This window comes from Ursus arctos, unplaced genomic scaffold (assembly GCF_023065955.2).
Source record: "Ursus arctos isolate Adak ecotype North America unplaced genomic scaffold, UrsArc2.0 scaffold_3, whole genome shotgun sequence".
NCBI lineage: Eukaryota > Metazoa > Chordata > Mammalia > Carnivora > Ursidae > Ursus > Ursus arctos.
The window spans coordinates 68,538,395-68,807,798 of record NW_026622985.1 but is presented as its reverse complement, the minus strand read 5'-3'; the positions used below and the strand labels follow the sequence as shown (position 1 = coordinate 68,807,798).

At 39.2% G+C, this 269,404-nt stretch overlaps 1 protein-coding gene and 2 long non-coding RNA genes across 3 annotated transcripts; 1 reads left to right on the top strand and 2 right to left on the bottom strand.

The window, feature by feature from the left end:
* Positions 1–50,385: 50,385 nt before the first annotated feature.
* On the top strand, positions 50,386–131,356 carry LOC130542049 (uncharacterized). Its single transcript, XR_008956329.1, has 4 exons — positions 50,386–50,447; positions 61,433–61,490; positions 124,576–124,618; positions 129,519–131,356. It is a non-coding gene; the product is annotated as an uncharacterized LOC130542049 (long non-coding RNA).
* MDFIC (MyoD family inhibitor domain containing) lies at positions 102,444–188,325 on the bottom strand. The gene is given in 9 exon segments (XM_026509730.4): positions 102,444–105,128; positions 135,533–135,808; positions 169,809–169,931; positions 187,364–187,509; positions 187,511–187,550; positions 187,812–187,865; positions 187,868–187,903; positions 187,906–187,948; positions 187,951–188,325. Coding segments are annotated over 9 exon segments (1,176 nt in total). The 5' UTR covers positions 188,161–188,325; the 3' UTR covers positions 102,444–104,880.
* Positions 138,454–169,801, bottom strand: LOC130542050 (uncharacterized). Its single transcript, XR_008956330.1, has 2 exons — positions 165,806–169,801; positions 138,454–165,495 (listed from the first exon to the last, which is right to left on the bottom strand). It is a non-coding gene; the product is annotated as an uncharacterized LOC130542050 (long non-coding RNA).
* Positions 188,326–269,404: the final 81,079 nt, after the last annotated feature.

Genomic DNA, 269,404 nt, shown 5'->3' with positions numbered 1-269,404 from the left:
ACTGGGTCTAGAGGGGAACATGGGGGCAGGGTTACTGGTATTAACAAGTGGATGGAGAGTGTTAGGGCTGACTTCTACAAGCTTCCAGCTATCTAGGCTAGGGGAGGGGAAGAGAAATAGTGCCTGCTGGCACTTTTGTTACTGGAGAAATTTCCTGTAGATCTCTGGCCTCCAGTATATGTTCTAAGATAAGTCAATAAGTCTCCTTCACATATGCTCCAGTTGCTTTTCAAATTGCTACTTCTATCCTGTGTCTTTAGCTGAGTCATTTGGTGGCTGGTTTAAGGGCAGAGATTCCTATCAACTTCCAGCTCTCCTGGAGTTAAACCCCACTGGTTTTTAAATCCCCCAGAGTTAAGCCCCTCTGGTTTTCAAAGCCAGAAAATAGGGGGCTCATCTTCCCATTGTAGACCCCAGTGCTGGGGGAGCCTATCCTCTTACTTTTGGATCCTCTTACATCCCTTTGCTTGTGATGTCCCTCCTGCTTGTGTTTAGTCTCATCAGGGTTTGGTTCCTAACCATGTCTCTGTTTTCCTACCCTTTTCAGTGTGGCCTTCCTCTGTGATTAGATTTGGAAGGTCTGTTCTGCATCTGAAGGCTGTTTTCGGAGTTAGTTGTCTAGATGTAGGATGTTATCGTGATGTGTCCGTGGGATGAAGTGAGTTCGGATCCTCCTCCTCTGCCGTCTTCCCCAAAACTCTAGTGTTGTTAGTTTTAATTTGTCTGTCAAAACTAATTGTAGCCAAATGAGGTTTGCAGCAGGTTTGATGTTAGACAAACTGACTTGAATCCTGTTACTTTTAGTATCATATCAGCAGTCTCACCTATAAACCATAAATGTGCTTTCCTAACATTATCATTTTATTATATTCAGCTTCTATATGAAAGTATATTTCATTCTGGTAACAGGACAGAATTAAGACTATTTTTGTTTGATATCAAAAAGTGAAAGGTAGATCTGGTGCTCCTCCAGTAGGAGCTGACTTTTTGATACTTATCCCACCACTCAGAAGGGGGCTCAGTACACAAACAGACACCAGACAGCAAGGATAAAAAAAATGAGCAAGGCATGGCCCCTGCCCTGAAAACCTTACAGGCTAGCTGTGTGTAAACAAATAATTACAGCAGTGTGATTCTTACCGTGCAGAAACGGGCCATGGGAACCCTGAAGGGACAGCAGTATGCACAGCCCCATGGATGTAGTTAGCAGAGCCTTCACAGAGAATGCTGTACCTGAGATGGGCTCTAAAAGAGACAAAACTTGCCAGATGGAGAGAGATGAGAAGGACATAACAGGCAGAGGGAATCTCATGAACAGTAGCACAGAGCATAAAGGCAGGTTGTGTTCTTGGAAAATAGATGGTTCGTAAAACTTTTCCATGGATCTCCCTTTGCTGTATGTCTCAAAAGCTAATGGGATTTGGGCAGGTTTCACAGAAGTGAAGGGAAGCATGACAGGTGGGCATGGCCATTTGGGCCAACTCAATGCTTTTGTTGGTTTTACATCTGAATGTAGAGTAGGAATTGAGATATTATCTGCTTGTGCCTCTCCCTCCCAATTGTGGCAGTGAGATTCTTCTGATTAGGAAGAGCTGCATGTAGAAAAGTGCTTTTATCTTTGGAATCCCACAGATCTTGTGACCTCTTTGAGCTTTAAATCTCTGTGACCGATGATTTGGCCAATGGGAGCTTCTGGCAAGGGGTGGCAACCTTCCTGACATGACCAGAAGGTCCATCTTGTTGAAAAGCAGATATTACTTACTGCTAGGTTCCTGTTGAAACTGAACACCTGACCCAAGGAGGTCTTGTAAGTCTCTTGTCTGATATTACCATTTTAGGGTAGGTCAGCTTAGCTTCAATGACTAACAAGATGGGAAAGATTCAACAAGCCTTCCTTGTCAAATAGAAATGGTGTAGCCAAGAAGAGGGCCATCCGGCCACAGCATTTCAGCCTTGTATGAAACAGTGGCAGCTTTCCCTTTGGGAGAAACTTCTTCCCCACTCTGCCACCTGAGTCAAAGCTGCTGATTCAATGGAGCTTTTGCTTGACAGAAATCACCCTAAATGTCTGGGCCTGGTTCACTCATAGTTCAGCTGAACTGAATCTTGTTGTCCATTGAGCCGCTGTGGCTGTTCAACTCAGCAGTGGCTAGTGTGGGACCAAAATAGACTTGGTAATTCTGCTCGGGGGGACTAATGCAAAGCCGTTTTCATTTGCTACTCCCCTTGATGAATCTTGTTATATTTTTACTAACTCTTAGTCTGTTGCCAGTGTTTGGTCTGCCACTTGGAAAACTACAGATTATCAGATTAAAGACACTCCTTTTTGAGGTTGTAAACTGTGGAAATAAATTGTGACTTTTGATCAGACTGTCTGGGTCACTCATATAGATGCCTACAGTATCTACAGTTCTTTAATGAGACTGAATGGAATCAAGCACTGTTAGACCCTAAACCACCTAGATTGCCATGATTACAGTGGATCCTTCATCTTTTTTTTTTTTTTTAAGATTTTTTATTTACTTATTCGACAGAGATAGACAGCCAGTGAGAGGGGGAACACAAGCAGGGAGAGTGGGAGAGGAAGAAGCAGGCTCGTAGCAGAGGAGCCTGATGTGGGGCTCGATCCCATAACGCCGGGATCACGCCCTGAGCCGAAGGCAGACGCTTAACAACTGTGCCACCCAGGCGCCCCCGGTGGACCCTTCATCTTAATGGAAATGGAGACATCAGCAGTCGTAGACCAAGCACAAAATAAAATACTATGTTCAGACACAGATGCTTCTGCATGCCAGACTGTGGTTTCTGCCAAACTTGATCCATTTGTCACACAGGGGAAGAAGACACATTACAAGGGGCATTCCTTCCTTTCACTTCTAGCAGATTATCTCTGTAAGAACTTTGATCTCCCTCTCTGAGCTGTTGGTGGTGCCCTCACCATTGTTGACATCGTTGTGCTAGTCAGATCAGTTGATTCTGGCTCTACCATTATGGTCCTTGAAACGATCTGTGTTGCATTTTGGCTTCTCGAACAATTTACATTCTGATAATGCTTTACCTTTTATTGAAAAAGCCACTCAACTTTGGGTTTATATTGCCAATATTCAACAGACCTTCCATGCATACACAGGATCTGATTTTATTGAGCTCTGCAAAGGCTTCCTTAAGTGTCAAGTCAAAAATATTTTTGACTGTACCTCCCTTACCTCCTCCTGGTCCACAGTGTTAGCAAGTCAGTTTGGTCACTGAAGTCAGTTGTCTCAGAAAGGGATGGTTTCTTCTCACCTGCTTCATGAGCAATGAGCAGGTCAAAAAAGCTGGGGCATTTGTGGATCTATTTTGAAAATGTGGCATTCTGCCCCACCATTCCTGAACATGATACATCTTTCCCTTAACAGTAACCCCACGTATGCTAGTGTCTCTGACCTCTGGGAATCTGCCTGGTAAAGAGGGGATTCAAATGTAACTGTGGTGCAGTCACCTAGATTCTCTTATTAGATTATTGTGATTCTAGATGATAAGAAAATGAATGCTCATTTAAGCATGCTGCTCACCAAGTCCCCGGTAATACGGCCCACGTAGGCCAAAGCGGGTGGCATAATGTGTAAATTTTATAGAGATGCACTTGTCCCTCTTCTATTTGATGTTTCCAGATGACAAATTAGGACGTAAATAGGAGATAGTTGGGAAACAATATGGCACCGTAGCTGCAGGTGTGGGGCAGACTGATTTCATTGCTTTGGGGGAGAAGCGACAACCATGGCATTGGAACGAGGATGAGAAGAAGGAAAATGGGTGAGAATCTTAGTGGAGAGACAGCAGCCTTAAGATCTGTGGTTTGTCAGCCACCCTGGAGGCTTCTTTATGAACAAAAACACCCTGAGGTAGTTCTCCCAAACTGCTGCAAGTCTTATGTTTAACTGACTGCTGGGTCTGCCATTCCTCACAAGACGGCTACTACCATGATTTGATCACCATTCCCCTTAGCCTTACAGGGAAATGGATAGAGATAGCGTCTCTCTCTCCAGATCAAAAGACAGGCATACTTATTATCCAGTAAAATGAAGATTAGTATTTCCCTCCAGAGCAGAAGCTGCCATGCCTACTGCCCATTATAAAGTACTAATTACCCTAAGCTCAGGGGGTTTCTCCTGTAATTCAACCCACTGCACATGCAGGTATCACCCGACCCCTGTGAGTCACTATGTAGGAATTAGGGCTTTGGGAATCAAAGCAAAAAAATACTGCTATTTTAGCTACTACTATTGCTGTGAATAATAAAGTCCTGTGTCTCTGACCCAAGAATGTCGTGTGTTTTGACAAAACTCATGAAATTATTGCAGGTCAACTTGCTACCTTACAAATAGGGTAAAATCTCAGAATTTCAAGTCTCTTGACTGTGGCTAAATCCAGATGGACCGAAGCATTACTGTTCGGAAACAAAGTAGCAAGACATGAGCCTGGTAAAATAGATCAGGGCTTGATGGTGAAAGGCCTTATTTGCCAACCTATGGGATTTGGAGTTATTCTGTAAGTAAGAGGGAGTCATGGGTGATTATTAATAGGTAGAGTGGCAGTTAGAAGGAGAGATTGGGTAAAGGAAGATTTACTCAGAAACCCCGTTAGCAGGCATCTGACATCCAGGTAAGAGATGACACTGACATTTCCCCGGGTATTAGATACGGGAACGAAAAGAGCATAACATTTCAAGAGCCATTTAGAAGTAGGCTCATGTAACTTGGCTTCCAACTGAACGTGAGGGCTGAAGAAAGGAAGGGTTCCAGTATAACGGCTGAGTTTTTAGTTAGAGGTCTGTTTAGAGGTACAGACAAGTTTGATTAACATGCATGGCAGTCCAAGAAGACCAAAAGTTTATCTTCTCACAAAAATGGTTCTTGATAATAAGAATTATTCAAAATAGTTTCCTGGAATTTTAAAGGCATGGGCAATTTGGACCATGATTTAACTACATTAATGTCTAGCCCTGCATGGTTTCTTTCAGAGGCACATTCTTACTTATTGCAGGCCCTACCTAAAGGGAAGACTCTGGTCTTGTTATGTTCAGGGCAGTGGGAAAGGAATAGGTTGTAGAGTCTGTCAGACATTGGCTTAAATATAACACTCCTTACTAGTCCTAATTAGTTTGTTTCTCTGAGTCTATTCCTTCTTACAAAATAGGAATGCTTATTCTTAACTAACAAGGTTACCGGGTGAGTCAGACAAAGCACACACGTGAAGCTCCTAGCACATGGTCGTAAAGTTAGTTAATCTCTGCTCACCTTCCTTCCTCACCAAGTACACTTCTGCCTCTTCAGATCTAACTCGCTCACCTAAGCTTTTTTCCCGCAGCTTTCCCCAGTCTTGATAGTTTTCTTATTTACCACTCAGACTTGACGGTCACTCTGTCTTTATGGCTCTGTACCCACCACCTTTGGCTGTCTCCTCACGCTGGGCTTCCTTGGGCTGCCCTACTTAGTTTACTCTGGAACTCTTCTTCCTCATCACACTTCGGCTGTTTGCTTCTGAATCCAACCTCTCTCGTTTAGAACCAAATATAATCCCTGAGGGAGAAGAGTCAGTAATGCTAAGACTGAGAAATTTGAAGTTTTCTTTTTAGGACTTTTGTTTTCTATTTGATTGGGGAGCATTAGAATGGTGCTGGTGAAAAACCCTCTGGCAAATCTTCCCACAGAGGGAACGATGGTTGTAAGAAAGAACTAAGGATGAAGCTCCCTCTGCAGCTCGCATAAATCTCACAGTTTAGATCTCAGGTGGGAAGATCATGACAACAAAATGTTACTCTGTGGGAACCGGGTCCCCAGTCACCATGGTTTAAAGGGATGCAGTCTGGAGTCGTGATGACAATCGGGCTTTGCGTTCAGGCAGGCCAGGGTCCCGTTTCTAGCTCTGTCATGCACGAGCTCCGTGAACTTGGGCCAATTACTTAATCTCCTTCAGCCTCAGTTTCCTAATTTATAAAGAAAAAATGGTAGAGGTGCCCATGCCCTGGGTCATTGTGAGGATTAAAGAGAATAAACTATGTAAAGCATAATGGCTGGCAGGTGGAAGCGCTCAATACTTGGTAGGCATTCTCGGATGTCTGGGTGCAGACTGGATGCAAATCCAGACACGTGACTCAATGTTTATGTTATAAAAAAATCTCATATAAAACGATCCTAACTAGGAAGTGATTTATTTGTATGATGGTTGTTGTAAGCACAGCATGTCACAAAAGACGTGAAAGCACAACATTAGACGTGCTATGCAAATATGACATTATTAGTACTAAGTACAGAAGTAAACAGATAGCAGATGTGGTTATTAATCTCAGACCAAAAAAATTTACTATTCAAAGCACTTTCAGAAAACATAGTTATATAAAAAGAAAAAAAAATTGCTAGGAAAGTGAGAAGTTAGGTGTCTTTAAAAGCTTTCATTCTAATAGCACTACTTAGATGACAAATCATAAGATTTCATAGCTATTACACTCATAAAAACATTCTCATTCACAGCGTGATCGTTCATGATATATGTTATTTACCAGATACTTAGATTTTAATCTGATCTGAGAGTATTAATTTTTAAAATGAATGTTATAAGGACCCTAAAAAATAACTATCAAGTAGATAGAAACAACCCAAGTACCTGTAATAAAAGTCACATAAACTTCTGCAGTACAGATTGAGTTGGTATTTTATACACTCTACAGGCAGTAAATGCTGTATTTTATCACGTAAATTCATTTCTAGCTACTCCTTATAAATCAGAGGTCTGATACAATATATCATAACAGTCTGTCCTGTAAACACTTTTTGAATCATGCTTTGTTGACCTTACCATCATATTTGTTTATCAAACACATTCATAAAACTGACATTGTAAAATAAATGTTTATGAGCTCTTATTGCCAAAATTTAAATGTGATCAGAACTTTCTGGAAGTGTCAGGATATCCCCACATAATCTCTGTCCATATAAAGTCATGAAACCAGGGAATCAAACCATTCACAAGCAAATGTAATTTCCCTCAGCCTTCTTAACACCTGATTTCTTCCCAACTGATTTGAAAAATTCCAGAAAACATCAGCTTAACAATGTTTATGTGTTGCAGGGACAAAATAACCATGGAAACAGTAGGATGTAGAGCAAGTCATGATTACCAGGGTGTCGTTTCCCAGTGATATTATTGAAATATTTGTTCACCATATATGTAGAGTAGAGTCTGAGAATTTCATGAGGGAAAAGGACAGGGACTATCACTCTGTAAGGGTAGACCGAGATAGAGCTAAGTACTTCGTCTTAGTCCAGGTGAGTCGGTTTGGTCCCATACATGCACACTTCATTCAGCAAAACCAAAGCCCCGAGAGAACTACACCCACTGCCTGAGAAAGTACACCACGTTTTATTACACCCTCCAGTTCATAGCAAATATTTCTTTCTGCCTCATAGGCTGTTCTCCCTGAGAGAAAATATGGAAATACCAGTAAAACCATCTTGTAATGTTTCCAGAAATATTTTGGTGTCCTAATAATGTTTAAAAACTTAAGGATTAGTTCTCCAAGCCAGCTTCCTAACCCAGCCCTCCTTCATTCTGCTCTATTTTCAGTAATGAAAATGTGATGTCTACTATTCATTGAGATAATATGTTAGTGATTTCTTCATGGCAATTACATTATATGGAAGGTAGCAGTTTTTTACTTCAGTAGTTTTTAGCTTTTACCTCAGTAGTTTTTCTTTTATTCTTTTACTAAATTTAACAGTTTTTCCTTTTTTTCAATTTTTTGAGTTATGAGTTAACTTATTTCCTTTTACTCTTTATCAGTATTTAAAAATTAATATTATTTATTTATGTAATCCACCAGATTGGGTACATTTAGACTGTTCCAACTGTTAGCCTGTCTTAGCTCAGGCTGCCATACCAAATATTATAATAGGCTGGGTGGCATCAACAACAGAAATTTATTTCTCACAGATCTGAAGGCTGGAAGTGTGGTAACAGGGTGCCAGCATGGTTGATTCTGGTGAGAGCCCTCTTCTAGGATTGCAGTGGGCTATGTTCTCGCTGTGTCCCCAAATGATAGAGACAGAAAGAGGAAGCAAACTCTCTGGTGCCTTTTATTAAGGGCACTAATTGCATCATGAGAGCCCCGCCCTCATGACTTCATCCTAACCTAATCACCTTGCAAGAGCTCCATCTCCAAATACTATATTGGCAGTAAGGACACCAACATAGGAAGTTTGAGGGGACATAATTTAGTCCATAGCATCCTGTTATTTGAACATTAAGAGTGAGCTCACTTTTTTTTTTAAATGAAAGACAAGGGTGGAAGGGGCAGAGGGAGAGAGAGAATCTTAAGCAGGCTCCACACTCAGCACAGAGCCTACTGTGGGGCTCAGTCTCATAACCCTGATATTATGACCTGAGCTGATATCAAGAGTCCGATGTTGGGTTTTACACCACTGAGCCACCTCAGAGCCCTGAGATTTAACTGATTTTTAATGCTTTTATAAATAACCCAGAGAAATAAGTGGTGGAAAATTAACTAGAAATTAAAACAGGAAAAAAAATTGGGGAAGAAAAAAGGAATCATAAAGGGTTATAGAACTGCTGTCTGTCAAGGCACCGAAATCACCAGCCCTCGAATAACCAGATAGTGTGGATTTTAATTTTTCATAAGAACATTCTTTATATCACAGTTTAGAGCCAACCAAATTGCTTTTGATTACATTTTTCTTTTTTTTTTTTTTAAGATTTTATTTATTTATTTGACAGAGAGAGAGAGCCAGAGAGAGTGGGAACACAAGCAGGGGGAGTGGGAGAGGAAGAAACAGGCTCCCAGCGGAAGAGCCTGATGTGGGGCTCAATCCCAGGACCCTGAGATCATGCCCTGAGCCGAAGGCAGACGCTTAACGAATGAGCCACCCAGGCGCCCCTTCATTACATTTTTCTTGAATACACTGCTTTTCACAAAATTATTTGCAGTCAAATCACATGTTGTGTTTTTTTATTTGGGGTAATAATGTAACCTCTATAGACCGATACCAAGTGAAATGAGGATTTGAGATACATTTCCAGGAAATTGTGACTTTGATAGCCTAAATTGTTTCTCTGGCTCAAATTAGGTATATGAGGCATAGAATCAATTAAAATTTTAAAACGGCTCCACTGGGCCCGTGCTATATACTTACTAAACACTTGTTGATTTGTTATTTAGCATAGACAAGACATGGGATGAGAAAGAAATGACTCCGCTGCCAGCCATTGACAAAAGCTTTGATACATCCTGCAAGAAATATTGGCACTCTAGTTAGCAAAGGACAGCACGCAACAGCGCTAACATACACAGTCAAGAGACTGAAGAAGTTCTAGGTGTTCTTATCCTGGTCAGACTTATCAATAGGAGGCTGAGAATACTATTACTGCTATTTACATATTGGTACCACACTGGCATGGATTTGCATAATGTATTGAGGCTCTATGCTCTAGAGAGTTGCATTGTAACATATTGGTGCTTAATGAACTCTGAAAAAATTGATTTTCCACAGAGTAAATTAAGGAATGCATTATAGCTGTTAAAGCAATCTTAAGGGAAATCCGAAGCTTCCACTGCAGCACCATGCTTAGTAAGTAATAAATTACATGTTATACTTATTTGCCTTAATTCATGCTAATTTTGTCCAATTAATGTATCACAGTAATTCAGAAGCCTGTCACAGGAGAGCTAATTATTTATTGGATTTTTGTGTTCAGCTCCCTAGGAGTCTACTAGCAAACAAACTTGCGACTGTCTTTCTCTTAGGTCCACAGTGACATTCTTATGTCTTACTGTGGGGAAGTGAGATTTTTGCTTCTGCCTCAAGTTTCTAGAATGAATTATGGGATACCTGAGTCATATTCTTGCAATTTGATTGGTGACGTTGTTTGACAGCCTGCCACTCGGTTCACATAAGACCTACTCTCTTCCCTATCAAAATACTTCTACTTCGAGTCTGTATATTTCAGCTATCATGAAGAAAAAAGACTTTGTTAATAATTTGCCCACATTAGGAGATTTCTACTTATTACATGAGTGTCTATTTGTATACCCAAAGTGAATTGGAAAAGTTATGTAATCATCTGGACAACTCTCACCAGAAATCCCGATACGGTTGCCTCAATTCTCTTTGCATTTTAGAGCATTCTCATGGATTATCTGGACACTTGTTTTCTTCACTGCACTCTGCACGCTCGGTTCTACACCTTAGAAAGCCTCATGCCGTGTTCTAAAACTCTTGTTTGAAAAAGAAATCGAATCTAATGACGATCAATATCAGCTTTGCAGAAATAAATGTTTATTTTACTGTGGTATACTTTTAATTCACAGCCCCCAAAATGAATTATTTATGAGATTAATTTGTGCAATTCGTACCTATAAATAATGTGTCAGTTGCTAAATAATTTGCACCCGACGATCAGAGTCGAAGACGCAGTGCTTTCCCCGCTGCGGAGTGTTCCCTATCTTCTAGAATCCTGACAGACCCATGCGTTCAGACAGTTATTTGCAGAGGGTAAGAAGCATTCAATCTCCTATTTTGCTCCCTCCTGTGAGTATCAGGAGAGCACTTGTCTGTTGATGACCTTCTTCCAACCAAATAAGTAAGAGGTAATATCTCTTTAAATACGTAGTACAGCACGGTGGTTACCAGCAAGTTCTAGCCACAGCGATCCAGCTTGATGGCAGGTGAGATCCACCACCGTTTATGTCACAGACATTAAAAAAACAAAAAAAACCCAAGTTTACCTTTAGAATCCTCTTTAATTTGATGGGAGAAAACGACAATATCTTTTTCTTCAGTCAGTTTACACTAACCTGTTTGCCCTTAACCAACTGAGTATCTGAAAATCAGTAAACTTCTCTAAACCTCATATAATTTTACCCCTTAGTATATGGTTACTTCAAAATAATCTGCCACCTACAGTATAATGTTATTTTCCCCTCCTACCGACTGTTTTTATTACCTATTCAAAACTGGAAATAAATTTCTCTCTCTGCTCTTATTTCCATATGGCATTAAGGTTTCAATCACCTTTTCTTTTTTTCTCTTTTTTTTTTGTTAACTATAATTTAGAAAGTTAAAATTAATGGGTCACTTCCTTGCTTCTTGGGAGAGTGAATTTGCAACTGCAGTTTCAGCCTTTGTTAACTTTGACCAAATTAACAGAACAGAGTAGAATAAAATAGAATAGAATAAAAATACCAGGTTTATTACTGAATATATTCCTCCAAGGAAAATGCAGATGTGTTGGTTATTTCGTGTGTATTCCAAGTCCTTCTAAGGTCTAAACTCTCTCAACATACACCACCCGCCGTCTAGTATTGAGGACTTGCACTGTTTTAAATGTCTTTTTTTTTTAATGAAAGATTTAAACTTTTGCCCTCCTCTTTTTTTTTCTTTTTTAAGATTTTTATTTATTTATGAGAGAGAGACAGAGAAAGCAGGAGCAGAGGGAGAGGGAGAGAGAGAGGGAGAAGCAGACTCCCTGCCGAGCAGAGAGCCCAAGGCAGGGCTCAATCCCAAGATCCTGGGATCATGACCTGAGCTGAAGGCAGACGCTTAACTGACTGAGCCACCCAGGCGCCCCTGACTCTGTCCTTGTATACACTTGCTTTATATCAATTTTGACAGGACTAGGATACTAAAATCCTGAGTCTTTACCAAATGCTAATGGAGATCAGTAAAATTCAACCTCATAGACTCTGCGTTTTAGTTTCTTTCTGTGTTCCTAAAAATCTTGGGACCTGAGTAAGCTAGGCTACACCAGGTCTCGGGTCTATGTTTTGCTCATCCTTCAGGGAGCAAAGCGGGCACAGAGGAGCTTCTCGCTCCCCATCTCTAGAACTCGGCGGATAGCGTTCGTCTGTCCTGGGCTCCCAGGTTCCCTGTGCTCTCAGGGTTTTGACTAGGCCGTGCTCACACTTGACTTGGTGAGGAGAACATTGATCTGACACGCGTTTGAGGTGGGAATGCAGTAGGTGGGCGGGAGGCTCAGCGGACCGACCCTCCGGCTGCATTTGATCACAGGATTTCCCTGGGCCTAAACCGCTTCACCTGTAAAACGCGGTCAGAGCAATTCATCACTAAGTCTTTAGGTGGGGTGTTTGTTTTCCTCTGAGTTTAGTCTGAAAGCGCAGGTAGTGACACACCACAGTGGGCACAGCAGAGCTCCGTTTGTCCTGAGCAGTCAGGCCCAAGCCCAAGAAAGGATGACAAAAGTCCTGAAGGGCATTTCTCTCCCTCAACCTTCTTAAATATGGGGGGAGGGGAGGAGTCCCATCAGTTTTATTTGACAAATTTAACCAGACCTTGTTCTTCCTTCGATCAAACTGCCCAAGGTGCTCCGAGTTTATCAACTGTTCCATTTTTTGCAGCATTTGGGTTTTGGAGTTTCAAGACTTGTGGCCCTGAGTCCAAGGTTATGGTGACATATTTCCTTTGTCCACTTCCTGCTCAGTCAGCAGGTCTAAGAGCTCTGCACCTCTAGGAGTCTGGGCAACGTAAGCCACCTCCAAATTCAGCATCTAGAGTCATCCTAGGAGGAGTCCCAGACAGCGGCACTGCTGCTGAAAACCTCTCTCTCTCACACACGCGTTGTCATTCACACACACTCCACAAAGGAAAACTAATTAGCAGTCACAGAGAGAAGTCAAATTCAGCTAATTTTATTTCCAAGTGAAAAAATGAGAACATGCTATGGAAACTTTAATGTATCTACTTGGAGCAGGACTGGTTTTGTTCTTTCCTATAAACCTGAGCTTTTCATGCTATTATATGTTGTTAGTATTTTTCTGTCTCATTACCTCTGCTGTAAAAACAACATTTAAGGATATTTAAATCATTTTCCATCTCTCCCTATTACAAACAATACTTTAATTACCATTCCTAAAAGTTAGCTGCAATGAGAATTTCGGGCTCTGAAATGCCTTGGCCCCACTTCGATCAGTACAGTCTCGGAGTAGCCTACCCTCTGTAACATTCAAACGTGCCCCCGGGAGAATCGTAGGGTTAGAGGGCGGGATCTGTGAGCCAGGTAAGAAGGAGGCTAAGAAAGACTGCTGATGTTGACTTTAGGTTTAGATTCTTTAAATGGTCAAGGATGCAAAATACTTCCCTTTTTCAAGATTTTAACCTCCTTTTACTTAGAAATAAATTGCTTCTGTGTATGAGAATACGAAACATTTCTTTCTTCGGCATTCTTCATTTTTTTTAATAATAATTTTTTCATTATGTTATGTTAGTCACCATACAGTACATCCTTAGTTTTTGATGTAGTGTTCCATGATTCATTATTTGCGTATAACACCCAGTGCTCCATGCAACACGTGCCCTCCTTACCACCCATCACCGGCAAATCAACCATTTAAATATCAGATTCAGGATGAGGAAGATGCTTTTATATGAGGATCTATTTGGTGTCTGCTTTCCCCTTTCTTAGAAGAATCTTAGAGGCATTGCTGGGGGGCTGGAATAAATGAGAAGAGTCAGCAGTTGTTTTTCGTAGAGCCTTTTACTGCTAAGAAATAAATGACTAGCACAACGTATTTGCAATAGTATAAAATACAGATACCTTCAAGAGATAACCAGGCATTTGGTGGTCAGGATATTAATATCGGTCCGTTCTCCTTCTAGGATGGGGCAGCAAGATCCTTTGATGGCTCCTTTTTATAAATTACCAAAAACAAAACAAAAAAACCTTAAAACAAGCAAAAGTGAGAGACACTAGTTCAGTAACAATCCATTCATTTATGCTTTAATTAAAATATTATTGAGGAATATTAAGAATCACATGCTTTTCCGTGTGCTGCAGCTACCATGGTGAGTGAGTCAGCCAAGGTTCATGCCTTCTTGGACCTCACAGTCTAGTGCAGGGAGCTGAGCGAAGGGTAGGAAGTGAAGGAGGCATAGAGGGAAGTAAGAAATGTCAGCAGTGGTGGGTCCTATAATAAAAATTAAAATAAAAAGATACTATAGAGAAGATTCTAGATGGCTTCTTTATTTTTTAATTCCACTGTAGTTAACAGATAGTGCTATATTAATTTCAGGTGTACAATATAGTGATTCAAAAGTTGCATACATTACTCAGTGCTTATCACCTATTTCACCCATCCTCCTACCCATCTGCCCTCTGGTAACCAGCTGTTTGTTTTCTATAGTTAAGAGTCCGTTTTTTGGTTTGTCTCTTTCTTTTCCCTTTGTTCATTTGCTTTGTTCCTTAAATTCCACATAAGAGTAAAATCATATGGTATTTGTCTTTCTTTGACTGACTTATTTCACTTAGCATTATACTCTGTAGATCCATCCATGTCATTGAAGTGGCAAGATTTCATTCTTTTTTATGGTTGAATAATATTCCCCTGTATATAACACATCTTTATCCATTCATCAGCCAATGGACACTTGGGCTGCTTCCCTAGTTTGGCTATTATAAATAATGCTGCAATAAACATAGGGGTGCATGTATCCCTTCGAATTAGTGTTTTTTTTTCTTGGGGTAAATACCGGGTAGTGTGATTACTGGATCATAACGGAGTTATATTTTTAATTTTTTGAGGAACCTCCATACTGTCTTCCACAGTGGCTGCACAAGTTTGCATTCCTACCAACAGTGCAAGAGGGTTCCTTCTCTCCATATTGTTGTCAGCTTGTTTCTTTGGTTTTGATTTTAGCCATTCTGACAGGTATGAGGTGATAGCTCATTGTGGTTTTGATTTGCATTTCCTGATGAGGAATGATTTTGAGCATCTTTTCATGTGTCTGTTGGCCTAGATGGCTTCTTTAGATTGTGTAGTCAGGGAAAGTTCTTTCTAGAAGTGACATGTTGGGTGAGATTTGAATGGCAGGTAGGAATGTCCGTCATTCATGGGATAACTAGGTACTAGGAACATTCTAGATAAAGGAAAAACCTAAAGCAAAGTGTTCTAAGATGAAAACAAAGCAAACAAAAACAGAGAGAAGGAAAATCTATACAAAAGATCATAACTATCCAATGTCTCTTAAAAATCAGTAGCTCACATTTATTGACCAGTCCTCTTCGGTATAAGCACCATGATCCCTAAGAGCAAATCACAAGTGACACCCAATATCTACATCATTGTTGGCGTCCAACCTCAAGAGTTCCTCATTGGTCCTAACCTGTTGGTACTCAGTCTTCTCTACGAGGACCCAAACTCTGGGCTCTGTACCCCAGTTTCGCACCTGCTCTTGTCCCGCCTCTAGTCTTTCTGGTTCCCTAATGGGCAGCTTGAGTCTCCATTTCCCTGCTTAGTTGTGGCGCTGCCCATTACCCAGGGCTGATTTGGCAAACCCTTTGCTCAGGTGGAATTTTTACCTTCACCTTAGCCCCGCACACCTCAGCTCTCCCACTCACTGCAAAGCAGTCTACCCTCTCTTCCACCCCATCCCCACCTTCCTCCTGCACCAAGGAGATTCAAGGAAATGTATATTGGAATTTAAGGAGATTTGGGGGGCACCTGAGTGGGACAGTTCGTTAAGCATCTGACTCTTGGTTTCTGCTCAGGTCGTGATGTCAGAGTTGTGGGATCGAACCCTGGTTGAGCCCCACAATGGGCTCTGTGCTGGGTGTGGAATCTGCTTCAGATTCTCTCTCCTTCTCCCTCTTCCCCTCCCACTCACGTGCTCTCTCTCTTTCTCAAACAAATAAATAAATATTTAAAAAATAAATAAAAAATAAAATTTAAGGAGATTTTGAACTGATAATTGGACTGCCCCAAATACAGTTCTTCTTGAAACAATTTTCTCTGTAACAATGTCTCCATTCAGTGAATAGCCAGAAAGAAGGAAAGAATGCATAAACTGTCCCATACTTCACCAGCCATTTGGTTTTGTTTGCCCTGAATGTTTATTAGGCATAGTCTGATAATTATAACTGTCAAGATGAACCTGATAAACTGAGAAGACTTTCTTGCTTCCGCTCTTAAGAAGTTCCTATCTTACTGGAAGTCAAAATAGTAGTTTAAAAAAAAAAAAAAAATCCACTTCCAGTTCTAGGAGAGTATTAGTCTGTGCAGAACCAGAGTCTACTTACTGGGGTTCCAATGAACTGCTGAACCAGATGTCCCCACGCTTTAGGCCTGGTTTCTGTGCCATAGTCGAAGCTGAAGTGGCAGGCTCACATCAACTACACTGATGACAAAGGATAAATGACATTTTCACAATGAGTATAACCCACATCTGAGTCCATGAATTTAGCATGTAAGGGTTAGGCCTATATAAGCTTACAGCATGGTTATACGACCATGTGTTTTCATTTTATGAAGTTCATTGAGTGTACCAACATCAGGGCTACTTATAAAATCCAAATCTTTCTTTTTTAAATGCAATTGTCAACATGGCACAAATTGGCACTTTTCACACAAAAGTGCTGTTTATTTAAATTGCTTCCTCCTGGTGTAGAGAAATGAGTACTGGATTTGAAGTACTGGATTTGATTATGGCTTCCAATTTTTTTCTCCTGCACTGATCTTGCCCCTGATCTAGAGCCTTATATGTTAATCTGTTTACATTTGAGTATTCCTTTAGGCACCTTACACCTAGCGTGTCTAAAAGAGAAGCCAATATTTCTCATTATTGTACACATACACGTATTCATACAGACATCAGCTGTTAAGACTCGTTTCTTTATTGTGCTTACTGAACACATCTCAAGGTCTTTACACTTGCTGGGTTTACTGCCTCGAATGTTCTCCCCCCAGATAGCTACATGGCTTATTCTCTCATCCTTCCTTTTTTGATCTCTTCTAAGTGAGACCCTCCCTGGCCACCTATTTAAAAATGTAATCCACTACTAGCATTCCTTATCCCCTTTCCCTCCTTTCCCCCCCACCCCAATATTCCTAATACTACCTGACACAGTATACATTTTTCCTTATCATTTATTTTTGTCACATAACTCCTCTTTAGGAACGAAGTATTTTTGTCTATTTTATTCACTGCTACACTCCCAGGACTTAGGACAGGATATCTGGAATACAGTGTTCACTCACTGTTGAATGAATGAGTCAGTCATTTCCTTCATCTTCCAAGCTAGAATTCTCGATTCAGTCCTGACTGTTCTCCTTCAAAATTCATATATGACTGGTCGTCAAATCCTAATAGAAAATAACTGAAAAATGATTCTAAGAAATCACCATTATTCTTTCTTCCTGTGATCACTACTTAATCATTGTCTCCCTTCGACTACTGTAGTAATCTACTTCTCCTGTTCCTCGCTTTAGCTCTATCTTATACAGAGTTGCCAGACTTAACTTCCTAAATTTAGAGCTGATCTTGTCACTAGATGTTGTTGGTTCACCATTACCTATGGGGTAAATCCTCCTAGGTTGTCTGTCAAATTCCTATTCTTCCTTAAGACCCAGTGTCATCTCAGAAAAATTCCTCGCTTCTCCAGAGAGAGTTACATCACTTGGCTCCTAGTTCTTCAGTCATGTCTCTATTGTAGCACATTAATTCTTCCCTCAAAAGGTTCTTATTATTTTATTATTTATTGTTTTATTTTATTATTTACTATTTTATTAATTATTTTATTATGTGTTAGGTGCTTTAATCACTGCTAAAGAGGAAAAAGAGAAGCTTATGATTTAATGGAATAAATAGATGACATCAAAACCCAAAAATACCAACCTAATATTCAACTTAAAAGATAGCATGTTTTTCTCAAAATGTATTTTGTGAGATGCTAATAGAGATTTTGTAGAGATGACGTTGCTGGGATTGCTGATGTGCCAGCGTAAATAGTGCTGCGGATGCACTGAAATTTCATGGGGCGCTAATGCAAGTGGGGAAGCAATACCTGCCTTCTCCTTTATATTATAAACCCTTAAAATGGTGCCAGATGCATCATCCAGCTTCAGGTAATGGTATAGTCGGTTAGTTGAACGAATCCTTCCGCATATACCAACTTCAAATTGAGATAAAATATTTAAAAAAAATCTTCATTTGAAGACACTGGAAAATAACCAAAAATAAGGTAAAAGCTAGAGGGGTAGTCAATCCATGAGAAACCAGGTAAGATTTCACTTAACTGCCCCAGATGAGATTTATAAGTTCATGGCTTTTTGCCTAAGGGCACTCACCACTATACATTATTGGTGGCAGCAAAAAAGTTTCAGTGAGCCTCGGTCTTACCTGTTTGAGGTTGTAGAATATAGTTTGGGATGAATAGAGTAGCTGGAAAGTTGAAAGGGGAAATCCTGAAGAGGATAGAGCCCCAGAGAAAGTAATCCACAAAATTGTGGCTATATGCCTGACCCCTGAACTATATATTTGTAAAGAGACTCCAAAAGGCATGATGGAAAGCAACAGCTGGAGCTGGAAAAACTGAGCCATAGTTCAGCTATTACCTACGGAAGCACAGATAGAGTCCAGAGTTTGACTCCAGCCAAATTAGTTGCCAGCTAGGACAAAGTAAACAGACTTCAGAGAAATATAAGAGGATCAAGTATTTTTATAACATATTATATAAATGTCCAGCACACAATAAAAAACTGATAAACGTCTAAGAAATAAGAAGAAGTTATTTATATTCAGGAAAAAGAGAAGAGAGTAGAAACTGACCCAAAGATGACCCATATTTGGAATTAGCAGACAAGCAATTAGTATAAATATGTCCAGGACTTAAATAACATTATAGCTATTATAAATGCACTGATAGGAAATCCCAGCAGAAAAAAAGGAACTATAAAGAAAAACTCAAGTTGGAACTGAAAAAGTACAATAACTGAAATAAAAATATATACTGATTTGACTCAACAGCAGCTTGATGATGGCAGATGAGAGAGTCAGTAAACTTAAAGTTAGATCAATAGAAATTATTTATTCTGAAGAACATAGAGGAAAAAATTAAAGAAAAAAATAATAGAATATTAACGGTGGATAAAATGTTAATATACGTGTTATTGGAGTCCCAGACGTAGAAGAGAGATAGAACAGAAAAAACTGTTTAAAGAAATAATGACCAAAAATTTCCTGAATTTGATGAAAAACATCAATGTATAAATTCAAGAATCTCAGACTCATGAAGATTAAATACCAAGAAAATCATACTGAGTACATAGTCAAATTGCTGAAATCTAAAGATAAGAAAAATTTTTTGAAAACATTTAGAAAAAAATAAATACATTACATACATGAAGCCAATGTTATAGTTGATATGTCTTCTATCCAGAAAACAACAACAACAAAACAGAGGCCAGAAGGCAATTGAATTACATCTTTAAAGAAAATAAAGTGAAAATCTGTGAACCTAGAATCTTATTTCCAGTGAAAATATCCCTCAAAAAATGAGAGTAAAATGAAGAAATTTTGAGATAACTTTAAGAACATATTTAAGATAATGGAGAGAATCTGACATCAGCAGATCTGCACTATGAGAAATGTTAAAGTTCTTCAGGCAGAAGGGTGAAGACACCAGGTAGAAGTTCTAATCTTCAGGAAGTAAAGAAGAACTCCAAAAATGGTATATGTGGGAAATTATGAAAGATTTTATGTATTTTTTATTCTCTCAATTTAAACATCATATGACTATTTAAAGGAAACCTAACTTATGAGGTTTATCCGTATGTTGATATATAGGACACTAGCACAAAGGGCAGAAGGTAAGTGAAACTAGGCTTTCTAAGTTTCCTATAATTTATGAGAAGTAGAATATTAACTCTAAATAGACTGTGATAAGTTAATGATGCATAATATAATCCCTAGAGCAACCATTTAAAAATGCATAGAGATATAGCTAAAAGACAAAAGAGGAATTAAAATTGAATATGAAAAAAAAAGATTCTATTGACTCAAGAGAAGGTAGAAAAGGAGGAACAGAGGAACAAATATCAGGTAGACAAAGTAAGGGGTGCCAAATGGTAATGGCTTTGGTGCTTAACAGATTTTGCAGAGTTTTTTCTTAAAGGATATTTTTCCTGGAACTTGCAGAATAGTCCAAATTAGAAGAGGCTAAAGATAAGTCTGAGATAGAAAATAAGCTATATTCCTCCCTCTAACAAATAAGTCTTTGTTAGTGAATCAAATCTGAGAGTCTGACTGCTATACACTTCCTTTATGGCTCTCTAACTTTCAAGCAATGCCTGTGTCTCTCCCACAAATAGACTTTTGATGAATTATTGTCCATAAGACAATCATAGGTTTGTTTTAAAACCAAATATAGGTACAGTTTAAGCTCAAATTGAGACCACCGGCTTTACTAGCAAACTAGAAGTCATTCTTGATTACTTCCTTACTGCATACATTTAATAAACAGTAAATCACCAGTTCTTAAACATATTTTCCTCCAAGGAAGATCGTTCTTAAAGACAAGTCCTCCATCCTTAAAAGTACCCCATTAGTTCAGTCTTTTCCATCTTCTACCTGAACTACTTCAATATCTTCTCATCCATTCCTGTTCCCCAGAAGCACCAAGTTTAGCAAATTAGATCAGAATGTATGTTGGTGTAATTTATCTGAAAAACTGTTTAACAGTGACTTAAACATTTAAACCTGTATCTATTGTAAGACCCAGACATTTCACTCTAAAAATCAACACAAGAGAAATGAAAATATACACAAGAGAAGTGAAAACATGTTTTCACAAACACTGGTAAACAAATGTTTAGACCTAGCTGCTTTATTTACAATAGCCAACAACTTGAAAAACCCCAAATGTCCATCAACACATGAGTGGACAAACAAGATGTGTTATGGTCATACAATGGACTACTACGCGGCAGTTAAAAAGGGCATGACCTTTTGATGCACGTGACAGTGTGGATGAGTCTTGATAACATGCTCAGTGAAAGAAGCCGGACATAGAAGAGCACATATCGTATGTTTGAATTTTTATAAAATGCCAAAGCAGAACAGTGATTGGCTGCAGCCAGGGATGGTGGAAGAGCTGGACTTCAAATGGACAGGAGCCATCTTTCTGAAGTGAAGAAAATCTTTTGTGTTTTGATTGTGGTAGTGGTTTTATAGGTACATACAACTTTCAAAACACATTGATTTGAACGGTGTGTTCAGTTTAAGCAGGTGCCGTCTTTTGTACTTGAGTTATTCCTCAGTAACAGTCATGACAAAAATTTAGCACCCATGGGGTGGGAAGGGCAATTTGTGAAATAGATAAATTATTATAATTAACATTTCTGTGTTATGCATAAGGAAACTAAAAGGAAACTAATTTCAGAAGGTCGTGTGCTTGCTAATAAGTAGCAGAGTAGCAATTTTAAATCTCATACTTCACCTCAACATCTTGTGAGGTTCCCATCACCTTTGATCCTCCCAATGTAGATGATGGAAGTTGGAGGCGTAGGGTGGCTCAGTGTTTCAGTGTGTAGGCTCTGGAATCCTGTAGTCCTGCGTTTGAATCCTGACTTCACCATTTTATGAGCTCTGTAATATTGAGCAAATTCTCAGACAGCCCCAGTTTCATTATCTGTAAAATGCCGGTAATAATAATTGAACCTACCTCATGGGACATTTATGAACGTTACATAGATAGTGTAGTGTATACAAAAGACTTAGATTGATGCCGGCACGTAGTCCAGCAAACATTAGCTGGTGTGCTTCATTTTCTTCATTGGTAAAATGGATGTAATAATACTGTCTACCTATAGTGTATTGAATGGTGGCCCAGAAGGTATGTCCATGTCTTAATTCCTGGAACCTGTGAACGTCACTTTAATTTGGGAAAGGGTCTTTGTAAATGTAATTAAGCTAAAGATCTTGAGATAAGGAGATTTTCCTGGAATATTCAGGCGGGCCCTAAATCAGTGACAAGTATCCCTGTAAGAGACACACGGAGGACACACAGACCGGAGAGGAGGAGGCAGTGTAACCATGCAGACAGAGATTGGCGTGATGCAGCTGTGAGTTAAGGAGTGCCAACAAGCCACCACAAAAGGAAAGGGCCGAAGAATGGATTCTTCACATGAGGGCCCGGAGGTGGTGCATGTTTGCTGAATTTTGGGCTTCTAGCCTCCAGATTTGTGAGAGAATAAATTTCTGTTTTAAAATTTTTTTGGTAATTTGTTACAGCACTGCAAGGAAACTAATACACTACCTTATAGGATCATTGTGAGGGTAGAAGAAGTTAATGTATCTATCTAAGCACTTAGTGCCTACGCATAATATATTATATGAAGATCAGTTATGCCGTGTTTGCTGTTATTACCAGCCAAATTCTAACTCAGTTTTAAATCTGTAGTCACCTGGCTTCTGACTTGGAAGACATTGTGAAATGAAATAAAGAAAGTCCCCATGGTTAATTTCTTCAATCTAAACTTTAAGCTGATTTGTTTTGTTTCCATTTGTCTACAAAAATTCCTTTAGGAAATCTATTGCTTTGATGCTAATTTTAACTGTATTCATTGTTAAGTGCTCTAGGATTGCAGAACAAAGGGCACAGTAGCAGTGTGAGAATGCATTGTTCTCTGTTTTATTCCAAAGGGATGTGTTAATGACAGAGTTTTAAGCTAAACTCATAATTTCTAGCATTTTGTTGCTTTAAATTTTCAGTCGCCCTAGTCTTAAAAGAATTTATTTTTCTCCAAATTTGAATATAGTTCAACACAGTAATACTTTAGAAATATTCCATTTAAACCTTTACTCACATAGTACATGCGAGTGCTAAATTAAAAGCAGGAATGTTGTCCAATTAACATCCTATCTGCGCAACGACAGCCAGATAACATTAGGTTTGCATTTTCCAGGATGTATACAGACCATGACACTGCTCTACATTTTTCTGTAAATAATTTAGGTTATCCTTGTAAGAATCACCATTTTACCCTGTCAGTTCAGGACTGTGGCTTGCTACTATGGCTAACCATCCAATTAATTCATTAAAAAGAACAAACTGTTTCACAGACGAATCTGACAGTTCAGCCATGATGGTTGGACTGCAGGTATAGACACACCTAGAGAAAAGCATGAGATGAACATCTGTTCCATTCCCCAGTCATGAGGCACCAATATCGTTTCCACCCAATAGGCTCAGATCTGGGGAAGAAAGAGAAAGGAAGAGACAGAGCAAATAACTGGCCCTCCAGTTTCCCAAGAGTCTAGGATTACAATAAGAGAGAAAATCAATGAGGGGATTTCTTTATTTCCTTATTAGAAAGGGACCACACAGAGTGAGTGTCAGTAACAAAATACAACTGTGAAAACAAGATTTTGGCAGACAAGGGAGGTGTGAGGAGGAAGGTGAGAAGGGCATATTTGGAAGTATTCCACCTCATTCTTCCTGGGAATAATGAGCCAATAACATAAATCAAGAAAATGCTTAAAAACATTATCTTTGAAGACCATTTATTACACATATACGAGGTCAGCCTGGTGCTCTATGAAAGAACAAGTATATTTGTAATAATTGAAAGATCAAGAAATGAAATAACATTTTTTCCCTAAAAAAGAAAAAAAAAGTTACTATTTAGTAATATATTTCAAAACTCATATGAGTAAATAAAATTCCAGAAGGTGTTTTTTTTTCCATGCGTAATTTAAAACCAAGAATAGGAGAATATCATTCCTGAATACATTACTGAACTGTATTTAGAAAACAAAACTTGTTTTCTTTGAAAAAAATCAGGATTCTTCTAACAGTATAGATTTTTCCACATATTTTAATAATGCATGGTACTTTAGGTGCATGCCACAGTAGTTTGGAAATAATTTATTTCTTATCAGTATATTCCAGTGATTTGTTTCATAATCATATTTGATACAGAAATCAGTGAAAATAGTGGTGGTGAATACCTATGTAACATGGACAAGATACTGCTTGTAAGGTGTGTAGGGGAAGAAACTTTTTTACTGTACCCTTCTAGGTTCTTTTGGTTGGTCTATTAATTAAGCTGACAGAAAACAGATTAACAGGAGAAAAAACAAATGTCATATGTATGGGAGCCCCACAAAGACTTGAGAGGCTCACAGACAGTTAGGCAATCGAGGCTTATGTACCATCCTGGGCTAATGAGGAGTTGGTAGGGGTCTGAGGCTTCAGAGAAGGAAGACAATTCACAGGAAGATGGGAAAAGCAAATGTTTGGTTAAAAAACATCTGTCATGCTATGCAGACACACTAGGACACAGAAGATTTTGAGCAAACAGGCTAAGCTCACCCCAGCTTACCACACCTAGTGTATACTCTTTGTTGTCTCTGGTGCTAGCCCTCTTCCTGGACCAGGGCTTTTATCTAAATTCTTTTAGGCAGTCTTTAGCTCATATAAGAGGGTGGTGAAAACCTCTTCCTGAGTCTTTTGGGCCTTGATTGTCTTCAGCTCAAAATAATTTGCATGCTGAAGTGGCACATTCTAGGATGGCATATTCTGCTCCCTTTCAAGTGGTAAATGAAAAATTCTAAAATATCAGACTTCAGATGAAAGTCATGTCTATTAGAAAAGGTAAACATTAGCTTTGGAAGAACAAGTGGAATATTTCTTAACAGGTTTGGCAAGATGAGTGGAAAGTATTTCTCATGCACATCTTTTTTCCCGAACAAGGGATAATTTGTGAAAGGATAACTTAGTGTAGGAAAACAAATTGGGATAGATTGTAAGCAACAGTTTAATGAGTAAACCATCCACAGATTCCCAGAAACGGTTAGGCTCTGAGAGGGCTTGCCACTAAATATATGGTAGTGATTACCTTGAAAATCTCATTCAGCTCAAAAACATACAGTTCATTATCCCTAATATGATTTTTCTGAGTATTTTTGCATGTGTACAAAATTTGCCCAAAGCCTGGAGACTGTAATTTTCCTTATTTAAATACATGGATTATCACTGTATTTGGTTTTTACAAACACTGACAGGCAGACATAATTCAGAAAGATAGATTTTTATGGGAGAAATTTTTAATTATTGAGCAGAATGAATTGATAATAAAAACTTAAACATTTATCATATGCCTGGCATTAGGCTAGAGAGAAAATATTGAGAAATATGGCACGTTTTTGAGAGGTTTACCCATTTGTTGAAGAATTAAAAATAACACACAAGAAACAAGTAATAAATAAATTTGTGTCTCTTATAAGTGTCATAGTGATGTGGGAAACAAAGGCAAAAGAAAAATTAAATTTCCTTACTACTTACAGCCCACTGAGAAATCCTTGAAACAGGCAGAGTGACCTTCCTCTAGGAACTCAGCTGCTTCAATGTTAATACTTTGCTAAGGGTAAAAAGCAATCTTAGCCTGACCCCCAGGATCCTGTGAGTCTACTTTAACATATAAAAATTCCTTTGGAAACTTCCTTTACCTCTACCCCCCAAGATATATGTTGGCAATCATCCCCCAAGCATATGACCCACTGATGTACACCTTAAGGGTCTCATGACTAAAGTGTTATTAGGCAGTAATAAATGACCTTTTCCTAACAATAGCTAGCCCCTCAAGGTCCTGGAAACCTTGCTTCCAAAATTCCCTAGAGACTTATGCTATCCCTAACCCCTTCCCAACTTGAAAGTATATAATCAGCCACTCCTCACAACCCCTGTGCAGTTCTTTCTGCCCACTGGTCCTGTCCCTGTGCTTTAATAAAACCACCTTTTTGCAGCAAAGACATCTCAAGAATTCTTTCTTAGCCGTCAGCTCCGAACCCCAGCATCTTTCCTACATCCATAGGAGTTCAAAGAAGAAAAATAATGAAAGATGACATTTAGGGAAGGTTAAGATTATGCTGACATGAGAGGGGTATTGAAGTTAACTATAGTTATTTGTGATTTCCAAAGGAAGGAGAATATAACTTCTTTGAAGTGGAGAGAAAGCACGTTATTTGAAAAATACATATTCAATATGACAACAATTTTATATTTTTTAAAAAGATCAATGATACTTACTTTCACAATATTAATCCAGAGAAGAACAACTTTATAAATCCCTAGCTAGTAAGATAAAAACCATAATTTTTAATGGGGTAAAGGAATGAGGGGCATATCAGAATCTCTAAAAGCAACACAGTTGAGAAATAATGCAGAAGGTAGTGAAATGGATGAGGATGCCCTCCAGGTGGCAAAGAGGTAGGATGGAGAAGAAGTGGGGAAGCACCTTGAAATGTACGGAATAATACGAAGATATGGGAATGAAGACAGGTGCTGATGGATAGGGAAACCATTAAAAGATAAAGTGCCAATTCATAGTGGCTGCCGTTGATTTGATGGGCAACAATGAGCCATCTTTGACTCAAGCATGAGAGCATTAAGATTGGTGGAATTTAGGAAAGTTAGTCTATTTGATATTAATATATAGGATGGAAAAAGAAGATTGAGAGAGAAGAAAATGGAAGAAGATAAGTGAGTTAGAAATATATTGGAAAATTTAGCCATGATGAGCCAGGTTTGGGGATAAAATGAGGGTTGTAGACTTTTTTTCTGTCCCAACAAAGGAGGGGGAAAATGTATGACTTCAAGTCTGAAAAACTAGAAAGATTTATTTTCACCACGCCCAAACCCTCAACCTTCCTTCCCCAGAGCGCAGGTAGGCGTGCTCTTCTCATGCAATTGGAAGGGCAGTTAGTTGGCAAACATGGTTAACAGTTCACAGTGGAACCCCATTTCGAGGGTTCAGTGTATTTTGTACCATGGTGGAATTTCTCCCTCTGGGTTGGCATTCCCCTTGTTTTACATTGATAAAAAAAAAAGTGTTCGGTTACAGAAACAAAATTCAATATCTCCTTCCAGTGATATATGTGATGGTCAATCAGAAATTGTGAAATAAAGTGTTTGTGCCCACAGGTATATGGAACACAAGTAAGCGAATGTCTTTGCACTTTCCATTTGTGTGCTTCTTCCAGCATATGGCCTTCCCTGGCTGGTAGTTAAGTGAGAGTTATACTTCAAAATCTCAAGTCAAACGGTATTGAATTGTCCCTTCCCACTTGTAGGTTCCCACTTTAGCTCTCAGAGTCGTCCAAAAATCTGTGTTGCCTGGCATGGGGAGAAGTTAGCAATTGTAGAGCCAAAACGTCTACTGGAAGAGGGCATAAAGTGAAGCAGGGATATTTTATACCTGTCCAGCGCATAGACTGAGTAGCTGTACCCTATGGACTTAGCAGGAGAGAACTCGAGAGAAGTACTTAAAAATGTATGGTTTTGATCTTGTCTGTTTCTCACAGTCTCCCTAATCAAAGTCAGATCTGTCGTCCCAAGTTATTTTTACCATGGTGTGGTGAGCTATGATTTTAAGTGCCAGTAATACGATTGTCTCCACAGTACCATGACATTTATTTTCTTAAAAAAATTAAAAAACACACGTGGGCCACCCCAAGGACTCTGTACTGTCACTGTCACTTTCAGTGGTGTCAAAATACCACTGCCAGTTTTGACAAAGAAGACAAGTCTACAAATATAATCACCACTGCTACCCGAGATCACCAGAGAATATGGCCGTGTCCGGAAGGGCTGGAAGTAAATTATTTAGTACTTAGTGTGCCTTTTTGTTCAACACGCCACCACCCAGATAAAGTGGTTTAACTCTATAGAAAACAGCTAATGAGAAAACACACATAGGCACACACAGACACACACAAACACACAGTTCCAGCTGCCAATGATTTCAGTGGATTTACATACAGTTTCCGATGGAGTGTAATATTTTAAAGAAAGCAATAAAGAACAGGAGAAAAACTATGGATTAAGAAAACAGAGGAAAAGCAAAGAATAGGATGGGAGGTGGGGTGACACTATTTGCTGACGTCTTTGACAATTTTGTTTCCACACCCCTCAAATTAAGACAAACCAGAGAAAGGAAAAGTCAACCCCTCTGGTACAGTACTTTGTTTGAAATAACTCTGGCAATAAATTGCTAGGGTTAACAACCTGTAACAACTAACAGTTCACATGAAACTCAGAGGATTGGGAGAAGAGCAGAGATTGCTTACATTAAACATTTTTCCCAAGGACTTGAATAAAACAACATAAAGAATAATGGTCAAGACTCATTGAGAGCAGGAGAGGGGAACTATGATGCTTTGGGCAAAGAAGCCAGTACCAGTGTTTACAAGGCTACTAGAAAAAGGTAAATAAAGTCTGGTCATGTGGTCAGGGAATGACATAAACTTTCTCCAGGTCAGGTCTTGATCAGAGTGCTAAGGGCAAGCTTATAGGGTAATTCGTACACCCACGGTCAAAGGGGAGGAGGCAGAGAAAATGTCTGAGAACTAAGCAACAGCCGCTTCCTATGCAGCTCCAGCCTCTTCTGGGGCAAAGAGAGGATAAAGTCTTGGCCTTGGATGTGAGATTTAAGTTTTAGACTTAAAGGACCAATTCTTGAACACCAGCATTGGACTGTGCTAATAGCTAAAGATCGCAGAAAAGTTATGGAATCTGGCTACGATGCTGTTAAAGAAAAGAGAGAGGGAACTCAATATAGGATAGCTGACATTTATTTTAATAGACAATTTTTTTCATGTTTATTGAGACTCCTCTCTGAAGTAGTGCTGTGGACTGAATGTATCCCACTAAAACCCATATGTTGAAATCCTGTCCCCTCAAAGTGATGGGATTAGGAGATGAGGGCTTCAGGAGGTGAAAAGGTCATGAGGAAAGAGCCCTCATAATGAAATTAGTACTTTTATAAATAAAAGATATTCCAGAGAGTTCCCTACCCCCTCTCTCATGTGAAGACAGCAAGAACCTATGAACCAGGAAGCAGGCTTCCCCAGACATTCAGTCTGCCCACACCTGGATCTTAGACTTCCCAGCCTCTAGAGCGGTGAGCTATAAATTTATGTTGTTTATGAGTCATCCAGTCTCCCGTGTTTTTGTTACAGGAGCCTGTGTAGACTAAGATAAGCAGTGTATCTTTGCTAGGGAAGAGGTATTTTCTAATATTTTTCTTCTCAATTAGCAGTGTAATACCTTGCCTTTGGTATACGTAATACCCTGCCACTGGACCCCATTCCTGAAACCTGCTGTCCATGTCTACATCCATTACAGCGCCACCCTTACCAAGAATTTTTTTGGCAGCTTTATTGGGGTATAATTCACACACCATACAATTTACCCAAAGCCTATTATTCAGTGATTCTCAGTATAACACAGAGTTGTGCAACCATCAGCAAAAGCGAGTTTATGACATTTTTATCATCCCAAAGAGAAACGCCACGCTCTTTATTCATAATTGCCCATCCACATCACCACCCCCAGCCCTAAGCAACCACTAGTCTAGTTTCCGTCTCCATAGATTTCCTTATTATAACCATTTTGTATAAATGAAATCGTACAGAATGTGATCCTTTCTGACTTTTTCATTTACTGTAATGTTTAAAGGTTCATCCACATTGTAGCAAGAATCAGTTCTTCATTCCTTTTTATTGCCAAATGATATTGCACTGTAGGGATATGCCACGGTTTGTTTACCCATGAATCAGAACATCGACTTGGGTTGTTACCACTTTGTGCTTTTATGAATAATGTTGCTGTGAACATTTATGTGCGAGTTGTTGTACAGACATAGGTTATCATTTCTCTCAGGTACATACCTAGGAGTGGACTTGTTGGGTCATGTGCTAACTTTTGATCACCTTTTGAGGAACTGCCAGACTCTTTTCCAAAGTGCCTGCACCATTTAACTTTCCTTCTCTCAGAGTGTAAGAGTTCCAGTTTCTCCACATTCTTACCAACACTTATTACTTGTCTTTTTTATCATAGTCCTAGTTCTTGTGAGCGGTATCTGATGATTTTGATTTCTATTTCCCTGGTGGCTAATTATATGAGTATTTTTGTCATGTGCCTATTGTACATATGTATCTCCTTGTTGTAGAAATGTCTATTCAGAGCTTTTGCCCATATTTTAATTGAGCTGTTTGTCTTATTATTGGATTATAATCATTTTCTATATAGTCTAGATACAAGTTCCTTATCAGATATATGATTTGAAAAGTTTTTCTTTTCCCCATTCTATGGGTTGTCTTTTCATTTTTTGATGGCACCTTTTACACCATTAAAAGTTTTTGTTTTTGATCAATTTATCTATTTTTGTTGCTTGTGCTATTTTACTATCATATTTAAGGAAAAAATTGCTTAATCCAGGGTCATAAGGATGTGTGTTTTTGTTTTCTTCTAAGAGTTTAATAGTTTCAGTTCTTATATTTAGGTCTTTGATCCATTCGAGTTAATGCTTGTATATTGTGTGATGTATGGGTCCAACTGTATTCTTTTGGATGTAGGCGTTCAGTTGTCCCAGAACCATTTGTTGAAAAGACTACTCTTTCCCCCAGTAAATTATCTTGGCACCAACTAATTATTTATTTACTTATTTATTAAGGTTTTAGTTATTTATTTGAGAGAAAGAGGGAGATCATGAGCAGGGGAGAGGGGTAGAGAGAGCGGACAAGCAGACTTCCTGCTGAGCAGGGAGACTGACCTAGGACTCAGTCCCAGGACCCTGAGATCATGTACTGAGCTGAAGTCAGACACTCAACTGAATGAGCCACCCCCGTGCCCCTACTTTATTTTTAATTGAAGTATAGTTGACATGTAATATTATATTAGTTTCAGGTGTAGAACATAGTGACTTGCCAATTATACACATTACAAAATGCTCACCATGATAAGTAGGTTACCATCTGCACCATACAAAGTTATTACAATATTATTGACTATATTCCCTTTGCCATATTTTTCATCCTTGTAACATTTATTTTATGACTGGAAGTTTGTGCCTCACAATTCCCTTCATCTGTTTTGCCCATCCCCATCACCCATTCCTTTTTGGCAACCACTAGTTCATTCTCTATGAGTCTGCTTCTCTCGTTGTTATTTGGTTGGTTGGTTGGTTGGTTTCTTAGATTCCATATATAAGTGAAGTCATATAGTATTTATCTTTCTCTGAGTGACTTATTTCACTTAATATAGTATCCTCTAGGTCCATTCTTGCTGTCATGAATGGCAAGATATCATTCTTTTTTATGGCTGAGTAATAGTCCATTGTATATATAAACCATGCCTTCTTTATCCATTCATCTGATGATGGACACTTAGGTTCCTTCCATATCTTGGCTATATAAACAATGTTGCAATAAATGGGGCTGCTTATATCTTTTTGAATTATTGTTTTCATTTTGGGGGGTAAATACCCAGAAGTGGAATTACTGGGTCATGTGCTACTTCTACTTTTAGTTTTTGGGGGAACTTCCACACTGTTTTACAGAGTGGCTGCACGAATTTACGCTCCTACCAACAGTGCATGAAGGTTCCTTTTTCTCCACATCCTCATCAACACTTGTTATTTCTTGTCTTTTTTATACTAACCATTCTGACTGGTATGAAGTGATATCTCACTGTGGTTTTAGTTTGCATTTCCCCGATGATGAATGAAGTTGAACATCTTTTCATGTGTCTGTTGGCCATCTGTATATCTTCCTCAGAAAAATGCCTACTAAGGGAAGCCTGGGTGGCTCAGTCAGTTATGCGTCTGACTTTGGCTCAGGTCATGATCCCAGGGTTCTGGGATCCAGCCACATTGGGCTCCTTGCTCAGCAGGGAGCCCGTTTCTCCCTCTGCCTGTTTCTCCCTCTGCTTGTGCTCTCTCTCTGACAAATATATAAATAAAATGTTTAAAAAAAATGTCTATTCAGATCCTGTGCCCATTTTTCAATCAGAGTATCTGAGTTTTTTTGGAAGTTAAGTTGTATGAGCTCTTTGTATATTTTGGATAGCAGTCCTTATCTGATACATCATTTGCAAATATTTTCTCCCATTCAGTAGGTTGCCTTTTTGTTTTGTTAATAGTTTCCTTCACTGTGAAGAAACTTTTTAGTTTGATGTGTCCCAGTTGCTTATTTTTGCTTTTGTTTCCCTTGCTTGAAGAGACAGAGCCAAAAAAAATATTGCTTAAGTAGATATTCAAAGAGATGACTGCCAGCATTTTCTTTTAGGAGTTTATGGTTTCAGGGCTCACGTTAAGTTATGTAATCCGATTGAGTTTATCTTTGTGTAAGGTGTAAGAAAGTGGTCCAGTTTCATTCTTTTACATGTAGTAGTCCACTTTTCCCAACACCATTTTCCCCATTGAATATTCTTTCCTCCTTTGTTATAGATTAACTGATCATATAAGTGTGGGGTTATTTCTGGGCTGTCAGTTCCACCGTATTGATCTACATGTCTGTTTTTGTGCCAACACCACACTGTTTGATTACTTAGCTTTGTAGTATAGTTTGAAACCCAGGATTGTGATACTTCCAGTTTTATTCTTGTTTCTTAAGATGGCTTTGGCTATGCAGGGTCTTCTGTGGTTCTATACCAATTTCAGAATATTTTGTTCTAGTTTAAAGTCATTTCTGACACTTTTGCTGCCATGTTTTCTGGTCTAGCTAATCTTTTGTTTGATCCATGGTTGAATCAGAATTACCTTCCTGGGAATTTGAATCTTAAGCAAAGATTATATTAGTTTGCTAGGATTGTTCTAACAAAGTAGCATGGATGAGGGAGCTTAAACAGTAGACATCTATGGTCTCAGAGTTATGAATGCTAAAAGTCTAAGATCAAGGTGACAGCAGAGTTAGCTCCCTCTGAAGACTGTGGGGGAAAATCTGTTCCGTGGCTCACTCACAGCTTCTGGTGATTTACTGTCAGTCTTCGGTATTCCTTGGCTTCTGCTGCATCATCCTGATCTCTACTTTCATCTTCACATGACATTCTGTATGTATGTGAATGAAAGAGCGAGAGAGAGAGAGTTGCCAAATTTCCCATTTATATAAGAATACCACATATTGATTAGGGGTCCACCCTACTCCAGCATAACCTCATCTTAACTAATTACACCTGCAATGACTATTTCCAAATAAGGTCCCATCTGAGGTCTGGGGGTTAGGACTTCAATATATGAATTCTGGGGAAACACAATTCAACCTATGACAAAGACACTGAAGATCAAAGGAGGTTAGAGAACCCTAAATAGACAATCTCTGCTTTCCTACTGTTGAAAGCATCAGAGTTGATCAGATTACTATACTTTCCAAAGTTTGTTATTTTCATACACAGGGTTTCCCAGGAAAGAGACTCTGAGCCTAAGATCTGCATCTGGGAGGGTTACTGTGGAATTGCAAAGATTGCCCATGTATGGATATTTAAGGGACTCACAGACTCCACAGAGCCTACTCATATAAGGCTTTATTTAAAGGCAAAGATACTCATGAGAGACAGAGAGTACAGGCAAGCACTGCGGTAAAAAAGACATCCAGTTGCTAGCTCCCAAGTGCCCTTATATGCATAAGGACTGTGCTTTGCATCTGGATTGAACCAAGATTTGTGTGAGAAATCTTGCCTTTTGGAGAGCTCAAAGCAGAAGTTCCCAGTAAGTTTTTTATGCTCCTCTGGTCATACAATCAAACCAGGCTGTTTAACCAGGTAAGCCATTTGGCAAAGAAACTGACTTTGAGTATTGTCAGGGAAGTTTTCAAACTTGTAACAGCACATGGTAAATCCCACTCCCCTTATCTTGGCCAAGAGTCAAAGTCAGACATTCAAGTGTCACTCAAGGTAAAGCTGTATATCAACTGTATCCTCCACAGGATTGTCCTTGGGGTCAACACTACCTGTAAGGAGGTGAAATGAAGCTGATTAAGAAGAAAGAGGGTGTGGGCTGCAATGCTGTCGCAACAGTCTTCAGCCAATCATACACAGTTGTAGTGGCTCTGGACCTAGAGGTGTCCCAAACTGAGGCAAGGAGGCAAAGATATATTCTCCTACCAGGCTGTCATGAGATGAGAACTGAAGCTGTCTAAGGAGACTAGCCTTAAGCCAAGTCATGCTCCAGGGAAGGTGACTATCTTCTACCGAGTTCAGTTCCCAGAGAGGGAATCAGTTGAGAGCTGTCAGCTTCCAACACTCAGCAGCAAGGATTGAGGGCCAGAGCCCTGAAAGGCCAGGGGCCAGGAGATTACAGGTGAACAACTCTTCCTTCTGTTAACATACTACTTTAATATCCTTCCAACAAGTTAGTTTTTCACTGAATGTGTCAGAGTTCATTCATGTTTCTTACCATTAGTGAAATTTAACTGATACAATGCCTCTGTAAAATCAGTTCCCAACTTTTTTCAGTATCTTCATTTTGGTTCTCTTGACTGGAGTGACATGATTGTCATGAATCCTGCGTCCAATCTCTTGTAATTCATCCTACCACAAGCAAATCTAAATTTATCTCTATATTCCAAATGACATCTACCACACTCTTGTGAATAGGGACTGTCCTCGGTAAAATTTGTCACTCTTTTGAACAGAATGATGATCTTCTCAAGGCTACCTAGGTCATAAATGGAGATGAGAGAGAGAGTATAATATCTGATATAAACTTACTCATAAATAATGGGTTAGAATCAAGGAAATAACTATCTAAACCGTGTCTTACTCCACAAATATAATCTATAAGAGTTGCGAAGAACAAAAGCATTGGAGCATGTGCCAACTTGAAGAAAGTCGTCAGCATAAGGGATCCTATATGAGACAGCAGGTTTCCAGCAGGTTTCTAGAGTACCATAACAACAGAACTGGGATGGATGCATAGTGCTCTTCAGACATGTGACCAGTGAGAGGGCAGAGGCCTCAGCCCATGCGTTGGTGTTTAAATACAAAGTTCTAGTGCAAGAGTCAAAGACTGTTGAGTTTAAGGCAAAATGTCAGATTCTTAGGCTGAGTTCCTGGCAGACTTCTGGCATGAACATAAATGGTAATGATCAAATTTGAGAGTAAAGGTCAAGGCAAACACTCAGTGTTAATGGATTAAGCCAACATGGTGGAGTTGGGAAAAAAAATCAACCCTTGGAAGCAATGTAGTATCGAGTCATTGAAATTGAAGAAACCAGCTCTTGGAGGGATCAGCGAGGCACTTTTAACAGCACAGGGTAAATCCCATACAGTGCAAAATCCTAGCTAAAACTGTAGGGTTTGCCCAGAATACTCCTGGTTTTGCCTATTATCCGAGTCCCATTCCATTTATCATTTCTCCTAGACAAAATATCCAAGTTGGATGACATATTATGTGATCACCCTACTAGTCACATGATTTGGAGAATAGGGAGGACAATTACTAATGAGCTTATTTTTCCCTGACTCTGCCAGTATTAGCTTGGAAACTATGGTTGAAAGCAGAAAGAGAAACCAGCAGGGGTTCATAGATTATGGCTGAATGAGGCAAAAAGAAAGATCAAAGACCACCTACATAGACCGAGAAACAAAGGCACTCTGATACCCAAATATAGCTTTCTTTTAAAAAAAAAAAAAACAACACTAACTCTGATGCCTTTGTTTTTGTTTCCTCATTGAGAAGCAACCCTGTTGTATCCCACATGAATCAGTGATTTGGTTGGATTAATTTAATTGAAACAACTGCTATCATGATTCAAAATAAGTTGCTTGTCCAGTTAATTTAATGAAAATTATTGTGTGGCTGTGGTGCAAAGAAAACACACAATTACACATAAATTTCTACTGAAACAAAATTATATAAGTCCAATAAAATCATACATTTTACTAATTTACTTTAATTCAAGTGAATTCTATAGCTTAAATTTGGCATTCCCACTCCTGGGAAGCCAAATTCTTTAGAGATTGAACGTCTTAAATCCTTAGGCCAAGATAGAGCCTTTAATTGAAAAATAATTTTATTCTTTCTTTCTTGTTTTAAAGGGTAAAAAAATTAAAATCACTGTATTTTTTTTTCTCGTCTAGTCCTAAGAGAGGTTTCCCCATTCATGACATAATTGAAAGTTTTCAAACCTAAAACAGTTTTAAAACAGGAACAAATCAAGACTAAATAGGATCCCTCTGTATGCTTTTTGGAGAACAGGTTCCAGGAAGCTCTCAGAGGGCTCAAAGTAGGACAGTGTAGAAAGAAATGAGGCTAGAAATAAGGGCAAGCTACCAATGGGGAAAAAAGGCTTAGAAAATAATTGCCTAAGAAAACATTTACCAAAAGTTGAAAACCTTATAACCAGAGTGGCCACCCAATAATGTTAGAATTTATCTCCATTGATATATAAATAAATGACTAAAAAGACATGGATTTTTTTAAATATGTCTATATTTCATGAATTTCAAGGCAGTACAGTGCAGAGGTTAAGAGTGCAAGCTTGAAAATCAGTCTACCTGGACCCAACTCTTAGCTCCATCTCCTACAGGCTGTGTGACCCCCAGATACGCCATATAACCGCTCATTCTCAGTTTCATCATCAGTAAAATGGGACTGGCTATCACAGTATGTCACAGAGTTAGGAGAATGTGTCCAATTAACACAAGCTCTAAAAATACTTAAAATTATTTTCTCTGACCCCTTTTTTTCATTCTGTCAGCCAAAGTCAGAAAGAATTTTCATAATTCCTCATCGGGGAACTGGATATGTAAAGTTTCCCACTGACTGAGATGGTTTTGTTCATTCATGCTTCTCTCTGCAGTTGCCTCTGGAACTCTTTTCCACTCTCCCTAGTCCAAATACTTGTTGACTTTTCACATGTGGAGCTATTTATCCAGATAGTCTGGACAACAGATTGCCTTTAGAAGACTGGTGCTTCTGTTCCGTTTCTAATGTGGCTTTAGAATCCGAAGCATATTCTTCATCCCAAGGCAGAGTCACATACTGCATAGCTTGTAACAAATAAAATAATCGAAGCCACCTGTAGCGTGTCCTGAAGATAAAGTGATAGAAGAATGGGTGTATCACTGCCTTAATGCCCGAGTCTCAGAAGCAATTTTAGCGTTTTTGTACTTACGCCAAGTATAAAAATAGGGAAGCTTCCATCAGTATTATTTGGAATATTGAAATCCATTGACTAACAGGGCCACCTTGAGAGTGAGTTGGAGGTCTTATTGTAAGTAACTTTCCCCTTCACCTCTTTCTGTGCAGGTGCACGTAAAGATATCAATTCCAGTGTTTGTCCAGGAGGATACAATTACTTTACCAAAGGAAAGAATTTTCAGTAGCTTCCTTAACTGGTCTAAGCTTGTATCCTTATAGGAATAAAATGGGTATAATTTTGCCTACATTTCATAGTTGTAACAAGGATGAAATAAAATACTGCACATGTAGTGTATGCAGCACGGTGCCTGACATGGCAGCCACTCAGCAAGTGATGGAGACCAACTCAGACCATTAGCCCTATTAGTATTTTAGAGGGTATATAACATTATGTACAAATTCTTCATATTTCTAATCCTAGAAGTCAGAGTATTAGAAAAATAAGTAGTAGAGATTAGCTACTGGTTAAACATTGGTCTATTTTGTTCTGGGGATTTGAAATATTCCTTATTTCTTTACAGTTTTTTTACTTTTTTCTATTTTTTTAAGATTTTATTTATTTGAGAGAGCAAGCAAGAGAGCACAAGGGGGGGAGGGGCAAGGGAGAGGGAGAAGCAGGCTCCCCACTTGAGCAGGACCTGAACGAGGATCATGACCTGAGTGGAAGGCAGACACGTAACCAACTGAGCCACCCAGGTACCCCCAGTTTTTTTCCTTTTAATAACCTTTCAAGTTTCTATTCAAGTTCCACAAAATTCAAAGCTGAAAAATAAAAACACACCCTAATGAGGCTGTGATGTTATCTCAGAAAATGTGTCCTTTCATTTCTGTGAAATTTAATAAGGTGTTCCATTTGCTTCTTTTGATTTGAATAACAGTTTTCAAAGTAATTTGAAACATATAGTTACAAATATTATAAATATTCAAAAAGAAAATGTCAATAAGAGGAAAAAAGAGAAGAAAAATTATTTGTGGTAATTATCAGCTCCAGCTAGAACACAGGAATCACTACTAAATTTGTTCTGCCACCAGGAAAAAACAGAAACCAAAAGACAAAAAAAAAAAAAAAAAGAAACTGGACAAGAAGCACCTCTTAAGCATTGGGCAGTAGGCAGCACGATCACTGAAAGAAGAGAAATTCACCAAGTGAATCTCATTTCTGTTACAGTTCTCTGCCTACAGGTAATTTCCAAATTTCCCAGCATAGGGAGCTGGAGTTCAAGCAGAGCCTGCAGTCCTCCTGAGATGAGGAGGCTGAGATCTGAGTTTGAGGCAGCTAAAGTGACCGGAACAAATGTGATATATATTATAACATATTTATATTATGTTGCTATTGTAATATTTGTATTACGTGAATGAATATATGATATATGCCTTTTTATGAATATATATTAATATTATATATATTGATTTTCTTTGACATGCAATGGTTCATGATAGTCATATCTTAATTTTGAATTATGCTCTTTAGACGATACAGTGACTCTCTGTTCCATTTAACATATTATACTTTCAATGTAATATCAACACATGTTCTGTTTTTTATTACATTTGCCTGACATATTTTGACTAATATACTACTTTGGATTTTTGTGTATATGTTTTAGAATGTCTCAAAGACAATGTGTAGTTGAATTTAATTTTTAAAACTGAATCTTAAAATTGATTAGGTAGTCAAGTCCAATTTTATTTGTAACTTCTAAGTTAAAAATAAGGGATATACTTTGACTTAGGTTTGTTGTTTATATTTTTAATTTGTAAAGCTACTCATTTCTTATTATTTATCTCATTTTCTATGAGTTCTTTTTCTTTTTTCTTTTAATTTTCTCCAATGCTTTGGGAAATGTGTCCCAATTTTAATACTTCCAGAAGATATCGAAGTTCTCAAAAGCACTTTAAAACTTATTTATTTCATTGACATCATCAAAAATATGCTGTCTTCTTTAATTAGGAAAATTGTACTCTCTTCCAAATAACTCCCCACACATTTTTACTACTCGAGCTTTGATGACATTACTGGTTTTCTGATGATTATAGGCATTACATATTTTCAAATAATATAGATTTTCATTTAAGAGTTATTACTGTATTACATTTAGTTTTAAACCCAGATTTATATAATCGAATCATTTTAACGCTTAACTGCCATGAATACTCATTTACCATGATCAGCCTGCAGTAGTGTCGTTGCTCTGTCCCTTGGTGAAAAACATTTCTCCATTTCAAGCTAAGATCTCTAATCAGCAGAACTCAAAATTGGAGTAAAGGAAGCAAAAATTCTACAAGTGTGTTATTAGGTTTAATAATGAAAGGCTCTGCTTACACTTCCATCCCTGGATTCCTAGATTCACATACTATGGCTTTGAGAGAAACAATGATCTTGGTCTTGTTTCTAAGCACATACTGCATCCTGTAAGATCTATCTCCCCAAATATCAGGCTGTTATCACCTTGCTAGTGCCATAACTTGATTTGGGGGAATTATTCCATTATACTAACCAACCAGATACTTCTGGATTATGGGGCTCATAGTAATGCTAGTGAATTCCATATACATGAGTCATTGCCACATTTATTTTGCTATGAAATGAGTTCCTTGGCCAGAAGTAATGTTGCCTGAGCCATGGTAATGAATAAGGCATTCATAAATCCATGGACAATGGTACTTGTAGAAGCTTTGTGGGCAAGGGGGAAAAAAGCCATATCCAAAAGAAGTATGTATTCTAATGATGACAGATCTCTGCCCCAGCCAAGATGGCAGGAGCACAATGTAATCAACCCACAGTGAGTGTCTGGCTCACCTCTGTTGGGAGGATCAATATTAGTTTCTGAGAAGTCCAGCTCCAGGTCTAAATCTTATATATGATTGATTGATTGATTGATTGATTGATTTTTTAGTAGACTCCATGTCCAGCATGGAGCCCAGTGTGGGCCTCAACTCAGGACCCTAAGATCAAGACTGGAGCCGAAATCAAGAGTTGGACACTTAACCAACTAAGCCGCCCAGGCTCCCCAACTTATGTGTGATATTTTAGGCCCAACCATAGCTAATTGCAAAGGCTCTGTCTGGCAGATCACATGGGGAAAAGGTGACTTCCACACACCAGACTTGGTGCAGAGTCAGTGCATTATGGTTTTCTGGAAGGAGCTCCTGGCCCCTTAGGCCCTCAGGGGCGAGCCATGCCTATATGTATATTTGCATTCCTAGCCCAGGGGCCACCGTTAGGTCTTCATAGGGGGGACGGAGAGCATCTTAGCGAAGGCACATTTCTTCACCTTGATGCAGTACTTTCCTACTGTTAGCCATTCGATTCCCCTTCCTTTTCTTCCCGTTCCCTAGCTCGCCAGGTACATAAAATGGCAGGAACTTGGGGCACCTGGGCGGCTCAGTCGGTTAAGCGTCTGCCTTCGGCTCCAGTCATGATCCCAGGGTCCTGGGATGCAGCCTTGCGTCAGTCTCCCTGCTCGGTGGGGATTCTGCTTCTCCCTCTCACTCTCCCTCTGCTCATGCTCTCGCTCTCTCAAATAAAAAAATGAAATCTTTAAAAAAAATAATAAAAAAATAAATTGGCAGGAACTTTAGTTCAAAATTCCTTGCCAGTGAGACAATTCCCCCTGCCTATGCTGTGTGTCCTCTGACACTCTCCTGGGCAAGCTTAAAAGAAGATTGGTGACATATGCTTGTGCCACTGTTACTGGAGATCCTGCCCACTCTCCAGTGTTGGGATTCCGGTGCTGTGAACATAGTTAGCTCTGGAACCCAGGTGAAAGGCTATGACCCCTCCTGTGGTGACCTAAATCTAATTTTTGACTATAAGGTCTGGAGTTTTTTCTTCTATAGATTCAGGTCAAATAATATTTTTGAAGTGTCCATCTGTTTCATTCTGAGGGATACTGTAATCGATTAGCTGCTACCAAAGATCCCTGCAGGCTAAAATATTCTCATTACTACTTCATGCCTACTCCCCCTTCTTTCTAGTAGTTAAGTGCTGCCACCTGACCTCTACTATGAGAGCCCATCATCCCCCTTGAAATCACAAAGACTTTCAAGGATACTAAGCCCTGTCTCCCCTCATACTAATATCTTCCTCAATTCCTTAGTGAAGGGAGTACCCTCCGTGCCCTCTTAGGGGTTGTGGTAGAGATGGGAGTCAAGTCATACATGATAAATTTACTCCAACATTCCTTTATCCATAAGCATTTAGATTCTTCCCTTTACATTATGCCAGGGAATTTCATCTCAATCTCATTTAATGTAGGCCAGAACTGAATCCGTTTGTCATCTAAACAAGTAAATTATTAAAGCTATTTTCTGCTACATAAACTAATACATTAAATTCAAAATTGCCAGTAAATGCACCCATATCAATAAATTCAGTTCAATCCAGTGTTATATTACTTCCTCCATTCCCATATATATTCCCAGTGTTTCCACTGAGACATACATACATATAAGCAAAATCTTTCAATCCTTTTGAAGTATAAGCTATTTTCTCCCAGGTTAGGCTTTGCATTTATCCCCCCAGAGTATACCAAGATCTGATTCTAGTTATATATCTAGAAACAACAAAGAAAGATAGAATGGATCTTGAGAAAATTAGGATTTCCCTTGCAAAGCAGCTGCCCCACAGGAACTTATTACTAGGTCTTCAAGCAACAAAAGGCTAGTATCCTTAGGTACAGGAAGACAGATAGCTTCTACTGATAAGGGAAACCCAGAGAGCCCAGGGAGTTCAAGACTCTCGAATTCCTCTGAGACCATCAGATATCCCTATTCCGAATATCAGGGTTATATTCATTGCCAATCATTGCCCAAACTTATGCAGAAAAAGCTTAACAAGTCTGAATTCATCTTATATTGTCATTACGCAGCACGCCCAATTAGATCTTGAGTCTGATTTTCAATAAGGTTGATCCTGTAACTATAAGAAATAAAGCTTCTCTTAGGGCCACCACAGAAGTTTTCTGGTTGTCTGACCTTGGCTAGAACTGAAAATCGAAAGCTCTGGGATTGCCATTTCCTTCTGTAAATTCTCCAATATAGAGAAAGGAGCTCTTGAACTCCTTCATCTGACAGCCATCATTATTTCCATAACAATCAAGTTCAGAAGTCATTTGCTTCCCCCAAAATACTTTTTCAGCAAGCATTCTGTTACCGTCAGTAGTAGGCGATAATGCGATCAATTTCAGCAACACTGTAACCGTGTATCATGTCAGACTCCCAAGGAGCTTGGCGCCGAATTCAAGATCAAGGACTCAACCAGCCAATCCCATTCTAACGTTATACCAGCTATTGTATCAGCCCGAGTCCAGTCCGGATCCTACAAATAACACCAATTACTTTAACTGAGAGAATGAATACAGGAAACGTAGTTAAACAGGCAATGGAGGGCTGAAAAAACAAATGAGGACCCTGAGACAACGTGTTAGTGACGGCAGGAAACAGCAACCAACCCTAAGCTGGGAGGTTGAAAGAAAGATGTTGGAAACACCCGAACCTGCTGAGCTAGCGCCGTGACCTCTGCAGAGATGGCCTTCCTGAGTGCTGCTAAAGATGTTTGCTCAGAGGAGGAATCCCACCAAAGATGGCTTCCGATCGCTGTGGCAAGTCTGTGGCACTCTGTGGCTGGTGTGGTGTGAAAAGAAGCTGGCACCTGGAGCCAAATGCCCTTTCTGAGGTGCTGAGGGGAACAGTAAGCAAACAGGGAGAAGCAAGTCCCTTCTCTCTGCTCGCACCTCCCAGTCTCCCTCTAGCGCCCCTGTCGGTATTATCAGTTCGGAAAACACCTGGCAAAGAAGAAATAAAGTTTGCAGAATCCCAGCGCAGAATCACAAAGCCGATTATAGAAAACTGGGTTTGGAGCGGAGAGACAAGCTTAATCATTGGCACACAATGTCCTCACAGTTCTTAAGCTCTTAATTTTGATTCATCTCTTGATCAATTGGAATGAATCTTCATGTAATTTCCACATTATGCTTTTCGTGCATTTGAAATTCGAGAATATTATTGTCTTGCCTTTGCTAATAAATTACAGTTTTATTGTTTACAAAAATCTTGGGTTATGATTGTTTTTCTACTAATATTTCTACTAAAAATTCAGGAATTGAGTGCTGTAGGGAACAGGTTGAATGCTAAATTGTTCTATTTCCTTGTAGGTAATCTATTTTCCTGTGGAACTGTGATGTTTTATTCTTGATGATCAAAGCATGAACCAGAGCATGTAGAGGTATCTCTGCATCGGCTTGGCCTGGAATGCAGTCACCCTCTTTCCATCTGTGTTACAATTTCTCTTGGGCTTGGAGGTTTGTTCTCATATTTTATCATCAATTACTGTCTCATTCTCATTTGTTCTAGTGTTTTCTTCAGACAGAGCAACTGTATGTTGGCTTTCCAGTGTTTCTTTTAACATATTTATCATTTTATTTCTTATTATTTTGTGTGTGTTTCCTTTCTGTTTGATGACCGGAAGACCTGTTACTGTATCTTTGTATCACAGATCGCAGTATCACTTCTGCCCAGGACTGTGATTGTATGTTAATTTCCTTGCAGTCCTTTCTTCTTAAGTCTTGTCTTTCCCCCTCATCCTGTTGCCATTTATGATTACTCAGTTTTCTCTATGAATTTCAACTCCTGTTTCATCAATGCCGTGCTTCCTTGGGCTGTAGATGCCAAGCCTTTTACTGAAATTTTCATCTGGACCGCTTATTAGATAATCTCCAGAGATACATACTTTTTGCTTTCAAGTCTTATAAACACCATTCTCATTATTTTGTTCCTCAGCTCAATCCCCTGATTGTGGTAATTTTTTTTTTCTCTTAAGATATCTTCCAAAATAGGGCGTTATATTCAAATTCCATATCTCCAGTCTAATACAGTATGTGGATTGTTTTCTGTCTTCTTTTCTTCCTCTGTGACAAATATCCTTCTCTAAGCTACATCTCAAAGACAAATTTATTTGTTCAGCTTCCAGTCGATTTCTCAGTTTCCAAAAAGATTTCTACTAGTTGTCTTCTAAGATGAAATCTTTTAGTATGCCTCCTTCCTGGTATCTGTCACCAGAACATAAAGTGTATGTGATCACTTTAGATTCCAGCCAGCATGTTCTCCTCCCAGGTCTTCATGTTTCCCCTTCCATCTTTATTGTTTTACTTGTGGTGATTGTTCCCCTTTTAATCCAAGGTGCTACTGTCAGTGCTTCTCACCTTCCTGCCCCCTTCCACATCAGCCCAGGTGTTTTCAGGGATTTGTTCTCTCTCTCTCTCTCTCTCTCTCTCTCTCTCTTTCTCTCTCTCTCTCTCTCTCTCTCTCAGTAAGATGGATAGTTGGAGTAAATACCAGTTCTGATTGGCTCATGTATAAACAGAACAATTGCCCACCTTTCTAGTTAATGCATTCCCTGAATATTTAAACCTGAATGTAGACATACTTTTTATTCTTAAAAAAAAAAAAAAATGCTACATGAGATGAAGCCAGGAGTACCAAATTAGGAATGTCTGAATGTGTCTTTCCCAATCTAGCTTCATGTGTATTTCATTCCTGATTCTCCTGAAAGCAGAGCGCACGGATTATTTGAGGGGCACGAACCCAGGGCAGCAAAAGGGAATTCTAAGGAAACTGAGGTAAGGAAAGATGCAAGGCAGCGCAGAATCATGCAGCACCTCACTGACCATGGCTTCACAGCACCGATCCCTCAGTAGATGCCCTGCTGGGCATGTTGAGTGTCTCAGGAGAGCCGTACAGACAAACACCCTCAGAGCAGTCCCTGTGCAGGAGGGAGAAGGTGGGACTGATTTGCATGCTCTTTCCAGTCTCTTACTTCCGCTCGGGCAAAGTTTAGTCATGACGGAGGTAACTCCCACACTTCCGGGATGCATCATCTAGATCTTTTGGCAACTGTTCAGGATGGTAGATATAATGGCCTAAAGCGGGTATTCCCTTTAAGTCCAGGAACATCAGCGTTAATCAGAAAGTCTGGGCATGCAAGACTGGTCAACCTCGTTGGACCCAACTGGCCAAGAGGGACGGTCTGGCACCCCCAAAGCCAGTGACTTGTTGGTGACATGGAGTCAACGTGGTCCAGTCAGGAGAGCCAAGACACTTGGGGTGACAGATATGATTTATATGATTCAGTGTGCCTTAATCACAAACTTTTATAAATTGTGGTATTAGGGCACCCATCAGACCTTACTTTCACTATTTTTATTGCTTTTTGGCAACGGGCTCAGGTTTTTTTTAGAGTGCAATGGGAAGTCGGTATCAATAGCTGATGACCAGATGTGAGAGTAAATTTGAGATGTGTAGGAACGCTTCAAAGAAAAGTGAAGCTTTATATCTCTACCTACCTTAACACATACCTTATAATTATTAGTATGTCAGTTTGTAAAATGATTCTAGCTGATTTATTTTTAATAAAAGGTGAACTCCAATTTATTAGTTGACATTGTTTAATTCCTTGTTCAAAGTTAAAAAGGATTCGTTCTCTGCTTGAATGTCTAGTATTTGACATGTCACATTTTCTGCTTATATTTTCTTTTGAAGGAGTTGGCTGATTTTGATAAAATACAGAAAGCTAATAAGAGGTATCATTATAAACTATAAAATTACTTTGTGGTTCTGGCTGCTTTCTTGAAAAAATGAATGAGAAATTTTTATGTTAACATGTAATTGCACAAATCACGATTTAGAATTTAAAGAACTAGAAAATCAAACTAAAATATGTCCTCTGTTAAAAATATTTTAATATATAATGGTAATAACTTACTACCATTTGGAGGACTATCAGTAAAAAGCCCTAACTATATAATTTCCTCTCTTTAATGAGTGTAGGTCATCTTGGGCCAGAAAAGGTAGTGATACTGATCCACCAAAACAGGTAAATGGTGCTGAGTAATTTTTCTCGTACTGATAGGAAGTGAATTTTGCAAATTCACGTTGACACTGTGATCACACCTACAATCCTTTGAGACATGTATTTATCATCTAAAAAAAAGTCAGGTTTCTTTGTCCAGCGTTCCAGTCAAGCAGAATAAACCTAGATCACGCGCTCTGCTCCAGACACGGAAGTGGACCACTTCACCTCAGGATCGAAGACAGCACAGGTCCTTTAGCTGTTCAGAAAAGTTTATGTGTCGTGTAGAAAAATACGATATAAACTTTCCCCTAACCAATTTTAACCTTTTCTTTACGTAGTTGAGGGGGGGAAGAGAAAGAAAAGAATGGAAAGGATGGAAAAAAGAGTAGAGAGAACTCATGGCCAAGGGGAAGAGGTAACTGAATAGCGGAGGGAAAGGTAATTGAGAAAGCTACACTAAAGGTATCTGTCCGTGTTAGAAGTCAGTATCAAGGGGCGCCTGGGTGGCACAGCGGTTAAGCGTCTGCCTTCGGCTCAGGGCGTGATCCCGGCGTTATGGGATCGAGCCCCACGTCGGGCTCCTCTGCTATGAGCCTGCTTCTTCCTCTCCCACTCCCCCTGCTTGTGTTCCCTCTCTCACTGGCTGTCTCTATCTCTGTCGAATAAATAAATAAAATCTTAAAAAAAAGAAATCAGTATCAAAAACATAAAGCACCAGGACCAGAGCATCATTACCTCCCACAAACGTAGAGAAGCACTTCATAGCGTTGTTTAGAATTTAAAAATGCACACTACTCAAAAGGCATTTTCCCCCAAGTAGTCAGTAATCCGTATTTTAATGCTCATCAGATGAATGAACAGATACGTCCTAAGTTCCTGGACTACTGTATTTTTCATGATAAACAAAAGCAATTTTTACCGAAGATGTTTTTCTACCTAAGGGATAGAATATCCTGTTCGACTTTGTGAAAACTCACGCTATGTGGAGAAGTTCTTCTGTCCATTTCCTCTCAGGATCTGACTGTAAAATGTGACCTTTCCTGAAAGCCGGCATTATGTATAGGTATTTTGATATCTCAGTTGCATGAAAACATTCCTTCACAAATCGAAAGCAGTGACCTGTCTCTACTCTCCAATATATAAAGAGAGAGTAAGAATCTTTCAAGCTAAGGGGGAAAGGGGGGGAAAGGGTCACCAAATGCTGTTAGAGGAGCTCCGCTGAAGAGCAGTGCAGGAGTGAAGCCATAAACCATTCTCATTCTCTAATGAAGACTTTTTATAGATCAGATGAAAACAGTGAATAACTTCATTTCTTAAATTTGGGTTTTTGCTTTAAAAATGTGCTTTAGGGCACCTGGGTGGCTCAGTCGGTAGAGCGTGCAACTCTTGCTCTCAGGGCTGTGAGTCTGATTCCCATGTTGGGTATAGAGATTACATTAAAAAAAAAAATCTTGGGGCGCCTGGGTGGCTCAGTTGGTTGAGCTTCCGACTCTTGATTTTGGCTCAGGTCATGATCTCAGGGTTGTGGGATCGAGCTCTGCACTGGGTATGGAGCCCGCTTATGATTCTCCCTCTCCCTCTGGGCACCCCGTAACCCCGGCCCCCTCCCCCGCCCCCGGCTGCCCGCTGGTGGGAGTGCACATTCTCTTAAAAAAAAAAAAAAATTGTGCTTTAGCTGCACTTCATTTCACACACCTGAGCAGTCATAAATTTCTTCATGTAGCAATAGTTGCCTCCTAGCATCAGCTTTTAGGAAATCTACCAGGACAACTCACTTGAAAAATGTATATTCCGACAAAGAAACTTTTATAAAAATAAAAAAACAAAACAAAATAAAACAAAAAAACACCAAATGACTTGTTTCACTTGTTAAAAAAAAAACGAACAGGCATTTTCCAATTTTTAATATTTCTGGTAGTAGAAAGAGGTTTTCAGTTACGACAGATACACCTTCTCTCATACGGCCATTCTCCCAGGCAATGCATACACATTTTGTGTCCTTTCACAGTGCAGTTCACTTGGAGACAAAAGCAAGAAGAATTTGTTTCACTTGAGCTACTCCCTTTTAACATACGCTTTCCAGCTGACTAAAGTTATCTTTAAAATTGCAGCAGTCAAAAGGGCATCAGCCATAACCATCAAAATTGTTATGGATTTTTTTTTTTAGCACTATCATCCTCAATAAGGGGATGAGAAACTTGTTATAATTTGTTCGTTAATGCTCTAGCATTCATAATTTACCATGTACATATGCAGTCCTATAATTACCTACAAATTAACTATATTAAAAGATACCTGATTTTAAAATATCATGTTCAAAAACTACCTCCTATAAAATATGACCACTGGAGAAAAAAGAATACTTATGTTGCCATTCTAAATAAGAATATCTCATTGGCCTTGCTGTTAAAAGAACAATAGAAGACTAATTAGCTCAACTATGTATGAGTCCCAGTGAGGGAACCCCAAAGCCCACAGTAATTTTGACACAGATGTATGCCACATGATACCTTTATTATATGCTAATGATATTTGACCAGGAAACATAATCAAAACTTTTTAAAAAATCAATTAGAACTATTTCATTATAATAAAAAGAAAAGATCTACGTTCACTATACTTTCTTTCAACATTTTTTGCTAATTTAATTACGTTCTGTGCATCTCTGTCTAATAGATCAATCTACTGTATTTTCCATCTGAAGTAATTATTGTAACATCTCTAAATGACCATGTATAATATTTTGGAGGCTATAGAACCGTGCAGTCAGCTAACAAAAGATTCAGGTTTTTATTTGTCTTTTCCCCATGATTATTACTGCATCAAATAAAGGAATATCATGCCTTCCCTTCCCCAGATTTTCACCAGGAGGTACAAATTTATTTACTGTATTAGCCATTAGAGTTTTGCTGGTGGTTGTGCTGGTTGGTTTCGGCCAAAATCAGAAATATAGCTAGGAAATTTTAAAACATGTGTCTTGGTTCACAGGTCTTGAGAATTAACTAGCAATATCCTATGGGGAAAGGAGAAAGAGAATCTGAAGCATTCTCCGTGCTTTGCTCCAGCCCGACACGGGGCTCCCTCTCATGACCCTGAGATCATGACCTGAGCCAAAATTAAGAGTCAGACGCTCAACTAACTGAGCCACCCAGGAGCCCCAGATTCATATAAAAGTTTTAAAAAATACTGTTGCCTGGGTTCAACCTTGATTTTGTACTTGGTGTGGGTCATGGCCTGGGCGTCGGGGTGGTCAAGCCTCCCTGGGTAGTTGTAGCGCACGGCTGCGACATGTGGTGACAGGATGATGCCTGTGATGAAGGGAAATTTCAGAACATCCACCTTATAATTTTAACTTGTGAAAATAAAAAGGAGCGTTTTTAAAAAATAAAAAGCCAAGTTTAGGAAATAGAACAAATCCATTCAATTTCTGCTTGACACACTGGTGTGTACACACACACACACACACACACACACAAATACAAACTTGGACACTTTCCTTTGTTCTTTTCCTTACAGTCCAAAGAGGAAAAAAAAAAAAAAGACTCGACAAGAGCTAAATTTGATCTGCTTCTTAAACAGTAACAACAGAAATACGTATAAAGTTAAGAAGCGTGGGGAAGGGGTGAAGAAAGTGGAGAGAGAGGCTCCTGAGTCTCGAGCTAGGAAGGCAGGATTCCCCCAGTGACACGGGGGAGAAGATGGGCACACGCAGGCTGCCGGCTTAGGTGCTGTCCTACTCAACTCACTCGCTGGCCTGACCATTCTGTTTTAAACCAAGATTACTTAACTTCAGAATTACTGTTCAACCAAAGACCCTGACACCAATCTCGTCACAAATGACGAAGTATGTAAGGTCTGAACCTCGAACTCAGAAGCTCAGCCTGACGTTATTCTATTGTGACTTTGGGCTCTGGCTTCAGTAAACAGATTTCTGTCTTGTCCCCACACCTATAAATCCTTGCTTTGTAATACTTTTTAAAATTAATTAATTTTATTTTTATTGAGATATAATTGACATAAGTTTAAGGTGTTCACTGTGTTGATTTGTTGTTACATTTATACACTGCAGTATCATTACCACTATGATATCACTACTGTACAGAATCTCAAAAGCTTTGAAATAACTCTTACCTGATTTAGGCACTAGTCCCGTAAGCAGAGTTCTTCCTTGGTTTCTCTCACTTCTCGGGAACCAGAATACTGCTCTTTCTACTCTCCAGAAACTCTTTAATTTTTTCAGAAAAAGTATAGCTTTGGGGCCAAGATTACCAAGCAGCCGAGTTGATAGACATCTACAAAGTGTAATTTATGGATCTACAAATATCCCGCATGAAACACATCCCAAAATATCTGCTAACGTATCTCTGCTAGAGATGGGTTTACTTCTGTTCAACAAATTCTCTGAGTATGCTAGGGCTATTGTTTGGGAAGCTGCATTTTCCAAACTAATAATTGGAGGTACCTTGAGAATGTCTAGCCATAGGAGAGAATATTTGATGCCAAACTCACTAAATCCAAAATTAACTAAAACATTTTTTCTTAAAATATTCTTTTGGTCATAGAAGAGGTCACTGCTCCTATGCAAAAATTTTTACTGTATCTCAGAACAGAGAACTATGTAACTTCCAATGCCAGAACTGTTTAGAAAAAAATGAAAACAAACTATGGAAACTGTTCATGAAGAGATCAGTAGTTAAAACACAGTATTTAATCTTGCATCTCTCAATTAGTTGGCTGCATGAAAATTGGAATTTTTTTTTTTTTTCTCTACAGAACTTTCTTGTCTGTGAATTGAGAGGAATAAAGCATCCAGGATGGTGTCTGGAGTAGCAGGTACTAAAATGTAGTTCCTATAATAATAAAAATTAATATTGCTGCTAAGAATCGAGATTACCTTCCATGTTCTTCAAAGGTGCATAAACAATATTTGGCTCCTTTAGTTTACAGAGAACCTTAATTTGTGAAGTCAGAAGTTGTCTGCCAGTAGTTAAGTGTTGGTGGAAATGCAGATTACCTTGCAGCTAATCCACTCACAAGATATAGAACAGGAAACTACTTTCTGAAAAAGAAAGGAGAGCTAACAAGGTGATGTTGTCACGTATTTTAAGCTAATTTTCGAAATACGTATATTCCACAGCAGGGTTGTTTCATTTCCAATAGCTCTTCATAGGCAACTATCAATCGGGTTAAGAATTCAGTGCATAGTTATTGTGACGTGAGTTTTTGACAAGAGCAATCAGCTATTGTTGGCAAGTGAAAGTTGAAAAGATTGGATTGGTCAAACAAAAGCACTTTTAGGCTGCAAATGCAATTGAGAAAAGGCAACAGTCAAAACACTGCCAAGTGATTCATGACATCGGAATGTTATCTGGATTAGGTCAGAGGAAATGTTGAAGTGGTGTCACGGTTTACAGCCCAACTTCAAATTTAGATTTTGATAATCTAAGATTTAACAGAAAGTTCACAAGCATGGTCAGAATGGAGTCATAGCCATAAAATGTTGTTGAATATTTATCATTTAGAAAAGAGAATATAGCAAAGGTGAGTAATAGTTTTGCTTAAAATTCTCTATTGTCAAAAGTAAGTTATATATGCATATCATTCTCAAATAATTTTTTTGCTTTTGATGTTCTGAAGTTTTTTGTTGTGCTTTTATCGTTATGTGTTTATATTTGGCAATCCCGAGCTCTTACTGAAAGTAATTGGCTTGCGGTATAAGTAGGTGATTTATTTGGAGCAATAGGAAAGTTACTAATATAATAGAACCATAACATTGAAAGAACTTAGCAAACCCAGCATGTAATACCTATTAAGAGGAGAAAGCAGTTTACCAAGTAGCTAAGGTCCTCGGATTATGGAAGAGACTGCTCACTGGGTCCATGCTAAGAGGAAAGGGAACAGAAGGTATTAGAACATGATTCCTTCGTTTCATTCTATCAGGTTACTGTGATTAATGGATTGTTCATGACTTTGAGAAAAATTAGATTGGAAAACAAGAAAAGCTGCCTCTAAGAGTGTTTTCCATAAACTGCTCTGAAGCATTGGAACTGACTCACACCATTCATTTATTCATCCAATGGGTGTATATGAAACGCTTGCTAAGTAACACACTCATGGGTAGGAAGTCAGAGGGAGGTCAACTTAATGACTTACCTGCATTAGAAGCATTTTTAACAAAATTTTTACCGAGTTTCAAAGATGAGTAGGAGTATACCAAAAAACATGACACAGAGGAGATGGGTAGATATTCGAAAAGGAAATTAAGGCTGTGGAGATTGGAACCAGGATGTGAAAGGGATGGAGGCTGGGGAGAAAAGGGAGATGGGGGCTGAAGGGATGGAAGAGCAAGCAGTGGGTCTCAGATCCCTAATCCAAATCCCCAGAGACTCAGATGATTGAGTCAGGGTGCCTAGGTAGCAAGGCCATGGGGGTTTAATTGCTTTATTTTTTAAACAATGACCAAGTAATTCTTATATAGGTGGTTGTAAATCCCAGGCTGAGATTCCCTGGGCTGGGTGATGAGGAGAGTGTGAAGAATTTATTTTTTATTTATTCATTTTTTATTATGTCATGTTAGAGTGAAGAGTTTAAAGTGAGGATTAAAGTGGGAGAGAAAAGAAGGGTAAATATCCGTGACAAAGTTTCTGGCTAGGGTGACCCAGCGCCCTAGTGGGTGGGGCTATTAACCGAGACCAGGAATATATCCTGAGAAAACTTTTAATTCTAAAAGATTCAGTTTAAGTTGAAAGTTGTCTGCTTGATCCTGGAAGAAATCAGAGTTCTACAAAATATAAATTACGTTGTAATTTATAAGCCCTAAGAATGTGTAGGACAGCTGATTTACCTAGGCTCAGTAATTCATTGAAGAAAAGTTTATTGAACCAGGCAATACGAGGGGTGTCTATACTTACCTTCAACAAAAGATGGTCAAGGTAATCCTTGGCCTTTTTTGTCAATTGGAGTCAGCTCTGCTACTTTTGGCCTTTGGGTCTTCAAATGGTGACTAAGCCGTGCAGTCACAGGAGTGAGGACGTGCCTAACTCACCTGTTTCTAATAGGATGCTCCCTTACCCAGGGGGTCCTGCTTCACCGAGATTCCAGGATCAGATGCTGATGTAATAGAAGAATACAAGTTTGTTTATAGTAGGGCAGCGGAAGATTTAGCAGCTCAGGTATGGGAGCCATTTTTGATGTCGCAGGCCTTCTGGAAAAGACTGTCACACTCTCTTGCTCCTTCACTCGTGGCTGCTTGCCTCCATTCCCTTACACAGTCTCCTCTTTCAACCCGGCACACCCCACAATCCAGGACCCCACTCCTTACTCTTCCCTACAATCGAAGACAATACCACACCCCACCCTAACTGTAGTTTGCTAATGGAGGCACTGAAGCTTTATCTAGAAGCCTTAAGAGGTTCTCTTGAGATAAAGAATTGATTATTGCACCGGAGAGCAAGTACCCATTTAAGTTCGCTCTCTACCAGTTAAATTTCTCACTAGTTACCTAGAAACACACAGGGTCAACACACGGAGTTGTGAGGTTGTACAGGCTGTGCTCTGCGCAAACACCCAGCTGCAAGAGCAGGTAAAGCCAGCCTGCGCCGGACTCCTCCAGTGTGCACCCTGTTACAGGGTGATGGCCGCCAACAGGGGTTCCTCTTTTAATTCGTTCAAAGGCACTACTGTCTGGTCCAGAGGTGACCCTCAAGCCAACCTCACCAAGGTGAGCCTTAGTTTACTATAGAGGGCGTGACTCATTCCAGACTCTAACCTACGTTAAAACAATTACGATGACTATAAACTGCACTCATTTAGTCTTCTGGAATGTATGGCGCCAGTTGCTGTTAGACCCAAGAATCTGAGGGATGTGGAGCAGCACTTTAGTATTTCCTGCTGTAGATTAATAAAATACGGTTCTGTCCGCGAAGGAGTTTATCATCTAGCAGTTCAGGAAATTAAGACAGTGGAATAGAAGAGGCACAAAGTCTTTGGAAGTTTAGGGAGAGGGATTTCTTCTGACAGAGGAACCTGAAGTCTTCCACGAGACTGTAATAAGCAGCCCATTGAGAGGCAGACAGAATTGTAACAGCAAATGAGAGAACACTCTACGCAAACAAATGCAGCGCAAAGCAAGGTGGTAGGAAACACAAGCATATGATGAAACCATAGTGCTTTCAGGGAGAATGCAGATAGTTCAAGAAGGGTAAGAAAAAGCAATGCTATGGGGCACCTGCGTGGCACAGCGGTTAAGCATCTGCCTTCGGCTCAGGGCGTGATCCCGGCGTTATGGGATCGAGCCCCACATCAGGCTCCTCCACTAGGAGCCTGCTTCTCCCACTCCCCCTGCCTGTGTTCCCTCTCTCGCGGGCTGTCTCTATCTCTGTCAAATAAATAAATAAAATCTTTAAAAAAAAAAAAAAAAGAAAAAGCAATGCTAATTAATATGGAAAAGTATAATCAGGGGGGGAGGCCTGGGGGACTCCTAGCATCCAGTCTGCGTTTTAAACCTTGCAGCCCAGAACTGCCTGTATGACCGCCTTGGCCTCTCCTATCAGAAGAGCTCCAGATTTATCTGTTATCCAGACCAGTGCCACTAACTAAGAGGCAAAACACAACACAACACAAAAACGCTAGTGGACTCTGGCTTCATTTATCCCATGGGGAACCAGTGCCAGAAAGGCGGGGAGCAGCCAGGCTGCTGTGACTGGCTGATGGCCGGCCAGGACCAGCACCTCGCACTTCGCAGCTTCTCATCCCGGAGTGTCAGCATCCTCAGGGCCGCAAGACAGTGCGTCACAGAATCAGCTGAGCGCCGAGTGGAGGTGGCCCATTCTGGGCAGGTGGATTTAATTCTGAACATTTTAGAAAGCATTCTGGTGTCACGAGGCTGGAAAAGTAGACGGTTGCCAAATCTTGGAGGCCCTTAAACGTCAAGCCAACCAGGGGTTGGCTTCGATTTACTAGGTAGCGTGTAACTACTAAACTTTTGAAACTGTGGAATGCAATTATTGGACTTAGCGTGTTTTAATTGCCTTACTTTAAAGTCTCTATTGCTTATGTCTTTTCAGTAGGATAGGAGCTTTGTCTCTGCCTTTGTTGTTGCTGTTGTTGAACTGAAGCCAAATTGTCGGGCTAGTATGCTGAGTCTTGGGTTTTCTTCCCCCCCCCTTTTACTTTGCATTCTGTGTTTGTTTTCCCTAATTTATATGTCCTTTGAACTTCTTTTGCATTTGATCTGAGACTTTAGAATAGTTTGAAAGGAGCAGTACCTCTAAAGATCTCTCCGTGCTGAGAGTGAAAAAACGAAACAAAACGTGAGTGTCTGAGTGCCCAGGGAGCCCCTCCTGTTGAATGGGCTAAGATTCTAGCTCCGATATTAGGGAGGTTTACGGAGTCGAGAGTGCTTGAGAGCAGATGATCTGGACTCGCCTTGGGAGGTTTGATCGTGGTATACGGTGACTGTTCTTGCATTGTCCAGCACAGCGTGCACGCTTTGGAATTTAAATTTAGAGATCTTTTATTCTCTGCAGCTATGTCTGGGGACTCTTCCAAATCAACAGTCTGCTTTTTGATTTCAAAGGCTAGACAAAAATATTACAAAACAGTCCAGTTTTTCCTTTCGAAGTTGAGTAAGGTAAAAATGTACAATAGCTCCAAGAAGCCAAGCAAAATTCCAAGCCAGCCCTGTTACAGTGCAGTAGTCCTTCAGCCGACCGGATGATCTAGCTCGTTGTTCTCCGAGGAAACGAGGAGATGATCAAGAAACTCTAGTTGGAATTGAAACAGAATTTTCTCTATTAAAAAAAAAATTGTATAATATTTTAGTATAATTGCCATAATTCTATTGGCTAGGACTTTCAACAGGAATAAGTAACTTTTATTGTTAGGGTGGTGTTTACTCTGAAAATAGTGTTATTGTATGATTGAAATGAAATTTAAATGTCACTTCCCATATATGACCACTTTCTGAAATTTTTACTGCCTCGAGGTTGAAAATTTGTAGAAGTCCAAATAAGTGTAATCCAAGGGTAGTAATTACAGTGTGAAAATCCAAGAGTCCCTTTGCTCTCATGAACTGTTCCAAAAAAATAGAATTCAATGCCAGCCTCACGTGAGACATTCTGTTGTATTAGTCAGGGTAACTTTCAACCAATGGATGTATTTTAACTTTATTAAAAATTACTGAATTCTTGTTTCTCTTACTTTTCAAATGTCATACAGTTTGTGGGGCTTTCTTATTAATGCTGTTGTTTTTAAATGAGGCCCAGAGATTCTTGATCTCAGCAAATATCTTGGTGAATACACTTTGGCTTTGGGGCAAGTATAACTTAATATTCATAACTCTTGGAATGCAGAAGCAAAACGTGAAGAGAATCATCGTGATTCCCAAGCTTTAGGTATTGGGGCTAAGTAGCTGATGTGAACAACTTAGGGGATTGGCAACATTATTAAAGTATCATGTAAAAGCCAAAATCAAAAATCCAGGGAAAGGAAAACTCTACTACTAGTTGACATTTCAATAAAATATGGCTAAGAAGAAAATGCCGTGTATCAGGAGATCTCAATGGGCTAGCTTTGAGCAAAACAATAAAGCAGAGACAAAGAAATAAAGTAAAAATATACCCCAGTGATAACATTGAAATCTGAAAATCAATTAAGGCAATTTTGAATAACACAGATTTAGTAATTTGAGGCGTTCAGATGAGAACCAAGTGAGGTACATGAGGATATTAGTACTTCTGCTTACAAAGGTTTATTGCTTTCTACGCCCCAACGTTCACCAAAATCACTGAAGATGCCAAGGGACTCCAAAGTTCACTTTTTCTGCTGCATGAAGTTACTATTATGGAGTATGCCTCACGGTGCGCAGCACAAGCAACGCCTGTAAAGTATTCTTAGACTTTTAGGGATATGGGTAAAAAAAATTTTCTGGGAAAGCCCCAAATTAGCTCCTTATTTTTAAGTAGGTATACTTCATTGCAAATTAAGAAGTATAAAATGATACCACGTATGTATATTTCTGTCTCTATTTTTCATCTATTTTTGTATTTCTGGTAATAGCGCACCCTATGGTCATGTACCGTTTTACATAATAAGATCATATACCATTCGTAAATTCATATATTGAGAATGGGACAAATAAATAGACTGGTTATGCTGGAAAAGAGAACATTGAAATAGGTTTATGAGTATTGAGGGGAAAAGATAACATTAAGATTCCTAAGATTATTCCCTCATATTATACATCTCACCCCAATCTGGAGAAATTTGAACTAAGAGTGAATAGGCAGACTTACCCCAGTTTCCCTAAATTAGTGTCCTTAAAGTAGGGACATCAACAGGGCACAAAGCAAGATTTCAAAATAGAATCAAGCAAAATAAGGGAGAATTGAATTGCAGTTCCAAAGGATGCATTATAGTCTGGGAAAATTTTCTACAGCAATCTACACTAAGAAAAATCTTGATGACGTTTTAAACTTGGGAGGTAAAGAACTCTGTAGTCAAAAAAAAAAGCGCCTATGTGCGTGTGTGTGGAGCGCACATGTAGATATGTGTATAAATAATAAGAGGTGAAATGTCAGACTGCTCCCAGACTGCTGCTAAACCTAATCCAGTGCCAGAAGCTACCAGAAGACAAGGGAACAAAGGTTAGCAACATTCAAGGGGAAAGAGTGGAACTAAAGATGATTGCATACAAACTGATTGGGCAATAGGAAGACATTTTATAAATAAAAAATAGCAAAAACCAAAAAAAACTCAGAAAAGATGCAACTCATGAGCCATTCTGAAAAAAGGAAAGAAATTACCTGATGTTAAAAATCTAAGCAACTGTTTGGCGAGGATGTGGAGAAAGGGGAACTTTCTTACCCTGTTGGTGAGAATGCAGACTGTGCAGCCACTCTGGAAAAAAGTATGGAGGCTCCTCAAAAAGTTGAAAATAGAACTACCCTATGACCCAGCAATTATGCTACTAGGTATTTACCCAAAGGATACAAAATTACTAATTCAAAGGGATATGTGCACCCCTATGTTTATAGCAGCGTTATCTGTAATAGCCAAACTATGAAAACAGCTCAAGTGTCCATCGACTGAAGAATGGATAAAGAAGATGTGGTATACACACACACACACACACACACACACACACACACACACACACAGAGGAATATTACTCGGCCATAAAAAAGGATGATATCTTGCCATTTGCAATGACATGGATGGAGCTAGAAAGAATAATGCTAAGTGAAATAAGTCACTTAGAGAAAGTCAAATGGCATATGATTTTACTCATATGTGGAATTTAGGAAACAAAACAAATAAGCAAAGGGAAAAAAAAATAAGAGAGAGAGGCAAATCAAGAAACAGACTCTTAATTATAGAGAACAAACTGATAGTTACCAGAAAAGGGGGGGGTTAAATAGATGGGGATCAGGGAGTGCACTTGTTGTGATGAGCACCACGTGTCGTACAGAAGTGATGAATCACTGTATTCTATACCTGAAACTAATATTACATTGTATGTTAACTAATTGGAATTGAAATAAAAACTTAAAAAAATACAAATTTCCAGCTATAAAATCAACAAGTCTTAGGAAATAAAGCATAGGGAATATAGTCAATGATATTGTATTAACCTTGTAAGATAACAGATGGTAACTAGACTTCGTGTAATGACCATTTTGCAATGTATACAAATGTCAAATCACTATGTTGTATACCTGAAATCAATATAATATTGTATGTCAACGATTTTCAACACAGAAAAAAAAAAAGATCTAACCAACCGAAGATGCTTGATTGAAGACGCTGGGATAAAAGAAGAAAGGCATATGTCAGTGCCCAAAGATTGTAGAGCAATAATTACAAAGGGGTGAGATAAGAAATCATGAGTCAAAAATGTATACTCAACCCAGTTATCAACCAGCTAGAAAGGAAACAGAGATTCAGGTTTGTGGAGGAAAGGCAGCAGGTTATGAACCTTATGGAGAAAAACAAAAACAAGGCCAAGCAAGCAAAAGAAATAAAAAAAAAACCGCTCAACGAAATCCTGTCCCAAGAGATGAATTTTTTTAAAAACTTCAGAACTGAGAAACAGTGAAACTGACAGAAAAGAACTGATGGTGAGTTTTGAATCCACTTAAATATAAAACAAAGAGGTATGAATGTAGGAATCAGAGAAAATTCATATTATTAACTTGGACGGTGTTATCTGTAACAGTCTGGCTTACCCAATTTGGGAGGAATTGATGCTGTGGAAAATAGCTCTTTAGTTAACCTGAAAATTACTTTAATTTATGTTATAAGACTTTATACTTACCACTCCTCCAAAATGTTTTCCTATATAGACGTCAGCAAGGCTGTGTTACTGAGCTAGGTACCTCCTGGTTCTTTAGCATTTTGAATTAGGAGAGGAAACGGTGGGAGCATGTTTGAGTGCTTGCTTTTTTTCATCATTCGGCAGAACACACTCCACAGAGAAAGAAATTGAAACATAGGTTAAGATTTTATTTCATACTCAATTTTTTTTTTGGTCAGTGTCAGATCATGTGGGAAATTATATGACTGGTGATGCCAAATTTTTTATCTAGAGTTTAGGATTTCCATCAATTCTGCTTCAGTTTTAAAGTTCTGTTAAATGTCATTGACATTGATATTTTTATTTTAAAAAAATAGCATAGTATTATTATAAAATCATGTATCTACCCCTCCCTCTACATATAAACATGCACTACATTGAATAATATTCAGTTTTATTAATGGGTACTTCAGATGGTTAGATTTGGGTTGAGTGGGGAGTTTTTTAGTTTCTATCTGTAATAAATAATTTACAATTAAAATATGTCATTTTTATTAGGATCTTTTAGAGCAGTTTCAGGTTCACAGCAACATTGAGGGGAAGGTACAGATATTTTCCATGTATCTTCTGTCCACACACAGCTTCCATTATCATCCCTGAGCAGAGTGGGGCATTGGTTACAATTGATGAGCTTACTTGGACACATCATCGTCACCCAACGGCCACGGTGTACATTACAATTCACTTTTGGTGTTGTACATTCTGTGTGTTTGGACAAGCGTATAATGACACGTATCCATCAGTAGGATATTATGCAGAGTACTTTCACTGTCCTAAAAAGCCTCCATGTTCTGCCTATTGATTCCTTCCCCCTACCCAACCCCTGGCTGCCACCTATCTTTTTCACTGTCTGTTTAATTTTGCCTTTTCCAGAATGTCATGTAATTGGAGTCGGACAGTATGTAGCCTTTTCAGATTTCTTTCAGTTTCTTTCATTTAGTAAATACATTTAACTTTCATCAATGTCTCTTCAGAGCTTGAGAGTCTTCGTCTTTCACTTTTGAAAGATAATTTTGCAGGGTGCAGAGTTCTGTGTTGGTGGTCTTTTTCTCTCAGCACTTTAAATATTTCACGCCTCTGTTTTCTTGCTTGCATTGTTTCTGAGAAGCTCGATGTACCTCGTATCTTTGTTCCTCTACAGATCGGTGTTTCTTCCCCCTGGCTCCTTTCAGGAATTTTTCTGTATCTTCAGTTTTCTGCAGTTCGAAAATGGTATGCTTAGGTGTTGTTTGTTTGACTGTTGGGTTTTTTTTTTTGGGGGGGGGGGGTTTGTTTGTTTGTTTGCATTTCTCCTGCTAGGTGTTCTCTGAAATTCCTAGATATATGATTTGGGGTCTGACATTAATTGGGGAAATTCACCATCATTTTGTTTCAAATATTTCTTCTGTTCCTTTCTCTTTCTTCACCTTCTATTAGTCCTATTAAGCATATTTTACAACTTTTGTAATTAATCCATGGTTCTTGGCTATTCTGTTCTTTTTTTTTTTTTTTTTTAAGATTTTATTCTCTTTGCTTTTTGATTTTCCAGGATTCTACTGGTATGCCCTCAAGCCCAGAGATTCCTTCCTCAGCACCGCCATCCAATCTACTAATGAGCCCATTAAAGGCATTCTTCATTCGTTACAGTATTTTTTATCTCAAACATTTCTTTTTGGTTTCTTCTCAGGATTCCATATTTCTGCTTACAGCCCCTGTTGGTTCTTGCATGCAGTCTAATGTATCCCTTAGAGTCCTTGGCATATTAAATATCGTTGTTTTAAACTCCCACTATAATTCCAACATCTCTGCCATATCTGGTTCTGATGCTTGCTCTTTCTTTTCAAATCGTGTTTTTTGCCTTTTGGCATGACTTGTAATTTGCTTCTCGATAGCCAAACATGATCTGCCCCGTAAAAGGAACAGTTGTAAATAGGCCTTTAGGAATAGGGTGGTGACGTATGGGGGGAGGGGAAGCGTTCCTTAGTCCTGTGATTAGGTCTCAGACTTTCAGTGAGCCTAGGCTCTGGACTGAACTTCTGAAGTGTTCCTCAGTTTTTTTTTTTTCTTTTTCCTCTCCCTTTGGGTGGGACCTGATGGCTAGTATTGGCTGGAGTTGGGTATTTCTCTCCTGCTTGGTGGAAGGCTGAAGCTGGCTTGAATTAGGTATTTCCCTTCCCCCAGGTCAGACAGGCTCTGATAATACGCGGGCAGGTGAGGCCCTGGCTAATTAGTTTCCCCTGCGGGCAGGCCTTATAAAGAAGAACCGCCGTGTTCTGGGGTATTTCAAAATGGTTGCTTTCCTTCTCCCGCTTGCTGCAAGCAGGAGACAGTTTTTCTCCATATTTACTGTGGGAACTAGGCGAGCTTCTGGAGGTAAATCTCATGATATTGTGGGGGTTCCGCTCTATGACTGGGTCTCCCTAGAGTTTTTAACTCCTAGACTTGCCCACGCTGAGCCGTCAACAATTTCTCACTTACGTTTCAGGTTTTCCTACCCTGGCGCTCATTCCTACGGAGGTGTCTGCTCTCGAGTCTCTGCTCCGGTAAGTTGTGACTCCGCGAATTCACCTGTCGCTCTCCAGTCTTGGGGGCAGCCATTTGCCTTGTGTCCTCCCTTCTGTTGAGAATCTGAGAAGAGCTGTTGGTTCTTGTTGAGCTTTTAACTGGTGAGAATCAAGTGGCAACTTCTAAGCTTCCTACGTGCCGAAATGAAAATCTATGTTATTTTTTTAAAGTAATTTTGAAACAAAAAAAGTAAAAACTATTGAAGGTTAAAATACAAGTAGATAACATAATTGATACCATAGTGTAAAAGGCCATAATTTTTTAATCTATAAAAGAATTTTCCTTACAAATGGTTAAACTTGTATTTCTTCATAAAATATCTACATTGAGACATTTTTGGTTTCCTACATGTTGCAACTTATATCTACGATTTTAATATCATAATCAGGAATAATATTTGATATTTGAGTCAGAGGTATAATATTTAAAGGTGTTTGAGACATTAATTTCACTTGCCTGACAGCAAATTCTTATTCCATTAATTTTTTCAAGACTATTCTAATCTTACATTACTTCTTATTGACCTTATTGACTGTTTTCAGACTGCTAGTTGAAAAACTAACAGATGAAAGGTTTCTAACATAAAAACAGTATCTTCTTTTTTCTTTCTTCCTTTTTTAACCAAGACTTATCCAGAATGAGGATGTTCTTGGCAGTTAAAGCATACTTGGCAGTGTGCCTGAAATTCCCTGTTATTGTTTGGGCTATGTCAAGTTCTTAAGCCTTCCTCAAACCATTGCACGGTCTATCCCATACCAATTACCATGTAAAGAGCAGCTAGACACTGAATGTAAGTTGCCATCTGTGCGTGACACACGGACCACAGCAGACAAGATCATGAACTAGGGAGGCAAACTAGTTGCATCTGAATCCCGGCTCCATTACTCGTCAGCTGTGTGCCTTGAGCTAATTAGTTAACTTTTCTGTGCCTCGGTCTTATCTCTAGAATGAGGATAATAACAGTGCATACCGTATAAGGTTGTTGTGAGGATTGAGTTAAATGAGTCAAACATTTAGGTATGTCCTGGTACCTAGTAAGCATCATGTATTAGCTTTTATCTTTATCATGATAACAAATATCCAAGTATAACTTAATCTTCCTTTTAAAATCTAAGAGCATAAATGACAAATCAGATTATTAGAAATACCATGTGTTAATTTGAGAACTATTTGACGGAGTCGAAACGGATTTGGTAACTATAGAATACAATTTAGTAGGCTGACCATACAGTTTGGATTACCTGGGACAATCTCCGTTAATGCTTGTTGTCTTGGCGTACACTTTTTTTTTTTTAAGATATAACTGATGCATAGCGTTGTGTAAGTTAAAGGTGTAACCCGTGCTATTTGATACCTTTATTATTGCAATATGATCGTCATCATAGTGTTAGCTAACACCTCTATCACATAGTTATTTTTTTGTGGTAAGAAAAATTAAGATCCAGTTTCTTAGTACTTTGAGGTTGATAATACAGTATTGTTGACTATAATCACCATGCTGTGTGTTAAATCTTCTGAATTGACTTATCTACTAGTTGCAAGTTTATCCCCCTAAACAGCTCCCCAGTTCTCTCGCCTGCCACCCATTGGTCACCGCCGTTCTACTTGCTGTTTCTATGAGTTCCGCTTTTTTAGATCCGTCTAAAAGTGATACACAGTATTTGTCTTTCTCTGACTTATCTCACTTAGCATAATGCCCTCAGGGTCCATCCATGTTCTCACAAATGGCAGGATTTTCATCTTTCTTGTGGCTGAATAATATTCCCTTGTATATGTACTCACCGCCTCTTCTGTATCCATTCATCCATTGGTGGACACTTAATGTTTCAGCATCTTGCAATTGTGAATAATGCTGCAATGAACGTGGGAGTGCAGGTGTATTTTCAATACTCTGTTTTCATTTTCTTTAGATATATGCTCAGAGGGTGATGACTGGATAATACAGAAGTTCTATTTTTAACTTTTTGAGGAACCTCCATACTGTTCTCCAGAGTGGCTGCTCCAGTTTGCATTCCCCCCAGCAGTGTAGGCGGTTCCCTTTTCTCCTTATCCCTGCCAACACTTGTGAGCTCTCGTTTTCTTGATGATAGCCATTCTAACAGGTATGAGATGATGCTCTCATTGCCATTTTGATGTGCCTTTCCCTTGATGATTAGGGATGATGAGCATCTTTTCATGTACCTGGTGGCTATTTGGATGTCTTATTTGGAAAAATGTCTGTTCGGGTCTTATGTGCCTGGCATCCTTTTAATAGCCTCTCTCTCACTCTCACAAGTAAGCCAGTTTGGATGATAAATGTTAAGAATATTCTATAATTAAGAGGGTAAAACTGTGTCACTGGAAGGATATGGTTAAGGTTAGAACTCAAACCTCCTTAAAATTACTGTTACCTGATAAGTTGAAATAAAATGTTTTAGGCTTAAGCACCTGTTAGCAATTAGTAATTCATTGATTAGTTCATTTAACAAATGTTTGTGTAGTGCCGGTTTTGAGGATAAGTTTTGAACAAGACAGAAAAGCTCCCTGCCCATGGAGTTGACCTTTTGTAAAAAATATTGATAATAAGTAAACAAGTGCCTAGAATAATGACACATGGTAGGCATAAGCAAATGCTTTTTAATTGTTTTTGAAATAAACAAGATACAGTTGATCTTGACAAATGCTCTAAAGAAAATGAAATTAGAAGGAGAATATCTGGATGATAGACAAAGAGCCGGACCCTCTAGAAATGGCCTAAATGTTCAATCTGGATTGCCTGGATTTGGACAAGAAAGCTGGGACCAGCCCTACCCCCACCCCCAGCCCTTTTCCAATGGAGGGTCTGCTTCTGAACTCAGCTTAAGGAGAAATCAAGTGTCTTTCTCCACCTGGGCCCCAGGGTCTACATATGCTGTCAGTGGAAGTCCATGGATAATTTTAATTCCTGTAACAACTGACCCCTTCAAGCCAGAGTCTCCGGCATCCAGGCAGGATGAAGTCCTTCATGAGTAAGGTTGCTCTAATGCCTGACTGACTTACTAAAAGGGAGAGACCTGAGGGAGGAGGATTTCTCCATTGTAAAAGAACCGAAACTACATGCTCACCATTGGTCCTCGGCTTGGCGTGTCTCTCTGGGTACTACTGGACGAATCGGGTGTACCCTTGCCTTCTCTCTTGATGTTGACCTCGAAGCTTTTGTATTTTATTTTAAAAATAATGTGAAATCATTGAAAAGCTTACAGCCAGGGAATGACATGATCGCATTTAAGAAAATGGTTCTGTTGGCTGTGTGGATAATGGATTGGAGAGGAACAAGAATGAATGAGGAAGGTCAGTTCAGAAGTTATGGAGATGGTGTGGCTTGGACAAGGATGCTGGCGGCATGAACAGAGGAAATAGAGCAATTTGAGATACATTTTGCAAGACTTGTCGATGGATTACATGTCAGAAGTGGGGAAAATGGAAGAGTCAAAAAAGCTTTGTGTGTGGTGGTGGTGGTGGTGTTTTCTTTGAGTCACTGGATGGTGATTTGAGAGCCTTGTTGGCTTCCAGGGAGTTCTCAATGGTCTGGGATGGGAAAACCCAGAGAGGTCAATGTACCCTACTCTAGTTCGCCATTCAGCGGTAGTCATCATCCCATAAAAACATACATGACAAGTTCTCTTTGTAGTACTGGCATCAAGGAAACTGATTATATTAATGAGAATTTGAATATGGATGGTGGGAATATTCAAATGTAGTCCCATGGGTCAGGATTCCACAATGCCAACCTGGTCACTAGGATTCACCTTTTCAAGAGGGACTGAGAGAGGACTTCCCAAAAAGGGACTTGGGTGTGGATCATAGTATCTATTTCAATATTCCTTTAGTCCTTAGTTAATCAGAGCTTTTCTAGTTCAATTTCCACATTCACATCTTTCCTAAGTATAATTTAGCATGACAGTTACTTGGATTTAAGATCATAATGTTAAAAATATAGGGCTCCTAGTAAGCATAATAATCTTGCAACTTCCAAATATGATGCAATATTGACAAAACATGTAAGTACCTGAAAAGGGGGAATGGGGATTAATATGATGAATGAGACTCTGTTTTTCCCCCAACTATCTCTCTACATGGCACCAAATTTGGTATTACTAAATGTACCATTTCACCTATCATGCTTTAAGTTTCTTCAGGGAAAAGAAAAATAAAGCAGTTTTTTCTCTCGAGGAATAAAGGACCAATGTTACGTTGTTATAGCAACCAAAGTTGCAAAACATTAAAGAGAAGGTTGGTTCTTCAAAAGTTGCTGTAACTTGGTAATCATGCATGAACAATGCCATTTATTTGAAATGCACTCATTGTTACCTGATTATAATTGTCCCCAGAATGTTAAGAATTTTTAGAAGAATTATTTCCTCAGAGCCTCTTAAAAAAATTAACAAGCCAACTATTTATTACTTTATTAAGAAAATTCTTCCCAGCATTTCATTGGATCTAGTATATTTAAATCTATTTTTTAGTATTTTATGCATATCTAGAAACTTTTATATTGACAAAAGGTATGCATCACTTACAGCTAGGCAGGGGTCTGTAAATGATTTATCAGCCACACTTAGACCTATTAATTGGGTTTTGAGTGGAGGGTGATAGCAATATTTTAGATGATTTTTGTTCTTTATGGACTGCTTGGTCACAAATACGTGATTTTCGTGTATAACATATAATGATCTTGGAGTACATATAAAATTGTGGGTCAGTATTTGTCAATAAATTCGTTCTGTTTCTAAAAGTAGTATTCTCATCTTAAAATCCTTAGTTTTGGTGTGTCTTCAGTAAATGTGAAAGTTTTATTAACTACAAAATGGAGATAATAACACTATATTACTTAGAAGCTTAACAGAAATATTTGCATTTATACCTAATTTTAGTAGCGAACACAATGGAATGTCCCCAGATCTAATAGAGTAACTTTCAGCTGTGTGTTTGGCTGTTTTCTAAGCACAAATTTCAGGTCCACATCCCTGGAGGTTCTGATGCTATAGGCTTGGGGTGGTTCTCTGATACTATATTTGTTTCATAAGTGGTTTTGTGCGGCATCGTCACTGTGTGAGATCCTGTGGACTAATGTAGCAGACAGGAAGCACCTTTTTAAGTCTTGTGAACATTGCTGAGAATTCTGTACTGGGAACATGCAAGATCATTCTAAATATTGTACTGAAACTTGATTTCTAAAATCTACCAGTTCCTCAAAATAAGCCTGAAAAGGATTCTCCTGGACAATATTCTCCACTCAACGGTGTTTGTCACTAACTTACAGCTGGAAGAATGGTCTGGGTCCGAGGGATGAACAGGTGGTCCTGATGCCATCTGGGGCCTGCAGCCTTGCTGTTGTGGCTTGTTTAGTTGAACTAAACATTTTAAGATTTATTTCAGAGAGCACGGGGAAAGGCAGAGGAGAGAGGAAGAGAAGCAGACACCCTGCTGTTCATGGAGCCCCAGGCAGCTCATGACCTGAGTGGAAATCAAGAGTCTGATGCTTAGGGGCGCCTGGGTGGCACAGCGGTTAAGCGTCTGCCTTTGGCTCAGGGCGTGATCCCGGCATTCTGGGATCGAGCCCCACATCAGGCTCTTCCGCTATGAGCCTGCTTCTTCCTCTCCCACTCTCCCTGCTTGTGTTCCCTCTCTCGCTGGCTGTCTCTATCTCTGTCAAATAAATAAATAAAATCTTTAAAAAAAAAAAAAAAAGAATTACCACACTAATTTAAGCGCCCCTTTTCCGAGCTTCTAGGGCACCCTATTTATTTCTGGAAACTAATACAATCATTGAAAATATTTGTGTTTCTTCCACTAAGATCAAGGATGGAAGGTGGGTGTTGTACACATGGACTAGTTGTAGGCATGGAAAAGGCTGGTCACAGTAGTATGTAAGCCCAGTAAGGGCAGGGACCGGGCCATCCGGTCAGGTGTGCGTGCATAACGATTGGAGCTCCCGCTCTGCGTCCCAGCATGTCTGTAGGATTTTGATGAATATCACAGTGGAGATAAAGGCAAAGTCTTCGCCCTCAAGAGAATTTGCATGTTAGTACCCAGAGCGTAATAGGTATTTGTAATTACTAAACTCTCAAAATCAAAAGAATACTACTATTCCTGGGGGATTCTCATACTTAATTTTCTGTTTAGATTTTCCTCCTGTGAAGAGGATAAAGTGATCAATCTGCTTCAGGCTCAGGGTAGGAAACCATATTGGCTAATAATTTGCTAACCGAAGATTAAAGGTCAAAGCAAAAGATTTGTCAGCAGATGGGTGATGAAACTGTCCAACCAAAAGAGCGAGTGCCTTAGGAATGAGGAAAGGGGAGAGTGGAGAAGGGAAAAGGTGGATTAGTCCATAGCTGTGATTAGTCGGGGGGATAATAGACCAGGGAAGATTCATGTAGAGAAATAAAGTCCAAAAAAGTCCACCTTAACTAAATGAATGGCCTTGATATCCCTCAACAAGAACAGCAGCAACAAAAAAATGAGCATCAGAGGAAAGCTTAGCAGTTACAGGCAGGGTAGAAGGTGAGTCACAGAATGAGGAAAGTCTCTAAACTGCTCCAAGAAATACGTGTTGAGTTCTTAGTTGAGATCACTACGAAAAGCCAGTATCTTTATTCACTCAAAAAGAGAAATCTTATAGAGATGATTTTGTTTGTTTTTGGGTCTTGCAAAAAAAATGGGAAGAAAAAGAAATGAAGCAAAAAATGGGATAAACAAGTTTACACGGAGCAGTAAATGTCTAAATAGAGAACATTTTTATTTTTAGAGTTCTCCATCCATGTGCTAGACACTGAAACCCCTTCAGGGATAGATTCATGCTTTGGGGCTAATAGTCAACCACGTTAGTCACAGAGCTCTCCCTCTGTGGCCTGGGAGAGCCTAGGTGCACAAGGTTCAGAATACTTCTTTATTAGATGAAGAATTTTTTTTTTCTGTCAGTTCATTTTACAAAGAGATGCTCCAGGTATAGCTGTTATCTTTAAACGCTGGAAAGTAAGGAAGCAAGCCAAAAGTCCCAAACTTACATTTGAACGTACATTTTCGTTTTAAAGCATGCTCAGTAGAAAGAGTGGAGCAAAAAGAAGAAAACACGGAAAACTAAATGTTAATTCTGTGGTCCTTTCATTTACGTTTTGGTGCAGGTTTCTCTAGATTTTAATGACCTAAGTTTTAAAAAATACTTTCCCTTGCTATGCATCCTTCTCTCTGGAAAATTTATGTGCAACTCTGAATGTTTTGGGGGGATAATTTCAAAAGATGATGTGTTTTTCTGGGCTTAATCCATTGCTTGTAATTGCCCTTCAGAAAAGTTGTATGGCTGGCTATTTGCTCACACTTGGAATGAGAAGGCTTCTATGTACATACTCCCCAGCACTGAGGAGTGTCCTTTTTATATGGCAGCAAACACACACCTTCTCTGTATAAAACAGACTCCAAATCTGTGATTTTAGTCCCCACCTCCGTCTTACAGTGTATGTGGCTAATTTAATGTATATTTCGTTTAGAATGCTTTTTGTTTCAAGAGACGGAAAACTGAACTCAAATTGGCTTACGCACAAGTGGCAAAATTCACTGATTTGCATCGCTAAATATTCAGTTAGATCTCACTTGAGGCATTACCGAATACAGAGGCTCAAAATATTTTACAAAAAAAAAAAAATTTCCCCCTTATCCACTGCCTCTGTTTTGACTAGTCTCAAATAGACTCTTCCTTATGTCATAAAATGGTAGCCAGTATCTCCCAAGAACAGCTATTTCCAGTTTCAAATAAAGCCTAAAAGTAGAAGCACTTCTGTGTCAGGAAACAATCCGCGTCATTCTGCTGGGCCCAGCTTTGGCCATGCAGCCATATGGTAGCCAGTTACTACAGGCGATGCTGACTGGCCTGGGGCCAGGTTACCAACCTCTTCTCTAGGATCCAGTAGTCACTAGCTCATGACCTGACTGAGAGAAGGGAGCTCGTTAAGTGAAAATCAGGGCTAATGCCGAAAGGAGGTGTCGAGGTAAATTACAAATAATCACTATAACATTGTCCCGGTGTGTGCCTCTTATTCTTTGATAAAACTGGATTGATGGTTTGTCTGTGTGACTGGCTTTTCCGAGAGTCGGTGCTTGGATTAACTTGAAAAACTGTTTTCTAAACAGTGAATCCCTACCTGTACGCTAATAATCCTTTTCATCTGCTTTCTTCTGTTTTAATTGGTTGGTGTCTTTCTAACTTCTTGACTTGCGTACTGTGAGTTTGTTATTTAAGTTAAGGTAAAACTGCTCGGGCAAAAGCGTGAGCATCGAGTAGCTTTACGGAATAGATGGCATAGTACGGAAGTCAGAGCAACTTACTTCACCTCAGCTTCTCCTTGCTGAACAGTTTCCAGTCGTCACGGGACACAACGATACCCACGGAGAAAGATTCCATCATAGTCAAGTAAAAGGATATCTGTTTCCTGTGAAAGATGAGTAAAAAAGTGGCATCCTAAGGGAGTCGGTTGGGAACCGCTCTGAAGGTGAGGTTATGTACAGTCATGAATTGAGGGCCCTTTTGGCACAAAAGGAGGTAGGTTACAAAGGGAGGCTAAGGGGTATAATAAACACGTATAACATTTCTTCATGGCAGTAAGGACAGACCACAATGAGTCTAAGGGGAATTACTTACAGAAATGTACATTAAGCTATTTCTTGTCCATTTTATAAACTAGAGTTGCATGCCACTGTATCTGCCCTTGTGTTTGTGATGGCCTTTCTTTACATGTGCTAACAACTTCCTTGCTGCTCCTTAGAAAATAATGAATTGCTTAATATTAAGAGTAGCCACCCTTGGCTAAGATGAGACATAACGAAGGGAAGCAGTTCCTGATTCTGGTACTCAGGCATTTAACTAACAGTAATGATGCCCTTTGTGCCCAAGACAACATGTATTTGCATGGAAATAACCACACAAAGGTCTTACAGACGTATGCTTGCTAAATATCCCTGACTCATTTCTCACTATTTCTTTGAGCGTTTTCTTTGAATTGATGCTGTCCAACATCACCAGATCCTGCTGTATTTTTGTACCCCCCAGTCTGTAACACCACATTTCAATCTTCTGAATAAAATGTCTCAGAGCAGTGTTTGTTAGATTATAGCCAAGAAGCCAGCCACTCGGGGCCCAGATGGCATTGCCTGTGAGTAAATGAGGAAGATCCAAGATGAAAAACCTTCCACTTCTCCATGCAGTCTGACTCCAGTACAACCAGGGTTAATTTACAGAACAGCATGGTAGTTGACCCTGATGATGCCTCCACACATTAATCTTGTTTCTAAGTGGCAGCCTGTGTGAAAGACCTCGCCTCATCCACCTCGTGAAATACTCTACATAAACACGAAGTGAAATTCATAACTTATATTTAAATATGACTTTTTGTAGAGTGTGGTCGTTAGGAACAGAGCTGGTAGAGCCAAGTTTCCGAGGTTCAAGTCCGGCGTCTGCACTAAGTGGCTCTGTGACCTTAGGTAGTTGCTTCAGCTTCTCGATGCCTCAGTTTCCACATATGTAGAATTACATTTATAACAGAAACCTACTTCGTAAGCTTACTAAAAAGGTGGAATGAGTTGTTACATTGAAAGCTCTTGTAACAGTGACTGCCCTAGAGAAAGCGCTACTGTTTTGTGTTTATTTTTTAGTGGGGCTGCCCACACATCCTCTACCTTTGGTCTCGGTTATAATATATACTGCCTAGATGGTTAAAGCGAGGATGCCTGTGATCTTAAAAGGCTATTCCCAGGCCAAATCCACCAAGCGAACAGGTGTTAGGGCTTCGGTGAATTGGCTGCTCCTCGGTCTGTGGAGAAGAGTGGCAGCATGAGGGGATCCGTGATCTGGTGCCTGGTTCCCCCTTGGCTCAGCCCCTCTCACACTCCTCCAGCTGGAGGAGGTGACCCCTAAGAAACAACAGAAAGGAGGAAGGAGGCTGCAATAACCCGTGAGGGACCCATCTGATGGAGTAGGTAGACCTCAGTTCCTGCTCCACGTGGGAAGGCTACCCACGGTCCTTGGGCTCTCAGCACGAGTACTGGGAGGTGCTATGCTCTCCCGACTTCTCAGATGCCAGCTCCCAGAACTCGGCGGCCTCAGCCCCTCCGTGCCAGTTGCTGACCCTGCTCTCTGGGTTCAGGGTGGCAGAACTAATCAGCCTAAGCTTGCTGTTTTCCTGCCCATAATGTTTGACAATGCTGAGCCTGTGAAACCCCCATAAGGTTTGCTGCATAATCAGAGACATGAAAATCTTCAGGCGAAACCCTGAGAGCAGGAGCGCTGTTAGTCTTCCAAAAATGGAATGCACTGAAGAATGCACCTGCTCTCTCTGGATGTTATTTCTCTGACAGACCCATTGGTTATAAAGAGCCTTTTTAAAGTCCTGGTTCAGCTTAGCCTTCAGATTAGAGGCAGAGCAGAGGCCACAGGGTGAAGGTCTTAGCCTAGTGCCAAACAGGTGACCAGTCTTCCATAAATGCTAGTTGCAGTTTATTATTATGCTATTATTGTGACTGAAGAGATAGGGTAGCCATTTATAAGGGCAGAGAAATGAACCAGAGGAAAAAAATTAAGAGCATTGGAGAAATCAAGTCTTAACAATGGCATCAAAAAAAGTTAGTACTTAAAACGAAATTGGACCACTTTGGATAAAAAGTAAAAATGTTCACTGCCTAGGCATTTCCTTAGACTCTGAGAAGCATCTCCACTTTCAGCCTCAATCTGCTTGCTCCTTGACTTGTGGGATTCTTCCAGATGGCAAGCAAATCATGGTTCCAGACTCACTTGGCTCAGAATCTTGGCTCACGTTTCTTATTCCATTTGGACTTGTTAACAAGGATCCAGATTGTCTAATTCATGAATAGCTTATAAAGCACAAGACACCCTAACACTACGAATTGTCCCCAGTGTTGCCTCTCTCGGCCTTAAGTGGGGTCCTTAGAATTCCCACCGTAAGAGAGCAAAGATGCCCCCAGGAAAAGAAAGTGGCATCTCAGCAATGTCAGTGTGGACAAACAACAAAGGGTTAGTCCTATCTGGACAACTTAGAAGGTTGACAAATCCGTGTTTGCTCAGAAACTGTGCTCCAGGAACAATGGAGTCGGTTGTCCTCAAACCCCAGGAAAGGAGTATTTTTATTACAGCCCCATTGTACAGTAAAACTATTGTTTGGGGTCAGTCATCCTAAACCAATTTTTTATTACCTTCAAAGGGTCCGAAAGAGTAGATTTTTATCATTTTATCAAACCATGGGTGTTTAAAGTGGGGGAAACAGTGAAGCAGGATTTTACTGAATGCTGCCCAACACAAATTCCCGTCTGTACAATATTACATAGTAAATATGAGGCCTGGAGGGCCTACGGTTTCCTTTTATGGGCGTGCTCCACCTTGTTGATTCTTGACAAAACTGAGCTCAGGATTATTTAAAATCTGACAATTATGACTTCTGACTGTTCTTTATACTCTAGTGCCCATCCCCACCCCAAGTTTTTGTCTCATAATATCAATTATTTCTTTCATAGTTTTTATGGAAATCTGTAATTATTTTATTTATTTTTTAACTGTCTCGGGCTTTGTAAAGTTGATTAGAACAGAGACCTGGTTTTTCTTGTTCAGTGCTAAATTCTCAGCTTCCGATACAGAGTTAAGTACATAATAAGTGCCACGTTAATGCTAGTTAAATGTATTGACCTGGCCCTGTTCCTTCATGTTGCATTTACAGATGAGGAAATAAGATTTAGTGGAATTGCATTTGATGGGTTGGAGATCTTTTGTTCAAGGCAAAATCCGGAAGTGAGCCCTGGTCTGCTGACTCTTGGGAGGGATTTTCCCTTTTATAATAAGTTGCCTCTTTTTATAAGTTAAAAAAAAAAAAGTTCTCAGCCTCCAAGTGCATATTAGAAGCACCCAGGGAGCTTTGTAGAATCCTAATGCCCACATGACGCTCCTCATCGATTCCTTAGAATCAGTATGTTTGAAGATTTATGGAAGATTCCAACGAGCATTAAAGTTGAGAAACTCTGTGTGTGTGTGTGTGTGTGTGTGTGTGTGTGTGTGTGTGCGTGCAAGGGCAGGCCCAGAGTTTGAATTTCATTTAGGAGCCAGTGAAGGGTTATACAAGCATTGGCCAATGTATTTAATTTAGCCTGTGCTTATATAAACTGTAAAACTGGTCCGTTTGGAACTCTGGTTCAGTTTAAGAAAAGCTTTAGCTGTCTTGTCTCTTGAGGACTTTTGAATCCCAACTGTTTGTTGGCTGTATTGTTTATTTCTTCCCTGGGTGATTTTTCAAGTCCCCATGTTTTGGGGAGGTTTACTTGGCCACTATATAGGACAGTTCAGGGTAGAGGTGGAATGACAGCAAAATAACCAGTTACTATATAGTAATGCAGTTCTCTAAACAAGAGTGCGGAAGACCTGAACTCAGGTGGTAACCGTGGTAGTACAGCGGAGGGCATAGGAAATGTATGCGCGACACTGTGGAAATAGCTCTACAAGATTTGGCAACTGATTGAATGCGAATGCTACAGGAGGGAGGGGTGCGCTTCAGAGAGCCTTAACAATTGTGCCTAGCCTGATTCCAGAAGTAATTTGTTACCCACATGTGGTAAATTAATACTTTGAGTGACAGTGTACCAATTTGCAAATTACTTCTTTCAGGGCATTAATGACTGAAGAGCATAATCACCATGGCATTATTTTTATTAGCATTAGCATTAATAAATATTTCATGAGCAACCAAAAATTACAGTGCCTATACTTTGAAGAATAGGTATTCCTCCAAAATATGAAATACCTCAGGCTATCACCAGTGCCAAAAATTCTGTAAATATTTATAAATAACAATTCATTTGAGTAGAAGATTAATTGAGATGAGTTGCAATTATGCTTAATGTTAAGTAGTTTTGTTTATGTCATTATAAATTGGAGGGCTTGAGGAATTGAGCAGCATGAATTCCAGTAACAATTTAACTGCAACATTGGAAGAGTTTTCTAAACTCTACATCTCAGTTGCCTTATCTGTAAACTGAAGAAAATAATTTTTTATCCACCTGACAGCAACAGTCTGAACCAGATTTTTTTCTCCCTTAGTGTAGACCTTCAGGTTTTTTGTTTGTTTTTAAAAGCTACAGAAGTAAATAGAGTATGGAAAAAAATACTGGATAAGGAAACTAATGTCTCATGATCAAGTCTCTCTATTCCAAACAATGCAAGAATTAGACAAATAATCTCTTCTTTTGAGCTCTGAAGTTCAAAAATTCAGTATCACAGAATATGCTATCTTCAGGAGATGAGTATAGCAAGATAATGAGGGAAAGTTAGCATAAGGAATTTCTAGAAAGATGAGGAAGCACAGTGGTCTGTATCTAAGGAGAAAAGAGGAGTCCTGGAATTGCTTTTGAGGCTTTCTTTGTCCAACGAGTATATGAAAGTGCCAGAGGCAGAAGATGACAATGCGAGCTCTTTCTATAATGTTTTTTAATTTTTTTTCTGATAGAAGTGATTTTGTGGCCATTTTCAAATTTAGGGAGACAGGCTTTTTTTTTTTTTTTTTAATGGGAAAATTGAAGAGAATTTGCAAAAGAAGTCTTTGCTCTATACAAATGCCAGGGATGCAATCAAGAAGGCACTTGATTTTGTGGCATTTTTGCAGATTCCTTTTCACCATGCTTATGTAGGCATGTAAGTAACATAAATTAATGATTTAGTATGATTGAGCTGATGAAGTGCAGCAATAAAGACTGCCAGGTACAGGAATAATTCAGTCTTTTATTTTAAGCCACTCGAAAGCTATAACACCAGAGGGAAATAGTCGCACCATCAGCCAGCCCATAGAAAATGCTTTCACACCATCGGGAAAGGCTCTGCCAAATTTCTCAAGAAATTATGAAGTGAACGAGACAAAATAAGCCAAGCCATCAAACATCAACAAGACAGGTGTGAGTGGCTGGTAAGCACCATTTCCCTGACACATGTCATTTAGACAAGCAGGCCAGAGGATTGTATAAAATGCAAATGCAAAATGATGATCTCTAGCGTCGAGACCACTGCTTCAATAAGATTCCTTTGAGGGGGGAAACAAGTTAAAAATAGAATTCTTAAGAGTGTGGTACTGAGATCTGATAAAAATGATAAAGTTACTTAACGGGAAATGTAGAAAGTACTAAAGTTCATCAGTTTGGAGGAAAGAAATAGTTCAAATATTTATTGAAGACCTCTGTGCCAGACTTGGAGCTTAGCTGCTTCGGACGCCTTGGTGGAACTCACATTCTGGAGAAGGAGAAACAGACAATAATCATGGTAAATTAGAAAGTATGTGAGAAGGGGCTATGCACTGGATAAAAAGAAGAAGTGGCATAAGGGACTGAAGTTTGGGGTTTTTACTCATGGAGGATATAGACAGAAGAGTCAGGGTAGGAGTCATTGAAATGTAAGCAAAGACTTGAAAAATCTGTGAGAGCATTGGCCAGGGGGGAAGATGGGCTTCCTCCTCCAGGCAGAAGGAACAGATAGAGCCCAAGTCACGAGATGTGAGCATGCATGGCATGTTGAGAAACAGCAAGGAGTTCAGTTAGTGTGGCTCAAAAAGCAAAAATGAGTGGGGGAGATGTAGGTAACCAAAGGAGGTCAGAGAGCAAGTGAGGTGAGTAGACCATGCAATCAGGCTGGGCCTGGAGACCATCTTGGGAAGAATGTCAGATCTTACGCAGGGTTTTAGGTAGAGGGGTAACATCATTGGCACAGAGGAGGCAGAACTTCTGTGTTGAGACCAGACTGGGAAGGGGGCACGGTGACCTACTAGGAGGCTATGGCAGTATAGATAAAAGGGCAGTGTAACTTTCATGAAATGTGCTCTTAGCTGATGACCCATGAAGGGAAAGAGCTTTGTGGTATATTATCACTATCTGCTCCTCAGCTTGACTGGTAGCCAAGTGCACATAAAACAGGATGGGGTTCAGAAGGCAGGAAGAGAATTGCTTAAACCTGGAGATTTGGTTCCTTTTCTCTGTAAACATCTCCTTCAGAGAGTTCCTCCATTTTTTTAGTCAACTACTGACTTTCTCTTCTGAAACTAAAGCCATATTGCTGGTTCCTTCCTCTTGCCTGGGCCCTAACTCTTTGCCTCTAAATAACTGCTAGTTGTCACTTGGTCACGTGTCCATTTCCCCAGATCAGTGTTCCTAAAACTTAACTTGTCACCACCCATTTAATTTCCTTAATCATGAATCTAGGAGTCTGTCAGGCATTCTAGGTTAAAACCAGTCTTTCTGATTCATGGTTCCTTCTCATATATGTAGGCAGTCTTTGAAAGGCATTAATGATTCTTTCAAAATACCTTTTATATAAATTGTTGCTTTTTCTCCCCCTGCACCTGTCACCTGAAACAAAGTACATCTCATCCTTGTGTTGCTGTAAATTTCCCGAGTTCCCTACTAGATCCTACCTAAGACTCTCATAAACACAATTTTCACAATTTTCATTGACCTGCAGAACCTTTCAAAGGTCTACAATGTATGATCTAGCATCTAAAGAAAGATCATTAGATGTACAAATATTTTAGAAGAAACAAAAAAAGTCAACAGTTTGGACTGTATGATGATTACTAACAGGGTATATCAAAAAATGTAATGATTTGAAAGATAGACAAACCAGGAAAAGTGTTTACAAATGAGATTCCGTGTTACCATAATCCAATCGAAAAAGTTGTTTTCAGTGATGACATTGGTTGTCAGTAGGGTATTGGTGGGATACAGTGTTTCTATAAAGCAATCCAACAATACTTAGAGTTTTCAAAAAGTCCCATTAGCATTATAAGTAAAATTTTATACATTTTTCTTAAGGAAGGAGAATTTCAGGAAAAAGATGTTTATAAATATATTTTCAAAGAATTAGTTACAAAAACAAAGAAAGTCTTTCATATCCATCCTATCTTCTCTCTCTTTACTATTCCTGTTTTTAGAGGCCTCTGTCAGCACTTCAAACATGTTCTTCCCACTGGACTACAGTGTTCTGTTCTAACACATCCATGCTTGCCACTAGAAGGAGTTTTCCAAAACATCGTTCTCGGTGATACTATCTGCCGTGATGGGAAAGTTCTGTGGCTGGACGGTTCAGTGTAGTAGCAGCTTAGATACATAGACTATCGGGCAGGTAATGTGTGGCTAGTGCAACCGAATTTTTAATTGTATTTCATCTTAATTAAGTTAAATTCAAACAGCTGAATGTGGCTGGTGGCTACAGTATTGGACATCATAGTTCTAAAATATATGGACCTTTTGATAGCTCCCCAATGCCAAAGAGTCCTCAAATTTTAACACACCTGAATAGGCATGATGCTCTGAATCTACTTGTTAGGAAAGTAGACGCCAAGGTTTTATTTTGTTGTTGTTGTTTTGTTTTGTTTTTTATAGAAGAAAAGGGCCCGGGGCCTACTGGACTGTAGTCCTTTTTCCCCAAAGTCTGAAGGTGAAGGGCAAGACGAGTTGGTCATTTTCCTTTAGAGATGGACAGAACCAACAGAGGACAGTGATAGCCTTGGCCTAGACTCAGACAAATGGTTGATACAGGGCGACCCAACTTCCACCACCCCTGAATTCAAAGGTTTATTCACCTTTGAAGGGCTTTAAGTACTTTCCTGCTCCTAAGTTTAAGATTTTAAAACTCAAATCTAGGAATGATGTCCCTTCTCCACCACTAATTTCAAGGGCAGAAGTAAACATGGCACATGGTAAAAACATATTGTCAACTCCACTGCGTTAGAAAAATTGGTTTAAGCCACATGGACAGGACAAATCTCTTGTCGGTAGGTCCTGTGAATATGACTTCTCAATCTCAGGTGATGCTAAGGGAATTCTGGGCAAAAATTCAGAGCACAAAAGTACAAATTTCTTTGCATATTGTAGAAAAAAACCTTCATGATTTCGTCCTTTCACCTCTTCAGCTTCGCCTTATGTATTACCCCATGTTTCCCATCATTCTATACCCATTTTGCCAAGCCATGTGAGCTGCTTGATACATATTGAATGTTCTTATTCACTGAGAATTTCTTATGGGCTAGATAACTGTCACACATTTTTCATATAATTTTTTACACAATTTCATGAGGTAGACGTATCATCCCCATTTCACAGATGAAGAAATTAAAGCTTAGCTTAACTAATTTGCCCATTACCATATCACCAGTATTTAGTATGACAGCAGGAGCTGCGTGCCAGAGCAATGGTGAGACGCGCATAAAGCAGCATGGATGGATCCCAAAAACTTGATCTGACTAAAAAGAGAAAAAAATAATCCAATGTGCAATATCATTTACTAAAATTAAGAACTATATGCAAAAAAACTTGACACATTTAACAGAATATATGCACACACACCACATGCATATGTGTATATATATTTATGCATATATTAAGATGAATGAGTGGGGCAGATGGGAGTGGGGGACATGGATAAAAGACAATGAATGAGTGGATGGATGGATGAATGAACGAATGAATGAAACTGAAGAAGGGTCTTGTTTGAGCCAATTATAATATGACAGCAGGACCTGGAGATACAGAGGGAGAGACAGGGACAGGGACAGAATAAAACAATGTGTTCTATCAAAAGGTTTCCTTTATACAGCGAGTGCTAGCATTGGAATATGTTAATAAGAGCAATTGTGAATTGCCCTCTGAAGTTTTAAAAAACATCTATCACACTGTGTGCATTATTGAATGGAAAAAAATTTTGATATCTTAGCAACATACCCATTATTTCTCATAGATGCACATGTGTTTCACTATGGAACTGAGAGAGCAGTTAATGTCATTTTATGGTTTGTTTGCTGTTTATTTTCCAGGAATCTTAGTTGTCTACTACATGGTTATTTTTACACATTGTTTCTCTTAGAATAAAAATTTCTCAAGAGTTGTTAGCTACTTAATTTGCCTGGCATATTTCTTCATGTATTATATTTAACAGAATTATATTGATATCTATATCTGCCTCCTACTATGTGCCAGAAACTATGCTAAGTTCTTTAGTGAATATAAAATACTTCTGATGATTATGAAATATGAAGTAGATAGCCTCCCAGAGCTTGAATTTTTTTCTTACCATCAAAGCTTATCATATTTATTATTAAATTTAGTCCTAACGTCTAGAACAATCAGATTTATGCTAGCACATGCAGATTGTTTTAATTATATAATCCCAACCAATCATTCCAGGAAATAATATCAAAGAAAGATTAAACTGCGGCCCTGAATAGTAGAATGTGATACTAGAAAGATCTTATGTGCAAGAAATCTGATCCATATTAAATTATTCTTCAGTATGTTTGTCAACATTTTGCTCCCCTTTGTGTTCATCTGTGTACATATTTCTCACCAAAATGACTGGCATAAGGAAAATATTTAAAAAGTGACATGTAGTCCAAAAAAAACCCAACATTCTTTCTCTTTGTTGTTGTTGACTGACTAAATCTGGTTCTAATACTGAGTGGAATTTCCAAACATGACCTGGGGGCAAGAGAGAAAGCAAAAGTCAACATATTTCCCAAGGTATTAAACCTATCAGAAGGAAGTTCTAGTGTTTCCTTAAACACACACAATGCAAAATGAATCAAGATATGATGTCATACTTTATTGAAGTATTTATTTTCATTACAATTCACACAGTTCTTCAAGGTCAGAATGACACTGGTCCTACAAGAAAATAGGGGATTTGTGTTGCATAAATCCTTCTCTTCTGTTTAGAAAACAAACCATGAATTTTCATGAATTTGGGACATAGCTGTAAGAGCTATCAAAATTCAAAGATAAGGGACAGTGTTTCTTTTTTAAAGCCTTCATTGGAAAAAAGTTTAACTTTTGTGGTTATGCTGAAAAAAAAAAAAAAAATGCAAAGACCAGTACAGCCTATCCTTTTTTCTTTTAGAAGTTGTGGAGGTCTTTTTTTCAGCAGTGTGATTCCCTGACATCCCCCGACTCTGCCATTCTACTCAATTTCCTCTCACATCTTCTGTACAGCCCCCTCCCACATACACAGGACAGAAGTGGGACAAGTGGAGAAGAAAATGATGAGAGTAATGCCGAGGGAAGACAGCAGTGTGTTTAACATCACAAGATCAGAGGGAGCCCAGAAGCAGAACCTAGAAAAATCCTTTCACAGCATGCAATATAGAACAAAAATCCCCAGAAAACTCAAATACTACTATTATCATGTTTCAAAACAAGAAAGCTAAGAAAGGTGACAAAAGGACCCAAGAAAGGCTAGCACATACTTTTAGCCACCTGTGTGTCAGGTGGGAAGTTTTCATCAGAACGCTTTAATTCTTGCCTTTGATGTATGAGCCCAATCAAGACAATAATGTGTCCTTGAACCAAAATGAATCCCCTATGATAGGCTGTATCACTCTGGGTGATAAACAAAGCTTTTAAAGACATAAACTAGCTCCGTAGGTGGCCCTCACTCACTTCAAGACAGCTTTTGATTAAAATAAAAATGTATGGAGGAGCACAGTTGAATGGAGGCGTACAGAAAGTTTTATTCCATTTGGAAGAAATAAACATGAAAATGAGGCCTCTTCAATAACTCTACAAGGGTAGACGCATGGATGAAACCAGGCCGTCAGATAAAAAGGAGAAAGAACAACTTTGCCTCCATGGCCTCAAGACTTTTACTTTGCAGAGAATAACCATCGAGGGTTGAACTAGTACCTAAGTAATTCTTTTCCACAGCGTTGACTTGCAGCTCAACCACGAACAGGAACATCTGCTCAATGGGCTTAGCTAAGAAAGCTGACAAGCAACCTGCAGAAAGCTTGGGACTTCTGAGCTGCCGGCGATCCATTTGGCGGCCGCGTCGCGGATGGAGAGATGAATCCCATGCAAAGGAGTGAAAGAAACCAAAGAGCAGGCGAGAAATGGACCGACAATGGGAAATCAAAGGGAGAGATGAGGCGAGATTTTCCAGCATTCCGAGAAGTTCTAATGGACGGGAATCTCTCCTGGTTTATGTCTAGAGAGCTACAATAAAAACGGAATCTCTGCTGCCTAGTAAGAATGGAAATATGGAAGCGCTTGTTAGTGGGTCAGTCCTGGGAAAAAGCAATTATAGTAAATTTAATCACCTAACACTATTCTGTTGGCCATTGAGTGTAAGATAAAACTTGCTACAGACAGCTCTCACGAGGCGATTCTGTGGGCCCAATCACTGGAAGGACACATGCCTTTCGGTCTTTGAAGCCGGTCAGGGAAGTGGAGAATTGAGGGTACTGTTAGTAAACTCACCCTTGAATTTCTCAGAATGCCAGAGTACTTAGACATGTCAGTCAACAGTGCGGACTCGGTCCCGTCAGTTCTCTGAAAGCACAGTTTTCAGAACACCTACACGCCGTTGGGGAAAGAGAGAGGGCGAACTTGGGTAAGTTTGGTTGGATTCAGTTAGCTGCTGTTTTTGTAGGACAAATAAAAGAAATGAGAACTGTACACAAACCAACATTTCTGAAGCTAATACATAAAGCTACTCCAGAGTTCTGGCAGATCTGACGGCTTGGGAGCAAGGATGTTACAATCAGACTTCATCGCAGAAAAGATATAAAATAGGATATTTTACTTTTTTCATTTTTAACTTTTCCAATTTAAATTGTTAAAAATTATGGGAATGTTGCAATGCTAACATGTCAATAAGAAGATAAAATTTAAAAATGAGTTCAAAATGTTCTTTGTTATTAATCATCTTGTAGTGAAATAAAAGTGAATACAATGAAGACACAACCAACTAAACTTATTTTCTTCTTCAATTCAAAGTATTGGGCCACAACTTCAAATCATATGCAGACAGTAATAATTCTTGAGTTGTCTTCATAATAAGGGACTGGTGAGATAAGAAAACTTTAAATCAGTATTTATTACCCAAACGTATTTAAACCAATATCTTTCATTTTTCTTGTATCAAATCTATTTTTTTTTTCAAATTAAAACTGCTAATAATCAAAGACCTGTATAAATTCACCTGCTATTCGAATTCTGTTTTTGACAGTTCATATTTAATAGTTGAAAAATGCTGTGTGCTTGGAGGATCAAAAATTGTGAATGCCCATACGGAAACCATGTGCTAATACATATAACTAGTCATAACTGTTGTATTCAAATAATTTTAAAGATTCAGGATGAATGATTTTTGGTTTTGCATAATGCAGAATTTCAATATAAATGAGTCATTGGTTTTAAAATGATTTTAAAATATCTGGCTTTTAAATATTGTTAGGATTTTTCCCCCTGCCATAAAAAGTAGAGATTTTGGAAATACAGATTAGAATCCTTTTAGTTTATTTTTTTATAATCTCAATTAGGGACAACCACTGTTAAGTATTAGTATATTTCTGGAGGGAGGGGGAGGGAAGGAAGAAGGGAGTGAAAGAGAATATTATCATACTGAGGACTGGCTGACAAAAAAAAAAAAAAACAATATATTCTTAAATAAAAGATAGTGATACTTTGCTTGTAAATATTTGTTATAACAATTTGCCCAATTAGCCATTTGCCTAATGTGTTTTTGTGTCTCTGGGTAGTAGTCATTTACTTTTTTGCAAATTCACATTAGTTGCTCTTCCTCTTAATGACTTCTTCCCATTGCTTTTAAACTGAAAGTCACTACAGATTTATATAAAAGGTGTGACCTGAACTGAACCTTTTTTTTTTTTTTTTTTTTTTTTTTTTTTTTTTTTTTTTAGAAACCATTCTCAAACGTTTACTTTCAGGATCCTTTTACTCTCTAAAAAACTAGTGAGAATTCCAAAAAACTTTTATTTCTATTGGTTTTATCTGTTAATAGTTTCTATATACACAACGAAAACCAATACATTTTTAAAAAATCTGCACATTCATTCAAAAATAGCATTAATAAACTCTTCATATAGTAACACAAATGGCATGTTTTTGTGAAAAATAACAATAATTTCTAGGAAAAAAAATCAGGAAAAAATTTTTCATTAATTTACATTTTTGTTAATCTCCTTCATGTCTGGCAAAATAGAAAAGAGCCAGAGTCTAATGTCAACTTTTTATTCAATCTGTTGCAACATGGTGTTTTGGCTGAAATATAGGAAGAAAATTCAGGCTCACAGGGATATGTTGAAGAAAAAGGAGTATTATAATAACCTTTTCAAATAAGCATGGATATTCTTTTTTGATCACGCACACACACAGATCTGAAGCATGTCAGTAATCTTTTTGTACTGTTTTATTAAAATCCATTGACTTACCTAACACTTTGCATGTTGTTTTTTTTTTTTACCTATACATGATTTTTTAACGTGATTCCTTGGTCTTTGGAAAACTTGGATCCTTGAGTTATGCAGATTTTTCGAATGTTGACATTTTCCTTCTAAAATATTTTTAAAATCACACTGATTGCTATCTTGGCTGATTTCATAATTAAAAAAAAAAAAGATTTTGAGTATTGAGTACAGGTTTTCAAAAACTCTAATTTTCATTTGAAAGCATTAATGTTACTGGCAACAAATACCCCCAGCAGTGTTCCTTGAAGTAAGAGATCTACTTGGTCCATTCTGAAGATACTACCTGCCACATACCCAAGTCTGAGTAACTAGTTCGTCTGTTAGTAATTACTTCGTGTAAAAAAAAGGTGTACCAGGAAACGAAGTGGCTTGTTCAGCTTACAACTCAATCACACACGTTTTTCCTCAAGACTGTCCTTGCTGCTTGCAGAAGTGTTCGTCCAATTTTGTCAAACAGTTTATTTTAAAAGCCTTGTGCCTAAGGGTTGAGATTCAGTATTAATAATTATTACTGCTTCATGAAAGATATTTTCAAGTGAAAATGGCACCTTCTTTTAATTTACATGGGGGTTCATTCCAGAAAAGTGCACAGTAAGCAACATTGCTCTCTTTCCTTGTTTACAGCATCAGCCTCCCAGCTGTCTCCTTGTACCTACTCTATTCCCCAAATAATAATCAAATGACGCTTTTAAAACATTAAATCATTCTTTCAAAGCATAAAGTCTAGGAAGGAAAAACAATGCGTGGGGAAGTGTGATGAATACTACCATAACCAAGTGATGAATGTTAATATCATAAAGGTCATAAGGATATCCTAAGAACTTGATACGACCTGACTGGATAGGCACTTCACCTCTGTGGTATTCTTGACAAAATTGTCAAACTTCGTTGTAATTGTGAGCTCAACATCAGACAAACCCAGAGTGGGGGACATAGTACAGGATAACTTGTCCACTACTGCTCAAGACTATCAATGTCATGAGAGACAAGGGAAGATAGACAGTCATAGACCAGAGGAGACTGTGAAGCCATGATGACCTAAAGTAACTCAAAGCATGGACTGGGTCATGGGACAGATAAAAGACATTGATGGAGAAACTGATGAAATCCAAATAAGTCTGGAATGTGCTTAACAGTAAGGCATCAACGTTGGTTATTTACTTTTGACAAAGATGTCATGTAAGGTGTTAACAATGGGGGAAACTGAGTGACACACATATGGGAACTCTTACGGCTGTCCCTGCAGCTTCTCAGTAAATCTGAAACTACTCCAAAAAAAAAAAAAAAAGGAAAAACTTGAGGCAGCTCATTTTACTGTTTTGCTCAAAATTCTCCATTTGCTACTCATCTCACTCAAAGTTAAGCTTAAGTGCTTAACAATCCCTATATAATCTGGCCACCCATGAACTTTCTAATATTTTTTCCTAAGTAGTCTTTCCACACCTCACTTCGCCTCAGTCATTCAGGGCTCCGTGATGTTTCTCTAACACATAAAGCATTCATCTGCCCCAGGGCCTTTGCATTTGCTTCTTCTTCTGCCAGATAGCAGCATGATTTATTCCCAGCCTTGCTTTAGATCTCTGAACAAATTTCACCCTCTTAAAGAGGTTTTCTTCAATTGTTTTATATAAAATAATTATCTGTCCCACTCTGGCATTCCTTATTCCATTAACTCTGCTTTATTTTTCTCTATCTGATGTAATGTCACCAGCTGCTATGTTTACTTGTCCATTTTTGTATTTCTTCCCCCGGGAATGCAATCTTTTTGAAAGTACGGACTTCATTTTGTTCACTGCTATCCTTTAGCATTTAGAACAGAACCTATGTATAGCTAGCAATAAATATTTTTTGAATAATAAGTCAACAATAAAGTATTCATGGGTTCAATTCAAAACAAGTAATGTAAGTAATAACTTTTTTTTTTTTTTTGCTATAAAGCGGCCAACCATTATTTCTTGGGAAAACCAGTAACTTATTCTGACACTGTGCCTTTGATTAATTTTATGTGTTAAAATCTTTTGATGATATTAACTAGCAGCTTTTAAAAATGTCTCTTCTTAGCAAAACAAAATAGTCAAAAATCTTATGTTCTCAAAACTGTTTCTGGAAATTTACTGGTCAAAGACATCGAAAAGCTTGGTTTTAAACTTCCATATGCTACAAGATTCTAGAGAGATTCAGAAAAAAAATATGCTAGATATCAATATGGAAGTACATTTCAAGAGATATGGTCATTCATGTAAATATTACTGATGTGAAATAGAAACACAAGTTCTCTATCTTGTAATTCCAGTGATTCTTTCTAGAATCAGGTGGGGAAAAAAAAAACTTTTCAATAAATCTTCTCTAAGGTCATTATTTATATGTATCTGTAGAACAACAACAATAAAAAAAACAGGCTGGGAATAGATTCTAGGTCTTTTTCTAAGAAAGTCTTAGTTAAAGGATGTATTTTTTTTAATGTTTATCTTATTTCCCCCCATATGAATATGTAGGTCTGCTGTTTTTAAATTTGTATAGTCCTTATTTTACTTCACATTGGCACTAGGTAAGTGACAATCTTAAGTAAAAAGTACACAATATTAGAGAAAAAGTCCTTCAGGGTCTGATTGCATTGTCCTTCACTAATTGTGCCTAACAATTTATTCAAAGTTTGAAACCTTTTAAAAAAAAAATAGGTTTTACACCGTTTATAAATAACAACAGAAAATTAAAGGCTGTGTTACTGTATTTTGAGTTACCGTATTTCTTAAAAGACAAATTATTTTCTTTAGACATTTTTCAGACTTCTGAATGATATGAAGCTTTCCCTGGATTCGGAGCTTTATTTAAATGTTATTATTTTTTTTTTTTTATGTTTATATTGGGGATCCACGGATGTTACAATCTAGCTGAAGAAAAAGATTGTGGTTCAATTTTTAATATTTATAGAACTGATAAACTTCAAAAAGTAAGCATACTGGTTCCACATCCCTCCTGCCTCCATTGTCCCACCTCCTAAAGAGCTGGGTCTAGATTCTGGGTAATTGTGACTTGGTAGACCTGACAGTAGGATTTTTTATATATAGTAAGTAAATATTGCTTATAAAGTCATCAAATTATTAGGGCATGGAAGAAAGTTCTGAGGCTGGAAATAACAATAACTTGCTCTCCTAATAGAAGAACTCCATTGATTTAAACTCAGCTCAAAACTAATCCTAAACATTAGGTATCACAAGGTATCAACCTTGTGAAAGACTACAACAAACACATTTCCACAATTCTGTATAAATCAGCTTTTTTTCTTTTTAACTACAAGTTTGTACCTTTTGACCACCTTCACCTGTCTTGCCCCCCGCCCCCAGTCCCTTGCCACAGGCCACCACCAATCTATTCTCTGTATCTGTGAGTTTCAGGGTTTTTTGCGGGGGTGGGGGGTGAGATTTGGTGTTTTTTAATTCCACATATAAGTGAGATCATATGGTTATTTTTCTTTCTCTCTCTGGCTTATTTCACTTAGCATCCTCAAGGTCCATAGAATTTCCTTGTTTTTTGTGGCTAATTAATATTCCTGTGTGTGTGTGTCCCACATTTTCTTTATCCATTCTTCTATCAGTGAACACTTAGGTTGTTTCCATCTCTTAGCTATTATAAATAATGCTGCAATGAACATAGAGTTGTAGATATCCTTTTGAGTTAGTGTTTTCATTTCTTTCAGATATATACTCAGAAGTGGAATTGCTGGATCATATGATAGTTCTATTAATTTTTTGAAAAACCTCCATACTCCTTTCCATAATGGCTGTACCAATTTACATTTCCACCAACAGCACACAAAGGCTCCTTTTTCTCCACATTCTTGCTAACACTTGTTATTTTTTGTCTTTTTCATACTAGCCATTCTGACTAGTGTGCGGTGATATCTCATTGTAGTTTTAACTTGGGTTTCTTTGATGAATAGTGACATTGAGCATTTTTTCGTGGACCTGTTGGCCATCTGTAGGTTGTCTTTGGAAAAATGTCTGTTCAGATTCTCTGCCCATTTTTTAATCAGATTGTTTGGGTTTTTTGCTATTTGAGTTGTACAAATCAGCTTATGTGATATTTATGTCCAGTGAAGGTGGCATTTTAAGTTCATCCTTTGGAATCTTTCTTTGCTTGAAACACATAGCAATGTGGAAAACAAAATATATTTTTTAGCAAAAGAGGCGATATATGACTAAATTTGTGTGTGTGTGTGTGTACATATATTAGCCCAAAACAAGCTAAATGCCTCTGTGGAATAGCCTTCTACAACAGGTGTGCAAAGTGGTAAGAGAAGCCACAGCTGTGAGCTCACTGGGTTCCGGACCCCGACCCGGGCAAGGCGGCAGGAAGTTCATTTACTGTGATGTAATGACATTCGTCAGCCTCGGTGCTTAGAACAAAGGGCTGGGATATTTTTTCCAACTCCTTGCCCATGTCCCCCCTGTGCTTTGAAAGGAGGGTGAAAATAGTTGTTTTGGATCCCTAAGGATAGTGTGGTTTAAATGATGGAATATACCTTGAGAGCCAGGAGGGAGGAGACTCAGATTTGAAGCCAAGCCTGAACCCAACCCAGATAATTGGCTCAATGAATCAATTTGAAATGCCCTCAGTCCAGAGTCACTAGTCATCAACTTGAGACCTGATTCTGACAAGGTGGCCCGAGGAGGCCAGATGGAACAACTCAAAAATTCCTAGACAGTAGAAAGGGAAACCTGGAATTGAGAGAGGAAAGAAATTAAAAATGCATCCAAGAGGAAAGGACAGAATAAGCATTCAAAACATATGAGAAAAGCTACCTTACAGAAGACAACCAACAAAATCAAACTTCAGGAAATGAATTCATCAGATAAAATAATAAACGAGCAGCTTGTCAGTGACTTTGGAAGTTTGGTTCAGGCCGTAAATGGCCCTGGGAACGTAACGGAGGCGGCAGAACGTGTCCCACCTCGACCACGAATGGTCACTGGTAGGAGAAGGTTGAACGGCGTTCGTACCAGGAAGTTGCGCGCGCTCGTCTGCTGGGAGACAGTCCGCCGCGGCACTTCTTACCTTTCCACGCGTCTTGCAAGGATGTTTGTCTAATGAATAACCTGGGAAGATGGAGCTGTTATCTGGAGCACAGGCCATGTTTACTCTCCGGTATAATAAGCATAATATCTTCCTCTAGGGCCAAAGTAAAGCCGGTCTGCTGACTGCCAATCCGTGACGATTTGGGTTCTCTGAGCGTGGTCAGGCCACAGCGTATGCAGCATTGCCGGTCCTTCTTTATGTTGCCCTGTGGGGACTGGAGCTGAGGGAATTGGTATAAACGCTGAGACCCCTGGTACTGCTATTGCTGTTAGTATAAAACTTCTTTGTCACTAACCCGAGAGTCTCACGTCAGCTGCCAGCATCCACGAAGCTGTGGCAGGCTAGCTTTCAACTTGCAAATAGAGTAAAATCTCAGACCCTTCACAGCTGTTGAAATTGTGAGAAAGTTGAAATCTCTATGATATGAGATGGAAAGATCACCAAGGCACGCTAAGGAAAAAAAAAACAAGAGCGATAATGTATTCTGAATATACACGCATAACACGCACACATATTTGAGCCCAACATAGATAAGTATGTAAATATTTAAAAAATTCTGGAAGGATACATAGAAAATAATAAAAAATGATTACTTCTCTATTGGCAGAAAAGGATGCGAGGTACCCGAGTTAGAGGTGGGTGGGACAAGGAATAGGGTACTGAGGGGAGAAGTATTCAAGAGGTTGGCTCATGATCCATTCAGTCTCGCTGGGGGTGGGGAGCACCACTGGGAGAAAGGAAATACGGGAAAGTGAGCTGATCTCAGCTCCTTGCCAGTTGGACTTAGATAGATACTGACTAATACTATTTGGTAGGTGAAAGAGAACTTCTCCACAGAATTCTTGCAGTAGGGAGTCTCTGACTGAAGGATGACTGTAGTAAATAAACTCAGAATTGATGGATTTATAGATTTTAGAGAACGTTCCATAAATTCTAGAACTCCTTTGGGTATAAAATGTAGATGTTTCATAACTTCAGTGTTCCTGACTTGGTAGCCTTAGGGAGGGACAGTCTTGGATCTCTCTGTAACAACAGCTTCGTAGCTGGTTTCCCTTTCTCCCTTCTGTCTCCATCCTTTCTAGTGTCTTCCATTCTCTTTGCCCACATGACTTCTCTCATACACAAATCTGAAACTATCTTCTTGCTTTAAGTTACAGCACATAGAATAAAATTTGAATTATGTGGCCTGGCATAAAAACCCCTCTTGACCACAACTTGTATTTGCAGTCTCATCTGCCGCCCTGTCCCTCCTGTTGAAGTCATTTTTCAGCCCCATGGAGGAGGCTCTGGTGTTGGGACACACCGTGCTCCTCACAGCGTCAGCTGTTTGTGGATGCTGTGCCTTCTGCTTGACTGTCCTTCCTCCTCTTTGTCGTCTTGGGAAACTGGAAATCACCTTTCAAGAACTGGGGCAAAATAACACTTCAACAGAATTCTTGTTCCTGCCAAGCCTCAGTCTTGTGCAGTCCCATACCATGTTCGCATTTCTGTCTTCTGACCAGGCATTTTCATAGTTTGTTCCCATCTTTATTTCCCTCCATCTGCTGTGTGCTCTGGAAGCGTGGGAGCCAACTCTGATTTATCTTGTCTTCCCAGCGCCCAGAAAAAGTGGCCACTTAGGTGTGCCGAACTTAACTGAATAGTACTGAGAACATCAAGAGAGAATTAGGCGTTGAGGAAAAGCACAGGGAAGAGAGGACGTTGGGTTTAGGAGGGGATGTCTATCAACAGGCAGTCGGGGAGAGGAAGATGAAGAGCGATGAATGAAAATAGAGTTGGGATGTAAGAGGAAGGCCAGAGTCATTAGAAGAAAAAGGTGTGCAGATAGAGTGTAGAGAGAAGAACTCGGATGATGGAGACGGATGGTCAAGCTCGGGGATGTTACTCTGGTTTACAAAACAGCCGCACACGTCATTAGTGCTCAGTGTCCTAAGTACTGTGGGTTATGCCAACTGCTGTGCTCTCCGGATTCACTTAATGTTACAAACTATTCTTTAAGTTGTCTACATAAAGGCACCGTAATGTGCAATGGAATGTGAAGCGATTTAAATAATTTCTATTTTGAAAATATTTTACAAGCTGGAATTTGCCTTTTGAGAATGTCGATGCTCCAGGCTTCTAGCTCACAAAGAATGTGGGGCATCGGTTTCTGAGTGTTTCCTGTTTTACCTGATCTAACAGCCAGAGAGGGAGCCCCAGGAGCAGTGGTATCCGGCTGCCAAAGACTCTGAAACTCTCAAAAATTAAAAAAAAAAACTTGACATGCTTCATCATATAAGTAACTTCAAAGGAAATAGATTTGATTTATAGTGTTAATTCCCCTTGCTAAACTATGGCAGGCAAGTAGAAAAGATGAGAGAACTTTTTTGATATTAATATAGGAGAGATGCTGCAGATACCAGACCTGTTACGATGTCCGCAGTTTCTGAATTCCTGTGAGAAAGGATTTCCCGTAGTTCCAATAGAAGGAATTTTCCCTATGAATGCAGTGTTCTTTTTCACTGTCCTGTAGACATAGAGATATAATATTCTGTCGTGCCACAATTTGGTAGTCTTAGAAATCCTTTTTTTTTTTTTTTTTTTGATACGTTGCCAATAGTCTCTTCATAGTTTCTTAGTAGAGTGTAATTGTATAATCTGTTCCCTATCATGTCTTCTGCTTAGCTGGGCTATTTTGCCATGGGTTTCTCCTCTTAGACATTTCTCCTCTCTTCTCAGGTCTCTATTATAGTCAGATTTTACTAGAGAAGGTATCAGGAAACCTTCTAATCAGCTGTTGGGCACATTCCATGTAAGTTGTTGTGTCAAACAAGGACACACACACTAGAAATTCATTCTTTTCTGGGATCTTTTCATACTTAGATCTTATTTTTTTAATACTTGGCTTACCTGAATGTGATAGAAATTTGTATTTCTAGCTGAATGGAAAGCAGCCAGAAGACAGAAAAGGGAAAGTGGAAAATGATACAAACACACTTTCCGGACTCAGTAAATAGTATTGACACATTGCAACTATAAACTTAGAGATTGTATGATTTTTATTCTCCCTCGATGAAGTTCAATATAAGTTATTAATGTTTCTGTGTCAGATTATATACGTGTGTATGTGTGTGTGCGTGTGTGTATACACGCACACACACACACACACACACCAGTTTCTCCTGTTAGCTGGTAAGAGTTCCTAGACCATAAACCATCCCTGCGAATCGATTCCACACTCCCTCAAATATGACTTCTCATAAGCCAGGTCCTTTAAAAATATAACATTTGATCTATTTCTCAGACTACATGTCAAATCAGTATCCTGCAAACAGAACCCTTTAACTGTGTTCTTAGAGCCCGGTGCTGAGAGGAGAAAATGTAATATATCTGTGCTACATCTACATTCATGCCATGGTGCGATTTTGAAACCGCTTTTATCTGCCACATTTCTTAAATGAAGGCGGCAGCTAAATTTTATGGTAGTTTAACTGTGAACCTTGCACACAGTGTTGCCTATGTGGGTGCGGCCCTTTGGTATGATTAAGGCAGGGGTCTTTATTCTGCGTCTTAGACTTTAAAAGTTGCTGCGGACATAAGAGGCCTATCATGTGGCCATGTCTACACCGTAAAATCTTTCCAAAGTGCGCAGCAAATTCTTGGTAGAATTCATAAGCCTTTCAAGAAATAAGAGTAGAATTCTGCCTGGTATTTGGAAGGAGCAGAGGAGACTGTGGTCTACCTGGGCTCCCAAAGACACTGGATGCGAATTTTCCCACAATTCTTGAATGGTTTGGAACTAATCTGCCAGTTGTTGGCATCTGCTGCCGTCTGCCTGTCCTGTACGTCCCGCTCAAGGAAAGCACAGATTCCGCTCTTTAAATGGAGATGGCTAATATTAAATATTTTGAGGCCAATATGGTTTCTGTTAGAGTTCAGTTAAATCTTGCAGAGAAGTTTACCGTTAAGCAGAGAAGGGGCCACAGATAAACAACTTCCCATATGAGTACGTTTAAATGGCTTAGAAAGGGATTAGGTTTTAAATATCCTCATACGTTTTTATAAATGGAGCGTGCCGGAGCCCTTGCCGCGATGCTGATACACTCCTTGCGTCGCTCACGGCCAACAGTGCCTCTTCCGGAGCTGTTGGGATTCCGTGAGCGACATCCACTCTTGGCAGACCCTCCGCGGAGTAACCCGAGCTCACGCGTGCCTAGCACAGTCCCAGTCATGACAGGATTCTGAGGGGACTGGAAACCCTACCTCAATACATTTATTTCTGTTTTTCAACATACAAAGCAATACTTTGGCATTGTAATGCGATTCTTGACAGGGCTAAGGTAAATTCATCATGCTACACTGAAATGTTGCTGGCAGATGTCTACTCTGTAACAATCAAATTGTGTGTACTGTGATCTGTGACAACTGCAGTGTTACTGCTGGTTGTAAAACTCACAAGTGGAATACTTTATTCATGCAAACTTGGAATGTAATTATGCAGTGTATTATCCCACCATGTTTTTTCATTCAGAAAAACTTTTTGAAGACAATCTGCCAACTTCCAATAATGGGAATATTTTAGTGCATATAGAAATAGAACTTTCTCATCACAAAGATGTGCAGGCATTTCAAGGCTTTGGTAAGATACAAAATCATACACTTGTTGAAATTTAAGATTGCATACAAGTGAAGTGTTTACTCTTTTTAAATATGAACTTTGCTCCCCATGGAAATGGTCGGTTGTCCCAGGCAGATGCTCTTCTTGAAAGAAGAAATGATTACAGTGCTGACATGATGTACCAAAATAGTTTAAAAATAGATGTTTTGGGATAGCTTCTGCTTAATTATATGTGTCACACATACACTGCAGTCTAATTGATCATAGTTGAGGTCAAAGAACCTAAAGTTTGATTTCAAGGAAAATAATCGAAATGAACGACAGCTCTGACTCTGACACATGAGAAGCCCCAGCACGTGACTCCTTCTGTTCTGTGACACGAGCTCTGAAAACAAAACACCCAAGGAATTGAAACAGACAACATTTTAAGAATCTGGCAAATGTAAATTTTTATATTATGGTTTGGATTCCCATTGCCTTGTCCTCCATACTTTCATCAATTAATACCTGTTCTGATGAACAGATAAAAGCCCTTGGTTCGCTCTTTAGGATCTAGTTGCCAGATGCAAATCACACTACTGTCTGGGCAGCTGCCTTGCCCTTCCCTTCAAGTGCCAGCTGCTAGCAGGAGGGACCAAAGGAACCCAAGTGGCTTCTTTTTGCCCTGATAGCTCCCTTCTCCCTGATTATTCTTAGTAAGCACCTGTATTTTAAAGACCTTAACATTTAATTAGTATTTGCAATGTGAATTTAAATATTTACATTTTAACGTAATTATTTTTTAAGAAAACAGTCTAATTCTATGATCCTTTCACTATTTTTGTTTTTTTGTGAAGAATAAAATAGTTAAAGCAGGTTTGGGTCTTTTTTTTTTTTTTTTTTTTTTTTTAGAACTAAGGAAACATAATGTGTGAAGCACAGAACTTAGACAAATTAGGCAACCTCTCAGGGCCAGTAAACACCCTCCCAGACGAACACAAAACTTGGAACCTGCCCAATTGAAAATATGAATCAGGTTGTGCAAAAAGACAAAGGCTGGCAAGAATATAACTTTGAAGATTAATTCACTAATTTTGGAGCTGCTGGAGGCCCACCAAAGAGATATGGGTCATGCATTACCTAAGACTTATGATGGGAAGTAGACTTACTCATTAGGGCAATTAAAGAATGACTCATTTAACCAACAGTCAGTAATCAGTAACTGGGTAGTGATCGGTTTAGCTAAAAATGATCAAACCATTATGTGTATAGTTAAGTGGAAATTGTCCTCTCTTTCAGTTATTATGCTTTCAATCATCATCCAGTGTGTTGCGGAAATACGTGTCTGATTCTGCGCGTTGTTATTCATGCACACACACACATACATATTCATTAATTCATGTATTAATTTAACAAGTATATGTTACTTACATGCCAGGAACTCCAGAGATCCTTTGTCCATGCCTCCTTACTCCTGTTTTCCTCCTACTTCTTCCCCACAACCCCTGGCTACATGCATTAACATACATACGGTATTTTCTCACTGGTTCACCACCAGAACACCATGTGTACTACCATTCCCATCATGTGAACCCTAAATGGAATTCTGAAGAAGTTCCCTAATATTGGTGACGCTGTTGATAAGCACTTTCAGACCCATTATCTCACTGACTGAAAACATTGACATTTGTGGCCTGATTAGTAGACTTTCAAACTTCTGTGAACTTGACTTTTAAGTAACATCCATGCAGTTGGTGTTGTATGCAAGCACCGGGCACGTGTAACGTGTCCATTTTCCTCGGACAGTCTCTGAGTTCTCTTCCAGAAATGTATTTAATTCAGTCCCTCCCCCACCCCCACCTGCTCCTGCAGTCAGTGCCTCAGTCAGGCCCTCACCATCTTTTGTGTAAATGAATACACGGTCTTTTAACTGCCTGCTTAAGTTCATCTTCAGTCCCCTCTAATCTGTCATTCATAATGCTGCCCCAGTAAAATTATATTAAAATATAAATTTGATCCCGTTTCCTTGATTACCATCCTCAAAAAGCTTCACGTCTGAGTTCAGAAATCTTCAGCAAAGCATTTGTGGTGCAACCTTGTTGGACTCTGTTGTTCTTCTTGCCCTCACCTGTACACTATCCTTTTAATGTTACTGCAACTTGAGAATGAACAGATAAACTGTTTATTCTTTATCTAATCCTGGTTTGAGTAATCCCTCCTCTGGGAAACCTTCCTGGCTCTTCCAGGGAGCCTTAGTCACTCCTGCCTCTCTACCCTCACAGCAATTCTACCTGTCTCTTAACTCTTGAATTCTGTCAACTCAATGTGCATTCTCTGGGAACTCATTAACGGACACCTTGCTGTCACTACTCACAGCACAGGGTCGGGCACACACAGGTGACCAATAAATGCTCCTTGACTTATTGGGTGGATATTTGAGGTACCAAGTGAAATGTTGTCATTTACCAACCTCGGGTTGAACTGGAAAACTAAGGCTGATGTTGGACCTACTTTAGCTTAAAACTATCTGATTCTGAAGGCATACAGATGACAAATTAAGTTGTTTTATTATCTTTGTTTACATTCGTATGGAGTCTCTAAATAAGACCTTTCTGGAGGGACTGATTTCCAGGCTAAGATTTCTATTGTGGGTCTGCTTACATTGATAATGATGTTGAGTCATTCCAGGTTGTGTGGAACAAAGTTAAACTCATCAGCTTTAGGGATCTTAGAGTTCTGTAAACTCCACTATAAATTTTGGATGACTCATGGTAATGATTCCCTCTCTCTTTCCCTCTTCCACTGCCAGCTTGTTACAGTGTCAGATGTTACCATGCAGATGGGTAGTCATCGAACCCGAAATTGCTAAGTTAATTTCTGGAGTGTCTAGTGTAGTTCTTGTGATACTGGATTTGACTGTCCATGCTAAAGAGACAGACATCTAAGAAACCACCAGAGTTTACATTTTTTGGATAAATCTGAGAAACACATGGTAAGATTGGATTCGGACGTGTGCATTTGCACACACACAAGCTCACTCTTACTACCTCATTAGAGTACTGGCAGAAAACAGATGGCTCCCTCAAAGGCCTTAATTAAAGAGCACTTAATAAAAGGGACTGTTCACAGAGGAAGAATCAGTTGTAAGATAACCAACAGGGGAGCCTGAAGTGCCAGAAACCAGCAACAGTGGGAGACGCTACCTCTCCATGCCTGACAGGGCAAAAGCAGGCAGCCGTAGCTGTAGAGAAAGAGGACTACATAGCAGCACGTTGATGTCAGGGAATGCAATTGTAAAGCTCATTACCTGGCAGGAAGGGGGCCAGGGAGTGGGGTAGGAATGAATACCTCGACCTCTCTCTCCTCCCACCTTCTGATTTTCCATCAATGCTTGCCATCAGCCAAAGCCAACTGGAAACCAGAAAGCAAGGGAGCCTGGCACAGAGAGAGAGAGAGAGACAGAGAATAGACCTAGGGAGACAAATGGGGAATGACCAGCAAACAATTCATGAAGAACATCCAACTCTTGATTCCTTATCCATCCAGGGGAAAAAAAAGACAGCTTTGATAAGTAGCCACAAGATAGTGAAATATTGTGGATTGATGGACTTTGGGTCAATGCATGTGATGAGAGTTAAGTAGTACAGTGACTGTGATTTTCAGTCTCCCCGGGAGCCCAGGCTAGGACACCACTCAAGGTGGCAGAGATGGGACACAGGAAATAAGGCTGGTGAGACTTCAGATCCCCATGTCCTCAGGCCAGCTTCAAGCTAGAGCGGTTGTGATTGAATCTATTATTATATGTAATATTTCTTAAGCAAAATACGGTTGTAATAGCAAGATGTGGGACTAGACATCAGGTTTCCCACGTCTAAGGGAACTACTTTATAAATGAACTTAAGCAATCCATTGTTTCATCTGCGAAATGGAAGGAAAAATGCATATCCTAGATGAATCACAGGGTTGTAAAGATCAAATGGGAAAGTGGAAATGGCTTCCTTCTGAAAAGTTAAGCAAGCTCTACAAATGTCAGGCCCTGTCACTTCTGGATACTACCTTATAAAGCTGGTCCCTGAGTATATGCTTGCAATCATCACATCCTCTCTCAACTATCTGTTCTCTACACATGGAGCACTTCACTCAGCTGCAACTTAAACAGCACATACAAAGAAAAGATAAGCAGTAAGAAAATCCAAATGTGTTGGCAATATCGCTGCATGTTAACAAGAAAGAACTAGGTTCACATTGAACTCCGTTTTCGTGGTGCAAACCTCTCCTTTCCATAGGTCCTATTAACTTCAAAGGGAGCTCCGTGCATGTAAATGATTATATTTATTGGATGCGCCAACTCCTTCTTATCCTCCGGGCACAATTAGAAATATCATAGAAAAATGAATGTCAGAGACATGGATCCATATTTGATATTCTATGGGAAATTTCCCATGGTTACAGATGTTAAAAATCCTGCCCAGTGGTCCAGTTACGAGTGTGTATTATTTCTGCTTCTATCTTTAGAATTATTTTTTCTCATTTTAGAATACTTTTTTTTTTTTTTTTTAGATTAAAGGAAAAAATGTTCTCCTTAGGTCCAGATAAGCCAGTGATAAAATCTTGGCTTATACAACTTGGTGTGGTGATAAAAATTTGGACTGTGTAGCCCTGCTCTTTCAGGAAACTGTTAGTGCTTCCCTGAGATTCTATCATTAATACTTACAGCAATCCTGTTCCTACTTCAAGTTCACTCTGGGACCTGCTGGTTGAGTCAGTGTCTGGGAGCTAAATTCCTGGATGCCCAGTTTAATATTACATCCACTAAACTACGCTGTAATTTCAAGGTTTGTTGTAAATTCAGGCCATTATTAATATTCTTATTAGGTAGCTATAAACTGAGGTTTTCTCCAGTTGAAATCGCCACAGTCAATGAGAACAGGTGGTAGGTGGATGAAGAGCTGCACTTTTCACACCTACTTGCTGTTTGTTTGCTTTAAATTCAGTTGTCTAGGAGCACCTGGCTGGCTCAGTCGGTGGAGCGTGCAATGCTTGATCTCGGGGTTGTGAGTTCGAGCCCCACGTTGGGTTTAGAGATTACTTAGAACTCTTAAATATAAATTAATAAATAAATAAATTCAGTCATCTAATGGCTCTTGGTGGATGTGTCTCTGGAACTAATTCTGAGAAACAACTTCTGTCCTCGCCCAGACTCCTCAGTGAACGTTAAGGGCCTCGCAAGTGGTACAGATATGGCTCCTCGGCCATGTGTATTATTATACATTCTGTACGACACAGACACCATGTGTGTTATCCATCCAGGAGGGCAGGTTAAACCTTTAACTGTTCATTTCTTTAAAGTGACAAAAAAAGGGAGAAAAATGGAAGAATCCCCTCAAATCATATATGTAGAACGCTGATGAAAGAGAAGATGTGTACTATGAAAAGATGAAAACCTTTACTGGAAATGTACCCAGACGAGGGCTGGGGTGACAGCTACAGAGACTCACCTGATACTGTGAGAAGCAATTGGATTTACAAAAGAGTCGTTCTAAGTAGTCTTACAGATAAAACCATATCCACAAAGTAATGTGGATCCACTGTGAATTATTCGTAAGAAATGAGTAAGCAGAGAGTCTAATTTTAGTAAATATTGATAGAGTAAAACAATCCAAAGTATATATAACAATCATATTTCTAGTGAAAATGTGTGTAAGTGGGTTTATTTTGAAAGGAAAAGTCCTACTCCCAGTGTCATAACCAATTAAATTCTCCAGGTAATGACCCCATTTGCATAGTGAGCGGAACCCACAAGTGGGAATTTTAATGGGCACACCACCTGAGTAGAGTAATTGAGAGTGACACAACTTGAACTAGTTTTGTGCTTACCCCACTGAAAATTCTACTCATATTATTTTTAATGTCAAGCTACAAGTCAAATTTCAAGATGATGGATTTGTTCTTTTTTAAGCACCGAGTTTGAGTAAAAGAAATGCTTTAATTCTGTTATGCATTGCATATCTTTGCTTTAACTAATCGGTGCTTCTGATTCTCCCCGTTGCTTCATTTTCTTCAGTGATTGGAATTTAATTTTATTCATTAATTTGTGAATAATTAGATAAAAAAAATAATGTCCTCAGCAGCCAAATTGCTTTTGGATTGCAATTTAATGTACTTTTACCAGAGTATGTATTCTCGTTAAGCTGGCATAATAGTTTACTAAAACATAATTGTGTAAATATGCCCAATTATTCTTTCTGATGATCTAAGAAAATCTCATAGAATATGTATTCGCGAGTATTTCCCTCCTCCTTCGCCTCCACACCAATAAAACGCCCTTCCTGCAGAGCTGATCACAGATGCCTTGTCATCTGAAGGTGTTACTTTTAAAAGATATTCTCCTTATCTCTCAGGCACTATTCATGTCCCCGAAAGAATTGTGCATTCTGATTGAGGGATCATATGACGTCCGCATTAAATTATATAATAAAGGTGATCGCAAGACTCTAAGAGTCAGACACACATGATGAACTGTGCTTTCTAGGTTTTGAGATGACATTTTAAAACTTCTTTTGTTTCACTCTCAGATTGCTTGAGATCCTAACTATTTGTAGGTGTTTGACACCACTCCGCCACATCTGTAATTGGCATAGCATCCAGCAGACAGGCTCTGTACAGCTTTACACTGCAACCTACCAAGTTAAGAAATGTATTGGTTCAATATAAAACAGCAGGCTGTTTTTAGACATAGTTACTAGTGCACAAGCTTTAATATGGCTTGGCTTCATCCTATAATGAGGTCTTTTGGTTCCCTGCTCAACAGGCTTTTCTTCCTCTGCAAAAGGCTATGAACCATGTCAAGTGGAAGCTGCTTTTGTACACCCTCTTTCTTGGCTTTGGAACGTAATTCTTTTGCTTCTACCCCTTCATGCATCAGACAGAACTTAAGAACCTTTTCAATTTTTCAAGCTAAACTTAGAATTTGTTTGAATTTGCTTTTTTACTATTTTCCTAATAATTACATTCTCAACCGAACCTCACACAAAGACCCGCCTGGAAGTGAGCACTTAATTGCAAAGCTGCACTTTGTCTTTAACACATGTTATCTAGACCCCATGTCGGTCAGGTGTCAAAGGACGGTGATCTACCGGCATTTCTTCACGGTCACTTCACAACCGAGTGCAGCACTCGGTGTTAAAGCACCGAGGGGAGGGCTCGAGGGCATAAATAACAAACAGAACCAGTGGCCGCGGTTCAGTAGGAAGGCAGGGAACGACTCCTGTTGACGTTTGGCAGCTTAGGAGCTCCCTTGTCACACCCTTGGCCCAGTTTGATCAAGAACGGGGTGGTGCAGCTTTCTGCCTGCCTAGAGATCCTGCTTTCTAGGTGGGGCGCGGCTGCGGCCGTGCTCATAGTCCTTTCCACTCCAGATTGCCTGTGGACTCCATTAAAATTCGAACGTTTATATGGTATAAATGGGGTGGTCGAGGGAGCAGTCGTTGTTGGGAATTGTGAGATGTGAAAATTCATGGTGGATTTCGTCACCACCGATCGCTCTTGCAAAATCACCGTCCACGTCAGGGTTGCGTCGTAATGTTCTCCCCTCCTCATACCCACTTCCACAGAATCTCTAATATTAAAGAAGCAAGTAAGTACTAACAGTTCTCTCACGAGAGGTGCCGAACTTCTTACCTAGGTTGAAACTATGTGAGGGTCCCGACTCCATTCAGGTACCTTGAGAAAACGGGCACTGGAAATTTATAGCGGGACATGGAGAGGAGGGTTACAGGGACTCCCTTGTAAAAATGCCTGATCAAAAAATGTAAACAGTAAGTGTGGCATGAACCCTGTTAATATGTTAACCACTCTTATGGTATGATTTAGGGGGCCTGGGTGGCTCAGTTGGTTAAGCTTAAGTCAGGACCCCAGGATTCTGGGATCGAGTCCCCAGTCGAGTCTGCTTCTTCCACTCTCTGCCCCTCCCCCTGTTGGTGTGCTTGCGCGCACGCGCGCTCTCTCTTTATAATATAAAAAAAACCTTTTAAAAAAATGGTATGCTTTACTACGTTAGTGTAAAAGGAAAAGAAAAACGGATAGTGTAGTATTTGATGAAATTTTATCTTTCCTGTCAGATTAGATGTAATAAACCTGCAGGCCTACAAATTACAGGTAATTGGTAAGGGCATAAAGGTCTTGAATACTTTGAAAAATAATATCATTAATAAATAAACTTATTCATTAGGTGTTTGGGTAAGTCTAAGCATTTAAACTGGAATTCCAGAAGGCAAGCCACAGACTCAGGACTCCAGTCTTATTTATGTTAGGCAGTGACTTTGACATTTATAACATTAGAATCTAGGGCACTGATAGAGGTTGTATGGATAAAGAATGGAAAGTTATTACATAAGGTTGCCTTGGTTACTCCTTGAACTGTTCAGAGAAATCCTAACTACTTTAGGTGAGGAAAAAGGATATAGTTGATAGACTGTAAGAACACAAAAATAAAATTATATTCCTAAATAGCCTTCTAAAAAGTGATTTTGGGGGGGTTAAATACTATAAAACATTACCTACTACTTAAAAATTGCACTGCTAAAAACCCTAGACGAAAATACTTCTGATGACTTAACTTTTGGATGAAATTCATTAAATCTAATACCCGATTTCATAGAGTTTTTTTGTGTTTAATCTCAGTATACATATTAAAAATAAAATTACCTTTGTTTCCATTTACTTCCTTTGGAATTATCTCCCCGCTTCTAAAAACCATTTACTTAAGACTATGTTTTAAAATCATATATTAACTATGATTTGCAGTATAAACGAATCTGAATCTTTCACAGTTCATTTAGGGGCATGAGTCATGTGATTTCCATAAGCATATTAGGAAATCTCCAGAAAGGGAAGTAACAAGATAAAAGCCTCAAGTTTTAAATGATAGTCAAATTCATTCAAATATCAATGTATCAATTAGGTAGAAAATATGCTAAAGCACAAAAGAGAACTTTTTTTATTTCAAAATAATGTATTCAGGATAATACAGGTCCAGTTTAAAAATATTAAAGGTTAAGTTTCCACATTTCAAAAGAGACCAAATCTATAACTGTAAACTATAGCACTTAGTCATGATGGCCATGGAATTCAACAAAACATTTTACATACAGAAATTCTAACGTGTACTGGAACTATTTTCACATTTTCCTACTTTGGTTTTTTTCATTTTTAAAAATCATACAAGATACTTTATGGAATGACTAGAGTAGACAATAGAGGAAAAGTACTGTGAATATAAATATGAAAAAAATTCTATCAATTAATGTTCTCTGTTACGGAGAAACATTACTTTAAAAGTGCTAATATTTTCATTGCAAATAGTGGCAGAATATATTTAAATATTAGACAAACCACTTGGTTGAAAAATCTTGCAAGATAAAAAGTGACACATCTTAACTCCAGGTCATCAGAAGGTGTTATATGTTGATACACAGATGCTATTCTTCTTATAGATACGCATAAGTTAACCTGGGGTATACGTAAATATTCAGATTCTTGGTTACTATGAAATGGTACAAAGATGCTCTTATATTTAATGTAACAAAGACACTTTTTAGACAAGAGAAAGACAGCTGTTTCCTATAATTCTATTTAAACCCGACAATTTAAAGGTGTGTATGTGTACACGCACATAGCACTGAAAAAGGGGATTCAGGAGTTTGCTTTTTTTTTCTTTTCCCCCTTTAAGTCCTTTAAGTAATGACGGAAGTAGAAGCTAGGTTTTATCTCAAAGGAAAAACCAGAGGTGACATTCCCATGCTTTAGGTTTAAAACCTTCCTTTAAAAGGCTAGGTTTGCTAAAGGCTTCCTAAAAATAGGCATTTGTTTTCATTATCAATTATCATTATCAATTTGAATTTCAGCTAGAAGAACTTTAACTATTAATACAAAAGTATCCTTCCAGAATGTCTACGTTAAATCCAACCAAACTACAATTCTGGGAAGATCAGGCTTAGTAGGAGAGCACATAGTATGGAAATCTATTCCCACGTTCATCCGGGCTACACCAGTGTCTATGTCTTACTAACTATATACTTAAGTCGATTATGAGACTATTTCTTTACACTTGCAGCACTGTGATAACCTGCTGTGTTGCTTTAATTTAACAAAAAATTGCAACACTGAAATCTGGTCACAGTAGTGGATGTACCATTTCCCACTGCATTAAGGAAGAGTTTACATTTAAGATGAGCGGTGTTTATAAAACATTGGTTTTATAACCTCCCTCTCCTAAAAAAAAGACTGAAAGCTCTCCAAAAAAACCCAAAAAACAAAATGCTTTTGAATAAATCAAAATCAGAATACTGGGATTTTAATGTTTAAAAAATCACCTAATTTAAATGCATTTTGTCAAAAGTATTCCACATTCTTTATAAAATGGAGCTATTTTAATAAAACATTATATTCTTATCAAATAAAAAATTGCATATTTTTAATTTAAATTTATTGTCTTTAAAAAAAAAGCTGTATTCTTGCAACTGAAGAAAACACATACGTAAGGCATTTTTCTTTTAACAGCTTAAGGGCACACGCAGTTCAGGCTCCCCACCTAAAACTTGGTCCTAAATCTAATTCATCCAAGCCGTAAGAGGGATCACTTGTCCCAAAAGGCCTCCTCAAATGCACCTTTTCCTTGAAGCCTTGGGCATATGCCAGTAGACAAGAGCTGTTCTGTTCTGTGTATTCCTAGAGCCTTTTTAGTGTCTCTCTCGCATAATCCTCACTTCAGTCTGATGCCTTGAGGAACGGTTTGTACTTGACAGGTCTCTTTCCTCTGCTAAACTGTATACTCCTCTGGATGGGAGTTCAGCGGCATCCGTCTCTGTGTCTGAGCAGGCCATTACACACAGTAGGCGCTCAATGTCTGTTGAACAAGTGGAGGAAGGGAGAACCCAGCACGGAGCTGAACACTGGGTATCCGACAACGGTGTGGGTTTGTTTCCCAAAGTCACGTTAATTTAAAAGAAGGGATGCTTACTTTCAACCAGGAACAGATGAACATCAAAAATAACTGTGATTTAAATACCCACAGAGAAATAATACTTTTGGAACAAGAGGCTCTTAAGAATGGTTAAAAGAAACAGAAACATGCATAAAAAGGAGGAGACATTTGGCTTTTTTTTTTTTTTTTTGGTCAAAATGTCCCTCAGTCATTGTAACTTACTAAGCTTAAAGAGTAGCTAAAATTTCACATATTAAACCACGTAGATTCGGTTAGAGAGAAAAGGCTTTCAGAGATTACATAAAGTAATGAGTTAACAGTGCAAATACTTGGTTGCTTCATGAGAATCTTACCATGTGCTTTTCTGCCCCCTTAAAAGAAAATTTTTTTAAAACACTCCAGTTTTAACACAAACAGAAGATAAATACCTATGAAGGAAAACAAATTCCACAGCATTCCATACAGATTTCCAAACAGTCCGATGACTCACAACAGGCATCCATGATGCCACAATCCATGTCACAAGGGCAGTTACAGTCCTCCCCCATTTCGTCTCCACAGCAACAGCAGCAGGCTTCCGAGGTGCACAGCCCACAGGAGGCTTGGCCCAGGACGATATTGCAGAGGGTGAGGAATTCACAGAACAAGCAGGCCAGGATACAGTGGACACAGCAATCTTCATTTTCCATCGGGAAGAGACCCCGTAGTGAGAAAAAGAATGAGAAATGATCAGTGGACGGAATGATAGAAATTGCTCAAAATAAGTAATCCAGAACACCCCCCCCCCCCCCGCCACATACAGTCTTAGAAGTCTTCCTGTGGGCTGGAAGCTCCCAAAGAAACTTAGATGTTAGAAGAGCAATCTTTAGAAGTCGATTTTGCGTTCAGAAAACAAGCAAGCGACCCACCGAAAAGGTGTTTGTTACGTGTGTGTGTATGTGTACGCATGTGTGCACGTGGCTGAGATTTTGTTATTCTCACACAGTGTGCAGTGGGCTTAGTCCTAGGTGCTACTTCTCTGTGCCTCCTCCGCATCTTCCCTATACCCTAACTCTCTCCATCGCACAGGCTGAACACTTCTGTGACGGCGAAGTCCTTCAGAAACAGACATTTGACTGCTCCACCCACCTGCTCCAAAGCTGGAAGGAGAAAATATTCAGTATGATACATTCAGTAGAGTCCCGAGCTTTTCCAGGATTATATTGTCATCATGATTTGTAAGATAATTGTTACAAAGATACCATTCTAAAGAGCTAGGTTTATTATCATATGAAGAAAATAGTTACCTGCCAGAAAGCCAGTTCTGTTCAATATGCCTTCACAGAAATATGAGTATTAACTAGTTCTAACACTTGTGACCTTAACTTTCTACTTCACTAGGGAATGTTTATATTTCAAGGCTGAAAGGGGAATCTACAAAAACTCACTTGATGCTCAAGAACCTTTAACTGAGTATTCTTAAAGCCCTAAGAAGATTCTTGAACATAAGATTCTTTATATAGTCATCATAAAATACACCATACACAGAAGTATTTGTATTGGAGCTTATCAATTTTAAGAGGGGAAAGAATGGCCATCCCACCCAGCCTTAGAAGGAGAGGCTTACATCTCGAAGGCTTCTTTGGTCCCTTCCTAAGTAAAGTTTCCTCTCCCGAAATATAATCAATGTCTTGAATTTTGACTGAATCTTTCCCTTACTTTTCATTGTACTTTTCACAACAGTGAATGTGGAAACATCCCTCCGAAAGCTATCAGAAAGGGAAAGGGTACCTTATGAATTCCCGTGAGTGGTGTTATTTGCTCAACCTTGTTTATTTCTCCTCAGTGATCCATGTCGCTATAGTTCACTTATTTTCTGGGTGTAGAGTATCCCCAATTGACTAAACATACCATAATTTATTTATCCATACTATTTATGAATATATGTGTCATTTCCAGTGTTTTTGCTGTTCCAAATATTACTGTTTGGAACAGTTTTGTGCAAGTGTCCTCCAGCTCACAGGCTAGGTCACTAGCAGAACTGTTGGCTCACAGGACACGCAAACTTGTTTCCAAAGCCATTGCTCCGAAATGTACTCCCCACAACCAAGTTTGAGAATGCCTGATATCCACATCCTCACCGATCTTGGAGACCGTCCTACTTTCTTAAATGCCAGTTAGTTGAGTGTGAAAGGGCATCTCATGGTGGTTTTATTTTGCATTTACATCTTCACTAGAAAGTCTGGACATCTTTCCGTTTCTTCTTCTTTGAAATAGGTGTTCAGGCCATTCATGTTTCCCCTCACTTTTCTAATTATGCTTTTTTTTTTCTTACTGATTTGTAGAAGTTCTTCATATATTTAAGATACCAGTCCTTTCTCAAAAACGACTGTTTGCTCTCAGTATGTAGCTTTTCTTAGGTGAAAATAAAATAACAAGTGACAGATGAGTTGATTTTTAGACTTTGAGAGTTTAAAATAAAAAAGAGAAATCCAAATCAAATCTTGTAGTTAGCTAGAGGTACGGGGTTGATTACATGGCTGAAGAGGCATTAACAAGATTTGGTAGCAGAATGAAATACAAAGTTTCAATGTCTGACTCAGAAGGGAGCCCAGCCATGGTGATACACAGAAAGGAAGAAGAAACCAATAATCAGGAGGGGGGACACTGACTGTGACTTAGAAATCAACAGCTCTCAGGATAAAAAGGGACAGGAGTGACATTCTAAACTAAACAGCTCATCGCCACTCAGAGGACCTATCTATTCATTGGCAATGAAAAGCTCTTCAAGATTTTACACAGTGACAGTTGTCCTACAGAAATGAGAAGCCCTAAACCTAGAGAAGGATCTGTCCAAACTCCTACTTTCAGCCAACAAGATTCACAGATAAGTCCATTAAACTATTTTTAGTAAACAAAATGAAAAAGACAAGTTCTTAGCTGTCAATAGACCCAACACTCCGTTCTAGCCCAACTTCTATAACAAAATGTGATTTTTTTCCCCAAAATGTGATTTCTATAACTAATAGGTATGAGTGGTTGTTTTTCATAGAATGGGAAGCCTAGTGTTAATGAAGGAAAATTATTGGCTGTTTTCAGAATTAAGAAATATATTAGGAGAGAAGATGTTTTCATCGCTATTTCATTTTTTTTAAGACACCACCCCCCCCCCCCCAGAGAGAGCATGAGTGAGCAAGAGCGGGGCGGGGGGCAGGGTAGAGGGAGAAGCGGACTTCCCGCTGAGCAGGGAGCCTGATGGGGGAGATGGGGGACTCGATCCCAGGACCATGACCTGAGCCAAAGGCAGATGCTTAACCAACCGAGCCAGCCAGGCACCCACGCTATTTCATTTTTAAAAAACTATTTTAGATACTTTGTACTAAACTCTGTTTAAGGCCCTTTCCAATTCCCTTAATTCTAATAATATTTCCAAGAAGCGGTACTGGTATGATCCCCGTTTTACCAATATAGACTTAGATAAATTTTAGAAAATTCGCCCCAAGTCCTAGAGGCCAGCAGCAGCGTCAGAGCGAGAAGCCGTGCACTTCGCGGGGACAGGCCAGGCTCTAACCCAGCACGCTGTGCTGACCGCGGGAGCGGAGCACCTGGTTCATCTTCCTTGGGGGAAGATCAGTTATAAATCCAAAACTTTCTGATTTTGTCTTGATCTGTTTTTAGCCTTGATTCATGTTCCTTTCCTTTCTAAAGATGATTCTGAATTTCACTTTTAATGAAGAGTTGATAGTAAAGGTTAACCCTCAACAAGAGCAAAGTTTATGAGTTGGAGAACTGATAAGCGGCCGGTGGCGTTGGGGAAACAGACAGAAGACGGTAGGCAGCCAAGAGAGATAATGTCTCAAACAAATCTGTCAGTTTAAAGCAAAAAAGTTAAGGTCCACACTTACATGAACAAAAGCAGTGAACAGATGACACAGGAATACTTTTGGCAAATTCTGGTCAAACATGGTAATGACACAGGTCTCAAAAGAGTAAGTTCTTTATGTAAATACTAAAACTTACACATACACAAAAAAGACATCCTTTTAAAACCTTTTAAATATAATTTACTAGAAAACCACTTTGGGCTACTCTGAAAAACCAGTCTATTCAAGGACACTTAAAAAAAAGTCACAAACCAAAATGCAGTTTAGAGATTACAGTGATATTAAGCAAGGTGCAGCTAACAGAGACATGGACCCAGACGCAGTCATTATCTGTCCTTTGTAAGTAAAGAACTACCTAGGTATGGCGACAACAAGATCCCTAAATTCTCTCAAGTCAATTTATTTTTCTTTTTAGTTGTGCTCTAGAAAGAGCAGTTGGATCACACTGTGACCTGAGGTAATGAAAAGGTTAAACACCAAAGAGCTGACAGTTTCTACCCGTCCCCCCACCCCCTCCAGGGGAATCAACAATCATAAACAGCATTACCATATTGGTTTCATTTGAAGCAAAGAGAGGATTAGAAGTAGTAGCAAACTAAGAAGACTAAAGGAGAGTCCTCTGCGTTGATGTAGTTCACAGTCAGAAATAATTCTTTTTCCCCCTGTTCTTGAGGTTTTTCATTTTTATGGTTTTATTCAGTCATATTTGCAGTTTTTGCCAAAAGTATTTAACCTCTGAGAAGCCAACTAGGTTCTGGGAAGGATGCCTGTCTCAGGCTGGGCCAAGCAAGAATTGCACAATTCAGTGTACTACTGAGAGGGGAGCTCAGCACAAGACTGACAGCTCCTGTAAATTTAGGAAAACAAAGGAACATACTAGCAGCCAAATACCTTGCAAGAGGCCATAAAAAGAAAGCTTTAGCACAACAGCTGATTAAAAGAAACCAAAACTGTTATGAATGACTGTAGACAACAAACCCAAACAAAATCTTTTGAGTCCGAGGAAAGGTCATCAGTGTTAAACCCATGCAGCTGGTCTATCTGGAAAGCATCTAGCTGCCTGCCCCACGCCATGAAGGTAACACCTGAAACCCACATAACCAGCGTCTTAGATGACGGGGGTGGAAACATCTGTGCCTGGTCCAAGGGGCTTGGGTCTGTTTAAAATGAGACTGGAGACTCACTGTTATAAGAACACATTAGTTTAATAATGAAAAGATCCGAAACTGAAAGACCCAATCATATGCTAAGAAAATACGAGGGAAGCAGTTAGAGTGAACGGACCCTAAGAGCCGTCAGAAAACTATGTGCACAGTAAACTCAGCTCTCTTCTAAAGGAGCCTCTTACATTTCTTTATTTTTTTAAGATGTGGTATGACAGGTGCTCTGAATTTCTTGGAACAAAGACCCCAAACAGCAGAGTACTGGGAAGCGCAGAGCAGCAAATTCTGAGAATAACCCACAACCATTTCTGAGTGCACGCAAATTTGTATGTGTTTTATCTCGACTAATCTCTAATAACGTTTCCTATGACTTACATGCTTGAAAATACTTTCTTAATCAGGTCCCCAACGAGTAAACTATATATGGAGAAAAAGAGGCTCGTTACCATTTTTAACAGACCAACAGTATGCAAAAAAGCAATTGCAGATATAAATATGAGCAGTCAATTATGCATAATTAGTAATTTAGGAAATTGCACGGAGATCAAACCTGACTTTACGACCAAAGCTACAGAGAACCCACAGGTGTTCCCGTCTTTAGCTGCTAAGGCTCACATCTGCCCGGTGGGGGTACAAAGGGGCTCATTGTACCGAGGATGCCTAATTGGGTGGAGGCATTCTTCTTCTCAGACGCTGCTTTACAGCGACCGTTGTTTCTCAACGCAAAATCAAAAACCCAAAAGTGGGTTTTAGTAATCCTGAATCGCAGCCAGGATAGCTAAGTATCTGGCCTCTGTGAAGAGCCAGCTGTGAGGGATGAGAGACAGACATCCCCAGGGAGTTCTGCTCCTCCAGTGTTCGCAGGGGCAGGAAATATTTACTAACACAGCACGGTAGCTCGGCTCCAAGTAGCCCTGTGTCTCCCAGCCAGAGGACACACAGCATTCTGGCCCTCAGCCCTAGAATGACCTGCTGCCTGCATAAATTGGCCCGAAGTGTCCCTCCTACACAGAACTGTCTGGCACACTGCTGTCCCCGTGAGGCCGTGCATCTTAGCCAGAACACAGTCAACATTTTCCTAGTGGGGAAGAAAGTGAGTTAGGTCAGGAGGTAAGAGAAAGGGAAGAGCTATGTTTTCCACTGCAGTACAAAGAAGACCACACTTAGGAAAACTGAACAATTATCTTTACTATTATCTTCCCTCTCAGCAAACTCAAAAGAACCTTGGAAAAAAATAAAACCGTTCTCCCACATCCCACAAAGGGACTCCTTGATTTTTCTCCCACATGTCCAAATTCTGGATTCCATCCTGCACCTATGGGAAGTACATTTGCATTTTAAATTACAGATAAGTGAATAGCACAGATTTTTTTTTTTCTTCTCTTTTCGTTTATCCTGCTGCCTGCTCCACGGTTGATTCATTAAGTATTCCAAACTCTGAGAGATTTGATCCAGTAATTGTTAGTCATGACTTAACTGTAGCACTGAGTCAAGGAGTCCTTTCTAAAGAGTTGCATCTCACTAAGTCTAGGAGCACAGCCTATATAGCACACTCCTTCCCCGCCCCCTCCTCAGGAGCTGCACAAAGAAATCTGAAGAGTAAACGGCTCAGTTAGTAGAGGTGTTAATTCACAACATTTTACATGTACAGTTAGTATGTGAGCAGAGAGGAGGGTACAGAAAAGCTAAAAAAATATAGATGGTGCAAATAACATTTACGTTACTTTAATTATTGACAAATTGGATAGCTGGTAGTAACAGTACTGTCCTCAGAGGGTTTTGGTGAGGATTAAAAGGGACAATGCCTGTAAGTGCTCAAGAAGGGATTGATCGTGGAAATAGTTATTAAATATTGTTACTGTCACAGCAACGAAGATAATGGAAGATTTATTCTAGGGAGGCCACACCTCTTTACCTACCGATATTTCATTCACTCTGATCACCATACCAAAATGGAACCATTCTACTCTAACTGGAAGAGGTTTATCAAAGGCTCGGTTCATAGTTGAAACAGTTGAAAAGAGAGAAACAAAAAGGCATCTGTAAGAGACAGAATCTCCAGAAGAGTGAAGCAGGCAGAAATATGCCCAGAATTAGGAAATCTTGTGTTTGGCTGCAGCAGAAGACTTAAAATAATAATGTTTTTCCATATTTAAACTAGGTCTGTTAATTTCTCAGGAAGCTGGACGGCATCAACAGAGAAACGCTGACCTGACCTGAGCCTATTCAATGTTGACTTTGTTCAACTGGCCAGTTGGAAAACCTCTAATCCAAAAGGTTTAATTAATAAAGTTGGATGTAACTTTTGGATAACAGAATCCACTTTAGATCTTAGAAACACTTTCCTAGAAAGAATATGTCTAACGGTCTGCTGAAATTGGTCACAATGCCATCTATGGCTGCGAAAAAATAGATTTTTTTCATTAAAACTAGGATTTATATTCTTAAAACTGTACAAAAATGATTTAAGAAATCTCTCCCTAAACCTTAATGTTTTTCCCATTTTTCACAACTGTGTCTCTTTCACAATTCACATTTCAGTTTCTCCTCTTCTTATGTGTGCTTGTCTAAATACTGTGCAAGGTACATTAAGAAATCAGCTTTTTTTTTTTTTTTTTTTTAAAGCCAAGTAGGGCCCAGTGGGGCGACCCTGCAGAAGGTGGTGGTGGTGAGGATGACGGTAAAATAACACCCTTGCCGAGTCCGATGCTCGTTATATATTTATATTTATTGAGGTATAACATGTAACCTATTAGTTTCAGGTGTACAACATGATCCAATGTATTCGCACTGTGAAATGATTACAATATTAGTCTAGTTACTATCTGTCACCATAGTTTTCTCAGGAGAACGTCTAAGATCTACTCTCTTGGCAACTTTCAAATAGGCAATATGTTAACTCTAGTTAACGCTGTACGTTACATCGCCGTGACTTCTTTATTTTGTAAGTGGAAGTTTGTGGCTTTTAGACTCCTTCATCCATCTTACCCACCCCCCACTCACTGCCTCGGGCCACCACCAGTCTAATCTGTTCTTTATACCTGTGAACTCAGTTTTTTCCTGTTTTTAGATGCCACATGTAAGTGCAATCCTATGGTATCTGTCTTTCTCTTAACTTACACACTTAGCATAATGCCCTCAAGGTCCATCCATGTTGTTGCAAAGGCAAGATTTCCCTCTCTTTTTATGGCTGGATAATGTTCACATACACACACACACACACACACAGATATATGTATATATATGTATAATATAAAAATTATATATTTCGTCTATATATTTATTGATCACATCTTCAATCATCTGTTAAAAAACATTATTTCCATATTTTGGCTATTACAAATAATGCTCCAGTGAACATGGGGGCGGATATGCCTTTTTGAACCTCTTTTCCTTTCCTTTGGATAAATACCCAGCACTAGAATTACTGAGTCATACAGTAGTTCTGTATTTACTACTTTAAAAAAAATTTTTTTTTTTTTAGATTTATTTATGAGTGAGGGAGAGGGAGAAGCAGACTCCCCACTGAGCAGGGAGCCTGACGTCAGTCTTGGTCCTAGGACACCAGGATCATGACCCGAGCTGAAGGCAGACACTTAACCCACTGAGCCACCCAGGTGCCCTCATAGTTCCATTTTTAATTTTTGAACAACTTCCATACTGTTTTCAATAGCTGAGCCTATTCAATGTTGACTTTATTCAGTTGGATAACAGTGCACAAGGGGGTCTCTTTTCTCCACAACCTCAACACTGGTTATTTTGTGTCTTGTTGATACTAGCCAGTCTGACAAAGGTGAGGTGGTATTTCACTGTGATGTTGATTTGCATTTCCCTGATGATTAGTGATGTTAAGCACCTTTTCATGGGACATGTTGGCCATCTGTGTATCTTTGGAAAAGTATCTATTGAGATCTTCTGCCCATTTTTAATCAGATTCTTTGGGATTTTTTGCTATTGAGTTGTATGAATTCTCTTTATTTTGGATATTAACCCCTCATTCGACATGTTTTACAAATATTTTCTCCCATTTGATAGCTTGTGGTTTTGTTTTGTTGATGGACTCTTTTGCTGTGCAGAAGCCTTTTAATTTGACGTAGTCATACTTGTTTATTCTAGGTTTGCTTTTGGTACCAATTCTAAAAAATTCCCACCAGAATAGAAATCAAGGAGTAGATTACTGCCTATATTTTCTTCTGAGTTTTATGGTATTAGGTCTAATAATCTTTAACCTATTTTGACTTCACTTTTGTGTATGGTATACAATAGTGGTCCAGTCTCATTCTTTTGCATGTGGTTGTCTAGCTTTCCTGGAATCATTTACTGAAGAGACTTTTACTCATTGTGTGTTCTTGGCTCACTGTCAAAAATTAATTGACCATATATGCATGGGTTTATTTCTGGACTCTCTGTTCCATTGATCCATGTGTTTTTTCATGCTAATACCATCATGCTTTGATTACTACAGCTTTGTAATATAGATGAAATCAGACAGTGTGATGCCTCTAGCTTTGTTGTTCTTTCTCAAGATTGCTTTGGCTATTCAGAGTGTTTTTTTTTAATTCCAAACAAACTTTAGGATTGTTCTATTTCTATTAATGCCCTTGCCATTTTGATAGGGATTTCATTGAACCCGTCAAAATGTCCATACTACGTAAAACAATTAATAATTTTCTTCCAGTCCATGAGCACAGAATATTTTCATACATATTTGTGTTGTCTTCAGTTTCTTGCACGAATGTCTAGTAGTTTTCAGGGTACAAGTCTTTTACCTCCTTGGTTAAATTTATTCCGGGGTATTTTATTCTTTGATGGAAATGTAAATGGGATTGTTTTCTTAATTTCTCTTTCTGATAGTCTATAGAAATGCCACAGATCTTTCATACTGAATTTGCATCCTGCAACTTCACTGAACTGGTTAAGTCTAACAGTTTTTGTAGGGGTCTTTAAGATTTTCTACACATACCATGTCATCTGCAAATAGTGATAGTTTTACTTCTTCCTTTCCAATTTGTATGTCTTCTATTTCTTTGTCCTGCCTAATTGCTCAGGTCAGAATTTCTAATACTATGTTGAGTAACAGTGTTAAGAGTGGGCATCCCTGTCTTATTCCTAATCTTAGAGGAAAAGCTTTCAAGCTTTTTACCGTCGAGTTTGATGTTAGCTGTGGGCTGGTCATATATGGCTTTTGTTATATTGAGATATATTCCCTCCATACACAATTGTTGAGGTTTTTAATCATAAATTTATGTTGAATTTTGTCATAGTTTTTCTGCATCTATTGATGATCATATAATCCTTATCTTTCATTTTATTAACATGATGTATACATTGATTTGCAGATATTGAACCATCATCCTTGCATCCCTGGAATAATCCTATTCGATCATAATGTATGGTCTTTTAAATGAACTGTTTAATTTGGCTTGCTAATATTTTGTTGAGGATATTTGCATGTTCATCAGGGATACTTGCTTGTAATTTTCTTTCTTGTGGCATTCTTGTGTCGTTTGGAAGTGTTGCCTCCTCTTCTATTTTTTTGGAAGGTTTGAGAAGGATCGGTATTACTTTAAATGTTTATTAAAATTCACCAGTGAAGCCATCTGGCCCTGACTCTGATTTGTTGGGAGATTTTTGATTACTGATTCAATCTCCTTACTAGTAATCAGTCTGTTCATATTTTCTATTTTATTATGATTCACTCTTGGTAAGTTTATGTTTCTGGGAATTTATCTGTTTCTTCTAGGTTGCCAAATTGGTTGGAATATAACTGTTAATAGTAGTGTCTTAAAATCTTTCGTATTTCTGTGACATCAGTTGTAATGTCTCCCCTTTCATTTATGATTTTGAGTCTGCTTTTTTTGTGTGTGAATTTAAAGGTTCACCAATTTTGCTTATCTTTTCAAAAGAACAGCTCTTGGTTTCATTGATCATGTCTATTGTCTTTTAAGCCTCTATTTCACTTACTTCCGCTTGATCTTTGCTGCTTCGTCCTTCTACCAACTTTGGTCTTCATTTGTTTTTCTAAAGCCTTGAGGTATAAAGTTAGGTTGTTTTAGATTTTTCTTATTTCTTGAGGGAGGTATTTATCATTATGAACTTTCCTGATAGACCTGCTTTTGCTGTATCCATTTTTGTTATTTTGTATTTCTACGCTGATTGTCTCAGGGCTTTTATTTCTCCTTTGACCCACGGGTTGTTCAGTAGACTGTTATTTAATTTCCACATACTTGTAAATTTTCCATTTTTCTTGCAATTGATTTCTAATTAGACAACTGTGGTTGGAAAAGATGCTCAATATGATTTCAATCTTCTTGAATTGATTTAGACTTATTTTTGTGGCCTAACATGCTCTATCCTGGAGAATATTCCATGTACATTTGTAGAGAATGTGTGTTCTGTTACTTTTGGGTGTAATGTTCTGTGTATATTAAGTACATCTGGTCTAATGAGCTGCTTAAGGACAATGTTTCCTTATTGATTTTCTGTCTGGATGATCTATCTGTTGATGAAAGTGGGGTATTAAAGTCCTGTACTGTTAGTGTATTGTTATTTCTTCTTTTGGGTCTGTAAATATTTGCTTTACATATTTAGGTGTTCCTATGTGGGTACTCAAATATTTAAAATGTTATATCCTTTTGTTGGATTGCCCCCTTTATCGGCATGTGATGATCTTGTCTCCTTTTACGGTCCTTGTTTTAAAGTCTATTTTTGCTGATCTAAATACAGGTACTCCAGCTTTCTTTTGGTTTCAATTTGCATGGAAGATCTAACCACCCCTTCACTTTTGGTCTGTGTGACTTTACATCTGAAGTGGGTCTACTATAGGCAGAACATAGATGAATCTTGTGTTTTCATTCAACACTTCTAATTGAAGAATTTAGTCCATTTACATTTAACTACTGATAGGCATGTACTTACTGCCATTTGTAAACTGGTTTTTTTGGCTGTTTTGTAGCTCTTCTGTTTCTTCCTTTCACTTGCTCTCTTCCTTTGTAACATGATTTTCTGTAGTGGTATGCTAAGATTAATCTCTTTTTCATATTTTGTGTATCTGCTATAAGTTTTTGCTTTGTGGTTAATGACATTTGTAACCGTTTATAACTTAAGTTTTAATGCATCCTAAAGCTCTTTTACTTTCCCCCTCTTTTTTGATGTCATATTTTACATCTTAACTACTCATTGTAGTTTTAGTTATGTTTACTACTTTAACCTTCATACTACCTTTATAAGTGATTAATCTGCCATGTTTACATTATTCTGAATTTTACTATATATTTACCTTTACCACTGAGATTTATACTTTCATATGTGTTTCTGTTACTAATTAGTACCCTTTTACCTCAGCTTAACGAAGTCCCTTTAACATTTACTGTAAGGCAGGCTTAGCTTTTGTCTGTCTGGAAAATGCTTTCTCTCCAGCACTTGAAATATATCTTGCCACTCCCTTCTGTCCTGCAAAGATTCTGCTGAAAAATCTGAGGATAGTCTATAGGGGTTCCTTTGGACATATGTTTTTTTTCTCTTCCTGCCTTTAAGATTCTTTCCTCTCTAACTTTTGACATAATGTGTCTTGGTGTGAGTCTCCTTGGGTTCATTATATTTGGAAATCTCTCGGTTTCCTGTATCTGGTTGTCTGTTTTCTTCACCAGGTTAGGAAAATTCTCAGCTATTACTTTTTCAAATAACTTTTCTGCCCCTTTCTCTTTCTGTGATCCCTTCAATGTGAATGTTGGCCCATTGATGTCACGTACCTCCCTCAAGATAGCTTTTTTTTTTTTTTTTTCTTTCTGCTGCTCTGATGAGGTGAGTTGCACTGCCCTGTTTTTGAGTTCCTCATCATTTCTTCTGCTTCATATAGTCTGCTGCTGACTCCTGCCAATGAATTTTTCAGTTTGGTTTTGTATTCTTCAGCTCTGTGACTTCCATTTGGTAATTTCTTATGTTTCTTTCTTCTCCCAAGTTTGGTGAACATCTTTAAAACCATTATTTTGAACTCTTTGTCAGGCAAACTACTCAAGAACTTTTTATTAGGTTTTGTCTTATTCTTTCTTTTGAAACACATTTTCCTTGACTCTCTGTGTTGGCTTCTGTGCATTAGATAAAACAGCCACCTTGCCCAGTGTGAAGGAGTAGAGTGGCTTTGTGTAGCAGATAAATCTTATTGTTCAACCCTATCCTAGCTCTTGGTTGTCTCTGAAAACTTTGTGATTGTCCAACAGCCTACTTTATTTTTAGTGGCTCCCAGTGGTTGAGAGTGTGCTAAAACTTACCAATGTTCCAAAAGGAAGGATCTCAGTCAGCACCTAGATTCAAACTATTTAGAAGACAGACGCCTCCATCCCCTGCAACAGCAGCTTTTGAAGTATGCCAACATATATAGTCCTGTAGGATTACAGGTATGAATCCCACTGCCTTCCAAGGCTAGGCAAGCTAGAGGTGTCCACTGGGTGGCAGTTACAAAGATCAGAGCAGCAGATGGGTATACAAGTTTCTTTTGGGAGGATACTGGTAATCTGGAGCAAGGCAGAAGGAGAGCTTAAAGCATCCACAGGTCTGCGGCTCTGGTGTGCATAGCAGTAGGCCCCTAGTTACGTGCCCCCACCTGAAGCCTGCCCAAAGTCAAAGCTCATGTTAAGCAAATAGGCCTCTCTTGCAGAAACGCTAGGGGTATGTTTCAGTCTGCTATCTGTACAATGCCCTAGGAGTGGCAGCTGGCCAAGAACAGTCTCTCCTGGGTTTGTTAGTCTCTGGGACCCAGGAACACAGGCACTGCTATCCACCAGAGCTAGGCAATCAAGTGGTGTCCTTGGGCACCGGACACATGTATAAGCTCATCTTCTCCCAAAGACACTGGCACTCTAGATGACAAAGATAGTGCCCCACTGTGAGGTTTCTGGAGAGGATTACAGTGGGTTAGTTGGAGAAGGTCAGAGGGACAGCACCCACCATAAGGTGGTACCTGCCAGCTTCAGATCTCAGAGTACCCTCAACAACCCCTAGATGTGTGTTGAATTAGATGCCTGCCCCTTCTACTGACATCTGTTTATGCTAAAGAGTATTTGCTTATCTTAAGGTCTAGGTCTAACCTGTCCATCAGCTGCCTCTATACTGGGCCATGGGGCAGGTGGGTCCAAGAGCACAAGCCCATTAACAGCCTTTCCTCAGTTCAACATAGTCTTTTTTGGGTCTCAGGGATGCAAGGCCCATTTGTTTACAAAGCTAGATGGTTGGGGGCTCATCTATCAGATGCAGTCTTAAAGGTTAGGGTGCTGAATGTGGGGTTCAAACCCTTTGCTCTTCAGGGAGAAGCCCCAAGTTTTGAGTTCCCTCCTAGTTGTGTGTCACTGTGCCGTAGTGAGCTTTACGGCAGGACTGCTTCTCAGCCTCTCCTGCTTGCTTTGGGTGTGGGTTTTTTCTCTGTTGTACGTGAAGGATTCACATAGCTAGCTTGCAGGTTCTTTTTAGAAGAAATGGTTCCATGTGTGGCTATACATCTGGGTGTCCATGGGAGGAGGGGAGCTCAGAGTCCTGCACTGCCATCCTGAACAAGAACTCCCTAGGGCAGATGCCTAGTCACCCGTTAGTAGCCTATTACTGAACCCCACAGGATGGGCCAGGTTACTTGTGACACAAGATCTGGTGGGAACACACACAAGAAAAGGGAAGCGACAGTGTTCCCAGGGCAGGGGTCAGGCACTTGCACGTCTGGCGATCCAAAGGGCTGAGAGGCCGAGGCAGGACTGCGGTCCCGCAGCAGGGAGAGGTCTCCCACCGGCAAGAAGAGCCTTGCCTTGACAAGGCCCAGGATGTGCTCCCCGGTCCCGATAGAGGAGCCCGGCCCCTACCAGAGAGGCCCAGCAGTCTGACAGACACTCCAAGCAAGATACAGGGAACCAGCCAAGTGAAATGAGACACCAAAGCACATTTCAAAGCAGTGCACAGGAGGTAAAGCCTGTTATTGACGGAATTAATTTGTGAATCAACGATGGCATTGTTACTCTTTCCACATCCCTCCCTCTCCACCCATGTTATCTATTAATACCATTTGGGGTTGTTGTTGTTGTTTTTAAGCCTCAGATGACCAGGACAGCATGACACTGAAATTATACAGTATAAATACCTCCACCTTAATTTAGTGTACTAACAATTTCGGAGCCAAGAAAAGCCATGAACATGTTGTTTGTGAGTACGCCAATACTGACAAACCTGGTTTTCTCATCCAATAAAAATTCTGTAGCCTTGTTATTTTAAACTGTAGAAAATAAGATTAAAAACCCTCTTCCTGAGCTGCCTCTCGCTGCTCAGCACTTCATCAGGGCCACCCCGGCTGAGGTTTTCCTGAGTCACAGCTCAGTGCCTAGGGTGGCCATTCAGGCCAGCAAATGTCAGAACGACTGGAAGAAATGCCACAAGTGTCTGTGGTGGTTGTCTGGCTGGCTGGTTTTGGTGAGGTTTCTAGCAACGAGGAAAGGACATTCTTGGGGGGTACAAAAACCTATTTTCTAAGTCTTGACTCTGTCACTAATTGGTAAATGACCTTGAACAAATCCTTTCACTGTCTATATGCACATAAGAAGAAAAAATGATCTCCAAATTCTTTCCAGGCACTAAGTTTCTATGAAAGTCTAGCTCAGGGTCTTTTCTTGGCCTTGAACACAGCCAGACATTACTTGGCCTAACGCAATATTCAAAGTAAAGTTAAGTAATGCTGAATATGTGTCGGCCCTCGTTGACTAAGCTGGCTAAGCCCCAGGAGCAGGTGGTCCGATGGCCTGTGTTAGGTGAAGAGAAGGTAGAGGTGGTTCCAGGTAGTGGGGAGGTTATTCAAAGGCACACAGGCAAGAACAAGATAGTTTAGAAATGCAAGTGGTTCAGTATTAGTTGGGGCAGGGAAAACCATCAATTTTCCATTTTAGAAAGGAGGCAGCAGGAGAACATCAGTGAGAATATGGTGTCAGGAGGGTCAGGTAAGGTGACTTTAAGGAATGTAATGGGGTTAGTAGGAGTTGCTAAGACAACAGATGAGACAATGATGGGAAGAGAATAGACAAGTATGACTGGTTTCTGGAGCCATTTACCAAGAAAGAAACCTGGGAAGAAAAACAGTATATTTAAAATCCTTTGGGGAGTCACCTGGGTAGCTCAGTCAGTTAAGAGTCATCCAACTCTTGGTCTCAGTTCTGATCTTTATCTGAGGGTGTGAGTTCAAGCCCCACACTGGGCTCCACGTTTGGCTGTGGAAACTACTCAAAGGAACCTACTTAAAAAATAATAACAGACACGGTAAGTCTGAAGCTACTCAAATGGAAATGTCCAAGAGGTGGCTGGAGACACTGGCCTAGAGCTTAAGAGACAGAAGGATTCAGGCTAGGAAGTGACAGGTAGCTGAAATTCTTGTAGCGAATGAAATTATTAAGGTGTCCAGGGAGAATTACATCATTTGAGAAAAGGACTGAAAAAAACTGAGGACTTACCAAGGACCTAGAAACTCCAGGGAAGGGGGGAGACATGGAAGCAAGAAAGAAAAAGATTTCACGGAGATTGTGTCAAATACTGTGCTTAGCCAGAGAAGTTCCAGTGATGTGATAGGAATGGAAGTGAGTAGCAGTGGGAAGAGGAGTGATTGAAAAATGAGGAAGTAGAGACAGCACATGCAGATATCCTTTCAAGAAATCTATGCAGAGAAAGCGTCTTCTCCCCCTGGAGAGCGAGGGAAAGCTTCCGAGAGTTTCATTTGAAGACAGTGGCAACTGAACAGAACAGTCATTGTGGAAAATAGAGCAGGTCTGCTTGTCTGCGTAGGTCACTGCAGTGTCCCAGTCCCCAGAAGGGTGCCTGCCCCCAAGCAGGCTCGGTAATGATGTGTCGAATGAATGAGGGACATACCAAAAGTTCGCTGAGGGATTGTGAAAGTCCAGTTGAGACCCAAGACCACACAAGGGTCATGATGGTGATTTTTATGGTCGAGGTTTCCAGCTCCCTGGTACACAGAGAAGTTGAAAAAGGCAGGCTAGATTTTGGTTCTAAAAGGCAGGTATGCTGGAGGGACAGGGTCTCAAGCAAGTTAGGAAGTTCAGCAAGGGACCCAAGTATCTTTGGGAGGCCAGGTCTATGTAATGGGCTCAACTGGGGTTCAAGAGCCAGTATGTTCATACTTTTTAAAAACCATACTTTCAGTCAGAAATGAGTAACCAGATCATCAAAAGCACTAGTTTGAAATGGGACTGCTCTCCAGACTCTAGTACCCAGGCCTGGGCACAGGGCACATCCTTCAATACCTGTTGACTTCATGAAATTCATTTGTATGGTCTGAGGTGGAGATTACTTTTGGTTTCACTTCATCTTCTCCTGTCACTCTACAGAATACATTTTCCAGGAGATATTTCCCACAGATGTTGAAAAGTTCTTTCTAAAATAACTACTTTTCTGTCATTCCAATTTCTGCATCCCTCACTGAGCATAATTATTAGGAAAAAAAAAAATAAACTTCAGCTTCTAGTGTCAACTTTAAATTATGTTATGTTATGGGGATAGTATTCCCCAAGAGGTCCAGTTCTTCCAGTTTGATTTCCCAAGAGAATTCAGAGTTGAAATTTAATAGGTCTTTGGAAAACTAGTATATTAATCCATTTGGCTCTTTTCTTTCAATTATTTTCACATGCAGGCCCCTCTCCCCCCAATTCCTGGATTTCTCAGTCTTTGAGGAGACAACTATTTGTATGAATATTTTCCCTTACAAAGGAAGGCATATCATTAATTTCCCTGAGCAAACTGTTTTCTAATTCTTCCATTTTATTCTTCTAATTGCCTCCTCTACCTACCTGAGACAATGTCCACCACCTTCCATTTTTGCTTCGGTCACATGTAGGAGAAGTAGGGAAGCCAGTACAAATGACTAGGTTCCTGTGCTGGGAAGTGGGCCTGAAGCCACACTATGTTAATTACAATCCCTTAGGAAAACTTGCCCAAGACCCCGGAAACAAAATTTTCACCAGGTTGTTGACTTTTGATACATTTCCTCTGTTTTCTCCTGTACTTATTTATGGAGAGTTAATATTACCCAAATTGTGGCATGCAAAACCACAGAAATAATTTTCTCCATGCCTCTGTATCCTGATATTGCTGACTATGCTGTGGTTAAAAAACAAATAATTTTACTAAAGTATGCATGAAAAGGTAAACAGGAGAACAGTGGTTACTTTGGAATTTACTATTTAACATAGTTTTTTAAGGTGGAAATTTGGGTATATCTTTTACAATTATGAACAAAAAAAAATGCAGAGAACACAGATTTTTTAATAGCTTATGAAAACTACACCCAGAAATGTAACGTTACAAAGGAAATTCTACAAAGAACGCTTAGGATGTAGCAAAGCAGGTATTTTTTTTTTCCATGCCCTGGACAAAATATTTTAAAATAATGATTTCAAAGGAAACCAATTATGCTGAAATAGTTATTAAAAGTTGAGGTAGAATAAAAATATAAGTATGTGCTTCTTCTCACACATCAATAACAAGATGCAGTGGTGATCTGATTACTACTATAATTTTACAGTAGTGATTAGCCTAAGTGATATCTCAGGATTTCTCCAACAATGGTAACAGGATATGAAAATATCACTGACCAAAAGGTACTACTAATGCTACTGAAGTTTATTATTTCCATTTATAATTGAAGGAAATGCTAGATTTTAAGTATAGAAGTTTTAAGTTTTGTGGTTTTTTTCTTCTCAAAGTCATGGACTACTCCCAAAGCTAAGAACCCCTCAACTGGAGGATCCTAAGTGAATCTTTCAAAAAGCTTCCTAGTGTGTATTATAAGAAAACACTGTACCTTGCAAGAATTTTTCAGGAATAAGGCAAATTTATACCATCAGCTCCCTCTCTAGCCTATTTTATACTATAGTAATTGAGAGTTATACAAATTATAAAAGGTCCTCAAAAAGTACTAATTTAACACCGTATTTGGTATTAAAATTAGTGAAAACCTTTCCAAGAGAAACTGTACACATTTCTAGGTTACTTCAATTGTTTATTTATTTGACAGAGATAAAGACAGCCAGCAAGAGAGGGAACACAAGCAGGGGGAGTGGGAGAGGAAGAAGCAGGCTCATAGCTGAGGAGCCTGATGTGGGGCTCGATCCCATAACGCCGGGATCACGCCCTGAGCCGAAGGCAGACGCTTAACTGCTGTGCCACCCAGGCGCCCCCAATTGTTTAAAATTACATTCTCAAATGACCCTGAGTCCAAACAGTGAAACAACTATGTATTCTGATAGACATCAACTCAAATATCCTGAGAGTCTAATTCAATCTAGAAAAAGAAATCATTGTTTAAAAAATCTTGGGTCTTAGCTTAAAGGAAATAGCCCTGAAAATCTCCGTGTACCCATCATACTGACAAACATACATGTTAAGAATAAACCTACTGGAAAATAATATTAAAACATCACTATTGAAAATGTCATGAATCACTGCCATTTGGGTTCCTCTAAATTGCAACAAATTGTTCAATGAAATCATGCAAAACTGAGGGAGAGAAAGTGAGAAAAATGAGGTGAGACAGACTGGGGGGAGGGGCGATGAGAGAGACAGGCAGACAGAGATAAGGAAGGTGTACTCTGGAGTAACTAACAACCAAAAGGAGCCAAAACTTGGCTTGCAGGCCAGATCTGCAAAGATAGAAGCTTCTCTAGGGACAAAACAAACCTATTCCTAGAGATGAAGGACACCCTTTTGTTCCTGTTCCTTTGGCATTATCTTTTTTTAACATGTTCCAAATTAATTTCCCCCCAATATTACAATTCTCTATTCTTAAACATTTTAGTGTGTACTTAGTGAAACAATAGATTTTTTTGAGTATATAGAGATGACGATGAAGGCCACCAAAGGAGAGAACTAAAAGAACATAGTAAAACACAGAGTAAAAAAAACCCCAGGAATTTTATGAAGGCACCAAGACAAAAAAATACACAATACAGTATCATCGAGAGGATGATGATGATACAAGAAGTATCATCTTCAACTTTTAGTTGAAGTCAAAGGAACATGAATGTAACCCAGTTACACTTAACATTTTGAATTTTCTTTCTTCCAGATTGTCTATGGGCAGACCACGTGACATTTGGACATAAATTAAGGTATGGATTACACATCAGTATTTTCTTCGTGAGCTTATCTAAATATTTTTATTCTTCAAACCTCAGAAACTGAACTAATCTGAACTAATTTTTTTTTTACAAAAATACTGTAGCTAAAGTGGTAAATTTTAGGTTAAAGTGAAATACAAAATGTCTTGATTTATCGTGAGCCTCTGAGATAGTTTTGCTGTAAGTGGTCACCTCCGATATTTGAAGACAAAAATTATATCCAATGAGCAATACTTTGATACTATTTTCCCTCTGTATACTTCACAAACTGCAAGAGACTCATGAGTCATCAGCCAGTTTTTGTCAGAAGATTCAAAACATCCTGCACATTCTGTATCTTTTCCCAAAAACTTCCTCCTTTGAGAATTGTAGTATTACGCAGTGTCTAGTGCTATTATTGTAACCATGAAATAATTTTTTGAAATCCCTCTAAAACGAATGGAAACTTTTATCATAATTAACATCATTCCAAATGATAAAATATTTTCTTAAAATGGAAGGTTTCCAAAACTGTAAATCCATGCCAAGTCCTACTGGTCATCTGAAAGATACCCGGCTGAGTAAATGTATAGGGCCTGCCCTAGCATAGTGCTTATACGTAGGAGGCACTTTCTAAGATCACCTTAAAGCATGGCTGCCTTCTTTTAACGCTCCAAAATCTGTGAAGGATATAATATAGTTACACAGATATCAATAACTACAACCGAAGGCACATTGTAGCAGATCGCCTCCCCTCTCTCCGACTCCAGGACATCCTGCTCTCACCTTAAGGAGCTCATTACCAGTAACAACCAACCAGTATCTCCCATTTTTAAAAACATTCCCCTTCAGCAAAATTCCTTGAACAACCGTAGCCTAGACTTGCGATCTTTACTTCCTCTCTTTTCACTCTAGAACCGACTTTAATCAGACTTTTGTCCCCATCACAACACCAAAAGTATGAAGGTCACCACTGACCTTCAATGTCAGGGGTCACCTCTCACTCATCTTTTTGGATTTCTCCGTTGCATTTGACTCTTGAAACACTCTGTTCATTTGGTTTCCAAGCTGTCCCTCTTTCATGGTGCCTTCTTCTCCATCACCAGTTACTCATCCTTTTTAAATGGTTCCTCTTCCTTTTCTGACGTCTCCATATTGGAGTAGTCCAGGGCTCCTGCATCCTGAGCAGTGGTTCTTAACTCTGCATGCATACTGAAATCCTGTGGGGAGCTTCTAAAGGAAACTCCTACCTTAGCCACCCCTACTGCATTCCAACTGAATCAGAATCTCTGGGGGCAAAGCCCGAAGAGTGGTACTTTGCTTCCTACTCCTTTGGCCCAGAAGCTCTTACTCCAAATTCTCAGATGCCAGGGTTGAGAACCCTAGCCTAGGGGATGCCATCCACCGAACATTCTATACCTTGATGACTCATAAAATATACCTCACGCTGCAGACCGATCCTCATTCCAGACTCCTCCTTTCACATCACCACTTAAATAAGGGGTATCTCAGATCCACATCCATGACCAAGATCCTTCTCTTCCTCCACCAACGAAACCTTGTTCTTCCCATAGCCTTCCCCTCTCCATTAATGACAACTCATTACTTTAGACTGCTTAGGCCAAAAACTTGGGAGTCATCCTTAACTTTTGTCTCTCACACTGAAATCTCATCATTCAGTAAATCTTATGCTGCCTTCAAAATACATTCCTGTGCAACATCTCACCACCTCCATCACTGCCGCCCTGATCCGGCACAGAGCAGGCCTCTTCAGCCCTCAGCTGTCTAGAGTGGGCTCTCAGCACCAGAGGCAGGTGATGCTTAAAAATGTCCTTCATCTGTTCAAAATCCTTACAATAGCTTGTCGGCATCCCCGTTATCTGCTCTCCCCTCACTATTCAAATGTCTTAGAGACGTTTGATTATAGAGTAAGATGTCTGAAGGTGTCCAATGTCTTTACAACACAAGAGGTAAGAGGATTCCATTACCATCTTTCCTAAAGACTTGAGGAAAAGAATCACATCTTTTGTCAGATTCTCAAAGAAGCCAATAAACCAAAAATGAATTGCTGTGTAAAAGACTATCATAATCAATATTCCAATATATTATAGGTTAGGTCTTAACCTTTTCAAGCTTTTGCTTGCAATAGTAATTCAGTCAAGAGTAGGCAACATTAAAAGATATTAACCTGTCTACTATTTTTCTGGATTATGCAGTAGTTTCCTTACTCGTGTTTCCTATACTTTTCTTTTTAACTGCTGTTTTTACTTGTTGATGTTGTATTTCCTTTCTTATATACACACACACTCTATATATATACTCTCTATATATATCTAGTATTATACTTATTTATAAGCTATGATAAATTCTAAAGTATAAGAAGCTCTAAATTTCCATCACCTGGTAGTCCAAAATGCAACAGTCAGAAATTTGGAACTCAGAATCCTAACTGCCCACCCTACCAATGCCTTCCATTCGAATGCCAGTTCTCCTGGAATGAGGTAGGAGTGGGGGCGTGAGATGGGCCTTTAATCACTTGAAGTTTTAGACTTCCTCATACCCAGTCATTCCACAGAAGTTACTCCGAAGGCTTCTAAGATGAATCAATCACACAACAGAGTCATCTAGGTTAGCAATTCAGTAAATGCTTCTCTGGTCGCTCAGTTCTCTTGCTTTGAATAATGGATATACAACTGCCTAATTCAGTATCACTGAACTCAAGAGCTGAACTCTGAAGAACCTATATGCTGGCTTGTCAGGAAGTTAACGTTACTAACCTTTTTATATAGTCAAACGTCTCCTCTCTCCTGGATCCTTTCCATCGAAATGTAAACTCATTCAAAGCTTTTCCATCTTAAAATGAAATAACATCTAACAAAACAACCTCCCTGGACCCACACTTCCAGCCTAGACTTTAACCTTTCTATAACTATTGTTATCAGTGTGTTTCCTCAACATTCCACAACCCACATCATTCCGGCTTCTCCATGAAAATGGCTCTCAATTAGGTCACCAAATGACGTCCACAATGAAATCCCACAGAATTATTTCAGTATTCATCCTGCTGAACCTGTCAATTATCTGGTGCAGTCCTTTTCCTAAAACATTCTTTCCATGACACTAGCCTTTCCAATTTTTTTCTCAGCAAGATAATCACCCTCCTCTCTTTGCCTCTGACCTCTCCCATAGGTTACCTTATCAGTGTCTTGGCCTCACTACGACTTACTCTATTTGACATCACCTGTGGAGAAGAGTCTGAACTTTCCATGGCAGCATCTCCCAAGCACGCAAGTTGAACGCCCCTTCCCAGCCCACCAAACTGGCTGGCCTCCAGTGATCCCGGAGTCACTTAGTTTTCAGCCATCTGATCTTTTCTCTTAAATCTCTTAAGAAAACTCCTCCAAATTCACAGTTTCCAATATTCTATGAGAATATAAATTAGCGTACTTGGTTCTAACTCCTTCCAAGCTCCAAAGTGTGTATTTCCGAATGCTCTTGGAGTGTAGATCATCATTTACTCAACTCATGGTCATCCTCAAACTATACTGAGCTATTCATGATTTCCTAATTTCTATTCACTTTCCCAACTAATAATTGAACTAGAAAAATAAGGACAGTCCTGATTAGGACGGATGTCTGACTGCTGTTCAGTTCTACTCACTTTTAACCCTGGGCTGGGACTCAGCTCTTAATCCTGAAACCCTCAAGAAAACCTCCAGTTCTCATTGCTCACATTCAGCAAAAGTCTTCTCCGTGCTGACACCACCTAAACTTTTCATCACGTATGCAAAAATTAAAACAATGGTGCATTAATAGGGTCCTAAGATTTATTCAATTTTTCCATTAAGCTCTTATTCTGAAGCTGGGTTTCTAAGAGCTGGATTTCTAAATAGTCTCCTCACTCTGCCACCCCACACCCCAGAGCTTCCTGACCAATCTATCTGTATCTCCATTGTTTTATTTCCTCCCCACCCACCTCCTGAGTGAATGCTAAGTTAATTTAAATTGTTAGAGCAAAGGTCTAAGCAACGTGTCTACAAAACCCAGAAGCCAAAGGTAAACGAGGTGAAATTCATACATAGCTGATGGCTTCTCTCTCTTCTTTCACCTGGCCTGCAGAGCGCTCAGCTCTTTCAATCTGAGGTGTTTCAAATGTTAAATTATATGTATTTCAGGACCTTATAAAATCTTTTCTGTGCTCATCAAACTGATGGGTCTGAGGATAATTTACTCTAGAACATAAATTATAGAGTTAACTTATTTTCCTAAACTCTAAAGGAAGTGCGTTTGTTTAAATATTTGCATTTGGCCCTAAAGACACACTTACCATTTATAAATACTTTGGATAGATAATTGGTTCAATTTTTAAAAAACAGCTGATTAAATAAGTGAGTAAAAATGATTTATATGTGAGGAATGATTTATCCTTTGACACCGTCAGCTTTGATCATGCCTTCTTTCCTCACACACCCATCTCACTGTATTACTGTTGTTCCATTTCGTTTGTTAGTTGAGCAGTAAAATTTACTAAAAGCCTGTTTTCCACTGGACTGGCAAATACTGCCTCGGAAAGCAGAATTCTAAACCTTTCTCCCACACAATCATTTTGACATGGAATGGAAGGCACTGTGCCTGAGAAAACAGCACAAAACAAAACACCATCCAAGCAAATGAAGTATTTTGAGGAATGCAGCAACGTATCTTGCCAAAGCCACAGAAAGTTTGTTTCTGGAAGCTCAGATTATAACACCACGGTCATATCATAAAATCCTATTATTCATCCACTAAAATACTTGTATTTCTATAATTACAGGCAAAACTGACATTTTTATGGGGGAAAATGTAAGATTTTATATTATGTAACTGAGAATGAACAATTTAATTTGAATTTTACCTTTTTTCCTGGTTTTAGGAGTTGGGAGCATGTTGTTGACTAAACACCTCAAGGAATGATGAGGGTGAGAGGCAAAAGTTCGGTTCGCCTGGCTCTGACCTCATATTTGCACTCGTATGGCTCCATATTCTCTCCCTTGAGGATGTCAGCCACTCTGAGTTTCACCCACGATGTCTATGGATTGTTGAAGAACAGGTACCTATGTTCTCAGGTTTATACTCCTTACTTGCTTCAGCATCAGCTGAACACTTACTATAAGCCAGGCTCCAGGCTCTGCTGGAAATTAGAAGAGTAAGACAGAGGCTTTGCCTTCAGTGAGATTAGGTTTTAGTGCAGGAAGACAGATAAACTTCCGCATCACTGTGCATGTGGAAGGTGCTACGGGGACGCAGAAGCGGGGCAATGAGCACAAAACTGACATCAGGGGATGATGCCCAAGTTAAGTTCTGCAAACAATGTGCACAGGTCACAAAGGCAAAGAAAATCATTAGAACATTCCATGCTCAGGGGAGAGAAGCAGCCAGGGCATTTAGTTGTGCCACTTAACCGCAGGTCCAGGGCCCTCTAACGATCGCAGTAAAGGCATACTTTCAAACACATGGAGTTATGGCAAGGTTTGCAGATGGTAAGGACGGTAGGGGGGGGCAGACCTGTCTGATCACCTTGTGAGCTTTTCAGACTGTCCTGCTGAGTTCTGCTAAATCCCCTTTGAAGGCTGTGTGCCCCACCCAGACACTCCCATGCAGGCCTGTGCTCCTCCGGCTGACACTCCCATGCCCTGTCCCTCTTGTATATACAGTGACAAACTACTACACTACGAATACAAGGGGAAATACACCAAAAGAGGGGAGGAGGCAGAGTCTAAAAAGGTAGGAAGCCAACAGGATAGTTAGAAGAAGGGGAAGCAGAGAGAATTAGTAAAATTTGAAGACTGGGCTTAGGTCCCTCCAAAGGCTTCCTAGAGCGTGGTAGCATCCCAGCTCAGCAAGTCTAAAGTAATTCATCACGTCACGTATGGCAGTTCTTCCTAACAAACACGCGAAAGGACGGTAAAGGCAGTTGGTGTGTGGTGCTCACTACGTAGCCCATTGAACCCATGGAACTTCTGCATTATGGAGAGAAAAGAATTTTTTTCAAAGAAATGCATACTGGCTATAAAATGGCGTCCTTCCTAGAAGCAGGAAGAGCAGGACATCCCAGGATTGCTGTGGACTTATCCTTTGTCACATTTCCAGTCATATTGCTCCTCATTCAGCTTTGACAACAGTGAAATGCTTATGCCTCTCTGAACAAAACACAGTCATTCAGAACACCCCCTGAGCCGTGCAGGTCTCCCTCTACCCTATCTATCGAGTCACCATCCAGGCACTGTCTTCTCCAGGAAGTTAACCCCTGTGAGCTCCTTAAGTGTCACTGCTGTCATTGTCATCAAACACTTCCTCTGGGCCAGACTGCTGTTCTAACTCCAAGGAATTCGACAGCAACTCCTCTTTACAACAATCCTATGAAGTAGGTACGAATAACATCCCCATTTTACATTGAAAACACTGAGGCATAAAGCCTACCCCAGGACACATTGCTAAAGCCAATATTTGAACACCAGCAGACTGCTTCCAGCACCTGTGCGCTCCTCACTAGGCCACATGGCATCTGCGTGATTAAAAATGAGACGGATCCGGGGTGCCTGGGTAGCTCGGTCGGTTAAGCGTCTGCCTTCAGTGCGGGGGTCCTGGGATTGAGCCCCACACGGGGCTCCCGGCGCAGCAAGTAGTCTGCTTCTCCCTCTGTAACTTGTCCCTTGCTTGTGCTCACTCTCTCAAATAAAATCTTAAAAAAAAAAAAAATCCTAGGTACTGCTACATCCAGGTTCTTGACTGTCTTGTTCAACATTTATGTGCTATGAGCGTCTGGAGTTGGACATGTATACATGACGGCACATTAACCTGAAAGGTATAAAATCTGATCTAAAAACATCTTTGTTGAAACTTAAGTTTTACACAAATACAGAGCTGTAACGGGCACACCTGAAATGTTAGGATTTAGTGTTCCTATGGTAAGAAAAGTGTCTTAGCGTCTAATGAAAACCCTTGGCAATTTGAATATTATATGATACTAAATTATACTATAATTATTTCAAAGGTCAAGAATCTTAAACATTTAGTCTTAAAACTCTCCACCTGGGTGATGCAATCAGAAAATTAAAGTATGTATGAAAATATTTAATTATACAAAACAAGTAGAACTCTACCTATTTAATATCCTTTAAATAAAAGGTACAATATTTTCCAACATGGGTATTTTTTTTCCTCTATTGCATAAAAGGGACTTTTTAAAATAACATTTTCTAATGCATACGAGTACACATTTTCCAGTGCTCGTTTGAAGGAAGAGTGGGATAAAGGTGTGCGAAATAGAACACTGTATCACCTGATCTGGCAGGAAACTCTAGAAAGCTACTGTACTGGGCACCAGGATAAATTAATAAACACAACGGACTCATCTGAGTCCAGCCTCTTCAGGAGATTACTGCCTGATTGATTGATAGGAAAGGAAAACAAGCACAGGTCAAAAGTGTGCAAATTCTTTTGAAAATTTTAGGAGGCAAAGAGCCCTGCCTAACCCACCAGTAACCCGGTCAACACTGGATGCGGTGTGGGAATGACCAGTCATTACCTTGACCTTACGGAACTCCAAGGTGTGTCTGCGGTTGAATCTCATTTCCACCACATACCAACTGATCTGGGGTGGGGGGGGGGGTTCACTTGACCTGTCTGTGCCTCAGTTTCATTTACAATGAGATAATTACATAGAGTTGATGGACTCACAGTGCTATCGGGAGGGTACAAGGAGATCATGAGTGCAGCAGGAACACAGAATGAATAACTCACGAACCAACAGAGCTTAAAAAGAGAACTGATGGTGCGCGTTTCTACTTGCACTCAGGCCGAACCTAAGCCACAGTTAGAGCTTAGAAGATCTTGCCAACACACGGACTCCAGTACGGGGCTAGGTCAGTCTTTAGCTCTGTGGGAGCAAGGGGCCCCCAACTTAGGGTTTTTCTAAACTTGATCAGCCAAGAGGCCCCTACTTCTTTTAATGAAGTAACATGAAATAGTTACTTAATTCCATCATCTGAGCCAGAAAAATGCCCCTCTACTTGTCACTGTTCTTTCTGTGCAACACAAAAATAACCACAAGCACCGTTTGTCCAGAAAAAACACACATTGTCAAACTGCGGTTAGCTGATTTTGAGGTTTACGGTGAATGACTTTGCTATTCATGTGCTCATTTTACTGGGAGAGAAACAGGCACAGACCATAAAGACTGAAGAAAATGTAAAACAAAAACAAAACTGAGAAAACTATTAAGCCCCTCTGTATTTTTTGAATACTTTCTGTCCATTTTTATTCATATCCTAAATCAAGCCCATTCAAGACCTACTGTTCTGATATACAGACCTCCTGAAATCCAGACGCCAGCCCTGTGCATCCAGACCATCCCGGCCCTTGCCCGGTCCCCCTCTGCGGGCATACGGTTTCTGCTCCACCAGGAATCCCGTCTTCCGTCGAGCAAGAAACCCGCCCCGCAGTGGAGCAGTTCTGCTGTGAGGATAGCATCCCAGAATCTTGGAACCCATGCTAACTTGGAAGATTTCTCCTCCCAACTCTTTTATAGAAAAAGCAGCCCCAGAGAAGCCCGAGTCACCCAGAGGGCTGGTGGCCGCACTCGCAACGTCGGTTCTTTCACTTGCCATCTGCCCGTTCTGTCCTTTTTTGTTAAGCCACAGCACATTTGCCAGTGAAGAAACCTAACTTCAAAACTGAAAAGTCAGGGCTCAACTTTAAACAGCATCAAAAAGCATGAGGACACCTTAGAGACTACATATGAACCGGGACAAAGACATTTTCGTCTGGATTTGAGCAATCACAACACCTGGAACATACAACTGGCTAAGTTCCATAGCCTCACAGCCAAGTTCTGGACAGGACACGCTACAATATACTTAGACCTCTTCATTTGTGTTCCGTAGGACTCGTACCCCCAGTCCAATATGGAAAGCATTTTGTGATAAAGAGCAGGATTATCCTTAGTCCTTATCCCCCTTGTACACTCACGGGACTGAGTGAGGGAGAAGGAGACAAAGGGGGAGAGTAGAACTCTTTCAACACTACTGATTTGCCTCGTCTTTTGTATGTTACCTAGGAGGCTGCATTCCTGGGGCGCCTGGGTGGCTCTGTTGGTTAAGCGTCTGACTCCTGATTTCAGCACAGGTCATGATCACAGGGTTGTGGACTGAGCCCGTGTCGGGCTCCATGCTGGGTATGGAGCCTGCTTAAGACACTCCCTCTCCTCCTCGCCCCACTCACAGTCTCTCTCTTCCTCTCTCTCCAATAAATAAAAAATCTTAAAAAAAAAAAAAAAAGCGTTCCTCCATCAGAAATAACTTCAGACATGGTATTAAAAATAAGAAAATGAAAAATTTTGTACCAATTCCATAAGCTATTTCAAGTTGGACTGATATGCACCTTGGAGGATGGATAGATCATTCTTTAAAATAAGTAAATATCAAATGGCAAATAAGAGGTTAAGGCTGTAATAAGTAAATTCAAATGTATAAAACAAGTAGATTTCAATTATTTCACCCAATCACCTAAAAGCAAAGATACTCTAAAGAAAATTGCATTGCCTTCCCAACTCCTCTGAGAGCCAGTTTAGTTAACAGCCTACCTCTGCTTCAGAGATGACCATACAGCTTACATGTCAAACTCATTTTAAAGTGTCAATCATGTCCCTTTCAATCTAATTAGTTTGGAAAGTAGTGTCACTGACCTAGAACTATGCAGACCATTTATTATCATATCATTTGATCAACCTAACACTTTACCTCAGTTGAGTCTGAGACACCTGTAGCCAAAATGTAATATCCTTTCTCCCACTCAATCCTGGTAACTCTCGATACAATTTCCTATTTACAACTCAATTTATCTCTATGAATAAGCATGGCCAACTTCACAGAAGCATCGACAGAATCTGCCTTATTTAAGATTTCATGGTAATTAAAATTGAAAGGTAAGGGGAATAAGAAAAATCCGATACAGCTGAACTAGCGGGGGGGAAAGATACATCTACATCTATATTTAGAAAACAGATTTGAATTTCCGGATCCCAAGAACTGCTAAAGGAGAGGAAAGAGGAAGAACAGAGGAACACGGATAGGCTGGCAGAAATGTGGGACCTTATACATGGTAGGAAGACTATACTTTTTGAAAGAAAATATAATATGGCAAGCTGTTTGTATAAAAGGAGTCTGTGGGTTTTAAACCCACTGTCATCAGATGTTTGTATTATAATAAAGAAAACCTTTCTCAGGTTCCTAGTATTTAACCTGACTTTGACCTGGCCAAGGGCAGGATGAAGCAGAACTGAAGACATAATAAGTAGCTCCTGAGAGGTCAGAGAGTACCCAGGCACCTCCGCGGGAGGAGCTGAAGGCCAGAGCACAGTGAGCAGGAATGGGGGGGGGGGGGGCGTGGCAGCGCGGGGGCTGGAAGATGCGAGCCAGTGAAGCCACAGAGATCACCTGGCCCACTCTCTGGCAACAACATGAGGATCACCAAATCTTTTTCTCATTTTAGTGTTGCATATTTAAGAACTCATTTGCAAGACAACAAGCAGGTCATCTTCTCTCTGAACCACAGAATAACCGCACGAACCAGGGACAGAGAATATACATGCATCCATCACCAGCTTACTGCAATCAGATTTTTAAACATGGTATTAAAAACAGTATACTGGTTCTATTTAAAGTAATGACTCCTCACTCTAGAAGATAATCATCTAAAGCAGGATGTCAGCTGCTGGCACTTCTTTCCTAGCCTGCATTTCCCTTGGGAGAGGTTGCATTTTACCAAAATTCCTACTTGTCTGAAAGATAAGCAAGATTCTTCATTCATGTTGGCTTGATCAAGTAGTTATTGGTGAATATGATTTTACATCCGGTCAAATAAAATAAGCACGTATCTCCAACTTACCTTCAGGTGAAGAGCCTGTCTTTTGGGAAAAGACAGCATTTACTTTACTCTTCTTACTGATATCGCTGTTTACAGACAAGCTGGACTGAATTTTTCTATGCATTTTGTGAGAAACAGGTGCTGAAAGTCTTCGATTATCTGCAGATACATGTTTGGCCCCGTGGTGAATTCCATTTCCATTGCTCAGACTTGGGTGGCCGTTCTTTATCTTGATGGTTTCTTCCTCACTTGGTTCCTGTGAGCACGTTGGAAGCTGAGGCAAGCGCTGGGGTTGGGCTAAACAACAGGAAAAGTTGATTCAGTTAAAAAAAATATTTGAAAATCATCAAAATATATACAGGAAAGTCCCAAAATATATTCAGAAGAATGTCCAGACTTTTTTTTTCTTCTGGGCTTTACCCATGGTTCTACACAATGGAGATAAAGAAAAAAAGGAAGGGCGCCTGGGTGGCTCAGTTGCTTAAGCATCTGCCTGGGGCTCAGGTCATGATCCCAGGGTCCTGGAATCAAGCCCCACATTAGGCTCCCTGCTCAGCGGGGAGTCTCCTTCTCCCTTCTCCCTGCGGCTCCCCCTGCTTGTGCTCTCTTGCTCTCTGTCAAATAAATAAATAAAATCTTAAAAAAAAAAGGAAAAAGGAAATATTAATAAACATGGACACAGAGAGAACAAAATTAGTTAAAAAGGGCAAGTGGGACAGGGTCATCAAAAGTGACTTTACACAAGGAATATAAAAACAGTAGAAAAGACTGCTTTGTTAATTTTTAAGAAAATTTAAGTTGGAAATCTCAAAAAGTTATTCCACACTCATTCAACAGTAAGTGTTTGTTTTCTATGTACGGGGTCCCTCTTTTGAGTGCTAGACACATGGCACTATTATCTCAATATCCCTGATAATGGGATAAAATATGTAATCATCTTTTGAGATAAAAGGAAAAGAACAATGAATCCAAGTATCAAAGCTGGACAATACAGAAAGAAATACAGTTGTCTTCAATTTCATTTCACTTAAATAATTTAAGTAATCTCTCCACCCAATGTGGGGCTCCAACTCATGACGCCGAGATCAAGAGTCGCATGTTCTTCCGACTGAGCCAGCCAGGCACCCTTTCGATTTCATTTTAAGTCCTGGAGAAAACCTTTTCTATCTTTATTTTTTAATTTGATATAAAAATAAACCACCTATGAAAAGGGAATAGAAGAGAGCTTCCTTAATCTGATAAAACACATCTGCTGAAATTAAAAGTCAGCACTTCAGAAATGCTCCCATTTAGGTCAGGACCAAGAAAACGCGGCCCAGCTTCACCCCTCTTATTCGACATTACACTGAAGGTACTGGTGAAAGCGATACAACATGAAAAAAAAATTAATAGGTCTGAATAAAAATATTTTTGAGATGCATACCTAAATTGAATGTTCTAGGGGAAATTTAGGAGACTACAAACCCTGAAACACTAAGAATTTAACAAGATATATACAAAATCAACCACATTAAAATCAACAAATTTCCTCTATGCCAACAGTAACCAAACAGCAAATATACAAGAAAAAATGAACTCTTTACCATATCAAAAAAAAAAATAAAGAAAAAAGAAAAGGCCCCCCCAAACCTCCCATCAGTATCTAAGAATTAAGCTAGAGCAAAAATGGGCTGAGATTTTATGGCAAAAAATCACAGAACATAAGGACATAAAACCCTACTAAATGTAGAGTAAATATTAATTCTCCCCAATTTATTTATTTAGTGTAATTTCCATAAAATTTCCAACAAGCTTTTACATGGAACTTGAGAAGCTGATCCAAAAATTTGTAAGGAAAAGTAACCAAGAATCACTAAAGCAATTTTAAGGAAGTAAAAGAGGGTTGCAGAACTTGACTTAGTACATATATAGTCTTCTAAGAAACTCCAGGAACTAAAGCCATGTGTGGTGGGTCCAGGCACAAACAACCAGGGAAAAAATAGAGCTCCAAATATGTGTGTTTGCACACCTAAGTGCATATGTACCTTACAGAGATAAATTACAGATGCATTAAATTGTCTATATATGAAAAGCCAAACATTTCAGATTGAAAAAACATATAAGAGGGTGCCTGGGTGGCGCAGTTAAGCATAGGACTTTTGGTTTCAGCTCAGGTCATGACCCCAGCGTCCTGGGATCAGCCCCTGGGGCTCCCTGCTCAGCAGGGAGTCTGCTTCTCCCTCTCCCACCCCCCCCTGCTCCTGCTCTCTTGTGTGCAGGGGCACTCTCAAATAAATAAATAAAATCTTTAAAAAGAGTATAAGAGACTTAATACCATGGTACTAAGGAGGAACAAATTTGATTCTTTGGACAATGAATCATAAAAAAGCAGGATGACTATCATTTGGGCTGCCTGGAATTTCTGAACACCCTCACAGATTTTTGGTCAATTCCTCTATCCCATTCTTCCACTCCTCTGCAGCTAGGGGACAGGTATGTGGCCTAAGTCCTACCAAGCACCAGGATGACTTGTATGCAGCAGTGGCCAAAGCAAGACTGCAGCCACACCGGGGAGGTGGAACTCTCAGCACAAGCAATGCAGGTGTTTATTGGTCTTGGCAGGGGGGTGCAGTGTCTGATATCCACTCCCTAGCAGACCGTGGGCTCATGGTGCAGCAGTGGGGTTTTCGACAGAGAAGCCCCACTGAATGGATGTGGATGATCTTAGCTGTGTAACTCCTGGGAGGGTCTGTGTGCTGATAATGAGGGAGGAGAAGGCTAGCTCAGGACGGAGCACAAGCCACACACCCTGCAACATCCCCGCCCCCCTGCCCCCACTCAGGGCGGGGATACGTGTGACATTCCTCCAGGAAGCTCCCAACTGTCTCGATATTAATGCCTTACTAGAGGGGAAAACCACCTTAACTTGACAATGGCCAGGCCTCCCGGATCTTATACATCTCTTTTTTTTTTTTTTTTTTAAGATTTTATTTATTTATTCGACAGAGATAGAGACAGCCAGCAAGAGAGGGAACACAAGCAGGGGGAGTGGGAGAGGAAGAAGCAGGCTCCCAGCGGAGGAGCCTGATGTGGGGCTCGATCCCATAACGCCGGGATCACGCCCTGAGTCGAAGGCAGACGCTTAACCGCTGTGCCACCCAGGCGCCCCTTATACATCTCCTCTTTAGCATAAGAAAGTTCTTTTGAAAACCTCCCTTCTTCCCTGCCCCCAACTCCCAAGTATGTAAGCAGCTGCACCTCACAACCTCGGTGCAGCAGCTCTTTCTGCCCATGGGTCCTATCCCCGTGCTTTAATAAGACCACCTTTTTTGCACCAAAGATGTCTCAAGAATTCTTTCTGGGCCATTGGCTCTGGACCGCACCCTACCAAACCTCACCACTATTCCAAAACTACATCACTAATACATTTTTTTTTCTATTTAAATCAGCCAAAATGGATTCTAGTTTTTGCAGCTTAAGAGTCCTGACTCCTCTCTCCCCAAAATGTTATTTGTTTACACTGGTTAAGTAATGAGATTATTAAAATCAACATTCACATTAATTGAGTAGCCCCTAAGCAAAGCTATCAATCATAGCACTTCAGCAAAAACAACAGAAAGAACAAAAACCACTCCTTGCCAAAATTTTACTATTTTATAATTTCCTGGAATTTCAAAATAAAAAACTGCTGTTTTAATTAGTCTTCTTTTCCATGTATGATTATGAACAGTTATGAAATGTAAATTAAATCTGAATACTAAGAATTCAATTTAGAAAAAGTATTGCATGCAAAGCTTAACAATTATACATGGCATTGACAATGTCTAAAAGGGCCTGATTATCTGTGATCTGGGGATTAGCCAAAATGGTACATATTTTTGACAAAGAAGACAGTTTGCATTTGAGTATGTGTTTAGCACACACTGTTTACTTCCATTCTTGTTCCATATTCTATGTCTCTTGAAGAAAAACATCTTAACTATCAAAACAGTCTACTCATGACTGTTTATATTTCAAGAAAAAAGACATTCATTTCTGTACTCTACAAACAAAAGCACCCTTCCCTACCAAATCTGTTACCATTAATACCTGATTTATTAAACTAACCTATGAACTCCTCATACAGTTTTTCAGTTCTTCAGTGATAAAGGAGAACTATTATCTAAAAATTAAATATTTGGGAATACCACAAAGTAATGGTGTGAAAATATATCAAAATATTTTGGTTTTCTCCTTACTCCTGATGAAAAAAAAAAAAAAAAAGGTTACTTCTCTGTTTAGCAGCTATATACGACCTTCTCATAACAAAAATGGACAAGGCACCTGCAAAAGGAAATCTATTTCTTATGGGTGTGCAGTCATCTGATCTAGAGATTAATCTCTGTTCCTGTAGCTTCTTGTATCAACTAGAATGACATCCTAATGACTGCTATTGAACACAGATAGTTATGCATATGTATTTAACGGGAAGCCAAAGAAGACAGTTAAACCTAATTTGGTGTTCTTTTCAGAGCACTTACCAGTAATCTCACCAAATAAATGCAATGTTTTGGGCCAGTTTTTCTCTGAAAAGAATATTTCAAGCAATCTGAGAGCTTGGTTCAATTGAAATGTCCAACTGACCAATGCTAAGGCTCCTTCTTATCAATCAAAAATGTGCTGTCATAGTCCATAATCCAAGGTAAATTTAAAATTACCATGTCATAGTTACACATTCTCAATAAATAAAAATAAAGGTGGTAAAAGACAACTATGTCTTGCCACCAAATTCTCAAACTGACAGATCTGACCTTTTTCTGCTATCAAAATTGACTATTTGCAAATTACTGGGTATGGCTGGAGTGGTATTCAAACATATCCTTAATGATTTATCTACATTTCAATCTTCAAAATGATATCTATTTCTGTTGGCAGATAAATGATAGTACATTCATTTTTGTTTCACTGTCACCTAATTATTTTCCTACAGTTTGTATTATGGTCAGGTAACAACCGAGTATTATTTCTTTACGCCGGATTTTTAACATTAACACAATTTCTTAGTTTTAGGATTTGGTCAGATACATGCAGTGTGTAAGTCAAATTAAAACTGGATAAACCCTAGACAGATTATCTATCTTAACATTTATTTTAACTTCACTGCTAATTTTTCATGGGTGTGACTTGAATCTTACGGTAAAATTATAAAAAAACCAAGTCGGAAACATGATTTTATTCTCAAATGAAGAACAAAAACATCTCACTGATTAAACCCAACTACTTGGCTTTAAACAGATTTCTTTTCCTTATTGTGTAAAAGTTGTGTATGGCTTTAAAAAAAAAAAGCACACTAATATGGGAGCGACACAATGCTTCTTAAAACACAAGTGATGCCTAGGGACCCTCACTCTCCCTTTAATGATCCACTGCTCTCATTCAGCTGTCTTTCTTTTTTCAAATCTTTACATATGTGACAGCTCTCAAAAGTAGACCATAGACCATCTGGCATTTTCAGAGGTGTAACTTGTGCAAATTCAGCTCTATTGGGAGCGCACTGCTATCTTCTGCCTGCGTTATAAAGGGACAATAGAATGTAGAACTTATGAGTTGTTTTGAATAATTCATTTTTTTGCCTGTATATTCAAGAAATTTTACAAACTCTGCATTTTGTACTACATAATCACATGCGTTAAAGGTACAAAGAAACTTTTTGACACCTCTTTTCTACAGAAAGCTGGCATTTTGTTTGATACGTGAACATTCAGCATCTGTTATATCATTCTAAACAGGATGGGTGCTTCCACAAAAGACCCCATTTTAAACTTACTCTATATGAGCAAAAAAATGTATTCTTGATATTCAGTAACGAATGCAATACACATCAAAATTTCAAATACCCGTTATATGAACATTCAGCATCTTCAAACCTGGATAGCACTGGTCACCCGCTTACCGTATGTGTAAAGAATTTTTTTTTTTTTTTTAAATCATGGCTCACACAATGCCGCATGATTGTAATTTTCATATCCGTGATGAATAGTTACAAATGTCTTAAGAAATACTGTGCTTTCTGGGTTCAAATGTTTTCAATCAGGAAGGAAACCAACAGAATTAAATCTAGTGATTTTCAATAAGAATAATAAATATGGGAGTAATGAATCAATAGCATGAACTTCTTTTGATAATTAAAAAAAAAAAAAAACCTGGGTGATAGTGTAGCCAGTAATAACTCCACTTGAAACCGCGGCTACTGGAGTGGCAATATAAAGCAACACTTTGTTATAGCCTATAATCTATTAGCATGTGCAAGTCATCTTCAGTCCCTGGTCTCTTTCACAAATCAGATTTAATAAAATTGCAAAAGAATTCTCATACCATGTACCCAGTTTAAATGGTGGTTGTACACATACAAAGAAAATTTAAATGCTTAGAATTTAAAACTGTAACGAAATTATCAAATAGAATACTGCCGGGGGATGACTTGGTATGAACGGAATTTACTCTTCACAGAGATAGTTACAGCTTTTACTGGGTGCACAGTATTACGCTACCCCGTGGCCACTCTGAGACAGAGACACACGCGCGCACACGCACACACACACACACACTAAAATGGTAAGAGATTATATATACGAATAACACATGGTTTTATTATAAGTATGTATAACATACAGCTTAAAAATCACTTCAAGATGCACTACTGTGATAAAACAATATTTATTTGTTCTAATGTAAATTTAGGCTAAAATCAAGTAAAATAAATGTGCTAATGGCCAACTCTGTTCCTCAGCTTGATGCAAGCCTTCCTCGGTGTACCCTAGAAAGAGCCTGCACCCCAACACTTCCACAGTCTGGGAGCCCCTGGCGTTTTCTACCTGTTTCCTCGGTTCCCCTCCAAGGGCATATCTGAAAAATGTTATTTATCTCTTGAGCCTCTGAACTTCTTCATCACCTATTACGTCTTCATTTTATTTAATGTATATATTAACATGGTGAAATATATTTTGAAACTGTGACCTTTTGGGAACACTGATCACTTTGAGAATCCCAATCAAATTCTGTCTACATGACTCAGAACACACGGGATAGAGAGGACTGTCTTATGATGAAAGCGTTTTTAACAGAAGTCATCAGTAATCAGTGGCAGGGGTGGCAAAGACTTCTTCCCAAACAAAAGGATAAAACTTCAGAAGTTGTTTGGAGACTCAATCATTGTCTTCATTTGGTAAAGAACATTAAGAAAATACTTAAACATCTTTCAGCAGAGCCTGAAAAAGGGAGGACTGCTAGCTTTTCCCCAAAATCCATGCTCCCCTTTGTCCTGGGCTCTTGGCTAACCATTTCCCCAGTCTTCCTGGCAGTTCAGTTCAGTTCAGCCATGTATCCATGTTCACTCTGAGAGAGTGAGCGCAGAAATTGTTTCTGCCACTTCCAGGCCTAGGCCTCAGCCTGGGGTGTGTCCTCTATACTTTCTTTCTTGCACTTGCCAGCAACCCAGCTTTGACCACAGCAGAGGGAAGTATCTTAGGCATGCTGGAGAAACCAAACAGAAGGAATCTGCGGGGCAGCAGGGAGGAGAGCCTCTCACTGACCTGGAATGCTCATCCTATACTGTTCCATAAGAAAGAAACTTCTATTTAGCCATGGGATTAATGCTGGGACTGTTATAAAACACTAACAGCTCCTATCAAGTCCTGTGAACAACGATGCACATTATATACACTTACACGTGAACTGCCCCTAGCACATATGACCCAAAAGATGCCACATTTCACTAGAGAGAAAGCAACAGTACATTCGTAGCAGTACAAAGACCACCGCCAAATGCACAGCCTATGGTTCTCTTAGAAGACAGCAGGTGAGCCTCACAATGTAGAAGCTGACCCTGACTGAGGGATAACCATGCACATGCCGTCCTGTAGGAAAAGGACCCCAGGATCGCCCCGCCATTCGAAGACAATTTGTATCTTCACCACGGCTGGCAGGAAATCTAGTAGTGACCAACCATCTCGTGTGGTCAGGACTAAGGGGAGGTGCTGGGATGCAGAACTTTTAGTTTTAAAACCAGGACAGTCCCAAGTGAATCAGGACAAGTTGGTCACCTTTCTATCAGGAGCAATTTGTGCACAATTGCTACCGTTTTCCTCCATCAGACACCAGCATCTGCAGATGGAGGGAAGGGCATAGGCTTTGAGCGAGATCCACCAGGGTTTGAATTCTAAAGTAAGGACTTCCCAGTTCTGTGAGCTTGAGAAATTACTTCATCCCCCTAGGCACCAGGGCCTTCACTGGTAAAATCAGAAAAAGGGACAGATCCTCATGGATCTCATGTATGGACAGGTTTAACACTTACCAGTTTCATACCATTGCTTTTCTCTTCCCTACAAAATTTTCCTGTCATTTCTTTCTGATTTACTCTTTGGCTTTTATTTTTTATTCTGTTACTAGGGGTTTTTGTTCCTCCCTATAAATCAACACAAAACCTTTTTAGAAATAAACAGGTTTCCAAAAAAAAAAAAATACACAAACGTGATCTTTCATTTTTCAGAAAAATAATGACCTGATTGAAAAATATACTAAAATATAAGGATTATGAAGAAAAATAATCAGCATTTTCTTTTAAGATTTGCACATTTTATTAAAAAGCCCCCAGCAGTAAACCAATGAACAACACAAAATTTTTATTATATTCCCTCCAACTGTAGCTTTTCTTGAATGCTTGCTTCTATTCCCAAATGAATGACAAATTCGGCCTGACTTCATGCCCACTCTTGCACGTCACAGTTTCTAGTTAACGTACATGGCTAATATGAGCCTACCACTCCTACATTTGAGAACAGAATATTTTTCAGTTTAAGTTAGCAGGTTTCCTTATGGATTGTTATCTACCAGCTTTATTTTTATTTTAAAAGATCATATTGTCTTCTGATATAATCCCACAGTGAAGATGGGACCCCTGTTTGCTTATGGTATCCCTTTGTTCTCGGACTCAACAGGTATTTCCATCATTTGATTCAACTGATAAAGTGACCTCTGCTTATAGTTATTTATAACTGTATAATATATACCTAAATAAATGCATGTATATTTATATTTTATAGAAAATAAATAACTTAAGCAGAATTTTTAGATGACAGAAAACATAGGAATAAAAAGATAGCACAAAGTTACAATCTTCCAAACATCTATTTTACATACTGAAATTTTATTTTTTTTAAGTTATAAAAGGCATTTCTTTTGTTTTTTAAAAAAACAATTAGTGGGTGGGCAAGCAGAAGCCAGAAAAGTCCTACTGTTACTGTGTTAAGTTTTAACAAATAGCTTTCCTCTGGATTCTCAGAACAATAGGAAGACAAGTATCAGATAGCAACGACTCATATTTCAATCTTCAGACCATAAGTTAAATATTTCTTTGACCTTGCTGGCATTTTGCCACAGGTTTATAGGAAAAGCTTTAAAAAATTATTAATACCTGTTTTTGTAAGTAATCACTTTGAAAGCACCTGATTTTCACGATGGGATAGGACACATTCACAGATCTTAAACATGTCAGCAATATTTTAACAACATCAAACAACATATACTGCAGTAAAATTAGTGTAACAACTAAGGAAAGATTACACCAAACCCCAAAATATCTGAAACTTCGGAACTCATCCTGAGACTTTACATACTGATTACAGCTTTCAAGGACCACAAAGCATGGAAGACCTCTCATTACGAAGCACCCAGCACTCCAAGGTTTCAACTTGAGATACACGTTGACACACTTGGATAGACCCAGAACTGGCTTCTGATACAGGTCCTAGACCCAACCCTGCCTTGGGGAGCCTTTAGCCTTCCCCCACGGGACAAGAGCTCTCCAGTCAAGCAAGGATACAAGTTAAAAAAACTTGAAATCAACAACTGATCAAATATAAAAACCGGCATCAAGGTAGGCTGTTAAAACGTGCCATCACCTACGTAAAGCCAAGAATGGGGAGGATGAGGATCAATACATCCTAACACAGAAAATCAGTCGTCACTATGAACCGGTGGCAAAGGAGCTAGTTAAAATAAGGTGCCATCATGGGTAGTAAGGAGGGCACGTATTGCATGGAGCGCTGGGTGTTATACGCAAACAATGAATCATGGAGCACTACATCAAAAACTAATGATGTACTGTATGCTAACATATAATAAAAAATAAGGTGCCATCAGTTCTTGGAACATGGATCACATGCGTACTGAGGCTGGAGCTTTGGGGTACGCTGCAGAAAACTCCTCATATATTAATATATTGGACTTCCTGTGGCTTTCAGTAGCTGCTACAAGAAAACAACAAACCCATTCTAACTGGCCGCGGTAAAAGCCAACTGGGGGGGAAAAAGAGAGCTATTCTTCCCTGCAAACAACACAGACAAAGCTAGCAACACGCAAATGAACTTGCTAGTGTGTAAATCCAAAAAGGTGCTCCCCTCTGCACAGACCAATTTCACAAGCCTTCCTTGCCTGAGCGCAGGCCTCAGTGATTAGAGCAAGGGCTGGATTTTGGCCTCCACGTGCCCTTGTGCAATTCACAGGCGAACAACCTAAGCAGCGGCCCTAGCGGCCAGTGAGGGGAGACCACTGAAGTTCGGATAGTCAGATACGGGAGCTGAAATTCAGCAGCTAAATTACGTGTTCGGTCAAAATTCAGTGTGCTGATGAGGTACACACCAGGCTGAAGGACGGACCGGGGAGGAGAGCGAGAACTGGGAAGCCTGAAACCGCAGACTCCGCCAGGTACCTCCCACACGCACTGCCCCCACAGGAGTTCACGTAACTCGTTCACAAGGGATACAGTCTGGGGAAGGAGCAGCCGCTGGGGTGAAGCCTCACCACCCACAGAAGTAATGCTAGTGACAGCAGGCTACTACACAGAGACAGATGGAGACCAGAGCTCAAAAAGAGAAGCGGCAAGTCAAGGGACCAGAGTCAAAGATCATTATGCAACACAACTTTTGATGCCAGTTACCAGAACTCGAAGTCTTCCCCCACCTCCTCCCTAGAAAGGGTACGGATAAGCAATGAGCCCAGATGTTAAAGAAATTATATTGCTGGAAGAATCTCTAGCTTAGCAAATAAAGACTTGTGACAGTTCCACCCTAAGGCAATCCCTGAATCTAAGTCCTTGTTAACAACACAAAGAGAACTGCTAAGGCCCCTATAAGGGAATCCTCCCCGAAGCCCTTCTCAGTTGTGGCCACGAAGGACACCCGACAGGGGAAATCTTAGCAGAGAATCCTGGAGTAGCACATCCGCTGCCTGCAGAACCCAGGCCAAGGTAAGGGAGAAACTCAATGAAGAGATGCTTCTGTACTGCCCCCAACCAGGGGTATGGATATTCCCCAGGCCTGTACCATACTTGAGCCGTGACACCGCAGCCATTCTATACTCCCTTCACCATCACACAGCCGCATGTAAAACAGATGTTGCAAGATCATGAGGCGCTAACTCCAAATTTGACTGAGGTCACATTTCTGAACCATCTCAAAGGAGGAATGAAGATCACCCAGAGATCTGTGGAATAATGACATGACACCAGCTCTAGATGTGTCATCTGAACGGAACGTTGATTTGTCTCTCGTTAGGGAGAGGCTCAGTACATGTATGTTTGTTCAAAGGCTAATTGGATCTCATTAAGAATACTGTGAAATCATATGCACCGAAACAAAAGTGTCTGTGTGTACACACACAGAATAAATGTGTGGGGGCCAAGCAAGGACTGGACCACAGTGGACGCCTAACCTTGATCCATCCAACATCAGCCACTTTCTTCTGGTGTCAGCATAGCTATTCCTGAGAGCAGGACCTCAATTTACTAACAAGAACCCTTCAAAAAATAAAGTACTTTTAGCTACATACTTTTCGTACACAGAGCTTAACACCGGGCATTTACTGACTTGCCTTTGATTATATAGCGAGTGCCTTAAAGACAAGATTCCGTCATCTTAGAGTTCCATCAACCTTATCAGGCACACACCTGCTGACAAAGAACCTTGTACAATGTTCAGCACCCAGTGGACACCCAGTGAAAATTAACTGATGATGATGAATTATACTGGCTTTTAAGCTGTCACTTGATCCCAGTATATAACAACCTTCCTGAATAAATCAAGCAACAGTTTGGTATTCAATACCATTATAAACTTCATCCTTCACCTTCGTGAGTCTAGGGAATTGCTGTAAAAGCATAATATGAGGATGGTGGAGCTTCAGCAAGGATTCGAGAAATTCTCTCTGCTATAACAAGGGAATTAAAGATTCAGTTACAGATATCATACGATGTGTAGGGAAATGCATCAAAAATACTAGTTAAGTGACCTTCTTGAAAACAGCATTAAAAAGTCAGTACCAAATTATGTATCTGAAAGTTTTTCCCCCCTCCCTTTAATAAAAGTAAATCCAGCCTAATGTATAAGTAAAACTGGTATCTCTGAGGTTAGAGCAGTGGAAATGCAAATGAAGTTCCAGTTTGAAGATAGGGAATCAGGCAGAGGAAACGATGCACTGCTAACTGAACGTTTAAGAAGAAATTTATTTCTGGTAGCTTATACCAGGTAAATCAGAAAAAAAGTAAATTCCACTGTTATTCCCCTGAGCTTTAATATAGGTCATAACCCTCAAAGTTCACTGGTGGGTATTTGTTATTGGGATAGCTTTTCACTCTTCAATAAATTCCTTTAAGATACGGTCCGAGACGAGGAAACCTTTGTGTTTTAGTTCTAAGAATAGTTCTCATTACAGAGGATGCTCTCTCTGACATAATTTAAAGATTTAGGACTCCAAGCAAAGCTCTCAGAATTGACTCTAAGGCTGGGATGGTCCCAATGATCATGTCCAACCCCTATAGGAGATCCTGGAGCGCTTCCTCCCCCAGGAAGTAGTGAACGAGCTGCTCATCCCACATAACTGAAAACAACCTTCATAAAAAAGGGGGGGGCAATAAAGTATATATGAATTTTAAATTCTTTCTTACATGTGAACAAAAGATCACAGCTTAAACGTAATGGAAAGGTTTCAATATGTGAACGAATAGGTAACAATAACATGATTTTCTCATTCTCATCTTGTCTTCTCCGAAGATGAAATCTCACCCCCGCTCCCCCCCTTTACAGGGCTACTTCAGATTTTTGGAGACTGATTTGGAGAATGTGAATTTTAGATTCTTGTCTCCATCAATGTATCAAGACAATTTTAACTTCTATGGGAATAAAATGTTACTCAAACATAAGCCCTGAGAAATGGCTTGCATACAGAGGAACAAATTCATTAACCACATTTAAAGATTAACAGGATTGAGACCATTTATAAAAAAATTCCTTTCTCTGATTTTGCCATTAAAACCCAGTAAATCCATCAAGGTACCTTTGGTGACAAACTCACTTCAATATATTATAAAATATTTGTTAAGTATATATACTACAGTGCCAGGCATTGTTCCAGGTAGAAGAGAGATGACAAAATTTACAAACACCTTGCCCTCACGAAGCTTACAAGATATTTATTATCTTGCATAACAAGAAATCCAAAGATAGGTTAGCTCTACTAATATTAATTTCCAGGTTCTATATTTTCACTGCCATCCTCGGCCTGTCAACTTTCCCATCTCACTGTTCTCCTCATAGTCACAAGAGTCTCTGAATCACCTCCAGACAGCACATCCAGACATGATGACAGCCCTTGAAAAAAGACACGCTCGCTCTTATTGTCTCTTTAAGAATACATTAAAAAAAAGTCCTTTTGTCCAGGAGATGTCCCTCAGGTTTCATTGGTGGACACTGGGTCACCTGCTAAAACTGAAGCCCCCTTCTCTCCCCACAGATCAACGCTTGTTTAAAGGACTGCCCTCTCTACCAAACTGGATGTACGCATTCATTCATTGGTTCATAGAGTCACTTACTGAGCATTTACTAAGTGCTGCATTCAAGGGCCAAGCACTTCTGACAACCTGCTCCAGCACCTGGAACAGTGGTCACTTAGAAAAACGAATGAAGCAATGACAGAAACAATAATGTTCAAATTTAATAAGTACATATTTCTTACCTAGAAAAGTAAACAAGGAAATCAGAAGCATAAGAACTGCCTTTTCCCATACCTCCCTGATGTACTTTGACTTCTACTCACCCAGACGCCAACCCTACAGCCCTGTAACAACTAGCCCCCACACGCTGTGTTATCTATAATGCCACTTATTTTAGTTGTAATTCAGATGAAATGGGAAAAATTAGACTGTCTAATTTACTCTTCACCATAGACCTCATATTAATTTCATTAGCATTTAGGAGAACGTTGCTCTGTCTTCCAACAGTAGGTACAAACCCATAAATAATAACCAGAGCTGGTAAAAACCAACAACAGATCTCAGCACTTGAAGACAAAGAGTGGGTGGAAGTGCCCATTATATATAAAATTATGTTTTCTTTATCTGTTATGCTTTCTTTTACCAAATGCTTAAATGGCATTTCAACAAAGACCTGAAGGGAAAGACGCCTCACTGAGAGGAGTAATAGGGTTCCAGGCCCGTCTGACAACACGGGCAAAGTTCGGAGGCAGAACAGGCTCGGAGAATTTGCTGACCCAATGTTAAGCCCGTGTGGCTAGATAATACTCCCACAGTCCTTCGGACCATACATTTATTACCTACTTCAAATGATAAACATTAACAAATACATTAGAAAAATCATAGAATGTGCTTCCGTCAACAATTCCTGGCAATATTCTTCCAGATATTGTGCTTCTTTACCCTATAAGCCATTACTATAATAAATTATTCACTTATAAGACCACTCTCAGCGAAACTGACCAGAAGTTGACTTATGTATTTTACTGTGAATCAAGATCCTCCCAATAAAAGACTTCTTAGGAAGTTACAAAAAGGGGCCATCAACTGTATATAAATGTAAAATACAACCACAATTTGGAATATTAGGCAACATTCATAGAAATCTTATCCTTTAATTACTTTCCAAGAAAGAAACACATACATCCATTTCTCTGAAATGTACAAATCTATTTATATTGAAATTGTTCTGGGGCTAGAGAGACTAGCAGGAATTACTTGATGTTCTTTAATAGTAAAATGAATTGTTGTGAGAGACTCTTGCTACTGTTCTTAGGAATCTGCTCAGATTTTAGAAACAAGACCATCACTGATTTGTACTTATCTTCCTATATCATTCCAATTCCCCAAATCCGATTCCTTTACCCAAAATATAGTTCTCTAGCAGTAGCTCTCAACCTTTTTCCAACTCCACAGGGCTTATCAGAGCAACACACATCCTTTAGTAATATCTTGTGTGGGTTCAAATAACAAACTCCTCCAGTGATTCTCCCACCTCCTGGCCTGTGTGCAGCACTGGAGAATCCTAATTCTACTGCAGGAGCCCCAGATGGTAGCATGCCGACCAAGAGCAAATTTTTATCATGAAGGCAAACTCTTAGGGGAGAACAAAATGGGCAACTGGACAGTCAGTGGAATAAGTTTATCTACCTAGGGTCTTAAGAATTCCTATTAATTTCTAGCAATTATTTTCTATTAATATAGCCTTTCAAAGACAAATGCCATATAATTTCACTCATACGTGGAGTTTAAGAAACAAAACAAATGAGCAAAGAGAAAAAAAAAAAAGAGAGCAAAAGGCAAACCAAGAAATAGACTCTTAACTACAGAGAACAAACTGATGGTTACCAGAGGGCAGGAGAGTGGGGGGATGGGGGGAATAGGTGACGGGGATGAAGGAGGGCACTTGTAATGAGCGCTGGGTGATGTGTGGAAGTGTTGAGTCACTATACTGTACACCTGAAACCATTATTACACTGTATGCTAATTATCTGGAATTTAAATAAAAACTTTTTTTTTTTTTTTTTTTAAAGATTTTATTTATTTATTTGACAGAGATAGAGACAGCCAGCGAGAGAGGGAACACAGCAGGGGGAGTAGGAGAGGAAGAAGCAGGCTCATAGTGGAGGAGCCTGATGTGGGGCTCGATCCCATAACGCCGGGATCACGCCCTGAGCCGAAGGCAGACGCTTAACCGCTGTGCCACCCAGGCGCCCCTAAATAAAAACTTTTTTAAAAAGAAAAAATATATAGCCTTTCAAATCCCACGTTGTAGTTTACACATTACTAGTGGTAACTGTATATTCTCGTTGATAATCAAAGACCATTTTCAACAATTTGAGTCCTGCTTCTACCACAAACTACTTGGGTCACTTTGGATGAATTGCTGACCTCTTCATGCTTCAATCTGCCAGCTGAAATAAAACAAAAGACCCACAGAGGTTGAACACACGGATCTCTAAGGGATGTTCCCTAACTTTAATATTATGAGAATATATAGGCCCGTGATTCATTTTTAACACGTAGAAAAACCACATACATACGGTATACGATATATAGAAAACAAACTGGAAAATATGAATGTAAGCACCCACATTGTTAGGAACTTAAAATTCAGAATCTAACTCATCTAGATAATATCTACTAATATAATTATTCAAATGCCCAATTTTTTTTTTTTTTTTTTTTTTTTTTTTTAGAGAAAGAAGTATGAGAGAGTGGAAGATATGACACATAAATAGAGCCATGCAATGGGAGCGAGGTTAACCGGAGGGAGTGACAGCTGTGACTGCGTACTTTGCTGCTCCCCTTCAGCCAACAATGACTAATTTAACCAGGTTCACTTAGCCGGATGTCAGGAGCTCTGGGCTGCTACTAGTGACAGTGGTAACCAGCGAGGGGGTAAAATTAAATCTCTTCCATTTTTTTGGTCCGATTTGGAAAACCAGTGACCAAAAGAGAGTATGAAAATCAGTATTTTCTCCACATGGTGTGTGATATCTGGCTCATGACCACCAGTCTTCAGGCGAAAGGAGGCTGAGAGGGTATCTGCGACTCGTCATTCAGGCAGCGGATGTGCACCGAGCACCCCGCGGTCAGTAGGCCCCTCACTCCCGCGCTCCTGTGCCAGGCCCTCCGGGTCTGGAGCCGCCCTGGTCTAAGTCCTCCAGAGCATCGCTCTCCTGTGTCTCGTGAAGGTCAGAGTGGGAATAATAAGGTTACTCACACTCAAGGGGCGGAAGAGACTGGATGGTCTAAGTCCTGCGTTCCCAATTTCATCCCAGATTCCAAGAGCCTTTGTGCCTCCCGAACTTGAACCTTTTGGGGGTAGTGCCCTATAGCGTCATGCTGACCCCCAGGTTTTGGCTAGTCAGTGCTATGAACCCGCTTCTTACTTCTCCATCTACTTTCTTTCAGAAAATGTTTAACATCTCTATCTCTGTCATTTCCTTGTCTGTTCTTGCTTTCCTTAAATTTATGTCTGTGTAAAATTATCATTAATTTACCATCATTTCAGTGGGAATTCCAAAGAGAATGGAATATCCATGTTCAATCTGCCATGTTGAACCAAACATGATTTTTAAAAACTATCAGAAAAAAAAAATATCAGGAAAAATTTTAAAGGAGCTAATTTAATGCTAAGAAAAATCAGAATTCTATTTATTAAGCACATAAGCCCATAAACCAGTGAATTGCTACTGACAGTGAACTTGGGTAGAAGCATCGTTTTCTCCTGAAAACACTACTACAGTGTGGGATATTACGAGGAGTCAAGGGCAAAACAGTATCCTTTTCCTAAAAAAAAAAATAATCTTTTGACTGAGGTATTTCATTACACTTAAAACTGAAAATGCATTTTAAAATAAAGAGGGGTGTCTTTGGTGCAGTGGCTCATGTCCTTAGACTTTTGCAGGTGGCTCTGACAATGTGTTTTAGGTTGTATTTTTTTTAGGATCATACGAAGAGGCCAAGCTGTGTGCACTTGACTCTCTCCTGCTCACTCCTGGGTAACCAAGGACAGAATCCAGAGACTCACACTCCACTTTCCTGGTTCTTTGCTTATCTGCATCTGCCCAAAAGTGGGTTAGGGAAGAGGCTCTGTTCTTTCCAAAGCGTAACTGAAAATGGTCCAGCACTTCTTCCTCTAACTCAGGTACTAGTTGTTTTTATCATAATGTATAACGAATTCCATGCAGAAACTTAAGAGTTAACAAAGAATTAACACAAGTTTTCATGGTTGCCTCCTCACTAACCTCATGAGGTTGTGAGGGAGGCAATACCTCCCCTCCATCCATATTCTGAAGATGCAGAACGTGAAGTGACTTGGCCCAATGCCGCAAAGCTAATGAGTTTTAGGCAGGATTCGAATCCGAGTCCTAGGACTCCACATCTTACTTTCTCTACCTACACATGGTCTCTCTCTAAGCACCGGTGTTGCCCGCTGGCCCCTTTACAACATCTGACCAGGAACCTCCCTCCTGTCAAACACAGAGCTAGCTGACAACTCAAGCTTTGGGCCATTATTTCAATTTCACTTTTGCTCCAAATATGTTGTCTATTTGGAATATGGAAGTCAATCTAATTGGCTTGCCACATGTGTCCCTTCCCCGACCTGAAAACAAGCACCATGCTATGTTTGTATCTGTCGTCAGTGACACCTCCAGTTCTTCCCAAGTCTTCATACATAATCATTAACAGCATGAGAGATTCCAGCACCGAGTTTGCAAGGCAGGCTGAGTGGATTGCGTCAGGCCCGACTGGCGACTCTAGCTGTAGCAGCCTGCATACAGACTCATAAAAAAAATTAAGTTATCTGAATAATGAAACTTCTTTATGACATTTTCCAAGAGGCTGAGTTCTAATATTGTGTGCCGAAAACAAATAATAAAACAAAAACATAGGGCTCTGTTAAAGTTGAAGATAGATATGATAATGAGTCTCTCTCCCAAATAGACCATCCACAAATATTTTGCCATTTGTATTAACATGCGAAGAAGTGAAAATAGCACTGTACCTGCAATTAAAAGAGAAAACGACTGAAACCATCCCAAAATGATTTAACGTCATCCTTACCTTCCAGAAATACTATTCTAGGACTATAAACCAGCCAACTTTTCAATTCATTGTAATTTAGTGTTTCGTACACGAAAATGGACACTAAAATCTGTCATTATTACTGACCAAGCTATAATCGTACCTACTCGGGCTGCCAGAGCTGTACATTCTGACTCTGGGAGCTTAGTTATCCCATTTTGGCTTTTTTCAGTCCAAGAAGTAGTGGTTGGGCTTTTGTTTGTTTGTTTTTGGTAAAAAAAAAAAAAAAAAAAGAAAGAAAGAAAAGAAAAGAAAAAGAAAAAATTAAATGCAGAAAATGAGTAACACTCCCACACATTTGTGCTTTTTGCACATAAAGTATGTACTCGGTGAACTGTTCCATTTAAATATTTTTACTTTAACACTGCAGATGTCATCAGAAAAACAAACTAAATTAAAGACTTCTCCCCAGTGAGTGTTCTAACAAACCCCTCATTTTCTTTAGGCTTCATGGAGACAAGGAATTGCTCACGAACGTGATGTTTATCAGAAGAAGCAAACCTGAGAAAGGTGATGAGCAAGGGGATGAATCCTTGGCTAAGTAATGGGCCCCATTTCTCAGGAAGAAAACTTTTGAACATATTTAAGATAATGACAATAACTGGACCGAAATCGGAGCACAAACGTCAAAGAGTTGTGCAAAAGATACAGTATTCTGTTTGTGTGTCTCAAACACTCAGGAGCAGACGGTAAACCGTGCCTGCGGAGGGCCTTATACGATGTACACCGTGTGTGCTGGAGCCTCTTTACTTAGTTTCCACGGTAAAACTGAAACCTTTGAAGGAACTCCCTCAAGGTGAGAACGAGGAGATAGGACTGCCCAGGAACAGTTTTGTTTGGAATATTTTTTCCTTGTAGCAAAACAGCTCCTTCCATTGAGTCAGTTTCTTCACTTTTACTAAACAGAAATCAATTTATTCCAAACTCTCTCCCTCCCCTCTTGCCTCAGAATGTATTTATTCCACAATTCCAAGTCTTCTTACTCTGTGAGCACTGAATTCTCTGGGGGTAGGTCCATGGTTCCAAGTTTTGTAAAAGGGTAACTGTTAATAACGAAATGACCAAGCTCTTTTAAATGCTGAAATATTGTGATACTGATTATTTTTATATAAGCAAATGATTATGACTGGTTTACAGGCGACAAACAATGGTTCCTGAAGTTGCACGGGACTAATGTGTTCCCAGCAGGCCTATAAATATTTGCTATTATTCTTCTTTAAGTAACTAGTTCCAAATGAGCAAACCATGAACTTTTATACATTAAGAATGGTGTAAAACTGCCCCTAATAAATCTTCTCCATCTTATGCTATATTTCCATACCATTGAAAGAAATAGCTGATATTGCACAAAGTTTTGAAATGCACTGTTCTCCAAAGTATGTGCTTCATCAGCAATTTAACATCCACATCTCCCTCTCTAAAGGAACTGAAACTAATTATGTATTGTCCCAAATGCCCAGATACCACTGATATCATATGAATTCATATATTATTCAAAAAGCTGATCTTTTTTTTTACTTATTAATATGACTCTTAGGTAAACTGTATCTCTATTATAAGGGACTTTGCTTTACTCCGAGAACAAACTCTAGCTGTAATAGTTCAGGAGATATTCTTTCCACTATATCCACAAACACTTGATTGGAAGCCTGCTTATTGCCGAGATTTTTAACTGAAAGAGATAGCTTATTCCCATCCGGGACGGAGTGTCAAGAGAAGATGAAAGCAGGCATTTGTAATTCCTCAGAAAAACAGGCAAAAGGGTTTTCAACCTTAAGAAATCCGACTCTTACATAACAGAAACCCTGATCTTGGGTTAATACATCAAGATTCCAAAGATAATCAAAATAATCCCTTCCGGTGACGTCAAGTTTTCGATCTTAAAGCCCTTTCAATGCGCTATCCAACCCCATCGTGCCACTTCATGAGGCCACGGGTGCAAACTGTAATAGTTCTTTTCCAATATCATAAAACTTAAAGTGCTGCACAGTGAAACTAAATGCACAAAACACTTTCTGAACAATGTAAACATCTCTCCAGAAAACAAAAGTCCTTCCCAAAAGGACTAAGGGCTAAAACAAGAGGCCAGTACCTGGGTTCTCCCAAACAGGCAGCCATGGCTATCAGTCCCTACGGTCATCAATCATCAATCACAACTGTAAGAAACCACTTTCAAAAAAAAAAAAAAAAAAAAAAAAGTCTTTAAATAATCAAATAAAAAACTGTGCAATTTACTTTATAAGATCTTTTTGCTCTACGGCAATATATTCAATTGAATATCTCATCAGTTCTAAGTCTGAGTCGTACCTCAAAATTAATTGCGAAGCTCTCAGAAATTAAGGTTGTCCAGGCCCTACTCACATCTGATTCTAGGTTCTTTGTGTGGAGTGGGGCCTGGGCATCAGCATGTTTCTGAGCTAATGCAGAGCTGAGAACCATTGCTTTGAACAAAGGGACAGGACTATGGCATCATATTCCTGCCCCTGTAGCGTCAGCTTCGCTTATTCTGATTTCTTCTTGGCGCAGAAGGAAAATAAATATCTTCACACCGCAAAGAGGAATGGCAGATATCAAGATTCTCTATCTCTTGGAATGAGAACAAGTAAGTTCTCATGGAGGCAATGAGGAAATAGTTCTCAAAACTAAAGAAGCCTTTTTTCTATGATGCCAAGTATACAGTAAGCCCAGGAACTGTCTTGAATTTATCAGAACAAAGATAAAATTCCAAAGGAATATAGTACATTAAAATTTTCCTAACTTTTTTATGATCCAACACAAAGGCAGGATACGGTCACATCATTAATAGTGACAGATTGGCAATAATTTCCAACTGGGGAAATGGATTAGAATTTTCAGCTTGGAATTTATAATCTGGGAAAACTATCACCTCCCCTGTGACTTGAATGTAATCTCTAGGGGACCGTGACCACCACAAAGTCCCAACCCTTTCCCGACTCTTCCATTCCCCGTCTGAGAAGCAAGGCTGGAAATCACGGAGGAGCTGTGTGGCCCTGGGTACACTGCTTGACTTTTCTGAGCCCAGTCTCCTCTAGAGACAATAATACTTATTCCACCTGCCTGATAAAGTTGCTGATAGGCCAAGTGAGATCATCAATATGAAAAATTTCATTAACTGTAAAAAGCTCTAAGTAATAACATTGTTAATATTACTAATAAAAAGCATCCTTTGATATGCATGAACTGTAGACTGAGAAAATTAGCTCCTTAAGAGAGGCAAAGATAGTCAATCCACATTTTAAGACAAATTACTACAGCTTAACCAATTCAAAGCTGTCAGTCTCCTACAGAGAAGCTAAATGTAGTCAAAAGGTACAGATTTTCATTTATTCAACAATTCACAGGACAGTATTGGGAACAAACTCTGTGCATGGCCCCGGGCTATACGCTGGGAGGGCTCCGAAGCTGAATGAGCCTTTAAGCAGCCTTCAGTTCAGTGACAGGAAGAGCGCCATCCACGCGGCAGGACAATTTCAAAATTAACAAGTCCTTTAGGAGAGATGAAGACAAAGCCACTCTGCAAGTCCAGACAAGGGAGAGATCACAGCAGGCCTCGCTCGTACAGCTGGAGATGTGGGGAGACAGGCAACATGAGTGAAGCCTAGGAGAAGGAAACGACTGGACACGTAAAGCGAAGAACACGGAATCTATTTTGGCTACAGCAAAACTACGTGAAAGGAAGTCGTGGGGGAAAAAGCCGAATTTCTTTTATTCCCATAGTCATCCAAAATAGCTTTGGAAAAGTCCACCGTGGTCCTACATTGGTGCTAATTGCTGGGGGTGTGACCTAAAGCCAGCAGATCATAGACATGTCCTAGCAGAAACAAGTTACAAATTGTGACAACAACCGAAAGGAAAGGGTGCTTGCAGAAACAGGGAAGAAACAGAAAAGCCTCTCTTCAAAGTGACACTTAAGTCTGGAGCACAGGGAGGTGGGGGGGAGGGGGAAACATGACAACCCAGAGTGCAGAAGCTCAGAGACAGACAGGAACTCAGGGCATCTGGAGGACGAAAGGAAGCCAGTATAGCTCCAGAGACAGAGGGAGGAATTTCCAGCAGGGAACCTGTCCTGTCAAACACTACAGAAAGAAAGAGGACTGAGAGGAGGCCACTGGGCGAACTGACCTATCAGTATTGAGGTCATTTTAGTTGCATTTATCCCTTACGACATATATCAAGGTGGAGTAAGTATCAGCCGGGTAGACCCGCACTGGGTTTGAACACCAGGTTTGTGTTAAAATATCACCTAAAATGCCTCCGTGATAGAGAGCTGCGTTAGGATATAAGCTGAGTCTTCAGAAGATAGTGTCACACAATTAAAAGGCAAATTTGGACCACAAGTGAAAATCAACTAGAAATTAAAGTACAGCTGAGGAGCAGAGAGGTGTCAACTGAGCTCAGAGAACCTGTATTCACACTAACGCTAATCGTACTGCATATGACCTCTTTTATCTAGGATTCCCCAGCCCCTGGAATCTGAACGAAGAAGACTGACCGTGTTGTCTGCTACCTTATTATCATGGCAAATAGTACACAAGGTCACAGAACTGAGGGAGATAATGAAAGATCATCTGCAGGTGTCAGCAGGCCATGAAAAAAAAAAGGCACATGAAGTCAAGGAGATGAGATTCTATGGGGGGAAAGAACATCGTTCACAGGTTAGGCGTAACTAACGTGAAGAACGGGCAGAAATGAGAAAGTGAATTTCTGATTTCAAGATCTCAGAAAAGAGACCTTGGCAGTGACAAGGTCCAAGGTATGTCTATGTTTGTAAGGTGGCTCCAGTGAAACAGATACAAAGTCCTTTGAGTTAAAAAAAGTCAAGCATCAGTGTGATTTCAAAGAAATTAAAAGCAGCTCTATAGTTCATGGAAATTAAAAGAAGCCTTGACTTAGAGGACAAACCAGACACCACTTAGGGATCGAAGAGGTCGTGCTGGAAGGTGAGGTCATGCTGGGAGGGGGCGCAGGGTGCGTGGGCAGCCACAGCACCATCACACTCAACCCCACCCCACTCGAGGGCTCCCTGAAGACTCCGCGATTTGACTCTGAGTGCCCGCGACCACCAACACCCCTTCACACCAACCTTCCAGGCATCGGAGAGGCAGTGAGGCTCAAATTTAATGTTTACATAAACTGAAATTTTTTTACCCTGATGTGAATCAGTCCAAACAAATTTGAACTTTATAGCAAAAGTCAGTATTTTTCAATCTTCTATAAAAAAAAGATCTTCTGATACATATTTAAAATGTGTTCTAGGGGCGCCTGGGTGGCACAGCGGTTAAGCGTCTGCCTTTGGCTCAGGGCGTGATCCCGGCGATCCGGGCTCGAGCCCCACATCAGGCTCTTCCGCTATGAGCCTGCTTCTTCCTCTCCCACTCCCCCTGCTTGTGTTCCCTCTCTCGCTGGCTGTCTCTATCTCTGTCGAATAAATAAATAAAATCTTTAAAAAATAAATAAATAAATAAAATGTGTTCTAAATATTATACACACATATTTCACTGGGGTCTGATCTTTAAGGAATTAACGAGGCAAATTCTATATATCTACCTGGAAAATACTGAAGGGCATTTCCTCTGTTTCTTTCAACAATGAAGCCAGACCAAAAATCAACCACCTGAGGGGCGCCTGGGTGGCACAGCGGTTAAGCGTCTGCCTTTGGCTCAGGGCGTGATCCCGGCGTTATGGGATCGAGCCCCACATCAGGCTCCTCCGCTGGGAGCCTGCTTCTTCCTCTCCCACTCCCCCTGCTTGTGTTCCCTCTCTCGCTGGCTGTCTCTGTCCTGTCGAATAAATAAATAAAATCTTTAAAAAAAAAAAAAAATCAACCACCTGAAATTGGCTAAAATGAAAAATACTGAAAACCTAAATATGTAAGAGCAGGAGTTTAATTTTACATTCCCAGTAGTAAATATTCATATCCAGAACTATCTGACAAGCCTTTTAAAAATTTACTGGAGGGGCGCCTGGGTGGCTTAGTGGTTTGAGTGGACGACTCTCGATTTTGGTTCAGGTCAGGATCCCACCACCACCTTCCCGTAGGGCTCCGTGCTCTGCCGGGAGTCTGCTTGAGATTTTCTCTCCCCCTCTCCCTCTCCCCCTGCTTGCGTGCTCCCTCTGTCTCTGTCTCTCTCTCCCTCTCAAATAAATCTCTTTAAAAAATTTACTGGATACGGGAGAAGTGCAGTAAGAAGAACCTAACACGAGGACGAGCAAGAAAATGCTAACTGCACACGATCACACCCTTCTTTGGATGTGTTGTTCTCACCGCTGCTGCCTACATTTCACTCACCTTTGTGATGATGACAGCACCTTGCAATGCTGAACCAACATGGAGAAGATACCCTGCAAAGATGGGCCTCTATGCTGATGATATGGTAGTATCTTTACCACTAAGACAAGGAATGATGGGCAACATCCAAAATGACACATATGGTCTTACCAGATCACACCGGTATGGGGGCACCTGGGTGGCTCAGTTAATCCTCCGACTCTTGGTTTCGGCTCAGGTCATGACCCCAGGGTCATGAGATCAAGCCCCAAGTCAGCTCTGCACTCAGCACGGAGTGCTTGAGATTCTTTCCCCTTCTTCCCCTTCCCCCTCTGCACCTCCCCCTGCTTGTGCTCACTTTCTCTAAAAACAAATAAATAAAATTGTAAGATCACACTGGCATAAATCAATTATTTATGACAATTTGAGATGGTGGGAATCCTTTTTTTTTCTCTTAAATTTCCCAGTCCAAATTCTCAAGAACCATGGAAAATGTATTTAATTAGATTATGTTCTAATGCAGAACAAATTTCTCCACCTACTCTCTTCTCCAGCTCACTTAATGCAATTTTACCCTCTAATACCAGCATCGGAGGGTTTTAAAAGAAATTTCCCTGACTTCTGGGTGTCTTACTGCAGAACCCAAGGACTTGGGAAGAATCCAGCTTCTGATGGAAAACTGTGGAGCACGGATTTACCACCGAGTCCTGAAATACTCACTGAAGGAAACACAGGACAAGTCACCATACTGGCTCCCAGCTATGCTAAGATGGAGGGGAAATGGAGCTCCTGGAAGGAGCTTCTCATTCTCATATACCTCATCCTCTACTGAGCCATAGATAAAGCTAAAGCCGGAAGCAGGTCTCAGTCCCTCTGTGCCTGGATAAAAGCTGGCAACCACTGCCTTCAAGACTCTGCTACACAGCAACGGTCCCACATACCTGTACAAGCTACTCATACTTGTGACAAAGGCAGGATCTGCCCAGCCCAGAAAAACTTCCTCATTCTAGAATTTTAGAGGCTTACTGAAAAAAAAAACAAATTCTAAAATGGGTATACAGTATTCCTTTTTGCTTACCAGAACTGACTCCCCACTCTCTCAATGCCTCCAGCCAGGCCCAGCTTCATAGCCATGGGACCTGTGTGTGCCGTGGCCCAGAGCCCCACGCTCAGAAGGACCCTGAGCATGTGTAATGCTCTGCTGCTGCCATCTTGAAATTCATACTTTCTGAATAAGGGGACCGGAATTCTCATTTTACGCTATATTCCACACATTCCCATACCCACCAATTTATTTAGCTGGTCCTGTCTCCTGCAGAACCTGAAGGAATCGGAATCCCCTGGCTTATCTGTGACTTGAAGCATTTCCTACAGGTGACTGGGCTCTAACGTAGCTTTGGGAAGCTGGGCCCTTACCCTGGAGTAGTTAGCTATGTAGGAGAATTTTCTTTTTAAGACACTATTGCTTTCAATATAATAAAATAATTCACCCCAATGGGGGGGGGGAATCAACGATACAGAGGAAGGTATACAGAATATTAAGTGGAAGTCCTCTTTACCAGCACGTCCCCACTCAATTTCACATAGCTCCCTAAAAGTAACTATTGTGAAGAGACAACTTTTATTAAGGAAAAAAAAAACCACACATTTAATTGGATACAAATCATATATATAACACACATTTATATAAGAGACAATTACACATATATCTTTTTTTAAAATCCCAATTTTGTATGTTAATGGCCTAGATGGAGAAGACATACATACACACATTTATATAAGAGACAATTACACATATATCTTTTTTTTAAATCCCAATTTTGTATGTTACTGGCCTAGATGGAGAAGACCTTTCTGAATCTTACAATGAGTCAAACCAGCAGCTCTAAACAACGTGCACTATTTTTCATCCATTTCAGAGTCCTCAGCTTAGAGAATACCAAACTACTCTTCCATTCCTCCACAACAGCTGGGCAAAGAAGAAAGAACCAGAGATAATCAACTCGCTGACTTCTCCTAAACTATTACGTTTCGATGAGGAATTCAGATGATGGAGACTCAAACACAGATAAGCCCCAGCTTTGCCCCTTCCTGGTCATGCTGATTGGAACAAACCTCTGGATTTGCTTCCCCACCTACTGAACAGGGCAATCTTTATGAAGCCTCCAAAATTTCTTCCAAATCTAGCACTCTGGGTTTGGGAGAATCCATTTCAGCCGCCCATCCTTGCAACCGCACCTCGTCCTCACCAGGGATTGTTTCAAACCTTCAAAAATTTTAAATTCTTACTTCCCGTTTTCATAATTCATCTTCTCTTTCCACTTCTCCTCTCCACTTACTCCATCGATACCTGTTCTGTTTCTTCCGGAATAGAACCCTTTAGGGATTGTTAGCCTCTCTGGCTGTTTTTCTTATTTGTTAGACCTTACTTGTTTTTACTTCCTTCTCAACCCATTGTGGACATCCACAACCCAGCATTTCAAACCCTTTTTGGACAATGTCCTTAAATCCTTTGCCCTGCTGTCCTTTCGAAACAACTATCATTTGTCCAAACTAAAACTCCTGGCCTCATTCCCAGCACCTGCTTTTCTCTTACCCCATATGTCCTACTGGCTGTTCGCCACAGAAAGCTGGATCCCACCTGCCATGACCCCATCCAAGATGTATCTTTCTCGGCTGGATTAATACAACAGTCTCCCAGTTGGTCTCCTAATACTTTCGGTTTCCCACTCATTTATATTCCAACAACTGCAACAGTAGTCATCCTAAAATACAGACAAATAAAAATATAAATCTACTCAAGTCACAACTCCCTTCAATACCTTCCATTTTCCCTTAACCCTCTGTTTCTTTGCCTCTACTTCTCTCTACCTCTCATCAAACATTTTACATCTCAGCTTTCACAAAACTTCTGCAACTCTCCTCAAGCTGACCTCTCACCTCTAGACCTACAAGTATGCTGTTCTTTTGGCTTGGAACACTATGGCTCCATCCACTCCCATGCTCTGCCTGAGTTGGCTAGCTCCTTTAGGCATTACCGTAGACATCACTCCCTCTGGAAAGCCCTCTTTGACCTCTTCCTAACGTGAGACTTTGTGTTTCTCGAATGTGAAAATACAGCAGCCTGCCCTTTCCCATCACAGCACTCACAATACACATTATTTCAAGACTATGAACTCTGCACTGTTCATCACTGTATCACCAACATAACACCGGGTCAGCACACTGTAACACTCCATCTTAATGTAATCGATTTCTTATTCAGCTTTAGAAGTTATATTTTGACTCCTAATCCTGAAAGTTATCCATGAATAACACACTCGACAAAAAATAATTTATGTGTAAATTCACACAGTGTTCAGCTCCAGGAAGCTGGGAGGTTTGAGAACTAAAATTATCTAGACCGCAGCATTTATGGTCTTGATCTTTACGTGTTAGTTATCTCTTCAGTGGTTAGCATTTTAAGGGTGATCTCTGAGGTAGCTCCCAGGCCTCAGCCCCTCCCTCAGGCTCAAAGAAACTCCCAAATGGGAAAGGAATAAACCTGGCTCCCTCACTGAACCCCAGCCACCACATATATTGCAATACCATCTCATCTCTCCCAGTAAAGACCAGAATATTTTCAGGATATCAGAAAGAGGCTGAAAATCTTTGACAAAAGGGCAGCAGGAGATAGGCTGGAAATGAAACGAGTCCCGGTACAGGATAAGGGTGAAGGATGACGTAATACATTACAATATTCATAGGAATAGTAAAAACAACCACAGCAAAGACAAACATTGCACTTTATAAAACACAAAACATTTAAAAATTAATTTAGAAAGGCACAGAAAGATAGGAAAAGGAAGAAGAAAGGAGGGATGAAGGAAGGAAGGAGACTCAAGGAGTCTCAGACTCTTTTCTTATTATCTAGGCAAGAAAAATAAGAAATAGGGAACCAAAAAAGTCCTACATAAAGTGCCATTTCTACCACCTCCACAATGAATGTTATTCAGAGCACTGCCATAGTTCACTGAGAACTCTTCAGAAGAACTTACCAGCGAAGAGCAGTCAAACCTATGACTTGACTGCTTTAATATTCTTAGAGTCATCTATAAATATTGGAACTTGACGTGAATGAATCAGGTATGGCTTGGGAGTAGTAAGAAGAGAGTCAGAAGGAATAAAAGGAAGAACGTATTAATTTAGAATGTTCATGAGAGAACCTTCAAGTCTGAAATAATACAAGCAAGATGGGTAAAGAATCTCATCAATTCTATGTGCTTCTTATGCACTTACCAAGCGTAAACCATGTCACATCCAATGTGCTCGCTACTGTTGTGACATAAATATCAACGATCTCAGGAAGACAAGGTCTACATACCCAGCATGTCCAACCCACTGGAATCATGGATCAAAAAAAAAGCAACACCAAAAACAAAAAACAAAGCTTTGTAACGGACGCCTGTGCTCAAGGATAACAATAATGAAAACCAATAAAGTCATTTAATGTTTACACATATAGCTCTGTGCTAATTAAACATACAAAATACATTTTCTCATATAATCCTTAAAATAACATAATAAGGTACACAGAATTGGCACCTCCATTTTAAAAATGAGAAATTTAATCACAGAGTTTAAGTACCTTGCCCAACACCAGCAATAATGATGTATCCAGAATCCGAACCTGGCAGTCAGCTTCCAGGACCCTGAGCTTAAGATGCCCAAAGCAAAACCAATGGGCGATGGTTCTCCTAGCATCTTGATCAAACCCAGATGAGCTTGGAATAGTATACCCTAAAGAAGAAATGTGTCAGTAAACTCCAGTTCCGTTCTAGAACGCAGCCTAATCATGGTCATTGACCAATGAGATAAATACAGGTAACCACCAAAAAGAGCTTATGATTGTCCACCCAGCCTGAAACCAAATCATGAGCTGGATTTTGCAATAACTGATGGTTAACGATTCTTCTCTACAGCAATAATCAAAGCATCTCAACTGCAGCCACATAACCATTTGGTCAGCGTATTTTTTAAAAAGGGAGAATTTTTCCAAGAGACAAATAGAGGAAAAGATACTCAGCAAGATGACGTCACAAAGACTTACTCCCAGTATCGGATCCCAGAACGAATGATCATGCGCTGTTAAGACAGAATTCCAGATCACCTAAGAAAACATAACATGAAAAGTTACATCCGCCCTCGCCCCCGCCTGGTCTTACTGGGTAGTGCTTATTTCAAGGGCTTATGTCCTCTTTTATATAAAGTGAATTCTAAAAGAATAATAGCGATAATATGAACTATAATGTGCAAACAAGAGAATTGCTAAAGAAATTTGAATCCAAATCTCTCATGCTCTTTCCTTATCGTCAAGTCAGAAATGTTCTCAGTATATAAACAGTACACCTGAGTCTCTGCCTTTTTTCAGCACTTGACATACAAGAGGCATTCCCTCAATGATAAATATTCACTAAGGAGTGATCAGAGGTAAGCTGGCAAAGTCTTGGAAGAGAAGGAATAGAGCTCCTCAGAACCGAGCCTGGCGATGTTGAGAGGAAACTCCAAGGATGCCAAGAGGAAGGTATCCGGCAGCAGGACGAGTGACACAGCAGGATGCATTAGCTCCATAAAGAGGAGACAAGTGTGAATTAGAGAAGAGGCTTGCATTCTACCACCAATTAAGTGCTTACTGTTATGAGAGCAAAAAACTCTTCAGAATGAATAAATGGGTTAAATAGAATGACGATTACCATTTAAGTGGAGCATTCTAACTTTGCTTCAGATCATGGGAATTCTACAAAATCACAAAGGAGAGAATTAGCTGAACAAAATAGTTTAATTTAATGGGAAATTTATTTCAGAAGAGGAGCTAAGGAAAATTTCTCGAGTTAAGTAATGACATTTAGAATTAGGAGACGTTTCTGTAAAAGCAATGTCCAAGGATAAAGTTAAGTAATAAGAATTTTCAGAAAGACCTAGAAAAATCTGCGATAGAGACCTGAGGCACTTTGGAAAGAAGAACAAAGAAAAATGTAAGCTCTCTCTCTATAGGAAATAATTAGAATAGAATCTGACCTAAATTAAAGGAAAATACTACACATATCTGAGTATAAACACAGGAGAACACACACACACACACACACACACCACTCCTTCCTACCTTAGAAATCCCCCCAAAGACTAAGATCAAAATGTTACTTCTGTTCCTTTTCTAGTCTAATTAAAACATGAAATGTTGTCTATTGCCTGTTATCAGTGTATGCATATTATGGGTTAAATAGAAAAATTAATATTAATTGAGGGTGTCACTTCCCTGCCACATTTATTTTACCAATTCAGAGGAATAGTGATTATAAAAACAAGGCAGAGCTCCAAATTATATACTGAATCATATACACTAATATGAGGGGAAAAGCCAAAGTCTTCACTGGTGTTCCCATAAAAAGATACTCCCATAAACTCTAAAATTTAAGCCTCATTCCAGAAATTTTAGACCAAAACATTTCCTCAGAATATGAACCCTTTTTAAACTGTAAAAAGAAAATTCATAAGATGAAAAAAATAAAGCCTCCCAATCATAAAATTTCCTCAAAAACCTCCATTATGTTTTTAATTCTTTACTGATTTAGTTTTTTTTTTTAACCAACTTGAGTAGTTGGAATTGTCTTTTTAATTTAAATTTCATAAGAAAGAGAATCACAATGCACATTCCCTGACCAGATTGTGTGTGGCCTATTTATTCGAAATGTTTGATTCCATATGGATTTCTTCTCTTTTATTTATAACTTCCAGAAAGGATTCTCTGTAATAAGTTAGCAACTCAAGGGCAACCAATTTGAAATCCAGGCCCTGAGAGCACTGTACCTGAGGTCTGCCACCTGCAATGTTTTCTAGAAGGACCAGGGAAGGCTCACAAAGCTCGAACTTCTATGTGGAGCATGAACCAAGTGTGAGCCACAATGGGTGGTCCACTGAGGTCAGGGTTAAAGTTCACAGAATAATTTGGAAATTATTCTCAGCGTGGATCTCATTTATGAGGCCTGAGAATACACCCTTTAATTAGAATACAATTTCCAAAGCAACCACTCCCTTGACTTTCCAGAGCTCAGTTATTCTCAGAAAAGTAAAAAACAGCCTCATCACACTGACAGCTAACAGTCCCCTATAAATTACACCTTAAATGTCCAACAAAGAAAGCGGCAGGCATCCGGGGCAACGTAGATGTTAGCTGCCAGCCTTCTAACCACGCTCGAGAATTGAGAGAGAAAGAGAAGTCCTATTAAACAGACTCACTCTCCACTTCTTGCTTATGCAGCTGAGCTGTCCCATGGAAGCCTGGAAAAAAGAGTGGGCTGTGCATTTGAAAATGTTCCCACACCCCAGCCGGCCTCATTTTTCTGATGATCCCTCCATCCAGCCAACCTCGCACTACAGTGGGAACACTAAAATCAATTCCATGGGAGCCAGCTGTCCGCCTCTTCCACAATGCTCAGGGAGCCACACAGGACTGCTGGAATGGGAGCCAGCCCGGGCCTGACTCACCACAGATGTTCCCCTCTTCCCCCATGCAACTCTGAGCCAGGGCCTCCTTTCCAGGGCCTATTGTTATTACAAAAGATTTTACTGGGCCCCCCAAAATGTGCTAGATGCTGAGAGGAAAACACACGCCTCCCTAACCGTGGGGTTGAGAGAGACAGACAGTGAATTATGCAGAGATGACCACCTATTCTACGGGGTAGGCCAAAGAAGAAAATCCAGACAGCTTTGTGGAGGTCAGTGTCAGGGAGTTGGAACAGCAGAAGCTATCACAGTGTCAGACTTTGAAGTGCTAGCCAGACTTGAGTCGAGTTTAAAGATGACATAAAACGTTCCGTTTTGGCAAATCCAGATATCAAGATTTTTCTGTAGACCCAACAAAGTCGCCTTTGCCTAGAAAAGTGTGACCAGGAAGAAGACAAAAATACAGTTCCTGTAATCTGTAATCAGAATCCAGAATCCGAGGTCACCCGCAAATATTTGGAAAGTCTTGCCAGCTATGTTTCAGCCAGGGATGGCATTGCTGTCTTTGGCCTTTCTTTTCTGGATATCCGTTCGATGGCCCGTTTCCCCAGCGGCCTTCTCAGAGAGGGCCATAGGGTGCTGTCTCTGCGTCTGTTCAGCGCGTGTCAGTAGAACTAGACAGCGGCTCCCACGCGCTCCAGCCTCCCTTGGTACAGGCTGAACCATCATGATCTCCAAAGAAACTATTTCATGCAATTTACAGTATTTTTTTTTAAATCACTGCCCACTTAACCAGTACAGATAATAGGGAGAAGAGTTCATTTTAAATCCTTCCCTTAACTGGTATGAATTCTGTAACTAAGATGGAGCCTCACTAAACAGGACAGCAATAGTCTTTATACTTACATGTTTACTAGAGAGAACAATTCGTTATCTGAACCTACCGAGGGGAAGCTCCAGGTCTACGGGAAAACCTGACACGGAATCGGCTTTCTGAATAGCGCCCCAATGATACTGCTGTTGCCAGGCACTCCCACAGTCAAAAGAAAATACACCAAAGCTTTTGTATATATTCTACAGAGCACTTTCAGGAAGAGGAAGAGAATAAAAAGAAGCCAAGTACTGCTAAAAATGTTAACTGTAAAAACAAAACAAACAAACAAACAACAAAAAACAAAACCCCAAAAAAACAAAAAACAAGTTTGGAATCATTTGGCTTCGGGAACAGGGACCAGAATGGTATTAACCCCCAAAGGACTGTTTATTGTCCTTCTGCTCTTTGTCTTCTTAGTTTCACAGTCCACTCAGAATTGTCTGACTTCTACTTCATCACTGCTCAAAAAGGAATTAAGTGTAACTAGATCTCTATGAGAATAAAGTCCAAAACTTACAGGTCAATTCTTCCTTTTTTAAAAAAAGGATGAAAATGGACAGACGGTATTACTTAACCTCTAGTTTTAGCTCCACATTTTAAAATACTCATGAATATACTTTCAGATAAACTCTGTTGATGTCTAGATTTCCGGGAGAATTTTATGGAACAATTAACTGTGAGCATATTATCATAGCCACAAACCCACATCACTCGGATTTTCTTTAAAAATACTTACTTCGGATGAGCTCATCATCGGAACAGTTTCCCCAAACGGACTGGGCCTGCACGTCTCCATGTGTGAAGCAGCTCTCGGTAGGTTGAGTGAGATTTCTCTCAGTATTTTCTTTATCACATTTTTCTGTAAAAAACAAAAGACACATTGTTACTATTAAATGTTACATATTTTTCTCTCTCTTTTCTTTTTAAGGTTTCCCCCCCCCCCAAATGCTTCCAGGTCTGCCATAATTTAAGGAATTGGGGGCAGTATCACTACTGACTGTTGCATAGATTATTGAAGCAGTAACAGATTTACTGAGCACCTACTATGTGACCAGCATCGAAGAATCAGACAGGGGTACAGCAAAAATAACCTGTTAAGATTATTCTAAGTCAGTCATTGTCACACACCAAGGGGTCTGCCATGACAGATCATGCGCAAAGGTCACATACAGGCTGAAAGCGAGTCCCATACATGTAGGGGCGGCGTGGCAGGGAAAGCACCAAAGGAGAAGAGATCCCGACGAACGGTTGGGCTAAAAGTCAGACTGCAGTTGAATGAGGAGCAACTGAGAAGTGAGGAGGTGTAGAAAGCCAGGGCAGAGTTCTCCCTGGGGAGGCAAGGCCTTGTTATGCATTCCCAGAAAGGGAGGCTGTCGAGGATGGGAGATTTATACACGGGTTTATGGGTCCTCAGGGCGAAAGCCAGTAAGGAAAAGTAACATCTTCTCAGGAACAAAATAACCCAAAGAGCTAACTGTAACACAAGGTAATACCCATGTTGTAAGAGGTCCAGAGCACTGAAGAGGTTCAAAGGAAGAAAAAAAAAAAAAACTCATCCCGATTCAGAGCTCAAGAAAAGCCCTAGAGGAAAATGGTACATGTTGTATGGTCTTTAAGAACATTCGTAGGAATTCTAAAAGCAGAGATGGGAGAAAGACCATGCCTGGTAGAAGAACAGGGTGGGCAAACTCCACAAGCAAAGGTTCCAACCCTCTGGAGTGTGAAATACTTTAAGGGGGGACATTAGGAGATAAGACTGTAAAGGTTTATTAGGGACACAGCATGGATATTTGAATGCGAAGGTGAGAAATCTGGACTGAATTTAAAGGCAAGAGAAGTAAGTCGAAGTAGCTAGTAAACCTTTATGAAATGCCTTATCAGAGCCATGCATTAGGAAGATTAATACATTTGTGCACAGCAGTGTCTCAATCCTGACTGCGTTTCAACTCACTTGGGGGGCTTTTTAAAAAAAAACAGATTCCTGGGTCCCCCTCCCAAAGACTCTATTTCAATTTGGGTGTGGGGCACTTAGGTAATTTTATTGCACTTAACATCCTTGAGAATCACTGGAATATGGATGGACCTAAGAGGGAGAAGAGAGTGATAGAAACTAAAAGAGAGATTTAGAAGAGTCCAGTTTAATCAGAGTTCAATCAACTGAACGACAAGACGGGAAAGGGGGTAGATGGGAGACTCCAACTAGAGCTCTGCACAGATAATCGAGGAAAATGGGACAGGAGATGATGGAGTTTTCTTGGTCAAGGATTTGACTGGGAAACCTGGAGACCAGGAGAATAATTTGTTAATTTAAAAAATATCTATCTGTAGATAGTAGTTGTTTATGCTTTGTGCGGGGCAATGAGGAAGCACTGAATCGTGAGCTGCAGCTCAGGCCTCCACAGACTTCACAGCTTCACGGATGAGTTTTGTGCTGCACGTGTGAATTTGCAAATCAGAAATAAATCAAGTTACAGCTGGAAACAGTGATCTTCCTAAACTTGATGGCTAGAGCCATTTGAATGAACGGGCCCATCAAACGAGTTACTACATTAAAATAAGAGTACCAAGAGGGGTCTCCACAATTAGAAAGGAGTCAGAGAAGGACGAGAAGCTGGATGATGTGAAGCCATGGAAGCAAGGAAAGGAAAGAGATTCAAACAGAAGTTGTTAGTCAACTGTGCTAACATTTCCAGTGGAACGAAAAAATTTCTGCACATGCAGAAGTTTCTCATGTACCATGGGGATTTCACAACAATTGAAAAGTTCTGCCATGAAACACATTTCAACACATGAAAATAGATGGACACCCTCTTAGGACTAAATCCAGAGGCTAAAGTGTCTATAGAAAAAAAAAGCAGGATTTTCAATGCGAAGTATTTTCAGAAAGCAAAACCATATTCAGATAGCAGTAAAATATAAATCAGAAGCATGCTAAACCAATATGTTCTAGCAGATTTATGTAACATTTACTCAGCATTATCCGAGAGAAAATGTAATCTTCCTGAGAGGTGTTAGTTTCAATTAAAATCTTTACTTTTTTAAACAACTCCAGAAATCTTTCCACTGTTACAGTCAACTCAAGGCCTTTCTGAGATTATCAACAGGAGAGCTTTTTATAAAAACTCACTAGTATACATAAACTAGCTCCTACAGACTTGCCGCTACTGTTATGTAGCTAACTGCCGCCAGGTGTCATGCTAGTAGGCTTGATTCAATTAGTAACTTTAATTGAAGCTGAATGAAATTAATTATATAATTTTGAGCTGTTCAAGTTTAATTCCATTAAAATTAATTCATGAAACCAGGGCATTATGAAGCATTGCTGACTAAAAGAAAATAGGTATGAATAAAGCCTCTAGACACACTTGACTCACATTTGAATCATGTCCAATATTCAAGTGCTCAACACAGGCCCTCTAGACTCTCCTCTGAACAAATGAAAATGTCATGTGGTCCATATACACACGGATCTAGTAGTGACCCACTCGTAAAAGGAACATGAAGTTCCTTCTGCTTTAATTATTTATTAAAACAGTTTCACTTTTTTTTTAAAGTTTCCTTATCTGTGAAATTCTAGAGTTAGAGTCCTCCTCAAATTAAAGAAAAACTACCATTCAATAATCAATACAATGTAATTACTATCAGATCACAATCATCCGTCTACCCAACTTTGCCTTCTTTGAAAAGTAAATGTCTTGTCCCAAAAGTTGGTCTCGGCTTTTTGCTATGACCCACAGCACCCAGCCCAAAGCAAGGCTCAGAAAAGGTTCTATAAAAATTAAGTATAAAAATTAAGTTGACTTTTGCCAATTCTCCACGTCTATAAACTTCTGTGACCACGTGAGTGTTGTACAACTTTCTAACATATGCGTACTCTTGTATTAACATATCTGTACTATTTAATGGAATACCTATATGGCAGCCTCATAAATGGTGTGCAGTTCCATCTCACACTGAAGAAACGCGCCGAGGCAGAGGAAGAGTTCATGGATAGACAATTCTAACATGAGCACCACGATGTCCAGCCACAGAACCAATCTGACTACAACTTTCTAAACCTTGGGTCAGCCACGAGTCATGAAGATGACCAACAGGCAGTTCCTAATAGCAGGTTTCTAGAATCGGGATAGGTTTACGGTGTTGCTTCTGAACTACAGAAGCAGGGCCACAGTCCTGGTTTAATCACTTCCTTTTTGAGTTTAGGAAGGTTTGTAGCTGCTATTCAACTAGTCTGTGGTCCCCAAAGACATATCTAGCCCACATATCCCATAATCAAGTAACTTCATGATGCATGAGATCAGTCTGCAGCTTTCTATAAGAACTCTGTACACACATCCAACCAGCACTCCTCCCTAACTTCACAATTTTCTCTTAAAAAGAGACCTTCCTCAGCTCTAGAATGCCGTTCTTCTATGCCAGTGGTTCTCTACTGCAGAGCTCCTTAACCATTCAGGCATAGGTCCCAACCCCAGAAGTCCCGACTCAGGTGGTGGGGGAGGAGTTCTGTCACCGCATAGATGGCCAGGTGTGAGGGATACTGCTCTAAGTTCTTCTGTTCTACACAATTTAGAGAAAACTCAGGAGAGCCTATTCGACACTGAGATACAGACCTTGCTTGGCATCACCTCATCACAGGATTCAAGGAATCAGAAAAGGCAATCTGACCTCATCACTAATATAAGAGGTATTTAGTTCTGTCTCCACGTCACAAAACTATGAGAATACAAAACCTGAATCACAGGTAACACTCATCAGTTCTACTAACAGATGACTACAGAAGCATGTTTTAGAAACTAAAATAAAAACTGAAGACGCTTTAAAGATAGCACTAGACCAGAGAATAGCTGCCTGCTCCTGGCAGCCGCTTCCCAAAGGCTGACTTCCCAAAAATTCTAGCTACTCTGAACACAGAAGCCCAGAAGAATCTTTGGCTAGGGCGGACAGGGGAGGGGACCCCAACAACAACCAAAACCTTAGTCCCTGACAAAAAAAGTCCTCTAGCTAGGGAGACCTAACATACACACAAAATGAGCAACTGCAAAACTGAAGGTAATGAAAACTGTGCTGGGTTATAATTCTGACTCAGAAACTGACCAGCCGTGTGTCTGGGGCTCATTTTCTTCAACCGGAAATGAGGGCATTGAGCTGGACGGTTGCAGAGGCTCTAAAATTCTCTAAATCTGACTCTGCAAAGGGGCTGAACAATAGGGCTAAAACTTCATATACACATTGAAGGGCATTCAGAATGGAGTGGAGGAAATCAAAGAAAAGCCTTTTGTAAGGCATTGGATTTGAGTTAATTCTCAAAGAAAATAACAAGCATGAATTAAGCAAAAGAATCAGAGGAAAATAATAAGAATTCTAAGCGATCAATTTAAATACAATATGTCCTATGCAGACGTGATTATCTTACAGGATCAACACTCTTCATTTTTTGTTATTTTTCTAAAGAAGGGTATGGATGGTGAGAAGCAATCTCTCTCTAATCTCAATCGTTCCTACTGAAGAAGAACCACCAGGTAAATAGAATTTCCATTTAATTAAAAATTCTATAATATTTTACCTAGTTGACATTATTCAAATTTAAAACTTGGCAAATGAGAATTTTACTTATCTGAGAGCTGGGAATAACCTAGTTGAATGGTGATTAACAAAAGAGAAATTTAAGAGCATTAAAAATAAGCAAATTAGATAATAATGTATGTACAACATTATATTATGTTCTATACCACACAACAGCCACTCAGCTGGTATATGGTTGTTAAACAAGTTTTTAAAAATGAAACAACACTTCCTTTTGTTGAAAGAGTAAAATTAATGAATTTTTACAATTATAGTATTAGCAATTTTCAAAGGACTTTAACATATAATATTCATTTGATCTTCAGAATCATCAACGATATTTTAAGATCACATTAGCTCCATTTTACTGATGAGAATACAGAATGAGTCTCAGAGATAGATATGCAGTTGAAAAATAGGATAAAAGTCAGAGCTGGAAAGCATCTTGCAGCTCAGCTGATTTCACACTGCACCCAGCGTGGAAAGACCCACTGCAACACTCAGCCCTTCAAAATTCCAACGAATGACACCTCCCAAAGAAACACATCCTATTCTTGGACAGTTACATTCCTCAGTAAGTTATGCTTTATTTTGAACATAAACTTGCTATCAGGTAGTTTATAACTAGTCTCAGTTCTGCCCATTGTAGGTACAAATAGTAAACGTAAACCTTTCTAAAAAATAGCTCCAACTACTGAAGAGGGATATTCTATCCATCAGTCTGTAATCAAGCAAACGTACGATCTCAACAGCTAAATGCTACTGGCACATCGTAGTAAAAGAATCTAGTCATGCTGCAGGAGAAGGATGATTAGTTTGTCAAAGTTACTAATGAGCTTTTAAACAAAGTTCTGTATGTGCCACAGTTTTCCAAGAAATGGAGACAATATTGTCATGTAAAGGTCCAGATGTATCTGATTCCTTCCTGCTGAACAAAAAGACTCTCATTAGGTTCTCTGTGACAGAAACACCGCCTCTGCATTGGACTTTGCGCTACAAGCGGTTAAGAGCAGAGGATCTCAAATCAGGCCACCGGGTCCACCACGAATGCTACGGATCCTGGGTAAACTGGTTTTCTCAAAATAGGACTAACAACAGTTATCTATCTCATAAGGTGGATATGGAAAGAAATGGAATCATGCCCGGGAAGCAGAGTTTCTGGTATATAATAAAAGCTCATCCACATTTGCTATTAGTATTTAATTAACTGTTAGGATAATAAGCGTCTTTTTAAAAGTTATCATATGGAAGCTGTTGAGGGCAGTATCTGTTCAATAATCCCTATGTGAAAAACCACACAAGAAATCTGTTTCCAGACTGAGTGCAAGGAAAACTATTGTTTTCTCTGAGAAGTTATTTTTTTTTTTCCTGATGCACGGTGAACATCAAATTTTAAAAAATGCTTTCTTTTTGACCCAAATTTACAGGCAAAATTGAGTGAATCTGACCCTACAGTCTCTCTGTACATTTCGATTTTCCCCCATGTTTGGATCTCCTAGGTACCTATATTTTCCATTATTACGTTGTAATCTTCTTTTAAAATGTACTCCTATAAGCCACCTCGAACATTCTGCAGAGGTATATGTAAATGCACAAACCAACCATCAAGTACATTTTCTACTTGTTATCCATACTTTATTTGCTTACTTCATGAAAGACTAATATAAACGGCGGTGCTTGGCAGAAATCTTTATAAAACCTCATAAAACTTAGTGTAAAATACATATATAGTCATATAGAAAAGGAATAGAAGTAGCTTTCTTTATACTTAAATTTGGGGGCTTCTGCATGTTAGATCTCAAGCAATCAATATTTGATAATAATCTATGACAGATCATTTATAATCTATGTAAGATGTATATTCTTACTGCTATGCAATCTATATTCATACCTTTTTCTGAAAACAAAATTGCTTTAAACAATTTTTACCCTTCCATTAAAATACCAGCATTATTTCAGACAATCTATGTGTGTTCCGGTTTATGAAATCTCAAGTAATCCAAGACTAAAATCTCTGGGAAAAGTAGAAAATCTAGGTCTGTTTGTCCCAGAGGCTCAGAACAATGTGGAAATATACAAATGCTTCCCAAATGTAACCTTTAAAAACCAAAGCAGATTTCAGGAAGACCTGAGGCTCTGGAATTTTATTTCTTCACTCATCAAACAAACACAAACAAACCAACCCCTCAAGCCTAATGACCTTCCGAGAAGCACAGCAAAACCAACCTGCTTTGCCTAATGCTCTCGAATGGACTGAAATCTCATCGTCCACGAAGGATTCAGATAACCAAGCATTTTTAACAAATGAATGAGCATATGCATACATTTTCATAATTCTGTAAAGACAATAAAGTTATTACATAAGCACAGATCATTATGAAGTTCATAGAAATAAATGCCTAAATCAATTGAATCGAATCATTGTTACCGATATTTTGAAAAGTAGGATTTCTGAGCAAAATCTAAAATGCATTCCTTCAAAGGGCTTCTTGTGCCTTCAGAAGCTTATGGTGCATTTACATTCAAGAGTAATACAAATGACACCGACTCAACTAGTTCACGGGCTGGGGGAAGGCAGAGAGGATTAAACACATAGCACGGTGGACAACAACTCCGAAATTTGATCAATCAACAGTTGAGTATGACGATGCAAATGCACGGGTACAGAATGCAGCTCTAGTTCCGGAAATATCTCAGTAAATCAGGGCTCCAAATACGTGGCAGAAGGAGCAGGGAGAGGTGAAGTGACGGCAAGCTGATACTGGTGACCAGGCCACCTTTATCTCCTCCCTTTGACATCTGAACCTACACTTCCTTGTCCTAAAGATGTGTTTTCAGGATGATCTACCCTGAGGCATAGCAAACTCCCACCTCTTCAAAGAGAGGTTCGATTGTATTCTTTCAACCAACTATCTGGCGTGCTAACACCAAACACTCGCAGGCTCCTGGAATTTGGAGTTAGGCTTTTAGAGGTCCCAGCCCAAACTGATAATCTGAATTCAGATGAATACCTTCACCATCCAAGAGTCCCAAGAACAAGCCAAGGCACATGGGCATGGACACGCCCGGACAGGGACACGGCCTCAGCACATCGCGTACCCCAGTTTGGGACGGCTTTGACAACTCAAAGACTTTCCTCACAATTGGCTAAAATCAACTTCCTCGTTATTTTTCACTGATTCATATTTTACTCTGTGGTCGAAGTACAGTCTAAGCTTCCCTCCACATGATGGTCTTGTCTTAGAAAATATCTCATGCTCCTGTGTCTTTATCTCCTCTGTGCTGAACACTGTCAATGCCTTCAGTGGTTTTTCAGGGCCTTTTTTACATTCTGCCCACCCTTATGGACAGGACAGTCTTCTTCGTCTTGTCTAGAAAGCTATTCTGAAAGAGTTTGGTCTTACTGACTGCAAGAATCCAGAGAGGCCTAACTACAGCTCTCTCACTGAGCAACTGACTAAGTCCTATTACAAAAAGGAATTGAGGACTCTGACATCTTCCCCCTTTTTAAAATGATGTCACACACCCATCTTTAGTCTTTTTTCATGATCACTGTTGTAACTGCCACAATTCTAAAACTTTTCTGTTACCTCTCAGTTGTATCAGGTGGGGATGAACCCTTAACTTGGTACTGCTGTAAGAATGAAGGCCAACGGAAATCAAAAGTGAACCAAAGGGGGTTGTTTCATCTGTAAAGGCTTTTCAGAACTATGATTTGAGTCCAATCTTGATACAGGTAAGTGCGAGAGGATGGAGAAGAGCATGTCACATAGCAGTGAAACCACAGATAAGATAATGGTAAGAGAATCAAAACTATACTGGAATTCATTTTTTGGGCTTCAGAATGATAGACACAGATTATAAGTCAGAGGATATATCCTCTCTGGTAATTCTCCTAAAGGCCCAAACCAGAAGCCTCTCATAGAACTCACTAACCCGGCTTCTTTTGAGACCCTGCCTTCTTTAGATTCTCCCTTAAGACAACCAACCCTTTCTGGCTCCACAATCTTTATAATCTCATTAACTTCTGCAGGGGTCCATAATGACCACTTCCAGGAGAAGAACTTGTAAATCCACTATTCTAGGCCTGTTCCTGTGTCCTGACCTACAAATTTGAGTTTCAACTCTACATCAATAGATCTTTAGTGACTCCAACTCAGCATTTCTGAAAATTCATCACCACTTCTCTTCTGCCCCTGTTTCTCCAACTGTAGTCCGTATCCTGGTCAGTGGTATTATCTTTCAAGTCTCTCTTTTCCCTGCCCCAATATAATCAATTATGAGACCCAGCTAGTTGCAACTTCCCAATTTCTCTCAGATGTAGAATTTTTTCCTATGCACACTACCAGTGCCACCAATCTTCATCTCCTCCAACCAGAAATACTTTCAATACAAAGACTGAATGTTACTCCTTAGCTCAAGAAAAATTAAATTCATTTTGCATATTGATGAAAAATTGGTATATTTATTTTCACATTGTATACATCTTAATGTAAGCTCCCACATCTTCCCCACGCTCCATAATTTCATCTTGCATTTCAGTAAGAAATAAAGAGTAATACCCCTCAGAAAATGCACGTTGCTTAAGCGATGGAAAAACTAAGAACAGAGTAGGTCTGCATACACAGAGCCCAAAAGATCAAGGGCTGATCCATCATGGAAAAGAGTAGGAGGACTGTATCTTGGAGAAGCCGGTTCCTTTGTACTCTGCCAGCTGCCTTCCGAGGGCCTGTCACCTACTCAACCACAAACTGCTTTATTTTTAGTGCTCAACTCTGCATAATTCAAACCCAAAAGACCTACAAACTGTGTGTTCTTCAGATGGGGTCACTAGCAGTCCAACCCAGACAAAACTGACTTCTTGCCATTCTGAGTTTCTCATTCAACCTCTGACTTTGGGTGCTCCAGAACCACACCGGTCAGCTGGTGACTGGCCATCAACTCATCTGGCACCTGGTTCTTGTCGGAACAGTCAATCGATATTTAGAATTAAATTTAATTAGAAATTAAAATTTAATTTGGCACACTTGTTTCTCATCCTCCCTCTCACGTACTTTATACACTCCTTCTGGGCCAACGATGCATGACACATTTTCCATCTTCACAGCACTTTGTACGCAGTAGGCACACAAAAAATATTTGTTAACAGGGTTTCTCTTCAAACCCATCAATAATGAAATCTATGTGCTGGCATGAAAATTAACTTCAGACTTGACTCCTGAAACTACTAAAAAATTCAGGCATAAAAGCACATGCATATGAATCATCTTACTTCAGATCATGTGGGTGTGAATCTGAAAACAGAAGTGGACTGCAAGTAGAAACCACAAACGAAATTAATATTAAAATAACTCTGGTCATAGCTCCTACTTAGTGAACCCTAACTGATTAAATTAGAATCTTTAAAATACAACTTGATTTCAAAAACAAAGTTAAAAGCTTTCCTTCTTCAGAATATGTGTGCTGACGTGAAACGAAGATACGAAAAGTTTAAGTTTAACTTCAGGAAAGGAGAGGAGGGAAGGGGAAAAGAGACAGAGACACAAAGACAAAGAGAAGAGAGAAGCATCCAAAACACTGGTGCACAAGCACGTGCAAGATTAAGTCAGCAGGAAGGACTGAAGGGTCCCTTGTCTGCCCCAACGACTCAACAACACCCAACTATCCAAACATCTAGAATCTAGCCAGTGCAGATCTGTCTTCCCTTAATAAAAATTGATTATAAAGACCTTTAGGAATAGAAACATAAAAATCACATCCCTTGGCTCTACATACAGTAGAATAATTACATTATCTCAGAAAGACAATTTGGTCGAATTGTTCTCTTCTGTTGTTGCTTATCATATCGTTCTAATTTTCCATTTGCAAATGGCTTAACTTTAGATTGTGTCCATTTATGCTTCCTTATTTTCCCCAAATCTTTTATTACAAAAATATAATGCTAGTAAAATAACTGCACACAGCTATTAGAACTTTCCATGAAATCACCTCAACAAAATCCAGGAAATAAGGTTCAAAGAAACAGGAAAGGCTCTTACACACCCAAAAATTCCAATTTCCCCACTAGCCCTATAAAGGTCATTCAATTTATACATACTTATATTATATTATATTATATTATATTATATTATATTATATTATATACTATACTATATTATATATTATATTTTTTTTTAATAAAAAATTCTTGTATGTTAACTGACCAAACAAGGCCAACAGGCACGGTTCTTGCTGGCCAGAAACCACCTGCCAATTGCACTTCTAGTCTCCCTGGCTCCCCATATACCCTAGAACACAAGATTAGTTAAAACAAACACACTCTTCCCACACATGTGTAATCCTCCTCCTTTGTCCCCCACTGCTTCTACCCTGCCAACCTCCAACCCTATGCTAATTCCAAAAATTCATTCTACCAGCTTCTATTCTCAAGCTCCCTCCTGCTCCTTGCTGAGAAAGGCAATCAACCATGCTGACCTTGTCCACTAAATATTCATGCCATTCATTCTTAGTTAAGCCCTCAGTGTTACTGAGCAGCCCTTTTGTTTGCCCCAGATTGACTCCCTCTTGAATACTTCATTCTTTGAAATCTTTTCCACTCATCTCAAATTTCTCATCTCATCCTAACCGCCCTCCAGCCTTGCTCTCAGCGAATGTTACCTTCTACTTTACTGAGAAGATCGAGGTCTCCCATGATCTCTTTTTCATATCAAACTTTCTCTAGATTATCACTGATCATCTTCTCCCATGCCCATCTGAAAAGCGAACATTCTCTACTTTCCTAAGACTGGTCTCTGTCCCATTCAGTCCCAGAATTTTACTCTTTCAATTACACACACCCACCATACCACCACGGTACTCCACAGCTTTTCATCTTCAATCTCTCTATCCCCTCGATTTCTTTCCATTAACATGCGGCGAGCATAGCTTTCATCTTCCACGACCACTAAACCTCTAATGCTTCTGTGACCAGTCCTTGGGGGCTCTCTTTCTGCATTCTTTTCCTTCTCCTCCCTAAGTGTGGCCATGCCTCCAAATCTGCTCCTCGGTACTCTCTCACACTCCTGTGCCCATCCACCAGCTACCTGGTGGTGAACTCTTAGCCTGGGGGCCCGACCCTCACCACTCTCCTAGGTACAAGTTCTTCTTCATGGTGGCTTATTGGCTATCATGGTAAGGGGTAAGTTCCAGGAACCAACATGATCAAAAGACGATTCAACAGCTCCTCCTATTAGCTCCTCCTTTTAGCTCACGCTATAAAGGCAAACCCGTTGGACTACCTTAAATTTTTACCTTTCCAGCATCTCCCATATTAAACATGCTGCCCAACTATATCAGTTGAATTCAACAACATTTGGACGCTGTGCTTTAGGAGATTCACAGATGATAAGTAAAAATCAAAGCCCTCAAGGGGCTCTCACAGCTCAGTAGAACTCTATCCTACTTTTCCTATTGTTCTTTAAACTCCTCAATTCCATTCCTACTGGTGCTGCCCTACGTCCTCTTTTGTCAGGTGATTGTACTAACCTCCTGGATAATCACTACCTTCACTCTTGCCCCGCCCACCAACATCATCCTTTGCACTGCCACCAGATTTATTTTCCTCAAAACACCAATTTGGTCCTGTCCTTCCCTTTCTCAAGAACTTTCAGTGGTTCACCACTGCCTACAGAAAGGATATACAAATACCTCTGGGGAGAATTAGGGTCATCCTCAAAATCACTTTAGTTTATCTTCTCAACCTTATCTCGCTCTTTGTTTCTTCATACAACCCATACAATGGGTTTAGTCAAGTACTCAGCATTCTGTAGTAATCCCCTCCAAGCTCTGCTTCCCACCATCCATTTCCAAAGCGCTGAGTCCAGCGATCATGCTTAGTCATCCAGCTCAAATCAAAAGCTTTCCTAGACATTTTTCCAAATGCCCCAGCTAGAGATACTTTCTCTCCCACGTTCTGCCATCATACTTTCTTTACCCATTATACCACCTATCAGTCTACCTTGCATTATAGTTACGGGTAAATGTATGTGTTTCCCCATCATTCTGCGAGACCCTGATTTCATTCGGTCTATTTCTCTCTGTACTTGTCACGTAACAAGGTTCAATTGTCACTGTTTCTATGAGAAAGGATCACTGAGATTCCAAAACTCCAACTGACAAAGGAACACAACTAATGTGCAAATTATGCACCCTCTTCCTTATTATTCCATAATCCTGGGATCTCCAAAGAGAAGTGTAGGGTGGCAGGACAAGAATATCTACTGAAGTGGTGGAAGAAAGTATGAAAATATCGAATTCACTTACTTTTACTCATCTGCTTACAACTCTTATTTATGTATTTCTTTTCTTATGTTCACAATACATTTGTATGATAGTACACAAAATTTTGGAAAATTCTTTGAGGATGAATACTCAGTATTATTTTTATTAATTGGGGTAGGTATAAAAATGCTGAAGAGCAGTAATACAGTGATAGGATTGAAAATCTGGAACTCGAAAAAGAGACTTTTTAAAAGCTTTCTGAAGCCTTTCTACTAAGAAAGAGACTAGAAATGTATGATAACTTGTCTTTCTGCAGATAAAAGACTCTAAAACAATGATTCTCAACGAGATAAAGAGCACCTGGAGCCTGTTAAAAATGAATATTCTTGAGCCTTCCACCCAGAGATGGATTAAGTCTAGAGTGGGAACAAAAATGCCCGTTTCCTTGAGACATCAGGATAGCATCTCAACACTACTGACATTCTAAGGCCAGATAATTCTTTGTTGTAAGGGGCTGTTCTGTCCTGTGCATTTTAAGATATTTAGCATTATCCCTGGCTTCTACCCCCTAGATCCCGGGAGGACCCACTCCACTCCCTGTATGTCTACTAAACGTATCTCCTGATGTCGCCAAGTGTCTTTTGGAAGCACATTCACCCCCGACTGGAACAAGAGGTAGAAGCTATCCAAAGATGACACACTTTGAGAAATGCCATCCTTAATCAGAAGGATAAAACAATATGATACAAGTAGAAGAATGTGGGTATTACAAGCATACATTGTATAAAATGAAATAAACAGGCTTCCCATAAAGGAAATCTGATTAGCCACTATAAACTCCTGACAACTCAGCTAAGCTTCTAAGTCAAAGCTCTTCTTATGTAATTTCAACTCGAAGATTTTCTCCCTAGCTTCTATTTTAAATTATTTTTAATTAACTTCACTGGCATTTTGCATCCTGCTATGAAAAGTCTGCCTAATAGTCTCAGAGGACTCTCCCAAGAGAGAAGAGTGCATTAAATCACACATTATCACATTAAAGTATATTCCAGCACTCTCAGTCCAACAGTCTAAGTCTTGGCAAATGCAATGGGGTGTGGTGGGGGGGTTGGGGGGGTGGGGGGGTGATGCAGGGACTGGAACAGGCTCAAGTGATTCACAGTATCCAAAGCCTATTATCTTCAATTCATCCATCCGTAGGAAACAGTTATATTGATTCTCTACTTCAACCACATTTAACACAATGACATATATTCTGCAATTTGTGGTTCTACCCTGATTTCTACTGACTGTGTGAGACCTTAGCCAAGTCACTTAAATTCTTTGGGCACCCTTTCTAAAAAGTGAGCCAGCTGGACCCTTCTAGTTACAAGTCACAAACGTATGAATGAAGCACTTAATTAAAAAGCTCTTTCCACTGCATGGATTCTAGTAACTACTGCACCAAAAGGTAAGTACCTACATTTTCCATGTTGATAACACAATGAATTTTAAGATGTCCAATCCAAAAAAGAAAAAAAAAAAATGACAACTTGATGAACCACATACACAAGATCCACTTTTTTAAAATTTAAATTCAATTAATTAACATACAATGTATTAGGATTCACTCTCTCTTAAAACGAAATTAAGTTTGGATCAAATCATCCTTCACCTACGAAGACATTTATACAGGTACTCTGCATAAATAGGAAAATAGTTATAAATACATGTTTATGTTCTATTTTCTGTAACAGAGATAAAAGATCAGCTGCCTAGAGGCCATTTCCAGCCTGAAAGTGTAGTAGTTTTGTTGGCCTGGACAAAAATTATATTTAATCAATTGCCAACTTTTAAAAAGGGAGAGATGATACATAAAAATCTGTATTTCCAGTGTCTCCTGAAATACTGGAAGATATTAGCCCAAATGGCAACAGTGAGCTGGAGCTGAGCCGTGCTGCCTCCTGGCCCAGGAGCCATCCCAAGGCCCGCAATCCCTGCCACTCCCTGTCTTCTAACACCCATCCTGGGTCCTGGGTCCCTCTTACAGCCCGGAGCATATGAGCTTATGTCCTTGCTCTGTAACAATTTTCAAAATACACAGAAAATATTTTTAATGCTTTCAAAGTAATAGAATTTTCCTTGCAGAATCACAGGAAAAGAGTAGAGATTTTCAAGAGAGAGAACTATGCTATTAATCAGAAAAACCCTCCTAAATCTGAATGCTGATGAGTAGAACGAGCTACACTTCGGGGTCTAACTAATCATCCGAAAGAATGGAGAAAGGGACTCTAGAATTGATGGTGAGTTTACTAGAGACCCCCTAAAATGTCTTTTACCTTTAACATCGTATGTCTTTACTTACGTACAGGTTTTATCTGGTCATCTATGTATCTCTGCTTACAAGGGAAGACTTGACCTTATATGTCCCCCTCAGGAAAAGGTATTTTCTGCTAATTTTCATAACACACTCCATTTTTCTCACGGATTTTAATATATAAAAATTTTAAATTAAGTTTCAATTAACTAAGTAGCCACAACTTACCAGAGAATGATTAAACTATTCTTCTGAAAGGATGATAAAAGAATCCAAGGACAGAAGGAAGAGGATAAAAGAACTCAAGCAAGAGCTTGAGATGAGAGCACTCTGTGAGCAAAGCTGCTCTCTTCACTAATGTCTTTACCAATAAAACCAACCTAACCATGGAAGGCGGCATCTTGAAGCTTTTATTCTACCCACTGGCTCCAAATTTTTTTTTCTTTCAGTACACCTTATGAAATCTGCTTGTTTGAGACACATTATAACAAGATCCTGAGGATTTTCTTTTTTAAAAATCAACTTTATATTATGCTTACAATTAAACTGGTGCCTATTTAAAGGATATTGTGAGTCAAAGATAAACTAATCACAAAGCACCATTTATCTATGTTGCTGAGGGTATGCCAATTTTCAGGTACAATATAATCCAAGAGTTTCCACACTGATGATGTATGTGTTGTATGCAGTCAACTTCACCGCAGACCATTCTAGATGGCCACTTCTTAGTGTCAGACCACGTGCTAATCTACAGCACTGCTCGCACGGCTACATTAAGTACCACTGCAAGTTCTGACTCTAAAGATGCATTACTAAAGTTGGACACTCCAGATATCACTATGTCAAATCAACTGTTTTTGTAGTATATTTGATGTGGATTTTGACATAAGCATAGTTTAACAATAGTGATTAACAGCTCAAGTGTGAACATAAACATCAATGAGCTGATGAGACTATGAAGGGCATGTCTAACAAGAAAATGACTATGTTGGCAATACAATGTGCAAAACGTGGGCTGCTTCTGGGAAAATATGTTGATCATTCTAGCTCTCTGATTCGCTCCATTTTCTCTTTAGAAAAAAAATGACTCACTGTTTAGAAGCAAACAGCAATGATAAACATAATTCAATTTAACAGCCCTGAATGCCAGAACATTCTAATTTAGCCATGGATGTTTTCTGCTTTCACCTTTCCTGAGTTCAACATTGACTTCTTTTCCATTTCTGCTGCCTTAAAACAAAAACGAAAACAAAAACAAAAATCCAATCCCAAGTAGCTCACCACATTATCAAAGAAAAAGAAAAGCTATCAGATATGTTTACAATCAAGAGTATAAAGTGGGTTTCTGAGACCTGGAAAATTATTTAGCTTACATCAGTATCAGAACTTTTTAAATCAGAGTCACCCTTAGAGAAAAATGCATCTGAAGAGTAAGGGCCTTGTTCACTGTCAACAACGAAAACCTGAAGTATGTCACCTTCAAGAGAAAAAAAGATACTGCCTGACTTGTTCCTAAGCTTGTTAGGGAAGTTTGCCAGAAACGAGATTAGAGATTAGTTTCTTCATAGGTTGCCTGTGTTCACACTTTGGGAGAACACAAAGGAGCTAATTCATTCTTGGAACGTGTTTCTTTTAAAGCATGTTTATTTCAAAAGTTATTGAAACATATGCGTGAGCCATTCCAAAGCAATTGGTCACAGAAACCTGGATCATCAAGTGAGTGGCAGAGTGGCCCACAAGAAACAGAAAGAGGAACGGAGAGCGCGTGCTTGTTCAGAAAGCAGAAGCAGACCGGGATCTGATGAAGACACTAGAACTGAAGTGAAGCCGGGGAGGGTGTTTCAGATCTCACACATTTGACTCTTAGGCCCCAAAATGCATATGCTTAAGAAAGAAGGAGTCAAGTCATCCAGTTTCCCCCCCGCAGCCAAAGGAAGGGGGAGTGGAAGGACCAGCGGATCCCGCCCTCTTATCCGGTTGTTGATCTAGGGCAGGAGTCCTGGAGAACTTGTTTGAGTAACACTAACTGTGCAGAAGTTCACAACTATGAGGTGAGAACCCATCCTCACCGCACCAACCTCCACCCCCGACCCCCAGTCAGTAATACTATGTGTGAACAAATTTTAAAATGCAACAATGACAAAGCGGCTTGCCACTTGCAAGCAGGCACTCACCCTGGGCTGGGGCACCCAGCCGGCCGCCGCCCGCCTCGGCCCCGCGCTGGGGCCCGGGAGCGAGGGCTTCACCCGCGCCGGACATGGGCCGCTCCACCGAGCCCGCGCCGCGCTGCAGCCTAGCTCTCCGCCCCCGGGGCAGACCACGAAGGGCTCTTAGGTGTTGGGTGCAGAGAACTGCCTGCTTCTGGCGGAAAAAAAAAAAGTGTTTTTAGATACCAGCACACCACCCCTACGGGACATTCCCTCCCCCTCCGCTTCCCTCCCCCAAACCCCACCCCGGAGAAGTTTTGATTTGAAACCCGGGAGGAAAACTGCTACCCCGCAAGTTGACACGGCGGGGGGGGGGGGGGGGGGGGTGAAGGGGGGCGGGGAAGGGAGACGATTTGGAAGCTTGGGGAAGGGGACCAAACCCCTCCTCCTCCTGGACTGGCAGACCACCACCTACCTCGGCATCCCCCCCAACTCTCTCAAAGCCCCTTCTTCCTCCTCCTCCTCTTCCGCCCGGAAAGTTAGCGAAGCTCGGGCAGCAGCGGCATCTCGCCCCAGTGGCCTGGCAGCAGTGGCGGCCGCCCCTGCGCGTCCCTCCCCGCCTCCCTCCGGCTCAGCCCAGACACTGCAGTGGCGGCAACTGCGCCAGCGGCCGCTCCTCTGACTCCCTGCTCTCCGCCCCCTCTTTCCAGCCAGCTCAGTCCGGCCCGTTCCCCTCCGAGGGGGACTGTTCTCCCTCTCTTTCCCCTCGTCCTCCACCCCTCCACTCCTGAAACACTTCTCCCTCTGTTGCTCTTTTTCATCATATCCGGATGGGAGGCCTCGAACTCTTGGCGGGTGGCCCGAGGCTGGGGGCGGTGCAACGTGGGCTCCCTCTCGCCCCACGCTGTCTGGGTCAGGAGGCCAAAGCCCGAATGGGCTGGCTCAGAGCAAGGGGTTCTTCCAGGGGCTGGGAGAAAGGAGGGAATTGGCTGGTCCCTGACTTCCCTGGCATCTTCCTGCCCAGACTCACCCCAGCCCCTCTCTCCCAGCCTTTCTTCCCAATTCTGCCCCAGACCTACTGAAGCTCTGGGAACTACCTGAATGAAGGAGAAACCTTTAGGGTGGACAATGCAAAACCAAAAAAAAAAGTCCAAATAGTTATCGAACTTTGCTGGTGGGATAGCAGAAGTGTGGTTTTGAAACCTTGACCCTTAGCAGAGTGTTTAAGTTCTTGCTCTGTGCCTCTTAAGTTACCTTTATTCTCTTTTTCAAGCTTTTATTCTGGTCAGACAGGATCCTAGATCGGTAAAACCAGTTGCACTTGCTTGAATCAACTGGAGACATTCAGGCTGACGAGGTTGTCACCATGGAGGACGCAGTGGCCCAGGGCCCCAAGCCAGGCCTACTACATACACACTGAATGGCTTTTGTGGCAAGATAAACTTGTGGTCGGAAGTAAAAAGCCCAGGGACTCTCAGACGTTCTGATTGTAGCTTAATCTGATGAACCTAGAATAACAAGTACAAAGTAATTTTCAGATATACTTTAATAATACATTCAAATAACTCGTGCTCTTTTTTTCATTCACTATAAATGAAATGCAGAATTCATTTGTAAAAAGCTAAAACAAACTCGTTCTTTGACTCTCTAGGACAAGAGAGGAATCACAGCCATGTTATCAAAATCAAAGAAAATGTGCACTGGATATATCTTTAATAATATCCCAGGAATCTCATTTCTTCAAAAAACCAATTGGAATGATTCCAGTTAATTGAGAAGATCTGTTTCTTAACTTTAGAGTCAGTGCAATCAAACTTAACTTTCAATTAAACCTGAAAAACACAGCCTTTCAAGTTTCTAATGACCATTATTCAGACCATACTCACCAAAAAGCAAATGACATTTTCCCTAATGACCTATGACTAACATGTTTTTTCTTCTATTTTTAGTTTAGAGATTTTCGATATGGTGTGCATAAAAGTGCCTTAACTTTCCTGAAAACTTGTACAGGGGCCTGGACTCTGCAATCTACTTGCTGGCAGATCAGTTCTGAGAAGAACTGCAGTATCATTAGAGAAGGAACATCCACGAAGCATCCCTGTGTGCGGCAGCATTCTCTGCAAAGGAACAGGATAGGAAGTAACCACTCTGAAAGATTCTGTTGTATCCCTTACTATTTCCTTAACTTTTTTTTTTATTCCCTCACAAAGATGGTAAAGTCCATGAATATCAAGAAGTTATACCGCTCTTCTAGAAAGCCATAGTCAGTGATAAGTATTTGGTAATTTCACACAGAGCACTTAATGTTGCACACATGGTAGGTGATTCAATCAATACTCCTTGAATTTAAACATCTTACTTTTTTAATGGGGAAGAAATAAAATTCAAATAAAAATATTTGGAATAAAGAGAGGCTGTGGTGTAGAATCACCATGATGGTCAAATGCTGTATCTTGTTCAGCTGTGTGACTTTGGGTAACTCAGTCAAACTCTCTGCCTTGGTTGCCTCATAAAGTAAGGATGATAAGAGAAACTCTTCACTGAGTCCCATGAGGGCTAGTAAGATCATTATAAAAATACTTATAAAATAATTAAAATAGAAATTAAAAATATAAAAAGATAATTCTCTTATAGCATTTGGAAAAATATCAGATATAAGGACAGGTGCTCAAAAGTGTTAACTGTTATTAGACAGCAGAAGCATTTCGATCGGTTACATTGAGCACGGCATGATGACGAGATCACAAGGGCCACATCAACATACCAGTATCTATGCGTGCACTTTATACGAACTTTCTCAATGATTTCTTACATCAGCCCTACCACTAACTTGCCAGGATTACATTGCTAGAATTAGAACTCAGATCTATCTGACTATAAGGCAGACTACCTCACTTGTTTAGGTAAACTCAGGTCTTCCCTCTGAAGGGTATAAAGGTGGCATCTCAGAGACCAGAAATTAAGTGTGGACTCCTAAGTGTTCCCCAAGCTGCCCATTTACCCCACCCCTTGCTGTATCGTTCAGTCTGACTCATCTCTTAGCTTGATTCCTGAGGAGCACCACTCCATGCCCTCATTCTCTCATTCTTTTATTCAGCAAATATGTATGGAGGTGAAAGGCACAGTGGTGGGTGCTGGGGACATAGCAATGAAGATGACAATTGTAACCACTGCCCGTGGAATTCACCGTCTAGAAGGAAATACAGTTACACAACCACTTAACAATGCAAGTTTCTGAGGGGCCTGGCAAGGGAAGTTCTGGGATGCTAGGATGGTAACCTAGCAGGGAGATGTAGTCTGGTCTAGGAACCAAGGGAAAGTTCCTGGAAAAAATTATGTCTCTGCTGAGACCATGAGGAGAAAGTGAACAGAGGAGACACAGACTGCTCCAGGTAGAAGGAGCCATGTGGGCAGCAGCCCAGAGGGTGGAGGGCAGCCAAGCATCTGCGAAGAACTGAAGATGTTCAATGTAAGAGGATAATCGATGCATGGGGATGGAGCTGAAGAGAGAAACAGGGGTCTCACTAACCTTGAACAAGGAGAATTTATTACCCAGATTTCAATTTATAACAGCATAATGTATAAAACAGCTTGGAGGCCCTGAGACCAGAGCTCGGGAGTCCAATAGGAGACAAGGGATGATGCTGGCAGTGGGAATGAAACCAACAGAGGTAAAAGATGTGGAGCTAGAGGAACCAAAGGTGATGTCCAGCTTTCTGCATCTAAGGGGAGAGCGGCGATATCACCGACGGTCATGGAAACATTCAGGAGAAGCAGGTTTGCGAAAAGCTGCTGAATTAATCACGTAGATCATGGAGTGTCTGGGGTACGTGCGAGACAGCTAATTGGAAGCATCCATAAGGTTGCTGGGTAGGTGTTGGGAACATAACACAAAGATATACTTCACTGGCTAGAAGTTATAAGTGCCCAAGGTGAACATGCAGCGTAAGGGCAGAAGGCCTCAGACACAGCTACGCCCTGAAACTCAGTACAAGTGTGTCCTCACTGGCCCCTCTCCCTTTCTCCACAGCCTACCCAAGGTCATAACACTGTCCTCTCCCTGGCTTGAGAACCACCATTATTTAGTTACTACGGCTGCCAGTGCCCACCCACCATCCCAGGTGCCCACGGGTATCACACGATGGTCTTTGTTAAACCAAGTCTCGCCACGCCTCATACAACAGTGATCTGGGTGGGTGGAAACTGTCCCTGGGACCAGCCTTTCATTACAATTAAGTGCTCCAGCCCTGGCTCAAAGCCCTCTACCACTGAAATCCCAATGTGCATTGCAACCATTTCTGCCTAGTGGTACACACGCTAGTGATGACAGGATATGTGAACACTTTGTCAAAGAAGTCTGCCATGAGCTAAGCAGATAAAATGAATGAATTAAATGAGTTTATAAAGCATCCTTACGGACTACTTAATCTTCCTTGTTCATTCAACATTCATCAAACATTTATTGTGCACCTACTATATGCTAGGCCACATGTAAGGCTCAGAAGCTAAAAATTTGATTTGAGGTCTTGAAAAGCAGCTAAATTAGTTTTCACTTGGGCTGAGACAGACTGGCATAGCTCAAGTCGAAGTAACTACGCTCACATAGTTAACCAGAGCTCTACAAGCAGGGAGTGTCATTGTGCATGCGTCCTGGGCAGTGCGCAAGACAATTCCCTGGAGTGTGAAAGAATAATGAGAAAGTATTTTAATATGAGCATTTATATTTATTTTTATTTTATTATTTGTAATTTCTATTTTTGAGTATATTTTATAATGTATATAACACATTAGTAAAAAAAGCACTTGTGTATCATTTATAAATATACATTAGGGGTTCATACTAAAAATATTCTATCATTTGCTTTGTAAAAAAAATAAATGGTTTAAATGTTTTAACTCGTTTAAGGTACATTCATTCAGTCATTCCCAAATTGTACCAAGGTTAGTTTTCCTAGAAAACATATATACATACCTCATTTTTGTGGAAGTGTGACTTTAGCAAACCCAAAACCCAGGGACAGAGAAACTAGGAAATAACCCTAAGACTCTATATACCAAAAATAATCTTCATGACCTTCACATCCTGCCAACACAATGGCCATCAACTTTCTCAAATTCTATTCTATTCTTTTTTTTTTTTTTTTGGTGAACACACACCTCACCTCTAAACAAACTTTATTTTCTATTGTCTTAGCTCACAAAAAATTTAGGGCGCAGGGGCTTCGAGAAAAAGACATTAGCTAAGGGAGCTATTAGGTCAGAAAAAATGACAGCAGAAGAAATGGCAGATGACAGACAGGGAAGATTCAGGAAAATAAACATGTCATAACAGTGCCTTTGTGAATTCAGCCCAGTGAGACAGTGAATGTTTCTAACGAGGGTCTAGGTCATTAAGGAAGATTCCGTTACACTAGCACTGCCTTCTGTTTCTTAGGGAAGCAGGTCAGTATTTTTACATTTCAGGAAAAATTTCACCAAAAAAATGTTCACATAAAAAATTGTTGCTACTTGAAAGAGTATCTTTCACAGAATTACGTTTTTATAGCTGCAAGGGAAATGAGCAACCGTGATTCTAGGCCAATTTGTTTTAACTGTATTTCTCCACCTCCCAGTGCTTTCTTGAAGAGGAGAGGTCAAGTGGACAGGTTTCTGGAATCCCATTCTTACTTCAAATAGAGTGCTTTCCTCTTTTTCTCTGTAATATATCAGTCTTTCCCTTAAATTTTTTTTAAATGAGAAAACCCGTCCATATACTTTTTGAACATTTGAAAACCACCATCTTGGCCAACTCCTACATTTAACATACAAAAGGACATAAAGACAAAGTTCATTAAGCTCAATACACATATACTGAGTATTTACTGTATGTCAAACCATACACCGTGTACTTCCTCTATGCAAAACAGCGGAAATAGCACGAGCTCATAGTGCCGAATGCTAGGAGTAGGGGACAGGGAGCACAGTGGGACAGGGACAGTCACACACACAACAACCATAGGACAGGAGCACAAAGAAAGCAGCACCTCTCTGCTCAGGCGTAGGTGGGGACAGTCAGGGGATATTTCAGACAGCAGATGATACCAAGCTGAGTAGCACTGATGAGTAAAAGTTTGCCTGTCAAGGAGCTCAGGGAATTCCAGATAGAAGGGGAAACGAATGCAAAGGCACAGGAGTGGGAAAGTCCCACAGAAGTTAAATGACTTGGCAAAGGTCGTTGAGTGGGTTCACTACAGAGCTGGCCCTGGAGCCCAAGTTTCTGGACATCCAGGCTTCCCGTTCCACTTATCTAGCTAAGTCACGTCAATGAATTCATCCTTGCTAAGTGATGGCGAAGAAAGGCTATACCTAATCTTCTACTTTTTCAGTTGTGACTATGCGGCCCAAGAACTGAGCACAGAATCTCCTGTTGCTGGATCAGTTGGGCTTGTCCTTCCCTGCCAAGCCCTCCGTGAGTGTTTTCAGTTCGTTGACTGCTCTGGCCTGGGGCTCTGGCCTTCGGGGTATTTCCTTGCTGTCACTGTACTTTTCTGCTTGTGTTTTGAAGGAAAGGAGGGAGACACTAAGCCACACAGTGGCACATGTCAGATAAGAACAGCATGAGCGAAGACAAAAATGAAAATGGGCATATCGTATGCATTAGACAATAAGGGGACCTTTTCTGGGTAGACAGAAAGCAAACCTGGATGTACTTTGTGGACAGGTAAAGAATACAGGAGGCCCCTGAACACAATCCCTGATCTGGGAAACCTGCAATTACGTGATGATCATGACGAAGACGTTTAAAAGATACTCAGTCCAGGGACCTCTAATCAACTGTGGGGGGGAAAGGCAAGGTTTTCTTGACTATCCTCCCACTTTCCGTTGTTCTCCTCTCTCCTTCTTGAGCAGCCCCTGCCCCCCCCCCCAAGCACCTGGAGTCCCACACTATTCTTCTGCTACCCCAGGCTCCCAACATTAGTCTCTGGGCAAATAGTGTGCCGAAGTTTAAAGGAGTGAATTAGATTGAATGTATTAAACACAAAGATAAAAATAACTCACAGTCTTCCTCATTCTAGGAGCAACAGTCCCATTCCTCTGTTCATAGTACCCCAAAAATGTATCCAGGCCCATAAGGGGAAATAGATTATTTACTGCCACATTGTTTTGGTGGCAGGGAGTTGGAATCAACCTGCACAGCCACCCCCTGGGAGAGCAGTAAGTTAAGGGGTGGATGCAGAGCGGGGAGTACTGTGTAACTATTAGAAGAAAGATTATATGCACGATAGGAAAAAAAAAAATCTTTAAAACACTGTATTTAGTGAAAAGAGTAAGAAACAGAGTGTAATTTCAGCACAGCACCGATTAATGATTAAAAATACGTGCACAAAAAAAATCTTTTTAAGAATACACACAAGCAAAAGGACTTACATAAACACCTTATGGTGGAAATCTACAGAGGGAAGGAAGCGTGAACAGGAATCAAAGAGAACATACATATGCAAACAAGCGTAAGAACAAGAAAGGGGACTTGCACGGACCAGTGATGATAATGGGCCATGGACCAAGGTACCGATTAACTCACTTTCAGAGATTCAAAACAGCGACCACTACTACTGCCAATAAATAATAATAATAATAATAGTAGTAGCAGTAGTAATAGACTTGCCTGAATTTGTATTTGGTAGATTATCAGGCTGTGCAATGAAACAACCAGAGGAGAGATGCCTGGGTGGCTCAGTTCGGTAAGCCTTTGCCTTTGGCTCAGGTCAGGATCCCAGGGTCCTGGGATTGAGCCCATGTCAGGCTCCCTGCTCAGCAGGGAGCCTGCATCTCCCTTTCCCTGCTTATGCTCTATCTCGGTCTCTCTCTCAAATAAATAAATAATCTAGGGGAAAAAATCAGAAAAAATGAAGATGCTGTGGCATATATATTGGGGGAGGGGTATCTAAAATCACTACACTATGATTACCTAACTTATCTGTGTTAAAGGTCAGCAACACCAGAATACCTTGGTTACAATAGCCAACCTATACAAAGGCATGTTTTCTTTTCTCCTTCTCATAGACACTGTTGTTGTCGGCAGGGTGGTAGCCTCTGAAAAGATAGGTCTACATCTGAATCCCCAGAACCTGTAAATGTTACATCATTTGGTTAAAGGGGTTTGCAGACATAACTACATATTTGAAATGAAGAGATCATCCTGGATTATGTGATTCATAGTAAGAAGTAGGAACTCGGTCCTGTGACAGGGCACAAGAGGTAGCACCAAACCCTGTGTGGAGAGAAGAATTTCCAGAATGATATGGGTTTGGAGAAGAGCCTGGATGAGAAGGATTCAATGGGGGGGGGGGGGGGGGGTAAAGGGAGAGCATTCAGAGAACTCCAAACCCCGCACCTGTTCTTTTGTATTTCTTATGACATTTCTTTGCTTTTTAAACTCTAACGAACAGATAATCTCTCCTGGGTCTCTCTGTAATGAAGAAGGGGTATTTGGAAAAGTCCACTAATGAGTAAAGGTATTTTTTTAAACAAGAGAGAAGGAATGGTTCTTATAAAGGTATGATTACCAAGTTATTGCACAATAAAAGCAAATCTCTAAATCCCATAAAACCATCACTAATGCCAAATATGATAAGAAAGACAAGATTGAAACAAACCATTACAAAATGAAACTATGACATTTAAAATTGCTAGAATACCTTTGGAATATTCTATTTGGACTATACTGAGACCCAGGGCACTCTCTTTTCAGATACTAGCTGACAGACATTGTGATCATTCAGCATTACAGACACTACACCTGTTTCACATAGGATGTGAATACCTTCAAAACCAGAGGAAAGTAACTTCTTCCGACCACCTAGATTTTTTTTCTAATAGGTCAATTTTTGGAGAAGGTCTAGGATTTTCTTAGCATATCTTTTTTTAAAAATCATTTCTAAAATTGAATGTAACTCACAAAGTAACCATAACTACTTTAAAAGCAAGACTACTTAAAATTCTTAACTCAAATTATGATTCTGATTTTTAGTTTAGAATAACAAACACATCACTCCCTTTCTTTGGCCCCGCTAAAGTCATGCTTTCTAACACTCAATGGCTCTTAAGGGGCCACATCTGCAGCCTAGGCCCTCAAGCCAATCAGAGTAGACAATGGGCCAAGGGGGAAAGAAGACTTCTGAGCACGTGAAACCTTAATCCAAAAGAAAGGTAACAACTGTCGTAAAACAACCAGCGGTTTGAAATATTTCCCTAGTGGCCTTTGACCCAGGGCAACAGATACATTAAAAATTGTACATTTTAAGTGAGATGAAATAAACCATTTTTTAAAATTCTCTAATAAGCTTAACACCGTTTTGTTTGTTAAAATTCCTCCAGAAAGTAATAATCTCTACTTTAAAGAATCTTGCTTCTAGGATTATGGATGATGCTAACTATAATTAATAAAAATTTGTACCTATGTGCATGTAGTTTAGCGTATTCAGTAGAAGCCCAATGGTAATTTCAAAATATTGAATAAAAGACAGTTTCTTTTTACATTAGGAGTATTTTCAAACCATTCTGTCTCCCTAGCTATTCTAAGTGTATAATAATAGTACTGTACTTGATAAACTTTAAAATATCCACATTTTAGAAAGCTAACTTTTTTTTTCCCATACTGAATGATGTTTTTAATGTACTGGTTTATTATTATTTTTTAATTTAACTTTTAGATAGTTAACATACAATATTGGTTTCTGTAGAATTCAGTAATTCATCACTTAAATACAACACTCAGTGCTCATCATAACAAGTGCCCTCCTTAATACCCATCACTCATGTAGCCCAAACCCCACACTCTCCCTCCATCAACCCTCAGTTTTCTTTATCCTGAAGAGTCACTTATGGTTCATTTCCCTCTCTCCTTTTTTCCCTTTTCTCCCTTCCTATATGTTCATCTGTTTTCTTTCTTAAATTCCACATGTAAATGAGATCATATGGTATTTGTCTTTCTATGACTGACTTATTTCACTTAGCATAATACGCTCTAGCTCCATCTACATCATTGCAAATGATGGCTGAGTAATACTCCATTACACACACACACACACACACACACACACACACACCCCTTCTTCATCAGTCAATGGACATTTGGGTTCTCTCCAAAGTTTGGCTATTGTAGATAATGCTGCTATAAACATTGGGGTGCATGTACCCCTTCGAATCTGTATTTTTGTATCCTTTGGGTAAATACCTAGTATTGCAATTGCGGATTGTAGGGTAGTCCTATTTTCAACATTTTGAGGAACCTCCATACTGTTCTCCAGAGTGGCCCCAGTTAGGATTCTCACCAACAGTGCAAGAGGGTTCCCCTTTCTCCACATCCTCGCCAACATCTATTGTTTCTTTTATTAATTTTAGCCATTTTGTCAAATGTGAGATGGTATATCATCATGGTTTTGGTTTGAATATCCCTGATGAGTGATTTGAGCATCTTTTCATGTGTCTGTTAGCCATCTGAATATCTTTTTTGAAAAAGTGTCTATTCATGTCTTCAGCCCATTTCTTAACTGGGTTATTTGTTTTTTGGGTATTGAATTTGATAAGTTCTTTATAGATTTTGGATACTAACTCTTTATCAACAGATATGTCATTTGCAAATATCTTCTCCCATTACATAGGCCACTTTTAGTTTTTTAGTTAAGAAGTTGCTATGGCCGAGGTCAAAGAGGTTGCTGCCTGTGTTCTCCTCTAGGATTTTCATGATTTCTATCTCACATTTAGGTCTTTCATCCATTTTGAATTTATTTTTGTGTATGGTGTAAGAAAGTGGTCCAGTTTCGTTCTGCACGTAGTTCTCTGGTTTTCCCATCACCTTGAAGAGATCGTCTTTTTTTCCGTTGGATATTCTTTCCTGCTTTGTTGAAGATTAGTTGACTGTACAGTTCTGGGTCCATTTCTGGGTTCTCTATTCTGTTCCATTGATCCATGTGTCTGTTTTTGTGCCAGTACCATACTGTCTTGATGATTACAGCTTTGTAATATAGCTTGAAATCCGGAATCATCACGCCTCCAGTTTTTTCTTTTTCCAAACCGCTTGGCTATTTGGGGTCTTCTGTGGTTCCATAGAAATTTTAGGATCATTTGTTCTAGCTCTGTGAAAAAATGCTGGTGGTATTTTGATGGGGCTTGCACTAAATGTATAGATTGCTTTGAAAAGTATAGACATTTTGACAATGTTATTCTTCCAATCCATGACCATGGAATGCTTTCCACTGCTTTGTGTCCTCTTCAATTTCTTTCATAAGTGTTCTATAGTTTTCAGAGTATAGATCTTTTACTTCTCTAGTTATGTTTATTCCTAGGTATCTTATTGTTTTTGATGCAATTACAAATGGGATTGATCCCCTGATTTCTTTTTCTGCTGCTTTGTTATTGGTGTATAGAAATGCAACAGATTTCTGCATGCTGATTTTATACTCCGTGACTCCGCTGAGTTCATGTAGGAGTTCTAGCAATATTTTGGTGGAGTCTTTCAGGTTTTCTACATCGAGTATCGTGTCATCTGCAAATAGTCAAAGTTTGACTTCTTCCTTGCCAATGTGGATGCATGAATTTTTGTTGTCTAATTGCTGAGGGTAAGACTTCCACTGCTATGTTAAGCAGTAATGGTGAGAGAGGACATCCTTGTCTTGTTCCTGATCACAGGGGAAAGGCTCTCAGTTTTCCCCACTGAGGATGATATTTACTGTGGGCCTTTCGTATATAGCCTTTATAATGCTGAGGCACGTATCATCTATCTCTTTTTTTATTAGGATGGGTTTTTATCAGGAAAGGATGCTGTGCTTTGTCAAATGCTTTTTCTGCATCTATTGATAGGATTATATCGTTCTTATCCTTTCCTTCATTAATGAGGTTTATCACAAACCACATTGACTGATTTGTGAATATCAAACCAACCTTGTAGCCCAAGAATAAATCCCACTTAATTGTGAACAATTCTTTTAATAGACTGTTGAATTCAATTTGCTGATATTTTATTGAGAATTTTTGTGTCCATGATCATCAGGGATATTGGCCTTTAATTCTCCTTTTTAGTGGGGTCTTTGTGTTTGGAATTAAGGTAATAATGCCTTTGTAGAATGAGTTTGGAAGTTTTCCTTCTATTCTTATTTTTCGGAACAGTATGAGACAATAGGTATTAACTCTTCTTTAAATGTCTGGTAGAATTCCCCTGGGAAGCCATGCTGCCCAGGACTTTGTGTTTGTTGGGAGATTTCTGATTACTGATTCTATTTCTTTGCTGGTTATGGGTGTATTCAAATTTTCTATTTCTTCCTGTTTCAGTTTTGGCAGTTTGTAAGTTTCTAGGACTTTGTCCATTTCTTCCAGGTTGTCCAGTTTGTTGGCACATAAGTTTTCGCAGTATTCTCTTATAACTGTTTGCATTTCTGTGGTGTTGGTTGTGATCTCTCCTCTATCATTTGTGATTTTATCTATTTGGGTCCTTTCTCTTAGGAAGCCAACTTGAAAGGTAAATATTTATTTTCATTGGTTTAGGATGAGTTCTGTTACTGAAATATCAAGCCACTAAGTAATCAATTGTCCATACAATCAAGTTATAGCTACTATACTATAAAAACTGTTATAATGTACCATGCACAAATTTATATTTCTGAAAATGATCCAGTTGACTAAGAAAACTGAATTAAAACATGACTTAAGTCATGTTTCCTTTAGTATTTAAGAACTGTAATGCAAATTTTATCATCTATAAAGTGGAAGAATTACTTCATTCCCCTTTCAATGTTTATATTACGCACTTTTAACTATACACTATGAAGATATATTTAAGGACTGTTATATTTTCTCTTTAGCATCATGTAAATTCCTCAATATTATTAAATAAAATAACTCATGCATACTGAAGGCCAGAAAACATACACTCAGTATTTCCTATGCTGGCCACATTAGTAAGGTTCTGGGCAGGCAGTGTTCTAAATTGACCTTCAATGATCCTCACTTCCTGTGCAGTCCCTTTCCTTGTGTGTGGGCTGGCCTAGTGACTTGCTTGCAATGAGCTGAGTAAGACAAAATGATGGTATGTATCTTCTACGATGAAATTACAAGACCCTGAGAATTCCATCTTGCTAGCACTTTCTCTGTCTCTTGCTGGCACTCACTCTTTCTCAATGCCCTATGATAAGGAATTGAGGGTGGTCTTCAGTCAACAGCCCTCAGAAAATTGAACCTTACCAAAAACCATGAGGACCTTGGAAGCAGTTCCTCCCCAGTGGTTCCTTCAGGTGAAACCATATCCCTAGGCCTTGATTTCAGCCTGTGAGATCCCTGAAGCAGAGAAGCCACTAAGTCTTCCTAGACGCATTAACCACAGAACCCATGAGTTAATAAATGGGTGCTGTTTTAAGCCATGAAGCTTGGGGGTCATTTGTAATGCATCTATAGATAACTGATAAAAAAAAAAAAAAAAAAACTTGCTAAATTTATTTCTCAATCCACAAGGTACAAAAGAACACCATTCAGAACTATAGAGAGCTTAAGCCTTGGCAGTTGCCTTAAGCCCAGAACTTAGGCTGATGTTCCAGGAACAAAGGATCACTATTCCTTTGCTTCTCAATCAACACCAGAGTTATCCTTCAGCCAAAGGGTAAACATGTGTTTACTCTTAGTGCTCGTAGTGTCTGAATTTTTTCCATCACACTTATAGATAAGTGCACACATTTATCTCCCTAAAGCATCAGATAATCTGATTCTTTAAAATTTTTTTTTAATTGAGATGTAAGATGTAATATGTCATTAAATACAGTTTTGACAATTATATATATCTATATAACCATCACCCAAACATGGAAGCAACCTCTGCCCATTAATGGATAAATGAAGAAAAAGTGATATAGGTATACACACAAGTATGTATATACCGCATACAATAGAATATTATTTGGTCATAAAAAAGGAGAAAATCCTGCCAATTGTGACAACTTGGATGGACCCTGAGGACATTATGTTAAGTGAAATAAGCCAGAGAAAGACAAATACTGCATGGCATCACTTATAAATGGAATGTTAAAAAAAAAAAAAAGTTAAACTCATGGAAACAGTAGAAAAGTGGTTGCAAGGGACTGGGGAGAGGGGGCAATATGGAGGGGTTGGTAAAAGGACACAAACTTCCAGGTATAAAAATAAAGTGTGAGGATCCAATGTAAAATATGAGAACTACAGGTAATACTGTATTGTGTAATTGAAATTTGCTAGAAGAGTAAAACGTAAATGTTCCTACCAAATACACACACACACAGACACACACACACACATTCAAAGTTTAAGGTGTTAATTAACTAGATGGGGGGATAAAGACATATACACATATCAAATCACTACAATGTACACTTCAAATATCTTAAATTGTATACGTCAATTATACCTCAACAAAGCTTAAATTTAAAAAAATAAAGCCCATAGTTAGCTCCCCCACCAAATGAGAATTAAAAGACACTAGGATATACAATTTCATGCATGTGATTCCCTTAAGTTTGTAAATTTAGAAGAAATCATGATTTTGGTAGAAAAATATGAATTATTAAAATTAACACAAGTGGGAAAATGGATGAAACCAGGTACCACCGAAGAAACTGGAAAAGTGATTAAAGAGCTATTATCGAAAAAAGCACCAGAATTACATAGGTTCATCACTGACTTTCATTTAACCTTCAATAGACAAATTAAATGCCAAATATATGCTTATAAACTGAAGAAGGTATAAAAGTTTTTTATCCCTTAAGTAAGGTTAAAATAACATTAACTCCCAACACTTGTAAATAACAAATAGTAGTACAGATAAATCTTACTTATAACACATGAAAATTTAAAATGAAGGCATACCAAAAGAATCTACCATATTGTAAAAGAAGAATAATGCATGATAAAACAATATTTATTCCAATTATGCAAGGATGATTCTGTATTGAGAAATCTGTCAACTTAATATGTCAAATAATTTAAAGAGAATAATGCCAAAAAATTTGATAAAGTTCAACAGTCATTACCTGTAAAAACATTAAGTAGAAGGAACTGAGAAAACTAACACAATAGTCTCTTTAATAAAATCAAGAGCAAATAATACTCTAAATAGCTAACACTAAACCCAGTTTAATAAAAGGTATTAAATACTGTTATTATTTAATATTGTCCTCAGAGTCTAGCAAATGTAACACAAAAGAAAATTAAACAACCAGTATAAACATGACGGGGAGCGGTGGTAAAATTCTCTTTTACCTAAAGTTGAATTGTATACCTAGAATTATGAGATCAGTTATGAGAACAGGAACTACCAAAATGGACGGATGGATATAAAATAAAAGTTTTATTTATTTATTTTATAGAGCACTTGCACAGGGGAAGGGGCAGATGGAGAGGGACAGGATCTCAAGCAGACTCTGCTCTGAGCACTAAGCCCCATCCCGGGCTGGATCTCAAGACCCTGATATCATGACCTGAGTCAAAATCAAGAGCCGCATGCTTAACAGATTGAACCACCCAAGTGCCCCTAAAATAAGGATATTTTTTCAAGTCCAGTAACTTTTCCTTAGGCAATGAGAAAATAAAAATGGAAAAGAGAATGGTATTCCTTGCCCAATAGTGATGAAAATCATGAAATCACTAAAATAAATTTAAGAAAGACCTATGACCTATATGAGGAAAAGAGTAAAATCCTACCAACAGGCTTAAGAAAATCTGAACAAATGGGAAGAGCTATTCTTAGATGAGAAGTTTTAATATTATAAAATGACATTCCTCTTAAACGTAATTTATACACTTGATGTTATCCCAATTAGAATTCATTCCAGTTGCATTTTTTTTATTTTGGGGTAAAATAATCTTAGAATTAAGATGGAAAAATAAATACATAAGAATAGCTATATGCCTCGCCTAATACATGATAAATAAGAACACAGAGGGGGAACTTGCCTTATTGTTATCAGAAATTTCTACATGGTCTAAGTAATCAAATCAAGATGGTATTGAAGAAAATAAACTAAGATATTAGTGGAACAGGGGCGCCTGGGTGGCACAGCGGTTAAGCGTCTGCCTTCGGCTCAGGGCGTGATCCCAGCATTCTGGGATCGAGCCCCACATCAGGCTCTTCCGCTAGGAGCCTGCTTCTTCCTCTCCCACTCCCCCTGCTTGTGTTCCCTCTCTTGCTGGCTGTCTCTATCTCTGTCGAATAAATAAATAAAATCTTTAAAAAAAAAAAAAAAAGATATTAGTGGAACAGATCCAGAAATGACTTGTATATATGACAGACACTGTTACTGTTTTTCAGTTTAATGAAGAAAAGATTATTTAACAAATGATGCTGAGGTAATAATTTATCTTACTGGAAAATTAAGTTTAATTTATTTTAAACCAAAGGCAAACAATTTCAAATGGATTTAAATGTAAAAAATAAAGTAATAAAATTTTAGCAGGAAACTAAACTATATATATATATATATATATATAGTACATAGGTGAAACTATAAGGGAAACTTCATACCAAGACAGAATAACTAGAATATGTATATAGGATATGATGATGGAAAACAACAATGTCCATTGGTTTAGGCAACACTACAAATTACAATGCTGGTGGTAATAGGAGAAAAGATTGCTTTAAAAAGTAATCTGCAACTTTAATTAAAATGAAAAATTACATACATCACTCTACCTATGGAAACTCCTAGGAGCCTATCCCATAGAAATATAATTTCCAGTAGGTAAGGATACATGTATAATGTTATTTATGGCAATGCTGTGCTCAGGGAAAATAACTGGAAATAATGTGAATATCATCATTAGAAGAGTAATTGAATATATTGTGCCATGATCTATATCACAGACTAGTATAAGATTACACAGAAAGAATTAGAGCTCAGTTGAAATGGTTCCCAGAATGTTGAGCTACAAAAACAAAATGCAAACAAATATGTTTAATATACTACTATATAAAACACAAACCAAAAAAGAAAAAAATCCCTCGGGTAAAGACACGAATATACACTTAATCTGTAAATGTAGCATATAACCTAACTTCTGTTGTTAAACCACTCCAGGGGTACCATTCATGGACATGAAGCTGTGTAATATGTTTGCTGTGTACTTTTTGTGCATTTGGTTATTGACATAGATACCAATATGGATATAATATGCATGTGGATATGAAGCAGATACAAACTTAGATGTAGATATAAATTTAAATATGATAGTATATACATAAAAAATATAGAAGCATGAACCTTAGGTTGGTAACGTGTTATTATGGGCATGGAGAGGATACAGAAAGTCATTTTATCGAGAGAAGGAGATGAAAGGAAAAAAAAAAAAACCTACACGTGTACACATACACTGCCAAGATGTATAATTTTATGTCACCTGTACATGAATTTATATCTATGTGTTATATAGATGTTAATAAAAATTAGAAGACAGAAACTAGTTATTTCTAAAATAATGATCTCTAACATTTAAGGAAATTTTACTTAGAGCAGGTACTGTGCTTAGCACTTTATCAGCATTAGTTCACAGAAGTAATCCTGACTGCCCATGTAAATTTAATTCATGAGTGTATTTCTCAATTGTCCACCCCACTTTGTTAAAATCTGACTATCACTTTTGTTTATTGTTTATTCACCTGACCTGCAATGGAAGACACTGATCATTGCTTAGTACAATAGATGAACAGCATCGGTTTGCTATTATCTTTACTAAATGTTCATCTTCATTCTTTTCCTCATAGGCATTCAGCATTAGGTCATTTAGGAGACTTTGCTAGTGAGAAATGGTAAGAAACACATATGCAGAAGGAGCAACAAGAAAATCACTAGGCAATAAAAACACTTTGGTAGTGAATTCCAAATTAAACCATGATGTTATGTCTTTGGACAAGTTACATAACTTTACTATGCACGAGGACAAAAAATAAAGTGGGTTCAGTAGGTCATTTTTAAGACCACTATCTCTCCGATTTCCCAAGTCTATCTCTTCTGCTCATGAATATTCAGAACTGAAAACCTATGTTCCTTTCTACTTTTATCCTCCCATTTCTAGCAAACAGTAGGTATATATTTATGTGTATTACTTCTCCATTGCTGCAAATTACCCCCAAATTAAATGGATTAAAACCAATAACACTTACTATTTAATAGTTTCTGTAAGTTTGAAACTTGGGCACAGTTTAATTGGCTCCTCTGGCTCCAGGTCTCTCAAAAGGATGCAGGCATCTCATGGCTCCACTAGGAAGAATCTGCTTCCCGGCTCACTCATGAGATTATTGATAGACTTCAAATCCCAGATCTAATATTCTTCCTCCTTTTAATTTGATCAATTTTTAATTAAAAAGCCATTAAGGAAAATCCCACAACTCAAGCAACTGCAAATTGCCTCTAGGAACTATCAGGAGCCTCTATTATCTAAAGGTGGTCTCTTGTCAACCATCAGCAAAAATGTTGGGATCCTCAGCCATACAAAGAAATGAATTCTGCCAACAACCTGAATGAGCTGGGAAGCAGATTTTTCCATGAGAACTTCTAGATGAGAGCTCAGCCCAGCAGACACCTGGTAACTCTGAGCGCAGGATTCAACTAAGCTGAGCTTGGACTCCTGACCCATGGGAACTGTGAAATAATAAGTGTACATATTTTTTACGCTGCTAAATTTGTGATAATTTGTTATGCAACCATGAAAATGATTACAGCCTCTATGGATTCTTCTTCTTGAAAATGTGTCACATTTTCCTCGTTCTTTGTATGTCAAGTAATTGTGGATTATATTATATATATATATATATATAAACATATATGGAGTGTTATATTGCAGAGACTCTGGGTTCTTTTATGTTCCTTTGAAGAGTATTGGGGTGTGCGTGTATTTTTTTTTTTTTTTTTTTTGTCTTGGAAGATAATTACCTTGATTTGATTTTCAAATTGAAAACTTTGCCCCAACTATGGTATCTCAAATCTCAGTTCACTTTTTCAGTTCTTAAGCATAATTCAGACACTTGGGCAAAGTTTATACACAGAACCTGGGCTTCCTCTTCCCTAGCTCTTTAATGATCAGGGTTACTTGTCATTTTTGTATGACAATGGCCATCTTGAGCTGTCTTCTGATTCCTTAGACCACCAGAAAGATCATGGTTTTTCTACTGGAACTTCAACTTTTTGCCTTTAGTCCAAAGCTTGCATAAATCAGGAAATCCAACCATCCCATTTCCTTCATTCATTCAAGTATTAACTTCCTTCCAAAATATCTCAGCCTTTGTCCATTATCTTTATCCATAGTCTTCAGGTAGGTTTCTGTTTTGTTTTTTCTTTTTTCTTTTTGTGTAGTATTTTTCTCCAAAATTGATCATTGTAATATGTGAGAGGACCAGTCCATTAGAAGCTTATTCCCCCTTATGGGAAGCAGACCCACCAAACCTACACTTTGATCAATAGTTCGTAGGTGCAAATTTCTAAGTGGTTCATTTTATTCAGATGTAAGCTATATTATCCAATCTAAATCATTCTCTATGTTTATAGATTAGCTAATGTTCTGTAACAAAATACCACTCATCACATTACTGTGTAGTATCAAAGGGCTCATAAAGGCTTGCTAAATTTGTGGTATATATTTAATATGTATTCAGACTTATACCATAATATGTCTCTTTTTGTTTCATCAGTATTTCAGTGAATGAGTATTAATAAAACCATGTATTCTCCTTTTGGACCCTTACTATACATTGAACCCATAACATGTGTCTATTATTCTTCATATATATTCAGAGTGTATCTTGTAACAGTTCCTTTGGAACCATTATGCAGGTATGCTGTGAATGCATATTAACAGAACACATTTGCATAATAGGAGTTCATCTTGAATGCATAGCAAAATCTTTATAAAAATATAATATTCAAAAGCTATTTACTTAAACACATTACTTACTATTCGACATTCATGAAACGCTACTCCTAAATTTTGTAGTAGAAAACCCAGGTTTTCGGAGGTTACATGATCAAATAAGAAAGTAATTTTTTTAAAACTAGATCTTTCCTGTTGATACCCTCAACAGAATACAGTCAATATAGGTAAAAGAATTAGCAACTTTAGTTGTAGTGAGCGTATTTTCATTGTGCTCATCACATAGCTAGTTGTTTTTGTTTTTTTTTTTTTAAGATTTATTTAAGAAAGAGAGTGAGAGTGAAGGGCAGAGGAGAGGGAATCTCAAGCAGACTCTGTGGTGAGTGCAGAGCCCAACACGGGGCTCTATCTCACCCCCATGAGATCATGACCTGAGCCAAAGCCATGAGTCGGATGTTTAACCAACTGCGCTTCCCAGGTGCCCCCAGCTATTATTTTTAAAGGTTCTGTAATAGATGTACAAGTTTGGATAAACTTCTAAAGTTCCCCAAATCTGCAAAATGTAAATTAAATTACATCTATGGCCATTTAACAAATCATACGGTAGCACAGCTGGCTAGTTTTTCCTCAACTACAAGAATCCAGAACTGACCTAAACTCATAATGTGAACGCCACATGTCCTTTCCTTCCTGATGAATCTTTGAAGGTCAGCTGGTCACCAAGTAAATAAAGGCAGTAAGATCTGTGAGTTGTGTGATTTTAAATACCCTGGATAGTGTTACAGGGCTATAAACTGAATGACTTTATGTAGCTGAGAAATGCCAAGAGCTCTCTAGAAAAGTAGAGTGTTTTATGTCCCATTAGCACAAATATAAAATTTCACAATAGTACAAAGAGACAGTCCTCTGCATTCAGGAAGTGTGTTAACAGGACCATGAAATCTAAGCCATCTAGCCAGGAGATCCCAATCGTGTACAGTGTACCAAAGTTACTTCATAATCTAGATGCTGCTTCAACCAGTAGTCATTGTGTTTAGTAATAGGTACTCAGTGATTAATACAAAATGCCTAGTAGCATGTTTCATTTTGTAAGTAAATTTAATAACGTATTAACTAAAAAATAAAACCGTCACATCATTTGATAGAAAGCACTCTCTTAAATGCAAAAATTTCCATTCAGAGGGAAGTAGCTTTTTCTTAAACATGACCAGATTACTATTAAAATTATTAAAAATATCAAAACATCTGTGGGAATGAGTATTGAAAAGAGGGACAGGAACAAACAAGGACACCTACTCTCTCCACTTTTACTCAACATAGAATTCAAAGTCCTAGCCACAATTAGATGAGAAAAAAAAAAATAAAGGGCATCCAAATTGGAAAGGAAGAAGTAAAATTGTCACTACTTGCAGATAACAATTTTACATCTAGAAAATTCTAAAGACTCCCACAAAACAAGACAAAACAAAACCCAAACCTGTTAGAACTCATCAATGAATTCAGTAAAGTTGCAAGATACAAAATCCATATATAAAAAAATTCGATACACTAACAGTAAAGTAACAGAAAGGAAAATTAAGATAATAGTACCGTTTATAATTGCATCAAAAAAATTACCTAAGAATAGATTTCACCAAGGAGATGAATGACCTATACGCTAATAACTTTATAACACATTGATGAAAGAAAATAAAGAGGATCCAAATAAGTAGAAAAACATTCCATGCTCTTAAATTGGAAGAAAAAAATACTGTTAAAATGTCCCTATTACTTAAAGCAGTCTACACATTCAATAAAATCCCCATCAAAATGCCAATGGCATATTTCATAGGAAAAGAACAACCAATCCTAAAATTTGTATGGAACCACAGAAGACCTCAAATAGCCAGAGCAAACTTGAAGAACAAAGCTGGAGGTGTCATGCTCTGTGATTTCAAATTATATTACAAAGTCATAATAATCAAACAGGATGGTATTGATATTAAAAACAGATACATCGATCAATGGAAAAGAACTGAGAACCCAGAAATAAACGCAGGCACGTTTGATCAGTTAACTTATGGCAAAGGAGCCAAGAATATACAACAGGGAAAAGACAGACTCTAATAAATGGTGTTGGAAAAACCAGACAGCCACATGCAGAATAAAACTGGACTATTATTGGGGCACCTGGGTGGCTCAGTCATTAAGCGTCTGCCTTCAGCTCAGGGCGTGATCCCGGGGTCCTGGGATCAGGCCCGCATCAGGCTCCTCCTCTGGGAGCCTGCTTCTTCCTCTCCCACTCTCCCTGCTTGTGTTCCCTCTCTCGCTGGGTATCAAATATAAATAAATAAATAAACAAACAAACAAATAAAATCTTAAAAAAAAAACACAAACTGGACTATTATTTTAACACAAATAACACCAAATTAACACAAAATGGATTAAAGACTTCAAGGTACGGCCTGAAGCCATAAAACTCATAGAAAAAAACATACAGGGTAAGCTCCTTGATATCAGTCTTGGTGATAATTTTTTGGGTTTGGCACCGGAAGCTAAGACAACAAGAGGAAAGATAAGTGAGATTATATCAGCCCCAGAAGCTTCTGCACAGCAAAGGAAATCATCAACAAAATTAAAGGTCAGCATACCAAACGGGAGAAGATATTTCCAAATCATCTATCGGGTAAGGGATTAATATCCAAAATACATAAAGAACTAATACAACTCAATAGAAAAACAACAAAACAAAACAAAACAAAAACCTAACAAACAACAACAACAACAAAAAACGATTAAAAAAATGAGCAAAGGATATGAAGAGGTTTTTTGGGTTGTTTGTTTTTTAAGATTGTATTTATTTGACAGAGCACAAGCACGGGGAGCAGCAGGCAGAGGGAGAGGGAGAAGCAGCCTCCCTGCTGAGCAGGGAGCCCAATGCGGGGTTCGAACCCAGGACCCTGGGATCATGACCTGAGCCAAAGGTAGATGCTTAACCAACTGAGCCACCCAGGCGCCCCTGTATGTCTTCTTTAGAAAAAAACCTATTCAGGGGCACCTGGATGGCTCAGTCGGTTAAGCATCTGCCTCCACCTCAGGTCATGATCCCAGGACTCTGGGATTGAGCCCCACACTGGGCTCCCTGCTCAGCAGGGAGCCTGCTTCTCCCTCTCCCTCTGCCGCTCCCCATGCTTGTGCTCTCTCTCCCTGTCAAATAAATAAAATCTTTAAAAAAATAATAATAAAGACATACAGATGGCCTACAGATCCATGAAAAGATGATCACTACTCATCAGGGAAATGCAAAATCAAAATCACAGCACGACCTCACACCTGTTAGAACAGCTATCATCAAAAACACAAGTATCAAGTGTTGGTGAGCTTGTTGGGTAAAGGAAACCCTTGTGCACTATTGATAGGAATGCAAACTGGTTCAGCACTATAAAAAAGTTTCGAAATTCCTCAAAAAACTTAAAATAGTACTATCATATGATCCAACAGTTCCACTTTTGGGTATTTATCCAAAGGAAAAAAAAAAACCCACTAACTTAAAAACAAATCTGTACCCTCCTACTCATTGTAGTACTTAAGTAATAATAGCCAAGATGCAGACACAATGCAAGTGCCCATTAATGGATAATGTGTAACTAAAATATGATATGTATGTACAATGGAATATATTTCAACCATAAATAAAGGGAGGGAATCCTGCCATTTGTGACAATATGGATGGAACTTCAGAGCATTATGCTACGTGAAAGAAGTTAGACAGAAAAAGAAATACCACATGACCTCACACATGGAATATGTAAATCAAAACCAAACAAAAAATCAAACTCATAGATACAGAAAGCAGACTGGTGGTTGCCAGAGGTGTTGGGTGGAGAGTGGGCAAAATAGGCCAAGGGGATCAAAAGGTACAAACTTCCAATTATAAAAAGGGGATGAAATATACAGCACGTTGTAGTTAATCCTGCATTGCATATTTGAAAGTTGTTGAGAGGTTATAAAGCTCTCATCACAAGAAAAAAAATTTTATAACCATGTAACACATGTTAACTAGACTTACAATATATATAAATATCAATCATCATGTTGTACATCTGAAACTAATATGTTCTATGTCAATTATACTTCAATAAAAGTAGGGACACAGAAAGGTGTTTATAATACATTTGTATCTTAAAGAAAACAGTATCAATTATTATGAATACATAGGGACATTCTTCTTTTATCCTAAATAGTTTATTCTGTTTTCTTGAAATTCATTGATTTCTTCTGGACTAGAATTACAATTCTTTGTTCAAGCAAAATCTTCCCCAACATGATGGGCAAAATAAGTACCAATGAGTAGCTTGCTTTAAAATTTTTCATTGGTTCATGTAAACTTCTTCCATTTTTGGTGTAATCTTTCATGTGTAGTTTATTTTTTTTAAGAATTTGTCAGAGGTTGATTTATTTTTTTTAAAGGTTTCATTTATTTTTCAGAGAGCACTTACACAAGAGAGAACACAAGCACATGCGCACAGCGGGAGGGGCAGAGGGAAAAGCAGACTCCCCGCCGAGCAGGGAGCCTGATGTGGGACTAGATCCCAGGACCCTGAGATCATGACCTGAGCTGAAGGCAGATGCTTCACCGACTGAGTCTCGCAGGCGTTCCTTTGCTGGAGGATGTAAAGCAGCAGTCTGAGAAACAGTCCAAGAGCCACTTGGCTCTTAGAGGTCAGCAGCTGTGTCTATCCTACAGCTCAGGGGATTTCCTAGATCCTGCAAGGTGCCTGGCCTGTGTCCACATGCTGAATATTCATGAATGAATAGTATGCATACCTTCAAGTGCCCTTCCCTTTGGTAACCTCCTCCAGTGTCATGTAGATAAAGCCTTATATATCCAATTGTTAGAACTGTTGGGCTCATTAAGGGCTCATATGTGGCATATGAAATCGAATAGTAAAATAGCATATGGTATTTTTCAGAAACAGTGCAAAACAAAGATCCCCAGATTAGATGCAAGTCATGGACCTGGGTGGGGGGGGTGGTGTTCGAAGTTTCACCTTCACCTAGCAAGGTTTTCATCAGGACCTATGTCAGTGGTAACTCATCTGTAAAACTACCTGACCAGAATCAGTTGGGGCTTATTTTCTTCTCAGCAGTAAAATTCATAGACTACTATCATCTCAAATGTTATGGAGTATTTCTTAATTGATGACAAAGTTGATACCCTAAATTATTCTTTCAAGCCATTATACAATTTTGAGGTATGGAGGCAATGTAGACCCATAAAACAAATATTCTTAGACATTCCCACCTTAGCTAGGTACTATGGACTGTCACATACTCCACTGCTTCTTCTGAATTTCTATCATTTTACTTGTCATCTTAAGATTTAAGACATCATTCAATTTCATCTTTCTTTTAAATAGAAAGGAAAAGAAGTAAAGGATAAAAGTACAAATGAAGGATGGGGCAAATATTTCAATTCTTACAAAAACAGGTTTCCACTCTTTATAGAAAATGATAAAATTCTGAAAAATGAGATATAGATAAATGATCTTTGAAAGTAGAAACTCACTAGGCAAATAAAAATTGAGATAGAGTTGACATTATATAATAGGAGTTAGTTCCCTGAGAGTAGGAACCATGTTTTCTTTCTTTCATTAAAAAAAAAAAAAAAAAAATTCCTAGAACTTATCTCGGTATTGGGTAAGTGTGCTCCGTTAGTTCGTGTTGATCAAAAACAATGAAAATTTTAAAAAGACAAAATTTTGGATAGGACGTAAATTGAATGTATGTATATCATGTAACATTTAATTCAGAAAACATGGAGGCAGGGGAGGTGGCCCGAGTCAAGAGAGACCCCATGTTCTCCCACGTGAGAGGCATCTAGAACACAGTGCATGCCCTACTAAACAGCTGAAAACAAATAAAATCATGTATTTACACAACTCCGTAATTCTCTTTTCCCTACATCCCCTCCACTGAATAGCCAGGGAAGAATAGTGAGAGCTAGAAAAATTAAGAAAGTAATTCTATGGTCCTTTAATAGTAAGTTAGCTGGCAAAAAGTATGCTGGACAAGGATGGTGACATTTCAAGAAATGACAAAGTCACAATTCTTATTAGAGTAAACCCACACATCAGAGTAAGAATCAAAGTGAAAAGGGACATAATAACAGAGCCCATTAGTGGTTGATTCCTCACTTAAAAAAAAAAAAAAGTAATAATTCAAAGTAGCACATAGATTGGACCAGCCTAAGTGGATGTGATTTAGTCTATTTTTTCCAATCATCCTGAATTTTAAATTGTGACTCTTCAAGCTCCTTAGTGTCTTCCTCCAACTGCTTTGTGAGTCAACAGGCCTCCCTTTTCATCCTTTCCACTTCTACCACCTTGCAAGCACTCATACTCTGTACTTACCTTGCTGCAACAGCTCTCTACTACTTTCCCTGGTCCTGTTTGTCTCTGTTCCAATCCACCATAAACATCAAACATGGATTCAATCTTCCTGAAATCTTGAATTATTAGTCTCTTTTCTAAAATTTTCTGTTTAACCACTTCATTTAGGGGGCGCCTGGGTGGCGCAGTCGTTAAGCATCTGCCTTCGGCTCAGGGCGTGATCCTGCCATTCTGGGATCGAGCCCCACATCAGGCTCCTCCGCTGGGAGCCTGCTTCTTCCTCTCCCACTCCCCCTGTGTTCCCTCTCTTGCTGGTTGTCTCTTGTCAAATAAATAAATAAAATCTTAAAAAAAAAAAAAACACTTCATTTAGGATAAAGTTCAACATCCTCCATCTATCATTCAAGTCTCCAACCTCATTCTCCTTGTTTATCTGTATCTTGCTTTTCTCCACCCCAGAATTCCTATGGCATTCCATTCTCTCTCCTGAGGGGCACCCAGACTTGTGCTCTACCTCTTGCATAACAGATGCTTTTCCTTCCCTCTATTTCCAAAACTCTGACTACCCTACTATTATCACCCATCACAGTATCTCGCCTAGAACTTCCAATTTTCTGAATCAGAGTCCTAAGAAAGACGCTGTGTGTGAACACTGAGAAGACCATCAAAGGCCATTGTGTTCAGGAAATGCTTTCCTAAAAATTTGAGACTGGAATTAAGTATCAGAAGATGGGAAGAACTTGAATAAGAAGGCATGGGTATAACTCCTACTCTTATAGGGGCAGCTTGGGGAGGTGGTAAAACCAGAGGGTCCTAATTCAGAATGTCTTCTTTCTGTCTCTGTCACTTACTCTCTGCATCATGGGCGAGTCACTTGATAGGAATCTGGCTCAATTTTCTCCTCATAGTGGGGTGACAAGGATTCCTTAGTCAACACTTAGTAACATAAGCTATACACAATACTATTAGTAATACAGCCCAAAGTATTATCCGTCACAGGATACTTCGGTAGCATCTTGAATAAAATGATTCCGGATACAAGGTAAAAAATGAATCACAAAGAAACATCCTGGGAGGTGAAAAGAGGGTCAGGACAGAGTAATCCAGTCATGAGGAGACTCTAACATCTTGGTTCTTTCCATTAGACTCTTTCTTGACAGCTTCAGTAAGCCCATCAGCAGGCCACAGAGCCAAGCACACTGTTATGACAATTAACATACTGGTAACAATGACTTACTAATAAAAACTGGGCAAAAGATTTTCCTATATAAGTTCATAATCCTCACAAAAAACCCTAATGATTACATTTATTTTCCTTATTTTGAAGGCAGGAAAACCAGAAGGCTCAGAAATTAGGTAATATGCTCATGCATACAGCCTAAATAACTGTAGAATTTGGTTAACTGGACGGCTCCCATATTTCAACCTCTAGCAGAAATCTCTGTCTTTAGCCATAGACTCTAATTTTCAATTTCTGGATGGATGGTTTTCAAACTTAAAATTGAACTTACCTTTCTCCCTAATTTGTTTATCTGTCTACTCTGCCCTTTCATAAGATGATCTCTCTTTCCTCTCTATTCCCATAACTTCTGTTTCCTTGCTTTTGGCACTGCCACATTTTGTCTCTAGCTGTCCTGTAATGGGTGACACAGACCAACGTAGAGTTGGATGCCTCGAATGTAGTCTTCCTTCCCCCACGGTGAGCCATTGCTGAGCAGACATGGGGGTTAGCGATACTTGTAGCAGAACACAGTTAGGCTGGCTTCTCAGAGTTATGCTTTGCTAAGTTATAAGGGATTTTCTGTCTGCTTCCATTGTATGAAGGAACTGAAAAAGTGACCAATAGAGACAGTGCAAAGGACTCAAGTCACTAGATTCAGTAGAGTGCTAGAATGATACTGTTCGTACAATTTCCTCATAACACATACATTGCAAAACTTACTTCAAAAGAGTTGAAGGTTTTTCCAGTTGTTTCTGGGTTAGGTATATACATTTGATGTTTCTGACAGAACTATTTTTTCACCTATTAATTATAGTTTCTAGCTAACTTTATCAGTAAGAATGCCAATTCCATATTTAAGTCTCAGGGGTGGGAAAGAGTGAAATGTGATTCATAACAATTTTCTGTTAAGATTTAAGAAATCAGTAAAAATTAGCCATATCGCACATGTTGCTGCATGTTTGTATTTCTTCTATAGCAGCTAAACTTTTTGATGGGTAAACCTGTAACTCACACCTATGCTCTTGTATGACAAACTCAAAGTGATGATACTGGTGTATAAAAGTATAAACTCATGGGGTGCGTGGGTGGCTCAGTGCATTAAGCATCTCCCTTCAGCTCAGGTCATGATCCCAGGGTCCTGGGATCGAGCCCCATGTAGGGCTCCCTGCTCAGCGGGGAGTCTGCCTCTCCCTCTGTCTCTGCCCCTTCCCCTGCTTATGCTTGCTGCTCACTCTGTCTGAAATAAATAAAATCTTAAAAAAAAAAAAAAGGTATATAAAAAAAATTAAAACAAAGATATAAATTCACAATACTTCTGCATAGACACAGTAGTTGAACATGTGTGTTAAGAGGAGTTACTTGTGGGACAGAATATAGAGTCTTAAAAGACTAGAATGTTAGACAATGTCTAAATGAGAGATAGGGGATAAGAAGAGGATGAAAAGTCAATACAGTAGTTGGCGGGGGGAATCAGCAATATCAAAGGAACAATGAATGTTTCCTTAGACTCTCCCCTTCTTCTCCCCCCTAAATCCTTTGGGGACTAACAGCCCCCTCCCCAACTCCACATGGTTCTGTTGAGACTTCCATCACTATCCACTGCCTGTGGTCACAGGGATGGATACGAGCCATGGCCTTTGGCAGGTGTGCCAAAGCTGATCCCAAAGAGAATCCTTCCCAGAGATTTACAGTTACTGGAAAGGAGAAATTCTCTTTTCCCCGTGATTCAAAAATTTAAGTATATGCCTTGAGCTCTGAGTACCTATATTCTTTGTCAGATGGAAAGCACCCCTTTCTACTAAGAGAGAAAAAGCCTGATACACAGAAAGAAGCTGACAGGAGAGATGGGGAGATGACAAGATTTCTGTTAGTTTATGGATTCATAAATTCATATTCATAATAGACACATCCCTGTTCTTCCTAGTCCAATGAGCTAGTATGTTCTCTTTTTGCTAAAAAAAGTTTGAGTTGGGTTTTTTTGTCACCTGTGACCAACATCATGGTTAATGTAATAAACAATTACCAGAGGAGTTACCTCTCTTACTGTAAAGTTAAGGTAAACAAAAAAAGAAGTCAAGAGATTGAAAACAAAAACAATCTTTTGACTTTTCATCTTTACCAGTAATCTCTGCAGGTGTAATACATTTTACTACTGAGGATAAAATCTGGTTTTCTGGTGATTAAACCTCTAGAACAAGAATTTTTAGAAACTTTTACTTTATCTTTGCCATTCTCCTTTCCCCCCCACACATACACTCAGCAAAATTTCTAGATAGTTTTTGTTCATAAAAAATAAATTCCCAGTATTAGAACCCAACTAATTAAAAGTTAATAAAACTATGAACTACATAAGAAATTTAACTTTTGTTCAGTCTAAGTATTCAGTTCAGTGACTAGGAAAGTAGTTCTGACTTATAAACTAACATCTATTTTTCCTTTAGAAGGTACTTACCAAAGCTTATATATGGCACACATACATTCTTGTAATCCAAAACCTCACAAAAAATTATTTTAATAGACCAAGTAATCGTGAATTAAGTACACAGAGAATCAAATAACTTCAGTTGATATTTGTTAGGATTAAAAGTACTCTAAATATAACAGATAACTCATCTGGCATGTAAGCTTCAACAACATGGAAATCTTTTAGGAGAAACAAAAATATATTAAAGAACACTAAGAGAAACTATTTTTCTCAGCTGGGATTGTCACAGTGAAGGCAGATCTTCTGCTCCAAGCTCTTTTGCTCCAGGTGGTGGAATTAATCGCTACATTGCTCTCTGGGGCAAAGCAGGAATCCCTCTCTCACTCTTAGGACGTTTTTTGCTAAAGAAACATAATGACTCAAAAGTAGGCTAATGTGCAAATTTAATAAATTCTTCACATACAATACTTTCTAGCCTGGATCTAAATCTAGATCAGTGAGCATGTTATACTTGCGTTTTGTAAATCAGAGTTAATTGTGCCCTTCCCTTTTATTTCTATGACTGGTTACAGTGTATTTTTATTCTCCGGCCATTAGCACTCAGATTATGTACTTTTAGTATAGAAAACTCCATCTGAAAGAGTATGCTTCTTATTCTTTGTTACATTTGTTACATTCTTTAAGAAATTACAAGTTTTGATGGAGTTTTCTGGACACATTGTAGCAATGTACTTTCTAAAGGAGAAAGTTCCTGGGTACCAAGAGCATATATTTAAAGACATACACTGTCTGAATTTTGAATGCCTAATTTTCTATTAAAACAACACCTAGTTAGATTGGAGGTGGCTCATTCAAATAAAGTGAGAGGAAAGAATGGGCGTCAACTACCAGAAATATTCTCTTTCTAACAATTATTCTTGGCAATCTTTCTTGTTTTCATTAAGTAGGTCAGTGATCATCTAAGGACTACTATCTTTTTTAACCTTGCTCAGAAAAACTCAATTTTCAAACAGCATAAGACCCAGAGTGGTGGAGTTGTACCAGAAGACATGAACCATGCCATGAAAAGCTGACTCTGCCATAGAATTGAAAAACAGGATCCATTATTCACTTTGAAACTTAAGAAACTGACAATTTAAAAATGTCACTTGCTGTTTTATTAGAGATATATACTACAGATAAAGCAAACTTTACAGCACCCAGTATCTCAAGAGTAAATATTCTCAAAACGAGGTCATTTCAGTACCTTGCCAATAAGGTGAAATATGGTAAAATAACGAAAAATAAGTTAGCTTAGAAAATAAAACATGGTACATATAGTCCTATACAAAATGTGAAACTAGGTTAAATCAAACAAATGGTTACTGCCAAATAATTTAATTTTATCAGTATTGGATAAATCTACTTTTTGCTAATTTTGAAAGGTTTCCAAGGCAAATTGCTGAAGGAGAAAAGATGTAGAAACACACACATATGTAGAAATACGAGTGCAAAGAAAATATAATGGATGAAATACTCCCAAATTATTACCCATGTTTCTGTGGTTATCTCAGAGGAAGTGATTAGAAATAGAAGTCGGGGATAAAAAGCTTACCCTGAAGGTTTTTTGTTGTTGTTGTTGTTTGTTTTTGCATTGCATTAAATCGTTCACATTGAAATTTTATTCTCTTAGGATATGGGTAATTTTGACAATTTTTAACGACTACCAAACTTTAGCCACCTAATTATCTCCTTATATATTTATCTATACATAGTTGTATGGAAATTTTTAAAAAAGATTCTAGCATTTTATAAAGTTCAGTTTCTCCAAGGAATATGCAGATGAGTAAATGGTTTTTAAAAATTTCATTATAGGCTACAACTTCTACATATTTTGTATCTCCCCAAGTGCCCAGTATAGTGCTTTATGTAACAGTGAAGATTGTTGATTGACTAGCAAAAAGGAAAAGTAAAAAATTAATTATGGTACATGTTTTGGTACAACTTAATTTTCTGAAAATAAATAGGCTGCTGTGTTCTCAAGACAAAAATGTGAGGAGGCTTTTTAAAAGGAACAATAAAAAAAACTTACAAATCTTACAAGTTAATTTTTAAGATTAAGAAGCTCCTGATGAGGATTAATAAGGAGTGCACTTGTAGTAATGAGCACCGGGTATTGTATTTAAATGTTGAATCCCTGAATTGTACACCTGAAATGAATGTTATACTATATGTCAACTAACTGGAATTTAAATAAAAACTTAAAATAAAAACAAAAAATAAGTCACAATAAGATTCAACTACAGGAAAAAAAGAAAGAAAGAAAGGAGAGAGAGAGGAAGAGAGGAGAGTTCCTGCATTTATTCATTCATTTAACAAATAATGATTGAGCCCTTACTCTGGGCTAAGCATGGTTGAAGGCACTAGAGATTCGATGCTGAACAAGATGAAACTTCTGCTGTCATGGAACTTGTGCACTGAGATTAAACAGGAAAATAGCACTGAAGATTCCCAAGGCCAAGAACAAGGGCAGCATAGTGGCATGATGGGTTACCCCTTGGGGTAGGTTGGTGCAGACCCATTCTAGGCCTGGCTATGAAATAAGGCAGAGTTCCAAAGTACTAGACTGTGGCCTAAGGAGAACTCCAGGGAGACCCCAAATGCCAATGGCCTCCTCACTGAGGCCAGTATATAAAAGGCAGACATCCCTGGCCCTGTGCTCCTCTGACCCCTCCCTCTACACAAGTGAGGTCTTTGTGAGAGCAATGCAGGCAACAAGGAGATGTATATCCACTCCCATGATCCCCTGAGCTCCTAGAATACCTGCCCTGCTGGTTTGCTGGGTCAGTGATAGAAATTAAGGAGAAAGAAACCTTAACTAAGTCCCTGTTGTTATTCCTTTCAATCTCTGAATTTGGATCAGAGTTTGTGTTCTTTCTCAGCCTCACAATTCATCAAGATAGACAGATTTTTCATTATCTCTGATTTTCATTTGAAATTCTTTTCATGGGACTTTGAATAAAAGGTATTAGCTAGGTTCATTCAAAGTCAAGAGAGGTCTAGGACACAACAGTTGTTTTTTTTTTTAGTGCCTAATATATTTTAAAAATGGAAGGGAAAAGCAGGATTACAAAAATTGTGCTATATTTAAAATATTAATATGTAACAAATTAACCCTTTTAGCACATATAGAAGTCGCATGTATATGTTGAACTAAATATCAAAGTAAGTTTGATGACCTTCATTCATGTTACCTTCACAAGTTAGGCCCCAAAAAACGTTTGAAGCAATGAATCTCACTCCACTTCTCAACCTATGCATATCCATTGATACTCTCCTTAGTGATCCTCTCCTTAGTTTTGTGAAATATTCAGAAATGCTCCAAATGTTGCCTTCTTATAGCCATTCTCAATAAAATGCTAAGTTTTGGCTCTACTGAAGAAATTCTACAAATCAGAATATTCTAAAGAAATAAATAGATACTGGGGCACCTGGGTGGCTCAGCTGGTTAAGCGTCTGCCTTCGGCTCAGGTCATGATCCCAGATCCTGGGATAAAGCCCCACATCAGGCTCCCTCAACGGGGAATCTGGTTCTTCTCCCTCTGCTCCTCCCCGTTTAGGCACTCATGTGCACGCACTCTCAAAAAGAAAACAAAAAACAAAACCAAAACCAAAAAACTGTATTCTTTAAATTAATGGTCACAAACACAAAATAATGAATTAGAAGAGCCTTGACACCTTTCTAAAAACATAGATTATTGGGCACTGCCAAGAAGAATTTTAATCCAATATGTATCTGATAGAGACCAGGCAACAGTTTTAAAAACTCTTCAGGGGCACCTGGGTGGCTCAGTCAGTTAAGCATCTAACTCTTGACTTTGGCTGGGGTCATGATCTCGGGGTCGTGGGATCAAGCTCTGCATTGGGCTCTGCACAGAGCATGGAATCTGCTTGAGAGTCTCTCCCTCTATTCCTTCCCCTGCTCCCGCACATGTTTGTTCTCTCTCTCTCTCAAAATCTTAAAAAAAAAAAAAAAAAAAGAAAGAAATACAAAGTCAAAACTCTTCAGTAATTCTAATTAAAGAACAGGTTTGGCAACCACTATGTTCAACTAAAAGCTCTTCTATATACATTATTTTAGCTGGGCTTTTTTGTGCTATTAACATTTTAGTATATCCTTCCGGTCTTGTTTTCCTAAGCATAGGTCTTTTGTACATAGTCACAATAACACTGATTAATTTTTTTAGTTGAAATGTACCAATTTTTAAAACTCAGACATCTGATTCCTCAAAATGGTAATATATACAAATAATTTACTGAGGTATTATATTTATAATTCAAAACCAGGACAGTGGTACCAACTTCCAATAAACAATATAACTAAGACATAGGTTGGAATTTTTTACATTAATAAAAACTTTGAGAATTAGGCTTTTGAGAATTCCATCATATGTTAGCTAAATCTTAAAAATTCCAAGAAGCTTAACAAAATAGAAGGGATAGAACTCCAACTGCTTTTCTGTATTATAGGTGAAAGAAGTTTTAGACTGACCATAAGAACTTTTAGAATATAATTCATGTACTTGAGAAAGTGGTTGTCTTTTACAGAAGTTCTGAAATGGGGTGTTTAAGGAATTCTATGTTGAGAATCATTCTGAATATTGAAAAGGCCATGAAGGAAGTGATTGAGTCTGATTTTCTTTCTCTATATAATTATCTATTCCATGTTTTTTACAGAGAAATAACTATTTTTCCATTTTATTACCATCTGTTTAAATACAGTTTGTTAAATTGAATTCCATTCATCAATAACTGGAAAAAACAATATTGTTTTTTCCACTGCACATATTATAGTTAGCTACCAGCACTAGGATAAGTAGTATCTAAAAATGAATCTGTCAACAAATGAAAACAATTCATCAAATAGGAGAAAATACCTGCAAATCATGTATCTGATAAGGGGTTCACATCCAAAATATAAAAAAGAACTCACAATTCAATAACAAGCAATCTGATTAAAAAATGGGCAGATAATCTAAACAAGTATTTCTCCGAAGAGGACACACAGAAAGCTAACACATTCATGAAAAGGTATTCAACATCACTAAATAGGGAAATGCGAATCAATACCACAATGAGGTAACACTTCACTCCTATTATAATGGTTCTTAATAAAAAGACAAGAAAAAGCAAGTATTTGGTGAGGTTGCGGAGAAAAGGGAACCCTCATCAACAGTTAGTGGAAATGTAAGTTAGTACAACCTTTATGGAAAACAGTATGGAGGTTCTTCAAAAAATAAAACTACCATATGACCCAGCAATTCCACTTCTGGATATTTATTCAAAGAAAATGCAGACATTAACTTGAAAAGATATGCACCTCTATGTTCATTGCAGCATTATTTATAATAGTCAAGATATGGAAATGACCTAAGTGTCCACTGATGGATGAATGGGTAAAGAAAATGCGACATATATATTAGTGGGATATCATACAACCATAAAAACCAATGGGATCTTGCCAATTGTGACGATGTGGATGGACCTTGAGGGCATCATGCTAAGTACAATAAGCCAACCAGAGAAAAGGCAAATACCATACAATCTGACCTACATGTAGAATCTAGACAACCAACGAACCAAACTTATACAGACAGAGAACAGACTGGGGGTGGTCAGAGGGGGGGATGGGAACCAGCTACATGGAGTCAAGAGGTACAAACTTCAGTTATCAAAGAAGTCATGGGGATATAATGTACAGCATGGTGACTACAGTTAACAATACAGTTTTGTATATTTCAAAGTTACTAGGACAATATATCTGAAAAGTTCTTACCACAAAGAAAATAACTATGTGTGGTGATGGATGTTAACTAGACTTGTGGTGATCATTTCACAATATACATAAATACTGAATCATTCTGTTGTACACCTGAAACCAATAGGTCAATTACTTGTCAATAAAATAAATACACAAATCCTACTCTCAAAGATGCTGTCTGAAGTGGCAAATCTAATGTTAAAAGCTTCCCAGGTGGTTCTAAGTGCACTGAAGGTTGAGAACCACTTATCTAAAGGGAGCCAGGTACACACAGAAGATTCACGTAAGTTCAGAGGTCAGTGACCAGGTTCAGTACGTGACTTCAGGATGTCAGGGACCCTAGCTCCTTTCATCTTGTTGCTCACCCAGGACCTACACTGTCCCAATCATCTCAATGTCCAAAGTGACGGTGTCAGCTCTGGCAGGCATGGCCATATTCCAGCCAGAGGATGGAAAGTAAGAAAAGCAGGCCGTCTTTCTATAAGAAAACGTCTCACAAATTGCACCTACCACTTTCCCTTTCATTCCCTTTGTCAGAACCTAAATGCATTAGATCAGCCCTAGACTACACAGGCTGAGAAAATGTAGTTTTTATTTCTGGATAACATCTGCTCAGTTAAATGACAAAACAAAAACCCCACAAATTTTATCACTATAGGAAAAGAAGAGGAGATTATCAAGAAATAAGAGACTTTCTTCCTCAGGAGGTTAAAATTCTACTTTACTAGGTTAGGCTGTAACTGGTGGGGGAAACCGACTGATGAGATTGCTCGTCAAGTTTCTGGATATGCATGGAGAAAGTCAATCTTTCTTGCTGATTTTCTCACCACTACTATTTCAGGATGATAATTCTAAATAATTCTAAATATTCCCGTGTGAACTAGAAATGGAATCTGTTAGCCCCCTAAATAGCAACCTCACTTTCAGGAATAGGAAATGGAAAACAAAGAATCAGAGTCCAGCTAACAATAATTCCTTTCCAAATTCAAACTTACTCGCTTTGTTTTCTTGTTTCTTACCAACTTGCCAGAGTAACAAATACGTGAGGTACTTTCCTTACACGGTCGCATCAGTGCCAAGTTTAATATTAACTCCCAAAGACTCTGTAAAAGGCATCGCCTTGACTCTCCGGAGGTGCGCGTGGGAGATCCTGGCCTGCAGAACTACTTTCAGCACATTTTCAATGTGGTTAACACCAGCCAAAGACCAAGCTGAAGGTATTTAAGCTGATTCATCTTTTAAGATAATGGCAGCCAAGAAGGGGAGCAATCGGCTGCCACCAGAACTCAATTTTTAGCAAATAAACCACGTGTAAGAAAGAGGTAGGTGTAGAACATACAGGTGCAAGTAGAGCGATACTATTATCAAGTCATTGTAAGCCCGTAATGCGTGTATAGTTCCAAACCTCAAAAGAATTCTCTTTCTCATAGGACCAGTGGCATCTTTTTTTTTTTTTTTTTTTCCCACAGAAATCCATGCCTGTGAACAACACAGTGGAGGAATCCGGTGGTGTGCCTGAGCCAAGTGAAAGAAGTCAGTGTTTGGCTGCAAAGGCACAAATTGATTATCAGGTGTCTCAGGTTTGTCAAAAGACACTGCTGTACTATTGGTCAGAAAAACAAGTAAATTATGATCTAAATCTAATCATGACAAACATCAATTTATTCAAATATCAAGCCACAGAGCACCCATATTCTGTAATTCTAATGCACTGAAGTGGTCTTTGTTCCGCATTCTAGAGAGCCCGTCTCTTCTAACTACCCTTCTTTCTCAGACATTGCTGAGTCATTGGGGGCCAATAATGCCATCCTATTTAGCGATGCATTTTCTTAGTCGCGGCTTACAGAGAGCTGATGGAGTATCCGGATAGGACAAAGACTACATATTCTCCTTTTTTACTGATATCCCTGGACCCAACTCGTCTCATACAGGAATCTTGGATAGCAACACCTTCCCAAGTTGCTCTCTCACAAAGGGAACATTTTCCATAGTTTTAGGTCCATAATTAATAGTGGGGATTGCTCAAGGCATATCAGAAGTCTGAATGGAGAAATGGAGAGAAGGTCTGGGGACATAGGGGAGAAATATCCCAGAAAGCTAACCTTGGCTGTCACGGAAAGGGAAAAAATGTAGTTGGAATCAAACTAGCTAAGAACAGCAGAGATACAGAATGAAACGTTTACGTTTTAAAACCACAGCCCTTCAGGAGAAAAAAAGGACACGGCCCCTGACGCGGGACATTTACCTGAGAACCTGACAGATCTTCCTCTATCTTCACTGGGTTTCTTCCTCAGGTGAGATTATGTGGAGAAGTCACATACGCATCTTGAGAAACACCTTTAAAGGCTTCGGCACGGACCCTTCACCACTACTACCACTATTCCCGCGGCCAGAAGACGCATGAACTACAGAAAAGTCCACCCACCCCTGTCCTCCGTCTCGGGAGAGATTCGGGAGAAATGAGCTCCCCATGAAGACCAAACTTGAAGCTTCTCCTTCCCAGTCTTCAAGGGTGCTCTCCTCCCACAGATGTCACAAAATTCAGCCACAGAATGGACACGGTGTGCTGCACCCACTTGCCCGACCAAACCCATGCAGAGCAAACTCTGTTACCTCAGCCCTAGGCTAAAGGCTGGACTCAGCTCTCATAAACATACTCAGGAGCCCTCACACTTAACCCTGGCCTCACCTTAGAATCACCTGGAACACTTAATTAAAACAACACTGATAGTCTCACCCAGACCAATTGACAGAACCTGTGCAGGAGGGCACAGGTGATGATGGTTCTTAAAACTTTACCCATGATCCTAGTTGGAAGTCTGGGCTTCTCTAGTTTCTAAAACTCTAACATGCATAAAAATCAATCGGGTAAATGTTAACTAAACTTACCGTGGTGATCTTTTTGCAATATATACAAATATCGAATCATGTTGTATACTTAAAACTAATAAACTGTTACATGTCAATTATATCTCAGTAAAGCCACCTCGAGATGAAAAATAAAAATAAAACACAAATACAAAGAGGGGAATTAGGATCAAGTCCTCCCTGGAACTCTTAACTCTAGCACAGAATGTGGCTTGGATTATTTGAAAACTATGACTCTTCTAGGAAGGAAAAACAATGAAAATAACAGAAGAGATTCTAAGTCATACATTTTTTTTTCTCTGCTCAAGATCTAGGTTACACTTCAAGAAGAGGAGCTAATCCTTAAAATTTTTTTAAAAAATAAATGAATGTGGTTAATATGAGGAGAAAAGACCTCTTAAACTACTGTAGAATGTTCTAGGCAGTAGTAGCTGCCCTGTTTACAGAATTTTCTGGGACAGGAACAGGGGGACAGAAACAAGGGGATGGGCATTCAGCTATGCTCTTTGGAGTTTTGCAGCAGATAAGAAACCCATTTAAGATCACTAATGATACCCTTAAGTACAAGGCTTGAATGAAGATCCAACTTGAGATGTACAAACTGCTCTCCAGTGATGACACAAGTAGAATATTTTTCCATAGAATCCAATTGTTTAAATATGTTACAATATGTTTAAACATATTTAAATATGTTTAAATATTAAATATAAATAAATGTTTGAATACCTACTACACCCAAAATTTCAGTTGAAAGACTTTAGAGTTCTGTCCCCTCACCTCTGGATTCCTCCAAGTGCACCGAATTGCAGTGACCAGTGAAACATACCACTGAGACTTCGAAACATTCATTTTTCATCCAGATGTTTTAATTGCATGCAGGCCCCATCACTGACTATTAACACTGATGATTGAAGAAAGGCATTACTTTTCAGGGTGAAGGTCAAATTTAGATTTTTTTTTTTTTTTTTGGTCTCCTTTCATTCTGGTCTTATTTCATTTTATTCTGTACTATCTTTTGACAGGAAAATGAAACAAAAGGAAAAGGAAGTTTATACACATTTTATTTTAAGTTACAGTTTATATGAGCATCAAACACGAGTGTTTTATTTAATTCTTCGGGTTGATACCTTTCTGGTTTCCTGAAATATAATATCCATTAATCCCTGTTTGCAGACACCTTGAAATATTTATTGAATAATACAATACAGATTCTAAAACATAATCTTCTTTTATGAATACTGGCACAATTTCACCCAGCTCTGTGGAAGATTTAAGAAAAATGGCAGGGCAAGATCAGACATTGTTTACATCTCACCTCCAGCAAGATATAACTTTACTCTTGGCTGACCTTTAAGCAAAAGCAATGGTTATGTAACCAAGTAAGCTAAAAACTAAACAGGAAAAGTCACAGAGCCGGGAATGAACTACAAACTTACACTATTTGTTAAACTGAGATTTTTATCATGTTGCTCAAAGAAACACTAAAGTTTCCCAAATGGAAAAATGTGACCAAGATTTTATCTTTGCTATCTGAATGTATACATAAATATTTCAGTATTTAAAAGAAGTTATTTAGGAGTCTACTCTAAAATGCATTGCAGTATTTTGTAAAGGGAAACAGTATTACGCGCCGACAAAATGAAAGCTTCGAATGAACGGCCTTCTGTCTTCATGTAAGTACTGGTTATAAGTAATGCTCGTGCTATATTGTTCCTAAAACATACATTCTGAGGTGGTTCTTAAACAGGTTTATCTTTGTAAAGTTTTAAGTACGGCCTTATCAAGGGGCAGAAGAGTAACTTCTAAAAATCCTTTTTTAGCCTTATTATTTGCAACATATAATCAAGTTAATACTGGCTACGTTTTATGTTCAAAAGGGAAAAAAAAAAACAATATTCTTGCCAAGGAGCAAAAAAAGTAAATAAATAAATCACACAACCTGGAAATATTCTAAGGTTTTGAAAGATCTTGTTTTCAGTAATACATAAATATCTTTAGCAAAATATAGCACCTTTTTGATATCCCCATAATCAGAGTATCTTTAAATTTTTTATAGAGCCAAATAGTCATCTAACAAATTTTATATGCAATAGAATCTTTAATATATCCATTAGTACTCTTTAAATTATTTAAACAATGAAACTATAGCATGAATTGCTTCTAAAAGAATACGAAAAGAAAGCTGGAGAGTGAGAAAACAGGATTGAAAATGAATGAACTGAATACCATGTATTTGTGGATCAACAGGACACACTGCTTACAGTCTAATGGGTGAGATGCAGACAAGAGATAAACAATTAAAATATAGTGAGATAAGTAGTTTAACAGGGGAAATCATATCCAAGTACCTTGTAGGGGCACCTATGTGAGTCCTGGCAGAGGAATGGTCCTTGGAGAAGAATTCTTGTCTATGGAGCAAAAATGAGCTAAAGGGAACATAATTCATTATCAAAATAAAGTTAGCCTGATGTGACTAGAGTATCAGACATCAGAAGGTGAGGAGTGAGGCTGAAGAGGGGAGCAGATCTGGAAGAGCCTTGTAGCTATGTAAGGAGCTTAAAACATCTGGTAAAGGAATAAGTAGAAATAAGCCAATAACCACAAAAAAGGGTTTTTGAACAGAGTTCTAACACAATTGTGTCATCTCTTGGAGATGATCTTTCTGGTTGCATTTGGAGAATGAATGGAAGGAGTTCAAGATCAAAATTGAGGAGAAGAGTCAGGATTGGAAGCTGTATTAGTTCTGGTTCTCCAGAGAAACAGGACTAAAAGGACATACAGACTTACATAAGAGGAGATTTATTGTAACAACTCATTCACAGGCTATGGAGGCCAAGAAGTCCCCCAATCTGCTACTTGCAAACTGGAGAACCAGGAAAGTTGTTGGTATAATTCAGTCCTCATCCACAGACCTGAGAACAGAGGCAGGGAGGTGGAGGCGTGAGAACGGAGAAGTGCAGAGGTTGTGGGTGGGGTCACTGGTGGAAGTCCCAGAGTCTGAAGGCCTGAGAACCAGGAGCTTCAATGTCAGAGGGAAGAAGAAGATGGATGTCCCAGCTCAAGACCAGAACTGAGAGAGAGAGAGAGAGAGAGAGAGAAGGGAGAATTCACCCTTCTGTCACCTTTTAGGTTCCATTCAGGCCCTCAATGGATTAGATGATGGTTATTCACATTGGCAAAGATGGATCTCTTCACTCAGTCTCCTGAATCTGATGCTAACCTCTTTCAGAAACACTCTTCCAGACACACCCAGAAATAATGGTTTACCAGCTATCTGGGATCGCTAAGCCCTGTCAAATTCAGAATGAAAATTAACAATCACAAGAGCCTATGGCATTAATCCAGGCAGGTGGTATAACGGCACTGGGTAAGGAGGGAAGAAGATGGATTTCTGAGCTATTTAGGAGATACTGGATTGACTGTGGTCAGTAGGGGAAAGCAAAATGGCCATAGCATTCACTGAAATAGGAACATGGAAAGAAAACCAAGTGTGGGCAGGGAAGATGATAAATGCAATTTCAGACATGCTGCCCTTCCTCTGAAAAGCCTGGCTGCGGACGTCAAAGAAGCAATTGGATACATGGGAAAGTCTGGATAGACATTATGGAGCTTAGGTATGTAAATGAGATTTAAAAAGTTGTCATCTTTTCCAAATACACACATGCAATTCAAAGAATACCAACATCTAAATGCATTACATATAATATTTTTACTAAAGCAATAATATTTGAATCAGAAAGGTAAATGATGATGTGACCAAAATATCCTTCTGGGAGAGGAACTGGAAGGGTATCCACGATATTAAAAAAAAGAAAAAAAAAAAAAGGAACACAGTAAGATTAGACTGAGGATAAAAATGTAATGGTCTAGGTCCAGAATTTGTCCTTTATTAAAGACATAAGACTCAGCAACAGTTTTGATGTTGCTCTTGCATTTCCATTTTCTGTTTGTTTTTGTTTGTGGAATCAGTGAGTCTTGGTAAGATCACTCTGCTTTTACAGATTGTAAGGCAATTTGTATTAAAAACCAGCTGTAACTATCTGTTTCCCGTGGAGGAAAGATCCATAAATTACAGCTCAGGTTATTTGTCAGTTATGTAGTTTAAAAATTCCTTGGCAGATAGGATTAAAGTGTGAGAATTGATCCTGAACTCCAGCTGAGGGACTTGTGAAATTATAAAGATAATATGTTCGCTACAACATCTCCTGCTGCCCGATTTAAAGGTGCTGGGTAGGAGGTCAGTGGAAAGGGAAGGCAGTTGGATGGCACTATTTGAAATGCTTTAAATAAATGTTTTGTAAGAGACTAACATATTATGTAAAGAAATGCTTTTTTTTTTTTTTTTTTTTTTTTTGGCTAAGCAGAATATCTTCATCCAACAGTTTTGATTTATGAATGAGAGATTTCACTTAGAGTCTGGGGTCTGTCTTCTGGTCAGTCCAGTTTTCAGCAAAGTATTCTTCTTCATGGTATAATTTTTAATGCTTTGTGTAGTCTTTTTTTTTTTTTTTTCAAATGACTAATAAGAAAGGCTTTACATTTTCTTCCTACTTTTTCCTCAACAAAATATTCTGGGGTCTAATAATTCACACATAGAGGAACTTGCTTACAATCTTCCACAGCAGGAATAATCATTTTATGGGCATATTTGCTGCTCAGAAGCAGTGCTGAAACTCTTACGGATCCCAAGGTTGTTACACTATAAGTTGGCCGGATGAACCAAAACAAAATAAAAAAACGCAACATCCCTGAGTTTTCCTTTGGAACAGCCAGGCCCTGGAATCAGACAGTTAAATACACACAAAAGCTTAAGTTGCTTGATTGATTTCTTCCAGAGGGTTTTAGGTTCTTACAAAGACACATACAGTATAGGCAAAATAAAAATATTTCCAACTTGCAGGAAGAATGAAAGAAAAAGAACGTGAAGGAGGAAAAGAAGAAGAAACCAGGAATGAGAGCAGGACACAAGATACATTCACTTGCAAAAGATGAACTCAAAATGAGCTCTAAGCTTGTAACACATCAAGGGAAAAACTGTATTTAATTACAAGGTTGACAGTATCTATGAGGAAAAAATGAAGCATTAGTGCAGAAGTCTGCCAAGTTTTGATTTGCAATCTGAGAAGAAGAGAGGAGATCCTTTATAAAGGAATGAACAATAAGTTCCCATCATTACAGGAAACATTGCAAGAAGTTTCCCTCGCTGTGTCTAATGATGTCCCTCACAGAGGCGGGTTTCAGTGCCTACGTTTTAAGAGGCACCTCAGGAGTGGGACAGAATTAGGTGTCAGATTACCAATATGACCCCTAGTCAGGAGACGTTGAGAGCCCCAAGTATCACCATCACTTGTTATTTATTGAAAAATAGATGGTAATAAAACAAACAGTATGATGTGCAAGATTTTTATGTTGTGATCTGTTTTATAGCTTAACAAGCAGGAATGGCCAAAGTTAGACACCCTTTGAAATTCAAGGATGGTGGAGTGGAAATCAGAGGGAAAGCCTGAGCGTGAGCTCCACCACCGCCACTTCTAACAGCATAAAGCAAATGAAAAGTGAAAAAAGCTTTTCATTACATTATCTGAAATATTGTTTTCTTTGTATTATCTGAAAGATATTTTACCTATATTTTGAAGATATATTTCAAGTATATTGCAAATTGTTTTATAACTTAAATAACCACATGAGTTATATGAATTGGGACCTACTGAAAGATATTTTAATTGTTAATATTAATAATAATACCCACAGGGCGCCTGGGTGGCTCAGGCGGTAGAGGTCTGACTCTCAGTTTCCATGGTGAGATGGAGCCCCGCATCAGGCTCCGTGCTCAAGTTGGGACTGTGCTTGAAGATTCTCTCCCTCTGCCCCTCCCCCAACTCACATGTGTGGGCTCTCTCTGTCTAAAATAAATAAATCTTTAAAAAATAATAATACAATTATTTGAGCTCCTAGGATGGAAATCAACTAGTAAATGCTTGATGGGTTTCATCTTATGTAACCTCAAGACAACATTTATGAAGCAAGTGTTATGAGTCTACCCATTTTATAACCTGTGAAGTTAAAGAAACAGAGTTACTGAGCTGGGGTTGGACATGTGAAGTTGGTCAAAAGAGAAGAGGGCAAGACGGAGAGAAACTCTATGACAGAGGGGGGAAAAAGAAATATTTAAATAAGGAAAAATCTGTTACACAATAAAACTAGAACCTTTTAAATGATTGGTACTTATTGGTATCAAGTGCGGATTTTCTTTTTTTTTTTTTTTAAAGATTTTATTTATTTATGTGACAGAGAGACAGCCAGCGAGAGAGGGAACACAGCAGGGGGAGTGGGAGAGGAAGAAGCAGGCTCATAGCGGAGGAGCCTGATGTGGGACTCGATCCCGGCACGCCAGGATCACGCCCTGAGCCGAAGGCAGACGCTTTAACGACTGCGCTACCCAGGCGCCCTCAAGTGCGGATTTTCTTACAAGACCACTTTGCAAGGCCAAATTTAAAAACCTGGTATCTGGTTCCAGGTAATTTGTAGAGCATCCAATCTCTAACGTTCAAAAACCCAGGGAACCCATGGCATGCCTCTGTCTCACGTCCACCACTGAGGTCAGGCACCACCCGGGTTTGGCACCAAGGCCCCCCAGTGGCTAATCTGAGCTTTAGGGTGACAGTAAAAATCATCAAGCTCAGTTCCGGTCATATTGTTGGTGTTGGATATATTTTAAGAAGAATCCTTTTTTTTTTCTTCCAAATGAGAAAGTTAGCTTTTAACCTTCTAATTTAAATGATCCCAAATAAAAATTCTTGTTTATATAAATTCACAACTGCTTATGAGCATGAACACCATTCAGTTCATTCACTTTTGATCATATTGAATTCCAGGAAAGGAGAGAAGCAGAAATAAAGATCTACCTTGCTTTCTGTCGAGGGTTTATGAAAATTCAAAGCGACAACAAAAGGGAACGTTCAATAGCAAAAAGCACTAAAGACACTAAAAAGCACGAAGACATTATGTTACTTAAAACGGCAAGTATGCCCGCAAGATTCTAAGACACTGAATTAATTGAACTAGTTTGCTAGGAGTGCCAGAGCAGAGCACCAGGGACTTAAAGCGCAGAAGTCACATTGCCCACAACTCTGGAGTCCAGAAGTCTGAGATCAAGACGTTATCAGGGTTGGGTTTGTTCTCAGGCCCCTGTTTCAGGTTTGCGGATGGCTGTCTTCTCCCTGTGTCCTCACATGGCCCTCACTCTGTGCCTGTCAGCATCCTACCTCCTCTTCATAGAAGGACACAGTCATACTGAACTAGGCCCACCCCAATAGCCTCATTTTGATTTAATTGCCTTTTAAAAGAATTTATTTCCAAATATCGTCACGTTCTGAGATACTGGGGATTAGGACTCCAAAAATGAATTTGGGGAGGGGGGAACACAAAATAGCCAGTAACAGTCATAAAGTGTAAATATAAAGAAAGAATGATACTACATGTTGTGGCCTAAATATTTAAAAATAGATGTTAAAAATAGCATAATAATTATAACAGTAAACATACACCAATAATAATTTAGTAATTGTATTGATTCATGATCTTTAAATGCTGAAGCCTATCAATTTGCTTTTATGTTATAGTGGAAAAAGCTGGCTATGCAGGCGGTTGGTTCCCTACCCCCTCCCCTCTCAGCACCCAACCATCCTTATGTATTTATTGCTAGGAGCCGAAAAGCAAAAGGGAAAGAATGTACAGACCCTAGGGATTTGATATCTAATTGCAGCAACAGTGTGGATGTTTAAAAGAGAAAGAAGAATAAATAACAATACAAGTTTGCATGTCCTAAATTCCAAATGGAAGATTATCTATCTTCCTAATTCTAAGGCCATACTTGCCAGGTCTGTGTTGATTTCTAAAGGATTCCAAGAGAAAACCAACATTATTTAAATATGCAGATAATTAGTAGAATAGAATTTCAGAAGAAGGAACAATAGGGATACACCTTTTGAAGGCCCCTGATTTTATTTTTTTTTTTTTCTGCTCTAACATCTTTTTTTTTTTTTTTTTTAAATGATTTTTTATTGTATTATGTTAGTCACCATACAGTACATCCCCGGTTTCCGATGTAAGGCTCGATGATTCATTAGTTGCGTATAACACCCAGTGCACCATGCAATACGTGCCCTCCTTACTACCCATCACCGGTCTATCCCATTCCCCCACCCCCCTCCCCTCTGAAGTCCTCAGTTTGTTTCTCATAGTCCATAGTCTCTCATGTTTCATTCCCCCTTCTGATTACCCCCCCTTTCTTTATCCCTTTCTTCCCCTACCGATCATCCTAGTTCTTATGTTCCATAGATGAGAGAAATCATATGATAGTTGTCTTTCTCTGCTTGACTTATTTCACTTAGCATTATCTCCTCCAGTGCTGTCCATGTTGTAGCAAATGTTGAGAACTCGTTCTTTCTGATAGCTGAGTAATATTCCATTGTATATATGGACCACAACTTCTTAATCCAGTCATCTGTTGAAGGGCATCTCGGCTCCTTCCACAATTTAGCTATTGTGGACATTGCTGCTATGAACATTGGGGTGCATATGGCCCTTCTCTTCACTACGTCTGTATCTTTGGGGTAAATACCCAGTAGTGCAATGGCTGGATCATAGGGTAGCTCAATTTTTAACTTTTTAAGGGACCTCCACACTGTTTTCCAGAGTGGCTGTACCAACTTGCATTCCCACCAACAATGTAGGAGGGATCCCCTTTCTCCACATCCTCTCCAACAATTGTTGTTTCTTGTGAAGGCCCCTGATTTTAAATTGCTTCCATTTCCTTTGCTTTTGAATGAGGGAGAAACAGTGTTAAAAAATTTCCCCAATTATTTAAAAGTTCCATTATTTGAGGCCCATTCAACTGAGGTTTTGTTATATTAAGGAAATAATAATTAGATTAAGTGATTTTTTTTTTAATGCTTCGTTGACGTGAATTTGGTAAATACAATTCATAACCAAAGAAAAAGCAGGGCTTAATTATTTTGACTAACAGAATCAGCTCTAAAGTCTTTTTACTGGCATAAAGATTTGGCCTAAATCAATTCCCTATTTCACTACCAAAGTGGGAGGGTGTGGAGGGACCTTGGTTATGTTCTATGTTGCACAACTATTAACAGAAGTCTTCGATGGAGTAGATGAAAAAATACAAAATATAATGGTCAAAATATCAAAGTATTTAATTTTGTGGGTAGACGAACTTAGCATTAAGTTAGATTTCCTGTTAGCATTTTAGTCCAGTAAATATAGATACCGTATTAGTTTTAGGCATATAAAGAGTCTGCCGAAAGAAGAGTTTAGGGAAGCAGTGCAGTATAAGGGCTCAATGCTCAAGTTCTAGACTCAAAGTGCCTAGACACCAACCCCCTAATTTACTACTTGCGTGTCTTGGGCAAATAACTTTTACTCCCTAATGCCTTAGTTTTATCATCTGTAAATGGGGATAATAATGGTACCTGCCTCATAAAATAACCATGAAGATTTAGTTAGAGAATACATGAGGAAAATGCTTAGCACACAATTAACAATAAATGTCAGTTATTATTGGTAGCCAATAATTTAGAATATAGTTTACATTTTGCTTACAGTTTTTAAACAGTGATTTTCAACCTCATCAACACATTACAATTATCTGAGGATTTTTTCTTAAATTCTACTATCTGGTTTTACCCTCTAGAGATTTTGATTAAATTGGTCTTGGGTGAGACCCAGACATCTGTAAGTTTTAAATGTTCCCCAACTAATTCTAACATGTAGCCAGCTCTGAAGAGATTTGGTCCAATAAGTCATGGAGATACGTAGCTTCAGACAGCTCTAGAGAAGCCTTCTCCAGATGGTATTCTGCTTAATAATACTCCACAAGATGTTCCTTAAAACAAAAACGTTTAAAAGTAACTTAAAAGCGATAGATGCCGCGTCACCTAAGCTTGATGATGTATACACTTCTTGAAGATTCATTTTCACATGAGCATATTAAAAGATCTGAGAAGTCCTTCTTTAAGTAAACTTGTTTATTGCTGATGAAGCCAGATTTCCTTGCAATATTTTGTAATAAGGAAACATGTTCTTAAGGAATATTTAACTTACAGCTCTGCCACATTGTATTGCCAACTATCACTACTATTTGCTACAATATCAATTAATTAATAAGTATGTGATTAATAGAATTTTTAATAACATCTGCTAGTTCCAGTCTCTGTTCACGGTATTCAGATTTAAAACTAAGACACGGGGGGTTTTGGCCATTAGAATCACCTGTGAAGTCTTTTTTTTTTTTTTAACTACAGGTATCTCACCTTCACACCCTCAAGGAGGGTGGATCTGGCAAGGTGCATTCTTCAGCCTGTCACCGGTATTTTGATAATGAGCTGGGTTTGGAAGTCACTGATCCATAACCAAGTCTTTCATATTAAACCAATCTAGTTCCAGTCTATTTTGCAAGTATCAACGAAGAAAACAAAGTTAGAAACTATGGACCAACTCTGGAAAAAGGCAGGAGACAAGAAAGAAGAAGTAGGCCAGCAGCAAGGATATGCAGTGGAGCTGAGCCACGTCCACGGGTGAGGCATGTGTGTGCACGTCGGAGAAGATGGCGGACGGTGGCTGGAGAGAGAGCAGGAAAAGAGGTACACTTTGCATCCATCTTGGCTTGAGGAGGAACAGAACTCTATCCTTCCTCAGAGAGTGACCACAAACACTTCCCGTCCCTTAGAGGGGGAAAAGAGGATGGACGCCGTGCAGGAGGAGTACAGGATTACAAACTGGGGAAGTGGATGATTTAGGACAATGGACCTCAGGCTTGTCCTAATGGCAGAGGAGTTAGGGGTCATCTTGCTTTTTGAAGAACAATATGAAATAGTGACATAATAGGATATATACACATATTTCCATTTCTACACATATATACCATTTCCTAGTAGAAGTAGGTGATGGGGTGTGAGATAAATACAAAGCAAAGAGTTCTGGAGAATGTTATTGTGTTTCTTTGAATACAGCTGGGATCTTGAGTATGTACGATCTTACTTACATGTAGAACCTAAAAAAAATTTTTTAAAAGCCCATCTTATAGAAACAGAGACTGGAATGATCGTTGTCAGGGGCTAGGGAGTGGGGGATATGGGGAGGTGTTGGTCAATGGCTACAAACTTCCAGTCATAAGATGAATAAATTCTGGGGATTTAATGTACAGCATATTGAGTATAGTTAACAATACTGTATTATATACTTGCAAGTTGCTAAGAGAATAGATCTTAAATGTTCTCACTACCAAAAAAAAATTATAATTAAGTGAGGTATGCACATGTTAACTAACCTTACTGTGGTCATCATTCTGCAATTATATATATAATATTATTTATATAACATATAATTTACATATAATAAAATGTAATATTATATATATATATACACACATATATATATAATCACATTGTATACCTTAAGTTTACACTATATGTCAATAGTATCTCAATAAAGCTGCCAGGCAAAAAGTGGGAACTTGTTGGGTTCCAGCTTTTATATTTTGGGGGTTCCTTAGAGGTTTTGCCTTTTAGGTGACATGTTTAATTTCATATTTCAGATTAAAACATTATTTTCTAGACTTGAGTCAGAGAAATCCTCCACCACATTGTTGGAATTTTGTGGGAAAAAGGTGCCCGATGTCTGAACATTAGGTGTATGGTTCTAAGAACCTCAACATTAGATTAGACATGGTAGATACAATACAGATGTTGAAATTTCTATTCTGGGGCAAGAATGCCTATTTAAGACTGGATCTCTTTGGAAGAAAACCAGATTTGTGTGATGTTATTTGTAACTTTCAAAATTCACTTATGAAGTTGTGAAATGAAAATTAATTTTAACCTCAATCTCTATGAACACATAGTTTGGACAGAGAGAAGACATCAGTATCAGAGCTACTCCAATTGGTTTAGGGATGCTGCCCTACACGGCTGCAGAAATGGGAGGCCCAGGACGTGGCTGCCATCTTGTGGTTTACAATCAAGCAGGCTTTGGGAATGCTCATAGTTGGCTACTCTCTACCGGAAAACAAACAATTTCAGGCCACACTATGCCTGGGTTAGGAGCAGAGACTTAAAGTCATGGATAGCTATAGAATCCAAATGCTGCAAAAGTGTTAGGTCCTGAAGGCTGAGAAATGACAGAGATTAGGAAGAGGGTTTACTGAGAGGATTCTCTGACCTAAAGAGATGTGACTTGATTTCTTTGGAAGACTCTACCTAGAATGAGTGTATAGCAAAGTAGATTGGGGTTGGGATTTATAGCTGCGAATCAGTACGAGTAGGAAAGTGTCCCGCCTCCGTGTTCACTATAAACTCTTCACCAGCAAGCAGAACACAACTTGAAGGACAAGCCTTGTTCCACTTCAAAGCTGAAGAAGAAAGAAATTATAGCCACGATTCATTAAGCAACCTTGGACTACTCTGTAATCCGAAGGGATCACTCCACTTTTCTGTGTGACTACCTTGGCCACACACCAAAACCAAGTTTGAATGATGAATCTCAGGGTCAAGGTGTTGGAAAGAATCTGACGGGCCAGAAGGGTGTTCCAGTCTCTAATAAGTCAGGATACGTTCATTCTCCAGTCTTCAAAAAGAATTCCCTACAACGCTAGAGCTAGCCCAGTTTTGGATTGAAGTCTGAATGCCTTGATTTACTTCTATTATGCAAAAGTGTATCATAATATAAGCAACTGGCTCCTTGCCCTAGCATTTAGCAGACACAAATCACAAATGAAATAAATCCAGTAATGACATGAACTGAGTGTGGAAAAACATTTTTAAATTGTTTTTTTTTCTTAAGATTTTATTTATTTATTTGAGAGAGAGCGAGAGCGAGAGAGCACAAGCAGGAGGAGAGGGCGAAGGAGAAGCAGGCTCCCCACCGAGCAGGGAGCTATACGGGGCTCGATCCCAGGACCCTGAGATCACGACCTGAGCCAAAGGAGGACATTTAACTGACTGAGCCAACCAGGAGCCCCCATTTTTAAATTGTTATTTGAGGAATGAAGAGAGCTAAATGAGAGGCAACAGACAAGCTGTGGAGACATGAAAAGTGTGGAAGAAACAAGAGGGGGTTTAGGAGACTTTGCAGTGAGCTCTGAAGCAAGGTGCCTTTCATGTTCTTAAAGAGATACGAATGAAAATCCAATCTCTGTGAGTGCTTTGGCTTGGGCCAAAGGTAAGAGACACAATTCTAGAATTTGTTTCTAGGTTACAGAAGACTCGCTGAGTCCCATCTACTCTGGACAAGCACTGGGTTAGATAGACACTTCACATGTACTACTCATTTTCCTTTGCAGAACAACTTTATGAAACAGAAAGATGACTTCCTCTGTATCTCTCCTCCAGGCAGTGCATAATCAACATTTGAAATGAGGCTGGACTAACTCTATAGCATATGTTATTTCCACTATGCCAGGAAGTCATGCATCATTCTCTGCTGATGTATGTTTTTAACATGTCTAACTAGGAGCAGACTTTCAGAAGCAGCCGACATTAGTTATTAATTATTGTCAGGAGTAGAAGCTTAGTAAAAATTATTACCATACATATTTGGTAAACATTGTTATTCAGGTAAACAATCCTAAAAATCTCATTCAATAGGTCAATTCATTCAGCTACTTTGGCTGCATGACTTGACTGGCCACCATTATAAAGTACTTTTCCAAAGAACTAAACATTTCACAGAGCACATACAAACTTATTTCTGGTCAACTCATTTTATTATTAATATGTGTCATTAAACCTTTTCAGGACTAAATGCTTTTTCCATGTTGTATAATGAAACAATGAAACATTTTATATCAAGTTCTTTTTTTCTCCCCTGCAAGGGCTGGAGCAGTTACAAGGCTTGTAGGGAAAATATAACCCTTCCAAAAGGTACCCCCTTGGCCCACTTCCATGTGGGAGTGGGCTGGCCCTGTGATAGGAAATACATTTGAGTTCTTCAACTTTTACAACAGACTATTATTTCTGCATCACCCATATCTGGTTGGCCTATGGATCTCCTGTCAGTTAATAATACACAGAAATAACTCAGGAATTGACTTCTACTCTATAATTGCATAAAACTTATTTGGGATCACTTGTCCATCTCTCTAGATTCTCTAAACCTCACCTTCTAATAAGCCATGATACAGACATCAACGTGCATGGACTCCATTCTTGTTCCTCTTTGAATCAGTGTTGAGTGGTATGCAAGGTACGTACACACCTGGGTTCATGTTCTAGAATGCTCTACTTGCTACATTTGTGATCTTGAGAAAATTACTCTCCTTGAGCCCAGAGAATTTTAGAAATTCAGTTTAGTTTGGCAAACACACTTAGAGTATCTGTTAGGTACCAGGGTTTGTATCAGGGTTAGGTATAAAAGATTTCATTCATTTACTGACCCAATATTTATTTTGAGCACTTACTGTATGTTAGGCATTGTCTTGAGGGATGGAGATAAATTTTTGAACAAGGCTGACAACTTCCTTGTCCTTGTAGCTTGTATTTTAGTAAAATATTCAGAAAGTAAACGAGAAAACCAAGAACTAAGTCAATATAAATTCAGGCAAGTGATAGGAGCTATGAAGAAAATAAAGCAGAATGAGAAGTTGACTTTGTGGGAATATGGCTGTTTTAGAAACAGCAATCAGGAAAGATCCCATCCAGGAGGTAGACATTTGACAGGCATATGAATGACAAGAAAAGACAATCAAGAAATCTCTGTATTCAAGTTTACAGTCTAACAGGAGACAGAGGAACAAAAGTGTAATTTCCATAAGCGCTAGGGGTATGCATTGAGAGATTCTTGGGGAGGATGTGTTTAAGCAATATAAAAGTGCCTCACAGGAAGTTATGCACAGATAGGTACTCACTAAATGTTACTCATCCTTCCTCTCCTTAGGATTTAACATGGTGTCCTTCTCCTTTAATCAATATAAGAGAAAACCACTTGAACCTTCATGATGACTTCTAAACCAGAAAAACCTGATTGGTCTAATTAGACATCTAAGGAGCATATGCTTTCTTTTTTGAGACAAAAATTATATAATGCCACAAACTTCCCTTTTCTCTTGGCTTCTACTACTAGCTATGGGCTTGATTTCTGCCATTAACCTCTGTTTCTTGTTGTGTCTTTATTTTTAATTGTCTTTATTGTTATTGAAAAGTCATAAGCTAGATCCATTTTTTTTTCTATAAAGGCAATAAATTCTTTTTAAAATTAAAAAGAATTCAACATGTTCACCACTCCGGTTATTTTGTTTCTGGTATATGAAACAAGTGCTTGGTGTTTCAAGTGGAAAGATAGTCCTAGTATTGTCCTTTTCCACACGGGCCTCATCTTCATTATCTTGGCTATGACAGCAGCAGGATATTTTACTAGATAAAATTCCTTTCATCCACCCTGTTACTTTACCCTTAGACATCTGCTTTTTTAAGCATATAATCTACAGTAAAATTCTATTAATGCAATGTTATTGAAGTAGAAGGCAATATAAACCATCAGCAAATCTGAAATACAGATTATGTTTGTTTTTATTTTTTTTTAATTTTATTATGTTATGTTAGTCACCATACAGCACATCTTCAAACACATGTATAACTTTGTGAAGGTTCAGAACATGCACTTCGGACTTACACACTGAGAATCAAATATTGTTTCCTGCACTTACTGGTTGAACCTTGGTGTGTGTTTCAATAATTCTGGGTCTCATCTGCACAGTGTCAGAAACAACACCTACATACAGGATTCTACTGAGGCTGAAGACATTATATGTATATATATTAAACAATGTTGATAAAATACCTGGTATATAGCAAGTGTTCAAAATAGAAATTATTATTCAGATTTCATATGAGTTTTATTACACAGTCTATGGAATAATTTATGTGTTGGTATATGCTAGCAGAGAGAGATAAAGTCTTCAAAGATTAATAATTTTTGTCAAGGATTATAGTATACCAACAACCAGATTTCTTAGAATCTCTCAACCCCATGATAATTCAACCACAAGCAGCAATAGCAGCTGCCAGGACAGAGTCTAACCGCAGAAATCCGATCATATCCACATGGCCAGATAGAAGCAGGGGGCCTAATCATGGCAGAAAGGCCAACGGTTGAGCTTTTTACTGTGAGGAAATGGGAATGTTAGACTAAAGACTAGCCTAGAACTGCAAGAGACTGGTGAGACGTGAGCGCTGCCAGCTAAAGAGATGAAGCTAAGTCGAGGAACCAGATCATAGGAAATCTCCAGAGGCCCATGAGCACTCAAGGGCAAGTCGCAGCATTTGCTAGGGCACTGGGGTAGGTAGGTAGACTGGGAATCCAGCAATGGGCTTTGGGGAGCCCCCGCAGAGGGAACGGTGTTCAGAGAAAGCAATTCCAGTCACCACAGGGATTCAGGCACGAAGGCAGGAATCGAGGTGGCAAGTCAGAGGACCTACACCAGCCTCGATTCAGAGCCCATCTTGTAACTGCTTGTCTTTTCCCATCATAGAAAAAGACACATTTCAGAATCTAGCATGAGGTTAAATGGTCTCAGCAGTAACATTTCTCTATGAAAGATTAGAAACCTGGTCACTTAACAAGTCACAAAAGATACAGAGACCAGGGGTGCTTGGGTGGCACAGCGGTTAAGCGTCTGCCTTCGGCTCAGGGCGTGATCCCGGCGTTATGGCGTTATGGGATCGAGCCCCACATCAGGCTCCTCCGCTGGGAGCCTGCTTCTTCCTCTCCCACTCCCCCTGCTTGTGTTCCCTCTCTCGCTGGCTGTCTCTATCTCTGTTAAATAAATAAATAAAATCTTAAAAAAAAAAAAAGATACAGAGACCAATTTAAAAGCACTTAGAGTGGTTGTTGTATAAGTAAATGGGATACGATGGCTTTCGTTCATTCAGGATTTCACACAGACGGCATACATGGCAAGGTGAGGTTGGTTGATTTTCTGATGCCTGTTACCTTTTTTTCTCGGTAGTTTTACTACTCATAGATTCAGCTTATAATTATCTGATTTTTAAAATCTGACATATAAAATTTTGAGGAGCCAGATTAGCATCAGAAAGCTAAAGGTATGGGGCACAAGGGTGGCTGAGTTGGTCAAGTGTCTGCCTTCACCCCAGGTCATGATCCTGGGGTCCGGGATTGAGTCCCGCCTCAAGAGCCTGCCTCTCCTTCTCCCTCTGCCTGCTGCTCCCCCTGCTTCTGCTCTCTCTCTCTCTCTCTCTCACTGTGTCAAATAAATAAAATCTTGAAAAAAAACAAAAAGAAGCTAAAGGTAACTCCTCGGATGGCTGGAATGACAAGAAGTCTCGATCCTTCCTCTATTTATACACGTGCAGATAAAGAAAACTCTTAACCACCTGAAAGACTATCTTCTGCCTGAGAAATTTTGTGTTTATAATCTGACATTGATAAAATCTCCATAAGAAATATGTTTATTTTATCTAGTGACTGGAATAGAAAGGAACAGAAACCGTGGTGCTCTGGCGAAGACACAGCTAGAGGGATGATGGATGTCTGGAGCCGAGAAGCGTCTATGAAACTAGTCATAGTTGACACCCTGTTCCAGCACATAATGCTTGACACTTACTCACAGGTTACCAGAATGATTATGTGCTCAAGAGTGAATCCATGCCGACAAACCAACCTTTCACTGATGAAAAGGGCGCCTGTTATTTTAAAAAGTGATTCAAACTTAGGTTTAGCTTTAAAGTTCATATATTTTGTATTAATGAAAACAAGAGAACAGAGAGCCAATGAATTGATAGCCAACTTTTTTTTTTATGCTGACAGCAATGAAATCAAATTAGATTTAATAAAAGCTTACAGGACAATAAAAGCTTACAGGCTATCTAAGTGAACTGTGATTCACTAATTCAAGAAAATAGCGTCCTCCTACTTCAGTTAAGGTAAATAGGAATGCCAGCAAGCCTTGACATGTCAATCAAGCAATAAGAAAAGTAAGAATTGTCATATTTTCTATAAAAAAAAAAAAGGTATTAATTCTTCTTAAGTGTTCTTTTGTAGGGGTATAGATGGATTGCAACTTTGATTGTAAGGGGGCATCTTTTAACCAGTAGCAGAAACAACTGAAAATAGTAGGTGCAACCCCGCACCTCTGCCAGGACAGAGGGAGGTCAGGTTTTCACAGGTAGAGGTGGGAGTGGCAGCATTAGAGCGTCCCACTTTTTTTTAGACAAGGATGGATTCTGCGTGTGGAGACAGGAGCCTAACAGGATGGCAAGGTGCTCTGACAACAGTCCAGGATGGCAAGGTGCTCTGACAACAGTGCAGGCACAGAAAGAGGGTGGGGAAGGCCTATCAATGGCGTGGTTTGCGTACGGGCCACCCTGCAACTCCAGCCTTCTGGGCTCCTATAACAGACGCTTGATTCCAACAATAAAATCAAAAATGTATAACAAGTCCCATTTGAAAAGCTTTAACAAATTAAAAATATGATCTTATTCAGCTAAAGAGTTGTACATTCAAACATTTCAGCATTTTTTTCCTACTACTGCCATTATCTAAACTGATGTGCTTGAAGTACGAGAAAATGAAGAGTTGAAGACAGACCAGCATCCTGTAAGAATGTTCAGAGCTCCTGTTTCTTTAGCTCACACTTTCTCAGTGGACTCGAATCAACACATATTTATTGTATTTCCAACAAATATTAGGGTGCAAAATGTGGTTTACGCTATGGAAGAGGTTTTGGCTAGTAGAAGAGGGAGAAATATACATGTGGAACGACACATTGGCACAACACGCTGTGTGTTTTGTTGGAGGTCTCTGTGTAGGACCAAGACCGTTGGGTGAGCTATATGGCTATTCCATGACTTTGCCACCAGTGAGAAACCTTCAGGCAACTGGAAAGCGGTAAATTGTTCCCACATCTCTTTTAGCATCTCTCTGCCCTTTCTAGTGCTTCTCAACCTTGAAATCCCTCATTGCATCCAACTGCACTCCCCTTTAAAAGTCTCCCATAGTTTCCATCACACTTAGAACAAAGCCTAAACTCCTTTTCTTCTGGTTGATAAAGCCTGTGAGATCTAGCCTCGACTTTCCAAACTCCAAACTCATCCACTGATTCATTAGATTTCAGCCACATTGATCCTCCAACTCGGCGCCTCTCAAACTTCAATGTGCATACAAATCACTTGGGAGTCTTGCTAAAAATGTAGGTCTGAGGAGGGAGACAAAATTCCTGCATTTGCAATAATCTGATGCTGATGGTGCTGGTCCCAGGAGTCCACTTTGAGTAGCAAAGTGCCAGAGGACTGGTGCTCATTCCAGACACTGGCAGGCCATACTCAGCACCATGAGTAGCAACGCAATTCACCAAGTTTGTTCTCCCTGTAGAAACCCGATGCTTGTTCCTTCCGCTAGGAACTCCCCCCGCCCCAGGTCTTTCTATATCTAGCACCTTCTGTCATGTAGATCTCAGCTCAAATGTCAGCTCCCCAGAAAAGTCTTTCTTAATGACCTTATCTAAAATGCCCATCCGATCACTGATCTGCAACAATCGACATTTTCGTATTTTACTTTCTTAATTATACTTGTCACCCTCTGAATTGTCTTTATTTATCTGTCCATTTCCTTGTAAGCTCAGTGAAGCAACAGCAGGGCCTGTAGTGTTCAGCACTGTATCTCAGCATGTAAGACATGCCTGATCAACAGGGCTGGCTTCATGGATGCACAACCTGTGTAACTGTACTTGGCCTTCTGCCTGGTTTAACACTCCACCGTCACCATCTAAAAATTCATAATTTTATCTTTGAGCTTGTGTTTCGTAAGCGGACAATGGAGTGCACACATTAGCAAAGGAAATGCACTCAATATATGTGTCCTCTTCTCTTTGTTGCCCCCTTCTCATGTTGTGCTTGTGATGCCCCACAAGTACAGACTTCCGAAGGGCCTACATGTGTGGGCGCTCAATAAGACGTAATGTTATTACAAGGTAAGTGTGTTACATCCATGACTAAGTGGGGAGGTGAGAGCCCCCAGAGGCCATGCTTTCTAAGCCAGAACTTGCTTCAAAACCACAAAGAACAATGGTGCTCTGTGAGGTATGGATGACCAAGGAAACCTATTATGTTCTTTCTTACTCCTATTACTTTCCTAGCCCATCACTTAGGCAGAAAATGTTGCGTACGAGGAAAGAGGGAAAAAAAGGCTATCCATAGTTCTTTTTCCATTCAGTCCTTCCTTACTCAGGACAAAGGAGGAGAGTATTGGTAGAATGTGCACATATTAAGAAATGAAATAGAAACATCATGCTACTTTTGTGCACTGTCTACTGTTCTGTAAGAACAGAGTGCCTATATGCGTGCGTGAGCTGTGAAATATGGTGTAATTTTAGTGAATCCAGGTGCTAGTTAAATGTGCTTATATTTTCATTTAAAACTGGCACGGCACAATATAAAAATGAATGTTAATAATTTAAAATTTGAATTTTTTCTTACCTAGAACAATAAATTGCAAAAGCAAAAGGAAAAACCCATGGTGCATCAAAAAAGACATCACAAAAAGAAAGAAAAGGCTTTTTAATTAACGGCACTTTTCCCCACTTTTTGAACAAGGAAGCCCACAATTCCGTGTTCCCCTGGGGCCTGCAGATTACGTAGTCTACCTACTGATCCAGAGTAGCACTCGTTGAAGGAGTAAGGTGTCGTGCATTCACTATGTGCCTGACACTGTGTGAAAGCCCTTTACAGGGGTGATCTCATTTTTTCCTCACAATAACCTTGTAAAATGGATGCTACTGTTCCTCTTTAATAAAAAAACCAAATTATAGCAAGATTAAATAACTTAGCCAATATCTTAAAGCCTATTAGTAAAGAAACTAGGGTTCAAACTAGGCTTCAGATCTGTAGAATCCCAAAGCCCTGTCTCTCGGTGACTCTGCTATAATTCCTTTCAGAAGCCAGGCTTGTTCCAGCCCTCCCTTGGGCTGCTGGGATTATTCCAGAATGGGTTCAAGGTTCTATTCCAAACCAGAGGAACCAAGAATGCTGAGCCATTTTTGCCTTGATCGGAAGGCCTCTCAAAAGGCTCTGGTGCTGCGTCTTCACCTCGATTATTACAAGGGTCCATGTAAATAATTCATGACGGAGTAGGTGCCAGACACCAATTAAATCCAGAACTTCCCCGAGTATTTCAGTATTTGTGTCGTGGAGAATGGGGACATTTTCAACCTTATTTTGACATCTTATTTAGCCCTCTAAGATGAGGACCATTCGATTAGGGCCTTTTAAGCATTTCGGGCTATATTCTGGAGCACCAAGAAACAATGTCTTTCAGCAGTTTTAATCTTCTTGCCCAAATCTCACTGGCAAATAATGTATCTTTTATTCATGGTGTTGAATAAAAGCCTCTGCCCGGATATGCATGGTGTTTAAAGTATTTTAAATAATGTTCACTATGGTAACAATATATTTGAAGTTTCTGTCATTTGGACATTAAAATGTTCAATTAGAGAGTGAAATATAGTACAATACTCTTGAGCATTTAGTATTAATGAAAGGGAAAAAATCAGCATATGATCATATATCATTATTTTAGTATTTGTTAGAGGACAGAATCTATTTATTTAACATATTTGTGATTAAACGTATTTTACCGTTATAGTCTTTAAATCAAATATTTACTTTTAGTATGCGTTTTTTGATAAAAGTATTTATTACTATAAACCCATTTTGCGATCAGATGTGTCGTAATAGGTTTCATATGTATAATGGGGCCTAATCACAGGCACTTACCTTCACTCTATTTCAAGGTGCAGAGCTCCAGATAATTACATGGTAACACATTCATACATCACGGGTTGTAAAATTTTCAAATACTTCTAATTTTGTTGATATTAACATCCTCAAATATCTATATTCACTTTTTCCTTATTCAGTATAAAATCTATCATAGGTACACAATTTAGTGACAGAGCCATTTGGATATCCTTTAATTTGGACTCAGAATAGAATAAATCACTTAACTGTAAACTTCTCCAACTTTTAAGTCTGTTAGAGAAGCCAGTTGCCTTTGCTCTTACTAGAAGCAAAAAATTGCAACAGAAAGGCTGTTAATTCTCATAGGCTCGATTTCCCTGTCTGTAAGGTGCAGGCACATGGACTTGATGACTTAAACAAGATTCTCCTTCTCACTGATTCTAGAAAGTTAATTTTTCTCCTTCAATATGAACCAGACATTATCTCTCACTCTGCACTTTGCTTTGGCTATCGATATTACTTCTGGTCATTTAATTTGCTTAAAAATATACTGAATTACCAAATAAAAGTACCCACGTTCATTACAACCCAGTATCATTATTTAGGCAAATATATATTGTTTTGTTTTGTTTGGATATTGACTTCAATTCCTTACTTCAATCTAGATAGGAATATCATTATTGTGTATGGCACTGGTTTTTAAAAATATCAACCTCCATCTACTTTTGTCAGGTGGTAGGAAAATTTTGCCCATCTCCTGATTAATTACATGATGCTCTATAAACTTTTGGTTATCCCAAGAGAAGTTTGAGGCATTTTCATAGATAATGTATTCCCAGGGGGGGAAAAAAAGGTATACTTATGATACCAGAAGTATTTGTGTATGCCGAGGTGTTCGTGTGTGTGTTCGTGTGTGTGTGTGTGTGTGTGTGTGTTGGAGAGATGGGGGGAAAGAAAACAAAACACTAAGAAAGGTAGAGAATAAGGAAAAAATAAGCAAAAAAAATCACTCTCTCAAAACTTTCTGAACTAGGACTGAAGATGTTGCATTAAATTATATTAGTGAATGTCCTTCCTTAGTTTTCATAAACTAAAACATGACATATACTTAGAAAAACAATCATGATAATTTCCATACTTATCTAAGTATTTAGAGCTGTTGTTCTCAACCCCAGCTGCACATTAGAATCATCCAGAAAGCTTTTAAAAATTTTCTGAGCCTCACCTCAGATCAATTAAAATCAGATACTGGGCGTGACTGGACATTCCCAACTGTTTTAAAAGCTCCCTTAGGGGTTTTAATGTGCAGCCAGGGTTGAGAGCATTGATTTAGAGTAAACCCTATTATACAGTGCAGTAAGAAATATGTATTTAAATTTTAAGTGAGAGGGCCATTTTTTTAAAGAGTTTGAAGTCACCTTACAAAACTGATGATATATTCTGTCCATTCTTCAATTATGACCCAAACCAGAAATCAAAAGTACCTGAGACCATGCTGAGCTTGTGGGATTACGAGTCAGTGATCATACAGCAGCCTTGAAAAGAGTGCACGCCTTGATGTGCACTGGCCCTCTTTCCACTGTGACCATCTCTCCACGTAAGCTCCGGAGAACCAAACCACCCTGCCTGGCACCGGCTCTTCTTTGAGCTCTTTTTTTTTTTTTTTTTTTTTCCTGTTTGAAACGGCTAAATTGAGGTAAAAATGTAATATTCATGTGACACATTGAAGTTCCCTAGACTGGAAATTTTTATTTCTTTGCCAAAGGAAGCTAGAACAGTTTGCAGGCAAAAATATTAGAATAAAAATTGCCTCCATTTTTTAAATCCCTCTTTTATTTGGTTTCTTACCAGACCAAAGTGAAATGTGACCTGCAGCTTGGACGTTGCTCCCAGAATTAATCATCTCCAGGTGTATTCAAAATCATTAATTGTCTCTGAAGGGAGCGAAAGGAGGCTTCCCCAGAATCCTGCTATTTGAAGGAGAGATCCTGAGCTCAGTGTTTGCTGCTTCAGTGAGTTCCTATGGCCAAGGTATTCATGTTGTGCTTAAACTAGGAAGCTTGAAAGGAATAACTTGGGCAGAGAACTTTGTTGTACTAGCATGAATGCACTGAAGGCCTTGTAAAGAAGGCTGTTTGAATTACATGTATGTTAAACAGTTTCAGAAGAACTGTTTCCACTTTAGGTTTTTGCACAATAAACCTCAAATTGCACTTTTGACTACTGAGCTGAGTCTTTCAACTTGCTTTTTTCCAAAATAATAAATCCCCCTAATGATGACTGTGTGGCACTGTCACACACTGACACAGTCTATTTCTTCAACCCCCATGTCATTAAAAGATGCAACTTACTTATTTATGATGATTAATAATAATGAAATATGTATGAAGAAATAAATTATACAAATGCCACACTACACATAATAGGGAGGGATACAAATTGCCAGACCCTGATTCCCTGCACCCACGACAAACAACGGACAGCGGGACGTCGCTCTCCAGCTGATTATCCTCTGGGATCGTAACTTAGGGAGCAGGATATGAGAAAGTTTGAAAGGTGTTTTGACAGGTTCAAATTCTTTTTTAATTGTGGATTTGTAAAACTCGGCTTCTCCCCCCACCGAGCTTTTCCTGTTGCCTTCACGTCCCATTATGGGAGGCAGCCTAGAACACCCGAGTCAATGCCATCTGACGGGATGTGTCAAATCTTTTGTCTTCGCTGACACAGAAATACCATATACCCTCCCAGTGCTTTTCCTGAATATCCATAACTTAACATGTAGGATGCGTGCGCTGGGCTGAGCAAGGGAAGGCTTGCGTTCCACGATATAAACAGTGTGGGTGGATGTGAAATGGGGTCGGCATGGTCACCACGTGATGGGTTCAGAGGCGGAGCGTCCCGGTCGCAGGCTCATGTGTACTTCGTCATTCACGGGTACCTGCCCCCTCTGGTTAGTATGTTTATTATTAGGGAAAGTAATGAGGACATAAACAAGCTCGAGTCTCCTAATTTTCCCATTTGGTCAACAAATGGATGCAAATTTTTAAAAATACGAATCGTCGCTTCCACATTTTAATGAGTTCACACTCCTGCTATGCTCCAATTCCACAGGCTGGTTGCTCAAGTTCTTAGAAGGCTGTAGGATTCCTCTTTTTTTTTTTTTTTTTTTTTTTTAAGATTTTACTTTTTATTTATTTATTCAACAGAGATAGAGACAGCCTGTGAGAGAGGGAACACAAGCAGGGGGAGTGGGAGAGGAAGAAGCAGGCTCATAGCGGAGGAGCCTGATGTGGGGCTCGATCCCATAACGCCGGGATCACGCCCTGAGCCGAAGGCAGACGCTTAACCGCTGTGCCACCCAGGCCCCCTGTAAGCTTCCTCTTAACTATGTTTTTCAGTCGTGCAGATACAAAGTGACCCCTTCACCCATGAGAGGATCTGGTCACCTTATTTTCAAAAGGCCTGCTTTAAACTTACTGGCGAAATTCCGCATTTGGAAAAGCTAATAGAATCTTGGAAATACCCAGAACGGAAAATAAGACTCCTGCTTCAGTCTCCAACAGGATAACACGCTCAACCCATAAGACCCTTGAGGAATACGTATGGTCATTTCTAACCACATCACTGGCTGAGCATGCCCTACAGCCTCATTGCTGTTTTTAGCTATTTCCAAAGCCTTTTTGTCAAATTAATCTTTTTGTAGACGTTACACACACACACACAACAGATGTTCTTACAGATAAATTATGTGACAGAGAGAGAAACATGACACTTTTAGGAGATAAATATTAAACCAAGTCAAAACAAAATATGGAGCTGACAATCTCTGTAGTAATTTCTGTGGTAATGGAAAGCCCTGATTATTTTGGATTCACTTTTGTCAGATGGAGTTGATAAAAAAATTTAGACAATTCACCATAGATGAAGTCAAGTTATAACTGTGTGTTTGTGATTTTATTGATTATTGTCTCTCCCTGCATTAGAATGTAAACTCTTTGGGAACAGTTATGAGTCTGGCTTTATTCACTGGAACATAATCATTTCTCAGAAAATTGAATTTAGCAAAAACATAGAAAAAAAAAAAACCTCACCAAAAGGAAAAGGGTATGTGAATTCTCTGTTTTACAGCATCAGTGGCTTATCTGAGAATCAGATCTATGGGTAGGTACTTCGAACACTTACTCCTTCATCTGTCATCTCAAAATATAAGTTGAATATGTTACGAAAACATCCCATAAGAGAATTAATAAGTATCTTGCATTCATCAGAAGGCAATAGTATATAAATAATAAACAATCTTTCTATTTTTATTACCATCTGATCCGTAGCATTTTAAAGCTCTGGGAAAAAAGCTGAATGCCCACTATTTTATAATGCATCTCAATTTAATCTTCTGAATTTTTGTGTTAATCTACCTTAATCATTTTATTACTTGACTAAACCTTTTTACCTAGCCCACATAAAATGTAAATCATAGAAAATAAATTTGAAAAATAAATGCCTTAAAATAAGAAAAGTCACCATTTGATAATGGTTATATTTACATTTGCATAAGTTTCATTTTGGATGATTGTCAAAAATATAGATTCTTAGGCAGCACCCCAGAGCCATTAGGTCTGGACTGGGGATGAGGAATCTGTATTTATAACTAGTAGTGTACCTGGATCCCTAGGTATGAGAAAATGTCACTTACATATTAATTGTGGACACAAACAAAAATCAAGTAGACCAATGCACAAATGTGAGGATTTCAAATGGTGGTTAGTGCTCTGAAGAGTGGTGTGACCATCTGCTTGGAGGAGGGGATGCACTTTATATAGGGTGGCAACAAAAGAGTTTTACAGAGAAGGAGAAAAGAAAAATCCTTTTAGAGTCCTTAGGCCAGTTCCCGCTAAAGAGCTCTCTCCTGCTGCCTCTCTCTTGTCTCATTCAAATATTGGGATCATTTGGAGTCTACTTTTATTATGTGCCTTTTCCCTTGGATTTTTTAATATGCATGGTAATTTTTTAAGTTGAATACCATTTTCACAAAAAATGGCAGAGGCCCTTGATGGTTTTGTCTTTCTCAGCGAGGAAGACAGAATAGCGGCTTTCTCTATCCCCTCAATCCACTTAGAAGCTGGACGGAGTCTGTGTGGAAGTTTTGGTAAGGTGCCCTCTACCTCAGGTTTGCTTCGAGTCCTAAGGCACAGTCTTCTAGAAATCCCACCTGAGAGCCTAGTGGTCTGTCAGAGCCCCTTCCCTTCCAGGTACTGACCCCTCATCTTTGTCTCCTGCACATCACAGACTGCCCCAAACTCCACTCTGCTTTACAGAAAGTTGCTGTGTCGCCACTTAGCCTGCTGCCCCACACAACTTCAGATTCTGACAATTGCCTTGAGAGAATTGGCTATGTGTCAGGCTCAGTTTTCCTTCATCCCTGCTCACTAGGATCTATGACTCTCAAGTCTTTCTAGCACTGCTGCCCCCCAACACCAAATCCAGTTTCCTTATCTTTTCTGCTGAAAGAAGACCAGGTTCTCAGAGCTTTGCTCTGTGCCCAGAATCCACTAATTCTTCTAGGGAAAGATGGACTGGATAGTGTAAACTCACTTTTCCCTTCTCTCTAGAATCTTGGCATTTTTAGTCTTTTGTCTGAGTGGCTCTCCAGTGGCTGTAGGCAGATGTCTTGTGTATTATGTTAGGCTTCTTCTTGGCTGAAGCACAGATCTGCTGGAACGTACTGCTACACACCCAGAAATGGAAGTCTCCTGAGACATCATTTTTACGAGCTATTTACTGTCATGTAACAAATTACATAAAAATTTAGCGACTGAAGAGAAAAAACCAAAGCATTCATTATGTCACAGTTTCTATGCATCAGGAGTTCTGTGGGTTAAGAGAAGTATATCTGGGTGGTTCTGGCTCAGGGTCTCCTATGAGATTGAAGTCAAGATGTTAGCCTAGGCCAGGGGCGCCTGGGTGGCTCAGTCATTAAGCATCTGCCTTTGGCTCAGGGCGTGATCCCAGGGTCCTGGGATTGAGCCCCACATAAGGCTCCTCTGCTAGGAGCCTGCTTCTTCCTCTCCCACTCCCCCTGCTTGTGTTCCCTCTCTCGCTGGGTGTCTCCCTCTCTCTGTCAAATAAATAAAATAAAACCTTAAAAAAAAAAAAAAAAAAGATGTTAGCCTAGGCCAGAGGATGAGCTTCCGAGATAACTCCTCTCCATGGCAAGCAGGTGCTGACTACTGTCAGGGGGCCACTGTCCATTTTCACTTAGGGCTGCTAGAGTGTCCTCACGACACGGCAACCAGCTTCCTTCCATAACGAGTGAACCAAGAATAAGCAAAATGTAAGTGGTAATATCTTTTATGACACAGTCACATTCCTTTCTCTCTGCAATGTCCTATAGGTGACACAGATCAATCCTATTAAATTGTAGAAGGGGGTACCCACTGAATAAATACCAGGAGACAAGACGCATTATCAGTAGGGGCTGTCCCAGAGACTGGCTCCCACAATATTTAAAAGAAAATGCCACGTGTATTTAAGAATTTGTTTTGCTGCAGTACTAAATCATTCCAAAATAGCTACAAAGTTTGGCCTGTGTGGGATGCTTGCAGCTCTGCCCCCGTCTCATGCACCATCTTCGTTCAAGGACCCGGGCTGAAAGAACCACCTGCAGCTGTGGTAGGCCCTTCTTTGAACAGGAGAAAAGGACAGGAAGAACTTTAACACTAGTGGCTCTTCTATCTTTGCTTGAATATGGCGCACAGCACTACTGCTCACTTCATTGACCAAAGCAAATCGTATGGCCAAGTCAAATAACAATGAGGTAAAAACTTGGGAAAAAAACCCAAAACCCCCCAAAAATAACAATGAGGTGGGGAAGAATATTCCTCTGATAGAAAGGCACTATCTCATGGCAACGGTGGGATATATAATATTTCAGGAAACTGGAGAGCGAAACTAAAAGCAATGATAAAATATACCACACTTAGTGCATACATAACAATTCATATAATAACCAATTCCACTGAGAAATAGCAGTCCAGTTGGGATATGCATAGTCCCACTTATAATACTGGCCTTAGTCCTAAAAAGCAGCAAATGGTCAAATCATTTCTACTGTTTTAAGCTTCCTCATTCTTCTCATTTTTCTCATGTTTCAGTGGAATACTTTGGACAATGTAATGATTACCAAATCTGTAATTCCATTCTTTATTCTACCCTATAAATGTAGTATGAATCTGATCCAATTGTAATTAAGTAATCGAATGGCATTCTAAAAAGACTAGGTAGAGAAACAAACTGAAAACAATCTATGGAACATCTTAAACAATTTCTGGAAACACTAAGTAACAGTTGTGGGAAAAAAACAGGAGTTAAATCTCATAATTTTTTAACTTGTTATTTTCCTCAAAATTCAACATTACTAGCAAATGAAATTGATCTTACAGTAACTACCTTTAGGCCTAGCATGTGTGGTATATCCATTCTCTGAGAGAATATAACAAAATGATTATGGATAATATTCTATCTAGAAATTTTATTTTTAGCATCCAAACTAGATATTCATAGTTCTGATTACGCCTGGAAACAAGCTGACAATCATATTTTAAGACCGTGTATTGTGATTTGGGGCTGCAAAACTATGGAGACCATATGCATAGGTACCTCAAAAGAGAATACATTCTTGTTAAGCCTTACACAAAACACAAAATAATATTAGTTTCTAATATCCCTTTTTCAGACATATAGTTCTACTTTCTTGTTTAGGTTGCCAATTAAAATTTCTTTAAGAGCTGAGGTGGTCTTGTGAGTGTAGAAGGAATTCTACGCTACCTTGGAATGAAGCTCAAGAAAAATGAGAAATTTCACAACCACATGGAATAGAAATGAATTATCACTTGATAAAGCAAAATTTAACTGTGCTAGCCAACAGCTATGTAGTTTAGTTAAGCTATCATTAATAATGTTAACTGTGATCATGTTGTTGGGTTCTAATGAGATCTCTCTCAGCCAGGTGAGAAATTGTTTTCACCATGCAACCTGTCAAGATGGCCGCTTATTAATCATTTCACCAAACTTTTGGCATCAGTTTTTTTAGGATGCAAAAAATAAACCCATCATCTAATTATGTAACCCCCCCCCCATTTGGATATTGCGGTTCATATAATCTCTAACACTAATACTAATTGTGCTTGGAGGTGCGACCTCAGACTCATCACTTTCCCTCCACGATCTGTAAGTTCTTCAGCACATCCTAACATTCTGTCTCTCTTTAAAATTTGATTTTAAAGGAACATGGAATGAACCTTCTTCATCTTACTCTCTACACGTAATACACAAATTAAGTTTTAGTAAATCAGGGGCGCCTGGGTGGCACAGCGGTTAAGCGTCTGCCTTCGGCTCAGGGCGTGATCCCGGCGATCTGGGATCGAGCCCCACATCAGGCTCCTCTGCTGGGAGCCTGCTTCTTCCTCTCCCACTCCCCCTGCTTGTGTTCCCTCTCTCGCTGGCTGTCTCTATCTCTGGCGAATAAATAAATAAAATCTTAAAAAAAAAAAAAGTTTTAGTAAATCAAAATTGCCCACTGACTCACATTATAGCTTCACACATGACTGACTTTTAATCAGCAGTGACATCTTACACATAAGGCTTGGATTTCTTTGTTGAGAAGATTGGTCTGCAACTAATGCTGACATGTAATAGGAGAGCTACTATTTAAAGAAACCCTTTTGGAAAAAAAACAAATAAAAAATCACCAAAACCCAACAACACTTGGAACACAAGTTGTCACCTCCTGGTACACCACTTTTACAAGTATGACCTTTCATATATCAGGCTTTCTCACAAAAAGGGACACCTCTAGTTAGTTTCAGATACAAAACAAATGCTTAACTTTCTTTAATAGCTGCTCCTATTAAATCAAAATAATTTTCTACTATGCAAATGTGTAGTGTTAGTTAAAAGTAATGAAGGGCTGTTCTACAAGAAAAGCATTATAATTAATCTTTCCTCTAACAAAAGTTAAATTAATAACCATAATTAATATACAGCACATTTTGTCTGCTTTCTTATATAAAAAAAAAGGACATCCATGTCCTCTTATTGTTTTTGATGAGATGAGCTAAGGAGTTTCTCCAGAGGATGAGTTTGCCCCATGTGCTTTTTACATGAGAAAAAAAAATGAAAAAAACTTCACAGCAGAAAGCACTTTTAAAATATGTATTAGCAGTATTCTCAAAATATTCTGAAAGTCACTATGGGAGAATTTCCTTCAAGTTTCTGTGCATAAATCACTTTGTATGCTCTCCAAATATCAGAGGAGAGATGTCAGCAAATAGCTTCCCAAATACAAGATATTTTTGTAGTTAAATATTTCATTTCTTCATGAGTGGCCATGAACATCTATGGATTTACTGGGCATTTGTAGTCTACGTGGCACAATAATAGGTAAGTAAAATTGGAAATTATCTCATTCAGATCAAAGAATGAGAGTAATATGAGAATTATCAACAAACTTAAAATATTTTATGTTCATTTTTATTACATTCAGAAGTACTATACAGTAAATGTCTCTAATATAAATTTTCTTCTTGTAAACTCAAAGAAAGCAGGACTATGTTTCATTACACGTGTCAATAAGGGTAGATATATTAATGTCTTTTTATTTAAAAAAATCTTTTACAACTATACTTCCTCAGGAATCTGGTTCATATTAAAACTTAACCATCTCTTTCCCCCTGGTTCATTGTCGCCTTTTCAATTATCACTATTTAACAAACATTTATATTATGCTCACTGTGTCCTAAGGACTTCATATACACTAATTCATTTGATCCTCATGACAGTTCTCTAAGGCACTTGCTCTCATTCTCAACTTCTGGTGGGTGAAACTGGGACACAGAGTGGTTGGGTGACTTGACCCAGGTCACACAGCTAACAAATGGTATATCTGGAATGTGAATCTCAGCAGTCAGACCCCAGAGCCTAACCATTTACACAGTGCTGTCCCCTCCGATGATGACCTCAAAGAAGTGGCATACCTTTGAACTGATCATCCAATTTCCTATTTGTTGTTGATCTTTGCCAATAACTGCATCATGCTATCTACTGAATCCTCAAAACATGATAGAACAGGTTGTCCATGAAATTATCATAAGCTGAATTCTCAATTTCTAGAACAAGTGCTCCCACTATTGGGTGGTCAGAAAGCCTGTCCGGCGAGCACACAGCTTCCTCTAAAGTGACTAGAAAGTATCAAGCTTGCCTAGTCCATAGGAACCATAAGCCAGTGCCATATAAACGAAAAGCAAAGCTGTTTCCTTTTTTCCATGTAAGGAATGCTAGTTTCCCCTAGAAGGGAACCACAGCTAAAAACTATACTCTTACCCAAAGCTTTTTTATCTTGATTATCCTATAAATAGGAGCAGATAGTAGTATTTTCATTTTATGGAAGGAAAAATTGAGACAAGGTGAGATCTTATTACAGAAAGGTTACTCAGTTAATTGGTAGGAGAGGTTGTCAGTGACCTATAAAGCACTTAAAATGAGAAGTAAAATTGCCCTTAGTTCCTGTGGTACTCTGAAAGCATTTAAAGGCAGACTTTCTCCTATTTATATTTGTGAATATTTGTATCTACTTAGGAGACTCTATTTCACCAGCATTATGCCTAGGAATTAAAAACAGAGGTTACATGGTATGGTTTCTGGAGACCAGGGATACTTTTCTAGCCCCCTGAAACTCCTCCCTTAGTTTTCTGATATTTATAATTTAAGATTCTATCACTAAAAAATCCAGCTTATGGCTGGTAGTTTGGAGCGGTGTGTGAAGGGAAACATAATATGGTAATATTAAACATTATTAATAACTTATACTTGTGTACGTTCTTCTGAAAGTTGATTTTTGAAAGGAGAAAACTGAGTGAGCAGGAAGTCACTAGGAACCTAAAAGGAAGTTGGCTCTGAAGAGAAACAGAAGTAAAACTGAGAAAGAGCCCAGAAGGCAGTATCTAAGGACCCAAAGAGAAACTGCCTCACTTTTGTTCTATGTAGAAGAGAATGACAGTGTAAGCAAGCCAAATCTAATTAATCTGTATTGAGAAAGAATGGTCACAGTAATTTTAACTACACAAATCAACTTGTATAGTACTAGAATAATAAGTGCAAAAAATGCAAGATCAGTCATTCAAAACTATAAATAAGCTTAAGTAGTTGAATACAGGTACAAATCAAACCCCAGGCCAGTTGCTTCTAAAATAGACTGAACAGATTATGCTGAGCACTGTGAACGTCCAAAGCAAGGCAGGTACTGCAGAAACAGAAAGTAGGCTCCAAAGTGCTTCCACGGCTAAAATATAAAGTATTACCTAGAGCAAGCCTGGAGTCCTGTTAAGGCTTTGCTTGGGAAGAGAGTCTAGGTGTGGGGTAAAATTGTCTGCAAGAATTTTTCTTTTGCCTAATTCTTCAAGGCTAAGAATGAAACGATAGAATGGATGTGGTGTGGACTTAATAAAAGGGGCCTTGGATTTGAAATTCATTCTGCAAGAGTAGAGAGTGATTTTTCTGGTGCAGCAGTCTCTTGGAAATGCTAGCCATCCAGGAAAATCAGGGGAAAAAAAAAATCATTCCAAAGCAATCGTGTAGTAGTCCTGGCTGAGGGTAAAAGGTTTACTTACCTATTGCAAGAAATTTTAAAGTGGGATATCTGTCTGTGTGTCACATATTAATCATATTTGACTGCTGAGAACCATGAAGAGTCTGAAATTTACTGGCACTTAAACAAGTTAGCCTGCCACAGGTTCACAGATGTTGGTAGAAGACAGAAGGCTCCTGGGTCAGAGATAAAGAACCATTTATAGCAGTAGGCAGAGAATCAGCATTTGTGCCAGTTCCCCAAGCCCCGATTCTACAGAGCAATACAAAGCAGGCCAGGTGATGCGTAAACACACAGTGGGCTGTCACAGGAAGGAACCCCAAGCTTAGGGAACCCAAAACTTTTATAATGGGCAGTAAGCCTGCCTGACTTTCACCACAAAAGGAGACACTACCTTTTATCTTTAAATGCTGTCTGCCATATAAACCTCTTTGAAAATGTAGTCTGGAACAAACGCAGTCAGTGCCTCTGTTCATAAGATATATGTAGAAACACAGAGATCCAGGGGTGCTTGGGTGGTTCAGTCAGTTAAGCATCTGCCTTCAGCTCAGGTCAAGATCCCAAAGTCCTGGGACTGAGCCCCGCACTGGGCTCTCTGCTCAGCGGCGAGCCTGCTTCTCCCTCTGCCTCTCACCCTGCTCATTCTCACTGTCTCCCTCTCCCTTTCTCTCAAATAAATAAAATCTTTAAAAAAAAGAAATACAGAGATCCAAAGAGAACAGTGTCCAGTAATAGGAGATCACTTGTTACCTTTTCTATTTAGACTTCCTAACCTTTCAATAATATTTATGCATATTTTTCTTTGCTTGAAAAATATGAGGCAACAGAAGAGAAAAATCTAACAGGAATTAACTTCCAACACTAAAAATGCATATGTACTGGTCCTGATGGTTCTATCCAGTCTATTCCGCCTTCATTGTGGAGTAGGATGTTTTCGGAGTGGGATGTTCTGGATAAAAGTGAGGCTATTCCCACCTCCTGAGCTGGTCTAAGATTGAGATAAACCAATTAGCAAAATCCATTTCCCTTGCATTGTGATTGGTTTTGATATCCGACATTTAAGTTAATCAGTACATGACATTCTCACAGAAATAGAGATTCGATTGGGAAGCAGAGGGGTAGGATGACTCACTAAATCTCTTTTATGGTTTGAGCAAGTTTAAATTTAAGAGGCAACTAGAAACATACTATCAATTCAACATGAGTCAATAAAGCAAGGTGGGAAGAAAAAATGATTGTTAATTTCATTGCTTATTTTTTAATTTGCCTTTTTTTTTCTTTCAGAAATAATTAAAACAAATAACAGTATGAGTACACACTCCAAACAAGTGGTTTTGGAAACTGATGAACTATCTCTCACAAAAGAAAAAAATGTTTGCGCATCAAAGTAGTTAATTTATAGTTCTCCTGCTGAGAAAAATTTGAGAGATTATACAGGAACAGAAAAGAAATCTCCATCCCTTTCATTCAAAACCCACATTCCCTTCCGTTAGATGCACAGCACACCCGTTCTGGTCATTGTGTCTGCTGTATGAAGGATCTGACAAAAATGCACTCTGGCCATTTCACCCCATCTCTAGATAATCCCTCAAATCCAAGGCAAAGGATGTGCCACTTTGGAATTTAATGTATGAATATTCTTTGTTTTTATATTCTAAACGAATATCTTTACATCATTTCTTCTTTTTACATGTTGGAATTTTCAAGTTAAAAGAGAAGCTTCTCTTTCCCCCCCTCATCTCTGGAATAACCATGTTTTCAAGAATTGAAAAGATGAGTGTGGGCAACTGAAGACTAGCACCGGGATTTCTTTGTTTTGACTTCAGTCTCTAGAGAATTTGTTAATAAGAATGATAGAGCCAAGAGTTTAAAAAACCGACCTTGGGGCACCTGGGTAGCGCAGTCATTAAGCGTCTGCCTTCGGCTCAGGGCGTGATCCCGGCGTTCCAGGATCGAGTCCCACATCGGGCTCCTCCACTGGGAGCCTGCTTCTTCCTCTCCCACTCCCCCTGCTGTGTTCCCTCTCTCGCGGGCTGTCTTTCTGTCACATAAATAAATTTAAAAAAATATATATTAAAAAAAAAAAAACGACCTTTTGTTCCTTCAGCTCCAGTAATCAAGTTCTAATAACAGGAATCATCAGAAAAACACAAGGCACATTATTTTAAAGCCTCCCAGATCCAGCATCTTAGGATAATAACCATTTATTTCATTTCCCATTTTGAAATAATACATATAAAGTGTTCAAAACAGTACCAGGCACATAGTAACTAGTCAATAATATCATTATTATTACTGGAACAATAATACATTGGAACAGATATGTGATCTCTAAGTTAATCATGCTTTTTCAATTATTTCTATTAAAATCAAACTCAAATGGCACTAGTTTTAGCTCCCTATTTATCTTAAATTTTTATTACTTTATATACTATTTGTAGGTGCTTCCTGAAAATGTGTATACAATTTTAAAAGGTGTTTTAAAATGGCAGTCAAGTTTCCAATATGGTGCTAACTAAATGCTCAAAATGTTCGTTTACATATGGGTTATATGGCAAGATGAGATTTCCTTTCTTCTGTCCATTTTCTTCTTTTGACCTTCCCACCGTTGATAAATCAGTAGACAGTGCTATGTGTAAACCCAGACATGTGCTCTGAAAGGTGGTCATTATTAGCAAGAAAGCTCCCTAAATGCTTAAGGTTACTTCTCTTGGGTAACAGGAAAGACTTAACCGGTCCTCTGCAAGGAATAAAAGAATCTACTGCAGTACTTCCAGCTCTGAAAAATGCCCACAACCTTCAACTAGGTAGAGTTAGGAGTTAGGGGTAAGGGCAGAGGACCAGAGAGGGCCAAGTGCAATGCTGGGGAGAGCAAGAAGGAAGTAGACGAGAAAGCAAACTGGCTTCGAGATGCTTAGCCACGGCTAACACTGTAAGAACCGCAAAGTGACTCGATAGGGCAAATGATAAAACATTCTGTGATATTCACTGGACTGTGTATTCATAGCCAGATTATTTTCTTTTCACTGCACTGCACCTACACATTCTTCTAGATATTATGCACATAACTGAGGCTTAACAACCATAAAAAGTCACTGTTTCAAAAGCTGAAATTAATTTTTTTGTCAGTAATTTCTCTGATCCTAGAAATGAGAAAGCAGTCATTTTCTCCCTATAAGAGTTGTGTGTTTTTCCTCATGACAGAGACACATTTCATAAGTAAGCATAATTTGTTAAATTATCAAGTAATTGTTTGCAAAATAACAATAATTGTTTCTTCTTGCAAATGAAGCTCACGGAGATATCAAGTTCTTCCAAGACTGAATGAATTACTTCTGCTTTCCACTGAGTACAGCGACTAATAGATTATCCTTAGACGGCTGTTTCATGTAGTGTATTTATTCTACAAAAGCGAAACTGTGAAGGAAACAATTTACCAGAATCAAACACTGCTCTCTTCATCTTTACTTTCCTTGTTGGCTGTAGCATTCACAATGTAATGGTTATATTGTCAAGATTCCACTAGATTGCAATTCATTTTCCCCCTGTTACCCAAGAGCCTAAAAGCAAATTCCCAACAATACATTAAGAGGCATAAAACAATTCTTGAAAAAAGAATTAGATTAGATATGAAGCAATACAGGAAAAGTTGGAGATTGGGAATTACACTTATCAAGTTGCACGTAAAGAATGTCATTTGCGAGATCTCTGAGGAACCTGTTGTGGCTGTTTGATACACTGTGCCTAGGATTTGTCAGGTTGCAGCACAGTTCTTGGATTCAAAGAAACAAGTGTTCACTTATCTTGTAAAACTGGTCCCAAGATGGACCAATTTGTCCGCCAGTGTTTATCCTTCTTTCAAGGTAACTTCTCTAAGTGGATTTTTCCCCGAATAAAAGCTGATGCTGAGCTGATATATTTTTGTTTCTTTTTGTGTGTGTTCAACTGAATTCCTGGCTCATGAATATGCCTCACCTTTTTCCTAGGCTTTGCCGTAAACTTATTGATGAATAATGAAGTAAGCCATAATTAAATTTGCATTGTCTGGGTAAGGAGCATCCAGATAATTCAGATAATTGAAATCTACTCATAATCCATAACCCTCATGCTGTCTTTCCTTGATCCTGATCCTACAATGTGCTAAAAAGTAGTAAAGTCGGTTTCATCTCTTCATTGTTTTAAGCCTGTCTGCTTTGCAGTAAAGCCTCTAACAAGCAGTGAAATTAGCTAAGAGGCAAAAAAGCAGAAGAGAGGAGGAAGAAATGCCAGTAATGTCTAAAAAAGGAATCTTTAAAAAATTACAAGGTTTCTGTAATTTAAGTTTCTTTCCTACCAGGCAAGGGGCTCATTTTCTGTTTGTTTATGTGTCTGTTTCCTTTATAAAGTTCACATAGGATTTTTTGGGAAGGAACCATGAAAGTATTGTTCTTCTGTAAACACCAGGTCATTCTATGAACGTTAACACTTTTTGCTTACTAACATGTCACCTAAAGGAATACCAATCTCAAAAGCAAAGACCTCCTTTTAAAAATTTTCCTTTTACCTTTTGACTCTTTCTCTTTTTTTTTTTTTTGTCTTCATCATATTTTAGTCTCTAAAGAAAAGGGGTGGGGCAATCAATTAGTAATCTTAAAATGATACACTGCCATTTACTTGGAAACTAAAACATTTCCAAATATTTTCCACTCTAATAATGGAATGAGACAATTACGGTTTTAAGAGTTCTATAACTCTCATTGCTCTAGTGGTTTTCCAAATATTTTCATTATGTGATAGAGAATGGCTTTCTGCTCAGTATACCAGATAAATCTGACCATGAAGTTACTTAGAGGGTAACTGAAAGGTGTTGGTCTGTGCTTTTATTGCTCTATTTATAGAATGATGGCTAAACCTAAGATTACCTTATAACTCATGAATAGATTATACAATTGGTCTTATATTTCTTAAAACCTGAATTCTTGACTGTGTGAGAAATGAAACTATTCTACAGTTTAACGATTTGGTTTAATAATAATCTCACTTTAAAGAAAGAAAATGTTTACATGCAGCGACCGCCCCGACCATAAACAATTATCTCTCCTGTATAAAATCTGATCACAACCTTATAATTCAGAAAAGTCTGAGCTAGGGGTCCCTGGATCTGTACCTTTTCAAAATCAAGTGGCAACTTTGTCCATCTTTGTACTGCTACTGTTCAGGGAGTGACCTGTGGCCAGAGGTAGATGGTAGACACGAGATGTCTCCCCCATTAAAAAAAATTTTCCTCCATATAGTTCACTAATTACAGACACATTTAATTTGAACTCTTTGTTGTCCTGTGAGTTAAAAAAAAAAAAAAAGAAAGTCAGCCAAGAATTATTTGAACCGAATGGCATTGCTTCTACTTGACACCAACCTAGTAAAGAGTTAAAGAAAGGGGCATCTGGCTGGCTTAGTCAGTAGAGCATGTAACTCTTGATCTCAGGGTTGTGAGCTGAAGCCCCACACTGGGTGTAGAGATCACTTAAAAAGAAAATCTTAAAAAAAAAAAAATAAGGAAAAAAAGAATGAGTTCAAACTTTTGCTCAGCTACTTATAATTTCTGTGATCCAGACAAATTACTTTCTCTTTATATACCAAGCATACCCTACTTTGCAAAATTGTTCCAAAGATTGAACAAGCTCATATGTGCAAAATTCTTAGCAGACAATAGTCATGTAGTAAGTGGCTTTTTATTCTAAGGTCCACTAGTGGAGTTAGGCTGGAGTCATGGAGGGCACTCATTTATTAATACAGTAGTACAGCACAGTGGTCTTCAAATCCCCAGGAATACACAGAGCCTCCAAGGAGTAGAATGCATGAATCATTTTAAAAGATTAATGTCCAGATCCACTATTTCTATAAGTACTTTTTCCTAAACTTGACCTTTTTTTTTTTTTTTAACACAGTTTAGTTGAAATAATAAGGTACAGTAAAATAGCTGGGTACATAAGTATAAAAACAATATCAATTATAATTCTTACACATCCACAGATAAGAATGAGAAAATATTTTTTTAAGTTGATATCATTTAAATAGGCAGAAAAGAAGACATCTAGGACAAAATCTTACAAAAGATGTTTAAATAAACTTGACCTGTTTAAGAACGTTCCTATGTATGGTGAGGGTAGCAAGGTTCCTTTGCCTACAACTCTTCCAACTAGCTCCACCAAGTTGACGAAAGAAAGAAAGAAAGAAAGAAAGAAAGAAAGAAAGAAAGAGAGAGAGAGAGAAAGAAAGAAAGAAAGAAAGAAAGAAAGAAAGAGAGAGAGAGAGAGAGAGAGAAAGAAAGAAAGAAAGAATCTTTTTGAAAAGAAAAGAAAAAGAAAGAAAAGAAAAAAATCCATTCCTTTCACCTGTCACAAATTTGCTATGTTGCATTATTTGATAGTTAAATGCTCTGGGGTGTCAAAGGGACAAGTTGAAAAATAGTCGTGCACAGACTCTCCTTCAATCAAGATACCATAACAACCCCATCAATCCTACTAAAGAGGTGTATTTCCAATACAAATTTACTTGTTATGGTTAATGAAAAGTTATTAAAATCTGTAATATATTTTTTGTTGATTTCATCAGTTAACTACTAATAATAACAACTCAATCAAAAGGAATCTTTAACACTCAGAGCTTTATAGTTATAAGAAATTATTTAAAATTCAATTTTAATTTATATTCATATTTTTGATCCAGAAAGTATGAAAGGGTGATCAATAAAAGACTTTCAAGCATGAAAAATGTTATATTGTGATAACATTCTGGGGAAGTAATATAATAAAAGTACAATTGCAAGCAAAAAAGAAAGAACTGTTCATGAATTTTTAAAATCAATGATTCTGGGTACCGTATCACCATGGCATTTAGAGTCCCTTGGAAACATTTAAAAGAGTGATCTAACAGTTACATTTTTAAATGATAATATTTACAATATGTGGGAAATTACATCCTTTTCAGTCACTTATACTTATCATTAAAAATGTATAAGATGGCACATAACTAAAAAATAATTTCCCTGTACACGTAAGCAATGCGAGCCAGTGTGCAGATCCCTGACAGAAAGGTTAAGAGCATGGACTTTCACATCAGAGACAAGTGACTTTGAAATCAGACTCCACCTCTTGGTTTTTAATGAACCGTGTTCAACTAAACCTCTGGGCCTCAGTTTTCTTATCTTGGAGATTTCAAAGAGTAGAGATAAAACCTATTGAATTTAAGAACATAACATACTTAAAGTGCTTAGCCCTGTGCCCGGCATCAGGCAGCAACTTATCATTATCACCATTAGAACTGCATATGAGAAAGACAGGGACAGAGAGGCCTCCATGCAAAAAAAAAAAAAAAAAAAAGAGGAAGATTCAAAAGTTAAATGTAGGATTTGAGTCAACATTTCTCCAAAGAAGACAGGATACACAAGTGGCCAACCAGCACATGCAAACATGCTCAACGTCATTAGCCACTAGGGAAATGAAAATCAATATCACAGTGGGATACCACTTTGTATGCACTGGAATGGCTAGAATTAAAAAAAAAAATTTTTTTTAAAGGAAAGAAAGAAAAAATAAATGTTAGAGAAGACATGGAAAAATTGGAATCCTTCATACACTGGTGGTACAAATGTAAACGGAGAAGCCACTGTGGAAAACAATCTGGCAGGTGCTCAGGAAGTTCAACCATACGATCTAGCAACTCCACTCTTAGACATACACCCAAGTGAACTAAAAACAGGTAGTCAGGAGTGCCTGGGTGGCTCAGTCATTAAGCGTCTGCCTTGGCTCAGGGCGTGATCCCGGAGTCCTGGGATCGAGCCCCACGTCAGGCTCCTCCACGGGGAGCCTGCTTCTTCCTCTCCCACTCCCCCTGCTTGTGTCCCCTCTCTCGCTGGCTGTCTCTCTCTCTCTGTCAAATAAATAAATAAAATCTTTAAAAAACAACAACAACAACAAAAAAAACAGGTACTCAAATTCTTGTACACAAACATTCAGAAAAGAACTACTCACAGCAAGCAAAGGTAGAAACGACCCTCATATCCATCGAGAGATAAATGGATAAACTGTGGCATACTCAAATCATGGAATATTATTCAGCCATAAGAAGGTATATGCTATATGATACATGCTACAACGTAGATGAAAGTGGGAAACATTATGCTAAGTGAAAGAAAATCAGACACAGAAGGTCATAAATTATATGACTTCCTTAATAGGAAATATCCAGAATAGGTAAGTCTAGAGAGACAGAAAACAGATTATTGGCTTCCAGGTATTTGGGGGAGAATGACTAGAATATGACTACTTAATGGGTACAGAGGCTCCCTCGGGAGTGATGAAATGTTTCGGAACTAGATAGAAGAAATCTTTGCACGACACTGTGAGCATACTGAACGCTAGGCAGATCTGAAACTACCTTTCCTCTGTTGTCTGTTCTATGGCAACAACTACAATTATGGTTACAAAGAGGGTCACTTGCGGGGCGCCTGGGTGGCACAGTGGTTAAGCGCCTGCCTTCGGCTCAGGGCGTGATCCTGGCGTTATGGGATCGAGCCCCACATCAGGCTCCTCTGCTGTGAGCCTGCTTCTTCCTCTCCCACTCCCCCTGCTTGTGTTCCCTCTCTCGCTGGCTATCTCTGTTAAATAAATAAATAAAATCTTTAAAAAAAAAAAAAAAAAAAAAAAAAACAAAGAGGGTCACTTGCACCCAGTGTTTCTCTCTGGAGTTCAGGTTATATAGCAACAGAGCCCAGTCTCTCCCACTCTGAAAAACGCCAGGCAGTAGCAGCATCCTTGAGGCTTTGGCAGCCAAAGCACAGCTGCTGTCCATAGCCTTGAAGCCACCCTGGAGAGAGGATGAAAGATGACGGTACTTCTGGGATCACCCCCTCCCCCCCCCACCCATATCGCAAACAGTCACACACCTGCACCAAACCCATCTTGAGGATTTTTAAGGGGCCATTCTACCTTTTAAGAGGCATATGGCATTTCTCCTTTCCTGGGTCACAAGAAGATTGAGGGAAAGGAAAGGGAAAAGGGCCAAAGGGGAGGGAGGTTGAGGAGCACAGGACTCTTTCCAGAAGACAGGGCTTAGCATTATAAGAAAGGGAGACTGGGAACAAGGATGTGAATAATTGGTTGCTTTAGTTACTGGATGCAGCCTGCGGGGGAAGCTGGCACCTCAGCAGAGTTCCTGCACGTGGACCCTTCTCCACCCACCCTTGAGGTAACATGAGGCAGGTCATCTACGTAAGGTTCAATTTCCTCGCGTGCATAAAATGGGGATGGTGAGGAAATCTGCTTCCAAGACATCTTCCGTGAAGATAAAATGAGAAAATGCAGTTTTCCTACAAGCTTGCCTGATTCTAACAACCACCTATAGTGTTTTATAAATAACAAGTTCCTGGGCCCCAGAACAGACACAAATCATAGGGTCCAGGGGACAGGCCTGTGGATTGTATTTTGAATGCCTTTCTCAGATGAACTTCCTCAGAATTTCTTATCATCTAGCTAGAATGGGAAATAGCACAGCTCCTAGGTTATGAGTATTCAAAACTTTTAGCTATTTTAGATGATTATTTTAGCGGTTAAGGCTAACCCTTATCTTAGGCTTCCAGGAAGTCAAAGTAATTAATCAAAAATGACAAAGTCCATCCAAATGTTCTGTTTTCCATAGTATACCAATCAACTTGACCATTTCCCCCTATTCAACAGACTAAAATTAAGAGCAAAAATTAGTAACAATTTAAGCTTCTGAAAAAGATGACTGTACTGTCAGCAATTAGAACAGTCATTTGAGGGCTGTTTCAATTTGGCAATAGAGGATGAGGTAGAGGAGAACATGAAAAATCTCTACCAGTTTCCTAATTAGATTTCTCATGAGTCAATGATTATTTAAGTACCTTGGAAGAAGAGTAATCCATTGGTCTGAGGGGGTGCTTATGGAAATACCTAACTGAAAGAGAGCCAAATGTTCTAACTGGATCCAGTTAATCTTAATATATCTGCTTCTCAACTTTTGACTATGGTACCTAGTAATGAATACATTTTACATTGACTTGAAGACAGATATCTGAAATCGTACTTACCCTTATGTGCTTTTATGCCATGTCATGTAT